Raw genomic sequence first — 287,546 nt, 5'->3', positions numbered from 1 at the left:
AGCTATCACGCTCAGTTCTTGTTAGTTTCGAAATATTCGTTATTTTTTGCGCGCCGGTATTTCTATGCTAAAAAGTGAAACACTGGCCAAATTCGTGGACGTTCTTTTTTTCCGACTCGCTTATCAACCCATCTCAAGTTGCCTCTGCGACTTTGACTCGACACCGTCAACATCTGACCGCCTTCTCGGTGTCTGCGATGTCTCGAGTCGTCTTCGAATAATTTTTTTTTTTTAAAAGAGGAGGGTGAGGGGTGGAAGGGGGGGGGGGGAATTCCGAGACAAGGCAAGACGCATAACGAGCTGTCACATTGTCCGCAGAAAGCAACAAGAAGAAGAAAAAAAGAAATAAAGTGTATCTTCTCCCAGGGAACAGGGGGAGGGCAATCTTTAACGCTCGACGCCGGAAGAGCACAGGGAGCTTAAGGAACTCCGGGCCGCACTTGCTCATTGAGTCTTAACTTGTCAGAAGCCCCGTAACAACGTTTACTTTCTTCTTTGCAGGCAAGCCTGCTTTGCATTATCTAGATAGCTCTCCCGGCCTGGGGGACAGCGTCCTGGTATTAATTCTTGCTCCTCTGAAAACGCGGGGAATATCGTATTTGCATGTTTACTGTGTGTAGAAGGGAACCCTGATTTTTTGTTTAATTCATTTTCTAATACTCGCTTTTTTGTTTCCTTCCTAGAAATCTCTCCTCTTGAGCCCTCGTCGCAGCAGTAGCGGGTGTTTTTTTAACACGCACACGTTTTTCAGTGTCGCCGACAGCCGAGACAAGACTTAGCTCGAGGTTCTGGCGCTTTTGTCGAAGCGAGGCGATAATTATTTTTCGGGGAGGCCGACGCTGCTTCCAACTAGCGCGAGAGGCCGTCTTTTATTTGTCCTTCAAGGACAGACTGGTTATCGCGTCATGCTCTAAGAAGTCGCTTTTCTTTTCGTCATAGAAACAGCGTCGGGGCAAGTGTCTCTTAACAACAATGCAAGGAAGTGAGTTAAGTGGGTGAGAGAGTGAGGTGATCAAGGGATGAGTGCGGGAGTTAGTGAGCGCTGTGTGTTAGTGATAAGCGAGTGAGGTGAATGAGTGGGATGCACAAGTGATGAGTGAGTGTAGTGAGCGAGGGATGAGTGAGTCAGTTAGTGAATGGGTGAGTGAGCAAGGTGAGCGAGGAATGAGTGAGTGAGTTATGTGTGTGAGGTGTGTTAGTGATAAGTGAGTGAGTGAGTGAGTGAGTGAGTGAGTGAGTGAGTGAGTGAGTGAGTGGGTGAGTGGGTGAGTGAGTGAGTGGGTGAGTGAGTGAGTGAGTGAGTGAGTGAGTGAGTGAGTGAGTGAGTGAGAGAGAGAGAGAGAGAGAGAGCGGGAGAGAGAGAGAGAGAGAGAGAGATCCTCTTCCTGCAAACTTCGGTTTTGTAGGAGTGTAATACGAACTGCTTTCTTTAGTGCGAATCTAACGTTCCGCTTCATTCCAAATGACCGCGAACACTTCGGTTAAGCACATGGAGCAAACTGTCGGGGTCGCGAAATCTCGCGTGAGATGTCAGTGCTCGCCGGAAAGCGTGCGAGCTGTTTTCCGCAGCTTGCCTGTGGATCATGCGGGCTGTAAAACACAGCTGACTTTTACGAGGCTTGCTTGCGATGATGTCGTCCTTAAAGTGGGTTTTATGCTCTCGCCAGTTGTTCAGCATGCTAGTACTTGTTCCAGTGAATACCGCGGGGCCCGTATGCTGTTTGTGTAGGTTATGCCCCAGAGGCAAGATGGTTTTCAGGAAGGCTAACTAGTTACTCAAGTCGTTCTCCACGTGCACTCTGTACCGGCATGCTGAGGTAACTACTTCTTTTCCTAAAGCTTTGGCGTGCATTCTCTTGCGAACAGAGCAGAAACAACGCGCTTCTCTCACTTGCCCCTAGCAGTGTGTGAATTCAAGCTGACTGTTACAATGCTTGGCGTGTTTATTCCCGTCCTGAAACACTGAATTGTTCACGAAAAAGTTACCGAGCCGTCCGAGTAGCGTTTCTGATATTTACTGCTCTTCCCTGTGATTATATTTTTCCTCATATGGCCAGCGTCAAGCATATTTTTCAAAACAGCGGATAGCACCTAACTTAGAGAACAGCTTGAAAGTGTACGCTTCGCAGTAGCTAGCACATTATCTGAAAAAGAAAATAACGACCAATAACTAGACTGAGAACCGGTTTTAAATAGAAATTAGGGTACATTTTTTTTCACGTCTGTGTCCGCTGCATGCGACCTATTCTCAGCGAAAAGCGAGTACCGTTTGTTGCCCTCTTCTTGAGGGGCGTTTCAATAGGTTCTTCGCGATCAGGTTCACGTATGTTTTCAACGGAGACTGGCAATCCTTCGATGTCCGCCACCGTTTAAAATAGGTCGTTGTTGCACATAGGCTTTCTGCGGTGAACGAAACAAAAAAAGAACAATGTTCAATGTTTCTTGACTTCATATTAGCTGCGAAGCACAAAATCGATGTGCCGTGAATCATCCGGTCGCCTTTGTCACGAACATTGATCACCTGACCAAGGAAATCTTGTTTTCCCTTTTCGGTCCACGCACCTACACACCCGTTCCTACAGTATTGCGGAAATGTTTCGTTTCGTGCGTACAAGCCTTCCTGTATATTTTCTCCGGTACGGAAAACCCATCTCGGTATCAGGAAGAACAGTCCGGAGGAGATTGCTATTCGTCAGAGCAATGTCGTCGCCTCGACTCATGGTTTTTTTTTATCTCTTTTCTCGGCGACCAACTGCCTCCCGCCCACGTGGGCGGCACGCCCGGGTGTCCCCGTCCGCCTATGGCCTATGTATGAGGCCCGTAGTGGTTCGGGAGCGTAGGCTGAAGAAGAGTCATTAGGAGGCCGTAAGCAATGAGACACTGTGTACATTATCGCGCACCTTATATATCGCCGCGTCCCTGGCCGCCTCGACAATGAGAGGGGTACTCGAACGCCTCGATGGGGCCAGGTCACTATACATACGCTCGCTACATCCGAAGCTGGGCTGCCAGAAGTAGCTCGTTACTAAGCGCGAATCTCCTACTACGCTCGCTGCTCGGAGCCCTCGCTAACGGCTCCTTCGAGCACACCTGGTCTGACCCGAGTGTCTTTTTTCCTACCCGCGTGGATGAGAGATACGTAGGAGACAGCCGGTGGCGCTTGAGTAAATCAAGGGTCGAAAGATTGGCGCGGCGTAGAGACACTACGGCTCTCGGAGAAAGGCCTATTGATTGGCGCTTGCCGAAAGGACCGGCCGGCAGGCATCGGCCGGCCGGCTTACGGAATCCACACACACGCACGACCGTACAGTAAGGTCCTGCAGGCCGGACGGGAAAAAACAGCGTCGCGCAGATCTACTCAAGACACGGGCAAAGAAACGAGCCGAGGACGCATGGAGGCATAAACGCCGACAGTGCATCGCTGAGGAGAGTAAAGCCGGCCATCGCGAGAGTCCTCGGTGTCCGCCCGAAGAACGAAGGGGGGACACCGTTGGGAAGAATGTGCCGGTCTCGGGGTGGAAACGAGGGGGGGGGGAGGAGGGGGGGGAGTTGAGCTGGCGCATTGAGATCCGGCCACGGCGGCCCAATTCTCGATGCCGCACGGACCGGCTCTCTGGCAAACAGCAAGAAAAAATATCCGAGGCGGCTCAGCTTGCACGAAGCTCGGGCATCGAGGAAGGAAAAGCCTACGCGGCGATGCAGCGGCAGTGGCTACTCGCTTTGTTTTCCCGTCTTTCCCCTCCGTCCCTCGATGTCCGAAGGGAGGAGAGCTTCGGACAGGGAAAGGGAGTTCTTCTCCCGTCTTCCGCTCACGGCGCGTCGCCCACACTCGCACGTACACACCGCTGTCTCTACTCTCCCAGCAGCAGCAGCAGCAGCAGCAGATAGCACGCGCGCGCTTGCCTCTACTGCAGGCCTGTCCAGACTGCGAGGCCCTGCCTGGCGCCGTGTTTACACTGCCTCCGAAGCCCCGCTTGTTTACGCACCCGTCTATCGGGCTCTGCTTCCTTTCCCTACGGCCCTGCCCGTTGGTTCGTTGATGTGAGCAGGAGGACGCCCGGGCCAAGGCAGGAGGTCTTAAGCGCCGCATCCCCCCACCCCGCTCCTAGCTCTCGCGCGCCCAACTCTGGCAAAGCCCGTCGTCTCGGTGTTCCTCAACGTTGCCATGGCGACTGTTGTTGTTTCTTCGGGCCCGGGAATTGTTTGTTTTCGGGACCCCTGCCGCTGCCGTGGTTGTTTAGCTTTGCGCTTGCGAGGGTCCCCACGGGTGGGTGGATTCGCTTGCCGAGTCCGAAGGTTTCGGATGACCCGCGCGTGCTTCCCTTCCTTGGCTGCTCGGCGTCCCCTTCTTTGCTCGGGGCCTTCTCCTATTGCTTACCGACCCACCGTCCGCGGCAGCCTTCCCCTTCAGCGACGCCCCCGTCTACGCTTTCCCCCTTCCCAGCAGCGCGGTGGGATAGCGTCCAGCACGCCGGACACGACGCTGCCTGCGAAGCAAGAGAAAACACACGCTCCTTCCACGAAGGACTGCTAGCGCTTGTCCTTCCTTCCAAGGTGCCCTTTGTTGTCTCGCGTGCGCCCATTGTTTTTGCATCCCGAGCTTCTCCCCTGCGTCTCCGCCTTCGCTGCTGCCGTCCACTATATACCTATACGCCGAGCCTGGCTGTTTCCTCAGAAGGAAGGGTAAGAGGAGGCGGTGTGGCTAGCGTACTCCGGCAGGCCGTCGTGTACGTGATTACCCTTTCGGGCGTTTTGCTCGGGGTTGTTTGTCTTCGCGGGACAGGCCGTGGGTAAGATGGAAGGGAAGCGCGTCTCCTTCTCCGGCTACGAGACGCGCCGACGGGTGTGTGCGGGAGAGGCCTGACGGGCAGTGCGTTACGGCAGCGGCATCGCATCCGTATAGTATACACACGGCCTGTCTCCTCCTTTTCCTTCTTATGGTTGTCTCCGTTCCGGGAGCGCGGCGCTGCTCTGCTATCCGGTTGCAGGCCGCTTCTGCAAGGGAGAAAGGAGTGCGCAAAGAAAGCAGAAACAGCTCAGCAAGGCTGCGGCAACCTTGTTTACATGGGCCGTAGTCGTACCGCTCGCGCGCCGCTGCAAACATCCGTTCCAGCTTGCACCGCTCCTGCCCCCCTTTCCTTCCCCGAACGTCCTTTGCGTTTGTCTCGGCGCGGCTTGCTCTGTGTGTGAGGTTCTCGCGTATTTTATGTAGGTTAGGCCTACGTGTGATGTTTTGTTTCTGCGTCATCCCTCCACACTTTTCCCTGGTGTCCCACTGTTGGGCGGTATGGTCTTATCGCTGGATGACGCAGCGAGATGCTGTGTGGAGGGCACGCCGTTAGTACTGAGTTCATCTGCCCGGGTATCGGCTGTGGGGACGCGGAGTTGCATTTTGAAACCGTTGTGCGTAGTAAGCGGATCCCCCCCCCCCCCCCTTCTACCCTCCTTTTATTCTATCCCAGGTTTTTTTTCCTGTTTTTGTTTGTTCGTACACCGTCGTTCGAAGCGAGTAGAACAACCCGTGCGTCTTGTTTGCCGCTGTGGTCGCTCAGTTGCCGTGACTTCGAGTTGCCACGGATTCCCTGGCTTGTTTTCCGCAGAGGCCGGAACAAAGTTAAAAGCATCCGGCAGTCTTAGGGGCACGTTGCGATGACGGTGGCGCTGGCTGGACACTTTTCGAGTTTCGAACGTCGCTACGCCGTCATACGTGCATCCTTACGGGCGATTCTCTCTTAACTCAAATTTACTGGGTCGGCGATTTTGCTTACGCGACGCTCCTCTCGGAGGCTAGCTGTTTCCCTCGAGAGTTCTCTCCCTCGTCCGGACCAACGCGCAGCGCAACTTTTGGAGCGTTAGCTCTAGTACTCTCATTACTCAAGGTCGCGTTAGCATGAAACACAAGGTCAATCGAGTGGGACCAGTTGGTGGTACCATTGGTACACAGATTGTGGACCACCTGATTGGCGTAGAATGCTCGGAGTGGTATCAAACGATTCAGCGCGTTACGGAGCATAAGATTACTAGTCGAATCAAAGCATAGCGCGTCAGAGGAATTCGCACCGACGACCTTTGTTTCCACAAACCATCACTTCTTGAAGCTTCAAACGTCCATTACGGCCAAACTGATTGACGTAGCACACTCGAAGTGGTGTCAAACGATTTGTCTTCTTGCGCTGTATACGTTGACATCAAAAATAAGTAGATATCCGGATATAACGAAAAATTTGTATCGGATATAGCGAAGATGGTTAATGACGCAGTATCCGTTCGATATTGCTAACGCTCGATACTCATGAGCTGCCTCAGCGTTTTGCTCTTTTTTCGTTGCGCTTTGTTGGTAGACGCCGTACGCTGCTGCCGGCGCCCCCAGCAGAATCGCTTTTCTGCGTGCAGCTCGTATACCTCTGCTGAGATCACTGCAAGACTGCTTAGCTTTTTAAGGTTTATATGTTTTAGCGAAGGAGTCACGATGAGGCGGATCATGGTCGTTCTAAATCTTAACGTGACGCAGCGGTTGGGACGTACCGTTTTAGTAAAACCACGTTCGCTTCCTGACCAGGAGGTGAAGAATAAGTTTCCACGTTTTACTGGCAGTAAAACGGTCCGGACGGCTCCGCTAAAGAGATTCCGCCAGGGCGATAAAAGAGAAGTCGACGTTCTTGTCTGCCTGTGTTCCGGAGGGGCTCCTGCTATGAATGATTGTTTTCACGACCACGCTGAAGCCGAATTCTCAAGTCTGATTTTTACTAAACCTCGAATCGTGGATCGCTTCAGTATTCACTTACGCCTTGTCGGCTTTCTTGAATGACCAGCGTATGCTTTGGAAAACTGTTTCGTGAATCCGCCGCAGACACTCTGTGCAACCTCGTGAGCACACCGTAACTGGAGTACGCGAACAAGTGCAGTACGTTTGTAGTCTTAGTGACTTCTTGAAAGACGTTAAGGACGGCGAAATTTTTGTGCAAAGCCTTAACTCATTGCTGTGTTTTGTGGGTTAAAATCGAATCGTTTGTTTACTGTAGTTGGGAGTGCATGCTTCAGGAAGTAGGAACAACCTTGAGATTAGCTAATCTACGAGCTAATCTAGTAATCCGATCTCTATGTCCACCCTGTGATGGAGGCTGCCCGCGTGACGCTATCCGTCGCGTTGGGACCGAAAATCTATCCCGGATCGCTGGAGGCTCGAGGTGGGTTGGATTTCGACGCAGCTCCCTAATGTGCAGTGCTGTCACAGTGCACGACATGCGCTTATCTCCACATATACACTTCGACTGCGCGCGCATCAGAAGTCAGTAGCATCAACAGTAGCAGCTAAAGCGAACACTGACTGCTCTCATCCGATTGGACAGTGAGTGTCATGCTGCTGCCTTTGCTTTGTGAAGAAGCAGATTGGTCGGTGAGAGCCGCAGGGACGGACAAAAAGCTCGTTGGGTGAAAGGGGTGTGGCATTGGCTGGAAAGGGAAGAAGGCGTGGCTAAGAGCGCATGCCGTGGAAGACGCGGAGCAGAGGCAAGAGCCATCTACGCGCGTACGCGTCGCGGAAATTAAACGAAACGCGTGGGCGGCAGCTCGTGATTAATCGAGCAGCGATAGGGATCCCCTGATTCTTCTTTACCGCTCTCCCCCCCCCCCCCCCCCCCCCCCCCATTTCTCCCCATACCCCTTCTCTTTCGTACTACTCCTACCATTTGCTTATTTCCTTAGTAACTCTACGTTTCATCTCTAACGCCAGGTTCTCTCTTTTACTTGTTATTTCGTTTTCATGCCGCTTTTCTTTATTTTGTTTTTCTTTGTGCGTTCCCTAGTTCGATGCATCTTAGCGCCGACCGGCGCACTTCTAACCTCCTGCTGCACTTTGCTCTAATGTTCTTCGAAGACGCGCGGTACGAAAGGGACAATTAACGGGAAGCTTTGAAAGCGAAAAAAAAAAAGGGGTGTAGAGACGACACGAGGCGGAGTAGCGAGGCCGAGTGTTTCGAAAACGGATGGTTCGAGGCACCGTCCTGAGGCTCCTCCTTACCTTACCTTACCCCCCCCCCCCCCCCCCCCCCCCCCTCCCTTCTACTACCTCCCTTCTCTCGAAACTGCGAACGCTCGGGAGTGCTTCTCTGAGATAAGAGAAGCGAAACGGACAGCGCAGGACCCTCCGATTGTCGCCGTCCGCACGTTCGGGGTCACTTCAGCCCCCCCCCCCCCCCCCCCCCCCCCTCTTCCTCGAAAGAATAATTAAACCTCGCGGTGCAGGAGCCCTTTCGCGAAGACGGGTGGGCCTGCACTATTCTTCTATCGAGTAAGCAAGGTGACAACTGGAGGCGGTTATTCGTGCAGCCCTTTGATAGCTCGTAGCTTCAGCCGTTTTACGGTTTGTTCGCAATATTTCTTTCCGTCTAACCGAACTGAGAAGATCCATTGCTTCGTGTTTCCGAGCTTAGTTGAGCGCACAAGCCTTTAAAGGTCCCCTCCTGGGAGCGTCGACGGCACAGGAAGTGCCCATTAAGAAGCCATAAGTGTAGACTTGGCTAGCTTCTTCCCGTTCTCGGGGGTTGCCTTGGACAAAGAGAGATAGTAAGAGATGCTATTTTCTTTTCCGACTCCGTGACTCCTTGTTTTCGATCGCTAGAGCAATTACGTACACTTCCCGTGAAGCCCTTCTCTCCCTCTAAAAGAAGTGAAGAAGGCACGAAGCTTCCGTAATAACTTTAGTAATTACTCCGAGTTCTTGAAAAGTCGCCCTTCCTTACTTTCGGTCTATCGTGTTCCAGTTATCCTTTTTTTTTTTTTAATGAGGAGGGGCGGGGGGGGGGGGGGGGGTAGCCAGAATGAACTAAGTGATTCCGTCCTACGAGACGTGAGAGAAATCTGCGGTTCTGTACTTTTGAGCAGGGGTCCCAATGATCCCCGAAGCATTCGCTCCTTTTGTGAAAGACCATTTTCGCCGTCTACGGCACCGGTTATCTCCGGTCTGTTGCACGAAGGAGCCGAAGAAATCCGTGATTGTCGTCGTCGAAAAAATCATCGCTCTACCTGTCACGCACCGGGCCGCCTAATGACCTCCGGGACGGTGACTGATGGCGTGGTAGCAGCGACTGTGTGCCTTCGTGTGGATAGGTGCCCGCACCGATCCGACCTGTTCCGGCGCTTCGACGTTCTCCTTTCGAAACGTGGCCGTCTTGTACGATAACGGCCGCTGCCTTGTGAGGGAATTTTCGAACGACAGGCCGGCCGAGTCAAGGGTGTATCTATTCCCGCCGACATTCGGAGAAATGAACGCGCGGTTTTCTTTTTTTTTCTCTCATATTTTCACTTTTTTTTCTGAAAGACGATGGCCCCCTCCTCGTGTTTCCGTCCGTCCTGTTTTAGGCTAATTACGCACACCGGCTGCTTCCTCCAGCCAGTTTTCCTTGTTTTTATCTCGAAATCTGGACTCTATATTTTCCTCCGACTTGTTACTTTTAACTTATTTCTGCAATCCAGGAAGGTTGTCATGGAAATGCAGCTCATCCGTTTCGTCCGAAGGCTCATTTGTTTAGCAAGCGTCCTGAGTCAAGCACTTCCTGAGTACGGGCCCCATTGTTTTACACTCTTACTCATCTCTCCTTCTCCTCCTCTTCCTTATCGTCGTCGGTTTTGTTCGTGTTATTGTTATAAATATTTCTTCACCGCTCTGGTCGCTTAGCTGTCATGCACGAAGGAGCAGTTCTCACCCGGAGTACAATGGCCACATCTTGTGCCCCTGCAAAAAGAGCGTCGGCTTTTTCGCAATATAACATTGCATGTCAGTGAAGACAGCTTTGCAGTAACGAACGCACGCGACATGAAGTCAAGTCCCGACGTTCAGGACGACATATAAGCGCTTCAGCGTTTTTAATTAGCTTCGCGCGATGCTCCAACCACAGATTGTCTCTAACAAGTGTCCTGCAGCATGTGCAGTGGCTTAATGCGTGGCAGTGGCAATTAAATTCAATTTTTAAAGCAAGGTAGAAACGTGGAGAGCCACGTCGTTGTCGTCTGTATTAACACAAAGCTAGCACGTTCCTTGCATCTAAAGCCGACAAAAACTAGCTGCAAGCTATACACGGTAGTATTCCAGCAAGCACATTCTTTCCAACGTTGACGCGCTTAACGACAGCTGTGACTTCTAGCTTTCTGTCTTTTGACGCGTCTTTCCACTGCAACGCCCCAGAAACGGCGACAGCACTAGAAACACGTGCGACTACACGGCAAAAAAAAAAAAAAAAAAAATGCGCAGTCAAAGACCGGGAAAAGGACGAGAAAGAGTGCGGTTTTACGTTCCACTAGTTGTGCACGTGTCAGGGAAAAGAAGACACAGTAAAATAAGCTAGCAAAAAAAAAAGGGGGGGGGGGTGGAGGCAATCGCCGCGCGACCGATTCAAGGGTGTGTGATACATTCAAGAAGGGGAAGCAACCTTTCAACTACAGGGTGTTGCGCCAAGCACGCCGGCATGCACCATTATTCTGGATGCTGAAGAGAAGGAAGAAGGATGTGGGGCACATGCTCATCCGTCTCAATCGGGGAAGAGCAGTGTCTTGTAAGCGGTCGGCGCGTTTTCTCCACTGCTTCTTTCTTTTATCCTTCTATCTCTTTCTCTAGCCTATAGCGTTATCTTCCTCTTCTTTATTTCTCACCACCCTTCGGCACATTTGTTTGCCGTCCGGTGAAATGATGGGCTATTTGAGGGTCTTGACGCCAACAAGATGGAGTTTGTTGTCGATGATGTCGTTCGCGGGCTTTCCAGAGCTGTTTGATTGCTAGCTAGTGCATGACACACCAAGAACGCTGATCGCAGAAGTGATGTACAGGGAACGTCTGCGACACCTTGGGTTGAGCGAGAGAGACGTGTGGCGGGTATTCAACGCGAGGACTGATGACGACCGGGAAAACGCTCAATTTCGCGACGACGTGATCCGACTCTGGCTTTTGCGAAGGGGCAGTCGCAGTGCTGTCGATAGGAGCAGGTTTGTGGCTGAAACATGTGTCGTATTTCCATATGGTGACATTCGCGTCTGCGCTCATCACACATGTCTCTTGAAAGATACGTGGATGGATAGGCATGGGTAGCAACGAGGGTAAGGCTCTGCGCTCATAACACACGCCACTTGAAATATATATGGATGGATAGATATGGGTAGCTACAAGGGTAAGGCGTTGGAATTGAATGGCAGATATTAAAAACAGCTCGATATCATGCACCGTATACTGTTACCGGCAAGTGAATTTCTTTCGGCACTACCGTCTTCCTTCATAAACTGTTACCCCGAACGCAAACCACTAAATCGCCTTATTCGAAAAGGTGTCATAAACGCGGCTGTTTCCAGGTTGTAGTGACGCCGAGCGCGCTGTTTCGTTCTTCCTTTTCGAATGAAATCAGAAAGGGGTTTCTTACGGCGAATACTCCTTATGGTCTTGCACTTCCCTCGACGGGAAATGTGCATTATATCCTGTCTTCCCCGTCGCGAAACCAATCGCATTCATTAGCGCACCGCCACCAACACGACCAGCCGCCAGCAGTGCATACGCTGATGGCCTAGTGGAGCCACACTCTAAACATTAATACGCCTGTATGGGAGTAAAAAGGGAGTAAACTCTCCTTTAGCGCACATCCTTTTCCAAAGAGGTGTGCGCTAGAGGACAGTTTACTCCCTTTTTAATCCTTTCTATTTAGAGTGCAGGTGCGGCCGCACCTTGCTCTTCGGCACCAGGCTGCATGTAGTGGTCATCTGCGCATGCGCCGCATCTGCACTCTAAGCGCCGCACCTTGCTCTTCAGCACCAGGCTGCTTGTAGTGGTCATATGCGCATGCGCCGCATCTGCACTCTAAGCCGCACCTTGCTCTTCGGCACCAGGCTGCTTGTAGTGGTCATATGCGCATGCGCCGCACCTTGCTCTTCAGCACCAGGCTGCTTGTAGTGGTCATATATGCGCATGCGCCGCATCTGCACTCTAAGCCGCACCTTGCTCTTCGGCACCAGGCTGCTTGTAGTGGTCATCTGCGCATGCGCATTTGGCAGCTGGATAAGCGGTTTGCGCAGTGCTAAAAATCCCTTTTCTATTGGTTCTACCGACACGTGTAACACACCACGCGCGGGGAGTAAACTAGGCCTAACGTCGTCCTCCTTCACCCTTGTGCGCAGACCCCGCTGGGCACGTCCAAGACGCAGCAGCTGCACCTTCAGCTGCAGCAGCGCGCCGCGGCGGCGGCCGTGGCCGGCTGGCCGGGCGGCGGCGGAGACGCCAAGGGCGCCCTGCCGCAGGGCGCCGCGGGCGGCGGCAGCACTGGGCCCGTGGGTGGGGGTACCAGCCCGGACCTGTCCCCGCTGCTGGTGATGAACAGCCTGGCCCAGCAGCAAGTGCAGCAGCTGCTTCAGCAGCAGCTGCTCTCGCCCGCACAGCTGCAGCAGATCCTGGCCACCCAGCAGCAGACCTTCCTCTTCCAGCAGCAGGCGAGTGCATATCTCCTTACTTACAGCCGCCTTCGGTACTGCAGTCGAACCTCGTTATAACGAAATACTGGATATAACGAAGGGATGACGATTCCCCTTAGAAGCTCGGTCAGCACGGGCTATAACGAAGTAATCATCGGGCCCCCTTCAGCTTCGTTATAACGAGGTTCAACTATAATGCGATAGCATTCAAAGAGTCATCGGGGGAAAAAATTGTGCCGTCGGTCATAAAATTGATGATGATGGATTTTCATGGCGCAAGGGCACCTGTGGCCAAAGAGCGCCATGGCACAAGGTATTTTTCTTCTACTCAAACTGACAAAGGACAGGGTTAATTGGAGACACATGGGAGAGGCCTTTGCCCTGCAGTGGGCGTAATCAGGCTGATGATAATGACTCAAGGAGGGGTCGAAGACCCATTTCCCAAGCGTTTCACCCTAAATAAGCCCAGCACCAGATCGGAGGAAAGCTTGTACCCGTTGTGTCACCGGTGGGTACCCGGCGGCACTGGGAATCGAACCCCGCACCTCCCGCATGTGAGGCGGATGCTCAAACGACTAGACCACCGCCGCGGCAACAAAAATAATGGTCATAAAATTCTCCCATTGTCTGGGTGGTTGTGACGTCACCGGACCGGAAGTGACGTCACTTCCGGTAAAGACATCAACAGCTTATAATGCTATCGCGTTGCCATAGTGCAATTAGGTGTCCCTATTGATTTTTTTTAACCTTTCCGTTAGCCATCAGTTTCACTGGCTTGTTCGCGCGCGTGTGTGGGCTCATTTCAGTACGCGTGCGGTGCTGATGTTGAAGATGATGCTGGAGTTGAGGCGAATGAACGAACAGGTATGAAGAATCGTCCAAGCAGAGTGGCAGAGCGTCTTGTGCGAAAAAGAAAAACAAATAAAATAAATAAATCTCAGATCGGAGAGAACGCGGCCATTTTCTCACACTTCTCCCTGAGCCTAATTTCCGTTCGAGGAGCTCAGACGAGCGAATAAGTTCTTAAAAAAAAAAAAAAAGGTAAGAATGCAGCGAGCGCAAGGTGAAAAAAGCGGGGGAGAGGGGGGGGGGGGGAGAGAGAGAGAAGCAGGGAGACAGAGGCGGTGCTGAGAACTGAAAGTTAAATAAAATGCCCTAGTCAGGACCTGGGACCCGATATCACTTCCGCTTCGTGGAGGGTCTTCCTCGTTAATGACGGAAAGCGCACTTCGAACTTCTTTCCGCGACCGCTGCTGTGACGTCATCGAGGGCTGTCCTTTGTTCGCTGCCGGTCGGCACGGGTCAAATCTGGGCAGAAAGAAAAATATGACAGCATAAGCGCAGCTACATGTCAGCATTGCCAAGTATGAAAACTGCTTCGGCCAGCGAGTCACCTATTTTGTATTTTGTATGAACTTCTGATATCGTACTTGATAGCAACGCGCAGAAAGCAGCTAGTCCTGCTTTTTTTATGTGACTTGTTTGATATGTGACACAGAACGCTGACTGCGCGCAGTAATTGTACTTGTAATCGAACGAGAACCACTTGGTTCTCGTCTGATGACTTACCTTTTACTCCTATTGTTTTTATTTTTTTACTTATTAGCGCTATTCGTTCTGAACTAGATGTTGTTCCTTTTCACTGACGTTACTGGATGGAGAAATAAAAATATAAAAAGAAAATCGCGACCACACACTTTCTGTCTGTTAACATCAGACGGTTGCGCGATGCATTGCGTTTTGGCTATGTTTTAATGCGACATTACTGTGGAATAAAATTATCTTGAAAGCTTGACGATTCAACAAAATGAATATTAACGATTAGCCGTCTTCGATGCCTGGCAGCTTCTTTTTTGTATTTTTATTTGAGATTCAGTTATGTCCGTTTGTTGATGTTAATCTTAAACAAATCATTGTGACCCGAGTAAACGGGCTTAATTTTTATTTTTTATTCATAACTTGGTGCGACTGTCTCCCCACTTCATGCTGCGATTTATTTATGAGCTTAATTAACGCTTTCATTAATGGCGTTCATGCTTATTTTCACAATCTGGCTTCTTGGTAGAAAACAAGTCTTTTTACTGTACAGTTAGCTTTCATAATCATAACTTAACGTAACAGCTGGAGCATCAACATGCGCAGTAATGTGGGCGGTGCTTGAACATAGGGTATACGTCACGAACTCACGACAGTGAACAACGGGGAAACGCAAGTAAAAATTTTTTTAATTGGGATTTCACGCGCCAAAAAGTGGATCTCGCTCTCGTCATCTCGCTCAATATTCTGCCCGCCGCCTAGCGTACGGACCGGAAATTAACAGTCCACCCAACATCCGATGCACATTGGCCGTTCTTGAAATTAAATTCTTAATCTCTCACTCGCCCTCCTTTCTTGTTCATCTTTTTAGAAATTATTTTTAGCAGCATCGCTCTTCTTGCCATCCTCGCAGATGAAAAGTCTGAGAGTTATTTTGTGTGCATTTCTGTTTTTTTATTTGTCGTTTCAAAGGTTTTTGGTTGCGTACACCCCGTCGATTATTATTTAATATTTATGCTCCCTCGGCAATCAGCTGTCGCGTCCTGGTTCATTAAAAAAAAGAGAGTTGGGGGGGGGGGGGGGGAGCACCTCCCGCTCTCGTCACCGCCCTTGTATTCGTATTTCGGATTCTAATCGTTTCGGCATTCGGCCGTCCCGCAATTACCGATAATCAGGTCTTGCTGTTGGGGGTTCTGCTGTCCCGTTCTTCCTTCATCGCATAGCGCGTGACAATTAGTGGCTGGCGCAGCTAATTGTGCGTTACGCTGTTGTCTTGGAACTTTTTTGTTTTCATCTTTCCAATCTGGCTGTGTACGTAGTCACTTCGTCCTCATTCTTCATCCGATCGATGAACGATGGGAGCTACGCATACAGACTATAGAACGACGAGAAAGTTGCTGTCCTTCGTACAGCGTTAAACATTAGTGGTTTTCGAATGTTACTATAGCCTCAGTGCAGTGCCCAGTTTTCGTTTTTCTTGAAATCGGCTGAAGTAATCATTCGCTGTTTCGCCGACCTAGTAACTCCGTTGGCTCACAGCGCTGGTGGTTTTAAGGTGGTATATAGTGTGCATGAATTGGTTATTAGGAGCGACATTGTGCTCAACGCTGAGAAGCAACCGTGCGACCTAACTATAAATGCTAGGGCCAAAGCATTGGCCTGCAGTATGGTTAAATAAATAAATAAATAAATAAATAAATAAATAAATAAATAAATAAATAAATAAATAATAATAATAAACGCGTAGGCATCGGCTCATCAAACCGACTGTTATGGTGTCTCACTGATGACCTGGTGGGGGCTGAGGCTTTCTGTATTAGGTTCTGATCTTCATGAATAAAGATGAATGAATGAATGAATGAATGAATGAATGAATGAATGAATGAATGAATGAATGAATGAATGAATGAATGAATGAATGAATGAATGAATGAATGAATGAATGAATGAAGACAGTGACGTCTTTAGGTAAAATAAGATGTGATCTCAATCCTAGGGAGATTCTATTGGGCCTTGCGAAGAGAAGAAATAATAAAACGACCCTATTTCATAACTGAGAACGTTGGCAAGACACTACGGTGAAATCAGCTTTAATAATGGTTTGTTGTGTCCCTAAACGTGTATAGCGGCAAAAAAAAGTGGGGAGTGTTATAATCGCATTATCTTTGTCGTGAGTTCCGAGTTTTAGGTGAAAAAGCGAGCTTGATAAAAAAGGCGTATGAGAAGCGCATTCTGCTGTAGTTAGATCGAAACGTAACAAACGAAAAACATGGTTAACAAAGTGTTATCCACACATACTTAAATTCAGCACCAAGCTGAAAGTAGCTCATGAACGCCTTTCTTGTTTCTTTCTTTTTTTTGGTTCTGTTTTCGTGAAGTAAAACAAAAAACAAAAAAGGAGTCCTGCAGTGAAGTTTTTTTTTAGGAAAGTTTTGTTAGTGAAGTTCTTTCTTTTATTGCTAATATTTTTCCTTCATATTTTGTCACTCCCTTCCTAATGACGTTTCTCGGTACGTTGCCGACAGCAAGCACGCGCACGCGAGAACGCCGAGATGAAACTACCCGAATGAAGAAACGACGGGCTCACTAAAGAAAAAGCAAACAAACAATGAAAACAACGGCGCGCCCACCACCGCGGCGCGCGGCATTAAAACACACGCGCGGGACGGAAGGGGCAGTTCGCGTGCTGGCGTAATACTCGCGTGCGAGACCTGGGACAGCCCCCCCCCCCCCCCCCCCCCCCCCCCCCATTTTTTTCTATGGTTAAAAAATACCAGCGAAAAAGAAAAAAAAAGACACTCCGCTTCGTACACAGGCGCTCAAACTCTTAGCAAAACGGAACATTCGCTGGGCATTCGATGTACTTCGGGGGCGGGGGGGGGGGGGGGGGGGGGGGGGGGGGGACGGAGACGTCATCCTCTCGAGCGGGTGTTCATCTTGCATCCGCTAGCGACGCTGAATGAAAAGAAAATAAAAACAAAACAAAGAGGCAAATTAGGAAAGGAACGGGGGGGAGGGGGGTAGAGAGACAGGGGGGGCAGCATACTAACGACGCGCGCACTTCCCCTCTCTCTTTTTCTCCTTGAAAATTCTGAACAAATGCGTGCGCAAGCACGCTCACGCTGCATTGGGGCGACGTCGTACCTAAGAGAGAGAGGGAGAAAGAACGAGGTGGTGCGCTTGCGGCCGCACCAAAATGCTGGGTGTGGTTACTGCTCTTCGACTCGGACGGAATAAGAAATTGCGAAAAAACTGCTCGCACCCACGCCCAACGGGTGGCGAGAACTTTCTTTAAAAAAAAGAAAAAAGCGATCTCTCTTTTTATTTTGCGTTTCCAGTAGAGCGGGCGAGATGTTTTGTTTTTGTTTTCATAGGGTCCACGCCTTTGTTGGCCTGGCGTGCAAAAGATGCTCTTCAACGGTGCCGGTGTGTGTGCGTGTGCGGGAGGGAGGGGGGGGGCGGGGGGGGGGCAAAAAGGAAAGGGGGTGTGTATGCGATGGTATAGTATGAGAGGCGGCGGCTAACGGGGACCGGGTGGAGAATTTAAAGCAGCGTGCGCGAGCTTTCCTTTCGCGGGCTCAAATGGCGTTCTTGCGTTCAGAGCGGTTGCTTTGCCAGTATAGAACGAGGAAAAAAAAACATTTTGAGCGCGAAAATTCGAGAATACCGGCCTAAGGGCCCTGGATAGAATAAATGGCCAGCTGCTTTTATCCCCTGCCTACATTCGGTATTCCTAAGCGCTCGAAAAGTCAGAGAAGTCAGATAGAAGTCAGATAGTCTCCTTTGGGTGAGCTGGTCTAATCCCTCTTTGTCTTGGATATTTGGTACCTCAGTGGTGGCCCACTAGTCACTGTATCCGCCACGTATGTGGAAGGTACGGGGTTCGATTCCTAGTGCCGCCTGGTACTCACAGGCTTTCCATTGGGTAGAATGTTCCTTCTGGCCTGCAGGTGCTTGGTTTCTCGCTGATGAATTGTGCGGGGAAAATGGGTCTTCGACCCCACCTCGTACAAACAGAAACAGGTTAGCCATAGCGCTCTTTGTCCAAAGCCTGTCCTTGCACAGTTAAAATGATATGATGATGATTGTCATCATCATCATTGTGTACGTGTAGAGGTCGCGGTTTTGTTCAGGCTCACAAACTCACTTGGCATAAAAGACGCCCACAGCAAGCAAGGCAAGTGCTACGCGGACAGAGTTCAATGTATCATGTACTCCTTAGGGAAGCAGCTAGCTGCCTTTTTTGTGAGTCTTTCAGAATTTTAGCTTTTAGTCATCAGCATTCAATGCCGGCGAAAGCCGTGACAGTGCTGCATCTCTGGGTTTCTTCCGTACTGTGATCACCACAAGAGGTCAAGTCCCATCGTAAGCGACTTACTGTGCATGTCCCTGGGATGTGGAATCATTTTTAAAGCAGACTGGGCCTTCTATGCTCGCGTATATGTTCACTACCTTCTGCAGTTCCGGTCTGTGTTCCATTATGCAGTATTCAATGCAATACTTCGCTGTGCATATAGCGTCCTGTTAGCTTGTATCCTCTCTCTAATGTTTAGCCGAAGGCCCTCGTACAGCCCCTGAGCTTCTCGTCTGTCGGCGATTTCACACCGCCGCGGTGGCTCAGTGGTTATGGTGCTCGGCTGCTGACCCGAAAGACGCGGGTTCGATCCCGGCCGCGGCGGCTGGATTTCGATGGAGGCGATATTCTAGAGGCCCGTGTACTGTGCGATGTCAGTGCAGGTTAAAGAACCCCAGGCGGTCGAAATTTCCGGAGCCCTTCACTACGGCGTCCCTCACAGCCTTAGTCGCTTTGGGACGTTAAACCCTAATGAACCAATAAACCAAATCTGTAGGCGATTTCACATGTATCCGTCTTTTGCGGGCTTTTATTTCATTTTAATGTATCTGACTGACCCTCTTGATTCCCGTGTGCAGCAGCACCAACAGCAGCAGCAGCAGCAACAGAAGCAGCTGGAGACGGTGATCCCGCACCTGCAAGAGCAGCTCCAGTTCATCATGGTCCAGCAGAGCCAGGTGCTGCAGCAGCTAAACGGCCTCAACAGCGGCTCCTCGTCCGGGGCCCACGGAGGAGCTGCTATCGCCTCTCAGGTGGGACGGCACTGCATAGCTCGTGTACCACGTGGTGCCTCGGTCAGCATGCTCGGCCTCGGTTGTCCGCGACGGTCCCGTTGTAATGAAGAGTTCTTCAGTCCACTCTGGCTGGTCTAATGATACTGTGAAAGGAAAAAACGCACTCGCCGTGCTATAGTAGGATACAACTTAAAAAAAAACAGCAGTTGCTAACACTGGGCCGCGGTCCGCGGCGTCTTGTATTACTCCGCTGGCCAACCGCAACTGTAAACGAAATCAGTTTTTTAATGCTTGACTATATCAAATAATCCACGTATCTAAATTCTAGCGCTTATAATTTTTTTCTTGTAATAAGCTGCTTGTTTAGGTAACAAGAAACGTTCAAGAAGCGGACTACTTTTTTGTCGTGGAGGAATTCTGCGCGCGGAGGCTGAATGTGGGCGGAGCTTCACTGCAGACTTAAGTTGTATCCGACTATAGACTATGATACAGGCCATTCGTATGAACTCCTTCTGATAGCTTTAGTCACGACCACTGCGCTTTTCCGCTCACCGCAGAATCACCGAGACAAAGATTCACATCGTGCGCTACCCGAAGTGTAATTGTTGGCTGATGCCGTCTTTTTTTTTCTGCGCTATTTGATAATATCAGAAGCGAAACTCTGTAAGAATTCGCGTGTATTGAAAAACCGTAGCACTTATTTCGGCGCAAAATTCAGAGACTAGCTCAATGTCATGGCGCTTGCGGCCTTTGGATGAACTGCCCAGGTCTACTCAAAGAATTGATATGCTTCAAGCTTCGGGGCGCTTCCACGTGCTAACTTCGTAAACTCGGCCGCAGGTTTGGATGGACATAGTTTCGAAGTTTTGTAACTATGGGTTAAGATCAAAGAACTCCGGTGCTACATGTCCTCGTAGTCCTCACGGTGGGTGTGTCTCTGGACCGCAGGACGCGTCACCCGGCGGCGGCAAGGGGTCAGCGAGCGGCAAACCGGGGCGACAGCAGCTCCAGCTGCAGCTCCAACAACTGGCGCTCCAACAGCACCAGATCATGCAGCAGCTGCAGATCTCACACCGCCAGTACCTGCTCGGCCTGCCGCCGTTCCTCCTGCCGCAGGGTAAGATGGATGATCTCCTTGTTGCTCAGTGTATACCGCGTTTCCTCCCTCCCCATCGACGGATTTGAAAGGAATATATGCTTCCGACGTCTAGCGCTTCCAGCGCCATGAGCACCTTTGCAGCACTGTATACCATTTTGCCTTAGCAGGGCCGCGCTTGCTTAAAAAACTGTGTGTGTGTGTGGGGGGGGGGGCTTAAGATTACCTATGTGCTTTGAATGCAAAGGCATTGTTTCTTTTTAGTTTCCTTTTATTTCCTTCTTACTTCCTTTCTATTTCCTTGGTACTTCCTATTTCCTTCTTACTTCCTTTCTATTTCCATCTTGCTTCTTTTCAATTTTCTTCTTACTTCCTTTCTTTTTACTTTTTACTACCTTTCTATTTCCATCTTATTTCCTTTCTATATCCTTCTTACTTCCTTTCTATTTCCTTCCTACTTCTTTTCTATTTCCTTCTTATTACCTTTCTATTTCCTTACTTTTTTTCTATTTCCTTCTTACTTCCTTTCTATTTCCTTCTTATCTCCTTTTTATTTCCTTGCTATATACTTTTTATTTTTAATTCCCTTTGAATTTTCTTCCTTTGTAATGACGCGCCTACTCATTAGCATACAATCGTAAGGCAAAGCATATACCAGGTTCACCTTCGTTCGAGAAGAAGCAACACTATTTTGTGGTGCGTGGGTTGCGTGCTCGCCTCACAATGAGGAAGTTCTGGGTTCTATTTCGCGCACCTTCAGAAGACATTTTATTTTTCTTTGATACCACGGTGACGTCATCTGGGATTTTTGGGACCTCTGCTGCTGGTCACCGCCGACACCGGGTTTCGTTACCGAGGTGCCAGCTGCTGGAAAATTCGCTGCTGGAAAATTTGCTGCAAATGTTCACACTCACTGTGCTGGCAACATTTATATAGCGGTAGTAATATTCCATTTGCGGCCGACAGCGAGCGGGAAATGAACGCAGTACTCTGGGACCTTTTCCAGCAACTCAAACGTACGCTGCCGAAAAAGTAAACGCCTCTCCAGGAGTTGATTTTTTTTCCCACCATGTTTCTCACGGTTTGTTCGTTTTCCCGTTCATCATTTGTCGCTGCCGATTATGACATCGCGGCTGATAGCTGACTAACAGCGAAAAAGCGAAAGCGTGGATTTTGCAACAAAATATGGCCCTTGAGGGCTGCTCTGTGTGAATGATCATGTGCAAATGAAGTTCAACAATTCTTGAACATAGTCCCAGGCGTCTTCGTGCGAGAAATGTTTTTTATTTTTACGTGCAATGGAGAAGCACTTCGTGAACGCAGGTGACGTCAACCAATTAATATAACCGCGACTGTCACAGTCTGTGACCGTTTCTACATGTGCTGTTTTGTATTTGAGTAACTTGGTGGCCGAAGTCGGACTGTCCAGAGAACAAATGCAAACTGGTCTCAAATTGAGATACATCGGGCCTCCGAGCTAGGGAGCAGAAGCTTGTTTCACACTCATACAAATGCACGCACGCACGCACGCGCTTTTAATTCCACGGTAAAAGCATTAACTAAGTCAGAAGAACATATGTGCTCCCTATCTTTTTGTTCTTCTCATTGCGAGACCGCACGTGTTCGATGTTGCGCACGGTCGGCCGGCGTCCAGTTGCAGGCGCGTATACTCCTAGCCGCGTATAAAAATGACCTTTGGTGCACCACACGGGCCATACCCAATTCTTTCTTTCTTTGTGTTTTTCATGAATGCTTCAGTGGTGCGGCTGTCATTGCAACATTCTACAATTGCTCTGGGTATCATCTATCTTCGACTCCACCCCCTCCTCCCCCCTTTTCTTTATTCCCGATAGCTGCTCGCACGGCCCATTTCCGCGAGGACACGCACTAGCAATCGCCGCGTTTTGAAATTTTCATTCTCGACCCCATCTCCCTTTTCTTTCTTACACCTGTACTTACATCACCACGCCTCTGGGTGGCTCACATATTCGCGGCCGTCTTGCGATAGAAATACGCTGACGCGCGACGCTCACTCAGCCGCATTCTCCCCGTCTCTTCCCTGTTTCTCGACGTCGCCGATAAAAGAAAAAAGAATGGGGAAAACCGCCGGGGGAAAAAAAGGTTGGAGTCGCGCCCAAGGAAAAGCTCCAAATTGTTTCTCTCCTCCCCGTCTCTCCCGACCGCAGCATTCGCGTTCGGACGCACCTTACCCGGCGTGTGTCCCCGACTGGCGTGCACGCAAAAAAATAAGAGGGAGAGAGAGAGAGAACGGGGAACTCGCCGTCTCGTCCGCGAAAAGATGCAGTAGGGAAGAAAAGGGGAAAAGGGCACGACCAACAGAACAGACCTATAGGGCGGTGGTAAACGGATCGCATCAGCGTCTGGGGCCAGACCACACCCCGGTGGATATGGACAGACAGACGGGAGAGAGGAAGGTAGGGGAAAGAGTACTTGCTTGTAGCTTTATAGACTCCCAAAATGCAGTAAAAAAAAAGGTGCAGGATAACACGGAGTGATGTCCAGTCGCTCGCCGCCTTGCACGCATCAGAATGAACTGCATGTGCGACTGTTGTGCGGTCGGCCGGGCGGCATCTTTTCTTCTTCTTTCCTTTTAGCTTGACGGGGAAAGCGGGAAAGAAAGGGAGAAGGAACAAAATGAAGCGGGGCGAGTCACGTCGTTGCGTGGGCGCGCCGTTTTTTTCCCCGCGATCACGCCGCAATCGCCGCCAATCACGTACACACAATACGCACGCCCTTCTTGGTCGCCGTCGCCCGCAGCCACTACACGCCGTGCATTTTTCCTTCTTCAACGTCGTCGCCGTGGCTCGGGTCGCCTGGCTTCTGAATAGGAAATGGAGAAAGCAGCTCCCCATGAATGGACGTGCAGAGAAAAAAATGGGGAAGAAGGAGGTGTTAATTGGGTGTGGAAGATAAACGCGAGCATGGGGATAGAGGTAGTGCGCTTATCGCATACCTCGTACCAGAAGGTAACAAGGTTGTGCAAGGTGCTACGATCGATGATTTAAGGATTGGCGTGGTGGAAAGGAGGGCTTTAGGTTTATTTCGATTGCTTTCACATGGAATTTTTTAACGTGCACAGAAATCTCGGCATGCGGGCGTCCTTGCATTTGCGTCGTTACATCCGCTGAAATACGGCTGCCACTGCCGGTGCAGAAACTACAAATTTGTGCCCAACTGCCGAACTCCACAGCCCACCAGGACTGGTTTTGCCGAAAAGCGTTCTGAACTGAAAACCGAATGAAGATAAGGGTGGCTAGATAAGATAACCGACAGGGTTAATTGGAAAGACATGGGAGAGGCCTTTGCCCTGCAGTAGGCGTAGTCAGGCTGATGATGGTGATGATAACTGAAAGAAGGAGGTACTGCAAGAGACTCATTATCGCTAGCTATCGCCCAGCCAATGACGTATACGTCGATCGGTGGTTGGCCAAAGCTTGTTTTTGTCAAGAGCACAATAGGCTCTAGCTAGGCGTCTCCTCTAATCCTCCGGTGCTCTGCGTTGCTTTTTTCGCGCAACCTGCGAAGTGAATCGCTTCGTTGGCCACTTCCCAGGTTACCAGAAGTGAAAAACAAAAAGAAAGTGTCTCTCACGGACCGTTGAAAAACGGCAAACAGCTTCCACGAACGAAACGGGGTTTTTTTTTCGCGCCCGTTGGCACACGTGCCACGGGCGCTGCCAAGACGTTAGGCCTCGCTCCGGCGGCCACCACACGCGTGACGGATGCGATAAACAAGCCTGCAAAACCCAACCACGTATAACGCCCGCCGACAGGAAACAGGATTCTGTGTCAGATAAGAACGCTTGCTAGACAGACGGCGCGGGCCTTCAAGCAGCGGGCTTCGCGTGGCACAGGGCGATTCTGCGAGGCGGTCGAAGCGTACGCCGAGGCAAACAATGGCGCTGCGGTGTTTTTGTTTGTGCACTGCGGGGGCCGCGTTGTCGTGGCGGCTGCCTTGACCGGCGTCGCAATCACGGTGTTGACACGTGTCGACTCGGCGCCGACAGCAACCGCAGCGGTGGGTCGCGGATCTTGCGGATCGCGTTTGGTGTGTCTTGCTGCCGACATGCGCTCGGGCAAACGAAGATGCCTGGCTCGCTCGCGTCGTGTTTCCCCTGCATCTTCCTTCCTTTGTTGGCGGCGGTGTCGTCAAAGCCCCTAGCTCCATCGCATTCGGCGGTTTTGTTTGGCCTTGTGTCAGGGAGGAGCAATTTGTAGTATCAGAGAAGCTGGAAAGGATACAGTTCCTTTGTAGTTGTTGATGCCCGCGCTATGTTTTTTCTTTGGTGATATGAGGAGTTTTTCAGGAATAAATGCCGTCAGTTGCTATCGGCGTAGTGTAAAGCAATTAATTGAACGCTCTGCGTTTAGCTTCTCACCAATGCACCTGGGCCTTCATTTGTGGTGTCTAGTTTATTAGTTTAGTTTATTGAGGTTTAACGTCCCAAAGCGACTCAGGCTATGAGGGACGCCGTAGTGAAGGGCTCCGGATAATTTCAACCACCTGGGGTTCTTTAACGTGAACTGACATCGCGCAGTACACGGGCCTCTAGAATTTCTCCTCCAAAGAAATTCAGCCGTCGCGGCCGGGATCGAACCCTTGTCTGTCGGGTTTTGTCATGTCCGTTATGGAGTGTATGGATAGATGATAAGAGCGTTTCCTTTGAACCGGGATCATGACAGGTACCACCGGGCGCTCTAAAATGCGGCACCACCTGTGGCCGCAAGATAAAGTTGACGTAGAAATGGGCGCACTCTAGATGGGTATGGCACGGCTGCTAGTGTCTTTATAACGTCGTACGATGTGTTGGGAATTTTTCCTAGTATCCACCGCACATACCACATAGCTTCACGCGGAAATAAAACCAGTATTCTGGCCTCTTACGCGCATCAACGCTATTCCAGCGTAAATGAAAATAGCATCTTGTCAACCCTCACTGTTTGTTATACTGGGCGGACACATGTCTTCACGTGGAGAACGGCGTTTTTTCCCCCAAGGAAAATGAGCTATGCAAGGGGGAGTTTGCTATCACATGCAACCATGTCGTCCTTACAAGCGTACATAACAGCGTACATAACATAAGGGTTTCTGTGGCTGTTGGCTTCTGTCACAAGTACGAACATGGTTAGCTTTGGCGGAGGCGAAGTGCTGGTTATTTTCATTGTTGAAGCTAGACAGGAGCAAATTGCTGTCCACTCCGGGTATTTATCAAATACCGGCATTTATTAAAACTTTTCATGAAGCAAGCTCTAATTAATTAGTTTCAACATTTGGTTGTGGTTTGCCATCAGACGCAAGTGAAGCCATGTGCAGCCTGGCGTCCACGCTTGTTCGCACACAAGACGAAGTTCGAGATTTCCTAAGAGCAAGCAGCCGATTGGCTGGTAACTCCTCTGGAAGAATTCTCGGCAAAAACTTCCACTGGTGCCTCCGACCAAGAACAAAGGAAACGCGCAAGCGAAACGTTGGCTGCACAAATCTTCCTGGCGTCATATGAACCTTATGGGCTAGTCTCTGTCGCCGGATGAAAAAAGAACATGTAGTAAGCAAGCATGGATCACATCATAGGAACAAGCAAAGGTATTCACTGAGCCGCTTCAAAAAGCTGTACTCGCTTACCGCGAGACTCCAGCGCAACACTGACCCCCTGTGCCGCCACCCCTCCGCAGCCCTGAACACGGACCTGCAAGGGCTCTGGAAGGACGGCGTCACGTCGGGCTTAGATGTCGACGGCGGGCCGCTCAAGGGCCTCAACGGCCTCCTGGGCTCGGCCGCCGCCGCCGTCGCCGTGCAGCAGCAGCAGCAGCAGCAGCAGCAGCAACAACAGGCGCAGCAGCACGCGCCTCCAGGTCCTCCGCCTCTGGGCGTGCCCACGGCCCAGCATCCGCCCACCACGTCGTCCTCGGGCTCCCGGCTCGTCAACGGCAACAACACTGTGCTGCAGAGCGCCCTCCAGGGACTCCAGTCCCACCAGCAGCAGTCGCAGCAGCACGCCTCGGCGGGCGGTCCCCTGTGCCACGGGGGTAACGAGGCGGGCGGCTCCGCCTCTTCGTCGCCGTCCACGTTCCAGCAGCAGCTGGGGAAGGAGGAGAGGTCTTCCGGTGCCAGTGGTGCCAGCAGCGGGCACGCGCTCTACGGCCACGGCGTTTGCAAGTGGCCCGGGTGCGACGCCGAGTGTGAAGACTACCAGGCCTTTGTAAAGTGAGTGACCGCGCTCATGGTTTGGTTTATGAGGTTTAGCGTCCCAAAGCGATTCAGGCTATAAGGGACGCCGTAGTAAAGGGCTCCGGAAGTTTTGACCACCTGGGGTTCTTTAGCCTGCACTGACATCGCATAGTACACGGGCCTCTAGAATTTCACCTCTATCGAAATTCATACCGCCGCGGCCGGTATCAAACCCCTGTCTTTCGGGTCAGCAGACGAGTGCCATAACCACTGAGCCGCCGCGGCGGCGATCGCGCTCATGACTGTCTCACATTCCCGTCGTGTAACTTGGAAATGCCACTCGATGAATATGCGAGTGTCTTCAGCTGTGCTTGGGCACTGATATTGCTTACCTTCAGCGAGCTTCTGGGAAGAATTAGGGTCCTCATAGTGCAACGCATAACATACTGAAAGACAAGTGGTGGGAGCGGAGGATAGGCTCCGAGGATGCTGACCACATACTATCAGGGAGAAAACTGTCCCTGTCCAAGAAAATCCCCTGTCCAAGTCGCAAATCGTGCCGGGAGCGTACTCGCCGGTCGCGGCACCAGGACTGCATCATCAGCTCCCAATAGGCATTGAAACTCCCTTGGCCGTCCCATAGACGTCCTAAATGTCCACAGAACATCCACGGGAGTTTCAGTCTCCATTGGGAGCTGGCACCCGCATGCAGTCCGGCACGATTCAAAACTTGAAGGGGAGATCAGTTACTTTGGACACTGGTAGTACTCAAGTGCAAAGTGGAAAGCTAGAGAGGCCTCATTATTATTTCCTTAGCCGAGCGACTGGGGAAAAGCAGAGCCTGCAGAGAGCTAGGTAAACAAGTAAAATAGGAAAAGTCGTGGACAAACAGTTTGTTAAGCCAGACATTGGGCAAGTAGTGGTTTGGTAACAGCCTTTTCTCTTAACTGGATGCCACATGTACTGATGATGATGATATTTATCTAAATAAGTCCATTAAGCAGGCAGTGTCAGTTCAAACCAAATTATTTATGGTAATGATGTGGTGCTACAGATGCAGCACTGTGATGCTTACTTTTGTGGTGCGTTCTCTGCTTGCAGACACTTGAACACAGAACACCAGCTGGATGATCGAAGCACAGCACAAGCCAGAGTCCAGATGCAGGTTGTGTCTCAGCTGGAACTGCAGCTGGACAAAGAGCGAGATCGGCTCCAGTCCATGATGGCACACCTCCACATGAAGCCGCCGAATGGCAGCTCATCTGGCTCTGGCAACAAAGATTCGGTGAGTACATGCACGGAACATTTTTTTGTAGTAGACTGTGCCGATTTTGCATCTAAAGCATGATCAGTAGCACCAAAAAAAATTTAAAAATTGAGAGACAAGTTTAAGTTAATATGGAACACAATTTATCATTCTTTTATGCTGCTTGTACTATTCACTAGACACCAACCTTGCGTTTCCCGTTGTGCACGGCCACTGTAGTGTTTGTTCTGTGCTATCTTACTTTGCATGTTCAGTAAAAGGTACAGCCGGCCAAATCTTTAGCTGGCGTGCGTGACGGCCGCATTTTCCGTGCCCCTGTAGCTTTTGACGGAGCAAAGTTGCGAAAATATCAAATCTAAGCCCGTGCTTAATATTGAACTTTCCGCAAGTTTGCTTCATCCCAAAGCGCAGAAGCACAGGAAAAGCTGCCATCGGGCACGCCAGCTAAAGATTTGGCCGGCTATACATGTGTTCTTTCAGTGCGTTAGTAAGTCGAGCATGTCCTCAAAAGAGTAGATGCATTCTAAGATTATATTTGGGTGCCAGAAGCATGTCATTAGCTTGCTTTTTATCCTGGGCTACTTAGTTCCCTTATATATGCATGCACATTTCTCACTTATTTGTCATTTGGTTTTTCGCTAGCTAGCTAATGATCGTGCTGTCACCGTTCAGACCAGTTTTGCGGAATAACGGATTTGCAGTCCTGTTGGTCCAGATTCTTGGCGAAGCTCGTAAAGTGACAAAAAATGGGGTTTTCCTGCGTGTTTAGAGAGTTTTGTCATAGCGTGTACCGCCCACCACAGCTGCCACTGCGTATGCGTAGATGGCGCCAGCGGGCCAGGTGTGGGAATTTGGCGCCACCTAAGCATGCACATTAGTGGCTGCGACTGTGCTGGTGGTGGCGGTTGACGGTATTCGCTACGCTAAAACTCTCTCTTGTCACTCTCCGTGTCCCATCTCTGTTTTGTTGTGAGTTCTTTGATCAGTTATTGTGTATGCTAAAAGTCATTGTGTGCAGCAGGCCGTTCCTTGCGACGGCAGAAGCTTTTTGTTTGGCAGATGTACTGAGCGTGCAGTTTTTTCGGCAGCCTTTTGCGAGCTGCTCCCCTCCCCCCTCGTCTGTGTGCCTGCAGCTGCTGTCGTCGACCCCCAAGCCAGCGACGTCCTCACCTCAGTCGCTGCTGCCCATCAGCCCGAGCCCACCGCCGCTCACCATGAGCAGTCCGCTCATGACCAGCCGGCTTCTGGGGCTGCCTTCGTCCACTCAGGCACCGGGCTCGGGCCCCATCCGGCGCAGGCTGAGCGACAAGGGCGTGTCTCCGCTGTCGGGTCAGTCGCTGATCTAGCCAGCCTACATTCGCTACATGTAAACTGTGCAGCCCAGTCCATTCGCATTGTACGTCAACTAAAACTTGTGCCAACAGAATGAAACAAAATGCAATATATAGGGCACAGATCAGCGTCATATTCAAATTCACTCTGTGTACCTGCATAGCCTTTCATGGAATTTTAGTGATGTTAAACTAACTGCACAAAGCTTCCTTCTTAGCCAGGAATTATCTGCGACAGTCTTTCATTCCATTTTCAAATGTTGACCTTTGAAGCTTGGTACCCAATGGGCACTGAAACTCCATTAGACGTCCTGTGGACGTCCAGGATGTCCATGGGACATCCAGGGAAGTTTCAGTGTCCATTGGGGTATATGCTTGAACTTGCTAAAACCTTGACTTATATTGCATATTGACTACTGCATGTTATTGTGTGCTTGTAGAAAGTCAAGTCCAACTTTCGGTTGCTGTTTCCTTGCCATGCAGGTATGGAAATTGCATCATTACCCGACTCGCCCATACGGCGCAGGGTTGCGGAGAGAGCTAACTTGGATATCACCGAAGGTGAGTGGTGTTCGCTGAAGTATTACTTGATCATTTCCATTTCTTTTTTCATCATTTCATTACTTTCTTTGATAGCAACTTCGTCTGTCATTTCAACAGCTTCGTATTAACACGTTGTGTGGTGATTAACACACAGGGTTTTGGAAATCGGGCGAGTATGGCCTTGTGCTCTCCAGATACAGCAGGCAAATAAGACAAGGGAGTGTGTCAGCCAGAAATTAGGATTCGATACTCGGAATTGTACTCATTAAAACCTACACACAGTGATCATTGTCTCACTCTCTTTTTCCCCCTTCCAGAGATCCAGCGAAATCGAGAGTTTTACAAGTCTGCGGACGTACGGCCTCCCTTCACATACGCCTCTCTCATTCGGCAGGTGAGTGCTCTCTTTGCAGACTGAACAGAGAACAGTAGCATAACGCTACAGACAGGCCATAGTTCTCTCCTGCTTGATGTTATGTCCTATGTGAATATGTGACAGTTCATAGCCTGAGCCCCTGGTAGTGCTACAGAAAGATGTATACTACGATGCATGCACTGCAGTATTCCTAGCGTAAAATGTTTGTTTCTTGGGTAGTTGCTAAAATCCATGTCTTGTAGCTATCAATAGCTTACATTAGATACCTGTAGGCTGTAGTAACTGTGCAGTGCGTTGCCACCCTGAAATGTCATATATAAGCCGTGCATATAAATTTTGAAAATATGGAGTCTGTATGGTATGCAAAACATACAGAAATTCCTGTATTTTCCGTATGTATTCTGTATTGTTCTGTATCCTTTTCATATAGTTTACTCATGGTTTCTAAGTAGCAGGCTGACAGTTGTGTCATCATCATCATCATCATCAGCCTGACTACACCCACTGCAGGGCAAAGGCCTCTCCCATGTCTCTTGAATTAACCCTGTCCTTTGTCAGTTGCGGCCACTGTATCCCTGCAACTGACAAAGGACAGGGTTAATACGGTCATTAGTTGTATACTGTCATTAAAAGGCTGACACGTGGCTCAAACTGTTTGAGACTTCGTATGTTCCATATGGTTTCCGTATGAGCCATATGGAAAGCGTACAGAATTACGGGAATTGTGATATGGAACCTTCACTAGGGTTTTTCACTATTACTGTTGCTGCTGTTGGCTGACACTCAATATACTGCTTTTTTGCAGTGATGTAGAAATGTGGGCATGATTCTGTAAACTCTGCTCTCTGCAACTAACTGTGCTGTGGTCATGAAATCTTTTCATTGCTTTTTTATTCCAGGCCATAATTGAATCTCCTGATAAACAGTTAACGCTGAATGAGATCTACAACTGGTTCCAGAATACCTTCTGCTACTTCCGTAGGAATGCTGCAACTTGGAAGGTAATATAGAGTTGCTTTGTGCACTTATAACTCCGCTTCATTCTTGTTCTAGAATTTACTCTAAATAATCACGCAGTTATAGCGACATGGGGATTCCATACGTGCGAAGTGCCACCTACTATGAAAAAGAGCCTTTGCTCTAAAGCAATAGCTGATCTGTGCTTCATCGATTGACTCACTAGAACGATAGGAAACCAAGCAGTTCATGGCAGAGGAAATTGGTACTGACCAAAAAGCACTATCGTCCTCAAAACCTTAGGTTCATGATATTTGGGGGCTGAAAATTGGTTGATAGGGCACATGGCTTGAAATGCTACTTCTGCGTGCCTTTTAGTAGGGTGCGAAGGTGTTCCCGTTAACTCATTTCAAATCTTCACTTACTGATGAGTTCCAGAGCATGTAGATAGCGTAGTTGCAATAATACGATAGCTGGTATAAACCACTTCAAGTTCATCAAAGCAGAAGCCTCATCATCAAGACTGGTGTACTGTATTGGACTTACTGCTTTGAGATATTATGTGTGGCATGAACGGAGATGCTCTGTGTTGAGAATTTCATCTCCTTTCAGAAACTTAAATCACTGTATATAACTTGCAGGATGTCTTGCTGATTATAAAGTGTAATTTAGTTATTTTTGCCTACATGCGTGAAGGGTTCGCAAAAAGATTGAAGGCAATTTCACTTGAGAATTTTACTGTTAGTTATTAGTGCTTTCATTGATGCTTGTTTAAATAATTATTTTGTTTTTCCCTTAGCAATCAGCTGCTTATTTACACTGCCAGTATTGAAGCTAAAGTCCAAACATGTGCTTTTCTTTTTTTTCGCGTAGAATGCGGTGAGACACAACCTGAGCCTACACAAATGTTTTATGCGTGTTGAGAACGTTAAAGGGGCTGTGTGGACTGTGGACGAAATAGAATTCTACAAGCGTAGGCCCCAGCGACTCCAAGATCGGATAGCAGGGTAAATCATCAACCTTAAACCGCCCAAAACATGCGTGCAGTTTGCTCCGTTGCTAACTGATGCAGTGTGCTCTCTCTGAACTCTGCTTGCTCCTTCACAATGTGGATGATCAACTAACGAAACTATATAGTTAAAGCTTACTAAGAGTCTGCTGCATACTTCGAAGAGCAGCAAGTCCGCAGGCAAAAAAAAAAGTTGACTAAACAATATTATCTGGATTTGGATTCGAAAATTCTGTACTGGCCACTATTGTGCGTGAGCAAACAGACCTGCGAAAATGCGCTGCTTGTTGTGCTTGCTTAACACACTTTCTTTCTCTCTCTCTCTCTTTCCCTCCCCTTTTTATTTTTCTGATTTTTTATTCCTGTGTTACAACATGTTAACATTGCGTTCTGTCCTCTGCATTCTTCCTGTATTCACATTCTTTATTTCACATGCGCGGGTGCATGTTCTTTTGCTGATTTACTATCATTTTGTCTGTGTCTTGTTTGATGCTATGAATTATGCGGCTGCTTCTTTTTTTTCCTTCCTCGTGTTTTTTTCTGCATGCTTGCTTATCGTTTCATTTTCTCCTTCTTGGTAAATGGCACCAAATTTCTGACAAAAAAAAACTTGGGCTACTCCATAACCTTGCTTTTGCATGCATGCGTCATCTCTAATGGCCCCACATCATTTTTTCGTAAATCATTAATGGGGACGTCTATCATCGGTGACTACCTCAAAACTTGAACGTCATACTTTGTTTTGTAATTCCTGCTTATTGTACGCTTCTTATATTTTAAACGTTATTTTTGTAAACATTTTTCAAAACTTATTTGCGTTATGTTTTCTAAATATGAGCTTTCTTTCAATTTTCATTTTTTACTTTTTCACTGCTAATTTTTTTATGCCGAACTACTGGCATTTGCAATGGCTGTTTTTTTTCTCATTTTCCGTGCTTGTCTCCCAAACTAATTTTTTTCCCAATACTTTATCTTTTGACTGACTCAAACACCCCACCCACACCTGTTCCCAACCACTCCTTATAAACCTTCGCGGCTTCCGGACCTAACAACGCCAACAAGCGCAGAATGCTATCCGAACCAACTTGTCGCTGCATAAGTGCTTTGTTCGTTACGAGGATGACTACGGCTCGTTTTGGATGGTGGACGATCGCGAATTTGTTAAGCGGCGTCACCTCAGCCGTGGCCGTCCCCGAAAATTCACCGACTTCCGGAACGCACCGCCGCAATTGGCTGAGTAAGCCGTAGGCCGAACCAGTCGGAAGACAGTCCTTGCTCGAACTCTACCAGGACTGCCGACCCAAGCGGTCGAAGCCTTAGACGGCGTCGTATATGATGCACTATGCACTGTCAAAGGTTCTTAAGTATCCAGCTCATCTTGCACGACATGGGCATATATAACATGTGCTGCTGAATGCAAGCTTGTAACGTTGAGCATAAGAGCTGTTGCGAGCAACGACCTCCAAAGGTAATGCAAGGAGTACATATGCATCATAGGTGAAAATCTTTCCCAGCTCAACTGGTTTATGGAACAATTTCCAGTTGGTTCCAGTTGGAACCAACTGGAACCCAGCTGGTTCCAACTGGAACCAACTGGAAATTGTTCCATAAACCATTTGGGCTGGGAAAGATTTTCTCCAGGTTTTTGTATCTGCGCACAGTGATACACAGCTCGAACTTCTTTCTAGCTAATAAACTTCTTTCAAGACTTCTGTGCATATCAAAAACAGTTTGTATAATTAGTAACTATTCCATGCTGCTAAACTATATATACTGAGAAAATAAAACGTCAGCTCTGTAACTATTCATAGCTGGTGGTGTTCCGTTATAACTTCCCTCTTGCCATTTACACTTCAGCTTTGACAGTGCATTTATGAATGCATATCTCTTGTTCCAAGAACATATGTGCATCATTTAGGAATCAGTACGTTTGAAACAATTACATAGAAAAAGCTGATGAGGGAGCCGAAGGGAGCCTATGGTAGAGCACATAATTTCCTTCATGCCTGTCTGCAGGCTCTCCGGTGTCCTTGCATGCAATTTTTTCAGCATGAAGCCTTGCGTACAGACACCCCTTCCTGACCCTGTCCTGCCCTTCCTATTCTGTGTTTCCCTCTAAAATTCTTTTTAAGCAAGTTTTGAGTAGTCACTGATGCAACCCTGTTTGTGCCTTTTTGTGTACCAATACTTGTGTGTATGTTTGTAGTAGTATAGGGTGAACTGTTGGCTGTGTTTTGTTGGCGAGCGTCGTTTTATACTTGTAAATGGATACAAAGACCATCTATTGCTAGCCATTTAGGCAACATAGTCAATATACTTGCTATATGCATTACAAGAAAAGAAATTGAAAAACTCAGTCGCCAACAGAATAACAGACTCATAGTCACATCCTTGCTTGTCTTTAGGTGCTTAGGCACATTTACAGACCATTCATCTAATGTAACTACCTTGTGTGTTGACTAGTGCAGCATAGCTGAATTTTCTATGCTATAGAGTCATGTTTAGTCCCACATTATAGATGTTGTAGACTAGTCCAGTAGTGCATGATTGACCCAAGTGTTATACAACATTGCTTTTGTGACCATACGTTGGGAGCTTTTGCAGCACCAGTAAATTTATCCTTGATGCCTCAGGATCTGTTTAAATCATAATGTTACGCCAACACTTCTTCATGAGAGCTATTCGTTCACTGCCAAGTCTTTAGAGTTGCGTAACATTTTGTGACAGCTCTTTTATTAGTTTATTATGCTTTATGAAACAGCATAATGATCCTAACAATGTTATACCATTCCTTTTTAATATTTGCATGATTTAAATGGCTGCCATTTCATGCTCAAGAGTTTTGAGCTGACATACAATGGTCTCTGTCGTCATCAAGTTTATTAACACTATCTGCATGTATACAATGTGCACAAAAATATTACAAGTAAATATCCCCTACATTACATTTTTGGTCAGCTTTAAAGCATTGCTGTTATGTCTGTATAAAGCAAGCATATGGTCATCAAGTGTTGTTCAGATGTGAACTGCCAGTGACAAAACAAAAGTTCTCCAAATTGAATTTGACTAAAGCACTGTGCAATAACATGTTAAAGCAGTCATTAAAGGGTCACAGAGGGCTGCAGCCACACTTGTCATTTAGAGTGTATGTTAAAAGAGTGCATGTTGAAGTGATTCTCTTTTTTACTTCTCTTAGGGGCCTACCAGTGCCTTCCCAGCAAGTAGGACAGAGATCGGTCCGTAGTCCGACCCTCCAGCAAAGTCCGGGTCTGTACGGAGAGTCCCTTAACGCTTCACTGCAAGTGAGTGTTCTTCAAAAATGCGCTTCTAATTTTAATGCGTTAGCATTAGAACTTCCATTAGCGGAAAGTGTCCGGTGTTGTCCTGTGTGTGAAGCTTCAGAGGAGAGGAGGCAAAGTGGGGAGAGGGCTAGTCGGTGGGAGAAGAGGGACGGCGAGAGAGAAAACGCTGTTGCCGAGCAGAGTCGAAGGGGGTTGGGAGAGTGGCGAGGGGTGCAGCGTCACATGGTGAATGATGGACTGGATCGCACCACCTGCCACTGTCAGGGGGAACTCTCATGCTAACGCATTCTCTACCACAGGAATCGGATTGATCACATGTGACATTTTTTCCCACGTTTATCTCTTATTTATCAATACCACATGCTATAAAACGGTGTCTTGTAGAACACTGCTGGACACCTGACCATTTCTTTTAACAGTATCATACGACCATCGACCCGCCGGCTTGTCAATGCCTTATCACGCTGTGGAGCAGTAAAGCAAATTAGAACAAGTGCATGTGTTTCAGATGTGCTTATTCTTTCTTGTTTCGACGCTCTACTCTGTGATTAGGCGGTGACAAGCCAGCGGGTCGATGGTCGTGCGATGCTGCCAAAAAATTCGCCGGGTGTACGAGGCACTGCTATACATCAGTTGTATCTACCACCACTCCAAGAATAGGACATGCATGAAAGTATTCAGGTGACTTGACGAGTGCCATTTGGGCGCACAGCCTGCAGTTGCACGCTGCGGCAGTAAGCAGTGTGGCAGTAAGCCAATAAGACATGCTACACTACCTTTATGTACTCCAACATGACGATTACGGTGGTACTGAGTGTGTACTCCACTAGGCATATTCACGGAAACAAAAGTGATATATACCACCCGCAATTGTGTCTCGCTAATATTTCAATGCCGTTTAGTGTTGCCGCTGAGCAGGAGCGCCACAAATTGAGGCAAGCAAGCTAATATGTCTCCAGGTAAAAGATGTTACTTCGTAAGCGGTATCAAGAGCAGGCGCTCTCAGAAAATTGCGTGGCAATGCATGCACTCTAACGGAAGCTCACGTGGTATACATCACTTTTTTCTTCTGTTATTACTTGTATCCTGCTGCCTGGCTGTCACAACTGGCACCTGAAGATATTCTCATTTTGACAACATCCCAAGACCTGACCAGATAAAAACAGTTGCCTCAGCATAACTCATACTTGGCGTCCATCTTCGCCATCGCATTAGTGTCACCTCTGACACGTGCGCGTCCTCTTCCTCTGTCTTTGCAGGCAGCGCTGGCCGAGAGCAACCTGTCATTCCTCAGTGCAGCGATTTCCGGCACGGCAGTGAGCACGGCGGCGTCCATTGCGGGTGGCGTAGTCATGCCCGGGGCCCGGCCGCCGAGCGCAGGCAACGGACCCCTCAGCAGCCCAATTGTCTCCTCGGGCGGCCTGCTGCCTGCTCCACAGCTCCACGGGGCGGCGGGAGACGCTGCGGAGCGATTCGTCGCCGGCATGCTCGGCCAGGGACTCCCGGGGGAGAGACTCACCAGGTTAGGGTCGGCTCGCCATCCCCGGTCTTGCATGGTTAGGAATAACAGTAACGTTCCGATTACATTCGCTACTGTATAGATTTCTGTAGAACTCTTCGGCTACTTTAACTATCTTATCCATGTTGCTAATGACACTGCCCTCTTTGTCTCTTAGCGCATACATCTGGTTTTTGCCTATGCTTAGTTTTCTCTTCACTGCTTCTAGGCTATCTCCGCTCTTTATAGCATGCTCGATTTTCTCCATGTTAAACTTCCTTATGTAGGCTACCTTGTGCTTATCTATTAACTTCGACAGCTCTACTAGTTCTGTTCTGTCTGTGGAGTTAGACGTCCTCATGCTTTGGCGTTTTTTAATCAGATCTTTAGTGCCCTGAGATAGCTTGCCGGTATCCTGTCAAACCATTCTACCGCCTACTTCTACGGCGCACTCTGTGACGATAGCTATGAGATTATCATTCATCGTTTCAGCATTATGGTTGTTTTCTTCAGTTAAAGCGGAAAATCTGTTCTGCAGTGAAATCCTGAATTCCTCTACTTTCCCTCTTAATGCTAACTCGTTAATAGCCTTCCACTTCACTAGTTTCCTCTGTTCCCTCTTCAAACCTAAGCTAATACGAGGTGCTGTGTAAATGTAGTTTTAACAATTAAATGATGGTGATTTGTACTCACGATTGCTACACTTTTCCTGTTAGGAAACTGGTTTATGGAACAATTTCCAGCTGGTTCAAGTTGGAACCAACTGGAACCCATTTGGTTCCCACTGGAACCAGCTGGAAATTGTTCCATAAACCATTTGGGCTGGGAAAGATTTTCGCCAGGGAAAGAAATGAGAGATGCACATGCAGCATGCTCTGCATGCAGAATCATAATGTTTTGTGCGTGCGTGTCAACGTGCAGCTGCTCACACCGGCCTCTCTTTCTGCCCCCACAGCAATGGCGTCCACATCAAGCAGGAACCAGTGGTAGAAGAGCCCAGCAGTGACCTGGAGGAACCTATGGAGGCCACTCCCGACCAGCTGGTCACGGGCTCCGTGCTCGAAGACGACTTGGGAAGTGATGAGGCACCCCGGCCCTCAGACGGCATCGACGCCGCCATCGGCCGCGACTCAGCTACCGAGAGGGAGGACAACGAGGAAGCCGAAGATTTGTCCCTGTCTTCGTCCACGACGACCCCCTGCGAGACGCCGGTCTCGAACTCGACGTAGGACATTGCCCCCCCACCGCGCAGCCCTCCCCTAACTCACCCATCCTCTCCAACACACGCACCCACTACCCTGTCCTCCCGTGTCCCGAAAGATCGCGCGGCTTCGTCGCACGCCACGGCGAAGCAAGAACACCCCTTTCCAAGGCACGAATTTCATTTCGTCTCCACGCAGCCGCAGCAACAGCAACGCCAGCATATTGTCACTGTAGCAGTCAACGACGAATACATCTCTATCGCACCGTACCTCAGTACCACAATTACCTCAGTGGGAAGGGCGACGAGTTGTTTCCGGCAGAGACAAGTGTTTTCCCCTTCTTTCCAGGCTGTGGTTGTTTTACGGCGGACTATTTGACGCGGAGCATTAGTCGAGGCTGCAAGGCTGGATGCGGCAAAAAAGAAACTGGTTTCGGCTCTCTGCTTAAGGAGTGGCATAAGATGTCACCTTCATGGACAGCCATGTTGCTTGTTTGGTGGAAGATGTGCTTGTGCACCTGTCAGTGAACAGTGTACATGTGGTAGCGTTGGGCGCACTTGAGTCTGAAGCTGGCTGATCATTTATTTGAGGCATTTAAGTGGGAAAGCCACAAAAGGCTCTCATCATTCAATTTTGCAAATGGCACTCACTTTGTGATTTCTTGCAGGCATGCTTCTTTGCACATTATGTTCATTGTTCCTATTGTTTTCCAACTCCACAAATGAAGCTTTGGCCGAAAAACATCAGTTCTACTGTCTAACCATAGATAGGCTTCCATGTTTTATAAAATTTTGTTCATGAATGCTCTTGGAATTTTGTGTGAATTGTGAGCTTGCAGAATAAGACTTAATAGGGAACAAAATGCTGATGCAATAGTGTCACTTTGATGGGCCTGCCAGCAACTGTCAGAGCTTGAGAAAGTAAAAGAAAATCTTCATTGCTTCGGCAGCAAGTGCAAAAAGCCCATCTGCTTTCCTACCACCTGTATACGAGAAACAGCAGTGGCGGGTGCTGTGTGGACTTTGGAATCAAGTGTCAAAGTGCTGTTGATGATCCCTCCAAGCTATCTCTCTCCAAGTTTGCCCTCCAAGTTGGCACGACATTCTTAAAGCAAGCAGGTCAAGAAGAGTTACCGGCCCAATCGGAAGGTGGCGAGGTGTTTCAGCCTCAAGTGTTTCACACGCAGAAGGTGACAGAGAGAATGGAAGCGCTGTGATGACAGCGTAGTGTCCTAGCAGACTCCAGCTCGAAGAGCCTCGGAAGAGAAAAAAAATTGTTCCTCTGTGCATATCGTTCTACGCTGCTGCCATGCAGTGTCAATTTTCCTAGACACAAAACGAAGCGCGAAAGTAAACGCGATCGATGAACCGGAAAAATGACATTGTAAAAGTTACCAGCTATACTATAGTCTGTGTTTTCCCTCCTCCCACGTTCGTGTGTAACAAGACATATAGTGCTACGTAAAATGCGTCACTTTTGCAGTCTTCGTACTAAATACCTAGAGAGAGAGCAGGTGGCAGTACATCGTGTAGGCGGTAGCAGTACACTTTGATAGCAGTCTGTGTGGTACACTTACCTTCCGTGGACTCACGTTCATGGCAGAGCTTTGGGTCGTCGTCTTAGAGAGTTGAGCTTCTTACACTGTGGACTCTCTGTCGAAATTGCACGTCTTTAAACCCCCAGACATATGCGTTCTGTGCAAACTGTCAACGTTGCCACAAGTTTCCGGTGCGTTTTATTTGCCTCTTCCAGCATCTGCTGTTCATGTGTTAGTGAACTTCAACCTCATTTGCTGTGCTACCTTTTGCCTTGTTGTCAGCGTAAAGTAGCCTCCAAGGCTGCGCCATGTTTCTCGCTGAGAAGGGGTAGTTGAAATGCAAATGCATCTTCATTCGATGTGCGATTCGGGACTGGGATGTGACCTCATGCCGCCCACTTTTTGTTCAGTGTTGTGTGAAGAATGCTTGTAGTATTTTCTTTTTTTTTTATGTGTGCCTCTGGATTTCACTGCTTCCCGCTTGGAAATGGTCATCATGATCATCACCTGGCATACCGTGCGAGCCGCTAAACAAATCTACATGAAAGCATTTCATCTCATAATTTTGTTTCTGTGCTTTGCTTTTCATGTGTACAAAACAAGAGAGGGATAACGCAAAACATTGGTGTGAATTCTTTCATGTGTTTCATTCTGTTCACTTATTGCGTTTCTTGTTTCTTATTCATTTGTGCTGTCATTATTTGCACTCAGATCACCATTGTACCACATGAACAATGACTTTTGCATTCCTTACGACCAAGCAGGCTGCCATGTTGTCATGTGTGCCATGTGCTGTTGGTACCCTTCTATTCTTGCATTTGCTTCTTGCTCAATTTTTTTCCTCAGCAGTTTGCACTAGTTTCTTTTTGTTCTTTTGTCCTCAGTGTCATAGCAGCTATCGAGTTTTGTTATCTTTCATATTTACAGCCTTGTCACTAGCACGTGAAAGTTAGGCTGTTTGTTGCTAATTTTATTTTCTACTTCCTTGTGCCTGCATTTCTTAGCACCACCTGTCTGAAATACCGAGTGACTTTAGTTTGTGTTTTCTGTTTACGATAGAGCTATATCTTCTGCACCAGAAATACAAAGTTTAGTAATGCTGCTAACCTTGGGAGTGCTTTTGTACCTTGTTTAGCTTCTATTGCTTTATTTTAGTTTCAAAGTTTAATTTTCTATACTTTGCAGTAGTGCAGTTTATTTCTTAATGTGTTTAATAAAGTGAGAGCCAGGAAGAAAAAAGGTAACGAATGAGAGTTCTAAGTGAAGGTTTTGTCTTTAAGGTATTTATTGATGACTGTAAATATTAATAATTATTCTGGCGTGCAAGACGCCAAAAGAGGATGGCAGTTTTCTTCCACACTAGTGTAAGCTCTGTACGGCATCATGGTCACCTCATTATATTTTATGCATGTTGTGTTTGCATTTGCATAGTCATGGCCTGGCAACTCACTACTATGTGAAGAATCGAGCCAACATTTTCACTTTTTGGTGGCTTGCTAGAGCCACTAAACGGCGGTAGCAGTGTGCATTTCAAGTAGGTAGCATATACTTGATGTGTGGTGAAGGCATGTGTTACTTTCACATCGTGGGCACTCAAGAAAATGAAAGATACTGGTGACGCTTTTGTTTGTTTCTTGTGTGCTCCATTGTCCATTCTGTTTCATTTTTTTTTTCTTCTTTGGAGTGGTGTAACATTTTTTTCATCCATGCATTAGGACCTGTATGGTAGCGTTTCATGCCAGTCACTTTCATGCAGACCATACATATCACCCCATGCTTCCACGTACTTAAAAAAAAAACCTGCATTGCAGCAAATTACATATCCACAATGTTGTCAATACAGTATTTTTTTGCCCTGATTTCTGGACTTTTGTTTTATTTCCTCCTTGGTTCTCCACCACACTCAAAAAAAGGGAAGTCTCCACAGCTAGAGCACTGGCCGACTTTTCATTTCTCCAGTTTGACCTTTTTTTTTTATTCGATTTTCTCATTTTCTTATCTTGAGCCACATAAATAAATTATAAGCTTAAATACGAGTAATTCAGCAAACTGTAACAGGTTGCCACTTATAGAGGCTGATATTTTTTACATGCCTGGTGTGCAGTTTAAAACAATTATAGGCAGCACGAAACAAACTCGCTACATTTACAGAAAGCTCGAAACAAACTCGTTACTTCAACAATAAGTTGCTGTTCAAAAGAAAGGCTTGTTAAAACTCATATTAAAAGGACTGATGACTGATACCTTTCGCATGACATAGGAGAAATCTCATTTCTGAAAGTATCTAGTGCCACAACGACTGCAACAAACTTTCCACGAAACTTGCAACTTTCATTCGCATGTAGTCCGATTCAGGAACACTGATGTAATACGGACAGTTGGGCTAGCTGGTGTTGTGTTTTTAAGAACAATAGTGCGAACAGAGCAGGAATGAAGAAACAGATAAGCGCTGATGTAGTTTCAAATGGGGATGACTATACAGCGTACAAAACATAAGGGCTTGCCTCCATGCTTTACACTCGATAAATGGATAGATGTTAGGAGCATCTCTTCTGAAATAAGATGGTGACAGGTGCAACCATGGTGCATTTTTTTTTTCATTTTAATTTTTATATTTCTCTAACTAATCTGCACAACTTAAAATCTAAAAGTACAACCCGGAAATTCTCCATTTTTTTTAAATACGAATTCAGTTGACTTTTACACTATACCAAATGTGAATCCTGAATTTCTATCTTTAAATCCTTGGAGTGCCGCCTTGCGGTTACTGGACGGTGCACACTCGTCAACGCGACGATTTACACGTCGTCTTAGGCATGACCATAGGGCATGTATTAATTAAATTGCAAACCATCGAGCAACCAAAAGAGCAGTGCACTGTAAAAGTGACGTAGGTGCGTGGCACACAGTGACAAAGCCGTAGTGTAAAGCATTGCTTGTATTTACTTTTTTTCCGCTGTTCATTTAAAGCGCGGCTCTGGCAGTTTTTCGAGGTTATCATGTTCTAATGCAACTTATACTGAAGATCGTTTCAAATTAGTTGTAGCAAGTTTGGCAGCCATGCCACATTTCACTACGGTGGAAATCGATTTAAAAGGTTGCAGTTTCTATGGCCTCAGCATGGTTTTTTTTTTTCAAATTGGGCCTGGGATCAGATTATTTCTGCGGGAAACTGTGCATTTTGGACGTCACAAGCATTCCTCCACTTTTCAGTAACAAAGTTTTAAAGCTTCTGTCAAATAGCCGCAGATATTTCATGAAATTAGTCATCGTTTCCGGTCGCTGATTTAGCCATTCAGGGTACATGCGAGTGTTTTGACATCTTCACTGCATCACGCGAAGCATCCTCCCTGGTCGCTGACTGAGTCACGGTTACGGTTAGTTGTGTTCGCTGTTTTAAAATGCTTTCACTAGGTACTACGAAAAACGTTTGTTGTCGCTGAGAGACGAGAATCTGAGGAATGTGATGCGACTATCAACTGAAAATGTTCAAAGAACCCCAGGAGTTGCCCTTCAAGACAATAATTTAGACTTATCCGCAATCTTCACTTCTGATGCCAACGCAAGAAAACTCAACGTAACTTCTTCAGTTCTCACGTTTAGCCATCGGTCCCTTTAATAGAGTAACATTTGAAAAGTGAAATCAGCGCTTGTCTAGCTCCTGTGCGCCGCTACAAGCCTTCTAGCCCAATTCAACACCCTATTTTTTCTCCAAAGTTAATTTGCTCTACATTCGCCCTTCCTTTCACCAATGAGATGTTGCAAACAGAATAACCAGAGATATCACAGATTACCATCGATTACTGCATGCTACCGACACCAAAGCAAGAAATATGTCTTCTAAAGACTGGTTTGTGCGTTGGCTGTCTAAAAGTATTTGTAGTAGAAATATGTTCTCCGATGTGCTGCTGACAGGCTGTTTGCCCTACACGACAGGCTGTTCATACTAGTCTTCAGCATGTGCAGTTGTGAAACACGCGCATGATTATGAATGTACATAGTATATGCACTAGAAAGCGCATAACTATTACCAGCACTCAGACATGTCTTGTGGAGGCTGTTTTTCATTGTAGTTATACAACTTAAACGTGCTTGTGAACGCGTAACTGACATGAAACTAAAGCAACCAGTTCCTTGTACTGTGTCTGTCGGCTGAGACAATTTGGCCTAACGGCAATCCTTTATATTTCCTGCTCGGCACTTTGCAGGTGTTCTGGACTAGTATTATTTATTCCTTCCCGTTTACACTTGCAGGCTTGTTTTACATATGATGGTTTGAGGCACAATAATTCAAGTTCTGGGTAACCATTTATTGTCTCCTACACTTCTAACGCTGGTGTGCATTTTTGGAGAGTGAAGTTCAGCGTTTGTTTCATTTTTAAACATGTCAGTTCAGACCTCTCTGAAGTTTCTCCTTCTGTTGTCCAGCCGACTTCAGACATTGTTAAACTACATCATGTTCCTTAAAAAATCCTAGCCAACCCTCAAAAGAACGACACTAGATCCTCTGTACATAGCGTGTGTCCTGCTAGTGTCTCATGTTCCTGATGTATGGTCAACGTATCCTTTCCTAACAAAGCGGTGACGTCAGTTTCCAAGTACATCCCTGAAAAAAAAAACGAAGTTCTACAACTGAAAATTTGTCCCCTGGGCATCTCGTGGCACAAATACGCGGGCTCGTTTCTGTCCTTGGCAGCTGTTGGGTTTACAACGTATGTGTGATAATGCCCATTCTTAGTAGCTCCGTTGTTGCATCACCTTCATGTAGATTGCCTTTAATTGTGGCGTCCTTTCTTCTTCAGTAAGTTACCTGAAGTGTGATCATGTATGCTATGTTCATGGACAAAAATGTAACAGACTAAAGGATTAGCTGCTTCGTTTGAAGAAATGCTTTTGCAGCCTATTTTAAAAGTAAGGCAAACACCCCTCGGCTATGTGCAAGTAAAGCATAGGCTCGCCATCCGCGAGTAATGTTAAACCTCACATGACATATCACTGACGGTAACTTTCCGGTAATCCGACGGGTTTCCCCATTTTAATTATAGAAGTATTATTGCAAGGTCGAGGCGTATAGTTCATGGTTCCTTTGTTTATGATAGAAAATAAAGATTAAAGCCGCCGTGCTCTTTCGGAAGTGACGTCGAAACTGCCTACTCATTGTGCGGTGTGTTAAGTAAGTTTGGCTTCTAGAGCGTCCTTCTGTGAGTACAGCCTTTGTGTAATAGTATTTCACCCACAAACACTGTTCCCTAGGCAGATCTACCGATATACGTACGAGCTCTTGGTTTTATTTGTTTGCTCTTCCTCTCAGCAATTCATGGTGACTGTTCCTAATGTGGGCAAAATTTATGCAGCATTTCATCTTTCATGAAAAGCTGCTACCTGAGTGATGTCACAGTAGACTATACTACAGTAAACAGAACCAGTATTTGAGAGAATAGTGTATGTGCCAGACAGTCAGAAACGGTGCATCAGCAGCCGCTTCAGATAGGCATACGTACGTCTCCTGGAATGGAATATAAATGTTGAGGGGCAAAGTGTTTGTAAGACAGTGCATCCCAGAGCAATAAAAGAAAAGAACCTTCGATTACTTAAAGATGGAGCAACCCTGTGGAAGATGTAGAGAACTGTGTTTTGTCGGTTTATGTGTACATCCACACTAAAGAGGCGTGGACCAAGATTATAATAAAAAAAAAGAAGTGCACCTGTGAGTCTTCCGCAGCCATTCTTTCTTTTGGACTCGATATATGCATGCTCATCATACTAGGGTGTGGTAGGGCCCTGCTGCCTGAAGGTAACAACCATTGCCACAGTGTCCACTGCGTGGCGAAATCTTTATGGTAAAACGAATTTGACGACCGAAGGGTACCATAATTTTCCTTTTCAAGGATCAAAACGTTTCCCTTATTTAAGTTGAACGTTGAAGCTGAGTGTTGCTGCCACCCCTACGTGTGCATGGAGGGTCTGACTGTGGAATCCAAGCTGCGCTATGCCCTGTCGCCGAATTCGTAACCTACCGTTTAGGTTACAACTGAGCTACGAATGTGCAAGGATGTTTGACAGCAGCATGTATAGAAAATTGAACGCAGCGGTGCCCGGTCGAGCATCCGCCTCGCATGCGGGAGGTGCGGAGTTCGATCCCCAGTGACGCCGGGTACCCAACGATGATACAATGGGTACAAGCCTTCCCCTGCCTGGTGCTCGGCTTCTTTAGGGCGAAAGGCTTAGGAAATGGGTCGTTGACCCCACCTTGAGTAGAAGAAAAACCTTGAACCATGGCACTCTTTGGCCAAAGATGCCTTTACACCATAAAAATTCATCATCAGCAGAATGTAAAGAAAACTGAGGAACTTTAACGCAACAATAACGGAAATGCATGCGGGCTATTTATGCGGCTGGGGCGATAGAAATGTGCAAGTTTTAGTGCTATCGTGCTGCCGAAACCCCAAAAAGCGCATAAAAGATATTGTTTTTTGGATGAGTAGGGTGTCCGGCACAATCGCAAGTATATTGCGTTCACTTCACCAAATAGCAACCCATGTCAAAAATCCGGAAAGAGAAAAAAAGCGAGGTGCAGAGCACACCACACGGTGAAAAGCTCGTGACTGATCGAAGCAGCCTTGTGCAAGCCATATGCATGGTTAATATGCAAGCCATAAAATGGTTAATTAACTGGGTATTCAAATTGTTGGCCGAATTAATAAAAGACAAGGCACAGCATAACACGGGGCTGTCTGCGCTCTGCTTTCTCTGAGTGGCCTGCCTTCTCATCGCTGAATTTGTCGCAATTAAAGCCTTCAAATTGTCTGATGTCCTCGCCTGCTTACTGCAAGCATCTGCGAAGGGTTTATGAATAATAACCACCTGTCCACTTATGCGCAGTGCTCACACGCAGCCATTCGTGTTCTACTGAACCAGCCCAACAAATACAGAGCGATAAAGCCATTTTCCGCCAGTGTGTCACCTCATTTTTGGAGAGTATACGTTATCGATTTCCTCTCATCTCGTGGGGATCGCAGATCCACTCGCGTGCTTTACGACAACTTAGACGCACAGGTGATGTTCGTAAAATTATTCACGTGACTGTTCTCAAATTTACACTCATAGTTTTTCAGCGCAACGGCACACGGCCAAATGGACCCAATCAACCAGTGTACATTCAATGGACGTCCGAGGTATGTCCTTTACTGGATATACGGATATCCGTGGGAGATCCGCCGACGTCCAGCGGCTCTCGCACGGACCTCCGACGGAGGTACAAATATAATTATTTAGACTGCCGACAGATATCCATCTCGGATATCCGCCGGCGGATCTTTTGAGGATATTTGCAGGTAATGCATTCTTCACCATTATGAGGCAAGCCAGAACTACAGCCACCAATCAGTGCACCTCCCAGGGCCACTGGGCTTATTAAAAGCCCGCAGAGTGTCTGAAATCGGACATACACCTTGCTGTGTGTAATCTGCATGAATCTGTAAAGCAATCGACCAAAATGGCAAAGCATATCAGTCGGGATGATTTTATTATGACATAAATGCCGTCTTCAGTCTTCATGAGGAATTCATCAAGCCGGCCATACACAGCAGCAGGAAGGATACTGTACAGACCATGATGAATTTGTAGACAAGCCGGGGACGTCTTCTGCAGAAAACAGTAAACATTAAGTTCAGAATATGTCATTAAAGCAAGCGAATTTGACAGACACCATTCACTTGTATGCAGTAAGTCCACCGTGCCAAGTAAATTAGTCATCTGCCGCTCCGAAAGCATGTTTACATCTTGAACAACTAGTAAGTTGTAAGCAACAGAGGTGAGAATATTTCTTGCAATACAAAATATTTTGCTTTTCCAAAAAAAACTGCAAAAACAAATGCCCGACTGCAAAGCTTTGTACCAGTTCATGAAAAATGCGTGTAAATTGCAAGCTTGAAGGAATTGGTGAGCGCTATTAAAACACGGAAAAGGGATGAACACACAGGACAACTGTTTAATCTCAGAAGAAACATGACTAAATACACACATTTGACTTCATATCATACACAGAAGAGGGAGGAACACACGCACTGACAAGAATGAAGGAAAAACAGGTAAAAACTATGCGAGCTTACAACAGCCGAAGATTACTATTCTTGAGGTAGGTTAATTCTGTTCCCCCTAACATCACTGAAGGGGAGCTGACGCATTGCTTATCTGGAGCAACGTGCATTGCAAAATTTTCTATAATTTCTCGTTCCCGTCAGTTTCTAGCCCTACCTATTACTTTGGTGTTTTTTAGCAAGGGTATGCATTTACAGTGTGCGAAATGAGGTGCCAGATTCCCAGACTTTGCAAGTTGTTCACTTGATCTTTCGTGTTCCCGGAGCCTCTTGTTAAGGCATCTTCCCGTTCGCCCTGCGTAAGTTTGTTGGCAGCTGAGGGGAATGCTGTAAATGACGTTTTCGTCACACTTTACATAGGTGTTTTCGTGTTTGGTGTTGCACCCAGGTTTCTTTTTGTGGTCTTCATTCTCGTTGACCTTTTTACACATTCCAATGAGCTTATTGGGAGCTGAAGAAACCACCTGGACTCCGTACTTGTTAGCTGTCCTCCTTATTCTGTGGGAGATATTGTGAACATACGGCATCACGGCAGGGCGTCCCTCGTAGCTCGTTTTCTTAGTTTTGTGGGACCCAGTAACTTCTCTTAGTAAGCTTTCAGCAGTACAGCAAAGTAACTGCTACGGGTAACCGCTCTTCTTCAATCGGGAGACCTGTTGGTCTACGCTGTGAATTATCAGTCATTCCAGAATTGTAAAGCGAGCTGTAGCTACGTCTTGCCTGAAACCAGCTATAAGAAAATCTTGCCCCCACTCGATAATTCAGAGCGTAGACCAACAGGTCTCCCAATTGAAGGAGAGCGGTTATCCGGAGCAGTTACTTTGCGGCATTGCTGAAAGCTTACTAAGAGAAGTTACTGGGTCCCACAAAACTAAGAAAATGAGCTACGAGGGACGCCCTGCCGTGATGCCGTAGGTTCACAATATCTCCCACAGAATAAGGAGGACAGCTAACAAGTACGGAGTCCAGGTGGTTTCTTCAGCTCCCAATAAGCTCATTGGAATGTGTAAAAAGGTCAACGAGAATGAAGACCACAAAAAGAAACCTGGGTGCAACACCAAACACGAAAACACCTATGTAAAGTGTGACGAAAACGTCATTTACAGCATTCCCCTCAGCTGCCAACAAACTTACGCAGGGCAAACGGGAAGATGCCTTAACAAGAGGCTCCGAGAACACGAAAGATCAAGTGAACAACTTGCAAAGTCCGGGAATCTGGCACCTCATTTCGCACACTGTAAATGCATACCCTTGCTAAAAAACACCAAAGTAATAGGTAGGGCTAGAAACAGACGGGAACAAGAAATTATCGAAGCTTTTGCAATGCACATTGCTCCAGATAAGCAATGCGTCAGCTCCCCTTCAGTGATGTTAGGGGGAACAGAATTAACCTCCCTCAAGAACAGTAATCTTCGGCTGTTGTAAGTGCGCGTAGTTTTTACCTGTTTTTCCTTCATTCTTGTCGTCAAATGTGTGTATATAGTCATGTTTCTTCTGAGATTAAACAGTAGTTAGAAAGTGCTTCGTCCTGTGCGTTTGTCCCTTTTCAGTGTTTCTATAGCGCTCACCAATTCCTTCAAGTAGGTATTTCTAACTCGCCCCAGTAGTAGCTCTTTTGTCTTTTACATTGCAAGACACCACAGCTACTCCCACAGGCAGTCACTTCCACACTGATGGTCAAAAAAATTCAAGTGCAAGAGTAGGGATCCTTACCACATCGTTGCAAGCTAGCTAATGACTTAGGTTGGGCACAAGGTACACTCATAGAGAAAAGTTTGCTGGATGTCGATTTTCCGAAAATATTTATTTTTGCATTGCCTCGCCAGGCAGTCAGCTGAAATTTGTTCAATAAGATCGAGTATCCATGTCCCCTCCTGATTCTAGGCTTTTGATTAAATTGCTCTGGCTAACAGCACAGAGAAAATGTTTCACACAGAACTCTCATCCCACAAATTTTTATCCATTATTGTACAAGTACACTGCAGTATAGCTAGATACCCTCCGCTGCACAGAGCAAACAGAAGGAAAGTATCCATTATGTGACAGGGTCAAACTTGCACTGTAGTTCAAACTTACCTGAAGGTTGCTGCTGTAAGCTGCAGGTACTATATAGCTGCTAGCTTAGGTCAGTCACATCCACACTGTATGGACAAGAAAATAAAGTATGAGAGAGCACCTTATACTGCACGTTGTCAACGATGCAGCAAAACACAATCTCTGTCGAAACTACAATGCCCACAGGGTTCACTGATGAATCACGCATCAGGGCACTGACAGCATATTTGATGATCCACAGCTGCACAGGAGTAAGGAAGAGAGGTCTGGTCACAATCCAGGAACATGTGGCTCTAGGGGTGTCATATATGGTCCTGCTATCTGGCTCAGCATTGAGCCCTGTGGGCATAACATGTTTGGCAAAGTTATACCAAAGCACTGCAAGAGCTCATTGCACTCAGTGATTGGGAAGTGAAAAATGTGACTGAAGCTCGCAAAGTTAACACAACAGTTAAGCTTTCCTAAACAATGCTACTGCACAGTGCAAAGTACTGTGTAGTGAGTGGATGGTTGGAGACTTACATTTGGCAAGCCTAATAAATAAATTAATAAGCTGTGGAAGTATGCACAACTTTTATACGACATTTTCAACCTACCTGTGCTTTCCACGGCTTGGCATAATTAATGTAGGCACCAATACACTCGGTAGCCGGGCCGCATCCACACTGCAAAGGCAACAGAAAAGTAAGAAAAACTAAGTCGCGAAGCACTGAAAAACTAACACCGTCCTGGCACTATGCTTTTCGTGCATTCTGTTTTATCGTAATTATGAACCTACGCGCAATTGCCTTAAGATTCACACCATGCAACTACACACCGTCTCAACTTTTTTTCACAAACACGAGAAACACGTTTGCGGCAGCTAATGCATAGTGCTTGCAACTTCCACTCCGTGGCAAACAAGTAGCGCAACAGAGTACAACTGCGTTAATGCGGTTTAGTCATCCCACAGCAACACCCTGAAAGTAATTTTCAAGCACAGTTACTTACCTCGCAAGTGTTAACACCATGGCCGCTTCTTTCATCCAAAGCAACAAAGCATGTCTCGGCAAGGGGTCAGGCGACACCGGAGCTTTTTCACGAGAGCCTCAGAATCAAACGAACGTCTTTTCGAGCGCGTAGATGACACAACACATTTGTAGCACAGCCAAGCAACCACAGAGCGAACAAACCGCACATTGCAGCAAAAGTAAAGGTCGAAAGGAGCACCACGCGACGAAAACCAACGAGACCATCGCGCCACAAATATTGGCTTGGCTGATAGATTGGATTGGGTTGACTTTTAGGCTTACCGCTCTGCCGCGGCCCCTGGTAGGAGTTTATTAGGGTTTGTTTTCATGGAAGGCAGCATGCATGGCTACATGTATAGCAGCTATACATAGCTACATGCCTCGGTTACCTCGAAGGAGTGCTGCAGGATAAAAGGGCGTTAATTATGAGCACTGGCGCCAGAAAGCCAAGCGATTCGTTTAATTCTGGTTCTTTAACATCAACACCATAGTTGAGTGATCTTAATCAATCTGAATATTAAACTAGTTGGTGGTAGAAATGTGATTGTGTGAATTTTGGCATTGGCAAAATAGAATTTGTTTTAAAATGTTCGTCTGAGGGAAAACAAATTATATATGTCATGTAAGCTGACATCCCAAGAGGGATGTTTACGGATACTCCTCGGACATCCGCCGGCGGATGTCCGCCAGCCATCCAAAAACGAACGTCCCTCGTACATACACAGAATCTCCGATGCGTATATCCGAATATGGACATACGTAGGCATGCCCTATGGACATCCCAGCCTGGCACTGGAGATTCGGACCTTACTCGGATATACCACGGATATCCGTGGTTGACTGGGGAATGCTGACACGCGTCAGGCCTCAAGACATATATGCTGGGGCACGGAACAAAGAGCCGCAATTTTTACGCGAAGCATATTACTAGATCTACACTACAGCCCGTCGAGCGCGGCGGTGGACCTACCATTGACCTTTAGCGTGACCACGTGACACCACGTGACAACATGACGTCACAGCAGAGGAGAGGTGGGCTGCCGGCTCGCGCGGTCGGCCGCGGCGGTGGAGGCTCCACATCAGAGGCGCTGCAGCTGACCACGTGCCGCTACAGCAGCGGTATAAAGCTGAGCTTGCCTCAGCTTTCCAATGTACTTTCCATGGGTGCCAAGAATGCTGTTGTAGCCGGTGCTGGGGCAGCGGTTGTACACTCTGCATTGAATTCACCGATGATCCCGTATACAGCTGCCACGGCAATCATTGCTACACTTCTAGTGGTTGTATTAAAATGACCAAGTATTCAACCAAGGAAAGCCATGTATTACCAAGCCTAGCCATCAATATGCTTCACATCTGACTAGGCTTAACCTTAGCTAAGCCTCAGCCATTTTTTTTTAAACGGGCCCTTCCTTTAACTTTCTGTAACTTACATTCCACTCCCCTTTTTTCTCAACTTATGCCTCATGGCAGACTTCTCGAATAAAAAAAAACGGGCCCTCGACTCTCTTCATCCCCCCCTAGCCCGCGCGGCCGGTGGCGCGGGGTCACGCGACAGTTTTACCACCTTTTTCTTCTCTCGGCGGCGGCCATCATATTCATTGATCTCCACTAGGGGCTGGATGGCGCATCGAGCACCCGAAAGTGAAGCCACCGGAAGTGAGCGGCCTTGTCCCGGAAGTCAGCCTTTGGCAGTGCATGAAATAGGACCTCAGCATGGTTTTTCAGTTCTAGTTTTGTTGTCCCACACAGCATTTCGTCTTTTCGCCGTTCTCGTCTTTTTCCATGACAATACCTACCTGTTGCGCCGTCAGCGAGGAGACCAGCGAAGTCTTCGAGAAGAACGTTTCAAAAATAAGGGCCCATTGCATCGCAATGGGGCGACACTAGCAGACGACAGGACGTCGCCACACAGCAAGTATAGAACCTCGTCTGCTCAGCTCTCTGTTGTCCCGTCGCCAACACTGCTGTTTACTGTGATGCACGTTCCCGCGCTCAAGCCCAAGTTATGCTGTCAATGGGGGATAAATTTAAGAAAGAATAGACGGAAACCTTCACCAGGCAGCTGACTTTGCAGCAGTGACCATTTTACCGAACTATGTTTAGACCGAACCGGAGCGAGGGCTAGGCTACTATCTGGTGAGTAGTTGACGGTGTTCGGTTGGTTCGCATTAGCGACTCCAAAAGGTATGGTACTGCTTTGTCGACGCAGCGTGTCGTGTACTGTTTCGTATTCCCAAGCAACCACCGATATCCTTCGGACGGCCGACAGAGGTCAATTTCGGATGTTCTGTACGTCCGCTGAACATCCGCAAAGAGCCGGTAGACGTCCGTAGGCCGTCCGAAAGGTGGCCAAAGGTATACGGTTCGCCCGCCGACGGACGTCCAGTTGAGTACGTCCATTGGCGGATCTTTCTCGAATATTCGCATATATGGTGCATGCGTGCTTTTTTCACTCCGCGCAATGCAATAAAACCAAAAACAATTTGATGCATAGCACGCATATTTTATTGTGGTTGATGATACATCAGCAGAGCAATGGGTTACATTCGGAAAATTTCTTAAATGTGAGTCTTCAAATGTGGCAAGCTTGGGACACATCCGTAATCTTCCCACCCACAGGATTTCTGAAATAAAAAAGAACGCGGCAAACATCAGTCATGTGAAACAAATGGCACAATGCAGCAGCCAAAGTAAAAACATTGGAACCAATTAATAGAAGTGTTTAATGCTGCAAGTATAACAGACAATGCACTTTAACAAACACCTCAATAAGTATAAGGCAATAACAGCTCTCACTTTTCCACACCATATTTGACAATGTATCTGTTCTTTATTTATTTTCATGCGCCTTAGGGCACTAACCTGCGCAGCACTGTACGCGACTGTGCACAGAAAGCCGCAAAGCTTCCGTTGCGAACCACTGCGACCTCACGTGCTTCCTATGGTCTGCCTTTCGCGCGTTGTCACTCTTTATATAGGCACAGTGACATAACGATGCCTTAAAAATTAACAAGATGCGAAAACACTCCGTCCCACAACTTTGAAGAGGAGTGGGAATTAGTCGCGCGAGTTGAGGGCTGCCGCAGCTGTGTGATGTAGGCTCCCGAAAGTGTGAGAACAGCACACACTTGGGGAAGCCATCTCCTCGCGCTTACTGCTCCCACTGTCCTGTGAACGAATGTTATATGAGCATGCTGCATTGTCCTAGAAGCAAAGTTCCAAGAAGTGTACTGGATACATACCTTCGTAGGCAATCACATGTGCACTAAGCCTTCTTTACACCAAGGTCGACGCAGTACGGGATTCCGGTGTTCCAGAAGAGCTTCAGGCGCTTCCCGTATCTTTCGAATTGCTTAAGTTACATACAACTTTCGTTCACAGACCGAACAAAGCCACATTTTATAATAACAGAGCTATAATGATCTGCGCGACAACATTACGCGACATATCAACAACAGCGCTACGGAGCCGTACTGATGGATTGGATTGGTCTGACCGCGAACTGACATCTATGATGATGGTGATAGCAGAATGCACGGGAGTTTTGATCATTGGTTTTGATGCTTACGAATGGTTTCAATGGCAAGTTTAGCTAGCAAAACAGTGGACATGTCGCGCAACTCCTCTAATTTGGAGAAGTTTTATAAACATAAAACTAGTCATTGAGTTCTTGCAAAATTCTGCAACACCTGCTTCTCTTAGATAAATTTAGCTCGTTGGCGGCTCTTGCACTGCAGGTAGGATTGGAATCGTACCAATTTACAAACGTCTTCGCGCCAAACCCTCCAACTGATGCAAATAAAACAGTATACATACACGAAAGACTCGAATTTTCTGTGAAATAAAAAACGTCCATACTCATGGCCTGGGAAAATACTCGACCATACATCCTTCGGACGTCCACCTCGTCTCTCATGCGGATATACAAAAGTGGACACTGTCCGTACGTCCAGCGGATGCACGAATACGGATATCCGAAATCGGATTGTGTTCGTACGTCCGATGGACGTCCGATCTCGGCAAAGGACGTTCGGATCTAGCTCGTACGTCCGACGGATATCTGTGGTTGCTTGGGTTGTAGCAAGTTAAGCCTGAATGGGTATTTATTCGTGGTGCTTGGTGCAGTTGACTTCTAACAGCGCTTCTCACGCGCACTGCAGCATTCGTCTTTCTTGTCAGTCGTTCATCTAGCGCTGTGCTTTTTCTTTCTACACGAAATATCGGCTTTAAGATGACCTAGCCTCATCGTCATTCCACTAGTTCTCCTTCACGCTCGGAAGGCAAGAACCAGGCAAGAACATAGTGTTTAAAGGGCAACTCCGACGATTTTTCAGCCATTTTAAGTTAATGGCTGTTTTGTGTTCCTAAGAACCTCCTGTAATGTGTATGATACAAGGTTTTCAAACGCAACCGTAAAATAATTTTTAAACAGCAAAAAACGCAGAACTCGAAACCGAAACCGCAAAACCGAAACCGGGGAGGTGTCTTCGTGCGGTATTGACTGTGACGTCACGAGCGGATTCGCCGCGCTGTGAGGTCCCCGAAGATATCACAACTACCCTGAGCCGCGCTGTCGACATGACTGAAAGCGCGGAGGACAGCTTTCCCGAGACCAGCGAGTCTTTAGAAGACGACTCATTGGACTAGACGAGTAGTCTTTCAGGTATGATCCACCGCCGCATGAGCCAGCCAAGTCACACCACAGGCCGCGTCACCTGCAGCACGGAGACAGTCTGAACTCGGAGAAGTGATTACTTGAGTCATTTCTCATGCATGCATTTGTGACATAGTCGTCAGAACAAAAGTTAATGAGATGCTCCCGCCGACAGCTGTTCGTGTGGCCAGTGCCGGCCGACCCAGCCTGATGAAATAATCTGCTGCAGGGAACGTTGCCGCGGTGCACAACGTCCTTGCAGAGGCATGCATCACCAACAGTCTCTGCGAAGCTTTATCTCGATGGCGAACTTTTGGAAGTGAGTTCACGCCAGATATAGTTCTACAATCCAACATACCGCTTCTTCTTGACGGCCGCGCTTCGTTCAGCTCACCGCTGCGATAGACGGTTGTACTAGAACGTTGCAGAATCTGCCTTCAAGCGCCAGTTGAACGAAGCCTTAGCGAGTCCAAAGCTCTCTTTGAAGTACACTCTGTCTTCATAGCAATCTGGCGCGAAATGTTCCGAGCACAAGCAGGAATGCTTCCTCGGAGACCAGTTTACACGGCGGACAGCTCTCACTAAGTTGCCGCGAAGGTTCTTATCGCTAGGAAACCTACGCTAGATCACGCCCGTAATCACAGATCAAGAATTTGTGCACCCCACAGCACAACAGAAGTTGCCGTGACCCATGACTCTGGCGTACACATCACATCAGGCACGTTGAGATAGCGCGAAATTGCACAGGTGGTCGAAATAATTCCGGAGAGCTCCACTACGGACCTCTTTTTTCGTTTCTTCTTCCTTACGTCGCGGTTCGGGTGTCCATTATACTGCGTCATTTACTTTCCTCAAAACCAATTTTGAGTTTTCCCCTGCACTGCCAGCGCCAGCGCGCGCCCAACCAGCTTGACACGCCGCCCGCCAGTGACGTCACAGAACAGGGTGGCCTGTAGAAGTTGCTCGATCAGTGGGTGCCGCTCGCGTAGAGGAGCGCTTGTCTTCAAAATTCGCTTGCGGAAAAACTACGCCGGTTTCAGGTGCGAAATTTTACATGAGGCATCAGACTACCATAAAGAATACAGACTTAAAATTTCATTTCAATCGATGCACATCGAAAAATCGCCGGAGTTGCCCTTTAACGCACGTACTCCTTTGCCGCGGCAGGGTGAGACCTGCATGCCTGTTTTCTTCGGCTTCTCTGAAATTACAGGGTTCTGCACATAATGCTCACATTTCTCGCGTTCAGCTTGCTTGTTCCTTTCATATCACAGAAAACATTACGCGAGAACAACGCAAAAAACTGAGAACGAAAGGTCGAAAGACGCGACTTTTTGCATTGAAATACACAGCAGACACCCGACTTCCGGGACAAGCCGTCCAACTTCCGGTGGCTTCACTAGCGATCGTCTCGGAAAGCGGGAATGCGGCATCCAGCCACCTAGTGGAGATCAGTGATCATGCCCTCCCGCGGCGCGGGGTCCCGCGACAGTTTTCCCGCCTTTTTCTTCTTTCGGCGGCGGCCATCATGCCCTCCCACGGCGCGGGGTCACGTGAGAGAGGTTTTCCCGCCTTTGGCGCGCTCTCGGTGGCTATTTCGATTTCGCGGCCTTCTATCGCCGCACGCAAAAGGTTTACACGCGCAAAAGGTTAAAACGGTCGCGTGCCCTGGTCTCAAAAGTTTCCTTCAACATTAACTACACGGCGTTGCGGTTTTCACGCTCAAATTGAACGATTGCGCACGCTTAACTCGCCGGCGAGCGGACGGATTCTTACCACGTGACGCTTTCTCGGTCGCTTGTCGCGTTAGTACACGCACAAAAGGACTAAACGGGCGCGCGCTCTGGTCTCAAAATTTTCTTTCAACATTGTCCACGCGGCGGGCAATATGGCACAAGTAAGTACGTCAACACGCGCAAAAGCCTAGAATGATCAAAATCGCGGCTGAAAGCTATAATGCGAACACGCGGAAACAACGCGGGCCTCTTACGGGGCTGTCGTTTGTGCTTTCGGTTATTATTTTTTTTTCGAACTACCTGGAAATGAGGCGTTGAAATCTCTAGACGCGATAACGTCGAGCTCTGTCAGCGTTTCTTGTTGCAGTCGTTTCTTCTGTGCTGCAGTTTAGTTAGCGCCGACAAGCGCGAAACCTAACGTAAAAAGCGCGCAAGCCTAGCATGAGCAAATCGCGGTTGAAAGCTAACGGGAACACGCGGAGCCAACGAGCGCAGTTTCGTTATAAGAACAGGCTAACTTTAAAGAGACGGTGCTAGTGGTGGTAAACATTTACGAGACCTTTTGCGCGTCTTATAGCGCGATAGAAGGCTGCGAAATCGAAAAAAATTCAGGAGGGCACTTTGTTCACCTAAGGTGCGGTGAGGCGAAAGCCTTCAGCGCGGTGTTGCTGCTTGTGTCACTGATGTGTGGTTAAGATGTTAAGCTTCGCCTCTAAGAGTGGAACGCGACAGCGTCTTGCAACGCTGCCAGGGAGTCCACAGAACGCAGTTTTCCAAACCCCCTCTTATACAGCAGGATCTTTCCGCAACAGATAGACCCCATGTGCAAACACTGCTCAACTCCAGCCACTCTCATACACATGGTGTGGACTTGTACACATTACAACACAAACAACTCACACACCCCAGAGACGTGGGAGTCTCTCCTGCTTACTTCCGAGCCGGCAGACCAACGCCGGCTTATCCAGCGCGCGGTGGAGGCCGCGACATCCCAAGGGATCCCCGCATACTCTATAACTTGAACACTACTAACTGCGGGGCGAAGGCCTTCGCCTATGTCAGAGACTTCCTCTCTGCGCGTCAGGCACTCCTACGGATCGAGGACGAGGAATACGGCCCGTACTCTATGGGTACACGAAGTAAAGCGGGCGCGAGACGGGGCCTCGTCGTGCGGTGTCCCGGACTAAGGATACCGAGCATGTAGCAGGGTTTCTTGACCCTCAAACTCTCTTTGTAAATTAAAGTTTTTCACCACCACCACCACCACCGCCGACCTCCTCTAAGCCAGCGCAACCGGTCCTTGGACTGGTCCCCTGTTTTTGGGAGTAATAAAAGAGATCACCACCACCACCATCGCCCATTCGGTTCTACGCCTTGCTCATCGGTAAATTCGTTTTTGAGGAAAGGAAATGTATCTGTCTCGCATACCTCGGTGGACACCCGAACCTCGCCGTAACGGGAAGGGAGGAAGATGGGAGTGACCGAAGACATCGTATTCACTAGACGCGCCTTTGTTCCCCCCAAACCATCGAGCTGACATGGCGGAGTGGTTAGCACGCTCGTCTCGCACTCCGGAGACCAGGGTTCGATTCCCGAACTCGACCAATTTCCTACTTGGTTTAATTTATTTATCTGGTCTGATCAGAAAGGTTTATGGCTGATTGGGTGATTAAGGAATTAACTAAACTCATTCCCACTTACTTGGAGCATCACTATACGATCCCTTTAATGGGTTGCATGGTTACTAGCCAAAGTACAACTGGCCCCGTTTGAAATTCGCGCACTGTGACGCCACGATCGTTTCGACCAATTGAAAAGCGTGACATTTCTGTCGACAACTGCTGCTTACAACGATGAGGCATTAAAGGCTTCCGCCTTAATAGTTTGTCGCTGTGCTGCATCAGGCCGTCACCGAGAGCGCGCCAAAGGCGGGAAAACCTGTGTCACGTGACCCCGCGTCGCGGGAGGGCACGATGGCCGCCGCCGAAAGAAGAAAAAGGCGGGAAAACTGTCACGGGACCCCGCTCCACTGGAATGCTGGCATACATTCGCCACTGCAGCAGCCAATCGTCGTTGGGCGCGCAGACCTCACCTACACTCTTTCCCTTCTCCATGCCTATATTAGCGCCGTATTTTATACGGTGGATCATCTTCAGACTTTTTGGAAGTGGTGGCATACCTTGTCGAGCCACTGTTGCCATTTCCGTCCAACTCTTTCAAGGGCGTGCGTGCTCCTGCAGTTTTAAGAATGTCGTCGGTCCGGTTTCACGCAGTTTCGTTATAAGAACAGGCTACTTACAACAGCCGGCGCGGACTCGCGCGAGTCGGTGCGTTTTCCACGTTGGCGCACCGTAACCTTCCTCACTGCTCTGGCCCCTCTCCCGCATCCACCCGGAAATACAACAAAAACGGCGGGAAACGTGTGTCACGTGACGCAGCGCCAACAAAATACAACAAACACGGCGGGAAATGTGTGTCACGTGATGCCGCGCCAACAAAATACAACAAAAACGGCGGGAAACGTGTGTGCCGAACCGAGCCAAACTGCATGCGGGCACCTCCTGACGAAGCTCCCCTGTTGTCCAGTGACTCTTCTTCGTCATAGGTTGGCAGGCGCTGGCAGGTGTTTCTTTTGCTCACGATGGTACAGCAAACTCAGAAATAGGTGGCAGACACCCGTAACTGCCCTGTTAACTTTTTTTTTTGTCTTGCGAAGGAGGAGGCCCATGAATTAGCTCGAGGACCTACTTTCCGAGCTGGTGGGCTCACCGAGAGCTTCATGGAGCGCGACCGCCAAGTGTTTTAGAGACGACACAACACTATGTACTACGGCGGGTTAAATATCCTCCAGCCGGTACATTCTTAAATAAGAGCCAGGCAGCCACTTGGGGTCGCTTGCGAACCAACTCCAGAGCTCATCTCAGTCACATCCTCTGGGAATGCGCTTCCCCTGAGGGAGAACGCATAAATTCTTCAAACCAATGGGAGACCTTACTACTCAGCTCCGATCCAGAGGTTCAACTGAAGACCGTCCGACTGGCCGAAGCCGCCGTCCCATTTCCTAGCTGGCTGTCGTCTAAAAGCGACGCCTCTTACCTTAGAGCCCGGCTCAGTGAGGTCTCCCAGCGACTCCCTCGTTGCCTCCACGCTCCACAGTCTTTCGCTCGCGTCGCGCCGACCAGTCAGTCCAAGAGAAAGTTCTCACGCACACGGCACGTTCGTAAAAAGTCACGCTGTGCTGACACTACTGCGGCACATCCTATTCCGTCACATCATCGTTGTCCCGAGCGGAAGACAGCAGTGCTGACCCCTGAGCCAGGAGAGTGCGACCCTTCTGACGCTGCCGTGTCTCGGTAAGGGGTGGGGTAAGGCCCTTTCTCCGATGCCTCAGGGACCACTGCTGATCAAAGTCTGGGGAGGGATCAAGAAGTCTGTGGCTGTAGAAGTCTTAGCACGCACCAAGCACACCGCACTCGCCAAAGTTCGGCCGTGAAGTAGTGGTCCAGGGTTATGGAGGGACGCGCACGTGTTTCATTCCTGAAAATATCGGAACAGTGCAGCACGCACACTACGCAGCTTCGTTGATGAGGAACGTATACAGTGTGCGAGGAAAGTCCGCCGACGCAGATATGGGGCGAGTCCGAAGCACTGCAGATAATTTCTCGGGCGATGGAGAGGTGTAGGCCGATGAAGTTGAGCGGAAAAGCAGCTCTCCGTCGTAGAACTGGCCACCAGGTGCTGAGAAGGTAGAAATGCAGCTGCTATATATGGATGGCTGCAGGCAAAGAGACTTCCTGGCTGATGAGATGGGAGCATGGGCGTCCGGAGGGGGGGGGGGGGGGGGCAAGGGGGGCGGCTGCACCCCCCTGGAAAATCACTCACTAGAACCGTGAGTGATGGCCGCACGCCAGGGGCGGTGGTGCGCTCAGCCAAAAGGGTAAAAGCAGCCCCGCTTCGACGCTTGGTCACATCTGCGAAATGCCGCGTCCGGGCGCGCGTCGTTCCGCCGTTTTCAAACCACGCCACCGCCAGCTCTGCTGAAGGACGACCTGTTGCAGACATGCAGCGGCACCGGCGAGCATGTGTTTCGAGATGGGTGTCTGTTTCTTTGATCTCTAGAGAGATAGCGACACGGAGGCAGAGAGTGCACAGGGCACAGGTGGTGGTGGTGGTAGTGGTTTATTTAAAAAAAAAATAAAAATAAAAAGTGAAGCAAAAGAGTGTTGCCGGCCGCGGCAATTGCTATCTAATATCTTAAGCACCCGAGCTGCAGCCGGCGGAAACGAAAGGGAAAGGGAGAGGATAGTGAGGAGAAGTGTAGAGGGGAGCGACAGCGAGAAAGGACAGGGGAGAGCTTTGTACACTATTTACAAAATACAAAAGTAATCAAGTTCGCGCCGCTCGCGCGCTAAGAGGGCACAGGTCGCTCGCTAGAATCAGGATACGTTCGTACGCCGGCCACCGATGAATTCTTGAGGGGGGAAGGACAAATCAGCCGTGTCCACCCCCGCTTTGACGGGCTGCTCAGGGGCAAGCGGGCGACGAGTTGGCGCCGCCGCCGCTCGCTGTGTCCTCCGATCCACGGGAGAGCTCGGTGCGGTAGAAGCGCCGCTTTCAGAACCTTCGGCAAAGGGGATTAGCTGCTTTTGTTCACGGCGACGCAGTCTCCAGAGGCGCCCCCACACCAGCGTTCCTTGCGTCTTCTCCGAAAACCAGCGCCTTTGGTCAACGCAGCCCGATGGCGCCTGCCTGGCTCGCCTGTCACCTCTGGCTGGGCCTCAAATCACAACAGCGCCCATGTACTGTGCGTGTCAGTGCATGGTAAAGAGACCCAGGTGGTCGACATTATCCGAAACTCTGTACTACTCCGTCCCTTATAGCCTGAGTCGTTTTGGGGCTCTGAACCCCATAAAAGCACAAAAACAAATTTTCCGACCGAATTAGTTGCGGGTGTCCCTTCCCCTCGGAAGTCGCGCGGCGTTCCTTACACCCCAAAAGTGCGCATTCGTGGATATTGTGGCAAGTAAGCCCTTGCACATGTGCGCGCCTCTGTGTTTGTGATTCGGTGTTTTTAGTGGCGGGTTGTCAACGAAGGTGAGAACAACCAAGACAGCGGACGAGAAAACGACGAGCGGCGAGCAGTGTGTGTGCGGTTGCTCGACTGTGCGGATGCGCGGGCAAGATGGAGCGAGGTGTATGAAGCTGCGAGCGTGCATTTATCTTGTAAATAAGTTTTCGTTGTATATATAGTCATCTTTTGTTTTCAACGTACTCGTTCAACCATTTTTCCAATCAATATATATGATGACTGTGCACTGAGAGCGTGTAATGAAGCACAGAAATGAATTTATCACCCGTGTAACTACGCAATTCGCCCAGAAAAATCCGAGGCGCCTACAGTTGCTGTTCAAGGAAGACTGACTGAGTGACTGTATAGTTGCGTGTTTGTGAACATATTGCGCTGTGTGCTGGTCATCAATTCGGGTGAGTCGAGAACCCGTATGCAGTAAGACTGAGCACTTCGAGTATTGATAGTATCTTTTTGCATTTTTATTAATTTTAATTGTTTCTTTGTTGATAAACTCCAATGTATCTCTACAATCCGCGCTTTAATCTGCTGCTTGTAATTTTCTTTCATGTGTGTATTTTACTTATTTTTTATTTATATATAAATAAATAAATTTACTCCGCAAATAGTGCCTTTTCGCTACGAATATACCCCCCCCCCCTCCGGCGCCAAGAACCAATGGGCCCCCCCCTGAAAAAAATTCTGCGGACGCCCTTGGATGGTAGGGAGGGATCGTACTCCTTTACTGTAAAAGTAGAAAAAAAGAAATGAGAGGAAGCCCGCACCAAGCTAGAGGTTATCGCAGGCAACACCAATTGAAAATAAAAGGGGCGAATGGCCAAGATAAACTTTAAGAAGAACATATTAGAAAAAAAAAATTATAGAGGACACTTATGAGCTCCGCCTTAAGGGTATGACGCGATAACGTAGTGTGTTAGGCTTTGCATTCAGACCAGTTGAACACCTCTGAACGCATTTTGCGTTCTGTTTCAATTTCTAAATTAATTAATCAATTACAAGCTCTAAATTTTCTTAATTAGCGTCACCAAGCATTGGCTTTTCATTATGAGCATTTTGACACCTTTGAACCCTTTTTTTCAATTTTTCTTTTTTCGTTTCTTTAACTAATCGAAAGCAGAAGACGTATAAAAATAAAAGGGGAAAGAGGAAAGTGAACAAAGATAAATGAGAGAAAGTGTAATAATTTAATAATAAATACGTGATATTAATTAACGATAATAGATAAATACGAATAATATTAATTAATAATTAATGAATTAATAATGAAAGATAGGGAGAGAAGAAAAGTGAAAGAACAAGTTGAATTCAAAACTAACTAAACAGGCAAGAAATGGAAAAATATAACCAGTAGGAGGTATAAAAAAGCAAAAAGTTATGCGAATGAAAACAAAAAATAAAAAACATTTGCTGGGGTTTAGCTTTGGTTAAACCTGGTAGGTTGCGTAAGCATTCATAGCGTTCCATTCGGGATCATCACCAGTTGTAGACGATTCGGTTTCGATAGAGGCGCGGTGCGCCCGTCTAGCAGCGTCTTGGGCGCGCCGCTTAACAAGGCGCTGTTCGCGTTCTTCATCTGTCTCCGAAGCCCGTTGTCGTTTCCTAGCTTCGTCACGTAACGACGGAGCCGTTGTTGTTGTTGTTGTGACTGAGAGGAGGATGAAGAGTAAATTGCACGGGCCTGCTACTGGCTCGAGCCAAGCCACCACCGCTGCCACGTGCAGATAGAGGAGAGTTAAAAGATCACAGGAAAGAGAAAAAGACAAGAAAAGACGCGCGTCGCAGCAATAACTGCGTCCGCCGGAGCGGACGCTGCTCAAAAAGAAGCGGCCGAAGCCGCGCTCACCGAAGCGAGAACAGATACTGTTGTTGTTGTGACTGAGAGAAGGATGAAAAGGAAATTGCACGGGCCTGCTACTGGCTCTAGCCAAGCCACCACCGCTGCCACGTGCAGATAGAGGAGAGGTAAGAGATCAGAGGAAAGAGAAAAAGACAAGAAAAGACGCGCGTCGCAGCAACAAGTGCGTCCGCCGGAGCGGACGCTGCTGAAAAAATCAGATAAGCGGCCGAAGCCGCGCTCGCCGAAGCTGTTGTTGTTGTGACTGAGAGAAGGATGAAGAGGAAATTGCACGGGCCTGCTACTGGCTCGTGCCAAGCCACCACCGCTGCCACGTGCAGATAGAGGAGAGTTAAAAGATCAGAGGAAAGAGAAAAAAAAAAAGAAAAGACGCGCGTCGCAGCAACAACTGCGTCCGCCGGAGCGGACGCTGCTCAAAAAGAAGCGGCCGAAGCCGCGCTCGCCGAAGCGAGAACAGATACTCCAACTCCTTCCTCGCCGAAGCTGTTGTTGTTGTTGTGACTGAGAGAAGGATGAAGAGGAAATTGCACGGGCCTGCTACTGGCTCGAGCCAAGCCACCACCGCTGCCACGTGCAGATAGAGGAGAGTTAAAAGATCAGAGGAAAGAGAAAAAGGAAAGAAAAGACGCGCGTCGCAGCAACAACTGCGTCCGCCGGAGCGGACGCTGCTCAAAAAGAAGCGGCCGAAGCCGCGCTCGCCGAAGCGAGAACAGATACTCCTCGCGGCCGAAGCCGCCTCCCTACTACTCGCCGAAGCGAGGACAGATACGCATTTTATACCCCTTCTCTGCAGCCTCCTCTCCACACTCCGCAGCTGGCGAGAGCGCGGCGAGGGCAGCGCCTCCACTCGGCAGCGGCGCGGCTACAGCTGTAGTGCGCCGCGCCTCGCGCCGCCCTTCAAGGTCAAACGTGCCTCGCGGCCGCCCCGACGCGAAGGGCTGAAACCTGTCGTAATATTGCTTACGCAATAAAAAGGAGCATACAAGAAGAAAAGCACACAAAAAAACTGCGAGGCACAAACCCTGGGAACCGGCATATAGGGCTGAAGCCGGTCGTCGGCAGGTGCTGGAGTTCCACAGGACGAGCAGCGCCGAAGATCCGCATCCGTCAGGTAACACCGGCCAGGCACGGCCGAGGTCGTCTGCACGCCGCAGCGACACGTCCACTCTCCACGAGAACTAGCTAGCGAATGACCGCTCGAGAATGAAGGCGGGGACACATGTCAGGCGGGCGCTCCGAATCCGGTCCGGCTCGCCGCGTCCGGCGGCGCCGCTCCGGCCAGCCGGCGACCGCCGGACGCGTCAAACCGCGTAGATATGTCCGGTGCACCGCGTCCGGCGAATGTCCGGCACGCCGCTCCGGCGGGCAGCGGCAGCCAATGCGAGCGCGCAGAGCGCCAACGTCACGATGACGTCGAGTTCGCGACGTCACAGGTGAGCACGACAGAGGTACCGTGGTGAGCGGTGTGTCGGCTGCTCAATTGTACGGTTAGTTTGACAGCGCTGTTTTCACCGAACACCATGTCTTCGTTCAAACAGTCCCGGATTTGGGAGAACGAACAAGGGGTGCCGAGTGTAGCACCTTTTTTGAGCGCTGGCCAGTCCCGAAGAGCCCGCGGCTGCGGCGTCGATACTAAACCACTAGGCCTAGCGACGACTAGGGCAGTCGGGGACTAGCGCGCAGTTCGTCGCCCGGCGTTGCCGCAGGCGATGTCGTTGCCGAAAGCTCCACTCTAGCACAGGCATGCTGTCGTTGCTCGAATCTAGGAAGCATCCTTTCTGGTAGCATGGCTGTTCTGTATTTTCTTGTGCGAACGTGAAGTAAGCCGAGCCTGCCGGTCGACCAGCCTGGATCGCGTCTGCTGGCGTCATAAAAACGAGCTAATGAGGGTTCTTGACGTAAATAATAAACCCTGGGATAGGGAAATGAGAAAATTATATCATTTTTCTGGTTCATTGGCCAATACCGAGTTGCTGGTAAAAGTAACAACTGTGGTACGAGCGAATTAGTTGCGAGAACCGCCTCGCAGCTGCCGCTAGCTGGCCCGACGCTGGGGTCCGGCTCGACTGGCGCCCGCTAGCCGCTGCTGAAGGCGCCACGGAAACTGACCATACTATTATTTTATTGTGTGATGATGCTGTTGACAGCAAAGCGGAGTGAAGAATAGGCCTTGAATTATAGCGCAGGCGACTTCCGAAGCGCCGGCCCCTGCCGCTTCGATGCGGAGCAGGCTATAGGCCTAGCGACGACCACGGCAGACAGGCAGCAGCAGAGCTCGTCGCCCGGAGCGCCCGCGAGCGGTGCCGTTGCCGAAAGCTCGCAACATAAGCAGGCATGCTTTGTCGCCGCTCGAGTATAGCATGCAGTCTTTCTGATAACAAGGCGATGCCGTCTTTTCTTGCAATATTTGTACACCAAGCCAAGCAGCGCTCAGGCACCGCTGCGCGGCGGCGAAGTGCGACGCCGGTTGTGGGCGGAGCTTGGGTTGAGCGGCGCAGCGATGTTCACCGCTCCTTGTGTGTCCCTGCTTGCTGTGGTGCGGCAGTTCGGAAGCGGCGACCGGAGCGGCGCGCCGGACGCGTTGCCGGACATGTGTTCCCTGCTTGAGACGGCGATTCCAGGACGGCGAGCAACGCATGTCCGACAGCTTCGGAAGCCAGGGAGCGACTGCGGATGCAACGGGGACGTCGCCGATCTTATTGGGGCCTAGCAACCAGCTATAGGGGCATTTCGTATCGGATGACCCTAATTTAGGGGCAACGAGGAATGGCGGCCGACAGTGCGCATGACTGCTTGGCGCCCTGGGAGGCCACCGGCCTTTGCTCTGACGTCACACATCGCAGCATCATGGCGGGCCTAGGAACAAATTATTAGGGACTTTTCGTATTGTCTATCCGAGGCATAGGGGAATAGTGTGCCTCTAGTGCGCAAATGCGCAGTACGATGACCGAGCGGTCGCTGCCCCCGACAAACGCAGACGAGAATTTCCTTGCGCTTCTGACAAAGAAAGGGAAGATATTCGCCAAGGTACACTTAAGCCTCGAATAAATGGAACCGTAATCTTGGGAGAGCTGGGCCGTTCCTTCTGTTCTTCTCCTCCCGAAATTGGTCACTGCATGAGAAAATATGCGCTCAGGTTGGAAAATAAACAGCTTTCTCTCGCGCGGCGTATGTACGAACGCAGGCATTCGCGACCAGAAAGTTTCCTTACACCACATCTCGAAACCGAATAGAAAACAACTGTCCACATTTCGTAACGCGCTCCAAATGTGGAACGTCAGATACTATAATGAAGCCAATAAAGTGATCCGCAGACTGTGTTATACTGATCAGTTTCTAGATTTATTAAGCGCATTTACGCTCGGAGCTGTGGCTTAACAAATTTTGCCTACATCGCGCTAAAATGCGTGCTCTTGCGAGAAGCTTGCTGGGTGTTTTTTTTTAATCTGTAGGGATTTTTATTTTATATACCGCGAGAGATCGGTGCGGTCTGTTGAGCTGGGCTGTGCAGCAAGGCGGATATGATATGTTGTATCGGGGACAAAAACTCTCCAGGACGCACAACCGGGAACCAAAGCCGATAGCTCCCTTAATAGGCAGCTGATCAAAGCCAAACTTGCGGAAGTGATGGCGGCACTAATGCGCTTCAATGTGGTGTAGTGAAAGCAGATGTTTGTTTGCATGGCGTAACATCTATGCGCCCTATAGACCGCTTTTTCCACAGCCTGGAGACTTTTGTCGCCGATAGTACTTGATATGGGTCAACACTGTCAAGTGTCTGCAGTCCGGAAAGCAGGAAGATGGCTTCTTAACAAAACTCGTTATTGGGGCTGACTTGCGCCCGCGAAGAAATGAACGATTCGGCTGCGGCGAAGCAACAAGCGTGCTCGGCGGTCGTCAAACCGAATGCCCCGCCGCTCTCGGCCGTGCTAGATTTGAAGCTGACAGCGAACTTTTAATACACGGAGATATTTGTGGTGCATCTCGCCGGATGTAAATAGCAGCGCTTCCATTAGGAAACGCCCAAGCAACCACAGATATCCGTCGGACGTACGAGCTAGATCCGAACGTCCTTTGCCGAAATCGGACGTCCATCGGACGTACGAACACAATCCGATTTCGGATATCCGTATTCGTACATCCGCCGGACATACGGGCAGTGTCCACTTTTGTATATCCGCATGAGAGACGAGGTGTACGTCCGAAGGATGTAAGACCGAGTATTTTCCCAGGCCATGAGTATGGACGTTTTTTATTTCACAGAAAATTCGCGTCTTTCGTGTATGTATACTGTTTTATTTGCATCAGTTGGAGGGTTTGACGCGAAGATGTTTGTAAATTGGTGCGATTCCACTCCTACCTGCAGTGCAAGAGCCGCCAACGAGCTAAATTTATCTAAGAGGAGAAGCAGGTGTTGCAGAATTTTGCAAGAACTCAATGACTAGTTTTATATTTATAAAACTTCTCCAAATTAGTGGAGTTGTGCGACATGTCCACCGTTTTGGTAGCTAAACTTGCCATTGAAACCCATTGAAACCATTCGTAAGAATCAAAACTCCCGTGCATTCTGCTATCACCATCATCATAGATGTCAGTTCGCGGTCAGTCCAATCCAATCCATCAGTACGGCTCCGCAGCGCTGTTGTTGTACAGAGGCTAGGTTTTCCTACGAAGGTATGTATCCAGTACACTTCTTGGAACTTGCTTCTAGGATAATGCAGCATGCTCATATAACATTCGTTCACAGGACAATGGGAGCAGTAAGCGCGAGGAGATGGCTTCCCCAAGTGTGTGTGCTGTTCTCACACTTTCGGGAGCCTACATCACACAGCTGCGGGAGCCCTCAACTCGCGCGACTAATTCCCACTCCTCTTCAAAGTTGCGGGACGGAGTGTTTTCGCATCTTGTTATTTTTAAGGCATCGCTAGGTTCGCTGTGCCTATATAAAGAGTGACAACGCGCGAAAGGCAGACCATAGGAAGCACGTGTAGTTCGCAGTGGTTCGCAACGGAAGCTTTGCGGCTTTCTGTGCACAGTCGCGTACAGTGCTGCGCAGGTTAGTGCCCTAAGGCCGATGAAAATAAATAAAGAACAGATACATTGTCAAATATGGTGTGGAAAAGTGAGAGCTGTTATTGCCTTATACTTATTGAGGTGTTTGTTAAAGTGCATTTTCTGTTATACTTGCAGCATTAAACATTTCTATTAATTGGTTCCAATGTTTTTACTTGGGCTACTGCATTGTGCCATTTATTTCACATGACTGATGTTTGCCGCGTTCTTTTTTATTTCAGAAATCCTGTGGGTGGGAAGATTACGGATGTGTGTCCCAAGCTTGCCACATTTGAAGAGTCACATTTAAGAAATTTTCCGAATGTAACCCATTGCTCTGCTGATGTATCATCAACCACAATAAAATATGCGTGCTACGCATCAAATTGTTTTTGGTTTTATTGCATCGCGCGGAGTGAATAAAGCACGCATGCATCATATATGCGAATATTCGAGAAAGATCCGCCAATGGACGTACTCAACTGGACGTCCGTCGGCGGGCGAACCGTATACCTTTGGCCACCTTTCGGACGGCCGACGGACGTCTACCGGCTGTTTGCGGATGTTCAGCGGACGTACAGAACATCCGAAACAGACCTCTGTCGGCCGTCCGAGGGATATCGGTGGTTGCTTGGGCGTTGGCAATGTATGGTTCTTGTGGATTGCTTTATTGCTTTATTGGGGTTTAACGTCCCGAAGCAACTCAGGCTACGAGGGACGCCGTAGTGAAGGGCTCCGGAAATTTACATATCCCGGGATAGTGCGACTCATCGTGAGAACAGTTTCATTTAACGCCAAAATAGGTCGGGGAGGCTGTTTCTAATAAAATGATGGTTCAACTAGAAGCTAGACGTGGACCAAGGCTGGCACAGTTCCACTGCATGACCACTCAGGTCCTGCAGGATTTTCTCAATGTTGCACATTTTCCGTGATTCATCTTAGGCGAGGAGTTCCTGCGCTGATGAACCTAGTATAACGGTCTTCAAAGCAAGCACAGTTGAAAGACTTCCGAGGTATCTGATGGAATTGTTTCCAAATGTGCACACAGAGCTGCAAATAGAACGTGGATAACCCCACTTGTGTCTTCATCTTTGAATATTTTGTGAGCGCGAGCTCTGCAGAGCGGTCATATAGAAGCTGCGCCTGCATGCTCATCGGAGCTGGTGTTGGCCCGGGGGAACCGTACACGGTGAAAGGGGCCCGGTAGCATCAGTTGCAGTCGATGCCTTGTTTTATTGCGTAAGCAATATTACGACAGGTTTCAGCCCTTCGCGTCGGGGCGGCCGCGAGGCACGTTTGACCTTGAAGGGCGGCGCGAGGCGCGGCGCACTGCAGCTGTAGCCGCGCCGCTGCCGAGTGGAGGCGCTGCAGTCGCTGAGCTGTCGCCAGCTGCGGAGTGTGGAGAGGAGGCTGGAGAACGGGGGGGGGGTATAAAATGCGTTCGCTCGCTTTCCATCTGCACGTAGTCCTAGGGAGCGCGGCTTCGGCCACGAGGAGTATCTGTTCTCGCTTCGGCGAGCGCGGCTTCGGCCGCTTCTTTTTGAGCAGCGTCCGCTCCTGCGGACGCAGTTCTTGCTGCGACGCGCGTCTCTTCTTTCCTTTATCTCTTTCCTCTGACCTTTTAACTCTCCTCTATCTGCACGTTGGCAGCGGTGGTGGCTTGGCTAGAGCCAGTAGCAGGCCCGTGCAATTTCCTCTTCATCCTTCTCTCAGTCACAACAACAACAACAACCATCTGCACGTGGCAGCGGTGGTGGCTTGGCTCGAGCCAGTAGCGGGCCCGTGCAATTTCCTTTTCATACTTCTCTCAGTCACAACAACAACAACATTCCGTCGTTATGCCGCCTGATAAACAGAACGGGAGGCTACGTCGGTTTGACGAAGCCAGGAAGCGACAACGGGCTTCGGAGACAGATGAAGAACGCGAACCGCGCCTTGCTAAGCGGCGCGCTCAAGACGCTGCTAGACGGGCGCACCGCGCCTCTATCAAAACCGAATCGTCTACAACCGGTAATAATCCCGAATGGAACGCTATGGATGCTTACGCAACCTGCCAGGTTTAACCAAAGCTAAACTCCAGCAATTTTTTCTTCCGCTTGGAGGCATCAGTTTCTTTCAGTGACGCTAAAAGAGGGCCGCATATTTGTATTGAGGTTGCGTGAAGTGGATTTGGGCCCATGAACAAAAATTCCCTTCCTCTTAATTGCGGCCGCGTATGAGAAGGGCAACCACTGAAACTCTAAGGACTCCGCGGTAGATGGCGCAAGGGGCTTCTCTGCCTTGTCATTACGATACTCTTTATCTCTCTCTCTCTCATAACAAGTGAAAAGCCATTATATACCACTGCTCGAAATAAACCTATTACAGTAAGCCGCCCTATTAATTTTTTAATTCCACAATATAGACGACGTTAATGATCATAAAATCCTTCGTGTACATTTTCCTCAAACTTAAGTTGAAATGCACGCACTAACTTTCGTCCGTAGCAGGCATGGCATCACGCCGTCGTAGGCTGCTCGCAGCAAAAGCTAAACTTCAGGTGTATCCCGCCTTGTTCAACTCATATTTAAGCTATTTTTAGTTTGGTGCACCACAACGCAGACTGATATTAACAAACTTCTTGTTTTACAGAAAAAGATAATCCGCTACATTGCAAATATCGAACCAATAGCCACTACAAAGTATACATTCTATTTCTTAAATATCATAAGAGTAGATAACTTATTCACATATCGATTACTGCAAGCAGCCTGCTCTTCTTCTATCGAGATCAAAGAATTTTTATCATCTCTAGCCACTCTAACACATCGTACTTCTGAACCATGGATCATGGTGTTTTGTTTGTTTGTTTTGTAAGAGAGTTTTTTTTTTTATTCGAGCTGTTTGCCATTAGGCATAATGAAAAAGGAAAGGAAGTTATAAAAAGGAGTGCAAACAAGCCTCGCTTAAAAAGTGGCAAAAGTTCGCGATAAACCGATTATCTTGAGTCCACTTGCTATAGTCGTCTGCAACGTCCCATCGCAGGCCAACCTTTCTTAGGAAACGTCGTCTCACGGAAGCTGTAGCCGGGCAAGTCCACAGCAAGTGTTTTTCATCACACTGGTCGGGCGCAGCACCACAATGGGGACACTTGTCTGTCACTTCGTAACGTTTAATTGTCACGCCACCGATGACGCACAGAAGGAGTCAGAGCCGCTCCTGCCCGAATCCGGCGCACAGATACCTCCTCCTCCCGAGTGAGACTCCGGGGGAGAGGGTACGAACACGGAGGAATTAGAGCGCGTGTTCGCTGACGCAAAGACTGTTTCTCGGAAACATGGGACAGGAACGGATCTGAGGGAAGAGGGGAAGGTGGCGGGATATCGGATGTGTCAAGGTGTGTCATTGCATCCGCATGAATATTATGCGGATCCTGGGAATGCCCGCGAATCCAATGTATACGCACAGGACAGGGGTATTTTGTGCAAAGTTGGTGAATGGATTGTGTAACTTGGAATGTGCGCCGGACAGCCTTAAGCTGCTTAAGGGCGGCAAGGGAGTCGGTGTAAATGTGTACAATATTGAAAGTAGGTACGAGTGGAAGGGAAGCAATGGCATTGTGTATCGCCTGAAGCTCCAAGGCAAGGGGGGAGCAAGTATCCGCGCTATATGAAGCGCGGGAGTTGAGATGAGGATGGGAGGGACTGTAAAATGCAGTAACTCCCTGCACTGCTGTGTGTGATGCATCGGTGTATATTATGCACCCTGACGGAAGATGGGCGGCTGATATCGGCGTCGAAGCAGAGGGGCGATTGTCTGTGAGCTGACAGTATGACCATGGAGGAAGAGTCTGTAAACGATGAAGCTGAAGCGACATCTTGCGTGCTCTGTTTGCCTCACGCTGGTCGATAAGTTCACTTAATGTATTAAGTTGAGCGTACTCTTGCAGAATGGGTATGGGTGTGATACGAGGAAGATGAGTTATGGCGCGCATAGCCTCCCGATTGATTGATTCAAGGGAGTCCCACTGTCGGCGGGTGAGGCGATGAAATTGCGCCTGGTACACTATCCGCGGCTGAAGGATGGAGCGCACGAGCTGAAGGGCAGTATCAAAACGCGCTCCGCCAGAGCGCATAGCTATGCGTCGAATAAGACCGAGAGTAGCGTGAGCCGATTTACGGGTCGCGTTTAGCCACGGAGTCCCAGTCCCAGATATATGAAGTAGAAGACCTAGAACACGCATACTTTCTACATGAGGAATTGGAGAATTATCTACCGTGAAGCTAAAAGGTGCTGCTTTCCGTAAGCCACTTCTGTTTCCAATGCGAATGAAACAAGATTTATTACACGAGAGGGTCAGACCCAAAGGGGGTAGTCGTGATGTTAAGGCATCCAGCGCTTGCTGGAGCGCCGACTGTTGCACAGACGCATCTGGATGACAGGACCACAAGGTTATGTCGTCGGCGTACGCAAGGACGCGTACAGAAGGAATTTTCTCTAGGGCTCGGACAAGAGGTATAAAAGTTACGTTAAATAATGTGGGGGCGAGGACGGAGCCCTGGGGTACACCGCGGTTGGAGGTAAAGTGACCAAAAGGCTTCCCATCGACACGTACACTGAAGGTTCTCTTTGTTAAAAATGAGTGAATTGAAAGGAGAAAGCTATGCGGGAGACCGAGATCTTGAAGGGTGCCAAGAATAGAAGAGTGTAGGACGTTGTCATATGCCTTTGTGATGTCAGTAGCGATCACCGTACGAACAAGATGACTATGGGGAGAATGGTTTAGTACGTCCGCATCCAAAACAGCCAGACCGTCTTCTGTTCCAATGTGAGGGCGGAACCCAATTTGAGATTCTGGATAACAACCATTCGATTCTAGCCACCACGACAAGCGAGCTGCTAGAATGTGTTCATAAAGCTTGCAGATAGTAGGCGTAAGTGAAATAGGGCGGAGGGCCGAAAGAGAAACCGGCGGCTGACCTGATTTGGGGATTGGGACAACGATGGAATGTTTCCACTCTGCAGGAATAACTCCAGAATGCCACGCCTCATTGAATGTATCAAGGAGGGAATGTAGAGCAGGTCCTTCCAAGTTGCGAAACAACGAGTTAGGTACACCGTTATGCCCGGGAGCAGTGCTTGTTTTGAGGCGATCTATGGAGGCCAGCAATTCTGCCATGGTAAAATCTGAAGTAACCTCATCAGGGGGCTCAGAAATCGATAATATGGGAGAAGGGGTAGGGGAGGCAGTCATGATGTGGGAAAAACTGACAGGCTGCTTGTTGTGCAAATGAAGTTTCATCCACATTCAGAGCCAAGCGAATGCTTTCGGTATAATCAGCTACTTGAGAAGTGCGTTCCATGGCGTGAAATACCCGCCAAAGATGTCTATTACCCTGTGTAGAGGAGAGGCGGGCACACCATGCAGCCCAGCGTTGTCTGCTAAGTCGCTTTGAGTAGCGCCGCACACGTGCAGTAGCCCGATGAAGAGCTGGAAGAGCTGAAGGGTCGTCGGGATTACGAGAAGCATAATGATCCGCCCTGCGACGAAGAGCCCAGAGATTACGGAGATGCATGTCCGGGTTCGGATCATCCTCATTTACAGTAGTGGCGAATGTATGAGTCGACAAAACAGCTGAGAGGGTAGACAGAACAGTAGATGGGTTCAGCGTAGACAACCTATTATCTGCGCGTACGGAATCCCATGATGTAAAGCGCACGCTGCGGCGTATTTTCCGGAGACGCGAAGTTGTGATGGAGATTAATTAAAATAGGGCTGTGATCACTGCCCCAAGTGTCTGGTTCAACATTCCAACGAGGGTAGCCGGGCCCTAACCACCAAGACAAATCAGGCGAATACGGACCACCCCGAGGGCGCGTTGAAGTTTGCGGTTGATTTAGTAGTTGCAATGAATGATCTAGAAAGGTGCCATGAATGTGAGCACCCCGGGAGGAATCCAAAGGGTAGCCCCACGAAGTGTGAGCGCCATTGAAATCTCCGCCAACTAAAACAGGGGTGCCCGAGTAGTTATTACGGAGGAAACGAATCCAACCTAGGCTGGGAGACACTGTTCCCGGACGACCATAGAAAGATACAAGTATCAGTGGTGTATGTGCAGGTTTTACGAGAAGGCCAACGACCTCCTGGCGAGTGTTGCACCACCGTGAAAGATCGATCGGTGTATGGGGAACCGAACGATGAACATAAATTGCAGATTTACCGGGATGGAGGGAGGAAGCGATGCAGCGGCGATCAGGGATGGAAGGAGAATGGTACGCTCAGAAACCAGAGAGGCGAGGAAGGGAATTGTGCTCTTGAAGAAGGAAGGCCCAGGCCTTGAGTTTGCCGTCACGCAGGCGGATGTTCACTTCAGATGACTTATTGGCAAAGCCACGGCAGTTCCATTGCACCACCAGAGATGATGCACTAGCCATGGCGAGGCCGAAGAGCTTCAACGATCAGGGTGGTCAACTGCTGCATGAGTGCCATTATTTCCTCCACTGCCGGGGAGTGCACATTTGATGGGACCTCGGCGCCGTTATGTGGCTCAGTGCTGTTTGGAAATGATTCGTGAAGAGGTAGCTCGTTCGCTATGCTTCTTCGAGATGGCTGTGAGCGCCGCTGTTCTCGACGCTTAGTGAGATCCTCTAAGTGGCGACGAGCCTCTGCGATGGCATTGTCGAGAGCGGTGTCTTCATCTGTGGTATCCGTGGCTGTACGTGTTGATGTTGGCTTCCTTCCTCGACGGTGAACAGCTTGTGCGTAGGAAAGTTGCTGAGCAGGCACGTTGAGAGTCGGGGAGTCATGTGTAGGAAGTGCGGGGAAGTCGTCTTCAGCACACGCTAGAGCAGCGAAGCGACTGCTTGTGCTGATGCCAGTGCTCTCGGACGGCTTGTTCGACTTCTTTGCCTTCTTCTTTGGACAATTAGGAGAACGAATGTCGTGACCTGGTAATTTGCACAGGGCACAAAGGCCTGGTGTCTGGTCCATATCGGCCACTGCTGCAGGATTGGGGCAGGTAGTCTGCATATGCCCTTCTTTATGACAGTGGTAGCAAAAGATACGGCGTGGACGGAAGGGTTGTGGCTTGACAATGGCGCCGTAATAGGTCATGTAGTCTGGTAGATTGGATGGGCCTTGAAAGGTGAGGAGGTACGTGCCGCGGCGCCCCATAGGCCGGGCATGGAGTACTGTGTGTGTAGAACAACGGATATTTGTTCTCACTTCCTGAGGAGGGCTAGTGCTGTCTATGTGATAGACGATGCATCGGAGGGTGTCAGGCCCGGATGCATAATATACTTGTACGGGGACATGTTTGCTTGAGTCCAGGGGGATCTGTGTCACACTGCACATTTTCTCAGCGGCCGCTAAGGTTGGTAGGTTCACTGTGATAGTGTTGGAAGGACGATGCACGACGAATCCACAATAGTTAGACGAGCCGAGAACGTGATCAATAGTGGCCTGAACATAACGGGGAGGGATGGCAGTAATGTCAAACCGCAATGTAGGCTTGATGGTGACGCGGAACAGTTTCGGGGTCGGTAGAAGCGCACCTGAGGCGCTACTCACCGGTGGTGTCAGTTGAGGTGGCAGGGGCTCAGTCGGTTCAATCTGTACGGATGGCCTTGGTAAGGAAGGCGCAACTGGTTCTACAGGCGCAGTTCCTTGCGGTAGCTGACGAGGTGTCACGGGCTCAACCGGTACAGTTGACCTTGGAAGGGGAGACGAAACTGCAGCCACGGGAAGAGTTCCTTGTGGCAATGCGAGAGACATGGGGGCGGTGGTGCAGTCCATGTCACAAGTCGCAGAATCGGAAGACGCTCCAGCGGGCAAGTATGTAGCCGCCGAGTCATGCACTGACATGGAGGCAGCAGGCGGCCGCGTGGCCGCCACCAATGACGCCGAATCCATGCCACAGGCGCGCAGCGCGGCCTCGCTCAGCAGAGCCGAGCTAAGCCTAGCTTGCGCCTGGGGTTGTCGGTTATGTTTTCGTACTTGAGACGTCGCCCAACTTGCCGGAAATCTGTCCAGAGGGGTGTCCTTGACCTCCGGTGGCACAGAAGGCAATTCGTAGCCTCCAGAAGATGTCCGTGAACAAGAGAAACGATAATGAAACACGGAGCTCAGAACAAACACGTCTCAGCTCGGGCTTCTTCTTCCTCCCTCCAAGAGAGTTGGGGTTTGATGCCTCAGCAGCTAGCGCCGACGAAGGCGAGAAAGAAGAAGGAAGGCGAAGCTGACGAGGTTCGGGTTCACATACCCACGGCGGGGGATTGGCTATGCACCCTGGCCAATCCCCCGCCATCCCAGACAACACACCTACGTCCTAAGGACGTCCTTAGGAAGTCCGTGGCAGGACTTTACGCACATCCCGCGGATGTCCCGAAAAAATCCTGAAAACATCCGAAGTGAAACGCCGAAAGAAGTCCTTCGGATGTCTGACGAGTACATTTTTAGGACCTTCGCAGGACTGCAATAGGACGTTACTATTTTCATTTTTTCCTTCGCCAGGACCCAATATAACCTCGTGTCCTTTTCAAAAGTGTCGCTACTGGTCACGCATGACTGACCAAAATACCAGAAGCAGAAGCAGTGCCTCATAGCCGCAACAGAACCAGCTTCCGCTTCTGGTATTTCAGCCAATTGCTTATGGCCGAGAGCGATGCTATAGTAAAAACGACACAAAGTTAGAACACAGGCCTGGATTATGCTGCACAGTGATTTAAAACACAAAGCTTTGGCTACAATAGTTTTATTCAAGTATATGGGGCATGCTGATGATCAGGCCGAATGCTGATTCACAGCTGAATTTTATTTTTTAATAACAGCACATGAAACAGAACAACTCACATAAAGGAAGCACTAACACAGCTTTAACAGCTCCTCTCAGGCATTTCTCGTAATGAGAGCAAGGTCATGGATGGTGTGCACATAGACCTCCCTTCGAAATGTCTGTAATAGGCTTCATTAATTTTGTTTAGCTTGTCTGGTTAGTATGAGCCAAAATTATCACGTTTTCAAACTTGAAGCAGTAGGATTCCAATACAATAAGTAACCAAGCCAACCCCAGATGCAGAGTTGCAAAATAGAGAGATACAAAATAACTATACGGCTAAAACAGCAGGTATATCCATATAACTTGCAAGGGTGGAAGAGCGGGCTAGTTGGTAGTTCATCTTGAGGAAAAACACAGCGCACTCCTAAGACACGGACAAAGAGAGGCAAGACGATACAGCGCTGTGTCGTCTTGCCTTTCTTTGTCCATGTCTTAGGAGTGCGCTGTGTTTTTCCTCAAGATATACATATAAGTCATGTAAGGTCTAAACAGTCTTCGGGATGATTATCTCGGTCAGAACAAAAAATATTAACTGCACTGCAAAGGACATGGCATTAAAACAAACAGTAGCGGCATACTGTAAGGCATAAATATTATATGACCGATTTATAAATAATGAACGCAACAAAACACAAATATGCCACTCAGTGCCTCATTGGTCATATGGTGCTCGGCTGCTCATCCAAAAGACACGGGTTCGATCCCCAGCCATGGCAGTCCCATTTCGAAGGAGGCGAAAAGTTAAGAGGCCAGTGTACTGTGCGATGTCAGTGCACGCTAGAGAGCCCCAGGTAGTCGAAATTATCTGGAGCCCTCCACTATGGCATCCCATATAGCCTGGGTCGTTTTGGGATGTAAAACGCCAAAAAACCAAACTAAAAACACGAACGCAACTTTTTTTTTACTGAAACAACAATACAAGCATACGCAGCAGAGGTGAAAAAATCTCGAACACACTGCACATAGCATAGCTAAAATGAGGCAAATTATGTGACTGCAATAAGTCATAGGAACTATTGTTTTATTTAGAATAATCAATGTTCTTAAAACACAAATGACCCTTTCTTGCTATAACAGCGATACAACCCAACTACACAGATTAGAGATAAAAATAGTAACATAAGCACTATCTGTCAGGATCAAATTTCAGCGAGCATGCAACTAGAGATAAAAGCAGGTATATAGCTGTGCATAAGTAGCAGGTGGCCTTCAAGGCAATTAGCATGGTCAGAAGATAAGCACTTCAGTTAAGCTGCATGTGGAATGACTAAAATAAGACAGGTTGTCTGATTGCTACAAGGTACAGGAACTATGCTTGTCTCACTCAAAACAACAAAGATTATTAAATCACAAATGAGCCTTTTTTGCTGTAACAGCAATACATGCACACAGATCAGAGGTTAAAATATTGACACAAGCACTACCATTCAGAATCACATTTCAGCAAGCATAGGACTAGAAATAAAAAGCACGTATAAGTGTGCATAAGGAGTAGATGGGCTTTAAGGCAACTAGCACGGCCAGAAGAAAAAAATCTAAAACACGCTGCATATAGTATGATATTAACATTAACAAGTTATAAGACTGCTACAAGCCACAGGAACTACGGTCGTCTATTACATAGACCATAAAAGTCATTAAAATCCACATATCCTCTTTTTTTTGTTGGAACAGCAATACAAACGCACTATGGCGGTGAAAAATAACTTTAGTAGTAGCAGTCAGAAACAAATTTACACAAGCATAGTGGGACTAGAGACCAAAACAGCAAGTATAGCTCAATACAAGCAAATTTCAGATGGGCAACAAAATGCTCAGCTTGGTCAGAGAAAAAAAAATTGTTCATGCACAAAGCATCGTATTTCTAGACACTTAAGTATACTACAACTGCTAGGTATCAATAAAGTGATACATTTTCAAGATATTGCTTGGCTTGTCATTCTAGGCAGTCTTCTATTCGGTTCTGCTATAGTGTCATCGAAAAAAAGAGTCATGTATACATGTAAAGCAGAAATCCTGCCACCTGGGCCAATGCTGAAATAGGCTGCCCTGCTGGAAGGAAGACAAAAAAGACCCAATACATATAGACACTTCTTTCAGTTCACCTTTTTTTTTTCAATCACTGAGTACATTTGAGAAAAAAAAAACTTGCAGCACAATATACAAATGGCAGCACCTTCACAGGGTGTTGGCACCAAATGGTACTTGCGGCAAGGAATTAATCCTTGCACAAGTAAACGTACATACTTCCATGAGTAAAACCACCAAAAACAGACGGCCAAGTAAAGAGAGGTGCGTGAGGACTTAGCAGGCTAAGAATACCCAAGTTAACCTAAAGACACATTTCATGATTCTACCTAACTACACAGGCTGATATGCAGAAGTTTTCACTGTATCTATTGAAATAATCTACTGAATTAGTCGAGGGTTTGACGGCATACCGTCTGGTCAGGAATCATGGTGATGAGGATTGCTGGTCACTGGCCAAAGTCAATAAAGATGGAAAGACGTTTCGGGAGCGCTACGGCTCCCGAAACGTCCTCCAGCAATCCTCATCACAATCTACTGAATTCTGTGCTCTTTCAAAATCAATCACCTCTCAGCACAGTGTCACAGGAAAAATGTCAACATTTTCGAATGAAAAATCCTCGACCCAAGATGTTAATATCCACAAAAAAAGTAGCACACTAGCAACACGCTCACCATTCAGTTTTGCTCAGGAGCAAAGCTTTGTTCGGCAGTTCTCTTGCGCGTTACGCGTTAAGCTGCATGCCGAAACCATGACATGGCTGCCTTTTCGATTTCTTTCAGCAAAGTTTGGTGTGCCTGAGTTGAGGTCTGCTGGTCGGTTAGGCAGCCTGTATACAAATGAGAGGGTATATGTTATGTATCATCAACACTGCTTGACTTATTCTTAACTAATTACACAGCCAATAAAACTAAATCAGGTGTCCTTGTATGCGATCTCAGTGATCATCTTCCTATTTTTATATGTGTGAAGCCTCTAGAAAAGGGAAAAAAAGTAAATCGCGTAGTTACCTACCAGCAAATTTTACCAGCGCAATTAGACCAATTTCGGGATGAATTAAATAAGGAGGACTGGTCACACGTTCTAGAATCAGATGATCCTAATGTTTCCTTCTGCTTATTCACAGATAGGTTCAATGAGCTTTACAGAAAACATTTTCCTTTCCGAACTATTAGTGTGTTTAGGAAGATCAGGAAACCTTGGATAAACGATCACCTATGGTGTAAAATTAGAGTTAAGAATGACTTGTTCTATAGGTTTATACAGACCCGAGATATGGCTAAGCTGAAAGAAATTAAACAATATAGAAATTGTCTTAATAAAGAAATCAAGAAAGCTAAAAGTGCCTATTTTGAAAACTATTTTAATGCAGTCAAGCATGACTGCAAGTCTACTTGGCGAAAACTCAATGATGTTCTTGGCCGTTCATCAATTTCGGGCTCGGTTAGCGAGCTAAAGATAAATGGCGCGACGGTATCTGGCCATGCCTTAGCGGATGCATTCAACGACCACTTTGCCAATTTACCTGTACCAGCATTACCTAATCATGATCATGCAAAGTCCCTCAATAAAGAATATCCTAGTAGTATTTTCCTGAATCCTGTTACCCCCAATGAAGTGTACTCAACAATGATGCAACTAAAAAATTCATCCAGTTGTGATGTCCATGACGTGGAAATCAAGCCCGTAAAGTATGTCCTCGATGTTATATCACCTATCCTGTCATACATTTTTAATTTGTGCATAAGCTCTGGAGTCTTTCCTAATGACATGCAAATAGCAAAAGTAAGAGCTATACACAAGAAAGGTGATCATAACAATCTTAATAACTATCGGCCAGTTTCTATTCTTCCCGTGTTTTCTAAAGGGTTAGAAAAACTTATTCTAATACGCTTTGAAACCTTTTTTGAAAAAATGAATAGCATAACTGATCCCCAGTACGGTTTTCGGAAATTTCGATCTACCCAACTTGCCTTGCTTGACCAGAAAGAATACATTTTAACCAATATAGATAGTAAAAGGTATGTAGTAGGCATATTTCTGGATTTTACCAAGGCATTTGACTACCTCAACCGAAATCTCCCCCTCGAAAAATTAAAAAATTAACGGGCTACCATTTGAGCTAATTAAATCATACCTCTCAAATCGCGTACAATATGTTGAGCTAAATGGTTATTCTTCAGGCGTGACTTGTACTAAATCAGGAGTCCCGCAAGGAAGTATCTTGGGGCCATTTTTATTTAATATATACTTAAATGACATTGTGAACATGGATATGCAGACTAAGTTCGTCATCTATGCCGATGACACTAGCATTTTTTGTGCTTCCGATAAATGTACAGAATTGTTTAGCACTGCAAATTCCGTGTTAGCTAAAGTAAGTGATTGGGCAAAACACAATGGACTAATAATTAATAGCTCGAAATCAAAAGCGATCGTTTTCCGCGCGAAATCAAGACTAGCTCCGTCTGAGTTAAGACTTAAGTTAAATGGTTCGGAGATAGATGTTGTCGACGAATTTAAAACGCTAGGGGTTATTTTTACAGAAACGATGTCCTGGAACAGGCACACAGAATATATAGCCTCAAAAATCGCGAGTGTAGTTGGGATTCTCCACAGATACAAATATTTCCTACCGAAAAACGTCATGATGCTTCTATACAACTCTCTTTTTCTGTCTTACTTAAATTACTGCATACTCGTGTGGGGAACGACCACAATGACCGGTATCCAGAAACTTAGCAGACTACAGAGTAAGGCAGTTAGAATCATTACACACTCTGAACATGATTCTAATGTACAGCCATTATTCCACAAGCTGGGCCTATTACACATTAAAGAGATGTACAAGTACAACCTATGTCTCGCATTAATTCGAGAAAGGAGGCAAAATAGCAAAATCCTAACAAAATTAGCACAACTAGCCGTTAAAAGTTCGTCAGGTCACTTCACAAGAAAACCAGAATACTGGAAAGTTGGCTCCTGCACAAACCCTAAAACACCGCATTCCTTCGGTCTTAAACTCCTATTTGTCTGAAGATGTAGACATTTTAGCGCTGAATTCTACGCAGCTTAAGAATATTTTTCTTCAATAAAACGCAAACTGTATGTAACCGCTATTAATATTGTATAATTCATAGAGATGTTCTGTTGTTAGTCCTGAAATCTGATGTATTCCTTTTTCGGTAACCATGTTCAATGTACCTTCCTGAGATTTTTTTTTTCAGTATCATGTTTTGTTGCCATGTATTGCTACAATAGGCATTTCTTCATTTAGTCGTGTCAAAACGACTGTTTTTCTGACATGCTTTTTGTTGTTAAATGTTTCTGTCAAGTGCCACCTGTCGTTTCCATATAGGGGGGCGGGGACCAGTCAAGCTGCGGTTGCAGCTTTTAGCACCGTCTCCCTCCATCTTTTTTTGATGGAAAATAAAGTTTATCTTATCTTATTTTTATAGAAAAATATATGTCACCCCTAAAAATTTTTGTAGCCAAACTTTACTGCATTTCCTTAATTTTGAACCAGCAGGCAAAGGGCATGGGCTTGAGTAACAAAGGATAGCATATTTCTACACATCTTATTACCAATTCCATTGCTGGACCATGCCTTCTGTGCAGGCAGTATGAAAACAATCCAAAATGCACACTATGAAAGCTGTAATTCTAGCTTGTTCTAACCTGTGTTAACATTCATGGCACTGCAGCAAAGAGCCAATGAACCAGATGACAACAAAAATCCATGTGGCTAGTTGTGAAGTGCGCGTGAATGCGCAGACTGAAAATAAACAATGAAAATTTGGCATTTTTTATTTCGAAGCAAATATCAGTGGTCTTGACGCAATCCTACCAAGACCTACAGATTCAATTATAAACACTTAATGTAGATATTGATTCTGTGATCTGATTTATATTCGAAGTCTTAAAGGGATACAGATACAGTGTTTTGGGGTGTTCATTTTTCTGCTTTTAATGAGACGTAAAAGCCTATTAATCACGGAAATGAGCTTAAATATCTAGTCCACAGTGTGAACAGTTAAACTGTTTTATATGAGTACTTTCGGTCTCTGTCAGGTCAATGCCAGTGCAGGAGTCCATTATGGCATCATGTGATGGCATGGTTAGGACTTACCCCATGTTTTGCTAGTGACTCTGCCAACCAGTCCATATATAGATGATCGATGTCAGCATTGGCTAACAGCTCCTCTGTCAATGATTTTTGGCATGTGGAATCAGTGAAATCAGATAATTTGGAATGGTAAAATCCTTTGTGCCCAGGACACAGATCGGATCACTTATTTGAGTTTAAAATTTTCTATCTGTGTTCCTTTAAGATTTGAAATAGCTTCCTCCAAATAATACTTACTGCCCATGATTTTTCATATATTCAGCTCACAGAGCCTGTTCTTCCCTTGGCGCCACACCAGCTGTAGCTAGAAGCCAGTTCAGATGTTCGAATACTTTGCAGAATGCGAGATGTCTTTTCTCTTGCAGTGTCTCCATCTTGCACAGTCATGTGATTTCTCTAGATCAAAACAGAATTAGGTTCGAAATCAGACCAAGAAAATAAAATCAGGATTTGTCAAGTTAACAGCGGGGAACTCTATTTCTATAGTCAGTTTTTATCATATTGAAGGCAGCTGGCATGCTGTTGTGAGGTATCCCTAGGTGGTACAATTAAACATGCATATGCCCTCCATTATGAGCCCTCCATATGACACAGGGGCAGATTTGGCCCTCGCCAGCAAAAAATTCATATGTAAAAACATGCATGACCTCATTTTTTAAATGCAAAGGGCCCAAACAACACGTATAGTTCAAAGGAATTTGGAATAGTTCTCTTCAATACTATCTATAGGTTACAAACTAATAAAAGAAAATCTGTGCGCATGCAACAGTTATAAACAGAATACAAAATTAAAACAGCCCCGCCCCGGCTCAGTGGTTACTGCGCTCGGCTGCTGTCCCGAAAGATGCGGGTTCGATCCACGCCGCGACGGCCGAATTTCGTTGGAGGTGAAATTCTAGAGGCCCGTGTACTGTGCGATGTCAGTGCCCGTTAAAGAAGCCCAGGTGGTCGAAATTTCCGGAGCCCTTCACTACAGCGTCCCTGAGAGCCTGAGTTGCTTTGGGAAGTATAACCCGAACAAACCAATAAACCAAATCAAAATTAAAATAGGAACTTTAGGCGCACATTCAGTCGAATGTTGAAGGCACGGAACATTCGACGAGCTAGGATCTAGTTGCTCTTGCGGCTTTGCAGCAGCACACGGATCAGATTAAGAAGGGTCGTACGCAACACCACCGCCAGCAGCCGACGCTATTACGTCAATATCACGACGTGCCTCTCGGCGTTTACGCCCGTAAGCAGTACTCGTCGGCACCGTAGTCATTATGCTGTCACCAGATTTATATACTGGCCCCCAGTAAGCTTCTGCTCATGTTGAGCCAGCATCAGTGACACTGAACTTTAATAATACCGCCGCTAAAATTACTTCAAAAGCTAGGAATCACGCTACATGGCTCACACACCAGGCAAGAACTACCGACTGCCACTTACTTTCACTTGCCGCATGTTCCATCCGTGTTTCCCGCCGCTGGAACCTTGCTGAATACGTAAAAGAAAATACACTCGTTACGCAACCAACATGCAGTAGGAACGTCAATCATTATTTGAAATTTTGGTCCAAAAAACAGAAGACTGGCTAATACACGCCACAAACCACCAAGTAAATATAACTTGCATTGTGGATGGATGGATGGATGGATGGATGGATGGATGGATGATAATGGCTTTACCCTTTGTACCGGGCGGTAGCTTTCGCCACCTAGCCTATACTTCCCCCATTGTTAATTTAATTTTCTTTTCCCTTTCGCTCTTACAATATCTAATCTGTCTATCCTTTTACCCTCGAAATTCACGCCTCCCTTGATTTCCGCCACCAATCCTCCAACCTCCCCTTCGTCAATGTCACGCTTTTCCCATCCACTCGCCCGTCCTCCCCAGTAAATCCCAGCGCTATCTCTATGGTCGTTGCTGTCCCCTCTGGGAGGGCTGGGCGGAGTTCTGCGCACCTCAGAACCAAGTGTTCTATAATCTCCGTTTCCGTTTTACATGCAGAGCACAAAATATCCACTTCTTCAAATTTGGACCTATACGTTTTTGTTCTCAGAGTCCCTGTCCTAGCCTCAAAAAGCAGTGAACTGCCCCGCGAATTATCGAATAATCGCTCTTTTTTGATGTCCTGTTTTCGTGCCCTATATATGTCTAGCGCCGATTTTTCCTGCATTCTTTCTTTCCACATCTTTCTTTCCGACTCCTTTACCTCCACTTTCACGTTAGTCTTTTGTTGCGTCCCATCCCTCACCCGTAAATACTTCGTTCTTAGCTTTCGGGTTCTATTAGTCCATTTTGTGTTAATACTTTTCATGTACAGATACTTGTACACCTTTTTTGCCCACCTTGTTTCCTCCATTTGAGTTAGTCTCTGATCATATTTCAGTTTGCTGATGGCATAGAGCTAATATACCAAGGCTGATGGCCTCCCGAACCTCGAAGGACGCCCAACCCATATCTCCCTGGACCCCCTCATTCGGAGTGTTCCCATGGGCTCCCAAGGCTAGCCTTCCTACACTTCTTTGTCTGACCTCTAGCCCTGACTGTACTTCTGATTTCATGCACAGGACTGCATTTCCAAATGTGAGGCCCGGTACCATGATTCCCTTCCATACCCCTCTAACCACCTCATACCTATTATAGTTCCATAGTGCTCTATGCTTCATAATGTCTGAATTCCTTTTTCCTTTGTCCTTCAGAATCCTCTCATGCTCTTCCAGATATTTTTTTCCTTCACTTAGCCATACACCTAGATACTTATACGTACTCACATGGTCTATCATAGTGTCTTGTATTTCTAGTGGGTCCCCCTTCTCATCATTATAGACCATTATCCCTGACTTCTCTCTACTGAACTGGAGTCCTAGCTTGTTGCCCTCCTCACCACAGATTTTAACTAGTTCCTGCAGCTTATCTCGCTTGTCTGCTAGTAGAACAATGTCATCCGCATGTTTCAGTAGTGCGATGACGATGGCGGTGCCATTGAGCTAATGAGCAAAGAGCCTTTCTTATGCAACATGAACCAAAAAAATAAACTGTGATTCTAAATAAAACAAAAAATACCGCAAAAAGAATGTGTGTTATTATTTTTTATGATCACTGCTCTAAGAGCACGAACAGGTGGCCAGTTGTTTTTGCTGTGGTGTCACTGTCGTCGTCAGTGGCTGTTATGGTCGGAAGGCGGGAATACAGTTGGCGTCAAGGTGGGTATGTGGGGAGCTTGGAGGAGAAGATTGTGTAAGCACACCCTCAATAGCTATAAGAAAACGGGAATTAGACTATTTGAGCCAGACTTCCCTAATTTCGAAGTTTTAAAGTTAAGGGTTTCTGTATTAAGCTAATGGCCCTTTTGGAATTGCTTATTTTCGTCCTGCTTTTAACGGTTTTTTTGGCTCTTTCAAGAAATAAGTACTGGGTTTTGTATTACTTTGTGACATCTTGTGCTTATACATCGCATGGATTATTGTTTACTTGTTCCAAACATCTGTATCAAACCCACTAGCCTAAGACGTCGGAAAAGGACAGTGGAGCGTGCCACTCGAGCGCTCATGAGAATTGTATGGCCACCTGCATGATTCAGACCCTCTGATTATAAATACTCCTTTTAACATCCGATCTGCGACTGTTTTCGGGATGATCCCACCGCGGATTTTATACAGACGTCTTGTCCGTATAACGTTCGAGCCGCGACTGTTCAATCAATTATTCAATCAATCAATAAATCAATTAATTAATTAATCATTTCATTTGCTTAGAAAAGGAGGAGTACGGGACTAAAAGCTCGAACAGCTTGACAAGGTCCCGACCCCTTGTTAGTTGGCATGACAGCAGGATGACGGCCAGTCTTACACAAAAATGAAAAAAATATCACAAAGCAACGGGTAATACAGAATGAAACAAGACGGCAATCAATCGGAGAAGCAACAAAAGGTAATACAGATACATCAACACACATAAGCAACAGTGGTGAACAAAATTAGGCGACTACAGGAAGGCATGGTTTAGTCTTGCAAATGGATAAGTTGACAAAAACGTTTAATGTGACAGTTTCGGTTTCTGGAGGGATCAAAATTTTGTCGGTCTAGTAAGTTTAACAGCGAAGGTAATGTATAAGATAGACATTGTTCATCATAGGAGCTTCTCGGGGTGTGTACAAACCACATTTCTTTATTTCGGGTCTGACGAATATTTGTGTTTTCTTGGAGTTTTGCCAGATGAATTATGTAATCAATGCCAAACTTTACAAAACCTTCGTAGCACAACATCAACCTGTAATTATAAAAACAAAACGCAGGAAGAATTTCATATTTTGGAAAAAGTGGTTCTGTGGAGTATGTATAATGGACATCAGCTATGTAACGTACAGCTCTTTTTTGTAGCAAATGTAGTTTCTGCAAGTTTGTCACGCCAGTTGTGCCCCACACCACGATGCAATACTGCATGACAGATACCACCAGTGCATTGCACAACATTAATTTTACCTTGGTCGGGAGAATGCGACGCAGACGACTAATGACACCAATGGCAGATGACAATTTTGATTGTAGGTGATCAACATGCTCATTCCAGGTAAGGTGCTTTGAAAAATGCACCCCAAGGATGTTAACGGAGTCCACTATCTCTAACTGCTCACTGCCGAGACACAAATTCATATTAGTTGTCAACATCTTACCTCTAGGCGTGTACAAGATTACTTTTGTTTTCTTCGGGTTGATTTTTAAGCAGTTTATCGCGGACCAGCGTTCTAAGTCAGACAGCGTCTTATTAGCCTTTATTTCTAAATCTGTTTCCACGTTGCCTGTAATAAAAATGGTTGTTTCATCGGCATACCACTGTTTCCGGGATAATCCCAGTGCGAACTTCATACGGATGTCCCAGGGACGTCCCGTTAGGGATGTGGGATGTGCGTACATTTTTGGGACGTCCTGCGGACGTTTGGTGTTGTCTGGGATGGGTATGTGCCATTAAGCATGAGGGCATCATCATCATCGGGTTTCGCGCTTCCACCACCTGGGTCTGCCTGTGTCCACTAAGAAAAACACACAAGCAGAAGAACCACTCAGTTGATCAAGGCCAAGATTCGTACTGAACGCAGCATGTTCGTCACGGTCGCGTTCGAGCGCAGCTACCGTCTACAGCCGAGCAACAGCCATCGCCCTCGCTATAAGGCATTGCGATCTGGCGGACAGATCATCTTATATGATAAATGATTCGAACTACTAACATTTTACGAAAGGAAGAGATCCAAAAACGACGGTGGTCTTGCTCATACCCTCGAGTCTCTCATACGCTCTGCACCGCTTCCATAGCATTTCATGGACCCCGGGCAATGGAGGGCTTGAAGTCAATGAGGTGGCAAACAATCTAGGCCGAGTACTAAAACCGATCGGCTTACCCTTGCCTCTCCCCTCTACCACCAAACTATGATGAACGCCTAGGAAGGAAGGAAGGAAAAACTTTATTTTACTCTAGTCCTTTTTCCTGCGGTTTGGGAGCATCTTCAGAGACGTTTTCTCCTTGATTTTACCCCCAGGAGTCTTCTCTGTCGAAGTCGTCCGCCTCTAATCAGTGGTCGGTTGCCCTCAGTCCAGGGCTCCGCTGGCCACTGCCGCCCGTTGAGCTCGCTGTACCAGACCTTCTTGGTCTTCACAGCGGTCGCTGGACAGCAGAGTCTCCCACTGCTCCGCACTCGGGTTTTGTATTTTGGGGACCACGTCTATCTTTTGGCAGGCCCATGTGATGTGATAGAGAGTAGGTTTTCCGTCGCACCAGGGACATTTGTCCGCGTATATGGTAGGGTGCATTTTGTTTAGTATATGTAGGTTTGGGAAAGAGCCTGTTTGTAATTGTCTCCAAGTGACAGCTTCCTCTCTGCTGAGAGATTTGTGCGGTGGGGGATACCGCAATCTTCTGCCTCTGTAGTTTTGTAGTATGGCCGAGTAATCCCTGGGCGCTGGCGCGAGTTCCGCGGGCTCATCGGATGCTCGGAAAGTAATGTATCCTCGAGCTATCCTGTCGGCCTCTTGGTTCCCTGCCACGCCCGTGTGCCCCGGTACCCACACAATTTTGTGTGGGATCTTGTCGCTTTGTTCTTCCTGGTTTTTAATTCTGTCGCTCGCTGCGAGGAGTATACGGAGCGCGTGACGACCTATCCTGCCAATCATGTAATTTCGGCAGGCTGTTTGAGAGTCGGTGAGTATTGTTAGCGACCGCCCGGTTCTATAGCCCTCCGCCACCGCTAGAGCAACGGCTACTTCCTCGGACTCTGCAGCTGTGCAGCCTCGGAGAGACGCGCTGGTCATTTCGCGTAAAGACGAATCGACCACCGCCGCCACAGCGATTTTGGTGTCTCCTCCTCTCCAAGACGCGTCTGCATACACGGTCGTGGCTTGAGGAGCGTATGTTCTTTCGATGAAGTCGGCCCTCGCTTCTCTTCTGCCTCGATGGAGGTTGGGATCCATGTTTTTTGGTATTGGCGCTACCTTGAGGGTCTTGCGAAGCTCGTCTAGAAATCTTTTGACTAAACCGTAGGAAATGTCCTTTTACCCTCCGCAGAGGAAGTCACATTCTGGAGGTGAATAGAGACCAACACCGTCTCTAACCTGTACTTGTACATCCTCATCCACCCTTGCAGATAACCCAACACCTATCGCTGGTGCGGCGGTAAGCTCACGCTATTCCATATTTCGCGGAGTTGCCTGAGGAAACCATCCCACCTAAAAAGGTCACAGACATCATACGAGCAGTGGGAGACGGCCCTGACCAGCCACGGTCTGGGGGACCAACAACAGGCCAACCGCCGGGTCCAGGCATCACAGAAAGCCACAGGAGTCCTGAACTGAGGAGCTTGCGCCACCTGACTCCTCCTACATTAAAAAAAAAAAAAAACAATAAAGTTTTACCTCTCTCTTACCAATATCCCACAGAGGAAAGTGTATAATAGCGTTGTCTTACCAGGACTCGTCTATAGGGCAGAAACACGGAGGACAATGAGAAGGCTTGATACTAAATTGCGAACGACGCAACAAGCAATGTAAAGGAAAATAGTATAGGGCAGATTTTTAGGGGACAAACAAAATAGATGAAGCGTTTTATACCGTCGCCATGAAGAAGGATATACCAAGGCTACAGCACGTAGAAATGCAGGTTTACCGCAGAAAACGAGCGCATTTACACGTGCACAAAGTGTGCCCGTCTTGTACCTAAATCAAATTATGAAGAGATCTTTGTGACCAAAGGTTGGGGAAGCACACCATGTTCGTCCACGTTGAATGCGGAAAGCAGTGCAAGAAAGCCACGTATGAATTTCTCTTGCTGTGAAGACCTGACTGGTCCCCTTTATAAACAGACCCACATAAACGTTAGGGAATTAGTCTGATTTGCATTCGCACGTACACTGACAGCACGTGCAGTGTTGTCTTTCTCGACCACTGCGGCAGATGCTTCGAGCGATTGTTAGAGCTTGTAAAAAAAAATGAAAGTTGGTTTTGAGGAAAGGAAATGACACAGTATCTGTCACACATATCGTGGTGGACACACGCACCGTGCCGTAAGGGAAGGGTGGAAGGTGGCAGTGAAAGAAGCAAGGAAGGAAAGAAGAAAGAGGCGCCGAAGTGGAGGTATGCGGAAAATTTCGACCACCAGGGGATCTTTGCCGTACACTGACATCGCACAGCATAAAGGCGCCTTTTTGCGTATCGCTCCATCGAAACGCGCCCGCCGCGGTTGGTTTCGACCCCGGGTACTCCGGCTCAGTAGACAAGCGCCATGACCACTGACTGAGCCACCGCGGCGGGTTGATCCTGGATGCCTCGATCAAACGCCGGCGTTTGCGTAGGGGGCGGCACATTTTTTTTAAACTGAATTAATAGAGGTTTACGTTAAATACCGTCACGTATACGTTAAATACCGTCAAGCTCGCGCCATGATTTCGTCTTAGCAGGAAAATTAACTTGGCTCAAATGGTACGGCGATACTAAAGCGTAAGTTACGGTTGTTTTCCTTGACGTGTTCCCACGGCCGTCAGAAACCGCACACGCAAAGATTACAATACACGCCGCGACGAAAATTGCACAGGGGAGGTCCGGCACAAAGTCCTGCATGAAAAGAAAAAATAAAGGCCGTGCATGCTCGAGAACCATGCCACGCGAACGTGCCCCCACGAGGATCACGCGGAACAAGAAAAAGACGGAGACGAACAAGTTGAGTTTGCAGATGCGGATTCGCTACGACAAACCTTTGCAACTCATGCGGAGCAGTTGAAACAATTGACCATTTTCTCCTCTCCTGCCGGCGGTTCGCATTTCAGAGAAAACAGTATTTGGAGGTCCCCCTTTCGAGGTTACGACTCCCTTTGTCTCTACCAGTTCTGCTCTCGTTTGGTGAGAGCGCCACGGGATTCTCGCTAAGCACTTTTTGTGGCTACCTTGTGGGAATCTGGCTTTCCGCCGTCGCCTTTGCGCGGCTGTGCCGGCCTACCGCGTCGTTTCTCCTCTTTCCCTTGCTCCCGCCTCAGGCGGTGGAGAGGCGGCTAGGTGACTAATCACTGTCATTTGGCCTCAGCTCCGCCCCGGCTCCCCAATGGCCTTTGCCATTGGCGCCTTTTGGCGGGAATTCCGGGACCCGTTTTGGCGGCCGCGCATCCCGCGACCGTCCGAGCGGGGCCGAGAGAGAGAGATCCCTCCGAGACAGCGTAAGGTGCGTACGCAACTGTTTTGTCCGTGCCGGCCTTTGCCGTTCGGACCAGTGTTTACTCGAGCTCGCCCGCACGTGTCCTCTGACCTGCAGCGGCTCGAGCCTGTCACTCGGGGTCCAGCGACCTCCGACAGGCGTACCTTGCGTTTATTGCCCACTCTCTCTCGCAACCGGCCCAACGGTCGACACGAGAGGGAGATCACAGCACTGCCGCGGGGACATTCTCCTGCAGCGGCGTGTTAGCGGCGCGCATTACTCGAGTCGCTTCGTGCGCGCAGCGGAGCCTTGCTCCTCGCGCGCCCCCGGGACGTGGTGACTATTGAGTGTGTGTGTATCAGCTAGAGGACGATGTGAATAAACGTCTCCTCTGTGAACTTGGAGGCCTATTTCTTTGCGGCGAATCGCTCTCCTCCCAGCGGAGGTTGAGTGCGCCGCAGCGGTGTCCCAGTGTGTGTGTGTGGTGACGGCTGATCGGGGCCCTTGGCTCGCGCGAAGCTCGAACCCGCGGTGGGTGGTGGCCTGTGTCCACGTAGAAACCCACAACTGGCGCCCAACGTGATAAGTCATTGGCGCTTACGCCTGTGATGACACATTAGCCGAGCAGGTCGCCTTGCCGATCACGCTTGCGCACCATGTCTACCCCCAGCGGGGCACTCGGTAGCTACATGTCGGCCCCCTACGGAGTTGTAGCGTCGTTTGATCCGCTGGCTGCTGTTCCTTCGAATAGCCAGACACCGTGGTTGGCCGCGGCCCCCGTTGGGGTTTACGGCGCCACAACCCAAAATGTCGACCACGCGGCTCCCATTGGAGCTGTATCGGAAGCACCCTGCGGTGCATCCGCTGGTCACATGCCTCAGCTGTGCACGCTTTCCGCCCAGTGCGAAAGCAGTTCGTGTCACGCTGCCGCAACCGGCAGTTTCGAACAGCAGCAGCCGTGCCCCGCGAGCAGTCAATTCTGCTCTGGGAACGGCGAGGCGCTGGCCCGGTTCCCTGCGGAAACCGCGCCGCTCATCGAACTAGGAGCCTTGCCTCCCTCGTTCGTGCAGCCCGCCCAAGCCTCCACTGAGGCCGGGGCGCAGGCGCTGCTAGCCAGTGCTGCCCAGATGATCCAGTCGCTGTCAGGGGCTGTTGGGACACTTTTGGCCACGCCGAAGTTGTCTCACCCCGCGGTCAAGTTGCCCATGCCAACATACCGCGGGTATGATGACCTACTCAGTGCCCGGGATTTCCTTGAGTCCCTCACCCATTATCAGAGAACTATGGGTCTCACTGAGCAGGTGGTGCTTGCACACATCATCCCCGCAGCGCTGACTGACACGGCAGCTCGGTGGCATCGGCTTTCCGGCCACCGGGCAGCGACTCTCGAGGAGTTCCGTGCAGCATTCCTGCGCGAATTCCTGCCCGCTGACTACGAGCGTAGGATGCGGCGAGAGCTGGAGCTCCGTACTCAGGCTCCGGATGAGTCGCTGCAAGAGTATGTTCGTGCGATGGAAGACCTTTTCTCAATCGCCGAGCCCAGAGCCTCGAACGAGGAGCGTGTCGAAAGGACGATCAGGCAGGCACATCCGACCTTTTCGGCTTACCTGCGCGGCGGCCGATTCCGAGATTTGGAGGAGCTGGCCGCCGAGGCAAAGCGCATTCAAGGCGACATTCTCGCCGCGCGCGCCTATCGTCCGCCACCGCCGGCAAGCGAGGCCCTTGAGCCACGCTGTGCATGGAGAGGGGCCTTGCCCTTACCCAACCGGCGACCACCCGCACAACCTGCCTTTGCAGCTGTTAGCGGGCAAAACGAGCCATGGGAGTTGAGCGACAGAGCTCTCGATCCCTACTCGTACGGGAGACGGGCAGCCTGCGCTGCACCGTTTTCTGAAGCGCGTGCTGAGGGGCGCCAAGCGCTCCAACGCACAGCGGAGGGGGAAACCCGACTCGGCCGACCCTTTGGTCGTGCAGCGGGCGGACCCAGGCAGGGAGAGGCGCCATTGTCCCGCGACCAAGCTCGCGGCGGTGTGCGCTGTTTCCGCTGCCAAGAGAGGGGCCACTTAGCAAGAGAATGCACCGTAGCCAGGCCTCCTGCGAGGCAGGGAAACGGCGGCGGGGGTCGGTCGTAAAGGGACCACCGGCCCAATCTCTGCTAATTCCCTCTGCGTACAGAGCAAGCTGCCTTGCTAATGCGCACGCGCCGTTTATTCCGGTCACCATTGCTGGCCGCGAATTTTCGGCGTTATTGGATACGGGAGCCAGCGCTTCCTTGTTCGGTGAAGAGGTGTTGTCCCACTTGCAAAAGCACTCTGTGCGCTTGCGGGACTGCCGTACGGCATTCAACCTTGCGAAAGGCGTAGCCCATTCGGCTGGCGCCGCGAGGCTGACTGTCAGGTGGGGAGAGCGGACGAGACGCACGCGTTTCATCCATCTCCCGGGGCTCAGTGTGCCCATGATTCTCGGACGGGACTTTCTCCTGAAAACCGGGATCGTGGTGGACATTGCGAATGGCGGCTATCGCGACGGACCATTTTCCCAGCTTAAGCCGTTCATTAGCCCACCGGCGTCAGTATCTGCCTGCGCAGTGAAGGCGTTCGGAGAGTGCCACGCTCAGCAGACAGGGCCACGCCCTTGTGTAGAGCGTTCCGTCGTTCAGCCTCCCCATTGGGACCGAGCGGCGCGGCACGACCAGGCACCACATCCGCTGGCCGCCTGTGCGGTAACATTGGATGACACACAGAAGGCTCGTTTGACAGCGCTATTGCGTCAGTACGATGAGCTCTTCACGGATCAACCTGGCTGTACCACTTTAGTGAGCCACAAGATCCACACTGGAGACGCGCTTCCTTTGAAGTGCAACCCTAGACCCGTCAGCCTTGCGAAAAGGCAGGTGATTGATGGGTTGCTGGATGAGATGCTGTCGGCGGACATTATCCGCCGCTCGTCCAGCGCCTGGGCGTCTCCGGTGGTGTTGGTGCCTAAGAAAGATGGCAGCCACCGTTTGTGTGTGGATTATCGCCGTCTGAATGCGCTGACTCGCAAGGATGCCTATCCGCTCCCGACGATCAGCTCAATCGTAGGAAACCTGGGCAGCGCGCGGTACTTTTCCACGCTAGATGCCTCCAAAGGTTACCTACAGGTCCAGATGGCTGACACTGACCGGTCCAAGACCGCGTTCACGTGCCACAGAGGGCTGCTTGAGTTCACTCGTATGCCCTTTGGTCTCTGCAATGGTCCTGCGACTTTTCAGAGGCTCATGGACCGCGTCCTGGGGGAAGCGAAATGGTCCCACGCCATGTGCTACCTGGACGATATCGTGATTTATTCACGAACCTTCGATGAGCACTTAGGCCACATTGCCGACGTGCTCGAGAGGGTACGGGCTGCTGGGATGACTTTGAATCCTGCGAAAGCCCAAATAGCGCGGACCCGGGTTCAGTTACTAGGGTTCACGCTGGGCGAGGGCTCCATTGAGCCTGATGCGGAGAAACTTCGAGCCATACTCGAATTTCCCGCGCCCAAGGACGTACGCGGCCTGCGCCGTTTTCTGGGAATGGCCAATTTTTATCGGTCGTTCATCCCGTCCTGTGCCCGCGTGCAGGCACCCTTGACCAAGCTCTTGGGAAAGACTGCAGCGTGGCGATGGGGGCCCGAGCAAGAGCGATCCTTTCGCCTCCTGTCTAGTGCCATTGCCGAGACAGCGCAGCTCAGGCTACCCGACCTGACCAGACAGTTCGTAGTCCAGACTGACGCGAGCGATCTGGGTTTAGGAGCAGTTCTCCTACAGGAATTCGATGGCGTGTTGCAACCGCTGGCCTTTGCCAGCCGCTCCTTGCTGCCCTCGGAGAGGAATTATTCCGTGACCGAGAAGGAGTGCCTCGCCATCGTGTTTGCACTGCGCAAATTTGACGTCTACCTTGATGGAACGCAATTCGTGGTGCAGACAGACCACAGTGCGCTCAGTTGGCTGATGCGGCTCCGCGAGCCTGCGGGTCGGCTGGCGCGCTGGGCTCTCCTGATACAGCATTACGACTTTGCGGTGCAGTATCGAAAGGGGAGCACAAACGTGGTAGCTGACGCGCTATACCGTGCCCCACTCGCCAGCGGCGCTTTGACGCCTGTAGGCGGAGGGGGCGAAACAGCGGACGAGCCGCCGGGCGGCAAGGAGGGGGAGCCCGGAAACGGGTTAACCCATTCCGCTAACCAGGCAAGCAGCGCTTCGCAAAGAGGACGAGAGGCGAAGCTCTTCGTGAGCGCCTCGGAGTTGCCGACGCGAACGGAAATTTTGGCTGCAAACCTGAGTGGGGACGAGACCACGCTCCCCTCTGGGATGACTGGAATCGTTTTCAGCCGTAAAGAGCTACTGAAAGCCCAGCAAAATGACCCCTTTTGTCGCGTAATGAGCGACGGTCTCAGGGAGACGGAGCGCCGTGACGCTACTGGTATTGTAGCGGGCGCAGTGGGGCAGAAGCCAGCGTGTGTCGCGGCGAACCCCGGGGATTCATATTTGCTGGACAATGACGGGCTCGTGCTGAAGTACATAGCCACCGATGACGAGTCCATCGACCCGTTCAAGGTGGTTATCCCCAAAAGTCTGAGAGGCGCACTTTTGCGATTCTCTCATGACGAACCACTGGCCGGTCATCTGAGTGGCTCCAAAGTTTTTGCAAAACTGAGTCAATCGGTGACGTGGCCCGGCATGAAGCGTGACATTTTCCGCTATTGCCGTTCCTGCCATGTCTGTCAAGCGGTGAAGTCACGGGGCGGCAAGCCGCCTGGAATGATGAAACCAATTGACAGTGTGCGTCCGTGGCAGATGGCCACCTGCGATTTGATGGGGCCTTTCCCCAGGAGCAAGCAGGGGTTCATTTACCTGATGGTAGTCGCTGACCACTTTTCCAAATGGGTTGAGTTGTACCCCCTTCGGAAAGTGTCAGCACGAGCGGTGCTGGATAAACTCCAGGAAGTGTTCTGTCGGTTCGGCTTTCCGGAAAGACTGATCACGGACAATGCGTCCTATTTCACCGCTCGGGTGTTCGGTAACACGTGCCGTTCCTTCGGAATCGAGCACTACACCACTTCACCCTACCACCCCCAGTCCAACTTGTGGGAATCTGGCTTTCCGCCGTCGCCTTTGCGCGGCTGTGCCGGCCTACCGCGTCGTTTCTCCTCTTTCCCTTGCTCCCGCCTCAGGCGGTGGAGAGGCGGCTGGGTGACTAATCACTGTCATTTAGCCACAGCTCCGCCCCGACTCCCCAAGGGCCTTTGCCATTGGCGCCTTTTGGCGGGAATCCAGGACCCGTTTTGGCGGCCGCGCATCCCGCGACCGTCCGAGCGGGGCCGAGACCGCACGTGTCCTCTGACCTGCAGCGGCTCGAGCCTGTCCAGCGGGGTCCAGCGACCTCCGACAGGCGTACCTTGCGTTGATTGCCCACTCTCTCTCGCAACCGGCCCAACGGTCGACACGAGAGAGAGATCACAGCACTGCCGCGGGGACATTCTCCTGCAGCGGCGTGCTAGCGGCGCACATTGCTCGAGTCGCTTCGTGCGCGCAGCGGAGCCTTGCTCCTCGCGCGCCCCCGGGACGGGGTGACGATTGAGTGCGTGTGTACTGCTGAAGGACGACGTGAATAAACGTCTCCTTGGTGAACTTGGAGGCCTATTTCTTTGCGGTGAATCGCTCTCTTCCCAGCGGAGGTTGAGTGCACTGCATCGGTGTCCCAGTGGTGTGTGGTGACGGCTGATCGGGGCCCTTGGCTCGCGCGAAGCTCGAACCCGCGGTGGGTGGTGGCATGTGTCCACGTAGAAACCCACAACCTTCATTATTGCAACTGGTCGCTTACCCTGTTAACTCCATATAAAATTCGACCGCATGTCCAAAAAGCGTTTTTTATTTTATTTCTGGTATATCTAATTTGTTTAATTTATTTAAAAATTTCAACATTTAATATATTTTCTAATTTCAGTCGTTCTACTATTCTACTTAGCCTTGGCCAATCCCCCCGCGTGGGTATGTGCCATGTTTACTGTGGAGAAGAAGAAGTTGAGTTAAGCCTGGGAAGAATGTTCTAGTGAGGAAACTGTTCCTAACCGACCTTCAACCGAGTTCTGCCACCAAGTACTGCATGAAAAGAAAAATGAAAGGTCGTGCAGGCTCGAGACACAAACCATGCCACGCGAACATGACACCACGGGGAGCACGCGGAAGAAGAAAAGGACGGAGACGAATACGTTGGGTTAACCCTACGAAGAACGCTCTAATCAGCAAGCGGTTGCTAACCGACCTTCAGCCGGACGTGAGTGCCGGTCGTGCACGACACCAGCATGGAAAGCATCCCGAGGTCCCCTTTCCCAGTCGCCATTAAGCCGGAGACAAGCAAGGCTCTCGCCTTCGCCGAGGCCTTCGGGTACAGCAACTTCCAGAGTGGCGAGATCATCGTGTGGGTACCGCACACACACACACTCGCCTTCCCGCTCATCTCCAGGGACCTGGACCACTGGTGCAAGCAGTCGGCAGTCGACAGCGTCTCCGTCGAAACCTGGAACATCCTGGCCATCGCCGCAGGAGACAACGACCGGCGGGGACAGTGCAATGTCTACGCGAGCCCATACGACCCTAACGACATGACGGTCGCCCTCGGCGAGCGGTGGAACTACGACACCAAGGTGGCGCACTCTACCATCGTGAGCAGCTGGGACCTGGTGTGGCACCGGCGGTGGCTCCTTGCCGTGGTCTTCGCCGTCTACATGGCCCAGTCCTTTCCCTTCCTGGTCGTGGGCCGCGTCGTCGCGAATATCATCGGCCGTGAGCTCGTTGTCCTGGGATCGATGACTGAGCTTATTCCGGTGGGGCTTCGCCAACACATTTCCATATACCTGAGCACTCGACTTCACCCATCTTGTTCGTCGTGTACGCTGTACGTCGTAGCTTGCGTCCAGGTGTCGACAAGTCTGTGCCGGGGCTTAGACATCAGCTTCTCCGGCATGCTTGGTTTCTGCCTGGGAGTTGCTCGCTTCGCAGTCCTCCACAAAGTGCGGCTCAACTGGATCGCGCTGCAGCTCCTGATGGTTGTCCCGATGCTGCTCTTTCCCCTCAGCTGCACCCTAGCTATTTCTAGAATCGCTTCGCTGGCTGGTCGCTCGCCACATCCTAAAGGTTACCGAATTGGTAGAGTTCCCGGGCAGTCTGTTCCGTCTTTATGACGTCATCGCGGACGACACTGAGAAATTCCAAGAGGCGAAGGAAAATGCGAACAATCACGTGCAACAATGTCGCCATGGTTCGCGAAACTGTGAAGAAGCCCGAAGTAGATGTGCGTTTCATGTATGATGTTTACTACAGTGCTGCTAACTTCAACCTCCTGCCTGATGATGGACATAGCCTGTTTAACGTTGTTATTTCCGGGCAATGAAAACACCGAACAAAAGTTATCAACTTCCACGATTTCATTATCAATTATCCCTTCATGGCACATATGCAAAAATATGCAAGATTTATTGTGATAAACGGTTTACAGAACAATTAAATTTACCTCGTTTGGTTTTCTGAATGTCTATAAGAACAACAAAACTGCGCGGAAATTCGCAGGCGTATATAGTAAACGAAGAGCATAATTAAAAACTGATCTGCGCCGCCTCGGTGGCTCAGTCGTTATGGCGCTCGGCTGCTGACCCGAAAGACACGGGTTCGATCCCGGCCGCGGCGATCGCATATCGATGAAGGAGAAATGTTACAGCCCCGTGTCATGTGCGATGGCAGTGCACGTTAAAGAACCAGCTGGCCGTAATTACCCGGAGACTTCCACTACGGCGCCCTTCATAGCCTGAGTCACTTTCGGAAGTTAAACCCCATAAACTGCTCTTTCATCTCCAAATGGAACATCGAAACTTTAAGCTGTTTGATTGTTAGGTTCAAACATGAATTACATGGATCATCTTTGGCATCAGTTGGCAGCAGCGGTTGCGGCCGGGAGCACGCATTCTGAACTGTTTCTTTCCGCCTGTACAGATCACAGCTGCAAGGAACTACCGGCAAGAAAACTTCATCTACCCTGGCTGCAGCGCTTATCGCCCCAAGAAAAAGCATCGTGGCGGTGGCCGTGTCTACTGCCTACTGTCTACCACAGCGCGCCTGCGCGGGACACCAAGCCCCTTGGTTAAAAAGCCCTGCAAGAAGCACCTTCGCATCAGTTGGCAGCAGCGGTTGCGGCCGGGAGCACGCATTCTGAACTGTTTCTTTCCGCCTGTACAGGTTGGTGATTTCTATGCCCTCTTAAATAGTCGGATAAACACTCGGCCGTAGCTTCTGCTGCCATATTCCTGTTCATGCACATACATTGTTTTTGTGTGTTCCCGTGCGGACTGTTTCACTCGCGATCTTGTTTTCGCTTATCTCCGTGTTGCACCACGCTCTGGTGGCAGCAATGACAGGAAAGCAAGAGCTCGCTAAACTTTTCGAAGACCTTAAACGTGAGTTCAAGAATGAATTTAGAGAACTGCGCGAATGCCTGGAAAGAGACTTAAGGAAAGAAATCAGAGAAATGAAGGGATTTTTGGAATTTGCGAACAAGAGCTATGAGGAAATGAAAACATCTGTTAGTGAGCTGAAAAACGAAAATTCTGATCTAAAAGACGCATTGCAGGGTCTGGAAAAGGACCGAGATGCCCTGCTCGCAAAACTTAAGGATCAAGAAGTAAGGTTGATGCAAAATGAACAGCATGCCAGGTGTTTCAACATAGAAATCAAAGGTGTACCAACGGAGCCAGCAGAAAACACCCTGGATATAACCAGAAAACTTGCAGATGCACTTGATGTACCTTTAGAGGATTCTGATGTTGAAATTTGCCACCGGGTTAGGACAAGTGGAAACGCTGATAGTCCTAATATTGTGGTGCAGTTCAAACACAGAGCCAAGCGTGACTGTTTCCTAGAGAAAGCAAGAAAAAAACGGCTGACAACAGAAGATATACAGTTAGAGTTGCAGCCCAGTACTCCGATTTACATCAATGAACACTTATCTCCTCCCATGAAACGCTTGTTTGGAGCGGTCAACAGCAAAAAGAAAGAACTCGGCTGGAAGTATGCCTGGTATCGAAACGGCAAGATTTTCGCCCGGAAATCAGAAGGCAGTCTCATTGTCCCCATTTGCCATCTTGATGATTTGCAGAAAATGACTTAGGAACAACAAATGTGTTCATCTTTTCTGGTGGCTCCTTATTTAAAATATGGGTTATCTGCCGTCCGAGGTAAAAGATTTTATATCAGATAAAAAACCAGCAATGACATTTTTTCATCAAAATGTTCGATCGCTTGCACATAAGACAGATGAACTGACCATGTTAATACATAGCTTTAGGATACCGATTACAGTCATAATGTTAACCGAAACTTGGTTAACGCCTACATCACAATTGTTCCGGCTTTCTGGTTATCAGTCGTTCTTCTGTAGTCGAGATGATAAGCGAGGGGGCGGTGTAGCGCTTTTGCTCAAAGATGATATTGTTGCTGAACCAGTCGACGATTTCACCGCTATAACTTCTGATTATGAGGTATTAACACTACAAAACCGTACAAACTTGTTCTCTGTTGTGTACAGACCACCATCAGGCGATGCCACCCGCTTTCTTGCTTTCGTTGAAAAGCTTTTTAGTTATGCAACAGAAGAAAAAATGAATCTAGTTTTAGGAGGTGACGTCAATATAAACATGCTGTCATCTTCTCCGCTGCAAAAGGATTTCCAGACTCTAATTACAACTTGCGGTTTTTCGAATACAATTTCTACAGCAACACGCGTGACTGTTGACAGTGCCTCCTTATTGGATGTATTCATATCAAATATTAATATTCATTCGTTAAAGGCCGACGTTCTGTACACTGATATCAGTGACCATCTAGGCATCATTTTACTAGTAAGTAAGATCAATCATTTGATTCAGAAAACTAAGGAACCAGTTTATGTTCAGTCAATCACGCCATCAAATCTGGAGGCTTTTCGCCACGCCATTGCTCAGCAAACTTGGGATAGCCTTTATTGCGCACAAGACAGTGACTCTGCATATTCCGCTTTTATTAATATTTTTAAACCATTATATGATACACACTTTCCATGCAAAAAAATTACAAGGCCATCAAAAGCGCGGAAACCTTGGCTGACCCCTGAGCTTCTTGACATGATTAAACAAAAACATTTTTTATATGCCAAATTTGTAAAATCTAGGGATGAAGCCTTACTTAAGAAGTTTAAGAAATACAGAAACAGTTTAACAAAAAAACTTAGAGCAGCCAAAGATGCTTATTTTTTAGCAATATTTAGTGACCCTGCTAACCAGCGAAGTGATGTACTTTGGCGCAAATTGAATGCTTTGTTACAGCCTAGCTCCTACTCAGCTATTCCTGATATACTGAAACATGATGGGCAGCAAATTTCTGGAGATGCAGTACCAGACGCATTTAATGACGTTTTTACTCAAGCACCGCAACAGGACTTAGAACACAGCCTCACTAACTACGCTCAGTTTCTTCCAGTAAACAGGAATGGAGCATCGCTTTTCCTTGCTCCCACTACCTCTCTTGAAGTTTTTTCATGTATCAGAGCTACAAGCAATAGCAAGTCACTAGATGCCGATGGTATCCAGATTCGCCCTGTAAAGTTTGTGCTCGATATTATAAGCCCTATTCTTGCCCATGTGTATAACATCATATTATCAACAGGTACCTTTCCTAAGAGGATGCAAATCACCCGCGTTGTTCCCGTCTTCAAGCGCGGTGATAAAACTGCACTGAATAATTATCGGCCTATATCAATAGTTCCAGTATTTTCTAAGGGCATTGAGAAGATAATGCATGAGCGATTACTCTCATTCTTCAACCGCCACCATTTGATTGCAGACTTTCAACATGGTTTTAGAAAGCATCGCTCTACGGAAACAGCCCTCCTGAGCCAAAAAGAAATAATTTTAGACACGTTCAGGTGTAAGCATATGGCGTTAGGCATATATATAGACTTCTCTAAGGCTTTTGATTTAATTAATCATTCCATTCTTCTTAACAAATTAGAAATGTATGGTGTGCGTGGAATCGCCCACTCGCTTTTGTCATCTTATCTGTCCCACAGGTCACAGTTTGTAGATGCCAATAACGCAATATCTTCACGGAAGGCAGTTACCACTGGTGTGCCGCAAGGAAGCATTTTGGGCCCACTTTTATTCTTAATTTACATAAATGACATTGCAAGCTGCACAGATAATGCTACATTCGTTTCGTATGCCGATGACACAACCATTTTTATTACAGGCAACGTGGAAACAGATCTAGAAATAAAGGCTAATAAGACGCTGTCTGACTTAGAACGCTGGTCCGCGATAAACTGTTTAAAAATCAACCCGAAGAAAACAAAAGTAATCTTGTACACGCCTAGAGGTAAGATGTTGACAACTAATATGAATTTGTGTCTGGGCAGTGAGCAGTTAGAGATAGTGGACTCCGTTAACATCCTTGGGGTGCATTTTTCAAAGCACCTTACCTGGAATGAGCATGTTGATCACCTACAATCAAAATTGTCATCTGCCATTGGTGTCATTGCTCGTCTGCGTCGCATTCTCCCGACCAAGGTAAAATTAATGTTGTACAATGCACTGGTGGTATCTGTCATGCAGTATTGCATTGTGGTGTGGGGCACAACTGGCGTGACAAACTTGCAGAAACTACATTTGCTACAAAAAAGAGCTGTACATTACATAGCTGATGTCCATTATACATACTCCACAAAACCACTTTTTCCAAAATATGAAATTCTTCCTGTGTTTTGTTTTTATAATTACAGGTTGATGTTGTGTTACAAAGGTTTTGTAAAGTTTGGCATTGATTACATAACTCATCTGGCAAAACTCCAAGAAAACACAAATATTCGTCAGACCCGACATAAAGAAATGTGGTTTGTACACACCCCGAGAACCTCCTATGATGAACAATCTGTATCTTATACATTACCTTCGCTGTTAAACTTACTAGACCGACAAAATTTTGATCCCTCCAGAAACCGAAACTGTCGCATTAAACGTTTTTGTCAACTTCTTCATTCGCAAGACTAAAACATGCCTTCCTATTCGCCTAATTTTGTTCACTAATGTTGCTTATGTGTGTTGATTTATCTGTATTACCTTTTGTTGCTTCTCCGATTGATTGCCGTCTTGTTTCATTCTGTATTACCTGTTGCTTTGTGATATTTTTTTCATTTTTGTGTAAGACTGGCCGTCATCCTGCTGTCATGCCAACTAACAAGGGGTCGGGACCTCGTCAAGCTGCTCGAGCTTTTAGTCCCGTACTCCTCCTTTTCTAAGGAAATAAAATTGATTGATTGATTGATTGATTGATTGATTGATTGATTGATTGATTGATTGATTGATTGATCTTTGAGTAGGCCTACTGTAACTCGATCCGCTAACACTTTGACCCTGTGGGGTTTTAAAATGGGGAGATAAATACGTTCTCCCCTTTTAAGCGCGGCTGACACAGTTCAAAGCCGCGCGGACCCCACCCCGTGGTCGCGAGCGCTACCGAGCGCTCGCCGACCACGGCGGGCCTCGCTCTACGGGAACAAAGGAACGACACACTGGCTGACACAAACAAGGCATTTATTGCTATAACAACAATAACGCCAGCTAGCAACAAAATACACTGAGGAATCGAGGATGTCCGACTCACCAGCACGGTTACGACCGAACGTTCGCCCACGCTAGGGCAAAGGGATAAACTCCGAGGCCGAGCGGGACGGGTTCGGCGGGAGCAAGTTCCAACCAAGAGGCGCCCGTCGACGAAGAGCGGAGCGGCGCGCGGAAACGTCCGCTTGCGATCCCGATCCCAAGGAGAAGATTGATTGATTGATTGATTGATTGATTGATTGATTGATTGATTGATTGATTGATTGATTGATTGATTGATTGATTGATTGATTGATTGATTGATTGATTGATTGATTGATTGATTGATTGATTGATTGATTGATTGATTGATTGATTGATTGATTGATTGATTGATTGATTGATTGATTACTTTGGGGTATTCTTGGGAGGGGATACTGGTCCCGACGTATGTTGGCCAGTTGGTGGCATCACTCTTGGGGACCAGGGGAAGGGGTAGGGGGATGTAGGGAGGGGAGAGGGGAGGGGGTATGGTCGTCGCCGCGACGGGAGCGGTCCGTGTCCGTGCAGGGGGAGGGATCTTGGAGTAGCGCCGCCGCCGCAACAACAGCTCGCGGGGGGAAGCCTCGGTGCACTGGGATAGTGTGCAAGCACCGGGCTGGGGAGGCAGATTCCTAGACTTTCATGTGGCTGGGAGGAGCCGAAGGTCTAGAAGGGTCCAGGTCCAAGGCTGCAGGTCCAGGAGGCCGCAGGCCTTGGGCTGCATGTCCAGGCTCCTCGGGCTACAGAAGGATGTCCAGGCCGGTCTCCTTGAGGTAGGCCAGCAGGAGCCAGCAGGCGGGCAGGGGGTTCCGGGCCGGGAACAGCAGCTGGTCCTCCGTGTCTGCTGGCAGGCCGAGGGCACGGTAGCCTGCAAAGAGACGGCTACGAGGCAGAGCAAAAGTAGGACATGCACCCAACAGGTGACCCAGGGTGCCTGTATCCCCGCACGATGGACAGGCAGGGGAGGAGGCCATACCAACTACGAACTTGCGTGTCGGCGTCCATGAGCATCCGATCCGAAGTCGGAGCAGGAGGGCACGTTCTCTGCGGGGGATCTTGTCTGGGAGCCGGTGGAAGGGCCTGCACGCAGAGATACGCCTGTCAGGGTGCTTTGCCCTTACCGCTCGCCTTAGTAGCAGCCGGGCAAAGTCATGCGGGGCCACTTCGGTTGTCACTGGCGACCCATCGTTGTGGGCAGCCTTGGCGAGGGAGTCGGCGTCCTCGTTGCCCTGGACGCCGGTGTGGCCAGGGACCCAGTGAAGGGACACCTGGTAGCCTGCATCCTCAAGTGCGTGCAGGTGGGCACGCAGAACACTCGCCGATGTCTGCGAGATGTGGGGCGTGCTCAGGAGCTGGAGGGCAGGCCGGGAGTCACACAGGACAGCGACAGGGCCAGGTGGTGTGGTGGACCCGATGAATTCTGCTGCCAGGTGGAGACCTGCCAGCTCAGCTGCCGTGGAGCTGCCCGGGAAGGAAAGTCTGCAGGACCGGGTCTGCTGCAGTTGAGGCACTGCCAGAGCCGCTGCTGCTTGCCCTGTGGCTGGCAGGACCGAGCCATCGGTGAAGAGGAGGGTGGTCCCTTTGCACTCTTCCAGGAAGGCAGCGGTGGTCTGGCGGAGTGCTGCAGCAGGGGAGTGGCGCTTGGTCACGTCGTCAAGGTCCAGGGTGACCTGCAGAGGAGGTCGGGTTGGAAGGGGGGGGGGGGGGGACTGGGAGGCCCTGGGGAGGGCCAAGTGTCTCCACGTAGAGTGCGTGGAGCTTCCCCATCCTAGAGTTGGCAAGGAGAAGAGAGCGAGCCTTCCCCCGCACGCGAGCGGCAAAACACGCCATCCGTGGCGCTGCTGTCGCTGCGACGCGAGCGCCCTCCCCTGTAAGTTAAAGTAACCAAACTGAGAAGAGCGCGTTTCGGTGCACAGCTGGGGTACATTGCGGGAAAGTGAACGGGAAAGTGAACATCTTGACCACACATCAGTGGCAACTCCGCGCTTAAGGCTTCCGCCTCATTGCACTTTAGGTCAACAAAGTGCCCCCCGGAATTTTATAAATCCGTGCTTGGCACATTCATTCATTTTCTACCTCTTCTATTCGGCAGAGGCACGAAAGTATATGCCATTGTTATCAGGTTGTTATACATGTGCTTGGGCACCAGATTACAAACTGCATCTAGCCTCCGCTAATACGTCTCCGCTATGCTAAAAACGTCGTTAATATCTGCTTCAGTCATGTGAGGCATGACAAAGCGGCAATACAACTGCTGATACGTCGTTTGTTGTCAATTCAGCTCTTGAAGCAGTCTGTTTTAAGTGTTGTAGTTAATGAACACTGCTTTTCAGCGTTAATATTGGCGTTTTTTCTCTGCCTCGGATAACCTAAAGTTATACCACGGCCGCTCGATGGAGGCGCACTTTGAGCCCTTTGATCCTTCAAAACCAGCCCCGCCGCGGTGGCTCAGTGGTTACGGCGCTCGGCTGCTGTCCCGAAAGACGCGGTTTCGATCCCGGCCGCGGCGGCTGAATTTCGATGAAGGCGAAATTCTAGAGGCCCGTGTACTGTGCGATGTCAGTGCACGTTAAAGAACCCCAATAAACCAACTGATAAAACCGGAACCGAAACAGTGCCAAATTTAAATAGAAATCACTCAGCTGTCGCATGCGAGTATCACAAGGTGATCCGTAAGTATGCCATGAGTATTAGTGTATAGACCAGATTTTTTTACCCTCGCACGCAGGCTGCGGACGCGCGCCTACTCTCGACGCCAGTCGCCATCTGTCGGCGCGCGCGGCCCGAGGGACTGCGGGTCGCGCCGGCGCCGCGCATAGAACGCATGTTAACGTGTTCGCTTCTGCCGTTTTGTGCTCCATCAGCTAACGTATGAGGGTGTGTGCTGTGCGTCACTACTCACATTTGCCCTCTTCCAGACAGTGCTGCGGTTATCTTGTGCGCAGTTACTCGTTAACGTGACATCCGAGGGTAGTCGACCAGGTAGTGTACGGACTGGAAACCGGCACTTCTAAGCAGATTTCTGCGCTGTCGTGTCGTTTGTTGTCGCCTTTTACGTGCGATATCATCTATGATAATTTTATGCATCAGAATGTAGATCTATTGATTCGACTCAGTGGAGCAGTAACTGGATAGGCGAGCTGCAGGTTGTCCCGACGGAGCGCGTGTTCTCGATCACCAGTACGTGTTCAGCATCCTTGCGCTGAGCTTGCTCTTGTTCCCATTAAGAACATTTCATGCACAGGATTGTAAGCACGACCGCTACCGATTTCAGCTGCTTTTTCCGCACGCATGTCAGAGGTATCTGGGGGGTAAAGGTTTATCTATAGTATCTTTCTGCTGTTGGTATCTACCTTAGCTTGGTTTGGTTTATTAAGGTTTTACGTCCCAAAGCGACTCAGGCTATGAGGGACGCCGTAGTGAAGGGCTCCGGAAATTTCGATCACCTGGGGTTCTTTAACGTGCACTGACATCGCACAGTACACGGGCCTCTAGAATTTCGCCTCCTTCGAAATTCGGCCGCCGCGGCCGGGATCGAACCCGCGTGTTTTGGGCCAGAGCAGAGAGCCGTAACCACTGAGCCACCGCAGCGGTGCGGTATCTACATTATTCATAGGAAAATATGCGCGATTTCATTACATTTTCCACACTTAGCCAAACGCCTACGCAACGCTCTCACACGCGGCGAGAGCTCCTGAATAAAATAACGCGACTTCGGACCTCAGAATTAGTGAAAGCTGGATTAGCTGCTCATATCTATTCAAGCTTTGATAAATTAAGCGAAAGTACGTTTTTGTGCACCAGGTTGCATAAACCATGACAAAATTTCTTTTCTGTAGGCGCTGCGACTCAGTGGGCTCACAGCGGTAATTTGTTGATAAACTGGCGCGGCGACAAGAAAGCCCTGTTTGTGGAAGGGGTGGGGGGGGGGGGGGTCTTTATGTCCGGCCGGCAGGAAGGAATAAGAGTGCATGGGAATTGGAACTGCATGCTAGGCGCACACCTAATGCTTGATATTGAACAAAAGTTTCTTCGCGGTGGAGCACCAAGACGGAATTCGATATCAGCACGAGCGCGTGCTAAGCGCCGGCACAATTAACCTGAATGTCAAACTAAATGTCATTAAAACGCGTCAATGTTATCGCTTTGATAACGTAAATACTTCCTGCAACACAGCCACGCAGCGGAAGTATGCTCGACAATGTTTTTTTAGCGCCCGAAGCGCGGCTATATGCAGGCGCGGCCGCGGAACTGCCGCAGCCCCGCAGTCCCCAAAGAAACGCCCGCACCGCGGCGCGCCAGTCGGTGCAAAATGGCCGCGCCCAGGAGAGGCTCAAAAACCAGATTTTTTTACCCTCGCACGCAGGCTGCGGACGCGCGCCTACTCTCGACGCCAGTCGCCATCTGTCGGCGCGCGCGGCCCGAGGGACTGCGGGTCGCGCCGGCGCCGCGCATAGAACGCATGTTTACGTGTTCGCTTCTGCCGTTTTGTGCTCCATCAGCTAACGTATGAGGGTGTGTGCTGTGCGTCACTACTCACATTTGCCCTCTTCCAGACAGTGCTGCTGTTATCTTGTGCGCAGTTACTCGTTAACGTGACATCTGAGTGTAGTCGACCAAGTAGTGTACGGACTGGAAACCGGCACTTCTAAGCAGATTTCTGCTCTGTCGTGTCGTTTGTCGTCGCCTTTTACGTGCGATATCATCTATGATAATTTTATGCATCAGAATGTAGATCTATTGATTTGACTCAGTGGAGTAGTAACTGGATAGGCGAGCTGCAGACTGAAGGTTGTCCCAACGGAGCGCGTGTTTTCGATCACCATGTACAGAGGGCAAAACGCATGCCTAGAACAACCAAACTGTGTGTTCCGGAGCTCCCAAAGCTGCTGCGACCAAGAAAGCCAAAAATGACGATGAAATTCTATGAGTTTAATAGCACATGTTTACATCCAGACCATTTTTAACCAAATCTTATGGCTAGTTATCGCGTGTTACGCCCGAAACGCGCTCAGAGCGTGTTCTAGACATGCGTTTTGCCCTCTGTAGGTGTTCGGCACCCTTGCGCTGAGCTTGCTCTTGTTCCCATTAAACACATTTCATGCAGAGGATTGTAAGCACGACCGCTACCGATTTCAGCTGCTTTTTCCGCACGCATGTTAGAGGTATCTGGGGAAAGGTTTATCTATAGTATCTTTCTGCTGTTGGTATCTACCTTAGCTTGGTTTGGTTTATTAAGGTTTTACGTCCCAAAGCGACTCAGGCTATGAGGGACGCCGTAGTGAAGGGCTCCGGAAATTTCGACCACCTGGGGTTCTTTAACGTGCACTGACATCGCACAATACACGGGCCTCTAGAATTTCGCCTCCTTCGAAATTCGGCCGCCGCGGCCGGGATCGAACCCGCGTCTTTTGGGCCAGAGCAGAGAGCCGTAACCACTGAGCCACCGCAGCGGTGCGGTATCTACATTATTCATAGGAAAATATGCGCGATTTCATTACATTTTCCACACTTAGCCAAACGCCTACGCAACGCTCTCACACGCGGCGAGAGCTCCTGAATAAAATAACCCGACTTCGGACCTCAGAATTAGTGAAAGCTGGATTAGCTGCTCATATCTATTCAAGCTTTTATAAATTAAGCGGAAGTACGTTTTTATGCACCAGGTTGCATAAACCATGACAAAATTTGTTTTCTGTTGGCGCTGCGACTCAGTTGAGCTCACAGCGGTAATTTGTTGATGAACTGGCGCGGCGACAAGAAAGCCGTTTGTGGAAGGGGGGGGGGGGGGGGGGGGGCTTTATGGCCGGCAGGAAGGAATAAGAGGGCATGGGAATTGGAACTGCATACTAGCCGCACACCTAATTCTTGATATTGAATAAAAAGTTTCTTTGCGGTGGAGCACCAAGACGGAATTCGATTAAGCACGAGCGCGTTCTAAGCGCCGGCACAATTAACTTGAATGTCAAACTAAATGTCATTAAAACGCGTCAATGTTATCGCTTTGATAACGTAAATACTTCCTGCAACACAGCCACACAGCGGAAGTATGCTCGACAATGTTTTTTTAGCGCCCGAAGCGCGGCTATATGCAGGCGCGGCCGCGGAACTACCGCAGCCCCGCAGTCCCCAACGAAACGCCCGCACCGCGACGCGCCAGTCGGTGCAAAATGGCCGCGCCCAGGAGAGGCTCAAAAATCTGGTCTTATTAAAAATAAGAGAACACAAAAGTAAAAATCTGATGTCTATGGTTTTACTGCAGCGCCATCTGCGATCACTCGCTGCCTTGCGTCAACTGTTTAGGCACACGGCTAGCAAACGTTTTCAACTATTAGTAAACATAACGCACCTATAACTCTGTTCAGTTATTATACTGAACATTTTAGGACAAGAAAAATATTTGGAGTTCGAAACTGAGGCGTTTCAACAGAAACGTGCATACAAAAATGGCGGCGGCCATGGCAGCAGCAGACCCGCAAGCGGAGCAAATCAAGCAGTTCAAAGACTTTCTCGTTTCCTACAACAAGCTTTCAGAGCTTTGCTTCACCGACTGCGTGCACGACTTCACTGTGCGTCACGTGCGGGACAAAGAGGACAAGTGCGCCATGAACTGCATGGAGAAGTACATGAAGATGAACCAGCGCATATCGCAACGCTTCCAGGAGTTCCAGATGCAGACCAACGAGGCGGCCATGGCAGCGGCACAAAAAGGATTGCACTAGCCTCGCCGACTCGAGGAGGTGCGAGTGACATTCCTAACAGTGCACCGCGGCTTCCTGGAGTTCTGCTGTTCGGCCGGTATCCAGCGACACCCTTTGCTTGAGTATCGAGGCACGCGAGCCGTGCTTGTGGAGTGGTGTGTGTAGGCGCGTGGCAGCCGCACGACTGAATGACCCGGCTACACAGCTTGACAACTGGGTTTACCTGGCTAGCTAGTTTATAATAAAACCTGAAGGCCCGCATTGTTCTCTCTCAAGGTTTTCTTGGTGTTGGTCTGCTAGGAGGTCTTATATCCCGAATTCTGCACCGTCGGTTTGGTTTAGTTTGGTTTATGGGGTTTAACGTCCCAAAGCGACAAAGGCTATGAGAGAGGCCGTAGTGAAGGGCTCCGGAAATTTCGACCACCTGGGGTTCTTTAACGTGCACTGACATCGCACAGTACACGGGCCTGTGTTATTCAGGCTAGTCTTTCAGGAGCCATATTTGGACACAGCTTTCTGCAGTTGTGAAGCTATGACCATTAAGTGGATTAATGAAGCCACAGACAGTCATTCTTGAGAGTGAAATTCGCAGGCCCACTTGTGTGCTGCTATAGTTGGGCTCAGGTCGGTGCAGTGCATATTGGAGTAGAACGAAGGGGCACATCAGTCGGAACAGGTATTTATGCAACGATACAAGGTGCAACTCTAACGCGGAAGTTTCTGGACGTTTGTCCTTTCGTAGGAAGATGACTGCATTTTACAAGTCTAACATGCGAGACAAAAAAGTACGGTAACGGGAATGAGAAGCTCAACTTAAGGGAAAGGCAACTGCTAAAGCTGACTAATACCGCCACTCCACCGAAAAGCGAAGGAAGACATTCGGGCAGGTCCATGTTGCATCCTGGAAGATAAGCACTGCACAGAGGGGCAATGGATGAAGGGAGGGGCATGGGAAAATGCTAACCTACGACTGAAGTCATTTAAATGGAGGCCACCCCAATCCAAAAATACTTGAGAACAAAATTTCAGATATGTCACTCGGTCTGCCTGCCTTGGACACCAGAAATTCAAATTCTTTGCATAATATCATAGAACATGTGTTTACACAACCTTGCATCTTTCTTCTATGTTGCACTATTCTGTCTTTAGTCCCTACTAAAACGACTGAACTGTTGAGATATACAATCAGCACAGCCATGTTCAGCCCTCCCATACTTGACCTTAGCAGAGTATGGGTGGTTACCTTTCTGCGAAGTTTCTTCGCTGAAGACTTATTGCAGGTACATATGAAGCAGAATGCACTCATATCCAGCAGTGTGCTTGAGATCGAAATTCAGCACGCAACTTTGCTGTTCTCCCGATACAAAGAACACTCAACATGTCCGGATGGCGTAAGCAGCGACATTCGAGCAGGCCTACTACATCTGCTTTTGCACACAACAGCAAGCAGTACACACGTGCAGAATTGAAACAGCCATACATATTGGCCTAATTCAAATGTCATTTCTAATATTGGTCAATTTGAATTCCAGTGGGAAAAGCAAGCGTGTATTTTATTGGTTATAAGCAATGAATGACTTAATTTCCAGAGTTTAATTGCAAACACTGCCAACATTTGTGGTGTTCACTTGCAATGCTTGCGAGCATTTTGTTCCAATAAGCAAGTGAACTGAGGCAGTGTAACGTCACCCTTCTTTGCCTACCGTGCTGAGTGGAACATCCAGCTCAGAAAAACCCACCTACCATAAAAGAACAGCAACCACAGCACTTGAGCGAGGCATCTCAATGTACCCTCGAGACTATGAGAGACTTTAAAACACTTTGCCCCGTCCACTCAACAATGGGTCCACAGAAACAAGCGATGAAACTTTAGCAGTATTTTTAAGTGTTGCAAGGGTCAATTCTCAACATCTACAATGGCGATAACCTAAGAGGGAAGCAGAAAGTATCCTTGAAACAAGCCATTATTAGGCCAAGAGGCAGGATTAGGTCTCGAAATACATAAAAACCTCTGCTAAATGTGAACAGATTTCTCATGATTCAAGTTTGAATCGTGAGAGAACAGAGTGCACTTCGGTTTGGCCTAGTTTGTACACATTATGAAAGCAAGTGTTTATCGGTTGGTTTAGGTTTGGTTTATGGGGTTTAACGTCCCAAAGCAACTAAGGCTATGAGAGACGCCGTAGAGGAGGGCTCCGGAAATTTCGACCACCTGGGGTTCTTTAACGCGCACTGACATCGCACAGTACACGGGCCTCTAGAATTTCTCCTCCAAAGAAATTCAACTGGCGCGGCCGGGATCGAACCCACGTCTTTCTGGCCAGCAGCCGAGCACCATAACCACTGAGCCACCGCGGCGGCAAGTATTTATCGCACAAAAGGATGGACAGAGACACACAAGCTGGCCGCCAACTACCAAAGGAAGTTTATTGTCAAGAAGCCCTTTTTTTTTTATACATCCAAACAGTGCCAAGTACAAATCATACCTTGAGAGAACAGGCAGAACACAGATCCTTGCATGACACCATAATGAAAGGCATGCACACATTTTACAGTAACTTGCATGAGAAGTACTAAGATTATCGGTGCCTGTGTAGGTTTGGAGATTATGCTTATTTTGGGACATATTCCAATCAGATCAGCCATTGAGTTGAAATCTCCATCTTTCAATGTGCGGCCATCGTTACCACCCAGTGAACAAAGCCATTATGACAGCATGGCAAAAAAAATTGATTAGTCAGCAAGGCCACTGAGAAGTTGCCAGTGTTAACAGATTACCACCAGTGAAATGAAGTTTATAAGCTGAAAGTTAAAAAAGGACAAAAAATATACAGGGTCTGCTACCGCCAGCAATCCACCTTTCTCGCACAGCCACTCCAGGATGCGCTCGTCTCCTTCTCGAGCCCCACTGGCTGGAAACAAACCGCTAACTCCTACTGCACAAGCACAGTTCATTAGCGACAGGCACAAGAAAAAGGTGGCGGTAGCTCTCAAGAACTCAATTGACACTTTACAGTTCGCACCTTATGGAACTGAATCACGACTGCATCGCCCACATGCATGTTTAAACCAATTTTATAAGTAGCAAACGAATTTTCCCACATTTCCCACAGGGTGCCACATCTTTGGATGTTCAAAGCAAACTGCAGTGACAGCAACGCTTTCTTTGTTGTTGCAGGTCCCAGAGGTTAGGTCACTTCCACCAGCGATCACTGTGTCCTCTTCACCCAATGCCAAGAGTTTGACCCAAGGGGCAGGAAAATATATTCCCTTTCAATTTTTCATTACCTTGATTTTCCCTGCAATAACTGCGTTTTTTTGTAGTCGAATAAACATAAACATGGCCACATGGGGCCACGCAATGGATTTTTAGAGCCCAGCTCTTTGGGGCCTGTTTGTGCGAGCGTTGCCGTCACTGTTGTAACCAGCAGCCAACACTTTAGTAGCGCTTTAAGCTGGGAAACCATTGGAAAACAAAAGAAAGGAGCATAACTGCCCTTTTGGAACAGTGGACACCTCAATCCTGCTTAAGCTATGTGGTGGTAGTGACAGATGTGTGTTGCATGCCTTGGCATATTAAGGAAAGGAAGTCCGCATAACTGGCTCCCTGGGTCAGTGGACGCTTGAATCCTGCTTATACAGTCAAGTCCACTTATAACAATACTGGTTATAACAATATATCGGATATAACAATGGTCGGCCACGGCACCATCAGCTTTGCCATGTATTCTATGGTAAAATAAACTGCTTATAGCAATGCTGTCAAGGCACATTATTGGTTATAACAATTAAATCTGACAATTGAGTGTCAACCATTACAGAAAAAGAAAGGAAATGCTACAACCACACCAGCAAAACCATGCTTACAACACAAAAGCGTGCATGTGTGGGGCCGACCAATGGACTAAGCTGGCGCAGCAACGCCACGAAAGCAAAAGAGGCAGGTGTCATCGCGTCAGGAGAGCTGCTGCATTGCTGCATTGGCTACACGTGCCATGCGTACCCCCAATCAGTCAGTGAAGCGCGCGTGCATGCAGCCAGCGCCGTTTTGTCTCTTGTCAGCTGTCACCGCACCCTTGGTTCTGCATGCTTCTTGAATTTCCCATAAGAATAGCTTCCAAAAAGCCGGCTTGATTCCTGTGATGTTTAGGTGTGCAAAGCTCCCGCTGGCGCAGTGATGGCGGTGCTTTGGTCATCGGTGAACGGTGAACATTGTTCCGGTTCCCTGAAGTTCGATTTAACGAGCTTTTACAGGCATTAGAACAATCAAACCCCTCTGGGTATTTACTGTCAATAAATGCTCTGAAGTTTATCATCCTTTCTTTTTTTTCGGCACAACCCTGTTATAACAATTATTGGTTATAACAATGGTATTTCCATGGCACTTGAATATTGTTATAAGTGGGCTTGACTGTAGCTACATGGGGTGATGAGAGAAAGATATGGGCTGCAGGCACTGAAAGCATTGTGCCAGAAACAGGTGCTGAAGCCATAGGCGGTCAGTGTTCATTGGCCTGGGCGTTCATCATGTACATTGGCATTGTTTTACACTCGGACCATTTTGAGGAAAGGAAGTGCACATAACTGGCCCCCTGGGTCAGTTGACACCTGAATCCTGCTTATAGGTACATGGGCTGATGAGACAGATGTGGGCTGCATGCTTAGCACTTCCTTCATGGCAATCAAGAACTGTTAATGGAGCCTTTCTTGAAGAAAAATGTGTGAAAGATAACAAGTTGTCTGCAATTGTACACACGTCTTGCTCGAATTCTTTGCCTCAATCTATTGAAAAGCTGAAACAGCTGATGAGTTGAGCTCAAATTTCGCATTAGGAAGTAACTTAATCATCGGCAATTTTTTTTATTACTAAGAATGGTAGTATTTTGATAAAGCTGTGTCAGTGCCCCTTCAGGAATTTTAACTTTGTGAAGACAACATACCATGTTAATAATAGATATTTTACGCTGTGCAGCCTACCACAGCATTTGTTTTCAAAATGGTCCACTATAACGCGACACGCCCAATGCGATTCAAGCACCAAGGTTTTTTTTTTTGGTCCCATTTGTGATGCGCATGCCTAATTTGATCACCAGCACTAGCCGCTATCCAAATTTCGAAGAATAATGCTTGCTCGTCTTGTACCTGCTAAGAACATAAGACACTGGACCCATCATCGGCACTCTACTTCCAACACATTTGCCTGGCCCTGCTGATATCGCAAGCAGCCATCTCAACAAGCGGCACAAAAAGATAAAATGAAGTCAGAGCAGTATAAACAGCCTAAAGTTAATAGAGAATACCTAAGTAATTTGCGATTCGCTGATGACATTGCCTTGCTATGTCACCTAGGACATGAACTGCAAAGCACGACCAATGAGTTAAGACAGGCAGAGCAGAACGGTCGCGATAAAAATTATCATGCAGAAAACCAAAGTAATGTTCAATAGTCTAGCAAAGTAACAGCAGTTCGCAATTGGTAGCGAGGTGCTGGAAGTAGTAAGAGAATATGTCTACTTAGGGCAGGTAGTGACAACTGATCCAGATCATGAGAGGGAAATAACCAGAAGAATAAGAATGGGGTGGAGTGCATATGGCAGGTTCTCCCAGATCATGAATGCCAATTTACCAATATCCATCAATAGAAAAATATACAATTGCTGTATCTTACCGGTATTCACCTTTGGGGCAGAAATGTGGAGGCTAACAAAGAGGGTTCAGCTTAAGTTAAGGACAAAGCAGCAAGCTATGGAAAGAAAAATTATGGGTGTAACACTACGAGATCGGAAGTGGGTGGAGTGGGTGAGGGAACTAACGCGGGTTAATGACATCATACTGAAATCAAGAGGAAGAAATGGGTTTGGGCAGGGCATGTAATGCGAAGGCAAAATAACCACTGGTCCTTAAGGGTAATGGATTCCAAGAGACGGCAAGCATAGCAAGGGGTGGCAGAAAGTTAGGCGGGAGGATGAGATTAAGAATTTTGCGGGGATACGGTGGCTGCAACTGGCAAAGGACAGGGTTAATTGGAGAGACGTGGGAGAGGCTTTTGCCCTGCAATGAGCGTAGCCAGGCTGATGATGATGAGATGCCTCCAAAACAAAGCACACGTAATATTTATTTGAAACTCAGTATAGCTGACTGCATGAAAAAGCACGAGTCAGACCATGCACTGGCAAGGAGTTCAACACAGACAGTACAAGTTTAAGGATGCGAGCTTTGTGAATAGTGAATAATTTCTGCAAGCGAAGGATGGAAGGCAGTAACCCAATTCACTACGTGTGAATTCAATAAGAGTGTTGCAGAAGTAGAAGAAAGTTAAATGGCGCAGTATTATCAGTTAAAACTCAAGCCGTGCCGCCGCGGTGGCTCAGTGGTTATGGCGCTCGGCTGCTGACCCGAAAGACGCAGGTTCAATCACGGCCGCAGCGGTAGAATTTCGATGGAGGTGAAATTCTTGAGGCCCGTGTACTGTGCGATGTCAGTGCACACTAAAACAACCCCAGGAGGTCAAAATTTCCGGAGCCCTTCACTACGGCATCCCTCATAGCCTGAGTCGCTTTGGGACGTTAAACCCCAAATAAAACAATAAAACTCAAGCTGTGCTGCAAGCGTTTTTTTAGCTTGTTTTACGCACGAGCAGCATTACATTCGCTGGCTCATGCTAACCTGTAGTGCTTAATGCAAAAAAACTGCGCTTCTAGTTATGCCATTTGCCCGTTGTACAAGAGTCTTCATCATTGTGTCATATTTTAAATTCCCTCCAAAGTGCATGTCGACCGCTTACTGCTCTGCTTTCAAGCCTGCAGCTCTCAAACGCAAAATAGCAATTCCTTCCCTTTCTCTTTTATTCCTTTCCACTGTCGAGGAATGAGACTGCTTTGCTCACATGAGGTTGCCATCATCCACACAAACAAGCACGAGTTCATCGTGAAACTTTAAAATATCTGCGATTCAAACCAGGCCAGCCCCAGAAAGAGTCCTCTGCAACGCCGCCGTGTTGGATGCAATGAGGTGCCCCCTCTAGGTTGTGAATATCACCAATACTCTAGAAATTACAGCAATCGTTAGAACGATGAAAATCACCGACACCAATAAAATCATTGAAGATTAAAAAAAAAAAAATGTGACCTGACAAACTTCAGCTGGTACAATAGGCACCCAACCTGCACATGTGTGCTCTGCCAGTCTTTTGCACTAAAACATTTTTTCTCTAGTAGCTATATATGCCACTGAAAATTACCCTCCACTCAGGCAGCTACCACCCTCTCAACTCTTCATCCAGGCACCTTGTCTCATGCGCCACTTCCCTGCATTTTTTTGCAGCACCCACTTTATTTCCACCACCTCTGTTCAACTAAATGCTCACTCCACTCATACACAAACCAGCACGCAGGTGGGAAATGAAGCAACTCAACCACATTTTCTACGATACCATTACACTGCTACTGCTCATGGGCTGAATTCTTGTCACATAGGAAATTGGTAGAGTTCGAAATATAGCAACACTTTTTAAGAGACCGCTGACATTTGTTTCGTCTAATGTGTCCAGTCTACAGTTGTCGCGCACTGCCTTCGAGCAATGCCGTGTAGCCTTTGTGTCTGCTTGACCACCCATGCCCGGCTTTCCACTCCTGCTTAATTCATACGCTACGCCCCGTGCTGGCAGCAATCTTCAAGCCTGCTGCGAGCTTCTCTGGTTCATAACCTTGACAGTTTGCCAACAGCCATTCCAACAGAAAAAACAGACAATTCCCCCCAGGGGTTTAACATGCGCCAACTCCACACAGGTACACCAGAACAGTGGTCATAAAAAATTTCAGAAGCCCTGCAACTTCACTACTACGAGGTTTAGCTGATGCAAGAAGGCAGGCTTATGGGTAGGTATTGGCAGCTTTAAGTTAGAGGGCTAATTAGTGTGTTGATTCGACTGGATGGTACACATTCCTGTAGCCGAACTGAGCGGCTCATTCACGAACGTGTTCATCACAGTCACAATGCATTTCCTTCATGAATCACCGGTTGTCAGCAATCCCTTAGCCGCCAATACTACAAAGCGGACTCGATACACTGGGGAAAAAAAAAATATATAAAACTAGGCACACAGCAGCACACACTGCCTCCAAGAACTATGCAGTAATGCAAGCCCAAAACATTAGCTTTCAGCCAGAAGAGAGGCAGGGCTTAAATAATTTTGCAGAGCTGTCCTTGTAATAATCTTTTCAAATTACACATTAATTACAGTGAGACTGACCCGAATGCCCTCCTCTAAGGCCATCTCTGTGAATCAAGTGGATTCGAACGCATTTGTAAAATTCTTTTAAGCTTCCTCGAGGAGTCACACTGACAATGCTCCACTTCATTCCTGGTTGCCTCAGAGAGGCCCAAATGGGATTTTGCAGGGACGGGACCAGGTGACAACGCAACAACCATTTTATACACCAGCGAAGCTAAATTTGACACCCCTCTTCTCATGCCAGCAAGGCACCAATTGTCCTAAGTGTAAAACCGTTAAAGGAAAGAGAAACTATGCGAGCTGCCTGCGTCACGAAGCAAGGATGACCGTGTGCTGGCCTCCGCCAGACACCACGAGCGCTTTCCTGCCCGCCAGCTTTCCCGCAACGACTTGCGGTTCAAACGAGTCTTCGTCGCCCCCAAGGCCCAACTGGCCATTCGTGCCGAAACCCCAGGAGTGCAGGCGACCTGCAAGACAGAGAAAATAGAAAACAAAAATTAAGTTGAAAAAAAAAACCAGGAAAAAATTAAGCACGAAAAGCATAGAAAAACAAAGCTACAAAGGGAAAGCAGGAGATGAGACTTCAACTTTCATTCAAGGCATGCTAAGCGTATTGGCGATTTTCACGAAATAGATGCCACAAACTAGTCTTGATTGGCACTGATGGAATAGCTTCATTTGCTCCATTGCATGAGTCATTTGCCAGCATCTTCAGCCCTCCGAGTTTAGCTGCAAGAAATCTATACAAGAAAAGTTCATAAACTCGAACTTCTAGGGACCGGAAAAAAATGGTCAAACGATCCAAAGTTCGAACTATCGAATGACCCAAAAAAACTGGAAAGAACCGCTTTCATTGCAGTAAATTTTCTTGGTGAAAGACTGCACAATGGTTATCTGCTTCTTAGATGGGCACAGCATGACCGCAACTATTCTTTACATTTCCATCGATGCCTCGATGTCATGAAACTGACTTCGGCAGCAGTTTCTGGTGAAACCATACGAGATACTCCTAGTGCATTTGGGTGCGGAAAGAAACAAACAAAAAAACAGAATGCTTATTAGCAAAAACTTTGTTGTAATGGAACCGCACTTTGAAAACGGTGCATTGTAGAGGGGAATAATTGCATTGCTTTATATAGATGAGGAATCGGAAATACTTCGCTGTGATGGAAATTTTGTTTCAGCAACTTTGTCGTAGCTGGCTTTGACTGTGCTTTCAGTGTCTAAATCTGGTGCAATTTGTTTTTTAGGGCAGCACTAAAATGAGGATTATAACTCCTCCACAATGCACAGTTTCCAGAGCACATTTCTAACATCAATTTTAGCTTTATATTTCTAGCTATAAATTAGAATAACTACAGTGCTTCCTTGGAGCACCTGGACAGACAGCTTGATCTTGAAAAACTGACCACAAAAATTGGGCAGGAGGAGAGGGGAGATCAAAAACACTAATTCTGAGATGCAATGGTGCCAAATCTACCCCTCTGCCTTCCAGGTCCACAAACACGATTGAACCATTGTGCAGTAAAACCTCGTTAAGGGGGGACGAGGGTCTTGAACTAACTTTTTTATTTATGGCTAGAATCAAATGAAATTTTACACACAGATGCACTTTTCTCTTCATTAATTGTCTGCATTTTCTCTTCATTTCTTCTCCATGCATTTTCTCTTCTGATTCCAAATATGTAATCATAATTGAGCTGGTGGTCTTAAATCTTACAAAGTCTAGAATGTAATTAGGTAATTTCTTGCGCAGCTTTAATGAACTTTCTCATTGCACTGTGTTGCTTTTATTTACACGAATTTATAGCCAGAGAGTTCCCATACCTGATGACATTCTTCGTTTTTCTCTAAAGGCATGTCATCCTGATATACTATGTTGAGAGTAAAAGGTCACAGTATTTGACACTGCTACGTTACGCCAATTGTAAATTGCTATTTATACGTGCCGTAAACAAAAAAAAAAGTAAGAATGTCAGCAGGTATGGAAATTTGCTGGCTATCAATTCATGTAATTAAAAGCAACAAAATTCAGTGAGAAAGTTCATTAGCGAGCTGTGTAAGCAATTACGTAATTACACTCTAGACTTTGAGATAACTTTTGATCTAAGACCACCAGCTCAATTATGATTACATTTTTGAAATCAGAGAAGAAAAACGCATCTGTGTGCAAAATTTCATGACATTCTAGCCACAAATAAAAAGGAGAGTTTTAAGACCCTCGTCCCCCCTTAATTCGGACTTCAAGGGACCGCGAAGGCTATCCGAATTATTCGAGGCTCCTCATCAACAAATAGCCCTTCAAAATTGCCATAAATTGTTGACATCATAGTAAATTTATTTGGCGTAACCCAGGACAGTGGTCATCTGCTTCTGAGATGAAAACTGCGCGTAAACAAAGATTTTCTGAAAAACATTAGATAACGCTGCATGCACCCATTCGGGAGGATTGTTAACGCACAACTGCACCAGAATGATAAAAGCCACCGCGGCCTCGTTCATGGTGTGACAAGGTAGCAGTGTAGCCTCCCCACAAACGGAGTTGTCACGCGTGAACAGCCGCACAAACTGAACAGCACGTGAAGAGCGCGCATATTCACCCCGATAAAATAACTGAAGAATCATGCGAATGCTACTAAGGGAAACGCGTCACCGTCGGGATGGCACGACTCCTTCTGGTGAGAAATGAAAATACAGTAAAACCTCGCTCACCCGGATCTCGATAACTCGGAAATTCGGTTAACTCGGACACGCACCGCGGTCCCAGCAAAAATGTGTGTAGAATGGTGTTAAACGCTTGTTAACTCGGCAGCATTTAGCCACGTATCGGTTAACTCGGACAACCCCGCCGAGAGCTATCGAAACGTCCATACTCGGCGGCCCGAATGTTCAAACACCCCTAACCGACGACGAAGCCGGCGCAGCCGAGGAGAGCCGCACAAACCGAAACAAGACGAGAAACGGCCACAGGAGGCGAGAGATGTGATGATGATAGTGAGAGAGCGATCAGTGGCCAGGTGGCGCTAGCCACCACCCAGCGCACTGGTCGAGCATTCCGCCATCCAGCAAGCACTAAAAGTTGCAAAGGACGACGGGACGGCTTGCTAGGCTTACTTTGTCACCGGATCTACGCGCGCGCTGCTCAGCCCATTCGACCCACGCTACGCCTGCGCTGCAGCTGTGTAGTTTTGAGAGTGTGCGAAAAGCCGTGTTGTGTGCGGACTCGTGCCCGTTGCGTTCGACTTCTGGTGCGTGCTGTAACTGCCGCCACGTCTACGCTGACGCTGCAGCTGCTTTTTTTTTTTTTTACTTGCGAGTGTGACAAGCCGCATTGCGCGCGGACTGGTGCGTGCTGTCTCTGCCGTCACGCTTTGCTGTCTCTGCCTTCACGCTTTGCTTTTATGGCGGCTGCCCCCCCAGCGAAGCGGCAACAGCAGCCGGCCAATAATGACATCATATCGGAAGTGCTCGGCGGGGAGGAGAATGAGTGTTCCGATGATGAAAATCCAGATCAGCCGCCACGACGTCGCACTGTACAGGAGGCCGCCGAGGCTCTCGCCGTTCTAGAGGAATTCTGCGTAGAATCCCGTGACAGTGAGCGTGCGAACCATCACCTGATGGTGTTGAGAAAGATCGTTGTAGCGCAGATTCCGGCGACGAAACAAACGAAAATAACGCAGTTTTTAAAGCAATAAAGGTATGTTCATGCTGCGTACATTTGTTTCTCGTTTTCTTGGTACATTCGATAATCCGGAATTCAGTTAACTCAGACATTTTTCCCAGTCCCGTGAGATCCGGGTTAACGAGGTTTTACTGTACCAGTGACGCATCAATCAGCGTGCGAAACTACGCGAAACTGTACTCAGCCAGCCAGCCGATGCACTGCCACCATATCCATGGTCTGGAACGAAGCTCGGCAAAAGAAAACCGAAAAAACAGCGTCGCACAATTTTTCGCCACCAGGGCCCTCTAAATTTCGTCACACCTGCCGTTGCCTGCTACAAAAGGTGCGCGGGCGCCCCCTCAGACACATTTGACAAGACTTGAAATATTAACATGATCGCTCGCAGTGTCGTTCATGCAGCGACATTGCCTCCGCTTGGAAGCATGTCCGACGCCACAGAGTTACATGGCCGTTGGCAGGGACCATGTCAGCAGTCCTAATTATACGAATTTTCCAATTAACAGGAGTCGAACTAACGAGGCTTCACTGCACAGCGTGCCCTGGGAGTGTCAACAATGAGTAGCACCTGAGGCTGACATCAAGCTCACAAAACAAAAATTTCACTGCAGACAAACTACCCAGTCTCTGAGAGCAAACAAAGCCATGTTAATTCTTTCTGAAGGTCATTCGCCAATCACACTATGACCTTGTGCATGCCCAAATTAGTGGGTTCCTTCAAGGAACACACAATAACACACAAATTCTTCCGTAGAATACCATTTCAAGAAGATAATTTAAAACATTGTCTTGGCACAACTGTGACAGTCGTGTGGACGGATTGATGTTGGGCTTTGCAATAACAGTTCACTGAATTCAAGAACGGAGACTCACCTTCTCCGTCGATTGCAAAGGAGACCGCCTCGCCACACGAGACCTCTGTGCAGTCTGACAGGCCGGGCACCTGGCCAGGAGTTTCCTGGTCGTTGTTGTCAGGGGGGTTGGCCGCACCGAGACCAAGCCGACCGTACTCCTTGCGTCCCATTGAGAAGACCGAGCCTTCCTCGCTCAGCAGCAGCGTGTGATGCTGGCCCCCACTGACAACTTTCCACCTGAGAGGAGAAAAAAAATCCAAAACTATCAGCGGTGCAAAAGCCTGATGTCCTGTCCTGTGTAAGAAACAGTCTCACGAGAGATAAGAAAAGTTATCAGAAGCAGAGGTCCCAAGGTCAATGACTGTATGGGGACCTATTGTACAGATTTTGTTGATGGGGTTTAACGTCCCAAAGCAACTCAGTCCATGAGGGACACCATAGTGAAGGGCTCCAGAAATTTCGACCACCTGGGGGTCCTTTAAAGGTGCACTGAAGAGGAATCTGAACACGTCTTTTTGCCGCAGAAACTCGATCTACACGTTCTGAGCATTCTTAGAATCTTCGACTTATTGCCCTGTGTGGCCGATTTCCCTAATTAACTCGAATTAACGTCCGGCTTCCGCCTTTATTTTTTTAATTCTCCCCGTACGGTGGGCGGAGTCGACCAACGCGTGGAGTGCCTTTCAGCCAGCTCCATGGAGGCTTTGCTTTCGCTTTATTTTGTTTTTTAGGTTTCCGTGAATAAATAGTTTCATTCGCAGATTATATACCCGCAAAATAAGCCGGCAGAAATAAAAATACACGCGGACTATTTGCTTCTACGGATTACTACGTATTACAATGGCAGAGCGGCAAGTCGCCACGGGACTGGAAGAAAGGCACTTCACGCATTGTCGACTCCGGCCACCGTAGGGGGGAATTTTAAGGGGGGACACTACACTAAAAAGTGAACTTTGAACCGCTTGCTCAATTTCATTGAAATTTGTGAATATCACTGCTGGGACCACCTCTGCCGAATTTTATTAATCAGCTTGGGGCTTGTGTTGAACACTGTAGTACTTAAAATAAAATGGGATGATTTTCAATCATGTGAGTCTATTTTTCTCATCTCCTGTTTCTCCAGTGAACTGTCAGCTTAAAAAAACTATCATTCCAATATTACTTGATAATATTGGTATTTTAGCAGGTTTTCTGGAGTGAAATTTTATGAGGAACACAATTGTGCACTCAGTTTGTCTATTTTTTCCCTTTTTTCGCACTAGAGAATGACTTCAAAAAAATTTATGCAAAATTAAAATCCAATGTCATTCTTTACATGGTGTCATTCTTTCAAAATATAGGAGAACTAAGCAAAATAATTCCACAGTTGTGTGCTCTGGACATTCCCAATGTAACAAAACACAAAAAATTGGGAAAATTACCCTTATTTTTCGAACAACAGCTTTCCTAAGCAAGCATAGTCATCCTTGGCACAAAGGTTGCATAATCTGCTTCATACTTATTCTAGAAGAACTAAATTTGGCAGAGGTGGTCCCACTAGTAATATAAACTAGCCCCACAAATTTCAATGAAATCGAGCAAGTGGCTCAAAAGTTCACTGTTTAGGGTAGTGTCCCCCCTTAAAAAAAGGCGGGAGCCAGACGTTAATTCCATTTCATTACGGAAATCGGCCACACAGGAACATAAATCGAAGTTTCTAAGAATTCTCGGAACGTGTAGATCGAGTTCCCGCGGCAAAAAGACGAGTTCAGATTTCTCTTCACTGCACCTTTACCATACACTGACATCGCACAGTACACGGGCCTCTAGAATTTCGCCACAGCCAGGATCAAACCAGCATCTATCGGGTCACCAGCCGAGCGCCGTAACCACTGAGCCACATGGTGGCCACTCTAGTGCAGAATAATTATGATGAGTGAAACACTGCAAATTATTTAACAAGCAGGTGTCAAGCAAAAGTAAACAAAAACATAGAATAACTAAACTTTTTCAGCACATGTAACAATTACACAAGAATGTAACATGGGAATGCAACAGTTTTTCTAATGTAAAAAAAGTGCTGGCAGTAACCATGTTCAGAACCGCAGCGAATTTAACAGCAGGCAACTAGTGGACCGAATGCAAAGCACGCTGTCAGAAGCCTCGGAGCAGAACTTCTCCAAAATGGCATGGGCCTCCCTGGCATCCCTGCTTCAATGCTCGCGACAATATACACAATAAAGCATTGCTGGAAACGTGAAAAAAAGCTCACTACCACACTGTTCTCAATTCAAAATCAGGCAACCATTGCCCAAACTTCCAACAAATAAGCTTACCGTGATGCAGGCAGTTCTTTGTGTTGTTTAGGGGTCATTCGATAATTCAAACACTTTTTCCAGTCCCTTGAAGTTTGAATTAACTAGCTTTACTAAAAACATTAGCATATTATTGTAGATCTTTCTATATGATGTCAATTGCAGGGGCATAACTCGGTTGAGGCAGGAATTCACACATCAAACTGGCACAGAAAGTCACACCAGAGCAGACGGCTGCGGCACGCGATGTTAAAAACGGCTCTCCAAGTACTGAAGCCAGTGGCTGCCAACGGCACGGTCACCAGCCAGCAACCAGCGCTGATCTCGGAACCGTACAACACAATGCACTATCATGGGCAGTGCCTTTTGCCAAATAAAACGCGAGCTATAATAAGAATGACTCGTCGGAAGCACCTGAGCCGGGCCATTTTCACAGGCATATTCAGTGGTAGGCGGCTGCCAAATAGGAGCGCCACAGAGCGAGGCTGGCCGAAGGCGGCTCTCGGTGACCGATCGCGAGCGTTGAAGAGTTCAATATATCCAATGTGTAGTTCGTTATAAAAAATACATTTTACACGCATAACGCTTCCAGAGAGTTTGATGTAAAACATTATCATCATCAGCCTGACTAGCCCACTGCAGGGCAAAGGCCTCTCCTATGTCTCTCCCATTAACCCTGTCCTTTGCCAATTGCAGCCACCGTATCCCCACAAACTTCTTAATCTCATCCACCCACCTAACTTTCTGCCGCCCCCTGCTACATTTGCCTTCTCTTGGAATCCACTCCGTTACCCTTAAGGACCAGCGGTTATCTTGCCTTCGCATTACATGTCCTGCCCAAGCCCATTTCTTCTTCTTGATTTCGACTATGATGTCATTAACCCGCGTTTGTTCCCTCACCCACTTCCGATCTCTTAATGTTACACCTATCATTTTTCTTTCCATAGCTCACTGCGATGTAAAGCATATTTCGCTATATCCAGTTTCGTTATATTCGAGTGTGACTGTACGGGTCGACTAACCTGCGCCCATCGCAAGAGCTGAGTGGTTCAGGCATGTGGAGGATGGTGTCGTCGCCTTTGCTCGAACCCAGTTGGTGGTAATTGTTCAAGCCAAAGCCGTAAATAGTACCAGTCTCCCGCAGCCTGGCATAGGTGGTGTATGCCCCCGTCCATATCCGATCGAACGCTGACGACTTGCAACCTGGAGCAACACAGCACAATGGAGCAAAGATGAGTAAACCCTTGCCAACACCTAAGCCAAGGACAACCAATAGCAAGCAAGGACCGAAATGCAACGAAAGAAGCAGAGTTGGTAGCTTTCAAAAAATGTAGCTGTCCTCAGCTCTGACAATTCTATTCACTGTTTAGTAGGTACTTTTTCTTCAATGAAGTAAAGTGAGCAAGCACAAATAAAAGGCAAAGTGCACTTTCTCTGAACTCGCTGCAGATTCAGAAACATCAGACAATAATGTCTACTCCAATGAGCAAGCAATGCATCAAGTCACGGGATGAATTCAAACTGCCTCCTTCTAAATCAACTACAGTCACCGACCTGTTGACTCCCTAGGGACCCCAAAAACATCCGAAAAATCAGTCCAGAAAAATCGAATTTCACACAAAAAAAAATCGGTTACTTGAACTTAAACAGTTAAAGCTGGATGTACCGAACCTCCACATAGCAACTTTGTCGATAATACTGTTTCTCAATTCCCCAACGCTGCCTGTATTTGAGACCTCCTTGCAACAAAGGTGTTGCACACGGCTGACCCTGAAATAACGAAATCACTATGCTGACTGTCTGCTAGCTTGTGCTGAGTTAGGAAATTTGGCAGAAAAGTTTCAAGACAATAAAGCAAGAACTGACATGATTGCGAACCGTTTCTCTGCATTTATGACTTCGAGTAACCGTGTTTTCTGTACATACTTTCAGGGTGATTTCACCAACATTTATTTCTTATTTTGGTTTCCACTCTGCGCTGTCCTTCCGAGCCTTCTAGAAAGAACTGCATGCAACAAAAACCTGGAGGTAACAAAAAAAAAAAAGTCTAGTGGAAGAAAGGGTCAGTATACTACTCCATCTCAGTAGTCGGTTGCAGCATTAACAAAGCTGCGATGAGTGCGCAGGCGACATTCTAACAGGCATATGAGAAAGCGTACACCAAAAAAAAAAAAAAAAGAAAACAGCGCGCTTCATAGTGTACATGTACCAAACGCTATTTTAAATCAAGCCTCACTGTACAGTTGCGTTGTGTGTGCTAAAATACTGTTTCCAAAATCGCTTTGCCCTTTGAGGCAGAACCTCTTGCTTCGGACTGGATTCGTCATTGCTACTGCCATTTACAGCACGTCACTGGCCATAAATTGGGCACCGGCTTTCGCTATGAGTCATCTCGCCTATAACGAAATGTATCAGCGATAAATTTGCTTTACTTTTTTTATTTAAAGGGGGATCCTGGTCTTTGAAAAAAAATTTTTATTAACGAAGTCACAGTTATGAAATTTCCAGGTCACATGTAGTTTTGTGCGCTGATTCTGGATATGTCATTTAATTTCATGTACAACAATTCCTTGAGCACTTGTGCAATTTTTATGCAAGTATTTTGGGAAAAGTTTTGCAAAAAAATTTGCTGCAGGAAACTCGCTGAAATGCATGCCATTGGGTTCTCTTGACACCAAGGAATGCAATAAGGGTAAAATTATCATCCTGGCTATCATAGAACTTGAGTTATAGAGTTTTGAAGTTGTCGCTTCAGAAATGAGAAGAAAAGTGTGTATTCCTGTTTGTGAAGTGGCAGCTTCAGTACCCTGTAACTCAAGCTCTATGATAGCCAGGATGATAATTTTACCCTTATTGCATTCTTTGGTGTCAAGAGAGCCCAATGGCATGCATTTCAGCAAGTTTCCTGCAGCAAATTTTCTTATATGCTCTCTCCAAAAGACTTGCATAAAAATTGCACAAGTGCTCAAAGAATTGTTTTACACAAAATTAAATGATATCTAAAATCAGCACACAAAAATACATGTGGCCTGAAAATTTCATTACTATATCTAAATTAATAAAAAAATTTTTTCAAGACCAGGGTCCCCCCTTAAAGTGACGATTCTGCCACTTCTAAGCCCTAAGAGGAGAGCCTGTTTATTGCTATAAATGGTTCCCGCTCTAACAGCCAGACGACACCACTAGGCAGAGGTTATCGCTGAGTCTCCATTCACATACGCTAAACTAACTGCGCAGATGTGACAAATAGTGTAACGTCGCACAAAATGCTTGCGTTTAGATGTAAGCGTGCGTACTCTTATGGTATGTAGACAGCGTTGGCTTATGCTCTTTTCTAACCATGTCTTTGTACGCCGCAAGCAGACGACATGTAGACGACGTGGCGCCGATGAACACATTTAACACGCTCTCCAATTCACTGAGCAGGTCTCTACCTTCCATAGCGCTGCAAGGAAATCAAAATGGAGTTACAGCTTTGTGCACATTGTGAAGCTTCACGTGACTAAATCTCGCCGAAAGGCACCGACTGCTTTCACGAGCTCTGCATTCTAAGGCTGTGTTGTCAACATTATGCTGTGGACGAACACGTGGGTTGAAACAAAGCCCAGGAGCGAAAGCAAACAGGTCTTTGAGGAAACTTGCGGTGATAAAGAAAACCATCGACAAAGAGCCGCAGCAAGCGCTCCGCTGGCACTGGGCTTCGCAATTAGGCCTAGCAACTAAGCAGAAAACAAATTTTGGAACGGGCAGCGCATTATTGTATGCACTCTGCAGACCTGCGTATAATGAGAGGTGTTTTGTCATTGTCAAAACCTGGTTTTGACAATGCTGAGATACAACAGTTGGGGCTCGGTGTGTTTTGTTACTGTTACAAGCTCCTTACTTCGAGGAGCATCACCATTTTGTTCCGCTTGCCGTCTCCATGAAGGCATGTGCTTACCATGCACTTCGCTCTCTGCACTCTGCACAGACGAGTTCCACAAACTGCAACTACTATTTAGGTACAGCATTTTGTCACGTATAGGCTACGCTAAAAATTGAAGAAAAAAAAGAGTACGATCAAGAAGACGAGTGCAGGATCTATGCTTCAGGTGTGGTATTACACGTGGAAGTCTGGTATAAATGCGGTTTCTGCAAGTTGGCTAAGTATCGCAACGTCGCTCCTGTCCAGAGAAACAACGCTCATTTTTCTGCTGGGCATGAGATGATGCTGCGATATGTTGCATTTTTTGGTTCGCCATAGTTACAGACGGCGGGAATTTTTAGTTATAATTCTGACCAAATCAGGCAAATACTCACTCAAAGTATACAAACACAAGATATTGGCAGAGAATCTTGAAGCATGGACGTAAGGAAGCCAATGAAATGGACTGTACAATGAAGCAAAAGCCCATCACATGTCCACTTTTGTGCAATACATGCTAGATTAGCATGCAATGTGTAGAGCTGACGTCGCATCCTGATTGGTGGAGCTCTCAAACGTGGCCGCTAGGTGCAGAAGCTTGAGATAGATTATCTAATTAAAATTATTACTTCTTGCTCATTTCTGTTTCAAAATAGTTCTTTGTCACTCTGAATGCCACAGCTATTATTTCAGCCAGAAATATCTGCAGTAAATTTTTGCTTACTATCCCACCAACGAGATTCCCCGTACGTTATATGGCACTTCAGCTATAGACAGCAGTGCTGCATCAAGTGCGAATGAGGACCAAAAAACTGAGCAATCAGTTGCAATCAGCACGAAATTTCAGGCGCCCTTGTACAATGTCTCTACAGAGCATTTCACAGTGCAACGATAAAGTTCGGTTCAAATAGTCAAGCAAGTCCAAAAAACCAGGGGCCCCGAATTTCGGCAACTGTTATCCGGTTGTTTACAGAGCACGGCCAACTTTGTTTTAAGGGGGGACCCTGGTCTTGAAAAAAAAAATTTTTATTAATGAAGTCACAGTTTAGTTATGAAATCTTCGGGCCACATGTATTTTTGTGCGCCGATTCTAGATATGTCATTTAATTTCATGTAAAGCAATTCCTTGAGCACTTGTGCAATTTTTATGCAAGTATTTTGCGGAAAGTTTTGCAGAAAATCTGCTGCAGGAAACTTGCTGAAATGCATGCCATTGGGTTCTCTTGACACCAAGGAATGCAATAAAGGTAAAATTATCATCCTGGCTATCATAGAACCTGAGTTATAGGGTTGTGAAGTTGTCGCTTCAGAAATGAGAAGAAAAGTGTGTACTCCTGTTTCTCAAGTGGCAGCTTCACAACCCTATAACTCAGGTTCTATGATAGCCAGGATGATAATTTTACGTTTATTGCATTCCTTGGTATCAAGAGAACCCAATGGCATGCATTTCAGCAAGTTTCCTGCAGCAAATTTTCTGCAAAACTTTCTGCAATATACTTGCATAAAAATTGCACAAGTGCTCAAGGAATTGTTTGACATGAAATTAAATGGCATATCTAAAATCAGCGCACAAAAATACATGTGGCCTGAAAATTTCATAACTATAACTAGATTAATAAAATTTTCTTTTCGAGACCAGGGTCCCCCCCTTAAGCTCTGCAAATTTCAGCCCCCTAACTTCATAATTAGGTTTGGTTTGGTTTACGGGGTTTAACGTCCCAAAGCGACTAAGGCTATGAGAGACGCCGTAGTGGAGGGCTCCGGAAATTTCGACCACCTGGGGTTCTTTAACGTGCACTGACATCGCACAGTATAACTTCATAATTAAAAAAAAAGTTTTTTTGAGGAGCGTCTCCCCTTAAGCCCACTAGCCAGAATTCAGGAATCCAACTTATAGCCATTGCCACACTTGCATGGCTTCAGGACAGCAGCACCCAAGTCGAGCACACACTGTGACCCTCCACTCACCCCTGGGGCGATGCACCCTCACTGTGCCGGGCTCAAGCAGGTAGGTGGACGACCTGCGTCCGCCACGCGACGTAAACATGGGGGCCACCCGTCCCAGTTGTCCCTGCTCGGCACAGCCCCTGGTCACCAGGTTGCCGTCCGCCGTCAGCATCACCACGTGGTCGCTGCCAGAGGCTATCTGTGGACACACAATGGTCACACTAAGCTTCAGAAGCGATGCAGCTGCAAGCACACCCGTACCGGACACGTGCAAACAACACCGACAGGTTGTTACTCTGGCCAACACTGGATCCCTCAGTGGGCGCCCCTGCGAGTACCTCAGAGAGCCAAGTACACATACCGTATATTGCCGCGCATAAGTCGATGTTTTTTTAAAAAATTTCCTCCCAAAGTTGGGGGGGAAGTCGACGCATATGCGGAGTCGGCCTATAGGCGGGATCAAAAGTAATTTCGACCGAGTCGCGGATAATATCACGCCTCGTGCGCTCGTAATTTTATAATAGTTGTCATACACGGTGCCAATGTGGATCTGTTTAAAAAAACTTGAATTTAATTGAGATATACACCAAAGGTTTGTTTTAATACGATAGCAACTTGTCCTCACAAGCGACGACGAGTCAGAGATGTCTCGTGAGCGAATAAATGTTTCTTTATGACTCGACCTTCTGAAAAACTTTTTGGGCGAGCTAGGACCGCAGGGTGCGGCAGCGTCAACCCAAATTCGGAGTCTAACTTTTTTTTGCCCAAAGGGGGTTGAGAGTTTGGGGGTCGACTTATAATCGGCAATATACGGTACCTAGCTGCTGAGGTACGTTCCCCAAAGTACCTCAGTTCTGCCACTAGAGCACCACAGGCATGCTTTCGCCAAGCAGACCATGCATGCTGACCAACTCCGACCACTGTACTCAGAAACGCCGAGCACACCCAGCGCACAAACCACCACACAACGAACACCTACTGCATACCCGAAGCATGCAAACTGAATGGCCTTCGATGGCCCAGAGTGAACACATTATCCGACACCAATGAAGTGCCAACCAATCAAAACTACATCTACCATTCCTCAAAAACAATGCATGCCTGTGACCAGAAACATCAGCCCCATTTCTGCCATGAGCAACACAATGACTGCACACAACACTGAAGGGCCAATTCAAACTGCCTCGAGCACATCACACCTTCATGGCACTATGTGTTCAGCTGGCAAGCCCATTTTTTCACCATTATGACCGTATTACTGACTAGATGGAGCACAAGAACTAGCAGATGTACAAGTACCTATAGCTATGAGTAGCTGAATGCAAAGCAGTCGACAAGGCTTCAGACATAGCAGCAATAAAATGAACTGTTCTTACAATGCAAGCCTAGAACATAACAGATAATCATGAAGCGCACCAAAAACCACGCTTTGTTAGAGCAAGCGGTTGTACCTGAAGTGTACACTGAAAAAAAAAAAAAGGGGGGGGGGGGGGGGTCACAGCAATTCCAGCAGAGCACACCCACACAAGTCTACGCAGACATGTCTATAAACCAGCAACAAAGGCGATATATTCCCTCTCAACACACTAGCACAGTGAAAAGAAAACTACTTTTAAAGGTGCACTAAAGAGGAATCTGAACTCATCTTTTTACCTCGAGAACTCGATCTACACGTTCCAAGCATTCTTAGAAACTTCGAATTATTGTCCTGTGTGGCCGATTTCCACAATTTAAATCGGATTAAACGTCTCAGCTCTCAACTTTTTTTGAACTTGCCGCTGACGTTAGGAGCCAGTCCCGTGGCTGCTTGCCGCTCTGCCATCGATGGGATGATACAAAGCGATCGGTGCAAGCGAAGTCCACGTGTATTTTTATTTCCTTCGGCCTAATTTGCAGCTATGTAGTCTCTGATTGGATCTATTTATTCACAGAAACCTAAAAAACAAAATAAAAGCGAAAGCAAGGCAACCACGCGACTGCCAGAAAGGCACTCCACACGTTAGTTGGCTCCTCCCATCTTCAGCGGTGATTTTAAATTGGGGAAATCGGCCGCACAGGACAATAATTCGAAGTTTCTAAGAATGCTCGGAAAGTGTAGGCTGAGTTCCCGCGGTAAAAAGACGAGTTCAGATTCTTCTTTAGCGCACCTTTAAGGCCTGTTCATGCATGGACAGAGAAAAAGAAAAGCACATCTTGCCTCCACTATGCCTGTGTCGACCAGCTTGGGCTCCCGCTCTGCCTGGCCTTCGACGATGAGGCCCATCTGGCCGCTGGAGTCCCGGAAGTTGCCCCACATGAACACTCTACCGGACACTGTGAGTGCCACCGAGTGGGAGTCACCCGCCGACAGCTTGGCAACTGGCTCCGGCAGCTCTACAAGCCCCGGAGTGGTCTCGCTTCCATCGAGGCTCGAAGTCTGGCGCCCCAGGGCACCCTCATCGTTGCAACCAAACGACCACACCTGCACAGAGGCCGTTGAAAATGTAAACGACAGTTATAACGACAATCAAGGTAGTTTCGGGATAGTTTCCAGCCAGTATTCACAAAGAAAAAAAAAACAGCTGGCAGTTTAGCATTGCAAATCGTAAGATATTGCGCGACAGCAGGTTTTTGCAGGTGGACACCAACGCCACATAACTGAAAGCACGACTTAAAAGTGTGTTTCCTTTCCTTTGGAGACTTGTGCACAGATGTAGGTTGATGAAGACGACGTGCAATGCACAGCACGAGAATGTGTTGCAGTTTTACACGTGGCGTACTAATCGGTTGCGGCATTAGCATTGTGCTCTCGTGCAGTGGCCAACAAAGCTGATCTGTCCGCGCCGCCGCGGGTTCGAATCCCGGTTGCGGCAATATTTATTTTATTTCTCCAGGTTGGCCAAGGTCACCCGCATTCACAGTCTAGTTTATTTCTCACCACATGACCAACTATTTCATGACTAACTATTTTCGTTACTATTTTCGTGACTAACTATGTCTCGCCACATGACTAACTTCCGAGGCTTCATCGCACACCGGCATTTTCCAGGTCAGGAGGCCGATGGTGCTTTCACACTAACAAGCTGAGATGTGGCTCTGCAGAAAGGGAAGCCTCACTTTCCTGTGGACAGCTTAATTGCACAGCGAGGAACGGGATCTTCGAAGGAGGGTGTGAAAGAAAGGCACCGCAGTGAAAGGCTTTGTAAGTATCTCAAGCACCTGGGGTTCTCTGCCCTGCACTGACACTGCACAGCACAAGGATGTTTTTTACACTCAGTCTCCACACCAAAACATGGCTGCCAAGGCAAAGACGCTGCAACCTCGTTCTCAGGAGCCGAAAGGCCTAACTACTGAGCCGCCGCGGCAGGTATGTTCTGAGAGATGGAGAGAGTAGAATGGGCAATAAAAAACTAAAAAGTAAATTGCCTGGCCTACAATGGCAGAGACAAAAGAAAGAGGGGCAGGAAGGTTGACTAAAGTTCGTGCATTTCTTTTTAACATAGCCATAGTGCAGTCCGCCTTCTTTTGTGTTCACAAATGAATGAATTACAGCCCCTCCCACAGAAATCACTTTTGAGTGGCAAACTATAGCACGGGACCTCAAAGACTTGCAATGAAAGAGGTGTCCCATTGTTTTGAAGCATATTATATGCATTTAAATGAAGCAAATTATAACTTACTTAACTTATAGCACAAGGAAATCTGCAATCCCCAAGCATATCCTTTATGGATCAACGACGGGAGAGATTTCAGCCGTCCCTTCTGCGTAAATATCAATCTTCAGCGACAGATGCGAGAATGAGCCTCACAGTCTTTCAGAGCTGTGTCCCATTCATGGCATCTTCCCAGAGGGCCCTAACAGTAAAGCACCACCACCTTGCAAAAAGCAAGAAATAAAAGAAAGGAGGAACAGCCTCACCTTCCCATCAGCTGTGAGGCAGAGAGTGTGCATCCCTCCGGCGACGACGTCGACCACATTGTCCAGGTTTGCAACAAGAGCGGGGCGCGACTTCTCCATGACATCTGGACCCAAGCCGAGCTGGCCGACGTCCCCTTGACCAACTGTGTAAACCTGGCCGGGGATCTTGCGCCTCTCCACAACCACCTCTTCTGCAACTAGAGTTCACAAAGGAATGCTGCAAACCTGGCACAAGCTGGAATTCACCCCACGCACACACAAACAAAAAGAAAACCTATGCATGTCATTCACCTATATACACTCGCCACTGGCCAACCTCCATGTGACGCCAGTTTTCCAGATACTCACACCAAAATTGTGATGCAACTGTTTGTCGTGCGGAGTTCCGGGTGGCGTCAAACAATTCCTCGTTGCATATAGATCACATGTGCTAATCTTCTAATTAGAGGCTAGCTGGCAATAGAAATTCGAATCAATGACATATATATACCTTCTACCGTATGCCTTCTGAGACTTTTGCATCAAAACTGTGATGCAACCGTTCATCGCATAGTGTTCAGAGTGGCTCACACACGCGTGCGTGCGAACCATGAAACTTTAATGCATGTACAAGCATTACGTGTAAACAATGCACCCAGGAACAGTAATGCTTTCAATTCCCACATGTAAGCAAAGTTTTTCTTGCCATCACTGGGATTTTCTGTGCCATCTGCAAGTACACACACAACGCCGGCTTTTCTTGCAACGAGATTAGCAATGCCTTCACAAGAATATGATCATGCAGCGCTGTCACTGGCGTGCTGCCAACGTCTGTGCTGCAGAAGGCACAGATGCTGAAAGCAAAAAACTCAGAACGAGCTAAGAAAAGCTAGCTCTCTGAAACGAGTTTCCACAAACCAGGTATTATTTGCTTCGCACACGCACACCGGAAGTGTATCGGTTTGTGGAACCCTGTTTGAAAACCCGTGTTCTAAGCAATAAATGTGTCTTTTGCTGCCGAACAAACATCAACATAGTCACAGAGGGCCATCCAGTCAATTGGCCCTATGTGGCTATGTTGATGTTTGTTCGGGCTGAAGTTCAATGCAATTTTTCCAATACTGTCTCAGCATGCCGAAATACTCTAAATTTTACTTTTCCGCCGGAACACATAGTAAAACAAATGAACCTTACGCTGATTTTTTTATCTTAAAAAGCTTTTTGCTTTGGTTTTCCACAAGTTTAAGCCATGTGACAGCAATCGGGTGGTATAAAACTATGCCAGCGCACTTCTTTACAATAATGACTGCCTTTGAGTTTCCACAAAGTGGGCCAGATAAACACAGCTCTGCACAAACCAGAATAAAGTATGGAGAAAGCAAGTTTCCCCAGTCGTTACCTTTTTCTGCAACTTTGATTCTTTTTGCGTCAGAAGGAGCATCTTCCGCACGTTTGCCTCTTTTTCTGGAAGAACCTGCTTCCTGGGACTGCAGGCAACGTTGGAAGAGAATTAGGTGGCATGCAAAAGCCAGCAGTAGTGCAAGCAAAGCAATGACCTTAAATGTGCACGGCCGTGTAGCAGACAGTACACTAAAAGTGCAGTAAACCAGTCTGCACGGACAGCTCATAGGCCCTTACAAATAGTAAATTTATAACTGCTCATCATGATTTATGCAATAATGATGAAGATAATAATATGAATTAACTGCTTAATATGTGCAGGTGCAAGCACTGGAGCTAAGCGAAACTTTTGGTCGCTGAAAGCACAGAGTTTACCCTGAAAGAAAGCTTGCGACGCTGCACTTAATCCGCACGAATGCAGGGAAGTTGAGGTTCTGTATTTGGCTTGGTTATTGTTGGGAGTGAAATGTAGATTCAGCCATTAAACGTGATTCTTCTAGAGGCAAACATAGAAGTAATGCTGTGAGAGTTTCCATACCAGCCTAACGCTGAACTTCACGTGCGTTAAATTTATTGAAGTGAAAAACGCACTACTGAAATAATTTGATCTGCGCACAGAGAAGCACACAGCGGAGCATCTACCGATACCTAGGTAGAATCCACGTTTCCAGACAAACAATAGCCAAGCCAAATAAGAAGCCATGTCTTCCCAGTGCTCCCGCTGTAGATGAAGTGCTCTTTACATGGAGGAAGGAAAACTAAATTTTCCTTCTTCTATGGTTCTTTAAGGAACTCGCATAGACGGTGGCGCCAGTTTAAACAGTGCAACTCTATGGCTGAAAGAGAAAATTAGAAAAAGAAAGGGCTATATGCAGACCAATGTAAAACACAAATTAAAGTAGATTTTTTTTTTTTTTTCGAAATGGAGAATGATCGAACTAAAGGGCAGCTGCTTAGAAAATCAAAATCACTTTAGTACTACGTTCAGTGCTCCTCAGTATGCGCTCACTAGCAGTTTATGCACTCTCCCCCCCCCCCCCCTTTCCAGAACCCGCCCCCCTCATGAGGGCAATGGCCCCGAAAATGCGCGGGAAACAGTTACGTGCGATATGTGGCACAAGCTTGCCGTGCGCTTTAGATCAAGGCGTCGCACCGCTGTCAATTGGGCGACAAACTGAATGAAATACCCGCGCTCTGTGTACGGCGAACGAGCCATAGATGCACAAAATTGTTCGCCTTTGTAGCACCACTCGCGCAGAGTTCAGGACGGCGCAAAACGATGGCGAAGTCGGTGCTAGTGCATGCAGCGCGAGCGGCGTAATAAAACTCAGTTAGTTGTCAGTTCGAAACCTACCACCGTCGGAGTTAGTTCAATTCCTCGCTGTTGATACCTTCTGATACCTTCAAAGCTGAGACTCAGTATACCTTTCCATTAGGAGAAAATTCAGAACGGTGCATCAGAAATCAGCACAATCCAACGCTGCGACAGACCTCTTTCTTTTTTGTACGAGGCGTTAAATTATTGACCACGGATTCCTAAACAGACAAATGCCCCTCCCAGAACGAACGTTGTACTACACTACTGCTGTGTTCCCATACGTAGCCGTTTGCCTGAAAGCTAGAGCTAAGGGCGTGTCTGCATAGAGGCCACTTTCTAATCGGAATAGCTGAACCATCGATGGCAGTCTATCGATGCATTAACCATCGACAGATGACTGCAGCGCGACTAATGTACCCGCAGTGCCGGCGTAACTACAACATAACACCACGTGTCTCTCCAGCACAGACATATTCATCATTCTGTGGTGCCACGAAAGAAAAACCAGAGCGTAGAAAGCTTACCTTGGCTTTTTGACGACGCGGCATTTCAAATGTGAACCCGACGTAAACGATATGAAATAACGCACTTATACGTCACAACGCCACCCTTCCAACCACGTTGAACAGGCGCGAAAGTAGCTAAATAGCGAAATCCCACGATGGACACCACCGTTTGTAAAGCGGAACACCACGTGACAAGCAACGCTTTCGATGGCCGTGCGGCTTATGAAGGAAGCAAGAAGTTGTCTGTTTCATGGAGGAAGAAAAATTTAGTTTTCCTTCCTCCATGGCTTGTTATGTAAGTTGCAAATAACTTGCAGCCTTGACACCATATCAAAGAAAAAGCAAAAAATTGAGAACGCTTAAGTTTCGCCCTTGAGAGTGGAACGCGACAGTTTTGCGGAACAGCCAGGGAGTCCAAGATCGCCCGTTCGGCGCGGCGCCTTGCCCGTTGGACAGATCGAAAATTGTTTTTTTAAGGAAAGGAAAGGACGCAATAACATTCTCACTTGTCTTGGTGGACACGCGAACCACCCATTTTTTTTTTTTTTACGTATACCCCGATTGTAGTCCTCCGGTTCGAATCCCTGCTGCGAGCTAGTCTCTAAAGTAAGTTTATGCTGCACGAAACGCTGAATCGTATGACCCTATCCGGAACATTCTGCGGCAGTTTTTACGCAGCCCCCGATTATTTCAGACACGCGGTGCCGTCTACTACTACTACTACGCCGACGGCTTTTCGACCGAACGAGCTGTATGCATCATCATCATCACCATCAGCTTGAACTACGCCCACTAGTTATTTCCCTCTCATGATTCGGATCAGCGGTCACTACCTGCCATAAGTAGACATATTCCCTTACTACTGCCCTCGCTACTAATTGTGAACTGCTGTTCCCTTGCTAGACTGTTCAACATTACTTTGGTTTTCTGCATGTTAATTCTTAGACCCACCGTTCTGCTCTGCCTGTCTAACTCATTGATCATGCTTAATTTGCAGTTCATCTCCTGAGTGACAAGACAACGACATCAGCGAACCGCACATTACTTAGGTATTCTCCATTAACTCTTATCCCCAGCTGTTCCCAATCCAGGCCTCAGAGCACCTCCTGTAACAGGCAGTGAATAGGACTGGCGAGATCGTGTCTCCCTGTCTGACACCCTTCCTTACTGAAATTTTATTGCTGACTTTGCGAAGGATTGTAGTTGTATATTCGTTATAGATGTCTTCCAGTATTTTCACATAAGACTCTTCTACACCCTGGTTCCGCAATGCCTGCATGACTGCTGAGGTTTCCACTGATTCAAATGGTTTGGCTTATGGGGTTTATAACGTCCCAGAGAGACTCAGGCACTGTGAGACGTGATGAAGGACTCCGGAAATTTCGACCACCTGGTTTCTTTAGCGTGCACTGGTATCGCACAGTACTCGGGCCTCTGGAATTTCGCCTCCATCGAAATTCGACCGCCGCGGCCGGGATCGAACCAGCGTCTTTCGGGTCAGCAGCCGAGTGCCATAACCAGCCACCGCAGCGAATGCTTCCTCGTAAACAATGAACGCTATAGGGGTGGGTTATATTCTGCGCATTTCTCTATGACTTGATTGATAGTGTGAATATATGGTCTGTTGTCGAGTATCATTTACGAAAGTCTGCCTGGTCATTTGGTTGATTGAAGTCTAAGCTGTCCTGATTCTATTTGTGATTACCTTAGTAAATACCTTGTAGGCAACGGACAGTAGATCGGCCTGTGATTTTTCAAGTGCTTGACGTCTCCCTTCTTATGAATTAAGATAACGTTAGCGTTTTTCGCTTCTGGTACGCTCGAGGATAAGGCATTGCGTATAGAAGGTGGCTAGTTTTTCTATCACAATCTCCCCTCGGTCCTTCAAGAGACCTGCTGTTACGTGATCCTCACCAGCTACCTTTGCATTAAGGCTTTCTTCCTCTTTCGTTACTGGCGGGGTGTCCCACTGCTGTGCGCTAATGCCTCTCTCATTAACATTCTGATTGCAATCGCTACTGTATAGATTTGTGTAGAACTCTTAGCAACTTTAACTATCTATCCATACTGCTAGTGGCATATTGCCCTCTTTGTCTTAGCGTGAACACATGTCGTTTTTACTCAGCAAACCAAAAACCTCTCAGAGACGTCTAGCTATAGACGTCTCTGAGAGGTTTTTGGTTTGCTGAGTACCTGTGCCTAATTTTTCCGGCTTTTTTCTCCTCACAAAGCTGCATACGCTGTAGCGTAAAGACTTGAGTGTGCTTCCAAGACAGTGATAACGTCGGGACCCGGCAAGGAAAAAAAGTTAGCTGCTGTTTAACTGCTGTTCAACCTAGTTAGTGAGCGAAAGCTGTGGAGTATCGGGCTAGTTCCGGACACTAGATAGGCAACGCGCCTGCCCTGCCACCTTGGCAGGTGGGTTGATCGCAAGAGTTGCTCTCCCAATGAATGCTGCGGCTTAGCTCCAGTGCCACGAGTCTGCCACAACACTGCCAGCGCTATCGCATTCAGCCCAAATCTCCGCTGCCATATATACCTCAAAGCGCGATTCAGGCGTCCACTGACCCAGGGAGCCAGTTATGCGACCATTCTTTCCTCAAAATCATCAGAGTCTAGAACGCCTACAACGCCAACGCCAATAACACAATGAACGCCGAAGGCCTATAGCCAGTGCCGCGTTTCTGTCACAACGTTGTCAATGCCAACGCATGCAGCGCGCATCTACCGACATACGCAGCTTAATTTCCACTGTCCCAGGGGGGCAGTTTCGCGCTGTTGAGAACGGTGAACACAGACCTGGGTGGAATTCCTGGCAGACATGATGCGGCGAGGACTGGCGGCGGCGGCAGCGACGACGGCCACGGCGGCGTCAGGTGGCCGAGTCTGCCCTCGGGTCGCCGTACGGTGTGGCGCTGTGAAAGGTCAAGCTGTTGCTGTTAATTGAAAGACGGCTACGACCTCGACAGAGGTCCCGCGTTTCGGACGTATAAGGCGAGGGAATACAAGGTCGTTTTTTCACCTGCTGGGAAACGACGTGCAATTCTTTTCCCACGGAGGAATTCCTCTCCAACGGAGTGTTGAAATTGACACGACATTCGATGACTGTCTTTTCTTCTTTCCATCGACCGAGCTGCAAGAGAGCATCAGCGCCGCCACCTGGTGTGGGTGGTACCACGTGCACCAGTGTCCACAACTGCCCACGTGCTTGGACATCGTTATTCCCCTGTTAGGAATCTGAGAATACGAAGGGTATATAACGGGATGTTACTTTGCTACCGCGGCACTCCTATCTCGAATGTAAAAATTCAGGGGGGCGCTTTGTTGACCTAAAATGCGCGTGAGGCGAAAGCCAAGCGCGGTGTTGCTGCTTGTGTCACTGATGTGTGGTTAAGATGTTAAGCTTCGCCTCTAAGAGTGAAACGCGAGTCTTGCAACACTGTCAGGCAGTCCACAGAACGCCATCGCCCATTCGGTTCTACGCCTTGCTCGTCGGTAAATTGGTTTTTGAGGAAAGGAATGTATCTGTCTCGCATATCTGGGTGGACACCTGAACCTCGCCGTAAGGGAAGGGAGGATGCAACGCTGCCAGGGAGTCCACAGAACGCCATCGCCCGCTCGGCTCTACGCCTTGCTCGTCGGTAAATTGGTTTTTGAGGAAAGGAAATTATCTGTCTCGCATATCTCGGTGGACACCTGAACTTCGCCGTAAGGGAAGGGAGGAAGATGTGAATGAACGAAGACAACGTATTCACTAGACGTGCCTTTGTTCATCCCGAACCATCGAGCTGGCATGGCGGTGTGGTTCACGTGCTTGTATCGCACTCTGGAGAGCCTGGTTCGACTCCGCAACTCGACCAATTTTCTACTCGGTTTTATTTATTTTTCTGGTCTGACTGGAAAAGTTAATTAGGCTTATTGGTTAATTAACTTATTAACTAAACTCAGTCCCACTTACTTGGAGCATCACTATACCATCCCTTTGCATGGTTACTAGCCAAAGTACCAATGGCGCCGTTTGAAATTCGCGCACTGTGACGTAACGACGATTTCGGCCAATTGAAAAGCGTGACATTTCTGTCGACAACTCCTGCTTACAACGATGAGGCATTGAATGAAGGCTTCCGCCTTAAAATTTATCATTGCAACCAAACACCACACGATTAACCTTCTCCGGCGAAAGCAAGACTAGCACACTCGATCCACGGCTCAACCCCACCCAACTGTACCCTTCAGAAGTTACACCCACAGCCAAACCACCTGTCTCCACTCTCCACGTACAAGGCTTCCTCTCTCTTGAAGCCAGTAGCGGAATGGAAAAAATAAGACAATCAGAGCCGTAAAAATACGCTGGCATTGGTGTATTTTCTTTGTGCAGCGAATAACAAAAGTTTGCTAACACAAGCATGACGACGGAGGAAAGCGCGGGAGGCGAAGTAATTCGCTTCGCGAATTTCGAGTTTGGCTACAGTTGTTGTGATCGTCTCAAATCCCAATTGCGCAGCAGCTATAGTACAAGCGTAACCGTGGCGTCATTTCACAGCGAGAGCAGTTTATAGGACACCTACCGCAAATGAGGGCAACCCAGTTTTGTGCGGATGAGAGAAACCGCAGTGGAAGCTGTGTAGACTTAACTGCAGCAGATATTGCTCTCGCAGTCCCGTGCAGTACGCGACATACCATGGCGTTTTAGGGAAGCCCGCTGCTAATTTTTGGAAATTCCCTTTTTGAGGCAAGCGTTGCCGCACACCAGAAAATTCAGGGGGCACTTTGACTGTCTAAAGTGGGTAGAGGCGGAAGCGTTTTCCGCATCACCTTCGCTGTTTCTGTGGCACTGGTGGCGTCACATGTAATTGAGTACTAATTACTAAGTGATGACAAATCACTAATTAATGATTACTGATTAATGCCTGAATACTAATTAACTGCTAATTAATGACACTTAAGCTTCGCCTTTAGGAGTGGAACGCGACATCGCGTTGTCGCTGTAATTCTCTGTCATCTCGGTGGACACCTGAACCGCACCGTAGAGGAAGGGAGGAAGTGGGAGTGAAAGAAGATAGATAAAGAGGAGCCGTAATGAAGAAAATGAAAATTGTATTTGAGGAAAGAAAATTACGCAGTAACTGTGTCACAAAATTCAGGGGGGCACTTTTTTGACCTAAAGTGTGGTCACTGATGTGTGGTTAAGATGTTAAGCTTCGCCCCTAAGAGTGGAACGCGACAGCGTCTTGCAACGCTGCCAAGGAGTCCATAGAACGCCATCGCCCATTCGGTTCTACGCCTCGCTCGTCGGTAAATTGGTTTTTGAGGAAAGGAAATGTATCTGTCTCTCATTTGTCGGTGGACACCTGAACCTCGCCAGCAGGAAAGGGAGGAGGATGGGAGTGAGCGAAGACACCGTATTCACTAGACGCGCCTTTGTTCATTCCAAACCATCGCGCTGGCATGGCGGAGTGGATAGCATGGTCGTCTCTCGCCGAAGACCGGCGTTCGATTCCTGAGCTCGACCAATTTCTTAATCGGTTTTATTTATTTATATGGCCTGACTAGTAAAGCTAATTGAGTAATTAAGCAATTAACTAAGCTCAGTCCCACTTACTTGGAGCATCACTATACGATCCCTTCAATTGGTTGCATGGAGCCAAAGTACAATTGGCCGCGTTTGAAATTCGCGCACTGTGGCGTCACGACCGTTTCCACCAATTGAAAAGCGCGACATTTTCTGTCGACAACTGCTGCTTACAACGACGAGACATTAAAGGCTTCCGCCTTAAAACCGGCGTATCACTAACTAGCTAACTAGCGAATTGAATTCTAACGGACGTTTTAGCTATCAGAGTTGGGGTACAGCCATATCAGTTTTAGAACTCAATGGCCATTTCTCGCGCAATTCGAAAATCCCGCCGCGAACGCTCTGCGATATCCATCAAATGAACGTCCACCGCAGGCGCGGGGTTTTCGAATGGCGCGAAAAAGTGCCAAAGTTTCTAGAGCCACAGGGCAGTCGGAAATTGCACTATTGAAATTCTAAGAACCGATATGGTTATTACAAACAGCCAGCTAACTGGAATGAACCAGCTTCCTAGTCCAAGCGATTGACCGGTTTCCAGGTGTCCGCGAACATTTCCTGCTTCCTTGGAACACCTGGTAAAGTGTGAACGTTATTAGCAACGACCACGGTCATGTTTCGCGAACCCAATTTTCCTTCCTTCTTCCTCCTTTCATTGCCTTTATCGACCCATGCAGGGTAGCCAACTGGTAACTATGCAACTTCCATGCCTTCCTTCAGGTGCCAAGATCTCATGTGGCACATTGTTTTAGCACAGAATGGATCAGAGCATCAATGTTTCGTCAAAAAACACTGCAAGAATTCAGAGAAAGATTTCATGTGCACACCAGACCCTTCACTATATTTTTTACCAATGCGAAAAGCAAACTGCAACGCAATCTTTATTATGCAAATCAGAATTCGAAAGGAAAAAATGAAATTCGTTCAGGGCTTCTTCTGCAGCCTGCTGCCGAAGCTTGCCATGTCGCCATTGAGGGGCCAGTTGATGCACTTGTCAGACTTCAGGTAAGCAGCGACATGAGGAAGAGCCTGTTTTGAAATAAAATTTATGCAGATGTCTCCACTTGCTGTTTGCCATTACAAAGAGAAAGAAAGCTGGCAAAAGAAAGACTTGCAACTACGTGAACACATACTCACAGCTTGGTAAAAACGTGCTCAAGACCAAATTAACTGCATGAGACATGAGTGCTTTGCATCGCAGCTATACCACACATTCTGCAGCACCTTGAGGTAAAACAGTCCACAGATGGACACAGCCAAGCAAAATGCAGCACCATTATTTCATTCATGCAGCACAAACTCCCATTTTGTCAGACAGTAAACTAAGCATACACAACCAATTTTACAAATGCCAAAGCCATACCCACACCCTGTCTAAGAGGCATATTTGAACGGATCAATTCAGGTCATTTCTGGCAATTTTGTGTTCTTTGCATGCACTAGAACTTCGTTACACCTCGATCGAAATGCACCTGCAGCAGCTGAGAATACAGCGTACATATGCTGAGCTACAGAGCGCCACACACAACCAAGTCATCACAGCGAGTAACACGCATACCTCAATGCGATCGACAAAGGCCTTGAGGTTAGCGTAGTCCTTCAGGCAGTCGGGGGCAAAGATGAGATGTTGGGCGAGCATTTCGTAGGCAATGAAGTCGACATAAGTGAGCTGGAAAGATGTGAAACGTCAGTAACGGGCACCTTTAAAGCACGAGCAACTTTGAACTAAACACCGGTACATACATAGTCGCAGAAGCACTAAATTGATAACAGAATGTGAACTTCAACCAAGAAAAAATAAATGCTAAAAGCAAATGTAACTACGATACTCATTATATGCATGCCACACAAAATTGAAAAGTGGAGACACTTTGTTGTTCACATTTATCTGAAGTATGTGTCTAGACTGGTTAAAACAGATAGTGAAAGCACTATCCTGATCCCTACTAATACTGAGAGTTCTTTCTCAGGTACATGGATCTCTTGGAATCGTGCATAATACACTCCAGTGTGCTTACAATGTCACCGGCAAAGTACTTGTGGCTTCCCAGGTAGTCGGAGAAGGCCTTCAGAGATGCTGGAAGGTTCTTGAGGTAGTCGTCCTTCAGCTTTTCCTAAACAAAGAGAAACAAGAAACCACTGAACTCAAGATTACAACCTTTGCATTGTAAGGCATTACCAAAATGGTTCATGTGGCTACACTTATAAGGACTGAGCCAACTAGCAACAATCAGCAGCAATGAAACAAACAGCAAGAAAAGGAAGCCTCTTCATTTTATGCTATACATGCTGAATGCAGAAAAAAAATGCACTTCAGCAAGTTCACAAAATTTAACTAAGATTGAGTAGTGTGCCAGAACGTTTTCAAAATTTATTAAATAAATACTTTAATAATATACTACTTTATTACATATACTAATCACACTATTAGTTTTTTTCTTTAGTTTTGAGCACACTGGTCAGTTATTTCTGTAACCACCTTTTTGAGAATTACTAAAGAAATCAGAAACATCTAGAGGAAGCTCCACAACAAGTCTATACTCACGAAGTCTGGGTTGTAGCACAGGCGGACCCAGTTCATGCGGAAGTCAGCAAACTGCTGCTCAGTGACGTCGACACGCTGCTTCTGAGCCTCAGTCTTGCCCTCTGCAGAACACAAGATAAAGTTCATGAGTGTGCATGTTGTTCATACAGTCTTTTCGCAGTGCTTCTTCTAAGATCACGACCCAGCTAGCCCAAAACGAGAATTCCGAACAAGGCAAACAAAAGTATGAGGGTCCTTCTTAGAGTACGATCGCGCCTTAAGTTAAAGGACAACACAGCAAGCTATGGAAAGAAATATGATAGGAGTAATGCTAAGAGATCGGAAGCGGGCGGAATGGGTGAGGGAACAAACACGGGTTAATGACATCCTAGTCGAAATCAAGAGGAACTGGGCTTGGGCAGGGCATGTAATCTGAAAGCAAAATAACTGCTGGTCCTTATGGGTAACGGAGTTGATTCCAAGAGAAGGCAAGCGTAGCAGGGGGCGGCAGAAAGTTAGATGGGCAGATGAGATTAACAAGTTTGGATACAGTGGCCGCAACTGGCAAAGGACAGGGTTCGTTGGAGAGACATGGGAGAGGCCTTTGCCCTGCAGTGGGTGTAGTCAGGCTGGTGATAATGATGAATTCCACTGACTGTCAGCTTGAGCAACAGGAATGCCTCGAGTCATCATGACCCTGTACCGGCAAAGCCTCACTTGAGATCATCTTTTGTCATGAGCACTGTATTTAGCTGAGCCATATATCTCCAATGGTTTGCTAATCCATTACCCAACTCTGTGAGGTTGAAAAACCTGTTTGTTTTTTTTATTTTACTGTATTATGACATTTGCAGCCAAGCATACAAAGCCAATTTCTCTTACCCAAGCCATGCTTCCTAGCAAGGTAACGGAGGATAGCCATGCTCTGAGTCAGCTTGAGGTCACCGTCAATGTAGTAGGGCAACTGCAATAAATATGCACGGCAATGTGAAAACAAATCTGGCTCTAGCAGAGGAAGAAAAGGTGTTCTGCTGGTGCCACATGTTTGGATCTTTTGCACTTTTGCAAGAACGACAGGTTTAAAGTAATCCTTTAACCTCCATAGGGTAGTTGGTTGGAATGAATCTCATGAAACAGTTATGCAAGAAAATTACTCTGCAAAGTTTGAATATAAGTTCACTGCATGAACTGGTTTTCAGTTTGTTTTGAGCTCTGTTCCAAATAACACTGCTTCATATTTTTCTACGTCTTTATCCCAGTTTTGTTCTATTTCTTGATCATTATAGTTACTGTAGCCTGTTATATGTTGCACTGCAAAGTGTGCAGTTTCGTACTAGAACTTTGAAATTTTACACATCTGTTTCGATAATTTTTTTCCCCCCTTGATTTGCCTTTGTATTACTTGTCAATGTATGCAAACGGCAACTCTGCTACAACTCTTAATTTTCATTTTAGCAGTTTCTCAAACAAATAGATACGACTTGAAACCAACTGAAGGCTTGAACTGAGCCAGAAGTTCATGGAGAGCATTAGTACTTCAACTAAAAGGGAGAACCTTGGCTGGTTGCAGCACCTAAATACGTAGCCATGCATTGTCTTTTTTTCTTCGACAAATGCCGTGTTTGCCAGGCAATTTTTTCACTTTCATTAGGCTGAACAAGGAGCGCCGCAGAATCAGCATTTAAACACAACACAAAAGCACATTTTTTTGTGGAAACAACACATCATCAGCTACAGAGTGCAACAATACATCAGCTGCTGCATCTCAGAGAAAGTTAAGCTCCTTTAGAAGCCCAAGCCCACGATGGCTGAGACAACAGATTTCACCTTGCTCTGGTGTGAAACCCAGTTGGTTCCAACTGGAACCATCAGGAAATTGTTCCATAAACCATTTGGGCTGGGAAAGATTTTCGCCAGGGTTTGGATCACCAAAATCTAACTTGATCGCTAAAGGATTCCGGTGGCAAGTTGTGCCAACTCCAGGGTTTGGGTTATCCCTCAACATCACCCAGCGCAATTCACCGCAAGAACTGAAGAGGTGGCAGAGCTAGAGAGAGAGAGAGAGAGAGAGAGAGAGAGAGAGAGAGAGAGGTAAAAGTGGATGTACGTTAGGGAACTCCAGGCCAAGCGTGTTCTTCTCCTTGAGCCAGGAGCTGCGGTCAAAGTCCGGGGGAGGGCCACACGAGTAGCGCTTGTCCTCCACCTTGGCATCGACGTGTGCCAGCAGCAGGCGAATAGGCTGTGCCAGCTGGCGGAAGGAAGGAAAAAACAAGACAGCAGAAATTAAAAGAGAACTTAGAGAAACATTCATGGAAAATCAATAAGTCATCAACAGGCTTTAAATTCCAACATGAGGTTTTTGTAATGGAAAATTAGCAAAAGCAGTGAAACATATCTGACAAGTGCCTAAATTAAAGGGCAACTGCAGCACTTTTATGAGAATTTTGCGATATTCAAGGATTCAAATCTATATAGGCTGTGGGTAAAGCATGCCTAGTGTTTTTGCACTAGCATTTAAAATACTCACGTAATCGACGATTGAATTTTGCGCTACTCCTCAATACACCGGAGGAGTACAGGAAAACTCAGCGTGATGTCACGGAAGGTATGATTTCAAATTACCGCTGTCGTCAGCCTCACCCTGACCTGACTCGTTAGACGCTGCCAAACAACTCTCGGCAGGGTTCGCCTTCGGTGGCGTTGGTTTTTTTCCTTCAAAACAGGTGTTTGTGCCTCGGAAATGCACCGATACCTTCGATGACGTCATCATGCGCCCCCCACTTGGCGTTGTGCGCTGCGGAGAAGCTGGAAGGGTGTCCGGATTTTAATCGGCGATTACTTCACTATTTCAAGTGCTAGCCCAAAAAGACTTCGCAAGCTTTACCTGCAAGTTTCACACATTCTACCCTCTTAAGCTCGTTGATTTCTAAACCTTATGCAGTTTCCCTTTAAAGAGTGAGAAACTAGGAACATATATTGCCATGTTAGAAGTAATGTTGCTTCAGATCTGTGTTTTCAACAATCTCAAGCCATGTTAGAAATGCTGTCCTAGCTTCTTCCGTACGTACTGCAACATTGACAGAAATACAACTTATGGCCTAAATTTGTCTTAAAGTCTTCACAATCTATGGAACACCTTCCTGGTTTCATTCCAGGCCAAGGTGCCACCAAGAAATTCAGAAGTAAGAGCACCATGCGAGATTCCTAAAACTTTACTTCAGTAACAGCGAACGGAGCATTTAGCTACTTTCTCTTAACCTGACAATGAATTATGTAATTCTTCAAACTATTTGTGCAGTTAACGTGGGGGACAGGGGGAGGCGGTACTGAGAGCAAATGCAAGGAGCTGTGTGGAAATATAGCGGCTTTTATAGAATGTATGTGTAAAAATGCATTTCGCCCACAGCACAAGCATGGCTCTTAGACCTTTAGGAAAAATCGCTTCAAATGTGCATTGGAGAAGGTTAGATAAGCGACAGTCCTTATGGGAACATGTATTCTGGCAGCTTTGCAGTAAGCGGGTAGACACCCCCTCTCCCTCGAGCTTTCCTCCTCTCCCATCAATAAAGCGCTCTATCCGTTAGTTACAGCGAACCGCCGCTGTGTCGTGCTCAACCGGTTAAACCGCGCGGCCAACCGTTATCAGCGCAGCACGCGCCTTTTTTTCAACCACTGAAAAAATAAAAACTTTCAGGAAGCTAGCTCAACAATGAATAATGTAACAGCCGAGTGTAATTCTACCCCGACAACAAAAATTGCTGTCATTCGCGTCCATATAAGCGCCTAAGGCTATTTTTTTTTTTTTTTACTTTCAGAAGCAGCCATGCAGAACTTTCCGACTGAGAATTAAACATTACATGGCGTGTGCAGTGGAGCAGAAAACTGCCTCCGAGACAGCTAGTAAACGTACAAGTTTCGTGACATTTAGAGCGTGGCACGAAGATAAGCGACAGCAGGAGAGATAGCACAAAGAAAAAAGCCATCCCATCAACCAAATGGCGCAGTCAACATTCCCGCGCGATTTGTTTGAAAGAAATAAAAAAAAAAAACGCGAGGCGTTCCGTGTCGTGCAGGTGTTTTTTCAACAACCTGTCGCAGCCCCCGTTGAAGCGCGGATATGAACAGTGCCATAAGCAATGAAAGTGAGTTCAAAACGGCGAATGAAGCCGTTAAATCACTGCTCGAAAAACAGGATAATGCGGCGGAGAGCAGGAAAAAAAAAAACGTACACGTCCCTTTTTTTTTACTTTCCCGCGCAAACAGCGGACATCGGGGCACAACCTCTGCGCTTATCTCGAGATTTCGTTTCTCCCCTCACCGAGCGCTCCGTCCTCGGACTTGTTCTTAGCGGACAGGTTATTGCAGAGATAAAAAGGAATTCAAGCACTTCCGTGCGCCGTCCATAGTGAGCAACAGGTAGACCTGTTGCTAACAGCCGCCGTCTAGACAGCGAAGAGCTAGCTGCAGGAGCGATAAATTCAAGAAAACTGGCCGAAGCACGCCCAGCGTAGCACCGCCCGACGCGGTTAACAAGGGTGCGCCAAACCTACGCGCTACCCGCCGGCCTCGATCGACCATCACATTGACGGCCGGAATGCAATGAGGCAACGCCTTAAAAACTTTGCCACCAGCAAGAAAGGACGAAAGTTCTTGCACGAGCAGTCTCCTGCTCGTCCCTTAACGTGCATTATTGTGAGCAGCTTGTAAACACTCACGCAACGACTAGAAATGCGCGGACACAACTTTTCAAACAGCATTAGACATTTACACAAGCGCTACCAATTTTAACGGCATGTCTTTCGGTTTTGGCGGCCCAAGGAAACATGGCGCTGCTCCGGCCGGCGTGGAGAACCGGCCGGCTAACGGTCTCTCTCGACGCTCAAGAAAAGCTACTGAAGAATACCTAAAAGGATAAAAAGAAAGCAAGATTCTGAACATGCACAAAAGGCGCTGCTATTTCGCATCGTTGTCTTGTCGCTTACCCCACGAATGTCCCAGTAGCCGAGTACGGGAGCCATGGTCAGGTCTTGGCGGTTGAAAAGAACCGTAAGCACGGAAAAATACCACGACCGTTTGCAAGGCGCGCCAAGTAACGAATGATGCGAGCTGACTTTTTCCCCGTTTGTCTGTGGCCAACAAAAAACCTGTTGCGGAAGCACGACGTAACACACTTTCGTAGGACCTAGCGCTGCAGTTATATAAAGAGTGCTGTAGTTTGAAAAGCTGCCGCTGTAGCTAGCCGAATTCGTTATAAGGGCGCGGTAGCGCTGTATATGCGCTTAAAAAGCTTTTAAATATTGGTTGACCTGCAGCGCCACATTTTCCGCATTTCGTCGTTGGTGCGCGAAGTGGCAAAGTTAGTAACTAACGAAGACCTTAAAAAACATAGTGAGGCACTGTGCCGAGAGACTCCTTTACACGTGCGCAAAAGGAACAGGAAGAGGAGGAGGGAACAAGGCAGACGGCCAAAGAGGAAGGGAAAAGCGGCCTCGGAGCGGAAATGGGTCTGTGGACAAGGGGCGCCGTCAAGTACCGAACAAGCAACACAAAAGCAGTTTGCCGACATAATAGCCGGCCTCGGACGGTGGGCAGTGCCGGAAAAGGCAGCTGAATCCCGTCAATGGCACGGCGCCGGCCGTTTCTTAATTAGGCGCCGTTGCCTTGAGTGAGGTCCGTGAAGGCTGTCGCGGCACGTCTTTGCGCAGCCCCTCCTCGCCACGACAGTGGCACGCACCAGCGTGGCACGCCGGGCACGTCTATAAAAAGAAACAAAGGAAATAAAAAAAGAGGGGAAGAAAAAAAAAACGTACGTGCGCACGGCGTGGGTGACTCATTCACGCCCTTGTACACGGTTTGTGTAGTGCGCTTGTCTGTCCGGCGCACGCGTACGAGAACTTCCAATGGTTGTGTGCTTGTATAAGAAGAGTTACTGCAGTCCCATATGTGGGGTGTCACTCAAGCGTGTTGCGGTGCGACAGGTACCAATTCAGAGAGACGTGACCCAGTGGTACCACCTGTGCCTAATACACCTACATTGTCCCTGTCAGCATCTGCAAGCGTGCTGCTCTACATGTATTTCGCTGGCACCTCATTCCATTCAGTGCACGTACATCAAGCGGTACCGCATGCAAAAATATATATTTAGGTTTGCCATTCCTGCGTTAACATGCGATTTGTTGGTAAATTGTGGAAGCTCATTTCTCAAGAAACTTCTCATATTTAAAAAAAAAAAAAGTAATGCAATGTGACTGACCTGTGCTCTTTTGTGCAGATAGAGAGGGGCAGATTCAATAAGCACTCATGATAAAATGCTACATTATGTACTTGCAGAAATAAAGGAAACAACAAAATGTATGTAATAGTCTTGTAACAGCATACTATTTATTTTCTCCAACATTCCCCACAGATAATTTCCCGACTTCGATGACATTTATAATATGAAAGGACATATTCATAGAAAAAGTCAACATCAATATGCGAAAACTATAGGAATGCCATCAGGCTGATAAGGACGGTTTGGAAGTTAGGTTCTTCATTCGCTGTTTTAATAAAAAATATTAACACCCATTTAATATGAAAGGACATTCATAAAAAAGTCAACATAAAATATGCCATGACTATAAGCGTGCCATTAAGCTGATAAGGATGGTTTGGAAGCTAGGTTCCTCATTCACTGTTTCAATAAATTTATTAATTACACCATATGTCCACACTCTACATTTGTGAAAAACACCCACGAGGAACTTCTTGACACAATTTATGTTTCAAACTTCCTGCCATCACTACACAAGTACTCTGTTATATCACAGGTTTGTTAAAATATAATTGAAAGATTAGATTTGTGCATACATCGCTCTTTTTCATACTAGCTTGATACTTTGTTGGAGCTTCTTGCAAATGTTAAACATTGATGTCAATAAAAGCAGCACAAAGTATTTTTTACTACCGTTGTACAATACGCAACAGCAAAAGTACACTGAGTAGTCTAATAAAATTTTCTAAAACAATGAAGAAAAACGTAAATCACAAAAAGTGCAGAAGCAGCCTAAGCTGCCATTTCAAAGTGCAGCTGCAGATACATACGCATAACTGCATGCTCGAAGTGAGGGATGAGACTGGCTCTCTTTAGAAAGGCACACTTGTAGTTGCAAACGCTAACAGGTGTGACAAAAACTGGCAATCATGGCAGTTTCCTACTCATACCCATACACAAATCATACATACGTACACTTTTCAGAACAGAAAAACATAAATATTGCAATAAAACAACACAAATATAAAGCATTCTTTCAATACAAATAAAAGTTCAGGGAAGTATTAATTTCATCATCTTACAATGAAAAATATTTGTAGAGATAGGCTTGCTGGCTTAGCATATAGCTGTATAGCCACATATAGCGATACATACCGGGTGTCCCAAAAATGACTGATGGAGTTTGAAAATCAATAAAAAAAAGACGGAATGAGATAGAATTGTATTGTTTGCGCCCTTACGATTAGGAAATCATGGAATTTTATCCCTTCAAAATTCAAATTTAGTTTACATTTCCGCCAACAGGTGGCGCTGCAGGCGATCTGGAACAGGTGTAGCTAAAACGGAGCTTATTTGAGCTCGTCATTCCGTCAAGTGGAAATGTAAACTAAATTTGAATTTTTAAGGGATAAAATTCCCTGATTTCCTAAGCGTAAGGCCACAAACAATACAATTCTATCTCATTCCATCTTTTTTTATTGATTTCCAAGATCCATCAGTCATTTTTGGGACACCCGTTATATGGCAGCTACATATATACATATATAGCATATATGGCCGAATAAAGGTCTTGTACTACTACTACTAGCAGCATATATATATAGCTATATATAGCAGCTGTACAGCTCCACATTCTGCTATGGAACCATCCTCACGTTACGCATTCCTTCGCCCTTGATATAGCCTCCTCCTCCCACAGTGGCCACCGTCTGGGTTCTTCTCACGGCACCCAGCTTCCGGTTCTTCTCTCTTCCTCAGTAGCCACCTGCCACAGTTTGCATGTGGCAAACCGTGACAGGTTTGCCACCAAAGCTATAACAGCTCTCGTAAAAGGAAAAAAAGCAGCATAGGAAATAGGAGCGCATTATGATAAGCTAAAATCTGCATTGATAAAACACATTCTGTGTAAAACTGACTATACTATTTCTTGTCTACAGACTAGGCAGTCACAGGGACAACTGGTTCATTTTCCCAATAAAAACTGTATACCAAAGTGGTTAGCGGTAAACCCGCTATCACTAGATTAACATATATGCAAAATATGCTGCATTTCCATCTTAAAACAATATGCAGAATGGCTGCCTCAATAAACTGAACTAAACTTATTAGAAAGCTGCCATATTTAAAAATAAATTGGTAAATTGTTTTTTGAGGAAAGGAAATGGCGCAGTATCTGTCTCACATATCTCGGTGGAAACCTGAACTGGGAGTGAAAGAAGAAAGAGAGAAAGAGGTGCCATAGTGGAGGTGGGAAATAATTTCAACCACCTGGGGATCTTTAGCATGCACTGACATCCCATAGCACACAGGCACCTTTTGTGTTCGACCTCCATCGAAACATGGCCGCCGCAGTCGAGTTAAAACCCGGGTACTCCGGCTCGGTAGACAAGCGCCTTAACCACTGAGCCACCGCGGCGGGTCTACCATATTTGTAATTTGCCAAATTTACTAGGACATCTCTATGACGACTCTTAATTCATATTTTTATGTCATGATGGTCCACATTAGTCTCCCCTCAATAAAAACGTAGGTTAGAATCTCAACAACAGTCAACTGACTCATAAAGTGAACAAGTACGAGATTCGTGAAATATATTACAGAAATTACACATCTCTAGCGTGACAAAGGACCAGCTCCTGCTATGCTGAAACTATACTAGTATAGTCGGCAGCTATAACTGCAACCATATCAATTATAGCTACAGTGCAAATAAAAAGCTTCTATTTCATTGAATAGTTACTGGCATTATCCATGTATTCACCTAGAAATAAGCCTGCCAAAAGCCCTGCCAGTTTAAAGAGGACAGTAGAGGACATGACACTGAGACTAAAAAAAAGCAAAAAAAAAAGTTAAAGGCAGGCATCACCATTATTACTTGAGTAAGGTTTATCAAAACAAGATGCAACTACTGCGATGCATTACTGCAGTGCCTATCCAAAATGCATGATGATGTATGTGAGGACTGAACCAAAACTGCTGATTATCATAACTCACTTTGTTCACCCTAGTTTTGGATTTCACAGTCATAAACAAGCTTTCTAAAGCAGTCATGGCCCGAAAAGATAAAAAAGAGGTCGTACCATGCTAAAAAAAATTTCACTGGAAACAATAACCACAGGTCAGCAAAGGCAGCTACGGTGAAGACTCCTCATGCAGTTCGAGCTGGTGTTCCAGGTCATTACTTCTGAAACTGCTTTATAACATTATTTTAAAACTGGTGCTATGTCTCCATGTGCTGTCCTTGGAAATGAGCCACAAGTTCTGAAGCATATTTTTTCAAAGCTCAAACAAGGTTGAAATCAGTATACAAACTACAAAACTTGTCTGTTGATTCCCATATGCCAATTTCTACTTGCATGCCTGTAGCTGCAAAACCCCCAAAACGTCATTACTTAATATAACAATCGAAAGAAAACACTGAATGTTACGAAAACACTGCTAAAGAATCAACGTCCAAAAACTGATATCAAAGAAGCAATACTTGAGAATAGAAATTCGAGAGGAAACACTGCACAAGAAACATTACAAGAAATTATTGCACAAGGATCAATATCCTAGACAAATTAACTACCACAAATTAGAACTTCATAATCAACTTCAGAAACAATACTCTGAAAAAGTATACCATGAAGTCCCATCCGAGAAACAATTCTCAATAAGTGCATTCGCAGCGCTCCAAATGCAAGAATCCAAAACTTCTGAAAACTAAGCTTACGTCACTCAGTCCATGGCGGCGCTGTGGATCACTACGGACAAAAACAAATTTGGGAAGTTTTTCAGTTGCGAATCTTCCCAAAACATCCTTACTTAATATAAAAGTCGAAAGAAAACACTGGATGTTACGGAAACACTACTAAAGAATCAACATCTAAAAGATGATATCAAAGAAGGAATACTTGAGAATAGAAATTCGAGAGGAAACATTACACAAGTACACATTACAAGAAATTATCTCATAAGGAGCAATATCCTAGACAAATTAACCGAGAATTAGAACTTCAAAACCGACTTCAGAAACAATACTCTGAAAAAATACCCCACGAAGTCCCATCCGAGAAACAGTTCTCAATAAGTGCCAATGGCAGCGCTCCAAAAATTAACCACTGCAAATTAGAACTTCATAATCAACTTCAGAAACAATACTCTGAAAAAATACCCCACGAAGTCCCATCCGAGAAACAGTTCTCAATAAGTGCCAATGGTAGCGCTCCAAAAATTAACCACCGCAAATTAGAACTTCAAAACCGACTTCAGAAACAATACTCTGAAAAAATACCCCACGAAGTCCCATCCGAGAAACAGTTCTCAATAAGTACATTCGCAGCACTCCAAATGCAAGAATCCAACACATGCGCAAACTATACAGCTTCTGTCACTCAGTCCATGGCGGTGCTGTGGATCACTACTGACGAAAACAAGTTCAACGCACAGCAAGCATCAGTGCTTGATGTTTTCTTTCAGGGCACTGTTGTGTGCGTCTCGGCCCCACACTTTGGCAAACAGTTCATTCTCCCTCTGCAGCGCATCCTGCAGGGGCAGGTTCCGAGCCGCCACCATGCCGAGCTTCAGCGCTTGCACAATCTCGGCCGGCCACTTGACGCGCTCCCCGAGCCACTCGAGCGCCTCTTCCTTGGCATCCCTCTGACCGCTGAGGACACGGCTCACGTATCCGACCCTCAGCGCCTCGTCGGAAAGCATAGGCCTTCCGGAGGTGAACAGGTCTAACGCTAACGTAGGACCTGCGAGGTGAATGTTCAAAGGGACAGTCAGATCACATTGAAATTGGCCTGTATCAATAGATTACTGTGTCCTAATGACAAAAAGGCCACACTCCCTGAGGAATGAAACCCTCTAGATAGGCAAAAGCAAAAAAATAATATACAGATGTTGCTGTGAGGGGAATGCTTAAGGGGACAGTGAGATCACAATGAAGTTGGCCTGTATCAATAGATTAGCTGTGTCCTAATGACAAAAAGGCCAAACTCCCCGAAAAGCCAAAGCATTATTAGATAAGAAAAACAAAAAAAAAAAGATACAGGTGTTGCTGCAAGGAGAATGTTTAAAGGGACAGTGAGATCACACTGAAGTTGGCCGGTATCAATAGATTACTGTGTCCTAATGATAAAAAGGCCACACTCCCTGAGGAATCAAACCCTCTAGATAGGCAAAAGCAAAAAAAATAATATACAGATGTTTCTGTGAGGGGAATGCTTAAGGGGACAGTGAGAACACAGTGAAGTTGGCCGGTATCAATAGATTACTGTGTCCTAATGATAAAAAGACCACACTCCCTGAGGAATCAAACCCTCTAGATAGGCAAAAGCAAAAAAAATAATATACAGATGTTGCTGTGAGGGGAACGCTTAAGGAGACAGTGAGATCACACTGAAGTTGGCCGGTATCAATAGATTACTGTGTCCTAATGATAAAAAGGCCACACTCCCTGAGGAATCAAACCCTCTAGATAGGCAAAAGCAAAAAAAATAATATACAGATGTTGCTGTGAGGGGAATGCTTAAGGGGACAGTGAGATCACACTGAAGTTGGCCGGTATCAATAGATTACTGTGTCCTAATGATAAAAAGGCCACACTCCCTGAGGAATCAAACCCCCTAGATAGGCAAAAGCAAAAAAAATAATATACAGATGTTGCTGTGAGGGGAATGCTTAAGGGGACAGTGAGATCACACTGAAGTTGGCCGGTATCAATAGATTACTGTGTCCTAATGATAAAAAGGCCACACTCCCTGAGGAATCAAACCCTCTAGATAGGCAAAAGCAAAAAAAATAATATACAGATGTTGCTGTGAGGGGAATGCTTAAGGGGACAGTGAGATCACACTGAAGTTGGCCGGTATCAATAGATTACTGTGTCCTAATGATAAAAAGGCCACACTCCCTGAGGAATCAAACCCTCTAGATAGGCAAAAGCAAAAAAAATAATATACAGATGTTGCTGTGAGGGGAATGCTTAAGGGGACAGTGAGATCACACTGAAGTTGGCCGGTATCAATAGATTACTGTGTCCTAATGATAAAAAGGCCACACTCCCTGAGGAATCAAACCCTCTAGATAGGCAAAAGCAAAAAAAAATAATATACAGATATTGCTGTGAGGGGAATGCTTAAGGGGACAGTGAGATCACACTGAAGTTGGCCGGTATCAATAGATTACTGTGTCCTAATGATAAAAAGGCCACACTCCCTGAGGAATCAAACCCTCTAGATAGGCAAAAGCAAAAAAAATAATATACAGATGTTGCTGTGAGAGGAATGCTTAAGGGGACAGTGAGATCACACTGAAGTTGGCCGGTATCAATAGATTACTGTGTCCTAATGATAAAAAGGCCACACTCCCTGAGGAATCAAACCCTCTAGATAGGCAAAAGCAAAAAAAATAATATACAGATATTGCTGTGAGGGGAATGCTTAAGGGGACAGTGACATCACACTGAAGTTGGCCGGTATCAATAGATTACTGTGTCCTAATGATAAAAAGGCCACACTCCCTGAGGAATCAAACCCCCAGATAGGCAAAAGCAAAAAAAATAATATACAGATGTTGCTGTGAGGGGAATGTTTAAAGGGACAGTGAGATCACACTGAAGTTGGCCGGTATCAATAGATTACTGTGTCCTAATGATAAAAAGGCCACACTCCCTGAGGAATCAAACCCTCTAGATAGGCAAAAGCAAAAAAAATAATATACAGATGTTGCTGTGAGGGGAATGCTTAAGGGGACAGTGAGGTCACACTGAAGTTGGCCGGTATCAATAGATTACTGTGTCCTAATGATAAAAAGGCCACACTCCCTGAGGAATCAAACCCTCTAGATAGGCAAAAGCAAAAAAAATAATATACAGATGTTGCTGTAAGGGGAATGTTTAAAGGGACAGTGAGATCACACTGAAGTTGGCCGGTATCAATAGATTACTGTGTCCTAATGATAAAAAGGCCACACTCCCTGAGGAATCAAACCCCCAGATAGGCAAAAGCAAAAAAAATAATATACAGATGTTGCTGTGAGGGGAATGTTTAAAGGGACAGTGAGATCACACTGAAGTTGGCCGGTATCAATAGATTACTGTGTCCTAATGATAAAAAGGCCACACTCCCTGAGGAATCAAACCCTCTAGATAGGCAAAAGCAAAAAAAATAATATACAGATGTTGCTGTGAGGGGAATGCTTAAGGGGACAGTGAGATCACACTGAAGTTGGCCGGTATCAATAGATTACTGTGTCCTAATGATAAAAAGGCCACACTCCCTGAGGAATCAAACCCTCTAGATAGGCAAAAGCAAAAAAAATAATATACAGATGTTGCTGTGAGGGGAATGTTTAAAGGGACAGTGAGATCACACTGAAGTTGGCCGGTATCAATAGATTACTGTGTCCTAATGATAAAAAGGCCACACTCCCTGAGGAATCAAACCCTCTAGATAGGCAAAAGCAAAAAAAAAAATATACAGATGTTGCTGTGAGGGGAATGCTTAAGGGGACAGTGAGATCACACTGAAGTTGGCCGGTATCAATAGATTACTGTGTCCTAATGATAAAAAGGCCACACTCCCTGAGGAATCAAACCCTCTAGATAGGCAAAAGCAAAAAAAATAATATACAGATATTGCTGTGAGGGGAATGCTTAAGGGGACAGTGACATCACACTGAAGTTGGCCGGTATCAATAGATTACTGTGTCCTAATGATAAAAAGGCCACACTCCCTGAGGAATCAAACCCCCAGATAGGCAAAAGCAAAAAAAATAATATACAGATGTTGCTGTGAGGGGAATGTTTAAAGGGACAGTGAGATCACACTGAAGTTGGCCGGTATCAATAGATTACTGTGTCCTAATGATAAAAAGGCCACACTCCCTGAGGAATCAAACCCTCTAGATAGGCAAAAGCAAAAAAAAATAATATACAGATGTTGCTGTGAGGGGAATGCTTAAGGGGACAGTGAGATCACACTGAAGTTGGCCGGTATCAATAGATTACTGTGTCCTAATGATAAAAAGGCCACACTCCCTGAGGAATCAAACCCTCTAGATAGGCAAAAGCAAAAAAAATAATATACAGATGTTGCTGTGAGAGGAATGCTTAAGGGGACAGTGAGATCACACTGAAGTTGGCCGGTATCAATAGATTACTGTGTCCTAATGATAAAAAGGCCACACTCCCTGAGGAATCAAACCCTCTAGATAGGCAAAAGCAAAAAAAATAATATACAGATGTTGCTGTGAGGGGAATGCTTAAGGGGACAGTGAGATCACACTGAAGTTGGCTGGTATCAATAGATTACTGTGTCCTAATGATAAAAAGGCCACACTCCCTGAGGAATCAAACCCTCTAGATAGGCAAAAGCAAAAAAAATAATATACAGATGTTGCTGTGAGGGGAATGCTTAAGGGGACAGTGAGATCACACTGAATTTGGCCGGTATCAATAGATTACTGTGTCCTAATGATAAAAAGGCCACACTCCCTGAGGAATCAAACCCTCTAGATAGGCAAAAGCAAAAAAAATAATATACAGATGTTGCTGTGAGGGGAATGCTTAAGGGGACAGTGAGATCACACTGAAGTTGGCCGGTATCCAAGGGCGTCCGCAGAATTTTTTTCAGGGGGGGGCCCATTGGTTGTTGGCGCCGGAGGGGGGGGGGGTATATTCGTAGCGAAAAGGCACTATTTGCGGAGTAAATTTATTTATTTATATATAAATAAAAAATAAGTAAAATACACACATGAAAGAAAATTACAAGCAGCAAATTAAAGCGCGGATTGTAGAGATACATTGGAGTTTATCAACAAAGAAACAATTAAAATTAATAAAAATGCAAAAAGATACTATCAATACTCGAAGTGCTCAGTCTTACTGCATACGGGTTCTCGACTCACCCGAATTGATGACCAGCACACAGCGCAATATGTTCACAAACACGCAACTACAGTCACTCAGTCAGTCTTCCTTGAACAGCAACTGTAGGCGCCTCGGATTTTTCTGGGCGAATTGCGTAGTTACACGGGTGATAAATTCATTTCTGTGCTTCATTACACGCTCTCAGTGCACAGTCATCATATTGTTACGCCGCGCTGCGGCGCTGGCGCACTGCAGTGCAGCGGAAAGAAGAAGAAGAACTCGGTGTGCGCGAGACCGTGGTGGAGCCCGCCTGACGCTGACCGTCCAGTGACGTCCCCGATCCCGACTTGTAAATAAACCCGTTCCCGTCCTCGCAACTTCGTGACACTTGGTGGAGGTGCTGTCTTGTCGACAAGGATGGTATCCGGCCAGACCCACAGAAGATCGCTGCCGTGCGGGAGTTCCCACAGCCACGCTCTTTGAAACACCTTAGAAGCTTTATGGGCCTCTGCTCATATTTCCGCCGCTTCATCCAAGGTTTCGCCGAGCTCACTCGCCCTTTGACTTCCCTCCTTCATAAAGACGCCCCGTTTGTATGGTCGCCTGCCTGTGAGTCTGCCTTCCAGCAGCTGAAGTTTTTGCTCACTTCTGCGCCTGTTTTGCGCCACTTCGACCCGGCGGCGCCGATAGAGCTCCATACCGACGCCAGTGGTGTGGGCGTCGGCGCAGTGCTTATCCAACTTCACAACGGCGCCCAGCACGTGGTCGCATACGCAAGTCGCACTTTGACCAAATCGGAAGGCAACTACACCGTGACGGAAGTCGAGTGTCTCGCTGTCGTCTTTGCTGTGCAAAAGTTTCGACCATATCTACATGGACGTCACTTCAAGATTGTTACAGACCATCACTCGTTGTGTTGGCTTGTTGGCCTCCGCGATCCTTCCGGTCGACTCGCTCGCTGGGCCTTACGCCTCCAAGAATATGACTTTACGGTGGCGTATAAGAGCGGTCGCCACCATGCTGATGCCGACTGTTTGTCTCGTTTCCCTCTGCCAGACACGGCAAGTTGTGAAGAGGACTTCGATGACTGTTTATCTTCTGTCTCTACCGAGTTTCCTAGCCTTGCCACTTTTAAGCAAGAACAACTCAAGGATCGTAGTCTCCAGCCGTTGTTTGATCAAGCCCGTACGTCTGCTCCTGTAACGCCGTTCGTCATATCAGAGGGCGTGCTCTATAAGAAGAACTATTCCGTGGAGGGTGCACGTCTGCTTTTGGTTGTCCCTGCCAGTCTTCGTGGCATTGTCCTGCATGCCATGCATGATGATATTTCTGCTGGACATCAAGGGTTTTCTCGCACGTTACACAGGACGCGGCAACGCTTTTACTGGCCTGGCCTTTACAAGTCAACTCAGCAGTACGTTGCAGGCTGTCTGCAGTGTCAACGCTTTAAGCATCGCACTGCCTCGCCCGCCGGCTTGTTGAAACCGATCAGACCACCTTACTCCCCTTTTGAGAAGATCGGGGTCGACTTGCTTGGACCGCTTCCCAAGTCTACCACGGGCCAACGCTGGATTATAGTTTGCGTCGACTACTTGACTCGCTACGTGGAGACAGCTGCTCTTGTGTCCGCCAAAGCAACAGACGTCTCGTCCTTTTTGCTACACTCGGTGATCCTTCGCCACGGAGCTCCTCGTGTCGTAATCAGCGATCGTGGGCGCCAGTTCATTGCCGATGTCGTGGAAGAACTCCTACGGCTCTGCAATTGTGACTATCGTCATTCGACACCCTATCATCCGCAGACGAAGAATGGCCTGACGGAGCGCATCAACCGCACCCTCACGAACATGTTGTCCATGTATGTAGCGGCCGACCATAAGAACTGGGACACTGTGCTACCGTTTGTAACATACGCTTACAACACCGGAACACACGACGTCACTGGATACTCCCCGTTCTTTCTGCTCTACGCGCGCCTACCACGCACCTTTCTGGACACGATTCTTCCTTTTTCTGACCATCGTGATCCGTCCATTGCGCAGACTCTCTGCCGTGCGGAGGAAGCGCGACGACTAGCTCGCCTCCGAACACTCAGTGCACAAGTTCGCACCAAGAGCCGTTACGACAGTGGACACATTGCGGTGACGTATGAGCCCGGTGACTACGTTTGGCTGTGGACGCCACTGCGTCGACGGGGCCTCTATCAGAAATTCCTCGCAAAGTACTGCGGCCCTTTTGTTGTTCTGGATCGCCTCAGTGACGTTAACTACACAATCACTAAAGTCACCCCAGGCAATCGCCGCTCTCGCAAGGTCCAGGTCGTTCACGTCGCCCGTCTTAAACGCTGCAGTCACAACGCTGACTAACTCGCTCGAGGTCGAGCTTCGACTGCCCCGGGCGAAGTGTTACGCCGCGCTGCGGCGCTGGCGCACTGCAGTGCAGCGGAAAGAAGAAGAAGAACTCGGTGTGCGCGAGACCGTGGTGGAGCCCGCCTGACGCTGACCGTCCAGTGACGTCCCCGATCCCGACTTGTAAATAAACCCGTTCCCGTCCTCGCAACTTCGTGACAATATATATTGATTGGAAAAATGGTTGAACGAGTACGTTGAAAACAAAAGATGACTATGTACAACGAAAACTTATTTACAAGATAAATGCACGCTCGCAGCTTCATACACCTCGCTCCATCTTGCTCGCGCATCCGCACAGTCGAGCAACCGCACACACACTGCTCGCCGCTCGTCGTTTTCTCGTCCGCTGTCTTGGTTGTTCTCACCTTCGTTGACAACCCGCCACTAAAAACACCGAAGCACAAACACAGAGGCGCGCACACGTGCAAGGGCTTACTTGCCACAATATCCACGAATGCGCACTTTTGGGGTGTAAGGAACGCCGCGCGACTTCCGAGGGGAAGGGACACCCGCAACTAATTCGGTCGGAAAATTTGTTTTTGTGCTTTTATGGGGTTCAGAGCCCCAAAACGACTCAGGCTATAAGGGACGGAGTAGTACAGAGTTTCGGATAATGTCGACCACCTGGGTCTCTTTACCATGCACTGACACGCACAGTACATGGGCGCTGTTGTGATTTGAGGCCCAGCCAGAGGTGACAGGCGAGCCAGGCAGGCGCCATCGGGCTGCGTTGACCAAAGGCGCTGGTTTTCGGAGAAGACGCAAGGAACGCTGGTGTGGGGGCGCCTCTGGAGACTGCGTCGCCGTGAACAAAAGCAGCTAATCCCCTTTGCCGAAGGTTCTGAAAGCGGCGCTTCTACCGCACTGAGCTCTCCCGTGGATCGGAGGAGACAGCGAGCGGCGGCGGCGCCAACTCGTCGCCCGCTTGCCCCTGAGCAGCCCGACAAAGCGGGGGTGGACACGGCTGATTTGTCCTTCCCCCCTCAAGAATTCATCGGCGGCCGGCGTACGAACGTATCCTGATTCTAGCGAGCGACCTGTGCCCTCTTAGCGCGCGAGCGGCGCGAACTTGATTACTTTTGTATTTTGTAAATAGTGTACAAAGCTCTCCCCTGTCCTTTCTCGCTGTCGCTCCCCTCTATACTTCTCCTCACTATCCTCTCCCTTTCCCTTTCGTTTCTGCCGGCTGCAGCTCGGGTGCTTAAGATATTAGATAGCAATTGCCGCGGCCGGCAACACTCTTTTGCTTCACTTTTTATTTTTTTTAATAAACCACTACCACCACCACCACCTGTGCCCTGTGCACTGTCTGCCTCCGTGTCGCTATCTCTCTAGAGATCAAAGAAACAGACACCCATCTCGAAACACATGCTCGCCGGTGCCGCTGCATGTCTGCAACAGGTCGTCCTTCAGCAGAGCTGGCGGTGGCGTGGTTTGAAAACGGCGGAACGACGCGCGCCCGGACGCGGCATTTCGCAGATGTGACCAAGCGTCGAAGCGGGGTTGCTTTTACCCTTTTGGCTGAGCGCACCACCGCCCCTGGCGTGCGGCCATCACTCACGGTTCGAGTGAGTGATTTTCCAGGGGGGTGCAGCCGCCCCCCCTTGCCCCCCCCTCCGGACGCCCATGCCGGTATCAATAGATTACTGTGTCCTAATGATAAAAAGGCCACACTCCCTGAGGAATCAAACCCCCTAGATAGGCAAAAGCAAAAAAAATAATATACAGATGTTGCTGTGAGGGGGAATGTTTAAAGGGACAGTGAGATCACACTGAAGTTGGCCGGTATCAATAGATTACTGTGTCCTAATGATAAAAAGGCCACACTCCCTGAGGAACCAAACCCTCTAGATAGGCAAAAGCAAAAAAAATAATATACAGATGTTGCTGTGAGGGGAATGTTTAAAGGGACAGTGAGATCACACTGAAGTTGGCCGGTATCAATAGATTACTGTGTCCTAATGATAAAAAGGCCACACTCCCTGAGGAATCAAACCCTCTAGATAGGCAAAAGCAAAAAAAATAATATACAGATGTTGCTGTGAGGGGAATGTTTAAAGGGACAGTGAGATCACACTGAAGTTGGCCGGTATCAATAGATTACTGTGTCCTAATGATAAAAAGGCCACACTCCCTGAGGAATCAAACCCCCTAGATAGGCAAAAGCAAAAAAAATAATATACAGATGTTGCTGTGAGGGGAATGCTTAAGGGGACAGTGAGATCACACTGAAGTTGGCCGGTATCAATAGATTACTGTGTCCTAATGATAAAAAGGCCACACTCCCTGAGGAATCAAACCCCCTAGATAGGCAAAAGCAAAAAAAATAATATACAGATGTTGCTGTGAGGGGAATGCTTAAGGGGACAGTGAGATCACACTGAAGTTGGCCGGTATCAATAGATTACTGTGTCCTAATGATAAAAAGGCCACACTCCCTGAGGAATCAAACCCTCTAGATAGGCAAAAGCAAAAAAAATAATATACAGATGTTGCTGTGAGGGGAATGCTTAAGGGGACAGTGAGATCACACTGAAGTTGGCCGGTATCAATAGATTACTGTGTCCTAATGATAAAAAGGCCACACTCCCTCAGGAATCAAACCCCCTAGATAGGCAAAAGCAAAAAAAATAATATACAGATGTTGCTGTGAGGGGAATGCTTAAGGGGACAGTGAGATCACACTGAAGTTGGCCGGTATCAATAGATTACTGTGTCCTAATGATAAAAAGGCCACACTCCCTGAGGAATCAAACCCTCTAGATAGGCAAAAGCAAAAAAAATAATATACAGATGTTGCTGTGAGGGGAATGCTTAAGGGGACAGTGAGATCACACTGAAGTTGGCCGGTATCAATAGATTACTGTGTCCTAATGATAAAAAGGCCACACTCCCTGAGGAATCAAACCCTCTAGATAGGCAAAAGCAAAAAAAATAATATACAGATATTGCTGTGAGGGGAATGCTTAAGGGGACAGTGAGATCACACTGAAGTTGGCCGGTATCAATAGATTACTGTGTCCTAATGATAAAAAGGCCACACTCCCTGAGGAATCAAACCCTCTAGATAGGCAAAAGCAAAAAAAATAATAGAGAGTTTTAGTATAGCGTTAGCGTGATAGCGGACCTAAGGGAAATTACGTTAGTGTGCCGCAAGCAACTTATCCCCTCAGAGAGTTTTAGTATAGCGCTTTGGAAACGCTAAACGCCATCTGCTTGACATGGATGCCAACGGTCCTTCTAAAATGGTTGACATTGCCGCTAACTTGCCAAAGTATAATATTTCCAAGTTTTTTAAACGAATTATTAGTGCAGTGTTCATTTTCGTCTGCAAAATGACCCCGAAATTGAAATAAAATGAAATGAAAACGTAAATTAGTGGCGCCATCTAGTAAAGGCAATGTTAACTACAAGCCGTTGGAGCAATAAAATTTGCCATCACATGACGTCTAATGTTCAAAAGCTTGAGAAAAATTTAATATAAACTCTCTATACATAATTCAAGTCCATAAAACACCGCGAAAAACCTCCAAATCTATTTTTGTCTCGTTCCAGACATTTTTGCTAGGTTTCTGCTGCGTTTCGGGCCATTGCAGACGGTAGCAGTGCAGCTGGAGGTTCCATTAGGCTTGCGCGCTCCAGAATCGAGAGCGTATCTTAAAAACAGGGCTGAATTGCAGCTTAAACTTTATCGTCGAAGCAAGGTAAGTCATAGAGAAAAGCAAAAACACCAGTAGATGCCGGTAAACATGCCGACCGGAATCGCAAGAGCTGCTGAATCGGCTGAAGCGGGCGGCTGTCGCTTGAAAGGACGCCGCCATGTTTCTACGCTAAAAGCGCAACTGCCGCAACGCTAAATTCTGAAAATTGCGTGCGTACGCTAACGCTATTTCCCCGTTAGTGTTCTGCGCATGCGCAGTCTGATCCCGCTATTCCGCTATGCACGCAATTACGCAAAGCCCGCAATACTAAACTCTCTAATATACAGATATTGCTGTGAGGGGAATGCTTAAGGGGACAGTGAGATCACACTGAAGTTGGCCGGTATCAATAGATTACTGTGTCCTAATGATAAAAAGGCCACACTCCCTGAGGAATCAAACCCTCTAGATAGGCAAAAGCAAAAAAAATAATATACAGATGTTGCTGTGAGGGGAATGCTTAAGGGGACAGTGAGATCACACTGAAGTTGGCCGGTATCAATAGATTACTGTGTCCTAATAATAAAAAGGCCACACTCCCTGAGGAATCAAACCCTCTAGATAGGCAAAAGCAAAAAAAATAATATACAGATGTTGCTGTGAGGGGAATGCTTAAGGGGACAGTGAGATCACACTGAAGTTGGCCGGTATCAATAGATTACTGTGTCCTAATGATAAAAAGGCCACACTCCCTGAGGAATCAAACCCTCTAGATAGGCAAAAGCAAAAAAAATAATATACAGATGTTGCTGTGAGGGGAATGCTTAAGGGGACAGTGAGATCACACTGAAGTTGGCCGGTATCAATAGATTACTGTGTCCTAATGATAAAAAGGCCACACTCCCTGAGGAATCAAACCCTCTAGATAGGCAAAAGCAAAAAAAATAATATACAGATGTTGCTGTGAGGGGAATGCTTAAGGGGACAGTGAGATCACACTGAAGTTGGCCGGTATCAATAGATTACTGTGTCCTAATGATAAAAAGGCCACACTCCCTGAGGAATCAAACCCTCTAGATAGGCAAAAGCAAAAAAAATAATATACAGATGTTGCTGTGAGGGGAATGCTTAAGGGGACAGTGAGATCACACTGAAGTTGGCCGGTATCAATAGATTACTGTGTCCTAATGATAAAAAGGCCACACTCCCTGAGGAATCAAACCCTCTAGATAGGCAAAAGCAAAAAAAATAATATACAGATGTTGCTGTGAGGGGAATGCTTAAGGGGACAGTGAGATCACACTGAAGTTGGCCGGTATCAATAGATTACTGTGTCCTAATGATAAAAAGGCCACACTCCCTGAGGAATCAAACCCTCTAGATAGGCAAAAGCAAAAAAAATAATATACAGATGTTGCTGTGAGGGGAATGCTTAAGGGGACAGTGAGATCACACTGAAGTTGGCCGGTATCAATAGATTACTGTGTCCTAATGATAAAAAGGCCACACTCCCTGAGGAATCAAACCCTCTAGATAGGCAAAAGCAAAAAAAATAATATACAGATGTTGCTGTGAGGGGAATGCTTAAGGGGACAGTGAGATCACAGTGAAGTTGGCCTGTATCAATAGATTAGCTGTGTCCTAATGACAAAAAGGCCAAACTCCCTGAGGAATCAAACCCTCTAGATAGGCAAAAGCAAAAAAAATAATAGAGAGTTTTAGTATAGCGTTAGCGTGATAGCGGACCTAAGGGAAATTACGTTAGTGTGCCGCAAGCAACTTATCCCCTCAGAGAGTTTTAGTATAGCGCTTTGGAAACGCTAAACGCCATCTGCTTGACATGGATGCCAACGGTCCTTCTAAAATGGTTGACATTGCCGCTAACTTGCCAAAGTATAATATTTCCAAGTTTTTTAAACGAATTATTAGTGCAGTGTTCATTTTCGTCTGCAAAATGACCCCGAAATTGAAATAAAATGAAATGAAAACGTAAATTAGTGGCGCCATCTAGTAAAGGCAATGTTAACTACAAGCCGTTGGAGCAATAAAATTTGCCATCACATGACGTCTAATGTTCAAAAGCTTGAGAAAAATTTAATATAAACTCTCTATACATAATTCAAGTCCATAAAACACCGCGAAAAACCTCCAAATCTATTTTTGTCTCGTTCCAGACATTTTTGCTAGGTTTCTGCTGCGTTTCGGGCCATTGCAGACGGTAGCAGTGCAGCTGGAGGTTCCATTAGGCTTGCGCGCTCCAGAATCGAGAGCGTATCTTAAAAACAGGGCTGAATTGCAGCTTAAACTTTATCGTCGAAGCAAGGTAAGTCATAGAGAAAAGCAAAAACACCAGTAGATGCCGGTAAACATGCCGACCGGAATCGCAAGAGCTGCTGAATCGGCTGAAGCGGGCGGCTGTCGCTTGAAAGGACGCCGCCATGTTTCTACGCTAAAAGCGCAACTGCCGCATCGCGCAATTCTGAAAATTGCGTGCGTACGCTAACGCTATTTCCCCGTTAGTGTTCTGCGCATGCGCAGTCTGATCCCGCTATTCCGCTATGCACGCAATTACGCAAAGCCCGCAATACTAAACTCTCTAATATACAGATATTGCTGTGAGGGGAATGCTTAAGGGGACAGTGAGATCACACTGAAGTTGGCCGGTATCAATAGATTACTGTGTCCTAATGATAAAAAGGCCACACTCCCTGAGGAATCAAACCCCCTAGATAGGCAAAAGCAAAAAAAATAATATACAGATATTGCTGTGAGGGGAATGCTTAAGGGGACAGTGAGATCACACTGAAGTTGGCCGGTATCAATAGATTACTGTGTCCTAATAATAAAAAGGCCACACTCCCTGAGGAATCAAACCCTCTAGATAGGCAAAAGCAAAAAAAATAATATACAGATGTTGCTGTGAGGGGAATGCTTCAGGGGACAGTGAGATCACACTGAAGTTGGCCGGTATCAATAGATTACTGTGTCCTAATGATAAAAAGGCCACACTCCCTGAGGAATCAAACCCTCTAGATAGGCAAAAGCAAAAAAAATAATATACAGATGTTGCTGTGAGGGGAATGCTTAAGGGGACAGTGAGATCACACTGAAGTTGGCCGGTATCAATAGATTACTGTGTCCTAATGATAAAAAGGCCACACTCCCTGAGGAATCAAACCCTCTAGATAGGCAAAAGCAAAAAAAATAATATACAGATGTTGCTGTGAGGGGAATGCTTAAGGGGACAGTGAGATCACACTGAAGTTGGCCGGTATCAATAGATTACTGTGTCCTAATGATAAAAAGGCCACACTCCCTGAGGAATCAAACCCTCTAGATAGGCAAAAGCAAAAAAAATAATATACAGATGTTGCTGTGAGGGGAATGCTTAAGGGGACAGTGAGATCACAGTGAAGTTGGCCTGTATCAATAGATTAGCTGTGTCCTAATGACAAAAAGGCCAAACTCCCCGAAAAGCCAAAGCATTATTAGATAAGAAAAACAAGAAAACGATACAGGTGTTGCTGCAAGGAGAATGCTTAAAGGGACCGTGAGATCAGAATGAAGTTGGCCGGTATCAATAGATTACTGTGTCCTAATGACAAAAAGGCTACACTCCCTGGAAAATGATACCCTCATTAGATAGGAAAAAAAAAAAAAGTAAGATACAGGTGTTGCTGCGAGGTGGATGTTTAAAGGGACAGTGAGATCACACTGAAGTTGGCCGGTATCAATAGATTACTGTGTCCTATGAGACAAAATGGCCACAATCCCCGAAAAATGAAATCCTTATTAGATAAGGAAAACCCCCAAAAAATAAGATACAGGTGTTGCTGCGAGGTGAATGCTTAAAGGGACAATGAGATCACACTGAAGCTGGCCTGTATCAATAAATTATTCTGTCCTACGGAGAAAAGGCCACACTCCTCGAAAAATGAAACCGTTAATAGATAGGAAAAACAACATAAAATAAAATACAGGCATTGCTGCCTGTCCATTTTGGCAAGTAAACTGCCGTGACGTCAAGATGGTTACTTCTTTTTTTTTCTTGTTGACACCTGAGGTTGGGCTACACTGCCATTCACTTATACACGGTGATCAAAGAGTTTTTTCGGCCTCGAAGTCACAAATTTGCACCGTGTGCCAGGAAAAAAGAAATAAAATGTTCCACTTTTAAAGCGGATTTCCAAAGCAATAAATGCATTGTTTGCTGCCGAGCAAACGTCACTGACATATGGATACAACGGAGCCAAACAATTAATTTTTACTAACACCAACAACTGGACGGAATTTTTCTCAGTGCCCCTTTAAGCAGCAACAATTATCGGTCACAGTACTTTACTCAAAGGCAGGAAAACCTAGAAGAAAGCAGCTGACGTTAAAATGCTTACGTGACAAAAAAGAAACCATTCATGCAGATATTAAGCAAAATCGTGGAAGCAATAAAGTAACAAATGCTTGCAATAACAAGGGAATTGGTATTGAGGTGTTGCTGCCCGATCTGAGAGTCATTTCTTTCAATTCCCCAGACTACCACAGATGCTGCAAATAAGATGAGAAAAACAAGACTGCCACATTAAGCCTCACATAAAAACAGCTTGCTATATAGCCTTGAACACTAGAAGAAGCTTCATCCACATTTATCCAATATTTTTCAGAGTAAAATTTAATTGCTTGGCATTTAAAAGCTCTGTTGACGTCTGCTAAATAGCAAAACAAGAATTTAGCTGAGAAATTTGGAATCAAAAACAGAACAATTTTTTTGCCACTCAATTCAAACTCCAGCTTTTTATGATGTTGACAGCATCATGGCCTCCATGATCACTGGCAGTAAGTGGATGCTGGCATGGTATAAACTGCACACACATATATACACACACACAAAAAAGTACCGATGTCACTACAGTTTGCTTATTGTGAAAATGGTCGATAGTGGTGACACTCGTACATCAATTTTCGGCCTTTTCTGGCTTGTGAAAGCTTATGTTCTCGAGCTTCTAAAATTTCAAATGTAGTCCCCAACTTTCTCCCCTTTTTACCCCATGAAAAACAAGAGGCATCATGTCCTGATGGCGTTAACATGATGTGTTTTCCTCCGGCAAATCGGAGAAGACGGCTATAATATTTATCAACAGGTGGTACCGCCATGCTGCCTGCCATGAAAACCAGTTTATCACCCTTCCTGTACACGGTGCCCTCACTGTTCGAAAAGAGAACTGTTTCTGAAGTTACTGTGCATGGCGGCTTCATGCAGGCCGAAGTGTAGCGACGCTTTGCATTCTCATCTATCTCAACAGCAGTCGCTGCGTTGCGTTCCTATTGGAATGGTACTTCCCATTGAAAAGAACTGTGAAATCCTTGAGCGCAGTATAACAAGGAAAACAGAGGTTAGGCACATTAGTTGCAAAAAAAGCTCCGAAAAGTGTAGGGCTAAAAATTAATTCCTTTGCAGCATGCTAGAAAAAGGCTGCTAAACGAAAGTCCCTATTGCAAGCTTAAAGCACTGTCCCCATTAGATGATTTATTCTAAACAGCTGCATGATGGGCATCTTCAGCTTGTTCAGACACTGAAGTTAACATAAGCAGCCCATGAAGCGACACGGCTAGCCTTCCCTACCATGCTGACATTACCCTGCCTAAAGAAAATAAAAGTTCAACATGAAATCGTTTTGTCAGGCAGCGGTGTATAATATGCTGCACCGGACAGCTAGAGTGCAGTCATAGCCGACAAAAATCCATCCACAGAAATTAATAGTAAAAAAAAAAAAGAACATTCCATCGATACAGCCATTAAAGGCCTAGCTACTTTAGTACCGTAGCAGTTATTGCCTATCTACTAATCAATCATTAACTAGAATGTTAACATATTATTAGTATAGTTTGAAGACTAAAAAATCTCAGGCTAACAAGTTGCGATGCGGGTAAAGGCAAAGAGCGCTACTTTAAAAATTCTGACACTACTGTGAAAGTTCCTTGTTTTCCGCGTTCCACGCCAGAACGAAAAAACACCACAGTAGCACAAGGTTGCTCTAGGCACATGCGGCCAGAACAGCAACAGCTGTGGCCTTGAAATAGGCTGCTTGAATTTTATTCATTATTTTTATCGTTAAGCAAAACTTCCTTGATGACAAAATAATTTCGCAAACTGCGCTTCTTTCAATGACCCTGAATTAGGCTTTTTAAGAGTGAGATTTCTTAGACAATCTCAGCGAGTTTTTCAGTGATATGGTTTCATAACAAGCAAGCCTGATAAACTGAAAGTATCCCTCCTTGCAATAAGAAGCAGCTAAGAATACTCTTCCTACTACATTCTCATGTAATCAGTATGTAATTCTTTGTGTGTTCCGGGGAAGAGACAGGCATCACAAGCCTTCTAATCATTCCCCATGTCTCTACTTTCCTGTCTCAGTCCTCGAGCTGCACCTAATACTAGTAGGTCAACATCTCGTACGCATTCTATTCTCCACTACCAAATATTACTTTTTCATATTTCATACCTTACCGGAAGAATAAAGAGGCTTCTATTCATTATCTAAAAACTAGGTTCTACGGTCTGACCTTGTTATAAGTTGTGGAAGAGGTAATAGAATAGCTGGCAATCAGCTGGACTTACCACGAATCACAAAAAAGTCACAGGATTGAAGAGCGGAAGCGAGGTAAACACAGACAGCCAAACGGAGCCAAACGAACACAGAAAAGAACCTTGTCAGCCTAGAGCCTTTGTGTGCCAAAACTACTCACCCAGATGCATGGGGGTGACCAAACACCATTAGACATGTTCGAGAATAGCATGTGCAAAGTATGCAAGGCAGTTACCTAATATAGAGCTTGAAATGCTCTATTTCAGTTGCTTTGACAGAATAAGACAGAATGAACTGCGAGTTCTGTGTTGTTTAGGAAAAAATTTACTGAAAGCTTTTTTTTTATTTCTGTCTTTTCAAATATTTCTCAAACAACTAATTTAATTATGAATTACAAATCTTACTCCACCTTGGGGGATTCTCTTAAACATTTGACCAACACTGTTCCCATTTCGAGTTATTGATCAATTCGCTCTCGCTCTGCCATAAGCTTGCCGCCCTGGTTAGCTCAGTTGGTAGAGCGACTGCTCCTGTGAAGCGGTGGTCCCGGGTTTGAACCCCGGACTAGGACAAACTTTTCTTTAACTGCGAAGTGTCTGAGAAAGCTGTACAGCTTTCCTTTGTAGCCGTATGGCTGCGCTTAGGTGGATGTCAATGAGTGTTTACTCCCTTATTAAATAATTTAATTTTACTGCCTGCCTATGTCTGAAGTTTTGCTGGTGCGAACAGCCTGCTAGAAATGCTATTCTGTACACATTAAAATAAGGTTGCATGATGACTATAACTTGGAAAGGTTTCTGAGATTCAGGCTGTATAATCAACTAGTATAATCAAAGAACCCTGATACCAGAGACCGGCCAGTGCTGGCAGGCATTCTGTACACTCACCAACAAGGTGTGTCAGCCGGCTCATTCCACCCCACGCAGAAGAGATTCCCAATCGTGCATGTACAAACTTGACCTCAGCGTTGGGAGCCATGATTCGAAAGTCGGCCGCGGTTGTCAATTCGGCGCCGCCACCAATTGCCCGGCCCTCTATAAGGACAGCGGTTATCATCGGCAGGTTGTTGAACCTGAACAGCACACAAGGAAACATGGCGGTATTGTGTTGAACCTGAACAACACGCAAGGGATCATGGTATAATGTGTCATCAAGGTGAAAGGTGTAACGAGAGAAAAGGACCGTGAGCACTATTACGGGCAAGTTAAATACAAACTGCCCAATGCAAACATGGACAGTCGAACAACAGCATAGTAGTAGTCATAGAAGCCATGACATTTTTCAAAGTACCTGCACAATACAATGAAGATGACACACCTGCATACACATGAACTCCATAGATTTGTGATCTGCATAATGTATAGAACATTTCACCGATTTTAAATATTATTTGGATGGTCAAAATGTAGCCCCTTAAATTAACATTTGATGAGGTTTAACTCTTCTAAACCTAGTTAAAGCCGCCGCGGTGGCTCAGTGGCTATGGTGCTCGGCTGCTGACCCGAAAGACGCGGGTTCGATCCCGGCCGTGGCGGCTGGAATTTCTTTGGAGGAGAAATTCTAGAGGCCCGTGTACTGTGCGATGTCAGTGCACGTTAAAGAACCCCAGGTGGTCGAAATTTCCGGAGCCCTTCACTACGGCGTCTCTCATAGCCTCAGTCGCTTTGGGACGTTAAACCCCATAAACCAAACCAAACCTAAACCTAGTTATACAGAGTGAAAGCTCTGTTCCGTTGCTTCACAAGTCTAGCTTCAAACTGCTTCTCGGTTCCAGCAGTTCATTTATCTCTCGTCCTCTGCAGTACAACTTCTCGGTGAGCTATATCGAATGGATGATCGGATGCGGCTTGGCGGCGATGCCAAAGAGTTGACACACTCGGTCCGGCGTGCGCCTCCTCTAAGGCAAAACGGAGAAGAAACTGCCGACGTAGCAACTGTTACACCCTCTCCTAGTCACGTGATATCAAAACGGCGAAGCCGACTAGCGTGCGCAACTGCACCTCTCCCAGCCTGCCCTCTCCTAATCATGTGATTTAGTGGCGGAGCCGGCGAGCGTGTGCAAGTGTGCCTCTGCCTGACGAGTCACATGGTTTGCTTGCGCTCCAGGGCCTCAAGGTGAAACGCACATCAAGACTGACCTTGGGAGACATGTAGTAATAGAGCTTTCGCTCTAGTAGGCTTCAACACAATAATACCACTCCCACTCAAACTGCTCAATACTTGAATGATGACTGCCAACTCCCCTAACATTAAACAATGCATTAACATGGCGTCTGCCTATTGCTGGAACATAAAGCAGAGTCACCCATGGGTGCTTGTGATGAAAGGAGACGTGCTAGTGGCTTGTATCGGTGTACCACCCCATTCTAATGACAAAGGTTCCATTTTCAAACAAAAATGGAGCTTTTACCAGCTATAAAAAGCAAAAATTAAAATACAGGTATTGCCACCACTGGCCCTTTTCGTGATCAGATCCGTGACACTAGGCGACAGCCATTCATTTCCAAATGATGATCTCGATGTCCTTTACGGTCTCAACGTCATGCGTTTGAATCAAGTGGCGGTAACCAAGTTTCTCAGCACCGAACCACTACATCCTTCACACGTACACGCTGAAATTTCTGTTACATTATTGCACTCTGTAGTTCTTCTACTGTCAAGTTTTCGTGCAGGTTTTCTTTGTCAAGTTTAGTGTGGCTACTTTCTTGCGTCCCCTCTGTGAAATTTAAGCTGAAGTTCAGCGTCAACTATGCCTGCTCGTTCTTAGTACTTGCTAATGCGTATCTCCACGTTATAAGCAGAGGCAGTCGCAGCTATTGCAGCTGCCTCATTTGTAACACTGACGTGCAATGTCAGAGGCTCACAAGCTGACAAACAGCTGCATTCGCCTGGACACCTGTCGACGTCACAATGCAGCCGGTTCTCTCTGATGTACTGACTATTGCGTCAATCAGCGAAAATCGAAAAAAAAATTATCTTGGCCTAACCGCACTTTTGTTCGGGCTCAAATTTCGCACAGAGGTTACACCTGATGGTTAGTTTTGTTTTATACTACATTTAGGTGGCGTACTTACCTGATTCTGTCAGAATTATTCGTAATGTTTATTGTCTGCGGCGACGGCGAATTAAAACCGAAAAGCTTCGCAGCAATGATACCAGTGGCGCCATCTTGTACCCACTGGAGAAACAAGCCACTTTTTTAACTCAACTGCATCCCCCCCTCTAGGTAGAGGCATGGTAGAGGGCTCGTTTCTCCAGTGAGTGCGAGATGGTGCCACTGGTACCATTGCTGCGAAGCTTTCCGGTTTTGATTCGCCGTCGCCGCAGACGACGGGTATTACGAATAATTCTGACCGAATCAGGCAAGTACGCCACCTAACTGTAGTATAAAACAAAACTGACCATCAAATGCAACCTCTGTGTGAAATTTCAGCCCGAACAAACGTGCAGTCTGGCTCAGAAAATTTTTTTCGATTTTCTCTGATTGACGCAACAGTCAGTATATAACTAAAAATAAACTAATACACCAATTTCATTATTAAGATAAATTACATTAATTAGTAACAAATAATATTCAGCATTTATTATATGAAGGAGTAATTCCGCTTCTTTACAATGATCGTTATATTATTGGCTACGAGTGATCTACTGGGTAAATATCAGCTCATTAGGCTAGAGAAATTACGAGAATCTTTTTATTACTACTACTTTAACCTCGATAGATCAAAATCTCATTGATCTTGCAGTTGCACAGTGAAATGGCCTGATGGAACCAGCACATGGAACTATTAAACAGAGCCTGGATTTAAAAAATGAACAGTTTCTCTGGAATACTGAAAATAGCATGACTATAAAGGGATGAAGTGACAACAAAATCACACATTGATAACATGCCAAAATTACCAAAACATTATCATACTAACAATAATTTTTGCCAATGTTTATCAACTAACCTAATTTCAGACATTAGATGAATTGCATGCAGTCAATAACAGGGCTTTTCTACTGAACATATAAAACAGAAAAAAAATTATTTAAATTACATTTGAGGACTTTGTGAAAGAGTATTTGCACATACACACCCCTGTTTACTATGAGCACTTCAAAAATTGCAGCAACAAACTTCATGCAGCTCAAACGTCCTACTCATTCTCATTTCAACTGTGAGGATACAAGCTTGAAATAAAATGCATGAATACTGGCTTCTAGCAATATAAAAGTTTTTCATGAAATTACGACAGTATGCATAAGCGAACAATCAAGAAATGTTGTGTACAACCAAAACTGCAAAAGGCTATTGTTACACCATATTTTTTATGATTAAATGATGTGTACAGGTATGTGCATGCATGCACATACAAGTAATGTCAGCATCAAATGAAATGCAAATACAGCAACTTGTAACACGACCATGACGGCACAATATTACCTATTGAAAAAGAGAAGGCTCTGCAATGCCCCTCGCGAAGTAAAATTTCATGCAAATAAAGCACTTGTAACGCCTAAATCAGAATACACCCACCTTATTTGGAGCCTGTACCAAAAGAACTTAATAAAAGAAAATTAACGAACACTGAATTTCGCTCCTTGCTTCATATATTCAATCTACACCTGTTGCTCTAGTGTGTCCCATTTATAAGAATCAACGCAAACTTGTAGACGCTCTCACCACGCAGATTGGCCTTCAAATAACAATTTATTTACCTCCTATACCATTTGGTCCCTTTAAACTAGGCCCAATGCATTATTTTAAGGAATCTTGCAGGTACTCATCAAGAATAAATCGCAGCAAAATGATACAGCAGCCGATGAGCTGCATTATAATGCACTCAATATTATCATTTGCAATTTCTCGTTTGAACAAATTATAGGGTGGAGTACTTCCATAGAAATAAGTGTTAATAAAATTAAGGGCTTTTGACTTTTTGTAGCTGTTATGTACTGCCTATTGGAAAAGCTTACTCCACCATGCCGGCTGGCGGAGCGGAACAGAGAACTGCAAAGTTTTGCAGCAGACTCTATATGTGCGAAACTTTGTTAGTTTTGTCTTGCACACGTGGCATGGTAACTTGTTGTTCCGGCTGCAAATCTATCTTCCTGTCATGTTTTTTCCATGAGATTAATGTGCCTGTTTTTGTATTTTTTCTGTACTGTCCACACTCCTGCATGAGTCTGAGGTTCACCTGCAGTATATGTGAATGAATGAATGAATGAAATTGCTAGTGCCAATTAACACTTCCATGCAGAGGTCTTCGTGCCATCGTAGAGAAAATCAAGCATGCCAGTATTCAGTCTCTCTTAAAACCTCATTTTGATGTTCTTGTTTAAGTAGTGAATGTTTGCGTAATGTTTGCGCTATATTTTCTTCGTATGTGTGTCCACTAGTGGACACACATACGAAGAAAATATAGTGCACACAGCTTTCCGCTATTACTGAAATATTTTTGCGGGCTAGTTATTTCCTGTCAAGGGAAGCTGAAACTGCACAAGCAGGATGAGGACAGGAGAGCAAAAAAAAAGCGAAAATGACAGAAGTGCTTGCGAATTAGTTTTAACTTCCGTTCCGCTTTCAAACATTTACGATGTCAATGAGGTTTAGGTTAGGAGTACACATGTGGCGGCTGGGATCGAAACGGCCGGGTGAAAGTACCTTGTTAATGTGTCCTGCATGAGAGCTGACATCTGCCGTCCTTCATCAGGGCTTGAAATTCCTTTCATGGATACCAGGTTGGCGCCTGAACAGAAGAAAGAGCCTTCGCCGCAGAGGAGTACTGCCTTGATGTGGGACGAGTGTTCTAACGTCTTGACAGCATTGGCCAGTTCCAGCATCATCTCACCTACGATTATTCAACAAGGAAAAGCAAAAAAAAATTGTCGAAACATATGATCAACTCTGACTGATACGACCTATCACCGAAGTGCTCTCCGCACGCACGAAATTCGCGCATAAACTGTTCGTGAGGAAAGACGTCAAGAAAAACTGCCTTTCTGCTGTTTACTGGGTGCAGTACAAAATAAGAAACGGCCGAAACGTTTTCCACAGCTTTTCACAGGTTCGCGCCGTGAACGAACATCATTGAAAACAAAATTCCTTACCCACCACATTATGCACAGAATTAACAACCGGCCGACTCATCGGAATGCTACGGGGACATCAAATTCACGCGCTACAGGAAACAGCCTTCAAAAGTAGAAAGAATCGAAGCGCTGGTGGAAGTTAAATGCGAAAGTGCGTTCACAGCCCAGCCGAAATGAGGCACGCGAAACTCTTGAAAAAGCACTTCTGGCGAGAAAGTGGGCTAAACAATTAAACAACGTAAATGCTCAGCAAGTGCCGCTGAAGCCAGCAGCGATGAGAATTCACTCATTCACTGGCGTCCATTCAAACGAACAGCTACGTCTCTCATGCCGGTTGAGTCGTTTACGTTGACTTGATTTCGGCGCCTGCGCTTACCGGAGATGCAGTTCCGCTTCGCCGGGTCATTAATTTTAAGACACGCGATGCCAGGGACGACGTCCTCAGTGAGTTCGATCGTACCGCTCGACTTCAGAGCTTTCAATTTGAGGCAAAACTCCTCGCTGATGACGGGCATGATGTCTAGCCTCCTGCGTTTGGAACTTGCGCCACACTGCCACAACCGCTGCTACTTCGGTATGGCTCTCTCTACAGCTCTCTCTGTCATGTGACAAGCGAGTGCAGTGATAATACAGTTGTTCGCACAGCTGTTTTGCAGTAGCAAGACTTTTAACTGCTCGTCGCCGGCGTGCGGTGACGCGCCAAAGACGCGTCGGCGTGCAGTTGTCTCTCGAACGTTGCGACATCGACAGCACCAAAAGCGGGATTTTCTAACGTCTCAAAAGCGAGGAAAGGATTAAGGGGGTTTAACGTTCCAAAGCGACTCGGGCTATGAGGGACGCAGTAGTGAAGGGCTCCGGAAATTTCGGCCACCTGGAGTTCTTTAACGTGCACTGACATCGCACAGTACACGGGCCTCTTGAATTTCGCCTCCATCGAAATTCCACCGCCGCGGCCGGGATCGAACCAGCGTCTTTCGGGTCAGCAGCCGAGCGCCATAACCACTAAGCCACCGCGGCGGTCTCGAGAAAACGGAAGAAATGAAGTGCTTTACACGCTTTTAATGCGTGGTTTCTAGAAGCAAGCGAGTCTGCCGTATTCTGACCCTCGACATCGCTAATTGGCAGCCTTTTTTTAGTTGTCGTGCCCCGAGGTTTAATTGCCAGTGAGTGAGAGAAAAAATTCATTACATACCACATTATACTTGCGCTTTTTTTTTTTTACTTGATGGTTCTCCTCCATCAGAGACTATATCGCGACCACCTGCTTGTAGCAGCTGCGCCCGCGTATCGAATAAGTTTCCCTTCAGCTAGTGCACACAGCTGCATGCACATACTCGCCAGCATATGTCAGCTAGGAAATCATGCGACCACAAAGGTTTTGCATATTATATTCTTTTTATTTCACATTGATCAATCCATCCCTCATTAAAAAAAAAAGCATCACAAATGGAATACACCCACAGTCCAGAGCGCAATAAAATCTGCCCTCGTGCCGCACTGGGTTCAACTCTATCACATATATAATGGCAGGGGGCATATTGGGCCCGATAATACAAACACAATACAGATTAACTTTCATAATATGGCACATATTTTGATAGAGCCAGAAATGGACATGGTCAACACAGCCTGTTTCAGGCATGCCCGGCATAAATATGCGAGTTGATTTTCAGCCTTACGTCTGTCAAAACGTACACATGGTGTACATGACTTGAGTAGCATTACAAATTGATGCTAGCCCTCTATTTATGCAGAATCTGTTCCAGGCTATAAGTCGAACTATAAGGCAACACCGATCTCAATGCTTTATATTTCGCTTCAGAGCTTCTCTGTTGGCTGGACCGCTCCATACAGTGGAGAAGAGCCGCAGCTCTTCACGCAGGCTGTCGATCGTGGACAGTTCCCTGGCCTTGACAATCGTTTCCTTCAGGGTCTGCAAAAGTGAACAGAAGATCGACAAAGGTGAAGTTTTTGTCACACCAAACGTCCAAGGAACTTCAAGAATGCTGCTCTAGCTTATGAGTCTTCAAACATTTCATACACAATGCTCCTGTTCATTGCTTACATACCAACTTTAATTTGCGGATTAATTCTGCATCACAGGGATAGCTTTTACGGCACAAATGATTGCAATTACATACCGTCATGCTCAGAGAAGAACAGAATGCTGAGTTCATAAGTGCATCAAAAACTAAACAGAATAGTGCACAATCGGATGAACATCGGGACTGCTGCCAGTATTACATCAAGGATGCTCCCACGCACTTTAGCATGAAATAAACACCCTGTAAGATAACAGCCGTTTCACGGCCCCGCTGACACACATCTTTTGCATTTAGTGTTCCTCACATTTCAAAAACATTTTTCACATTTAAAATATGTGGATATGAAATTGTCGCACAGCACAACTGTAGCTCTAAAAGTTTACAACTTCAAAAAGTTGGCTAACAAAATATAGCTGGCTGTGATCAATGCCCCACATAAAGTCACAGCGACCCAAGCCTACAGGAGTAAACTTAATGGGAGTAATTTTCAACTTTTAATAGCTGTCTCACTAAAAAATATTTGTGCAAGATGACAAACAAACCTATGCACTTTTATCACATCAAGAGTACAGTACTAGAAGAAATGTGCAACATAAGATGATGAAATTTTATGAAGCAAGGGCAGTTTTGGCCAAAAAGTCCCATGGCTCAAGGTATTCTGGTAATTGCATGCTGGGATCCAAGACCCATTTTTCAAGCATTTCACCCCTGAGAAGCATTTTTCCTTTCTTAATTTGAGGTGTTGGACAAGGGGAAATTAGTTGTGTAACCATTTTATAGCTAAACGCAATTGAGTAGAAAGTAGAAGAAAAATCAATCACATGCTGCCAGTGGGATCTGGAATTTAAGTCTCCACACGCAAAGTTGTTGAAGGCCAACTCTGGCGTTTCGTTCTACCTCCCCAGATTTTACTGAAATGTTCATGGCATGTTCTCCGCAGTTTTTTGGTTTTTTGTGCCAAATTTCACAACAGGGCGTGTTTTGTTGCTGTGCAAACACATTTAAAAATTTCCACTTTCGTCGCCTCAGTCGAGATTTCTACGGGCAACCTCGCTTGTGTGATGTCACTGGATGCACGGCTGTCGATATGCGCTCTGCGTTTGCTCAAGAACAAAATTTTCCAGGTGGCTTTTGGTTATTTCATAGAAATGATGACCCAAGTTCCCACTTACAGTCACCAGTTTGGCTAATCAATGAGCACACGATAGGTTTCGTGACGGTACACGGTTTCGTGACGGACTTGTGACGTCACAGGACGGTCTGTCGCGACACTATCGTTTGGTCGAAACCCAGTTTCAGTTTCCTGGTTTTTCTTTTTTAAGTACTTCTACTTGGTGTTTTGAAGTTTTTTGTATCAGAGCGAGGGGACTCTAAGGAATGCGATGTGATTGGCGCTTCAACCAAGAAATTTTAATTATTTATTTATTTCAAATACTGCAGGCCATGCAATACACCGTGGAAAAACACTGTGGCGCCATCTAATAACAAAAGCTCCAAGCATTCATTGGGTGATGTCACGGTGGTGATGTGGAGAGAGTGCTGCTTTTCATTGTAACATGCACTTGAGAGAATGTAAACTACTATACAATCTCATGAGCACTTCTAAAAGAAAAAAAATAAGAGTGCACTTAAAAGCCCATGTCAGCCGCAGTTTACCGAGATATGGTGGCATGTTGGGATACATCAATAATGGCAAGGTATGACCGCAAGATGCCACTTCAGCTTGTTTTATGCAATTTTAAATGCCAAATAAAAGTTATAAATCCTCATTTCTTCCATGTTACAGTGCTAGATTTTTAAAATATGAGACAAAATCTTTAATTTTCAACATAATCTCATGACGCATTCTAGTTAGTTGCCGGTCCCTTCAACTGGGTTATGTGGATTTTAACGTCCCAAAGCGACTCACGCTATGAGGGACGCCGTAGTGGAGGGCTCCGGAAATTTCGGCCACCTGGGGTTCTTTAACGTGCACTGGCATCGCATAGTACAGGGGCCTCTAGAATTTCGCCTCCATCGAAATTCGACTGCCGCAGCCGAGATTGAACCCGCGTCTTTCGGGTCAGCAGCCGAGTGCCATAACCACTGAGCCACTGCGGCGGCTCTCCCTTTAACTGCCGTCAGCTTACATGCATTAGCAACTAACGAACCTACCCGGACGACGTGTGCATCACCAGCAATGTACTGTCCTAGCCACTTTTTGGCTTCCAGCAGGGGGTCCTCGTAGCAGTGCAGGATGTCATCTATTAGGCCCATTTCTAGAGCTTCTTCTGCACCAACTTTGCGACCCGATGACAGAAGCTTGAGTGTCTCCGAGGCTCCCAGGTGCCTCACTAGGCGCGTTGTTCCTCCCCAGCCTGGGACAAGACCCATCCGTACCTGAAAGAGAAGACGTGTACTAGATCTTGCAGCAAAATGTTAACAAAGATGAAAGCAAATATTATTACTGTCTCGAAAGTGTAAAGGGAAGGCACAAGGATAGAATACTGTGGAGTGGTTGGTTTATTGGTTTATTGGGGTTTAACGTCCCAAAGCAACTCAGGCTATGAGGGACGCCGTGGTGAAGGGCTCCGGAAATTTCGACCACCTGGGGTTCTTTAACGTGCACTGACAATGCACAGCACGCGGGCCTCTAGAATTTTGCCTTCATCGAAATTCGGCCGCCGCGGCCGGGATCGAACCTGCGTCTTTCGAGTCACCAGCCGAGCGCCGTAACCACTGAGCCACCGCGGCGGGGCTACTGTGGAGTTGCACGAGCAGTGTCACTTCATGCTAAACAAAGGAACTTGGGCCACGTTTACCATTCAACATGGTGTGATAGCTACCTTTCTTATGAGCCTTAACTACAGTGCTAAATTCTTGTCACTTGAATTCCAACTTTAGCCTTTTTTTTTTTGAGTCACTGGCTGTTCTGGCTTCCGCTGTGACTTTTTGGTACTGCTAACAATAAAATTTCCCACTTATTAGCTTTTGGCTGGCCTAGTATCTGCACAATACTAATAGTTTCAAGAGTGAAACAGTCAAACTTGCCAGGATAATATTTTACTTCCTGTTTAGATTGGACCCATTAGGAACAGGTTGAGTTAAAAATGCTCAATATCGCAAACAAAGAACTCGTCACAGTGGCCCATTGTTTATATGGCATTAGGAAGCTGAACACGGGGTCACAAGAACAAATCCCAGCCACTGTGGCCACATTTCAAAGGATGAATAATGATAAAACGCCTATACAGTACAATGTCAGTGTACATTAAAGAACCCGGGGTGGCTGTAATTAAACCGGAGCCCTCCACTATGGCCCTCCTTCAACCGTTTTTTAATATTGTGATTCAGGTACCCCCGTGAATGAGAATTACTGAACTTCTTTTCTCACACAAAAAATTAGATTTATATCGTGGAAGAAGGAACCCTGCCACCACACATGTTAAGCCATTGTTTCAAAGGTCATGCACTCATCTCAGGATGCCAAGTACAGTCGATCCCGGATATATCGAACTCGAAGGGGATCGCGAAAAAGTTCGATATATCAATAATTCGAAATATAAAATATGCCTATTAGACGCTTATTTTAAAACTGCGCAAATCTCGGACAATTTCCCGGGATCGTAGCAAGTGGGAACTTACCGATTTACTCCTCTCAAGTCCACAAAAACGAAAGCACAACTCCACGATCAGCGCGCTTTATTTCGCAAGAAAAAAGTCAGTGAGCTTTGCTTGCCTCTTCCTCTGCACCATGCAGTTCATTAAGCTGTCCTCAAGCTTGTTGATAGTATCCAAATGAGAAAGTCCAGTGCCCTCCATTGCGCCACAACAGCGACGAATGACGCTGAATGCGGATGCAAGTTCAGCCGCAGTGCATGGCGGCTGGGCCTCTTCGCACAATCTTCGTCACTGCTCGGGTCCGCTTCCTCGGTATCGATGATGTCAGCCACGATGTGATCATCAGAAATTAGGTGTCTGCGAGCCTGCGGCCAGCAGGGTTTCCCTCTTCCCAGCTCCTTATGGCCATTCCCATTTCCTTTCACACCCCCCACAAAGTTCCCATCAGTGACTAAGAGCGCAGCTGTCCAAGGCCAGCGCCGCGTGAACTCTTATTAGGAGAAGCCCATTTGCAGGAGCGCGCGCTAGTGGAAGAAGCCCACTTCCAAGGTGGCGCATACTGGGAGAAGCGCACTTGCGGGGGCTCGGCATGGCACGGAGTTCGATATATCAAATATAGGGTGCACAGGAGTTTGATAAACGTAAACAAATTTCCTATACTTTTGCATGAGATTCCCAAGGGGATTCTACATCTGTTCGATATAGGCAATAATTCGATATATCCGGGTTCTATATATCCGGGATTGACTGTAGTTATTAAAGGCGTCTTAAACCAGCTAGTCTCAAATTTGAACTGCAGTTGATTCGGTATCTGTGACATTCTGCAACTCAGCACAAGGTAATGGGCTAGGCTTCCAGTTAGGGTGGACGGAGGTGAAATAGGAAAATGACTATGTAACGAGAATAAAAGTTCTGAGTGGTTAAAATGAATCTGGAGTTCCCCACTGATATACACCTCACTGTTGTTTTTGCAGACAAAAGTCTGTTGTTTTTGCAAACAAAAGTATACAAATAAAATTAAATCAGTTCCTGAGTTTACTCACAGCCAACCATTTAATGCAACCTTGGAAGAACATCCAAAAGAATCCAAAAGAAAGCAGTAAGGTTTATTTATAACACTTACGGGCGGGCATCAGTCAGTGATCTCCTCAAAAAAAGCGGCTTACCCTCTATTCCTAACATAAATCGCATATGTCGCTTAAAATTTTTCTTTCAATTAATTAATAATAATTTCAAAGTTGACACCTCTAATATCCTTGCTTATTCCTCGGGGTACCAAACTAGAAATCGCCATTCTCTTTCCATAACGCCATTAAATTCTCGAGTTAATTGTTTTAAATATTCTTTTTTTCCAAGGACCATCATTGATTGGAATAACCTTACGGATGATGTTGTCAAGCAGAGATCATTGCATTTGTTTGAAGAGCACTTGAAATAATTGTTTGTTTATGGCCTTGCCGCGATATTTTCTTCCTGATTTTTCTATGTGCAATTCTGTTTCGTTCTATGTGCAATTCTATGTGCAATTCTGTTTTGTTCGTATGTGTCTGTATTTTTGTATCTTAATACATTGTTTCCCACCTGCTATGATCTTGTGTACAAGATCGCAGTATTCATAAATAAATAAATAAAAAAAACATTGTTGACAGCAGAACAGTCAAAAGTGCTCAGTTCTAACTCACCTGCCATAAACTGTATTGATGGGCTTTTATAAATCTCATGCTAATAAACACATTGATAGGTGCATATGTGTGTACTGAGCCTATTTGGTCTAATTTGCTTAAATGTAACTTGTTTGAATTTAACTTGATCAACTTAAATCTGCCCTGAATCAAAACAGCCCCCCAAAATATTTCTTCATACCTGCATACAAAACATATTTTTATTTACTGTCCTTGCTCTGCCCTTTCAGAGTTAACAGTGAAAACATAAAGAAAATGGTAGTAAAAACATGCTTCCATTGCCAAAATATGACAGACACACAAACCTGGACAAATTGGATTTCAGCTCCAGGCACCATAACTCGAAAGTCACAGGCTGTTGTCAGTTCAGCTCCTCCGCCTAAAGTACAAGTTCATTCATGAATTAATTTCCAAGGCTATTTACATTTGTGGACAAATATGGCACAGAATGAAAGGCTTAATAAAACACCAAAAATCATGAGTACCGCGGCAACTCTTCCATGCTTCTATGGTTCCTTGGGCCAATTCAACTAAACCCTACACTACACCAGATGGGACAAGTTATGAGGTGGCTTTTAAGAAGAAAGAAAAGTCTGCTCAACCTACAGCAAACTTGCAGCTTTTTCTAAATATAAAGCAAACACATTGCAACAGGTGCTTTTTCATGCTAGCTAGTGAAAGCAGTGAATATCACTTCTCCACACAATGAGCTTGGCAACACATCCTTCAACATAGCCGTGCAGACAGATTTTTTTCACCTGTAATATGTATTATTACTTTATTCCAAGCTGTGCATCTTTGAAAACAAAAATATTTCATCCCATGATCCCGCAAGTACTTATCTGACAAGTTCTGGTGCTTCGATGTAACAATTCTCAACTATTGTGATACCTTGAACAAAGTTTTGCACATGTCAGTCAAAAATTAACATGCGAAGCTATCCAAATGGCTTCCTTTAGGCCAACATATATCGCACAAATGAAAAAATAAAATTAAAATGGCCTTTGAACCCAGTTACACAAGCAAAAGCTCTGTTAAGCATGGTCTCCACTATCCCGAATCAATTTCAAGGTCAAAGGTCAAGGTCAGGTACCCAATGGTCACAGCCATATGATCACGTGGTCATACTACCATAGCTTGGGCCATAACATTATGCACTTAAGTTTGGTTTGACCTTGTGAGGCATTGAAGGTCATTGATGATGTGGTGCCCATTGACTCAAATCAAACATCCAAGTCAAGGTCAAAGTCAAGGTCAGGTACCCAATGGTCACAGTTATATGATCATGTGGTCATACTACCATAGCTTGGGCCATACCACCATGCAGTTAAGTTCGGTTTGATCTTGTGAGGCACTGAAGGTCATTGTCCCATCCACATCGAAATCGGAGGTTGCACCCCGAGGAGCAGAGCTCTCGATCTAAAAGGGCAAGCGGCATCTGAAAAAAAGCTAACAAGAAGGACCCCTGCCCCCAGTAAGAAATGCCTCCAACCTTCTCACCTTACCCTCAGGGCACAAAGGTGAGAGCGATACTGCTCCACAACCCCCTCTTAAAAATGTGGCAACTCGTCTAGCTCAGCAGGATCCCATGACCACAAATAGTACTGGCGGCTGGCACCGGTGTTATATTGGTCATCATGTTGGACCAGAAGTACAGTGGAAGTGTGCTCATTTGTTTACTCTGGTTATCGCAGCTTGCCACTTGGAAGCATGGTGGATGCCACATGGGGTACACTATCTTCATGCCCTTAATGCCAGGTGCAAGCCACCTATACATATTCCGGAATGGACAATTTCCGTTTGCATGTCCCTAGCAGCTTGAGCCCACTCAGATGAAAATTTCTTTACTCAAGACGTGAGTGCAAGCATTACAGCTATGATATACGACAACAACAATGCAGCTTACGGCAAAGAAATTTCTTCATACAAGTAGTGCTTTAATAAAAAGCTGAGCATGCATAACACTTAATTGTTTCTTAAAAACAAACAGCTGCTTTATGCATACTACTAAATCTCAAATTCACATAAGCAAGAGGCTACGGCTTCAATTAGTAATTTATCAATATTGCAGGACTAAGTGCAAAGAAAAAACGTAACCGAGTGCTGCTTTCCTTCGCTCATGATGCGCCAACTAACTCAACAGCAAGCTTTCAATACAGCTTTTATGCAAAACTCAGAATTACCAGTCTCATATCTTATATGAGTAAGAACCAGAGTTCACTAATACTTCTCTCACTTGTAAAGGTAAAAACACAAACTGCCTTCGAACCAGAAATCATTAACAATGACAAAAAGGTAAGAGAACAGTACTCTATATTTAGCATAGTATGCAAAATGTAACTCCAATCTAGCGTAATTGGATCACATGGACAACGCCAAAATAAGCTGCAGAGAGCAGGAGAGACACTATCTTGTTTCTTTGAACACTTGCAAGTAAAATGCTTTCATTCTAGTTGCCAAGAAGCAAGCGGGGTGACTAAACACTTGGATCTCACCCGTCACAGACAACAGAAGTGGGCAAGCAAACTGCATGCCACAACATAGAGGAGTTCATATTCATCTGAAGCAGACACATGTATGCAAAACATCACTGTACCAAAAGAAGTAAGTTAGGTTCTATTTCTTGGCAAGTGCAGCATGCGACAAATTCGTAGCAACAAGTCCTAGAACTGTAGAAGTTCCTGGGGTTCGCTGAAATCTACTGAAATCTCAGGATACGGCTGATTAAACTTATACTTAACCAACCTCTTCACCAAAGCCTTTCCCACAGCCTTTGCCAATGCCAGATTTGTGGCTCTGAATTTTAAGTTCACCATAGCTGCACCAAAGCGTAATGGCCACATGGCTATAAGTATAACGGACAAGCACGCATAGAGATATTTATAGCTATGGCTTGCACGTGGTATCACCATAATGGTAAACCAGGCACTTCCCTGGTGCAAGCCGGAACGGATATTATAGAAATGTGCAGATTCTGGCTATAGCTCCTGGTTCACCAATATGGTTGCTGCTCTGGTACTGCTGCAAGCCACGTATAGACAAAACGTTAGACCAAAATGTCTTCATATTCATTGCAATCACTCCTGAATGGCACATATAGTTTTGCCCTTGTTGGTCCTTGCAATGGCGTTGAATCCTGCAACTGCACAAATGGCAGGCCTGCATGCTCATGCAGGGTTGCTTCACTATCTAAAAAAAATGCTGCATTTATGCTGTTTAAGTGTTCAATTAATGCTAGGGATTAAAGTTTGACCAAAATAACAACAAACAAACAACATTGTTGTAATGTTTCGGTGCTACCCGGGTACCTTGGCATTCTTGAGAAGACGAGAATGCAGATGACATCAGTGACCATTTATGCACTGTGAACAACACGTACACTATATCTGAACATACCCAAGGCCCTGCCCTGTATCAAGGCCACACTGATGAGGGGCAGGTCTCGAAGACCCATGAGGGCCGAATGCATGATGCCGCCCATCTGCGCTCCCAACTCTGGCGTGTTCAGTGCCTTCATCATATCCAGATCACCGCCGGAGCAAAATACGCCTTCACCGCTGTAAAACACCAGGCCCTTGCCTTCCTTCCAAGAGTGAAGCTCGGCGACGATATCGTGAAGCTGGATCATCATGTCACCTAAAGGCATAAGGGGCAAACGAAACCATGGAATTACTGCATGCACCGATACAACAAAGCAACAAAAAACAGTGAATTAAACTCCAGGTACACAAAAAAGTTAAACACAGAGCAGCAAGTAACAGCACGGCTTCATGTTTGCAACACGCTGAACAATGTTCCCCCTAGACATATCAACAAACTGCGCTGCGTACCGCTGAAGGAGTTTCGCTTCGAAGGGTTGCTGAAGTGCAGCTCAGCGATGCCTGTGTGGTCATCCTTTTTCAGCTGAACAGTACCGCCCTTGAATGCTGAAAACTTCGCTCGCAACTCGTCCGATATAGTTGTCACGTGCCTAACGCCGGACGCATTTCTAATGCGCAGCCGAGAAAACAGTAGACTCGCGTACTTCATGGTGATCAGGTTTCCATCAAGTAACCCCGCGAAAGCTTTGCCGATGATATAATCGGTGGTCGTTACAAGATAAGAAACGCGCACGCACCGCACGGTCCAGCTAGCAGTCGACACTCGACTGATGTTTCCTGCCGCTGTGACTGCTGAAAAATGCCTGAGTTTTAACCCGTAGGACTTGTTTTGAGAAAAAAAATTGCGCGTTATGCCGCTAGATTTAGAGAGGTATGAAGTTACTCGTCTCTTACATTGGCGTTCTGCTCGACGGTGAAAACGCAGTTACAGGCATGTGGCTGTGGAAGCCACGCTAACGCATAAGTTTTTTGACCGGCTTTTCCGCTCGCCGGCTGTTTGTCAGCATGTTTTTGATAAACAGCAACGGATAACCCGTCTTCGGCACCATGCCAGTGGATCTCAATCGCCTCGCTGATGGCTGGCTTGAACTCGAAAGCGATCCAGGTATCAACTAACTGCCGAGCGCGGCAGCTGTAACCGACACATAAACATTGCGGGCATCAACATCTTTTCTTTGGCACACTTGCAGGTTTGTTCACGCTCTTGCTGGAGGATTTCGGCGTGAAAGGCGTGCAGGTGGATGAAATATACGATCTTCAAAAGTCTATAGAAGGGTGAGTTCTGTACTTGTAATGTCATCTTTCCAAGGAATTAACTCAGGCGCGTCAACACAACAGGTAAACTGCGAACTGTTTCATATGGTCGCTTCGCAGGCCCGTCTACGGCTTTATATTCCTCTTCAAATGGATCGAAGAGAGAAGATCCCGGAGGAAAGTTGTCGTCCAGGAGGAAAAGTTTGTCGAAAAAGAGGAAATTGTCAACTCGATCTTTTTTGCGCACCAGGTATGTCAAGAGTAGACGTGCGGGCCGAAGTGACAGCTCGATGGTACGCCGACTTACCATTCCCTGTCGCAGATCGTTCCCAATTCCTGCGCCACACATTCGCTGCTGAGTATCCTGCTCAACTGCTCCAAGATATACCTGGGCTCGACGCTCACGAGGTTAAAAGAGTACACGAAAAACATGGATCCAGAGGTAAGGGCACTAAGCACGAAGGGACAGGGGGGTTTGGTCGTTTTTAATCTCGTTTACAAATGTCAACATGGCAGTTGTATTATTGTTATGCCATGTTATGTACAAAAACATGTAGTTCTTGTAGTGTCTAGATTGTTTTCGCTTTGCAGATTCGCCTGCAGCCGTTACTGTGAACAAGACATTCAATTTTTTTTCCTTAACAGTACTGCAATTCCTCGGTAAATTGCCTCGAATTTGCTTCGCTGTGTAACCTCAAAGGGAAGAGCATAGGACAGGCTGCACAACCATGAAATATTGTCGCTTTATTAAATAATATTGTGACTTAAACCTCGCTATGAGGCCCTGCTGAAGCAAGATGGGATTGCAGATGGTTCTGAGGGAGCAAAAATAACATACCTGTATTATTATGGTATGAGGGTCGAAGGGGAGCCTCAGTCTGTTAACCAACGTTTCGACGAGCAGACTTGCCTCTGACGACAAGTTGAAGACAAGTCCTTTTGTCGATAGGTTAGCTAGTGGATCGAGTCTTCCCCTCTTCCCTTGTTCATTTTGTTTTGTGTTGTCAAGGACCCCACGCTTCTGCCTTTTCTCTATCATTTGTTATAGTAAAATCCTTGTGTGTCCTTCCCACTCCTGCTCCCTCTAAGGTGTGCTTATAATTTGACGTGATGTTATTTCACTATAGTACATTGTCAGTAAAGAATTACTGTATTTGCGTTCTAAATGGAATCACGCCCTCTATAGATGTTCGTGTGAGACATAACGGCTTCCATGATGGTGAACCACGCTTAACTTAAAATGTGCGCAGAGCAGAGCTGGTGACAATAAGCAGAGTAAATCAGCTTGTAGATTTTCACTGCTGTCTTGGTTCACCAACATGGCAGCCACTGCGACGTTAATACAAACCATTCATGCAGAGGAGAACTCGATCTTACCTTTAGGTCTTGCTTCAGTGCTCGTTGTCTAAGCATTACATAAGTTTCTAATGCATTGCTGTCTCATATGAAATAAGGGTGCAATTACTCATTAGCATCCACTCAAGTAGACCAGTATGGCTACTGTCTCACATTATTTTTTTTTTCTCTTGCCACAGAGCAAAGGTTACGCCATTGGCAATACACCCGAATTGGCGAGGGCGCATAACACGCATGCCAAGCCGGAACCCCGGCAGCCCCAAGAGAAGCCTCACGGTGTGCCTATGGGTCGGACCATGGAAGCATTCCATTTCGTCAGCTATGTGCCCATCGACGGCCGCCTCTACGAACTGGACGGCCTGAAGCCGTTTCCCATTGACCACGGACCGTGGCAGTCTGGCCAAGACTGGACGGACAAGTTTCGCATGGCAAGAAAGCTTTGTTTCTTGACGGACAGACTAGTGACTTAGATTGCCTACTGTAAATTACACTGCTCATACGCCAGAATTTAGTTGTGGCTTGTAGCGTTCAGGTCCAAAATTTTTACCTCGTTTTCTTCTTTACCACACCTGCTGTGCACATTATGACAGTGGGCGATAACTTATTTGTGGCGGTATGGTCACAGTGGCTTTGATTTTTGAAACTGTTGAACGTGGTGCAATCAGCAGCAGCATGATGTGGTAGGACTGGTTCAGAAATCTTCTCAGATGCATTGCTTGTAGTTAATTATCGTTATTTGTGAAACTTGGTGTGGAACTTAACTGAGCAGTACTTGTCTTATGACTTAGAAAGCAATCAAAAGTGTGCAATGAGGTATCAGCTTTTTTTTTGCTGTTAACATTAGACATGTCACCGCCAGCTTATGAAGTTATGCTGGACTCCTGTTTATGGGAAATTGAAGCCTTCGTAAAAAATGTTTGAAAGCAACAAAAACCTCTAACATGCTCAGAAATTCAACATTCTGTTATTATCAATGACTCTTCCAATAAGTTTAAACTGAAAAAATAGAGAATAGAAGCAACTGTGTTAATTTGGTGCCAGTATCCCGTCATGACACTCAGCTGTTGGTGAAATGTTTAGAAAAATGGATGTGCACAGAATAGTAGCTTCAGCGACATTTCAAAGTAGAAATTATAAATGTACAGTATATGATGCGTAATACATGTTTGTTTTATGCTAAACCTCAGCTTTCAAGTTTTGCCTACCTTACTATTGAATGCACTGCTACAGGTCATCACGGAGCGGCTTGGTGGAGGGGATATCCGTTTCAACCTTATGGCCGTTGTCCCCGACAGAAGACAAGCGTACGAACAGAAGCTGCGGACACTGAAAACAAACCGTGGCATTGTTCTGGAAGCGCTTCAGCAGATGGTAAATGCACTTCACACAGCCATATTTGGGCGAGTTCTTTGTCAGTGAAAATTGCTTCTGCTTGGTTGATAGTTACTGAAGAATAATGCTGGCTTATTAAACTGAGAATGCTGTAGCCGGAGATTGAACAGAGTTTACTGACGTTTAAAGGGGACCCGAAATACTTTGGTTGGCCATTTGGTGCGTTCGACCATATCCCTAACCTTATCTTATCAGTACCCAATCCATATTCTTTCTTTCCATCTCAGACACACATTCACCGAATTTCTGTCACAAATGTCATGAAAAGTTTTCTTTTGTCACTGAAAATGAAATTCCACTGTTGGCTGGTCTCCTTGAACAACACATTCATGATCATGGTGTTGGAAAAGAAGATAAGAAAAATTGAGTGCAACTTACTGGCATAGGATACACTAGCTTTTTTAGTGTTGTAGAACTGTCCTTTTACTCTCTTGCTCACTAGGGGTGCCAAAAGGAAAGGGAAGCCCTTAGAAGGGTTGGGTAGGACTCCTTTCAAAAAGCACACGATGCCAAACCACTTATTGCTTATTAAAAGATTGAGTCGGAAGACTCGATGCAAAAATTTGGCTCCTAGAATGTCTGTCCCAACGACTTTCATGGTACTGTACCGAGCTGTAACCCAGCATTTGCTCTGCAGGTTCGGGACCAACCGGCACTTGACGGGCACAACTATGCCAAGAGCCCGCTCATGGAGGCACACTCTCCTGCCCCCAGTTCGGGTTCTTCGAGCACGGACACGGCTTCGGAGGCTGGAAGCGCATTTAACTCTCCTGTGCGAGCGTCTCCACCGGGTGCTTCACCACCTCCACAGCCGGCTGCCTTGTCTCCACAGCAACAGCAACCTCAACCTCAATCGCAGCCACAGCAGCAATCACAGCAGCAGCAGCAGTCAACGACACCACAGCAGTCCTCAGGCAAGAAAGCCAATGCAACTTACCGTATTTTCCGGTGTATAAGACGCACCCTTGTATAAGACGCACCTGCCATATATGCAGGCTGTTATTGAAAAAGTTTGCATATAAGACGCACCCGTGTATAAGACACACCCAAATTTACCCAGTTAGGCTAGTGAGGCTTAATTAAATATGCTTGTGTGACCATCGTGAAATGCACCGTACCTGTGAGTTCGTAAGCAACGCTAAGTGATCGATAAGGCGACACTCATGCCATACCCGCCCACGTTTTAACAGAAAAAAAAAAATGAAAGAACTCTCCTTATGTCCTTAACAACATTTTATTTTCACTTAAAACCTTCGAAGTCTTCATCTTCGGATGCGCTATCAAAAAGCTTGCCCCTTTCTGGAGGCAATGCAGCTGAAACATTCTCTTGGCACAATGCACGTACTACGTCCACAGAGCAAACAAAGTTGCAAAGGGAGACTAAAAAAAATGCCGGCTTGTCTTGACAATGGCGAGAAGCGCGATTGTCGCCATCTTTTTGGCATTTCACATTACTTTTGCTTGGGGCCTCCGAAACGGCTGCGTGTTTGTGATCCCGGAAGTCATCATCCCCGCCGTTTCATGATAAAGTTCACCTAAAAAAGTTGCGCATGGCGGTCCCCGCATTATAGCCGTGTTACAACCGCGTTATTGGTAGCGATATTTTTCCGGTGAAAAAAGCTTTAACATGAACCTGAGTAATTTCTGAACTCACAAAAAAAAAAAAAAAGCCGAAAAATTCGCATATAAGACGCACCCTTGTATAGGACGCACCAGCAAGATTTTTGAAAAAAAGCCGCGTCTTATACACCAGATAATACGGTAGCTATGCTCGCCAATATTATGTAGTGTATGAATACTGAAACTGAACAAGCAAATGAATGTAACGGAAACAGTGCAGTTTCCAGACTCCGTGCATTTCATTTTTGGTGGCCTGTTTTTTATCTTAATGCGTAGTTCTTTACCTGGCAGTTTAGCTTTATGGCTCTGCCTATGTGCACTCGAATGTCTAAAAATGCTTGCAGTATGTGCTCTGAATGCTGGTGAATTTAAAGCTCGAAGCATACCTCTCGCCCCCACTAGAAACAAAAAGAAATTAACAGCAGCAAGAAGAAGCTCTTAACATTTCTGCATTGATTTCACAATAGTCATCAGGTGCATGTGGGTTAGAGGCCACAATCAAACTTTTATATGAGAAAAAGTTTTGTATGTTAGACGCTTGTAAGGAACAGCACATTTATTTATTCAAATGCCCTAAATGTCAGAGCTGGCAATACACAGGGGCAGTCGTGTTTCTGCAGCAGTGTTGTCAATGTCAACGTGTATTGCTCTAATGCCATGTTTCCGCCACAACATTGTCCATGCTAACGCAGGCAGCGCACATCTCTCTGTCACTACCGCCACATAGCTCAAAGCACGAATATTAATTGCATAGCAGTATTAGGGGATGAAGAACAGGATGTGCAATGCACAGCACAAGAGTGTGTTGCAGTTTAAGGGGGGACACTGGTCTTGAAAACAAAATTTTATTAATTTAGTCATAGTTATGAAATTTTCAGGGCACATGTATTTTTGTGCGCTGATTCTAGATATGTCATTTAATTTCATGTAAAACAATTCCTTGAGCACTTATTTACTTTTTATGCAAGTATTTTCCGGAGAGTTTTGAAGAAAATTTGCTGCGGGAAACTCGTTGAAATGTATTTCATTGGGTTCTCTTGACACCAAGGAATACAATAAGGGTAAAATTACCATCCTGGCTCTCATAGAACTTGAGTAATAGGGTACTGAAGCTGCCACTTCAGTAACAGGAATGCACATTTTCCTTCTCATTTCTGAAGCGACAACTTCAAAACTCTATAACTTAAGTTCTATGATAGGCAGTAAGACAATTTTACCCTTATTGTATTCCTTGGTGTCAAGAGAACTCAATGACATAGATTTCAGCGAGTTTTCCACAGCAAATTTTCTTCAAAACTCTTCGAAAAATACTAGCATAAAAAGTGCATAAGTGCTGAAGGAATTGTTTTACATGAAATTAAATGACATATTTAGAATCAGCACACAAAAATACATATTCCCTCAAGGTTTCGTAACTGTGACTTCATTAATAAAAATTTTTTTTTCAAGACCAGTGTCCCCCCTTAAAGGGGTGGAGACACCAAATTTTGAAACTATAAAAAGCCTGCTATGCGATTCCTATGTATGCAAGGGCACTCACAGCCAGGTGTTGGACGCAACAAACGTTTAAAAAATATTTTAATTCGGTTCCAAAGATTACCTAAATGCTCACTCTTACGATCTAGACCCATCGCTAGCGCCATCAACCATGACGTCACAAGGGGTGTAGAAAAATGAAAGTTTTAGTGACGTCATACCAAAATACAGTGACGTACGATGAGCGGGGCACACCGCGTGAGCGCAGTCGACGCACCAGCGAGCCGCGTTTGCTGCTAACCGCCACTCGCTCGGTTTGCGGCGCGCCGTTGCGAACAGCGTCGCAACGTCCGATTGCAGCTCGTTGCCTGCGTCCGGCCTGCTAGATGTCAACGGCGGGCCGCTCGCGGCAACAACGACGGGAAACGGCAGCCAATGCGAGCGCGGAGAGCGGCAGCGTCATGATGACATAGGGCGCACTCCTTGGAGCCGGGCGGTCTGCGCCAGTCTTCGTGCCGAACGCCGGCATCTGAAGAACGCTGTAGTATTGTTTGTTCACGTTCATAGCAAACCCTGGGATATACGAATATCAAAAATGCATCGTTTCTGACGATCGTTGGCAAATACCGAGTTCCTGGTAGAAGTGATGACTGCGATGCAAGCAAATTTCATCAGCCGGTTTTGTGCTGCTGCTACCTGGTGCGGTTCGCCTGCCGTCTGCTAGCTCTGTTGCTGAAGACGTCGTGGAAATCGAACATATCTTTTATTATGGGACGAGTTCACAGTAAAGGGGTGCCGAGCGGAGCACGTTTCTGAGCGCTGGCCAGTCCCGAAGCGCCCTCAGCTGCGGAGTCGATATCCGAAAGCAGCTAGGCCTAGCCACGACTAGGGCAGTCTGGGACCAGCGCGCAGGTCGTCGGCCGGCGTTCCCGCAGGCAGTGTCGCTGCCGAAAGATCCACTTTTAGCACAGTCATGCTGTCGTATCTCGAATCTAGAAAGCATCCTTTCTGGTAGCATGGCTGTTTTGTATTTTCTTGTGCGGACATGAAGTACGCCGAGTCTGCCGGCCGGTAGGTCAGCCTGGATACCGTCTGCCGACGTCATAAAAGCGAGCTAAAGAGTGTTCTTGACGTAAATAATAAACCATGGGGCAAGAAATGTGAAAAAAGTGTCATTTTTGAGGATCGCTGACCAATACTGAGCTGCTAGTAGAGGTAACAACTGTGATATGAGCAAATTTCTCACAACCGCGCCTAGCAGCTGCCGCTGGCGCGACGTTGGGTTCCGGCTCGCCTGGCGCTCGCTAGCTCCGCTGCCGAAGGCGTCGAGGAGATTGACCATACTATTATTTTATTGTGAGATTATTCTGTTAACACTACAGGTATTTGTGAAAAGCAGGCCTTTTATTATAGCGCAGGCGACTTCCGAAGCGCCGGCCGCTTGCTAAACAGGCTATAGGCCTAGCGACGACCACGGCAGCTAGGCAGCAGCAGAGCTCGTCGCCCGGAGCGCCCGCGAGCGGTGCCGTTCCCGAAAGCTCCCAAAGCAGACATGCTTTGTCGCTGCTCGAGTATAGCTGGCAGTTCTGATAACAAGGCGATCTTGTCTTTTCTTGTGATATTTGTACACCATCCCAAGCAGCGCTCAGGTACTGCTGCACGGCAGCGAAGTGTGACACCGGTTGTGGGCGCAGCTTGGGTAGAGCGGCGCAGCGATGCTTACTGGCATTTTGCAAAGTGTTTCGCATCCTCACGCGAACCCGCGAAGGCGATATTAGCGTGCGAACAAAAAAAAAGTCGATGTCCTCACTCATTGGAATCAGATCTGTCAGAATCCGAGCTGCTGGGACTAGACGTGCAGTTGTTTGTTTTCATGCGCTGGTCAGCACGTGTGTGGGAAAGCAGACGATGCAGCAGTAGGTGCGTCACAACTTTTGTGGGCCCACGTGACCAAACGAAGCAGTTGATCTTCCCCCTCTGTGACGTCACTGTACAACTCGGCGTTCCGAAACCGAAACCGAAAATCGTACACCTAAAAATGCTATAATAAATTATTCACTGTGAATATATGAATCTTTGAGTGTGTATCATGCTTCCTGGAGCCATAAGAAACGTTTGAAACTAAGAACGCGCAGCTAGAGCCTAGTGCTCTCATGGACTGGCCTGCGAAGCTGATCTGTTCGTAAGGCCGCGCATTCAACTCCCAGTCGTGGATATTTGTTTTATTTCTTTTTATTTATTACTTTCACTTGGCACAAACCCATAAACATGCAAGCATACAAAGATGCCAAGATCTTGCTCGTGGTTGGACCTTCGGAAGAGTGGTTTCGCACTAAAAGGAGGTTGTCACCATTTGAGAGTTGTGTTTTTCTCAGATTAAATATTTTTGTACTGTGTTTTATACTCTCCCACTGGATGGACGTCTCGCTGAGTTTCACGTAATATTGGCATGTACTAAATTGCTTGGGGCTAGCTTTTGGTCTATCATTTATGACCCAATGTCTGTTGTAGAGGCTAAGGTAAACTAACCAGGAATTGCTGTGTCATAGTTTAGTTTATTTTTTGAGGGTTTAATGTCCCAAAGCAGCTCAGGCTATGAGAGACGCTGTAGTGAAGGGCTCCAGAAATTTCGACCACCTGGGGTTCTTTAACGCGCACTTACACGGGCCTCTGGAATCTCGCCTCCATCGAAATTCGACCGCCGCAGCCAGGATCGAACCGGCCTTTTTCGGGTCAGCAGCTGAGTGCCGTAACCACTGAGCCACTGCGGCGGCTATTGCTGTATCATGTTGCAGTTGTTAGCAACGCATGTGGCGACCAAAATGCATGCTGGTCCAGATATTAATATATCACTCCCTAAAAAAGAAATAAAAGCCAAGTTTGTACAGTAATTCTTGCCACTGTTTCAATACAGTTGACTTGCGTGCAGGTCTGGTTTGGCAAAAAGGCGGGGTTGCTTTGGCAAGACACCAGTGTATTTCAAGATCACTGAGGTCAAATTTGCAAGCTTAGGTAAAGCAAGGTGTAGTGGTGAAAAGCTTGTTGAGACAAAGCTCTAGAAGAACTAGTCCAGTTGAAGTGGTTTATTCTTGACATTGCATTTGAAGCACAGTTTCAGACCGTGAAATATTCAGAGGCAGTGTCATACTGTCAAGGTTTTTTTTTGCCCACCCCTTGTTGATGAAGAGAGTGGTATAGTTGACTCCCATCACTAGGGGCTGCATGCTTCAGCATTCTCATTGGACATACCACACACTCGAATTACACTGATCGGTCAGGGGCAATGCCAGGTGAGTTTACTATATGTCAATGGTGGACAGCTACGTCATAAACCCTGGAATATGTTGCCAATATTGGCAGTATGGACAGATGTTACAGTGAGAGTGAGTACTATAGTCCAGACTTCGAAGAAATTTCATCTGGTCAAGTATCATAGTGGAAACAAAGAAATGCACTCATTAACATTGTAAAAGAAGATGGAAGTGATGTTTTGGAGCTCATGCAGGTTCTTTGTTCATAAGGACTCTCTAGGAAACCGTGAACATCATCATTATCAATCATCAGCAGCAGCAGCAACCTGACTACGCCCACTGCAGGGCAAAGGCCTCACCCAGTCTCTCCAATTAGCCGTGTCCTTTGCCAGTTGCGGCCACCGTATCCCAGCGAACTTCTTAATCTCATCCGCCCACCTAACTTTCTGCCACCCCTGCTACGCCTGCCTTCTCTTGGAATCCACTCCGTTACCCTTAAGGACCAGCGGTTGTCTTTCCTTTGCATTACATGCCCTGCCCAAGCCCATTTCTTCTTCTTGATTTCGACTAGGATGTCATCAATCCGCGCTTGTTCTCTCACCCACTCTGCCCGCTTCCGATCTCTTAACGTTACACCTGTCATTTTTCTTTCCATAGCTCGCTGCATTGTTCTTAACTTATGCTGAGCCCTCTTTGTTAGCCTCCATGTTTCTGCTCCATAGGTGAGTACGGTAAGATACCCGTGAACAAGGAATGTGTATGGGCTTCGAAATGTCAATCCCATCTTCTCTGGTTTGGTGAGTGACTGCATTTCTTTGTTTCCAAGAATGATTACAGTGATGACGGTGAGCGCAAAACACTGACGTACATTGTAGTTTCACATTGTTGCATGTCTGGTTCCCGGCATTGTCACAGGACGGCTTGTTTTTACCTCTTCTCTCTCCTCAGGAGCGACGAGTAGCGGAGAGATAGACCGGCTAGTCGTGGTGAGGCTTGGCGAGGAGCATCCGTTTGCTCCGCACGACCTGCTGGCACTGCTCAAGACCGTCGAGGCTGAAATCAACGCCTGCGAGAGTGCACTCAAGGACGAAGTCGACAAGCGTCGAAAATATGTTGTGAGTGCATTTGCAAGTGCCACTTCTTTGCACTTACGAGGTTGTTTAACATGTCTTAAAGTAGCAGAGAACATGACCGTTTTGCATTTTTCCTCTATTGGTCGTGGGATTGAACTTGATCCCCCTGTCTTTCGGCTTAAGGGGGGACCCTGGTCTTTAAAAGAAAATTTTATTAAACTAGATATAGTAATGAAATTTTCAGGCCACATGTATTTTTGTGTGCTGATTTTAGATATGTCATTTAATTTCTTCTAAAACAGTTCCTTGAGCACTTGTGCAATTTTTATGCAAGTATTTTGGGAAAAGTTTTGAAGAAAATTTACTGCATTAAACTCGCTGAAATGCATGTCATTGGGTTCTCTTGACACCAAGGAATGCAATAAGGGCAAAATTATCATCCTGGCTATCATAGAACTTGAGTTATGGGGTACTGAAGCTGCCACTTCAGAAACAGGAATACACATTTTTCTTCTCATTTCTGAAGCGACAACTTCAAAACTCTATAACTCAAGTTCTATGATAGCCACGATGATAATTTCACCCTTATTGCATTCCTTGGTGTCAAGAGAACCCAATGGCGTACATTTCAGAGAGTTTCCTGCAGCAAATTTTCTGCAAAACTTTTCCCAAAATACTTGCATAAAAATTGCACAAGTGCTCATGGAATTGTTTTACACGAAATTAAATGACATATCTAGAATCAGCGCACAAAAATACATGTGGCCTGAAAAATTCATAACTGTGACTTCATTAATAAAAATCTTTTTTTTTTTCAAGACCAGGGTCCCCCCTTAACAGCGGATGTAATTTCCACTAAGCCGCAGCTATGGCTGTCGGAAGTACATCATTTGTTGAGCGCACTCAATCCACTGTTACCACTGTGCATTCAGAAAGGCATGAATAAAGCCCCTAACTTTCTGTGATGAAAAATTATAAATTTCGCGGATGCATAATGAAGAATCCCCAAAATTCCGCGGGAAGCATAAAAAAGTGTAAGCTTATATTTTTTACACACGTCTTGCATGCTGCGGAGGTCCTTCTAAAATTGAAGCTGGCTGTTGTAACTCAGCATCAAGTAATGTTTTCCAGTTATCTTCACTCAAAGAATGGCACTTGTTTGATACTAGTTCTCCTAACAATTAAATGATGACTCTGCACCAACCATAGAGTTTCTTACTATTACCTAGAGGGAAAGCTGGCATCCCGTCTATGGGAGTTTGCATGGAGGCCCCTCGAGACCACTTCAGCCACCATGGGCGCTCAAAGCATCATGAGGCGGTGAGCTACTTGGTGCGGAACTGCAACTTTTGGCCAAAAAATAATCAAGAAATAAAGCTGTTTGATAACTACAAACGTCCTAACATTCAATATCTTGTCTAATGATTGCAACAAACGAGCAGAAAAGCATTTAAGTGCAAAGTTTGCCCAAAATAAGAGACGACTCGCTCTCCTATTGGCCTAGTAATGAACACTATAAAAACTAATATTCCGTAATTAACAGGCGCACTTTTAAAAGTAAATATGTTTAAAAAAAAATGTTATTGCTTAAACACTATAAGAGGTTTTTAATGGCATTTCGGAAAAGTGAAACCTTTTATTGGCGTCGAGTGTTGTCGCATTTTCACTACTATGGGTTTTGCACACTGCGTTCGCGCGAAAGTCGTCTGCGCACACACGAACAGCGTTTTCGGAATGTAACGTCTTAGTAGTGCCACTCCATGTTTCCGAAAAATTACGCCTGTGCCGCAACAAGTAGCTCACCGCCCCATGATGCTTTGGGCGTCCATGGTGGCTGAAGTGCAGCGCCGCCAGCTTTCCCTCTAGGTAATAGTAAGAAACTCTATGGCACCAACAGAGTTGATTTTCATGGACAAACATTCGAGTGCAATGGAGTGTTGGGATCAGTGCTTTCATTCCTGCCCAGAAAGACAGATGTCATCATCACCTTGGTAGTCTTGCTTAGAAAGAAACGGTGCGAGGTCTCTGTCACTGGATTTCAGTTCTCGAGCAGTTTTCAGGTACACTTGCTACTCAGCAGCTAGGACTGACAATTCTTGACTGAGTCCAGGCTTGCCTGCAAACTTCAACCTTTTATCTGATAGCAACTTGACCTGCAGTGGATCCTCCTTTGGCTGTGTTTGGCCTGAACGACTTCAAATTTCTTTACAGTCATATTATTTCTTAAGGTTTTCCCGAGTTCTCAAACTCCTTGTGTTATATTTGTGCTAATAACGTAAATTAGTCATTTTCCCATTCTTTCGTCATTCCTGCTGATATCTGTAACAACATTTATATCGAAAAATGAAAATTTGGCTGCGAACACAAAACTTTGTGAAAAATGTTTAAATCGCAATTTTTCTCGGAATAGATATGTTGTCCTGAACATCCGGAAATTTCAATGAAGGCTTGTACATGACAGTAATGATCTTTTTCCTTTAATTTTGCATCATATTAGGACTTATTTCCTCAAGTTATTGCTAGTAGATGTCCTTCGGACAGGGATGCAGGCTCGAACATAAAGCACATGGGATGATTTCTGGCACCCTATAATAAGTACTGGTTCTGTCCCTTTGTCCAGCTTAAACCATCTAACAGATTACTGTCTGGTCAAAGCTAATGCAGTTGATTTATGAAAAGCTATGATTGAGCAGCTGTGGCACTCAGTCTATTCTCAATCTAGGAAGCTATAAGAGACATCTCCAGAGCAAGAGGCAAATAAATGGCCGTCATAATCTTCTAGCAATGCTGCGTTGAGTCGTGGAAACCTTAACACCGTAGCACTCAAAAACATATCTGCAAATGTCCGCGTAAATCTCCAGAAGTGGCAACTCTGGCCCTGCAACCATGGTGTTCCCCACCCTCCTTAGTCACATTCCCATTGACAAAAATTCAGGGGGCACTTTGGCTCGCTAAAGTTCTGCAAGGCAAAAGCTTTTCCTGGCGCACTGTTTGGCATTGGCTGCGAGACAGTGCTGTACTAGTGCTTTATTTAACTACACACTTTGACTGCCGACTTTGACTGCCGACTTTGACTGCTTCTTTAGCACGACTCTCTCTACGCTTCCGTGAGTGCGGTTGTATCCATGGCTCTGTTCGCAGTAATGAGGTATGTAATGTGGTCACCCACGGGCGCCTTACGCCCCCTGTCGGAGCGGACGACAACTATTTTATTAGTTGTCGTCTGCTCCAAAAGGGGGCGTAGGCATCCGTGGGTGACCTCATTACTTCGAATCCGCGCACTCTGACGTCATAACCATTTCGATCAACCGAAAAGCGTGACAACCTTCTGTCGACAACGATGAGGCATTAAAGGCTTCCGCCTTAAAACTAATTAATAAGTGCCTTACTCAAGGCGAGGACGGCACGACTTTTCCGCAGGTGGACGACTGTCGGCGAACGCACAACTACGACCAGTTCATCTGCACCTTCCTCTCGATGCTGGCCGAGCAAGGCAAGCTTGCTGACCTGGTCGAGCAGCAGCTCCAGCCGAAGCGGCGGCTGCTGCCGAAGCAGCCGGACCGCAAGCGCCGGCCAAAGCCCAAGCGGCGACGCTGATGACGACGGCGCCGCTTTTGCCCGAATTTGTTCTCGTGCGCATGTTTCCTGTTTCGACCTCTGTACAGTCACCCGAACGAAACGCACGCCACACCGCTGTTTCCGTTTGCATGTCCCAAGAATCGTGGAATTCTAATTGCGCGTAATGACCTCAGCGCAGCGTTTATGTATCACGCCGCGGAGTATAGGGCCAAATCAAGCGAAACACTAATACCCCTGTCACATGGGCACTTTTGATCCTAACTGAACTCGACCTGCATAGAGGTTTTTGAGCAGGATCGAAGTATCTGCTGCTTCGCAGGCGTTTTGAATGCTCATTGAGAAGTTCCCTCATTTGCGTAGTGTGGTGCCAAATTCTGCCGTGATTCATAGCATGCTAATGTCCGCCAATACCGTGCAAACAGGGTTAGTGGTGTCAGTGCGAAGGTTGTTGTTATTGTTGTTATCCTCATACAACGGATACAACGGCGCATGCCCACGCAGGGGGATCGGCCAAGAATTGGGGTGCACAGACAGTTTTTCAGATGAATTTTTTCATGGACAAAAGTAAAGTGAATGCTTTCTTTTCTTCATGGACCAGTGGTAGTGGTCACGTCAGCCAGTGAACATGGGGACGCTATCTTTGCACCAACAGTAGAGCCTGGAGATTAGATTGTGTAAACATGCGCCCTTGTATAGCACGCATGGTGCACTAAAAATGGTCTATCATGTGGTTTAATCAATTTATGCGTTTATTAACTTGCTTTTATTTCTATAGATCAGTGAGGGCAAGTGTCAACGCCCGCTCTCAATTGTGCTTCAAACCTCGAGAACGCTTGGGGAATCATGATCGAGCCAAGCAGGATTTGAATCAATCGGGCTTGAAAGTGGCCGTGTGACAGACAACCTCTGATCTGCAGTGAATTCGATGAGCATCGACTCAGTGAAGTTTGAAACTGACCATGTGACAGGGGTATTAGAAAGAAAAGCGCATTCTGTTTTTAGTAGAAAGGTATTGTAGTACAGTGGTACTAATTAGTAGCATTGTTGTTTGTTGTCCAGTCTTATTTTGTGCTTTGTCTTGTTCCTCCATGTATTTCTTTTTACGGTTGAAAATCAACTCATCCAACTGTCCATCCTCCGAGGACTTTGGTAGCAGCTGCTAGGGCCTTGGTTGTGCTCCAATTTTTTCTTTAGTTACTGTGGTTTGTAATGTATAATGTAAAAAAAAAAAAAAGTCGTGGCTTCAGCTTGCAGCAAATATTGCAAATGAGTTCATAGGGCGTTTACAGCATTAGTAGGGGTAAAAAAAAAAATATGCAGTCATGTGCCCTCCCCCTTTTCTTTTATTTTGCATGCTGGTGTTCTGTTATTGTTACAACCCATTCAGCTTTTATTAAAAAGGGCAGTGTTGCAGTGTTCAAACAGTATGAGCATATGAGGCTAACTTTTTTCATCTGTTCTCGTGACTTGTGAGTGGCAATGGTGTCGAGCTGCCCTCTTTGTAAATGTGCCCCGTGCTGTTTGTACCACGTCATGAGCAAAGGTTTACAGGATGCGGGTTTGCGGTAAAAGATTTATTTCTGCATTACTTCATTACTGGGTTAGCTGGTATTTGTTTTACGGAATGGAGGACATAAGCCCGTCATTCTTCCTGGGTTTTCACCAATCGGTTTGCCTGACTGAACGGAAACTTTTTTTCCCGTGAACTCGAATCCTGTAAACTTTTGTCGACGATTGTATCCAGCCTTCCATCTGTTGGCAAGAAATGTTCGTATCATCTAAACACGGTAAAAAATTAAGAGCTAGCGGTAGTAATTTTCTTTTGTGGCGGGACACAGTCTGTATAAAGTGGACAATTCCTACTCTGGCACCTAGCTCCGATGGTCACTTAAGAGAGAGATAGCCATGCCGTGTTAAAAGCAGAATAGAGAAAAACCAGGGTTTTGTGTACTCTTTGAGGTACTGGATGCATGTCCGTGGAATCGTATAGTGAGGAAAACCTTCAGTCTTTTTTTTTTTTGATCCTTCAGAACACTTTAGAAATGGCGGGTTATGCACGTGACCTGAGAGAGGTTGGGTTATCACGTTTTTTTTTTTACCAGTTCATCAGTTAGGTTCAAGTCAGCACAGTTAGGCGCTATCTTCGAGTTACTTGCTCAGATTCGAAGTTCATGATTTGGTAGACCATGTGTGTCTGTGGAATGACCAATTGCCTGATGGGCTTCTTCCCTAGAAGTGTGTGTCGCTAGAGGATAAAAGCATAAAGCGTAGCACCTAATTGCTTGAGGAGAAAAGTGTGCGATTTATATACAGTGGAAAGCAATAATGATATTGGTCACTTTGAAACATTGTTGGCTGGTTATTGCACCATACTGCAAAAGTGTATAATGCATTTCCAGACACTATAATAGTGTGTTGTTCCATAAAAAATGTTAAAAGATTCAAGTGGTCTTAAACCTGTGGATCATGTCATTGCTTTTTTGTCTTTGTGACTATGTAATTTTGATCTTTTTCTGTTTTAGCTGAATTTGGCTTTGCAGTGGTGGTTTCCGACATTCTCTCATGTTTAGTTGAATCTTCGAAATCCAACATCTGTATGAGGCAGGAAATTGCTGTAACCACGAGACACCAGCTGTCTCTCTTCACTTTCTCTCTCTTTACTGAACCAGCAGCATGTATCATTTGGCCTGATGTTTGAAGCCGACCACGGCGGCCGCATTTCGATGTAGGGTAAACAGGCACCCGCGTGCTGTGCGATGTCAGTGCACGTTAAAGATCCCCAGGTGGTCGAAATTATGCGGGAGACTAGGGCACCTATTTCTCTCTTTCTTCTTTCACTCCCACCTTCCTCCCTTCCCTTACAGCGCAGTTCAGGTGTCCACTGAGATATGTGAGACAGATACTGCGCCATTTTCTTTCCTCAAAAACCACTAATCATGTTTCAACCACCGGGAACCACCCATATTCAAGAACGAAAGTTCTTGCCGGGCTTTCCCAAGCTATGGTCAGACTCAAAGTTCAGGAGTAATCATCTGTTAAATACTGATGAAACATTCCCAGTCAAAATGGGTCTCACCAAGTGCTAGTTGAAGCAAAAAAAAAAAATTGGGTGATCACTTAAGCTGGTGAGGAAGCAAAAAGTGAAACAAAGAAGTAACTTATAAACTCCTCTCCAAAACCAGAGAAATGTAACCGGCCTCGAGACAACGAATTATCGGCAAAGCCGTGAGCACCTGTTAATGCATTTGACACGAAGTTTTCCCGCTGCTGCTGCCAACCCGCTGTACACAATTTCCCAGTGCCCTTGTGCATTAAAGGTGCACTGAAGAGGAATCTGAACTCGTCTTTTTGCCGCGGGAACTCAATCTGCACGTTCCGAGCATTCTTAGAAACTTCGACTTGTTGCCCTGTGCGGCTTATTTCCCTAAATAAATCGAATTAACGTTCGGCTCCCGCCTTTATTTTTTGAATTCTTCCCGTACGGTGGGCGGAGTCGACCAACGCGTGGAGTGCCTTTCAGCCAGCTCCGTGGAGGCTTTGCTTTCGCTTTATTTTGTTTTTTAGGTTTCCATGAATAAATAGTTTCATTCGCAGATAATATAGCCGCAAAATAAGCCCACAGAAATAAAAATACGCGTGGACTATTTGCTTGTATGGATTACTACGTATTACTCTGCCGATGGCAGAACGGCAAGCCGCCACGGGACTGGGTGAAAGGCGCTCTACTCGTTGGTCGACTCCGCCCACCGTACGGGGAGAATTAAAAAAGAAAGGCGGGAGCCGGACTTTTAATTCAATTTAATTAGGGAAATCGGCCACACAGGGCAATAAATCGAAGTTTCTAAGAATGCTTGGAACGTGTGGATCGAGTTCCCGCAGCAAAAAGACGAGTTCAGATTCCTCTTCACTGCACCTTTAATGTTGCAATTGAGATTAAGTGCTATTCAACTCGTCGCCCCTTCCTGTTTACATAGGAGAGGCTGCATTTATGCGGACTTGAGTTTGAACAAGATGCATTTTTAGCATTTATGCTTTTGTCTTGCTCGGAGGCGGAGTAAGCAGACCGAGCAGTATACACACAGCAATGATTTGGCCTTTATTGGCTTCTCTGGGCAGTGATACAGGGCCCTTGGATTTATGTGCGTGCATGTGTGTGTGTGTTTATCGCATGAAAAAGAGGCAATTGGTCCCTAAAAGTGGATGGAATGTGAATGTTTGTTGTCCGCTTCCTTGCCGCAAAGCGGTGATTCAATCCGCCTCGCTCGTTCTATCGCTACGTTGCCATGCATTTCTCTTTTTGTTCCTGTTGATGGCATTGTAATAGTATGTACAGAGTTGGCTGACGCCGATTGTAGAAGGGAAGCGAATGCGACAGATGCTGCCCTGAGATCTTCTCTCTCTAGACGGACGTCTCGTTGCTGTCCCTGAAAAAAGAAAAAAAGAAAGGTAAGAGAAAGACGAGAACGGCAGTGAAAGATTGAGCTGAAAACATGCGTCGTTCAGAATGACCAATAAAATGATGCATTGTTCGGAAGAACCCATTCTCCTGCTGTGCGCTCAATACAATTTCATCTTGTGACATTTCTAATACCCGTGGCACACGGACAGATTTAATGCCATTAAGTGCTTACTGCCTTAAGTTTTAATGGCATTCGTGTGGTGCCACACGCATAAATTTAATGGCATTAGCCTTACTGCCATTCGCGACCTACTGAGTTCGCCACAACTCATTCGCCCGTGCAATGCGTACTCTCGCTCCCATTCTACACGCAGAAAAGCATGCAGCTTTGTTAGTAACAACTTCCTAACCAGTAGGAAATGGTTAATTCTTAACTTTCAGTCAGATGAGGCCTCTATACCGCATTTTCGATGTGAAGAGCACCATTTTAACCAGCCTTATTTACAGGTATTCTCGACTTGGGTGCTGACATCGGAGTTTATGGCTGCTTTTTCGACTTGTAAAGCAGGAACAGCCGCATTTTCTGGAAAAGCGTTTTTACATTACATTTGAACAACATTCCCGATATATTGTGCTCATTAGGAATGTTTATATTCAGATGAAACTTTTGACTGCCTTGCAAGCGTTATCGTCATCGTAACTTTCGATAATGGCATTAAATGTGGACGTGTAGCACCAACTCCGAAAATAATGGCATTAACAAACTTAAGGCCTTAAGCATTTACTGCCATTTCTTGTGAGCACGTGGCACGGGTATAAAACATGTCTGAATTCAGTATATCTGTATAAAAATCTACATTTGAGCCCCACAATTTATGAATGCTGTTTTAGAGTGCAGCTCTTAGGAGCCCGTTCCTGGCTTCTGCATCATAGTCGTCAGCGTTGTCGGCGTAATCGGCTGTCCAAGTAGCAGAGCGAAGCGTCATCTGGAAGGTGGCTAGCAGCTTAACATGCCAGCTGTGGAGAGTTGCGCTGAAATTTTGCATTACTGGCTATCGTGATTGTCCGTTTATTTATGGACACAGACAGTGGAATCGTCATAAGTTGTATTCAGTGTATTCAGACAGTGACATGGTGCCACGCATAAGTTGTAACCAGGCTCACTGTTACACTATCACAAACGCATGGGACACCATTGCTTGCATGTACTATCGGCAGCAAAAGTCTGCGGGACACGAGTTCTCGGAAGAACATTTATTACAGCTCTACCTCGCTACCGAATCGCCTGGTATTATTACCAGATGAAGGAACATGCATGTTTCTTGACATCCTCATACTTTTCAGGCGATTTGCTCTGGTCAACTGCGGCAGAATAAATTTTTTCCTCATGCCCACGCCTCGTAAACTTTTGCTGCCGATAGTACATAGTGGCAAACTTCCTTTTGCGCCGCACCTGAAATCTAAGCACTGAGAAAGCAAGCTTTGAGTTTATAAAGAGCCAAGAGTAGCAAAGCGAAAGCAACAGATTAACTCCTAGTTGCTGGGGATGAAAGGCATTCGACTTTGGAGGTGCTGGCCACACTGCCACTTTAGCAGCTGGCCAAATGTGCTAACCATGGGCTTAATGTACAACCAAATATCAGAAAATCGCCCACTCCTTCACTCATGGCAGCGGTATTCAAACTCCCATGGAGGATATTATCTGTGAATTCCTTCACAACAAGCAGGACATTGTCTCCGCATGCTTCCCTATTCCAACAGCCTGTAACTTGGAAAGAATGGAGTTCTCAAATTTATGACCAAGGGCACTGAAAATATGTCTAAAATATGCAGGGGTGGAATTTGGTGCATCATTTCTAATACGCTTGATGACGGGACTAAAGCAATGTAATGACTTATTTATTTATGAATACTGTAACCCTTACTTGGGGGCCATTATAGCAAAGGAATAGTAAAAAAAAAACTCGCCACAGCACAAATACAACAACAGCAACAAATAACAAAAAGCATGAACGACACTCAAATTTTCTTGTTGCCTGCAATGTGTCTCCATTAAAGATTCAAACTCTACTTGTGCTGCGACAGTAGCAGCATCAGATGGAATAAACCAGAAGTTCGAATTAAACGAGTTCACGTAATTGAGAGTCCGCAGTAACAGTTAGATTCCACACTGGCTTCTTTGCCCTTCCCAAACCAAAATTACAATGGCTTTGCACCTTCTCTGCTAGGCTATGGCATCCATGACGAAATTTGTAGCGCGTGAAAGATACGGACAGATATGAAGCAGACAACACATGCGCTTATTTTCAACTGATCTTTATTCACTGTAAGTCATCATCATCAGCAGCAGCAGCCTGACTACGCCTATTGTAGGGCAAGGGCCTCTACCATGTCTCGCCGTTGAACCCTGTCCTTTGCCAGTTGCAGCCACCGTATCCCCGCAAACTTCTTAATCTCATCCTCCCATCTGACTTTCTGCTGGCCCCTGCTATGCTTGCCTGCTTTTAGAATCCACTCAGTTACCCTTAAGGGCCAACGGTTATCTTGCCTTTGCATTACATGCTTTGCCCAAGCCCACTTCTTCCTCTTGATTTCGACTAGGATGTTATTAACCCGCGTTTCTTCCCTCACCCACTCCGCCCGCTTCCGATCTCTTAATGTTACACCTATCATTTTTCTTTCCATAGCTCGCTGCATTGTCTTTAAGGGGGGAGGCTACCCTTGAGCATCAACTTTTTTATTTCTTGAGATATCTGGATGAAATTTTCAGGGTAAGCTTGTAGCACACACATTTGAAGAACTACCAAGTTTCATGGAGCTGTGCCCTCTGGTTCTCAAGTTATAGGAGTATATCAGGGTAGTTTACATGGGTTCCTTGGGACATGCCTGGAGAATTTGCAAAATGTGCTGGCACTTTGAAATTCAGCACAGTCATTCCTGGATAGGTACCCCAGGGCAAGACAAGGCCCTTTTTGTAAATTTCTTTGCTGAGAAATTTTAGCACAGCCCTGAATTTAGTGTTACTTATTAGACCTTCATTAACCAAATTTTAATTGTTTATTACAAATTCCAGAGACAATATCTTAAAAAAACGGGCTTGTCTTGCCCTCAGAAATTTCTTCAGGTATGGTGCAAAAGAAACCCTATGAAATTCTGATAAGTGGTTCCCAAGATATGGCTTTCCCTAGCAGCCATGCCAGGCAAAATATTGATTCTGAGAAGATGGCTTTAGAAGATTGAGAGAACACCAACTTTTTTGTTTCTTGAGATATCTTCATGAAATTTTCAGGGTAGGCTCACAGCATAAACACCTGAAGAATTACTTAGTTTCACAGAGTTGTGCCCTCTGGTTCTGAAGTTACAGGAGTATATCGAGGTGGTTTACAAGGGTTCTTTGGGACAGGCCAGGAGAATATGCAGTATGTGTTGGCACTATGAAGTTAATTTATGATAATTCCTGAATAGGCACCTCAGGCAACAACAAGGCCCTTCAAAAATTCTTTGGTAAAAAATTTTAGCACATCACTGAATTTAATTACTACTTAGACATGCACTAATTAACCAAATTTTATTTATCAAGAATTCCAAACACAATATTTCAATAAATTGGCTTTTCTTGCCCCCCAAAATTTATTTATGTATAGGGTAAAAAGACCACACAGAAATCCGATGAGTGGTTTCTGAGATATGCTGGGGTGAGCAGCCATACAAGGAAAAAAATAAAAAATTCAGAGAAAATGACCCTCAAAAGTTGTGACATTTCCAGGTCTAAAACGATCCCGCTGAATAGCTGGAGCTGTCTCCGTGCTTTCTTTTTTTTTTTTGCTGCCTCTGAGTTATCACTTCATTCTGTTCCTCAGCCTTGCCCATGCGCAGGGCATCTTTCTCCGCCGCTGACCGACCCGTACATATCTAGAACGCTGGACGCGTGGATGCAGTCGTCGGCAGCGCGCTTCGCCATGCGGATGGACCTCATAGAATGCGTCCGTGCACCGAACGCGTGTCGTGTCTTGAATTTTGTTGTAGGCATCGTGACCGACCGCGCAACGATCAACAAGCTACACGACACTGTTCAAAGGGCACTGAGACAGACTGTAAAGACGGCGATCGCAAAAATGGCGAAAGGCGAACACACCGCACAAAGGAGAGCGAGCAGCCGGAGCAGACGACGCGCAGGGAGCAGCCGGCGGCGACCATCGCGTCAGCGCGCGCAGCAGCCAATAGCAGCTGCCCGTTCCCCCGCGTTCTCGAGGAGCGCGTGCTTGGTGCAGTCGTAGCCTCGGATTTCGTACGCGGGAAACTCGAAAGCAGCCGCGAGGCCCCCAATCAAAAGCTAGCCACGCCTCGAGCACGCTGCCGCCGTCGCCGCCGCCAGCAGCAAAGAAAAGCGCAAGAATTCACGAACAAAACAAGACCAAAATGGCGGCGCTCGGTTCAGCGTGTGAGGAATGGCGTGTGCGCGAAGTTGGGGCATTTTTGGCGCTTGCTCGCGGCTCAGGGGCCGCCGTGGCTTGTTATATTTCTAATTTTCAATATTTTTACGATGAATTAGGCATTGCTAATTACAGAAAAGGTAGTTTATAACATATACAAACGGAATATATACTTTTCCAAAAATGACTTTTTCGCGATTTTTCGGTTTTCAAAGGTAGCGTCCCCCCTTAACTTAAGCTGAACCCTCTTTGTTAGCCTCCACATTTCTGCCCCGTAGGTGAGTACTGGTAAGATTCAGCAGTCGTATACTTTTCTCTTGAGGGATATTGGTAAACTGCCATTCATGGTCTGAGAGAGCCTGCCATATGCGCTCCACCCCATTCTGTTTTTATATAATGTGGGAGCATGAACCATCAGGTTACCACACTGCAAGTTACTACATATCATACAGCTTCACTTGCAATCAATAAAAGGAGCATCAATCCCTGTCTTTCAAGCGCTACAAGTTTCATAATGATGAACCACCTCACCTGAATGGCTACCCTGATGGCACACAGTTCATTGTAAATATGGGTGTGAATATTGAAACTTTCCCTGAGAACCACATCAAACAGGCAGGCTCCTAGTGACTCGTGATCCAAAGAATGTGCACTTTTGGCTACTCACTCGGAATCGGATGTTGCGGCCAGCGGTGGCATGTTCGGCTTGTGGCAGATGCCTTCCTTGCCCTTGGTCGGCTGGTCGAGGTTGTTCCTAAACTCCCCGTCCTCATCGACCCACTGGACATTGGACGCAGAGAGCAACCCCTGCGGTGACGAGAGTGCCGCCAATGATGACTGGTTGTAGGGAGAAGCCATTCCGGCCATGGTGGCATTGGTGCCGTAGTTCTGGGGCGAAGTCAACACCCCCAGTGGTGGTGAAGTAAGGGACTGCTGCTGCTGTCCTAGCTGAGGAGGCAGTCCACAGTCCCAGAGAGGACCACTGCTGTAGATCATCGGCGACATGATGTCAGTCGCGGTGGTGATCGTTGGAGCGACTGACAAAGGTGGAACCGTTGTGATGGGAAGCGGAGCATCTGGAAAGTAAGAGTTGAAAGAGTCTGAGCAGTTGTTCCCTCACTTAATGCTTTTATTTCACTTGAAATGTTCGCACCAATGATCAATAACATCAAGGAAAATGTCTATGTTCAAGTCGACTGCTGAAATTGTACTCGCTTTTGGATACACTATAAATCTACAATCAAGCCTGGATATATTGAACTCGAAGGGAATAGCAAAATAGTTTGATACATATATAAAATATGATAATAGGCAAGAATATCTGTAACATAGAAATAAGAATATGTTGCACCCACGCTAGCGACGCGCTGAAGTGCTGGCATCGCCCAGGCCGCCCAGGCATTGAGGAGTTTAGTTCAAATTAAAGGTAGTAGAACTGGTTAGCATTCAAATTGGTGAGCCACGTTTTATACAGACTTCAATAGAGCATGGCTGGACCAAGCACAGTCCAAATTGCTCAGAAATTGATTTAATGAAGTTCGAAACAACAAAATTTCACTGTAATAGAGCGGTTTGTGCTTTGTGACAAACATCAAGTCCCACCTTCCTCGCGAACTGTGGGGAGGCCAGCAGTGTCTCTCCAGGATGGCTTAGATTCTTCCTCATCCGAGGAATGGCTCGAAGCGAGGTCCAGGGAGGCATGGTCCAAGGACATTTCCGAGTCCGAGTCCGATGTGGTTCGGCGTTTTCGCACCACTTCGCCTGCATCAGGATCTAATGAGAGATCATTTTACTTATTAGGTGGCACATCTACCTATGCTTTACCGTGACACAGAAAAGTCACTCCATATTTTTTGGTTTTTGTAACTGTGTGTTGAAGAAATTGATCACACTTGAAAGGCCTCCTGTACAGCCTTTTATAAAGTATGAAATAATATCTGTGAGTTTACTTACAGCACCTTATCATGCATCCAACAGTAATACTATACAAAGTGGCATTCTGTGTTTACAGCTCTGAATGTCATATTAATACTGAACTAACTCCTAATATTGGCGATTCAATTAGCTGCTTCCTTAATAAGTATCTATATTACAAAAGGCTAAGGAGACATTCTCCACAGAATACCTTTCTGCTAGTCATTAACAAAGCACTGAAAACAGTCTTAGAGAGCTCGTCAGGTTTAGATTCAAACACCCCACTAGTTACACACACAGCTGCTAAAAACTTATTCCAAGCTCCTATTCTGTCTTTACCTATGCACTTTCTGAACTATATTGACTTGGTCAGAGACAATTACTGATTACAACCTACAGATGCCTCACCATTGTGCACGTGGCTTCTTCGATGGTGAACTCTTCCATTGCTGTTCCAAGGACTACTTGAGGTCTTCGCTGTCGAACGGCTTGTTGTCGACGACGTGGAGATGCCAACGTTGCGGTGAAGTATGTCAAACGAAGAGTTGTGGTAAGCCAGCGCTGATCGCTAAAAAAGATGTCAGGACACACAAAATTATGACATCACTTCAAATACCAACAAAAAGATCCTGGTTTCCTAGTCACTAGCAGTTATTCATGTAAGCTGTGGATAACAAATGCCTTGAATCTTTTTAACAAAAATGTCGCATGCTTACGCTCTACTAATTTGTCGTGTCTAGGAGAACAGTTCATAGGAAATAAGGTTTTGGTGGATTTCACCCTCCCGCAAAAAGCTTTACACATTGCACCAGCAAAGGGATGTCCACCTTACGGTGCCGTCAGATGCGTGCACGCATATTCTCAGCACAGAAAAACGGGGCTGCATAGGGAAGCATCACTGACCGATATCATGGATGCTCTCGTTCCACTGAGGCTCTCATCATAAGGAACCTTCTTGCCCGTCAACCTTGCCCAAACGTAGCAGAGATGCTGACGAACCTATCAAAAAAAAAGAGAAATGGATCACGTACAACCAAAGCCCCAACACATAATTTCACTAAGACTTCAACTATTACCACGAATACTGTTGATATGCAATGCGCAGCTAGTCCCGTCAAAAAGAAAAATTAGAGCTACCATGCCACAAACACAATCGGAACCAACTGAAAACCAATTAGAGCCAATTGGGTAAAATTTGTTCCAGTAGTCCAGTTAAGTTTTTGGAAATCCTGACTGCTACTTTCTAATTTTTTCGGAGCTGAAATTTAACATGCGTAGAATGCACTGTGTGCTAGCCAGGCACCAAAAATGTGTTGCGGAAAGAGGTGTGAACATACCCTTCGGTTCAGAATGCAGTAGCCGAGGAAGATGTAGACGCCGGTCACGAGAGAGACGGTCGGAAAAGCGAGCCGCAGTGCTGGCGGCTCGTCGCTGACCGAAAGCAAGGCGAGTGTCCAGCAGCTTCCAACGAGAGGCAGGAGAAGCACGCTCACCCAAAGCAGGACCCTGCCAGAACGAAAAGGTCACTTTGAGGGGAGGGGGGCACTTGCTATTTCACCAACATTATACTAGCTCTCGGAGCAGCGATGGCATACACAAAGACTGATACCTCAGTCCCTGGTAACCTCAGTCCTCATTTGTTCATATGCCCCCAGCTTATTTGCAAGCGTGGACAGACTGCATTTTGCAGTAGATTTCGTTTAATGGTGCACCCCAAACAGTGCATGCCTGGTTCGTTTGGTAGATATTAAAGAAGCGTAGCTTGTTGGGCCAGTTGGTGCATGGTATGTAGAAAACCAGCGAAAAGGACGCATTCACAAGGAGGAGAAGTACACAGGACAACGCTGGAAACGTCGTAATCTGGATACCAGGCTATGGATGCTTATAATGTAACTGTGACAAGAATTACTGCGACAGTTTTATGACCACATCAGACAAATGAAAAGGGCATGCTTGAATTTACATAACTCACTGTTTTCTACGCAAATTGTTGTGAAAGGTACAGTGAAAGCTCGTTAATTCGACCCCCGTTAATTCGGAAAATCGGATAATTCGACGCGCACGCGAGGTCCCTACAATTATACATAGGAGTCTATGGGGCGAAACTCTCGTTAATTCGACCAAATTTTGCCGTGCGTCGGTTAATTCGACTTCACTCCGCAGCCCGCCAAGCCGGTGTGCCGAGAGAAAAAAGAAAAAACACTGCCACGAGCGGGGCTACTGTACGCCTGATAGGCCATCTGTATGGTGATCGCTGTCAGCAGCGTGAGCGAGGGCGAGGGAAGCGAGGTTAGCGGCGGCCGAAGCGGCTGGCATCTTTTTTTTTTTTTGTGCTTCGCAGCAGTCGTGTTGGTGTCGTGTGTCGTCGTTTCCACGTGTTCTTGCTGCTACGATCGCGGTTGTTTAACCATAAGGCGGCGCCTTTTTTGGTAATTGCGCGCCTTGTCAGCGTGTTTATTGGGCTGCTTGCTGTTGCTGTTTTGTTGCGACTGAGAGAAGGGTGAAAGGAAATTGCACGGGCCTGCCTACTGGCTCAGCCGAGCAACCACCGCTGCCTAGTGCAGATAGAGGAGAGTTAGAAGATCAGAGGAAAGATAAAGAGAAAAGATAAGACGCGCGTGGCAGCAGCAACCGCGAAGCGGACGCTGGCTGAAAGAACAGATAAGCGGCAGAAGCCGCGCTCGCTTCACCTACTCCCCGCGCTGCTTTCGTGTGGGTAGCGCACAGGCACGCGCCTCGCCTTTGTGTCCTGTCAGCTGACTGAGGATGCAATAATATAAGTGACAGGCGCTGACAACGACGATTAGTCAGAAGGTGACGATTGTGAGCAGTTGCCCCAAATGCCGAAGTGCACGGTGAAAGAAGCCGCAGAAGCCTTGTCCGTGCGGGAGGACTAATGTGAAAAAATCCCTGACGGTGCGTGTGCCGCGCAGCACCTGGCAGCTGTTAGAGCTATCGTAGTCGCTCAAATTCGCTCGAAAAAGCAGGCAACGATAACAGATTTCTTTGCCAAATAAAGGTTGCGGCAAACATTGTTTTTTTGCTGTTCATTCGATAATTCGACATTCGGATAATTCGACAATTTTTCGCGGTCCCGTCAGTGTCGAATTAACGAGCTTTTACTGTATTCATGTTTTGCTCTTCTTTTATTATCTTCATGTTTAATGTTATTTTAACTCCGTTTTGTATCACCTTTGTGTTCCTTTCGTGTATTTGCCTTGTACCGCATCCGCTGTACCGTTATTGCGTTTATTATTTCTCCATACTCTTTTTTTTTGATATGCCCCCCTCAAACAATGCTCTTCGGGGCCTGTGAGGTGCAAACAAACAAACAAACAAACAAACAAACAAATGAAAGGGCAAAACATACTGCTGCAGACAACTACTCTGCACAAATGAAGGAAGAAATCAGAAGCGTTAACAGATGCTCCAGTAAATGCAATGCAGTGATGAGTATCCCGTGCTCCTGAGAGCATGAGCATCTCCTAAAACGCATTTAAATAAAAAAGAAAGAACAGCTGAAAAGCATTTTGTTTTTACTTTTCTTCGCTTCACTTTCAGAGACTTGCTTGCTACTACAAAGTCTACACTGATGATTCAGAGACCACTGACCTCAAGTTTCCGAAGTCCATGACAGTGTCCTTGATCTGGACACTAGCCCGGATCGACATGGAGAAGATCACAAGAGTTGCCTGCACGAACACACGAATGAATTAGAGACCACTGCTAACCACCGCTTCGATGTCAACTCGGAAAGCCTGAAACGTGATGCCTGGTGGGGAAAGCTTTTTAGGAAATTTCCATTTGGCTTACCAAGACCATGACGCAGATGGGTCCCACCATGCTCCACACAATGTTCTCGTACATCGAAAGCCAGCAGCTGCAAAAGAGGACACAAAACTGAATTTCATGTTTCATTGATCACTTCACACAAACTATAGCTTCACCTACAAACTGATAAAGGAAAATAATTCAAAGCACTGACTGAAGTATGTTCCATTAAACAGAATAAAACTCTGTGCCCTGCCCTATTGCTTGCATTTCAAGTTTCCGTTTCTGTTTTATATGCCCACTAGACTAATACTGTACGTAACGACTTAAAAGTGCAAACAAACCATGTCTTGTTTCATGGAACACTCAATTCTATTAGCGAAGTACTGTGAGCCAACATAACCAGAACACCTGTTGTGATAAAAACTGGTGAAATGCTGAAAGCTCAGCTTAAATAATCCTGATGCAATATGCAAATCCACATAAACAGCTGCATGGCATAAAAGCTGTTCAGGTAAAACATAGACTTGGATTATTAAGGGTAGATCATTCCTGAAGCCCAACGACATGTAATGGCAAAGAGAAATCAGCCTCAAAATAAAGCATGATTACTAAGAGGGACAGTTTCAAGCCATATTCTGAAGTTCAAAGCAGCTGCTAATTACAACTAAAAACTAAAAAGGGAATTTCATTTTCACTATTTACTAGATGGATGCCGGCACAAAAGTGATCATTTTCATGTCAAATAGTAGCACCCGAAGATGTAATTTTTGTAAAGCAAACGTTGGTTATATAAGCAAAGCAGTGTTCTTTCATTTCAATGATGATTGCACAGTATGTCATAAAAAATTACTCTCTCTTTTTTTTTCTCCTTATCTTATACCCCTGCTACACGGGCGTTTCGAATGTCTTCCAACCGAATGTCATTCGACTCGACTGCCGAACTAACGCTGCTACACGAAGTTTTTCAACGGCATTCGGTTCAGATGACATTCGAGTCGAAGGAGCTCCGCGGAGACATTCCAGATTTTGGAATGCCTTCGAAACGCGAACACAGCCCGAACCAACCAATAGCCGTCGCCGCCGCCGTCGCTTCGCCCCGCCCACCGCTGCGCGACTGCTTTCGGCTCTGTGGCTGTTCATTTCGATACCAGCTACTCGCTTTTTTCTGCTGTTTGTTTAGCAAATAGTTCGTGTTCCGTCTAGGTGAGTGCTTGCAGATAATAGTACACCAATGAACATTTACCGCGTGTGCATGAAATTTCCCCAGGAGTGCGCCGATGAGGACGACTGCAGTCATACTGCTGTTTACATTGGTTTACATCGCTTCGTATGAACAGCTTGTGCTCGTTTGCAAGACAAAAAACGAAATATGCGCTTTAGTTCTATTAAATAATCTCTTCTCTTCTGTACCGGTTGTACGCGTGCTTGTTTACGCAGTGCGACAATCTGTGGGAAGCGCCGACACGATCGCTCGCCTGAGAAACACTTGACAGCCGGGTTGTTGACATCGGATGATCGGCGCTTCTCGCTAATTTTCCCGGCTTCCTCCAACATGCCCACTACTTTATTTGAAACTACTTTATCCAGAAGTATGTTTGGTGACCGTTCGCGTTAACTGAAATGGCCTAACTTGTTAGTTACAAGCTAGCGACGGCGACGACTGCTGCTGGCCGTAAAGCACTGCTCGGCAGCTCGTGTCACACCGCCGCTTCCCGGTCATCGTATGCGCGTCCTGCGATGTAAGCAATGGTTGATTTCATGTCACTGTTATCAAAACTACACTCGTTGACCATTTGCATTCGCTAAAACTTGTGAATTCATTCTTCACAACCACCGCAATCACCGATCCAACCCTGCGGACTCGCTAGGCCTAGTCGTCGCTGAAGGGAACGGAGTCGTCGTCGACTGAAATTACTTTGGCAAGTGGTTATCGCTATCGAGTGTCCAAGTGTGCACATGTGAAATATAGCCGTTCGTTTCGCTTATTTCCAATACGGATAATGTATAAGCGCGCATGTATTCGCACTGTCCCCTCATCAGCGTGTTTTCGCTCAGCCGCCTAACTCCCGAGGGCATATGAAGGCTGACCGTCCGCCGATCGGATTCGTCGGTGTCGTTTAGCCAAAAAACTTGCCCCACTACAATATTAAAGTGAACTGGATAGTTCACTATAATCACATGATGCTGTTCACCGTGATAGTGCCGTTGTCGGACTAGTGTGACCGTCGTTGTCGTTGTACACTGAAAACGAGCCGAGAATTTCGAATGCGTTTGGAAAGTGCCGTGTAGCACCGCGGGAGTCCGTCGAGTTCGAATGCCATTCCAAGTCTCGAATGCCATTCGACTCAGATGTCATTCGAAAGTACCCGTGTAGCACAGGTATTAGTTTGTTTTGAACGAGTGCCATGCAAAGACATTTCAAGATGAAATTTTATAATTAAGGAGTCAAAAGGTATGGCAATACTGCAGGACTAAGAGGCAGGGGACAGGATATAAGTAATGGGGAAATGTTATCCCCTCGCACCGAGCAACAACCATTTTGAGTGAGAACTTCCTGAAGCCAGTGCAGCCGTTTGACAGGTGAAAATACTATACCACAAAGGGCTGTGTGCTTCTTGTGAAGACTAAGGCTTGCGTTCAAATAGCACGCCTAGAGTGCTGACGGATACATGGGAGAAAATCTGGTGCAAGATCCAGATGGTACCTCTATTAGTTCTGGCTGCCAACTTCAGGAACCTAGGATGCGGTGGATTAAGTTGTGCTTGAACATCCAGGGAGCTCACTTTCAGAACATGCCACAACCATCCTGCATTCCTTAGGCACTTAGCAGGCCACGCCTACGTTTCATTCCATTTTGGCTGGTCGGGTACTGTCAGTTTTAAGCCGACAGCACAGAACTTTTCAGTTCTGAAAAACGTCAGGGTCGAATTGATGTTTTTGTAGCTGCATCCAAGCGAGACAGCATCTATTCTGTCAGATAAAACAGGCTATAGAGCAAGAATGTATCAAACAAAAAAATTGCTGATGGTTTATCTTTAGTTAAACCTGGTGTGTAAGCGAAAGCTTTATTCCTCTAAGCCAAACTATGAGTCTTGTCATTGCTTCAACCACAAGCAGCACTCTTAGCGTAACCAGGGGGAGGAAGCTTTCGCTTACAGATAAACCATCAGCAATTTTTTTGCTTGACCTTGACTTGACCCTGACCTGACCTTATGGGCCACCTTGGTGTAGCACCATAGCAACACACCATGACTGCACTTGACCTTGACGCATGACCTTGACCTATGACCTTATGGGCCACCTTGGTGTAGCACCATAGCAACACACCATGGCTCCACTGTGGTTTGACCTCTAAATTGCTTGAAGGTGAAAACCGCAAGCGCTGCGAAGAAAGCCCGAGGTCCCTTAGTGAAGTTTTCGCTTCAAAATTCTTCGTTGCTACAGGTGAATAGCCAAGCAATTTTACCTAAGGAAGATGGATGTGCAAGCACTGGAAGCAGCTGATGCACAAGTATGCCACCAGGTGGCACCCCCAGGCCGCTTGCTCCAAGCTGTTCAAAACATTCACTACGAAGTTGTGCCCAGCTACATGGTGCTGTTTCCACTTCGTACATCCTTATTCAGTACAAGACAACTCACAAGTTGTGGGTAGCGTAGTGGTCGGCCCGCACTCCCACGGCCAGTCCAACAACCACGGCGGGTGCCCCATAGCCGAGGGAGTAGTAGAAGCGCATGTGTCCGTGGTTGACATCCTTCATCTCGGTCAGCATGCGATACAGGTGCACCGCATCCAACGAAAGCCAAGCGAAGACACACAGGAAGCCGTAGTGTAGCGAGATGGCCAGAAGCTTGCAGGGGAACTGGGCAACGCAAGACAGCGAAGCAAAAGTAACTCCTATCATTTAAGGGGCCTCAACGTACACTCCATCAAAAATTTTATCATGATGTCGCAGCTACACGATCCACAAAATCCAGGGAAAAAAAATTGTTGAAAATGTAAAGAAACTTCAGAGTTACGGCCATCTTACGCAACGAAACACAACTCCCTGGTTTTTCACAGAACACTCACCTCACTGCATCATGTACCCAGCCTCTGCAGGTCTTTACAGAGATGCATGCATGCGTTGGGGAACAGAAACATTTTTTTTTTCTTCCTTTAAATTTTTGTCCTTGTGATGCAGTGAACCTCCACTTTTAGCAGTATTGGTTCTACAATGTTTTCATCTCACTGTTTGACTTGTCAGAGTTCCTAGCTAATCATTGACCACATTTCCGGTCTGATGTGGCACTGCGCCTGCAATATACCCGGCAGAGTGCATGTGATCTTGCATTGAAATCTGCGCGCTTACTATCATAAAAAAAGCAATGTTTGGCCGAAATGATGAAGATGATGTAGTTCACACATCATTCCATTCAGGATATCTGAACCCATTTTTATTAGCTTCGTCGTCAGCCCAGTTAAGTCGACTGCAGGGCAAAGGTCTCTCCTATTTGTTTCCAATTAGTTCTGCCCTCTGTCAGGTGCAGCCACAATACCTTGGTCGAAAAGCTCCTTACTCCAACTTCTCCACTTGATTCTCTACTATACCCTGTTGTGTCTTCCTTTCATTAACATCTACTCTGCTATGTTAACAGACCAGTGGGCTTAACGAACCAAACACATTTTCAGTGCCCTTAATTCCTTTTCACTTCTTCGCCATTCACTGTTTTCTTGGGACATTTCGACGGAAAGAGAGAATGAGAGAGGATGAAAGAGAGAGAAAGAGAGGACGGGAAGAGAGACGGAAAGACAGAATGAGGAAAAAAAAACTTGTACACATTTAATGGAAACAATAGCAGATGAGAGCAAATAGTGAGAGAGGACCGTTCTAACAATGAACAACACTTATAAAGTAAAATGCATATGAAGCCATGCTTCCCACCCACATAGCTTTAAGCATTATTTTTGGACCCAAAATATGTTCGAATTAGGAGAAGTTCAAATTAAGGGGAGCCTTTTCAATGCAACCAATAATGACAGGAATAAAGCTTTGCTTCAAATAAACTGGTGGTTCGAGACAAGTGAGTTTGAAATAATGAGATTCCACTGTACATTGATTATGAAAATTTTCTGACTTTCAATCAGCTTTAATCTTTTTTTCCATTTGAAGGAACTTACAGTTCAATAAAATGATTTTGCACTCACCACTGGACTCGCGAAATCAACTTTCGCAACAAACATGAGAACCTGACGCTCATTCACAGCTCCTTTATCAATCACTGTCTTGAACTGCAGCAAAGTGCGTCATAAAACAAATGTCATAAAGTGTCCATTGGAACAGTATACATTCTGGCCCCCACCTGATATCAGCATGTCAGACAGTAAAGCTTCTTTCAAGGGGGGACGAGGGTCTTAAAACGACCTTTTTTTATTTATGGCTAGAATCTCATGAAATTTTGCACACATAGATATGTTTTTCTCTTCTGATTCCAAATATGTAATCATAATTGAGCTGGTGGCCTTAAATCTTACAAAGTCTAAAAAGTAATTTGGCAATTTCTTACGCAGCTTTAATAAACTTTCTCAACGCATTTTGTTGCTTTTAATTACTTGAATTGATAGCCAGAGAGTTCCCATACCCGGTGACATTCTTCGTTTTTCTCTAAAGGCATGTCATCCTGATATACTATGGTGAGAGTAAAAGATCACAGTATTTCACACTGCAACTCGTTAAGCTAATTGTAAATTGCTATCTATATATGTGGCCTAAACAAAAAAAGTAAGAATGTCATCAGGTATGGAAATCCTCTGGCTATCAATTCATGTAATCAAAGCAATAAAATGCAATAAGAAAGTTCATTAAAGTTGCATAAGAAATTACCTAATTACGCAGTAGACTTTAAGATAACTTTTGATCTAAGATGACCAGCTAAATTATGATAACATATTTGGAATCAGAAGAGAAAAACGCTTCTGTGCGCAAAATTTCATGAGATTCTAGACATAAATAAAAAGGTTAGCTTTAAGACCCCCGTCCACCCTTAATACCCGTGCCACATGGACAGATTTAATGCCATTAAGCGCTTACTGCCTCAAGTTTTAATGGCATTGATGTGGTGCCACATGCATAAATTTAATGGCATTAGCCTTACTGCCATTTGAGACCTGCTGAGTTCGCCACAACTCATTCGCCCGTGCAATGTGTACTCTCGTTCCCATTCCACACACAGAAAAGCATGAGTAACTACTTTCTAACCAGTAGCAAACGGTTAATTCGTAACTTTATGAGATGAAGCATCTATATATGCCGCGTTTTCGATGCGAAGATCGCCATTTTAACCAGCCTTTTTGACAGGTACTCTCGACTTGTGTGCCGACATGCGAGTTTATAGCTACTTTTTCGACTTGTAAAGCAAGAACAGCCGTATTTTCTGGAAAATCATTTTTACACTACATTTGAACAACATTCCCGATATATCTATTGTGCTCATTAGCACTGTTTACATTCAGATGAAACTTCTGACTGCCTTGCAAGTGCTATCGTCATCCTCACTTTCGATAATGGCATTAAATGTGGACGTGTAGCACCAACTCCGAAAATAATGGCATTAACAAATTTAACGACTTAAGCTTGGCTTATTGGCTTATTGGGGTTTAACGTCCCGAAGCAACTCAGGCTATGAGGGACACCGTAGTGAAGGGCTCCAGAAATTTCGACCACCTGGGGTTCTTTAACGCGCACCAACATCGCACAGTACACGGGCCTCTAGAATTTCGCCTCCATCGAAATTCGACCGCCGCGGCCGGGATCGAACCCGCGTCTTTCGGGACAGCAGCCAAGCACCATAACCACTGAGCCACCGCGGCGGGGCTTAAGGCGTTAAGCATTTACTGCCCTTTCTTGTGCGCGTGTGGCACGGGTATTACTCCTTGCCCACTGCAACTGACCAGCGTGACCTTTCCAGCAGTGCGAGTGTGCCACTGGTGCACTGCAATATGACAATGCCCACCTCCTGGTACAGCAGTGTTCGGCGCAGCTTGAGGGCCACCAGGAAGAGCAGCAGGGAGACGAAAAGGCAGCCGACGAGGTTCCGGTGGATCGCGTTGGAGTTGGTGCACGTCCCCCGGAGCAGGCTCAGCACCAGCCACGTCAGGAACAGCATGAAGAGGGCACCAACCAGGCCGGACCAGGCCACCGCTCCTTCCGCTGTCGACACCTCGGCCAGATGCTGGCAAGTGAAAGGCAATTAAGGTGTTGGAACGTTAAGCACTAGAAACAGGGCAAAAATTCAGGGGACACTTTGGCTCTCTAAAGTGCTGCAACGCGAAAGCCTTTCCTGCCGCACTGTTTGGCATTGATTTCTTTATTTTTTACCTTTTTAGCTTTTTTATTTCTTAAGGTTGTAACGGCCTTTACTCACAGTTGTGAAGGCCGGTTAGAGCGGGCAAGGATAAGTCCGGTCCCAGAACTGTTCACGCTCTCGTCTCGCGCCGCACATCGGCTCTGCTGCTTCAGCTGCCGATCGTCGTCTTCTCGTCTCGCGCCTCGCGTCGGGTCTGCTGCTCCAACTGCTGATCATCTTCCTCTTTATAGGGTTTTTAATCTTTTGTTTATTTCGTTTTTATTTGTTTTTTTTTTAAATTTTTATAACCTGTTATGTTTTTTAATTTTATTTTATTTTAATTTTTTTCTTAACTATTTTTTATTTCCGTGGGTGACCTCATTACTCCAGATCTGCGCACTCTGACGTCATAACCATTTCGACCAACCGAAAAGCATGACGCTTCTGCTGACAAGCTTCTGTCGACAACCTTCTGTCTACAGAATTCATTCTGCGTTTGTGCTGTCTGAAGCACGGAAGAAACTTCTTAACAAATCCCGTCCATCGACGGCAATGATGAAAGTAACCAAAATATCTTTCTCGTCATTTTCAGATGCTTCGCCCTTTTGCACCTAAGTATCACGGAGAAGTCACTGCAGCGGCTGATTGTCGCAGCGTTTTTACGCGAATCGCTGTAGTTCATAGATGTTTCGCCCCCTTGACCTTTCGCACCCACAAGGAAACCTCAGCGATTGTCCTCGTTATGTCGCTCCCTTCAAGAAGGGCTGCCTCAAATTCTAGCGTGCCGTTTCTATTTTTGTTGTTGTTGATGACAATAATGCTTCGCCTTCTTTCAGCTAAGCACTGCAGAGAAGCCTCCATGGCGGGTGACTGATGCTTTTCATGTCGCATGTCCTCACATCCGGCCAACTTCTATGTTTTTAACATCTGTGGTTGATCAATGGACGTGTTAAACGGCCAAAATTTGTCGAAATTTTAAACGTAGTAGCAGGGAAGTTGTGTTATCCAGGAACGCATTAACTGGGTGAAATACTGCGTAACTGTATGGGACATTTTAAATGTTCACGAATTGCAGCGTACGAACCGGGAAACCGTTTCAACCGGGAACATATCAACGAGGTTTTACGTCCTGTATTTTTTACGCAGAGATCGAGGCTAACCTCTTGATGTGGCCCAACAATGTAATGCTCGGACCACACTTAACATACGGAATAGTGATTGCACACCATCTTCGCACAAAAGAAAGAGTGAACACTAGAGCGCTCTCACCTCTCGACTGACAATGTCCGTCAGTACAGCAAAGCTGCTGAGATGGTCACAGGAACAGTTGACGTACGTAGCATCGAGCCCTTCAACCTTGCAGCCACGGCTTGACCATTTCCCACGACCACTTCAGATGAGAGAAAACATGTACATTTCAATGTCAGAACAGAAGACTGCAAAAAAAAAAAGAAAAAGAAAGGCAAAGAAATCTGTTCTCACCTAACACAGCAAGTGCCAATATGATTCATGTTTAAAGCCCTTAGTTTTCTGTAATTCCATGGGAACTCGTAGATATTAGTATTATTTGCAGTATTATGTCTTAGCAGTTACATTAATTTTATTTTACAATTGTATTGTATTTGCAGACATCAATGGGAATGACAAATGATGAGAAGTTGCTTGAATTAATCGCATGAATTCCCTTGAAAGGTAGGCCCTGGTAATGAACAAATTGCTGCCGATGCCTTCACATGCTTGATCCCCCATGCGCTCAACCATGCTAGCGCGTCAAGCGCTGCTGTTCTGGAAGCAAAGAGCTCACATGCTTCTATGGGAAGAGTCACAACACTGGTGCCTGCCAAAAGCAATATTACTGCATTTGCTCGAATATAAACTACCAGTTTTTTTCCTTAACTTGTTTTTTTCAGAAAGCACCTAGCATTACATCTGAAACCAAGCTCTAAATATTAAGCAATTTTTTTTTTGCTCTGTTCTCCGAGACGCCCACAGTGAGCTCTGCCACCAGGATGGTAAGCTGAAGAAAAAAGCCAACTTCTCTACTACCTAGAGTCATCGAGGCGAAGCGTGCGGCATGCACTGGCGAGAGAGAGAGTTGCTACAAACGTGAAAAGAAGGCAATGCAGGCCACGAGCAAGAACAGAAAGCAGTGAAAGAGCCATTGGGTTGAGGGAAAGGGTAAAAGAACGAACACGCATAGAACTGTGCAGCACGAGTTCTAAATTCACTGAATTTAAAATATTCCGCTGCAGAAAATTAGGGGCCTTATTAATGCTACAAGATTTCAAAATATATTCGATTGTAATGTGCTATACTAGGGCCATAAATGGATGACAAGAGTCAGCTTCTTGATGCAGCTAGGGTGCTTGACATTACCATTCTGATCTCATAACAAAGTGAAAACAGCATCCATAATTACAACACACTGCCCTCAAGCTTGGTATAAATAAAGTTTAAACTATAATATTTTACTTCTGCACAGATAAGCTATAAGGTTATGCTCACAGGCTAGAGCAAGACAATTGCTAATGCAGAAATTAGACATTCAGCTTACTACATTCTTTCTTGAACTGCTATGGATTATGCTTACTATTGTTGTTCCTCTGATCAAATGTGATAACAGCCAGCACATCTTTTGTTAAGATAGACATCATGACCAAATATTCAAAAGAATGCAACTCTTGCTATTATTACCTTTGTGACTGCCTGTTTTTCACAAGCTGAGGTGGTTGCAGAGCCATTGTTACAAAGGTTCCGATTTTTAGCACCGGGAGTATGTGTGACACATCATAATTTTATGCGCGACATGAAAACTAGCTTTACCTGAGACTGCCCATCACATTTGTGATTCTGCTATGAGAAAGCCAGCAAGCACTGTGAACACGATAAAACCAATTTTTAGTTTTGCAGTCAACCATTGAAAAGGAACAATAATAACTCACACACTGTCGTGGAAGCTCATTGCGGTAGTTATTTAGATGAAAAGAAGACTGCCTCACAACAGTCCCCTCCAAAAGCGCCCTACAGCCCACAGAGACTGCCTCACATGTTCACATCATCATCATCATCAGCCTGACTATGCCCACTGCAGGGCAAAGGCCTCTCTCATGTCTCTCCAATTAACCCTGTCCTGCGCCAGTTGCGGCCAATGTATCCCCGAAAACTTCTTAATCTCATCCGCCCACCTAACTTTCTGCCGTCCCCTGCTACGTTTGCCTTCTCTTGGAATCCACTCCGTTACCCTTAAGGACCAGCGGTTATCTTGCCCTCGCATTACATGCCCTGCCCAAGCCCACTTCTTCCTCTTGATTTCAACTAGGATATCATTAACGCGCGTTTGTTCTTTCACCCACTCCGCCCACTTCCGATCTCTTAACGTTACACCTGTCATTTTTCTTTCCATAGCTCGCTGCGTTGTCCTTAACTTAAGCTGAACCCTCTTAAGGGTTCAGCGGGTTCACATGTTCACACTGAACTTTAAAAGGTTGTCAGGGTAGTGAAGCAGTTCAATTACAGTGGCTCATTAACATTCCAGTTGTATTGTCCTTCGTAAGGCTGAAATCTTACACACCAACTCGAAGAGCAACAACTGTTGCTTGAATACTACTCACTAGCTCTTTCGCATGTCCAGTACTGTTATGCAAGGGTGATTCCCATTACTGCCACCACGGTTAGGCTCACCTTGAAGAAAACATCCAGAAGACACACTGTGGGTGTTCACCACGTGATCGAGTCCTTGGGAAGTGGAAGCGAACTTTGATCTGGCCAACGGGTGTGCCGGCATTCGCAGGCTGGACCACCAGTGTAGTCACCGGACTTCCGAGCGCCAACTCGACGCCAAACTTCTGCCTGCAAGTTGAAGAAAAATAGCATGGCGCCGTATTACGATGCAGTAAAGCAGAAAAACATGCATAGACATATACTGAAAATGCCTTCAACATGCAGGCATTATAACATAGGCCACATGCACGTTCAGTCCTTGGTGCTATACGTGGCTATGGAAGCAACTGCAGACAGATCCACTAGGCGCGTTTCAAGGTGATTGACAAGTAACTGAGGGGACACTCCAATTTAGGAAAGAGTTAATCAGTAAAAATTAATAAACATGCAAAAATAATTAGAACAAACATAAACAAAAATTAAACATTTGATATTATTAAAAACAATACTTGAGTAATCTCTCAATAAAAATAAAAAAAAAAGTTCGTAATAAAACAATGCGATTGGCTCTTTGTAGCGGGGGCAATGCTTGTTTCGCAGTAATGGGCACGTTGATTGCTGAGAAAGCTGGAATTAAAGATGGAAGATTTTTTTTTTTTCCTACCGCTCAATTAAAATTTGCGATGACTGCAGATGCTGTCAGTAACAAAAGGAACTCGATTGTCACCGTTCAGAAGTAAATGACATTGTGGTCTATCCACAGGGATCTGCAACCAAAGATCTACTGACGTCGTTGCGCTTCACTTGTAATTCACAGCCGGTGATAAGTGTATTTAATGCGTTAGCCTTTCGTACCTTATAAAAGCTTTGTTTTCAATCAGTTAGCCTGTTAGTTATCAGGATGCAGTAATCTGTCAATAAAGGCCGGCTTCAACTGATCCCTTTAAAGGGGCCCAGAAACACAATCTTAGTTGACTGTGCCAGTTGATCGCATACAGTGAGTTATAATGGTGCTATTAGCGTCGGTAACACCGCATATATTCCGTTTTTTAATATTTTACTGTCCTCCGAAAAACAAATTCATGGCTCTGATGGTGTCCCCACACAGTGGTGGGTTTTAGCAGTGGATATGACATCACCTGGCGCGAGCTTGATGATTGGACAAACAGTAAATATTCTGCAACTTGTGTAAATATAGAGACACATTTTGTCACCTGTCGGTGTTTTATATTAGAGCAACTAAAACGAACTTGTCTGTCTTAGATGAAAGCCCTGCAAAGCAAGTAAAATAAAAAATACACCACCAGGGGCTCTGGCATGAAAACGACGCTGCCAGTCTCAGCAAGAACGAGTTACAGAGAGCAGGCAACCATGGAGTGCAAACTTCCGTGACGGCTGGCTGTTTTGATTGGTTGGGCCAGGTGCCGTCATTGGGAGAGCGAAATGGGAGTGGGAAGCCCCGCCAAAATCGAGTTGAGGGCAGTGTTTTGTTTTCTTGTATTTTGAAATTTCATCACTGAATAACTCCCGTTGCTGTGCATCGATTCCTGTAATTCTTTTTAAGTCAGCGTCTGTGTGACATAAAGAATCCACCTGAAGTATAGCCGGTATCCCCCCAAGCAGTGTTTCGCGGCCCCTTTAATGGCACAAATGAAACAGTTAATGGCAAAGCTGCAGGCACAACAGACATGACAAGTGCATGTGGCTGGTTCTGCTTCCAACTACCAGATGCCGCCAGAATCACGATGCCCAAAGCGACAGTGATTCTGCTGCTCTGTGCCAAGGATTGGGTTTTCCCTCCTTCACTGTCTCACTCGAGGGCTCATGCCCTATGCTTGCGACAGTGGATACTCGACAAATAAGCTACCTATTTGAGCCACCGAAAGTTACGCAGTATGCACACTTGCAAAGAAGCAAAATCCTGCCACCCACCTGATAGTTTGGTCATAAGCAGCCGGAAAGAGTCCATCCAGGTTTGGGTAGACACTGTAGACAACAACTGCTTTCTTTCCAAAGCCACGTGGAGGTGGTTCTGGAATAGTTTAAAAAATGTAAGGCACCAATTTTTCCAAACAATTCACTCAAGCCACAATGGGCGTGTTTCACAGATAATCAAGAAGCACTAAGACAGAAATTTCTAACATTTATATGGTAGGGGTTGTTCTTAATCTTTACAGCTTTGGGGAACCTCAGTAGCTTTCAGAAGACGCTGATGAAACCCACATACCTTGGCTTTCACCTCTATCTGCCTAGCATGCACGCACGCAGATGCACGGCCTCTCAAAAAATGCCCAAATTCAATTAGTGATAACGACTGGCTGTATAGTAAACAGTCTGCTATCACCAATTACAGTGCGGTTAGTCCCACAATAAAGTGGGTAAAAAAAAAAGATTGTGGCTGATGCATGCATGAATTAGGCACTGGGGAAACCACAATGCACTCCAAGGAACCCAAACCGTTCCAAGGAACCCAGCCTAAGATGCCCTGGTTTACAGTATTTCTCTGCCTGGCACTTTCAGTCAAAAATGAGAACCCAGCATCCTAAATGATCTCGCCAACAAATGGCACTACTTTATGTAGAAAAAGCTTGCATCAATACAGAATGCCAACAGCCCCTTTTCGAGCTTAATCTTCCGCAATCCACACAAGACTTGGAATGTGACTTTGTATGTTTGCATTGTGGTTTACCTGGCTGTCTGCCGGGGCAACTAGGGCATGTAAAAGTGGGTTTGCGTCTTGGCACTTACCAGACTTTGCCGAGATACCAAGGGAGGCCAGCGAAAGAGACACGGAGGTGATTTCAGGATTGGGCTTTCGAAGCACGTAGTTGTTATACTTTGGCAACCAAATGGATGGCCCCTCTGAGGCTCCGTGCTCGATGAAGGAACCTTTGGTTTCTGCTGGAGATATTGTGTCCATTCCAAGAACTGCATGAAAAAAGAGTTCTTTTTTAGCTCTGCTGGTCAGCGAGCTTCCCTTTGGAAAGGTTAGCTGCAAGCATGCTTTCCAGCAAATACGCAGTGAGACTTCATCATTAACTTTTTTTCGGGTGGAACAGGGCAGTACATCTTTTTGCAGCAGACATAGCAAGTACTTCATGCTTTATTAATTAAAATAATTTTCACCATGCTCAATGCAGTGGCTCTTAGATGGCTGCATTTCTATGTCAATGCAGGCACAAATGAAAGTGTAGCAGTTAAACCACTTCATCTTAAGAGATGCCATAGATATCTCCGAGAAATATTGGAAAAAATATTACACTAGAACCCCTCTATAGTAAAGCAGCTCGGAGCAGCAAAATGCTTTACTGTATCAGTGCCTTTACTATACCAGCTGTTGGTGATGGCATGGCTTTGGCTATACTCTCTGGCTGCTTACTAAGCATGAAGTGTTGGTTTATAAAAGAAACACTCAGAAAAACCTTACATCCTGCTCTTATTGTCCCATTATGTGATAATTATTTATTTTCAGCTATCACATGTTATCACGTTATCGACTTCGTTTACATATTGTGGAAGTACCACACTTACACGAATACAACACGGCTACGAAAATAAACAGAGTTTGATTCCATGCGAAATCTAATGCTTTACATGGTCACAGCATCGTATTCCGTGGCCTCAGCATCATTTAAGAGGCAATAGTTAAGAAATGCGTGCGACACAGACTAGTGCGGCAAAAGCGCTTATGCATTGCCGCTGTGTGGTAAGAATGCATGTCCTTTTCATCCCTTTTCTACTCCTCAATGCACTTTTACTGGCTTTCCTTTCTCAGCGACTCACGCCGCCTTCTTTCTACGTTCGTAGCTAGGTCTATTTTTTCCGTGCGCGCCGCGCGCTTTATCTCATGCCATCAAGGCGTCAAAAAAGTTGGCTTCTCCTCGCGGCTCTTTAGCTAGGTGGTGAAGCCACCTCATAGAGCGCCATTTTATCGTGTTCGGAATCTATTTGCGTCGCGATCGTAGGCTTTATGTGAGTCACGTCATCATTCAGCGGGAAGTACATTGCCGCGGCCAGACGCTCGTTACTATAGCTGTTTCTCTGAATAAAAATCTTTACTATCACCAAAAAAATATGTACAGTCCTCTATAGAAGGCGAAATAGGATCGCAGCATCACTTTACTATATCCAAGTTGTTACTATAACCGAGTTTAAAATAGCGACGCTCTACTGTAAATGGTTTGAACTCTACAATGACATTCCCACTTGAATTCTTATGGCTCCAATAAGGAACTATATTATCTGCTTTGTTCTGTGTTTTCGAACCTGTGCACATTGAAAAAATTTGATTAAAATTTATTCTCTAGCTCTGTTTTGTTTTTTTCACCAAATTTCACTGCAACTGTAACGTTTTTTTTTTCTCTTGCTCTCTTCCCCTAGTGCTTTGCTGACATAAGTACCTCTCGTCCTTATGTAAAGTAAGAAATGATTAAATAAAACTAAATGAGATGACTGACAGCTGTCAGTCCCACGCAAAACATTTTCACCATGCTACCTGACACACCACGCATAGAAACAGCAAACTTACCAACATTTGGAGCCGAGATTTCAAACGGTTCCGTGAAGGTGTCCTGCCGGCTCAAGGCGAGCGTGTGGCCGTACTTCTCGAACATCTTGAGCAGGTGCGCCGGCCCCTGGCCTGTGAGCGACACAACGCGCTCCCAGTGAGCTGCGTAACGCGTATCCAGGATGACGCTCGCTGTGTTCACCAGGTTCCTGATGAAACCGCGGTCTTGTCGGTGGGTCAGGTTGAGCCCCGCCTGGTGGTTCTCGTACGAGAGCACGTGGTGCAAGAGCCGGGAAGCCAGCAGAACGTCAGTTCCGTAAAGGCCAGCAGGGTCAGAGTGCGTTGTGTTGGTGGCAGTACGAAGCTGCTTGGCCACGCGGACGGCGCTGTACGTGTTGAGCGGAAGCTTGTCACGCTCCAGGACGCGGAGCTGCTCCGACAGCGGCACAAAGGCGTCGGAAACACAGTTGAACATGTCCGGCTCCAGCCAGCCGCTCTCCTGGTCGCACAGGCGAGTTGCTTTGCCTGTTAAAAAAGTTGAGAGAAAGAAGAGATGGAGATTCTAAGAGGCAGCAATAAAAATATTTATCAAATTTTGAGAATTTTTCAAACACATTTCGGGTCATCATTTTCATAATGCACAGAGCGCCACAAATCACAATGCCGTACACAGTAAAGGACAACAGCATGGCTTAGAGTATACGACAAAAGAGCTTCAATTTCAGTTCTCTGAAGTGAGAAGCTTTGTCATCTAGATGTGTGATGTGGCACATGTTACACAACACAGGAAACTTGTGGCAATGGAAAGTTGCTCCACTGTCTACTCAACTCAACACATCAGTGCAGAAACACAATTTGCATCACACTATTTTGCACATGGAGCTGATGCCACAATTACATTGATTTCGACGACCTGCCAGATTAAGGCTGCCTGGTTTTGTACACTCAGCCCACAAAGCATTTTTTTCATTGTTTCCATTGCTTGTTTGTCCTTTGCCATCCAGTGGACTCTACTCAGCAGATAATGAAACAGCCATTCATTCTTCGTGTGAGCCATGGTTGTAAACATAGAGAGTAGTGGATGCTAAAAGACTCGCAGTGTGATTATCTGCGCTGTACTGCTTTAAGCCATGGCAGAAAACCACTCAGCGACTGAGACAAACAAACCAAACAGTGACAAAGCTGTGAGCATGACTCAACAAAGCATGCTCAGTCACACAAAGTTCACTTAAAATACCCGCGAGAAATTTGTGAAGATAAGGAGCAAATGTCTGTGTGAGGAGAGAAGCTCACCTTGGGATCCCTTGGGACAACTTCGCGACACTTCCTGGTTGAAGAGGGCTCGTTCCCACCATACTCGTTCACTGAACGACCTCGGGCATCCATCGTAGATAACTGCCAAGAGCGGGAGAAAGATTAACAGCGTACATCACCTGACTGCGGATAAAGTTCAACCTGAGCAACTTGAGTAGCTCAGCGTTCAAACATTTGAAGAACCAACCCTCGCAACCGCGAAGCGTGACCTCAGCGAAGCGGTTGGAGCAGGCATCGCACTGCCTTCCTATGACCCCTGGTCGACAGCGACACTGCCCCGTCACCGGGTGGCAGCGGTTGCTGTAGGATCCATTGGCATAACAGTCGCACGGGTAGCACACATCACTGTCCTCTGGCTGGTAGTGGTTCTCCTGCGAGAGAGGGAGAGAGAGAGAAGGGAATGAAGAAGGACAGTTACTGAGCTGAACTAAATTACTGAGCTTGTCGAAGAAACAATACCAAAATTATCCCACTTTTTCAGGCGCTGCAACAGCCAGAAAGAGACGACGTAGAAACACTAATGTGCTATCATCATGCTGGGAGGTGTAGGTGCATAAAACATTTTTCACTGCTAGATGGCACCGCTGCACTTTTAAGGCGGAAGCCTTTAATGCCTCATCGTTGTAAGCAGGAGTTGTTGACAAAAATGTCACGCTTTTCAATTGGTTGAAATGCTTGTGACGTCACAGTGCGCGAATTTCAAACGGGGCCGATTGTACATTGGCTAGTAACCATGCAACCAATTAAAGGGATTGTACAGTGATGCTCCAAGTAAGCGGGACTGAGTTTAGTTAATTGCCTAATAAACCAGTTAGCGTAATTAACCTTTCTAGTCAGACCAGACAAATAAATAAAACCGAGCAGGAAATTGGTCGAGTTGGGGAATCGAACCAGGGTCGCCGGAGTGCGAGACGAGCACGCTAACCACTCCGCCATGCCAGCTCGATGGTTTGGAATGAACAAAGGCACGTCTAGTGAATACGGTGTCTTCGTTCACTCCCCTTCCTTCCTTCCATGACGGAAAAGTTAAAGAAACAAAAACAAAAATTATGAAAAGAAAAATGCAAGAATGGAAAAACTATGAAAAATAAAAAAGAAAAAGTTACAAATGAATAAGAAATTAAAAACTAAAAAAAAAAATGAAAATAAATCAATGCAAACCAGTGTGCAAGGAAAGGTTTTCGCCTCGCAGCACTTTAGAGAGCCAAAGTGCCCCCTGAATTTTTTTTTTTTCTTTGAGGCTTAAATAGCGGAAAGTGAGTTCGCTGTGGTACCAGAAGTGGAAAAATGTTGCCTGGAAGTATACTTCCCACACAAAACTCCTGAAAGGGTTAATGAAATCATTCTCATCTCCTGATGGCATACCTAAAGCAGCGTTTAATCGTTCGAAATGGCTATCCCTGACAGAGTAAGAAAAAGAGAGGGAGCAGAGTTTGGCTCACCTCGCAGTAGCATTCGCCCGTGGTCTTATTGCAGTCGGCGTGGTAGCCGCGCTCGACGGGGCAGTGGCAGGGACCGCACACGGGGTAGCCCCACCAGTTGAAGGGGCAGGGCTGTGTGCTTGCCTCCTCGCAGTAGCGACCCCAGCGGTCCTCCCCACACTGGCACCGGAAGCCACCGGGGTCCTTCTCGGACACCAGGCATTGGGCGTCAGCCTCGCAGGGGTCCAGGCTGCAAGAGGCTGTGCACTGCTCGCCGACGTAACCTGTGGTTCCAAGCAAGCAATTTTAATACATTGCAACGAAGCTTTGTTACTTGTTTTTGCATGTTCTATCTGTTTCACCTTAGCGCAGCCTTAGCACTTTTTATTTACTAAGTGAGATGCGACTAGTGTACTCTGGAACAGTCATGACCGCACATGGAAACTTCTATAATGTTCGAGATGGTTTTACGAGCCTTATCTTGAAAGCTCGGTGTCACCTTAAGTCGAGCAAAACTAAGAATGACTGGCAGTCGAAAGGCATACTAACTTACTAAGCTGAGCTTTACATTTATATAGCAACTTACGCTAAAATTTGGAACCCTTCAAGCACTTTTTAAAACGGTGTTAAGCAATCACATCAAGAGGCTGTCTTCCTATTACATTTCTTCAAGTAAACCCACAGTGAATCCATGGCAGTCATTCTGGGTAGATTTTTTTTTATTTGCTGGGGCATTTCAGGCAAGCACACCTCCCAGAAATTCTATTGTTTGCTATATTTCAGCTACCTCTTCCAACAAAATCGTTAATACCGAGCTGCCACTGATTACCCCATCACTAGGAAGTCAATAAATTGGTCACTTATGGCAATCACTTCTGGACATCATTTGCTATCGGTCACTTTTCAGCCAATCCTAGAGGATGGAAGGCAACCATACAATGAGCAGCCAAGAAAGCCATCAGTGGACAATGCCTCTACGATTGAGCTTGAGAATCTCCGCAGAAGTTCTTTGCACGAGTCAACAAAAGAGGAAGAAGACGTCTACGAGATAAAAGAAGAGAGGCGACCTCACCTGTGTCGCAGCGGCACTCGAACTCCTCCCAGGTGTCCACACACATGCTGTGCTGGGGGCAGGGACTCGAGAGGCAGGGGTCTGGCACGTGACAACCATCCCGGACATTCTGCTCCATCACGGGACGCAGCCAGGCTTCCTTGCTGGTGCCAATGCGCACGTCCTGCGTCATTTGACAGCGAGAGTCAAGGACAGGCCCAACACCCAACCTGACGCAGAGCATACTGTTTCTGTTAGGAAGGTTTCAATGGGGCAAATAAGCCTACGGTTGTCTTCTCAATCGCGGTCAAGAAAAGGAGAGAAAAAAAAAACTACAGAGAATGTTTACTCAATTCGAATCAGAGCGAAAGTACGGATTTGTGCTGTAGAAGACGACGGCGAGCAGGAGTGCCGTGGGACGGAGCAGATGGAAGTTAATGAGGACGACGCTTTCCAGTGCACAGCGTGAGTGTGTGGTGCAGTTTAACACGGAGCGTGTTGGCTCGCTGAGCGGCCTTTAAAGGATATCTGTTCACGCAGGCACGGTTTCGACTCCGAGTCATGGATATTGATTCAATTTCTTCTTCTCTTTTTCATGGTTTGGCCTCTTACTCAGCTGAAAGTTCAAGTTTACACGGTCCACGATTGAAGCCCGAGGTGCAGCAGTGAAGCTTTCGCTTCAAAAAGGAGGCAGAAACTGGGTGAAGGTTTTCAATTCAAATACAGTAGAACCCCGCTGTTACGTTCCTCACTGCTGCGTTTTCCCGGCTGTTACGTCGTTTTCTTCGGGTCCCGGCATAGCTTCCATAGGATCCAATGTATTGGGAACCCCGCTGTTACGTCGCAGCCGAGGAAACGATCCCGCATGATACGTCGCAACCGGGCTCCCCGAACCCGCCCGGGCAATGCGCGCCAACCGCCATTTTGATTTTTGACAAGTCTTGGCTACGGAACTGGCTGCAAGAAGCCGCTTGCGAGTTGGAGAGGCCGCCACTAGATGGCTATCTGCCTCGGACGCCGAATGCCGCGATCTTTATCGTGGGAGGTGGTGACGAGGAGGCGCGCGGCTGCGGTTGCTTATCTGTTTTTCTCAGACAGCGTCCGCTTCGGTGGACGCAGTTGTTGCGACGCGCGTCTTTTCTTTTCTTTCACTCTTTCTTTTTATCTTTTAACTCTCCTCTATCTGCAAGTGGCGGCGGTGGTGGCTCGGCTGGAGCCAGTTGGCAGGCCCGTGCAATCTCCTTTTCATCCTTCTCTCAGTCGCAACAACATCTTTATCGTGCTTTGATGGCGTGATAGCGTCGCGTAAGCGGAAGGCGCTTCCCCTTGAGGAAAAGCTGGACGTATGTACTAAACGCAGTCGACAGGCAGCCAGGGCGGCCTACGCGGAGCAGCACGGCGAGCAGCCTACGAACATTTCAGTGCTTGACGCTGTGCGCAACGTCGCTTCAGCGTGGACTGCAGTGAGCGCGTGAACTGCACAGCACTGCTGCGTGCGGTGTGGCCTTCGCATAGAAGTGGAAACTGCCATGGAAGATGAAGAGTAGTAGGCAGCCTCTCGTGATCAAGAGCTAACTGAGGCTATGCATTGCGCTGGGTGCCACGGGAATCGCATGAGGTGACTACGTCGCCGTGGATGCTGCCGTCGTGACGTCGGAATGTCAAAGTATTGCCGAGATCGTTGCGAACTCGGTTGTAAGCGAAGCCGCTGACTGTGATGACGATGACGACGAGCCGCATGATTCCTGCGAGTTGGCAGATCCGATTTTTGGAGAAGCCGTCGCGGCTTTGGACCTCCTCCGCAGGTATGTGCGTCGCACCGCAAAGCGACGCTGACAGCAATGCGGCCTTCCAGGCTATTGAGAAACGCGTTGTTCTTTCCAGCGAGCGAAAGAAACTGCAATCCACCATTCTCGATTTTTTAAAGTCCTAGGGTCAATTTGCGGAAATAAATTGTTTCAAGTCAAAGCTGCACTGTTTTCATTAATTTTCGGTGCTTTCCTCACTGTTGCGTTTTCCCGGCTGTTACGTTTTTTTTCCCCGGTCCGGTGAAAAACGTATGAACGGGGTTCTACTGTATGAAGTAGTAAAAATGAAACGATGCTGACACACACACAAACAGCATGTCGCACTGTTATCACAGACAGATATGAATGCCCCCTGTGCCTAAACTACTTGTTTGCCAACGATGTTAATAGCAAGTGGAAAGCGAAGGCTAAGCAGGCCATTTCTCTTTCTTTTTGTTTTTTTTTTAGAGCAGAAAATTCAGTCCAGTTACCTGAATGCAGCCGTAGAAATTGGCACCGCCTTCTTCGAGCCCTCCGAGGGAAACCTTGCCCACGTACAGTCCCTGAATAGCAGCTGCAAACTCCTTGGATACCTGTGTTGTCCAAGCGGCAATGTCCACCACACGGCATAGGCTGCTTCGAAATGGCTCAGAACTTTCAAAACAAACACTTCTTACATCAATGTGTCAAAATACTCAAACAGTTTTCTCTGTCTCCGCACTGCTTCGATACCAGAAGTCTTACTCTGAAGCATACTCTAAGGCACAAGAACGACCTCAGAATTGGTAGCACGAGGTGTCATCCAAGAACTGCACGAGCATTCCCTCATGTGTCCCCACATGCTTAACGCTACAGTTATTACCCCACCACTAATGCACTTTGAAAAAAACTGAAAGATGCTGTACCCACGGATTCATTAAAAAAACTTTTGTGTCAACACATTTCAAAAACTTAATAAGCACACAAACCATACAGCTACTAAAATATCAAAGATTTGCAGCTTGTGCTGACAATACACAATGAGAAACTTGCAATCCAATTCACTCCTGTTGAACCTGTCTGCAGCAGAGTGCATTCCATCCAGGCAAGTTGGCAGAAAGAAATGATCCATGATGGTGACAATGACAATTATGATGGCTGAGATGACCATATAATGTCTAAAGGGGCTATAAACACGCACACTTACGATCAACACCCTGTCTTAATTATCTAGTCAAAATTATGCAAGTACAATTAGTGACTTACAAATTCACTTTGAGTTATTGATCAATTCGCTTTCGCGCTACCATAAGCTTGCCGTCCCAGTTAGCTCAATTGGTAGAGCGACTGCTCCGGTGAAGCGGTGGTCCCGGGTTCGAACCCCAGACCAGGACGAATTTTTCTTTAACTGCGAAGTTTCAGAGAAAGCTGTGTAGCTTTCCTCTGTAGCCGTGTGGCTGCGCTCGTGTGGACGTCAATGAGTAATTACCCCCTTATTACAAATCTACTCCACCTTGGGGGATTCCCCTAAACATTTGGTGAACAAATTACACTGTTAGATAGTGATAGGACTGAACTTAATGAAGATATCAGTTGTGACCTCCCACTAAGTGGGCTCAAAGTGCTGGCACTTTTGTAAATTTCTGCTCAAAAACTACAACGAATACCTCTCAAGATGCAGCCCTTAAATGAATCCTATGTTAAGAGCAAGCAACATTGCGCCTCTTGTATACACACACCTCGTACTGGCCATAGTCCAGGCTGAGCCACACATCGCCCACCATCCACTTGACGGCCACGTTGTGCCACTTGCCGTCGTTGACCCGAATGTCCTCCAGGGAGACACTCTCGCCATCTATGGTGTACTTGAGGTGACCGCCTTCTACCTGCATATCACACAAATGTAAAGCAGAGAAGATTCACACTGAAGGAAAGAACCGGCTTGCCTTGTCACTAAGTTTAGCTCCAAGTGTCACAAGCATTGCAGTGGACACCTAGCTCCATCTGGTACCATGTGAAGAAACCTGGTTGTGTTACGCCACACATTACTAGTGTACTCCTATATTACAGATCCTAGAGTTGTGTGCTCCTTCTGCCTCAACCATCTAATGAATCAAGCTCCTACTCCGAAAACCACCAGTTCAATGCCGCCACTCGAGAACTTATTTTTCACTCCGACACCCCCGTGGATATTTATGTTTTAGAGTCTCACGACAAAGTTTGCCTCAGTTTTTGCTCTACAGTATTCACTCCTCGAAACCAACCAGCCCCTAACTTTGTGCAGCGGAAAAATTTAAATTCCGCAAATTGAGAACAAAGAATCCGTTATATTCCGTGGCAGGCATCAAATAATGGTTCAGAATGCATCTCGCACTATGTTAAGAAGGACGTATGAGTACAGAACGCGAATTCTTTTTCTTGTGGGCGGACTAGGCTATATGGTTGGTCTGACAGTTTCAGACTGAATTATAATTGTAATATTATTTATTTTAAGTAACAATTCCATGCAAAATGCTTAACTACACGATTTTTCGAGAAGTAGTGGGAAAGGGCCTTAACAATAAAGCACCACTTCAAAAAAATTTGCACTTAGTGTTGAAAATTCTGTTTGCTTCTATCTGCAGTACTAAAAACTCAAGCACCTAGAGATTTTCCCATGTTTGTAAAGAGCATGTGCGAGCCTTGGAAGAAATGGGTGCCTGAAAAATTTACCAGTTAAAGCTGAATAATGCATGGGCTGTAAAGGGCATCATCATATTGCACTCCAGGCTAATGGAGGCACTGTTCCATTTTACAACCACAAGAATTTATTCTATTTCATGACCACAGCATTTTATCACCACTACCCGGGTGCAGTTGTGGCCAGATAGTTTCCATAAAATCAAGCACATCACATACACAAAGGTCCTAAAAACTCTCCTCAAGTGCATTTTATTTACATCATCGCAAACGAAATATAGCGTAAATGATATGCTTTGTCATGTCCACATGTACTAATGACACCACAAGTCATTTTAGAGATCCCTGTTTGCACTAATCAGCTTACTTGGGCCAGTTCCCTGTTAGACAGCGAAAAAAAGAAAACAGTGCTGAATGCAAACACAAGACAAAAACTTTCTGTCTAAAGCAAGCTCATAATTTGTGCACTGATGCTAGTCAGGCTGAGAGGCATGGAATCAAAAGTCAAGGAATGGAAAAGCCATTCTTTTCGATCTTCTGTCCAAATAACAGCAGCACTGAAAGTACCCACTTTCAGGATTAAAGGGTCAGTCTACTCACCGAGATGAGTGTATAAATAATGGCATATTCTGGTAGTTGGCACCCTATAACATCAATAACGAGGGAACTGCTCCCGGTTTAGGCAGGAATTTATATTTTATTTCGGCGTTAAAAGTCGCGTAAAAATGCATGGTGGTGACCCCAAACGTTCATTTTGTTCAAGAAGGTGGTAGTCTTTTTTTGTAGAAGCATAAGTGAATATACTACGTACCATTTGTATGCCCCAATGTCAGAGAAACGCACGTTTTGTTCTAGTAAACTGAAGAAGGCGTACCGCTCGCTTTTTCTGTAAATCACATGAATATTTATAGTTACATGTACGCAAAACGCAGGCACATTCCCACTTGTAGTTCAGCGTATGCTAGCAGAGACGCAAAAATACACTCCACCTATAGTGGCGCCATCTGGTTGTCAGAACGGGAACCATTGCTGTAAACAAACCGACTCTCCTCTTAAGCTTTGGAGCGGCAGAATCGTCACTCTAATTGTTAAAATAAAGCAAATTTATCTCTTATATGTTTTCTTATAGGCGAGATGAGACGAAGCGAAAGACCGGCGCCCCATTTATGGCCAGTGAACGCACTGAAAAAGGCAGCAACAACGAGAATTCAGTCCGAAGCGAGAGGTCCGGCTTCGACGGGCGCTGCCATGTTTGTCGCCGCGCGGCGGAAATCCAGATGGTTGCCAGATGAGACTACCATCTCATACAGATGTGTTCCCACATTAATAAATTCTATTCTAAAATGTTCTACCGCACTCCTTGGCACCACAGCTGGCTAAACGGTAATTTGAGTAAAGAGCTATCGGTTGCCGCAAAGAAAATATGGTCGATAAAATTCAGTAGACTGATCCTTTAAAGTTAAGACTGTAGCAAGACGCAGCAGTCGGTGTGATGTAAAACAAGCTGAATTTTAACTTGACGGCACAATGTAGTGTTGACTATTGAGAAGAGAAAAAGCAAGACAGAAGGTAGAAAGGTGGATAGACAGATGCAGAGCAAGAAAGAAGATAGGAGTAAAAGGAATAAAGAAGAAAGGGGAATAATATGAGGAAAATGAGTTGAAAGAATGAAAATGAAAGAGAAAGAGAGGGAAACAGCGATTAAAATTTGAGTTCACAGATGTGACTCGGGCTCTGGTCTTTATGCGGGTAGCTATGAAGGAAAAAAAAAACGTCTACATACGTGAAGCGACATTTCCGAGCTCTGGCCAACGTGGACATGGATGAGGAGCCCCACAGTGGCCCTCGTGCGGAATGTGAGCCCCAGAGACCAGGGGAACTGAATGGGACGCAACAAGGGGTTGAAGACTAGGAAGCCATCACCATCAAACCGGCGGACTGGCTCCACACCTGTAAGAAAGCGCCAATTTATTCTAATCAAGCCACAGCAGCTGCAAAGGCCGAGGAGTAACAAAGTTTAACTACATTGAATATTGTTATAAACAGACACTGAGAACTAAATGGATACAAAGCTTTTGTAAGCTGAGAGGCCAAAAAATGAAAGATGACAGCTTTGCCGCCACCAGATGTTTTTATCTGTAAACTGCAATGATGTCAATGCTGTGTTTCTTGGTTGCAGTTAATTCACTGCAAGCGCCATGATCGGCATGGCGGAGTGCATCAGTAGAGACTTAGCATAGCACGATCCGCTACCGCGCACCGCCAGTGTGCACGCACTGGCTGGTTCTTATGGGGCAGGAGTGCGAACAGCTGGCCATTGCCTTGTGGCGTCCTCAGGGTGATCTGTCCATGCACGGTGGTTCTCCGTGGAAACAGACAGCGCTATGCTAAATCTCTCTAATCGGAGGACACGCAGGTATTTTGACTTTCTATGAACGAGTCTGAGCTGCTCTTCTCCATGTGAAGTTCGCTAAACGCGTGCGAAGGTGCAAGCACAAAGGGCGGCTGAGCTAGCACGAGACTCATGGAGGTGGGTGCCCCTTTCCGACGCCAATGCAGGGTGACGCTGGATGTGAGGTGCGTACAGGTCTCATGAAGTCACCATTTAAAATCAAAAGCTGCGCAACAATGCAATTCGCAATTAAGAGCAGCAGTTGGAGGCCTCACATATTGGTCTCACACACCGCACCCAATGGGCAGTGATACTTCCTTGGATGTCCTGTGGACGATTAGGACATCCATGGGACGTCCAAGAGAATTCCAGTGCCCATTGGGCAGATATGTCAGCACCACATGCAGGCTGGCTCCCCCAATTTCCGGAGGCCATTTTTGCAGAAAGTCGACACAGCTTCAGTGAGAGTGACAAAGCTTCAATGCATTCTTTATTTTTCACGTAATCACCTTGAGTGTTCAAAAAATAATTATTTTGAAAATGCCTATTGTGCTGTTCCTTTTTTGTGTGCCAGAAGTATTAAAATACTCGCTTCGAAATTATTCAATGAAAATTTCTATTTGCTTTGAACCAAAAAACCACTATTCATACATGCCTAGTGATTACTCATCAACATCCACCCAAACACAGCCATATGGTTACAAGCAGTGCTAAGGTGGATGTCAATAAGTACTTACTGCGTCGATCGAAATCTACCCATCAGGTGATTAGCCTGAAAAATACATGGGACTGTAGTACTTGCATGATGAGATAGATGGCGAGAGAGATGATAAGATAGATGAACATTTGTAGAGCAGGTTGTGGTACTTGAAGAAATGATGCACTTGCCTTCACTGCAGTCCCGTCCTCCAAATCCTAGAGGGCAGCTGCAGATGTAAGTGTTCCACCCCTCGGAGCACGTGCCACCATTCTGGCAAGGCCTGGTGTGGCAGAAGCCGCGCTTCTCGTGACAGCCGGCCGTTGTCGAGTTGTTGGCAACAAATCTGCAGCGCAGACAGGACGAAGAAAGAAATGAACCTTGAGATAGTGCAGCAGACTTCCTTTGGTTTGATCTAGCTGGGACATGCGAAATCAGCCTGCATTAGGCATCCGAAATTCCAAATAAAGGATGACCTTCATAAACCACGGACACCATTTCGCGCTTCCGTCTGCTACGGACCGAGAATTGCAGCTATCTTAGCTAAGTACAGGTACCCACAAAATCTTTAGGGACATCAAAATCATGAAAAATCTGAATTTCCTCGTTGCCTAGAGGTGTAGTCAGGCATCGAGGGGTGGGGAGTACTGCACACTTGTGCAGGTCACAAAGCACACCTTCTATTGATCGTGTCACCAAACATCCCCGTATCGCCAAACACAACACCAATTCCTGCTCAAGCACCAAATTCAATTCCAATTCAAAGAAAATCAATACGTTGAAGCGCAGTGACTGACAGTACTTGGCATCTATTAATGCAGTGAGTGCCATAAAGAGAGGTTCTGAGAAGCTAAACATTTAAAGAAAAAATGCAGGGCCAGAGGTGATTTTTATTTTTATATAAAAACGATCAAGCAAGTTTTACTTGTTGAGATCAATAAGCTGGTGGTCGACGTAGAGGTCCCGGATGCAGCCAATGAAGTGCATCTGTGAAACTGGGAAATGTGTGGGCAAGTCCGGCAAGCCACCAATCTGCAATGGCCCAGTCAGGTCCAGAAAGCGGTAGCAGGTCTGCATCACGTCCGCACACCTGCGGAGCGTAGGAAATTTAAAAAAAAACTTTCAATGTCACATCTTTAACACTAAGAATCATGCTCGAAGATGATGCAGACAGCAACAAATGCAGCGTAGCTCAGAAGAACATTCCAGATGAAGTGACAAGAACAAGATCTGGTTTGGTTTATTGGGGTTTAACGTCCCAAAGCAACTCAGGCTATGAGGGACGCCGTAGTGGAGGGCTCCGGAAATTTCGACCACCTGGGGTTCTTTAACGTGCACTGACCTCGCACAGCACACGGGCCTCAAGAATTTCGCCTCCATCGAAATTCGGCCGCCGCGGCCGGGATCGAACCTGCGTCTTTCGGGTCAGCAGCCGAGCGCCGTAACCACTGAGCCACCACGGTGGGGTGACAAGACAAGAACAAGAGGTTTGCAGCTTGGGAGCACAGCAGCTGCAGACTTGGCAGAAGTTACAGAATGCAGTCTGTTACGCCCTCAGTAGAGCCGTTGCACCTCACCGTCTACTATTTGTTTCAAGAAGCCGAACTTTGGAGCCTACGGACTGTGCTGATAACCTTCACGCGTGTGTAAGCGAACACTTTTTCTGTGAAAACCAAATTAAAATCAGGCTGTATGTATTTCCCTATATGTATTTAGGGTGACTAACTATGTCATCTACAGGATTATTATAACAACATCGAAGTCCTGAAACCTCGTGAGCTTGGCACAGCTCGGTCACACTTCGTATGCATCACTACTATGTCACTAGCGGCTAGATTAGCGAGCACAACCATTTCTGCAAGGCCAGAATGACATGCATGTTATCACTACATGACAAGCAGCAGTACCAAAGCTGATGGTGGAACCAGCGTTTTTTTTCTCCTCGGGTTTTGTCATTACGCAGAAATTCGCTGACACCAAATTACGTGCTTATTCGTTGCACGACTAACTAGACTATAGAACTGAGGCATGCGTTGGCTCCGGCTGAGAAACACCACTTACATACAACCAGTGAGATATGGTGTTGCCTGCTACATATTGAGCATGAATGTGCGAGTACTACATGGCACACATATTCATTGGAATGCAGAAAACTAAAGGGCAAGAAAACCAAAAACAAAGAAACAAGGATAGCACGGTTTCAATTTGAAAGCCATTCATGGGCAAGCTTACCATTCCTGGGGCTTTATTCTGCTTCGATATCACAACAATAAAGTGGCCACTAGAACCATAAGCACCAGTCACAAAAGAAACATGGCACACTTGCCATCACCAACCCACCTGTCTTCGAGGTAGTGCGTTGTACTGTTTGCACAGTTGTAGTTGCCCAGGCGGTTCTGAAAACGGGTTGCCAGCACAGAATCGCAGCCGTCTATAGACAGCGTCACTGTCTGCGAAACATGGAAAAGAAAAATGTTGCCATAATTAGAAAGTGCGACTAAAGGTTAGATCTAATATGTCTAGCGAATTTCGATGATTTTTCAAGCATCCAAGGCCAGGGCAGTAGTACAACAAAAAAAGTGTTTTCTTGCCTGATGAAATCTTTAATGTCATTTTTGTTATATATAAGGCCATTTCAAAAGCTGGCCTCAGTACTGGCTATTTAGAGACAATTAAATATACCAGCACTTTACTAGTTATAGACTAGTTATAGAATAGAATCAATATTTAGTTATATACTTTATTAGTTATAGACTAATACAGTAGATTAGTTATAGATTAGCTAAAAAAAAAATAAAACACAAGAGCTCTGAAACTACGAAGCCTGGGCTTTGTTCCACAATGAAGTTATACCGCATTTACTCGAACCTAAGCCAACCTCAGCTGTAAGCCGACACCGGAAAATCGTGAAGTCAACAAAGAAAGACAAGATATCCTCAAATGCTGATCAGCAGGAAATAAAAGGCCAAAGCTGAAACAATGCGTTTCATGAGTCATGCTGAAGCTGGCTGAATATTCATCTAAGATCATCACTAGACATTTCTCGATCGCTTCTTGCATCCCACAAAGGACTATCCTTGGTGCCATCCTGGTCCACTACTTTGTCACAGACAACATGACAATGACCTCTTTGCAGTCTCGAAAGTACCATTCATGTTGTTGCACAGCTGAACAGGTGCTCTTATTGGCTTCAACAATGTACAACTTTAGTCAAAAGTTTTCCAGCCACATCGTCAGCTTTCGAGCCTACGTGTAATGGAGCCCACAAAGCACCTCTACAGACCACAAGGTCTAAAAAGGTGAGGGTGATGGTTCTCCTTCCCCTGCAGAGATTTATAGCTTCAGGGCTGCTGTAAACCCTGCACAACACGGCTCAGAAACATACCATGCGGCATGAAGATTTTGACCAAGGGTGTACATTTGTTTTGTCCACATCGTTTTGGTTTATGGGGGTTTAACATCCCAAAGCGACTCAGGCTATGAGGGATGCCGTAGTGAAGGGCTCCGGAAATTTTGACCACCTGGGGTTCTTTAATGCGCACTGACATTGCACAGTACATGGGACTCTAGAATTTCGCCTTCACCGGAATTCGATCCGCAGCCGGGATCGAACCCGCGTCTTTCGGGTCAGCAGCCGAGTGCCACAACCACTCAGCCACCGCGGAAGCACTTGTACACATCGTATCCTCGCTGCAATTGAAGAGTGGATTAAATGTTCACTGCAAAGAAAACTAAGTCTGAAGACGGGTGGGAGTGTGGTGACACCGCTTAGTTGAAATTACCGCCCTCTATCGGAACCAAAGAACACTAGTGCTGCACTGAAAGACGGTGCAGCGATGGCGTGGGCAAAGTTGCATCCTGAAATTTAAGCTGACCTGTGAGTTAAGAGCCTGTGGTTTTCATAAGAACCATTGGTTTAGATTTGAGCGAACATGGTAAATATCACAAGGCATTAACTATATACATAGCGCACTGTTTGGGATCCTCACACAAAGACTAACATTAATGCCCTAGAGAGAATTCAGCGCAAAGCTGTTCGGTTCATATATTCTAAATATTGCACCACTGACTCACCATCTGCCCTATCCCTTCAACATAATAAACAGTCCCTTGAAGCTCGGCACAGAATACTGAGGTTAAGATTTCTCTTCTATTAAAGAATAACAAATTGTCAATGACTCCCGATTTGTATCTTCAACCGATAACGTCCAGGTCAACAAGAAACAGGCCCACTGAATCGTTAAAACCTTACTTTGCCAGAACTAACATATTCAAATTCTCTTTTTTTCCCCGCACCATTACCGAGTGGAATCAGCTACCACCATCATCAGTAGTTGACACTGATGCCTTAGAACAGGCCGTTCATTGAATCTATTTTGAATCTATTTGTTGGTGTCTTGCCTTGTACTTTTGTTTTGTTCTTATTGTGCCCCTCCTGCCAGGGCCCTTCACTGGGCCTACAGTACGCTCTAAATAAATAAATAAAGACGAGGTATGAAATGCAAAATAATGACATTTAGGCCGAGCTTGTTACTTAACACATTAGGCAGCAAGAGCAGTTGCACGCCACTTTAGAGTATCTTATCAACCTGTCTTAATCAAATAAAGTCGGTCACAGTGTTTTATTACGCTACCTCATCAAACAAACTAGTTCTTGGCACTTTATCATGCTATGTCATCAAATGAAAAGAAAAAAATTAGTGTAAGACATAAATTAAGACATAATGCAACACATAAAATGAAACGCACGGAGTAGGAAATCAGCTTACCCGGTTGTAATAGATGACTTCAACTTGATGCCACTGGCCGTTGCTGACCTCAGTTGGCACAGCAACTGCCACCTGACTCATGTTGACACCCGTTGAGAAGGAGAACACAACGCTGCCCTGCACGATCTCCAGGGCCACAAAGTCGTGCATGTCATTGTAACGTCCATTGTAGAGGAGCAGTCCGTTTCGTTTCTGAGTGGCAAAACTGGGTTGCAAAAATAAAAGGAAAAGAAAAGGTATTCATGTCTACATACAGATGATGCCCCAGCTTGCAAGCTGTTGCCAATGTTGAAAACCACTGATATTCATAGTGGAGGGCTCCGGAAATTTCGACCACCCCAGGTGGTCAAAATTTCCGGAGCCCTCCACTACGGCGTCTCTCATAGCCTTAGTCGCTTTGGAACGTTAAACCCCATAAACCAAACCAAACCATCAGTACTGCATTTTAATTTATGACCAAAACCAAGTGGAAAAGTCAACCAAAAATGACAGACGTTGACGTCAACTTAGAAGACAAAATTAACAGCAATAAGTAGCGGATAGAGTAAGATGAGAAAATACAAAATAAATCTGAGATGTAACAAATATCAAGAGTTGCACTGCAGTACGAAAATAACGCGCTTTTTTTCCCCCTCAGTTTTTCTGTTCCAGAATGTACAGCCCCCGTCAAAGGTATCCAGCCCAAGGGGTTTGCTTCTGAGCTCTTCAGCCCGGCTTCCTAACCCATCAAACAGTCCAAACATTGGGAGGACTGAAGACACAAAGCCATTTTTCTTTCGAGCGATTACAGTCGCTAAGCATGCATAACGAGGCATGCTGCAGACCTCACAAGGAAACCCCCTGGGCTGTATACTTTTGACGGGGGCTGTACCTCGCATTATATTCGGAACCAACGTACAAACATAATGCAAATTTTTAGAGCAAAAGCTCTATTTCATGTTCAAAGCTGCAAACGCCGATTCATCGCTGAAGCCTTCACCTTGACCTTGCATAAACAAACAAATAAATAAATACTGCTGCGACTGGGATCCGAACCAGCGATGGCGCGAACCGATCAGCTTCACTGGCCACTGCACGAGAGCACTACGCTATCGCTGCAGCCGATCACGCCTCATGTTAAACTGCAACACACTCGGGCACTGTGCATTGCACGTCGTCATCTTCATCAACTTCCATCTGCAGCACGAACAGACGAGATCAACTTAACCTCAATCAGAGCTTAACCTGCGTCTAATACCGTCGCCAGACGTGCCGACGACCCAGCAAAGCAAAATCATGAGCCAATCAGGCTAAACACATGCTTTCGCTCGTCTACTCAGTTAAACAGCATTAAAACCCTACCTTTTTCTTTTCTCGTTGTTTCGGAAAACAGCGACCTACACCATCGCACTCCCAAGCTGCTAGGAGAAGCCAACTCATCAATGACCTTCAGGTCGCGCGGCGCGTCAACGGGCGAACACGGGTAAATGGGTAAATGAGAGAATGGAATGTGGAATGAACGTGGCATGGGTCGTTGAGAGAGAGAAGGCATTGAAAGAGCTGAGCGGAGTAGGGAAAGGAAATGAGGGCGAACGGGCACAGGACTGGCAGCATGAAACACCAAGCAACGGTGGCATGGCAACGACTGGGGGCCGCTGCTGCATGCGTTAACGCATCGGAGCTTTGCAGCGGTCAATGGTGTCGCGCGCATTTCTACTAAAGTGTTGACTTTCAAATAAAAATAAAACCGGCGTATGCGTTGCTTCAGTATTTTTGCAAGCTGTCTCCGTTTTTTTCCCGAGGCCCTCCACACTTTTGTCGTAGTCGGCTTGAACAAACTGTGATCGCGTACGTTATAATCGTAATATATGTTTTTATATTATCGTGAGGTCTCAAACTCTCCCTTCGTGTTACATTTGTGGTTGCATTACATGCACATAAATACAGATAATCGAAGACCGAGCAAACAATAATAACCTGCAGATTATGCAGTCAAAGAGTTTATTTATTTATTTTATTTGAATGTGACCAGGAATGCATAGCTACTACTTAACGGTTACAGTTATCCTAGCAGCTATCTTGATCTTAAACATAAAAAATAATCATAGCATATTAGACATTCTGGGTTACCCTGTACTGAACTGTATAAGGAACAATGTCATATTTTAATGTTTCAATTTAACATAGATGATGACTTCAGAGACACACACAAACTTAAGACTGCAAGAAATTCAAACATGCAATTGGGTTCAGTTTCGCTGACAACAAGCCTTGCTCTATGAAGTCAATTGATTTGATAGGCTAGAATCTGGCAAAGCCTGGAACGGCACTGGGCCTTTCAGTTTGCTCTTTGGATACCAAAACGAATAAAAACGTGCTGCAGTTTTGGGTGCTGATTTATGCTACCTTAAAGTCTCAATTATGAGCAAGCATGACTAAATTTTATGCAGGCCACCATAACCATTACACGCTTGATCACACACCTGAGGCGGAGGTGCATGCGATGACGTTGCCGCAGAGATGGAAAGGTGACGTAGGAGCCACGGTTGAAGCTCCGCGCTCTCAACTGGCACTCGCCATTTGTCCACAGGGGGTCCTCCGTGCAGTTGGCACAGTCTTGGCCACACGTCTTGACTTTGATTTCACAGTTTGTCCCTGTTTGTTACGTACAAAGTGAAACAGGCATATTTACAATTGCCTCACACTGAACGCAGTACAATGTTAGTGGACAAGCATGATGCAAGAATTAGAAGCAAGTTTATGCTCGCCCTTTTTAATGCCTTTTCAGGCATAGTACTTAGCTCATAGACCTACAGCAATATTCTTTACATTCCTATTCCTATAACTATAGGTTGTCTTAAACTACTGTACTGACCAGACTATGCAGTGCCTTTAATGGCAATAACACTCATGAGGCTGCCTCACATCACAATACTTTGTGTACACTACAGTGTTGGAAACTGGTTCCTACATGCTAAAAGATAATATGGCAGGCTCATATCTCTATTAAAACAAGTTGCACTCTAGCTGTGGCAAAAACAGCTGCATCAAATTTAAGACAAAAACGATTCAAGGAAGACAATTAACCATGCAACCATTATAACAAAATGTAGCGAAAGTGCTAACACTAAATTTTCACGTTATTAAGAGTTTTAAACAGAAGTAACGGCCAGTCTTAAAAACATCAGATTTGTATTAGCTGCTGAAACTTTAAAAGAATGTAATATATTCTGAGACAATATACACCAGCAGACATATCTGAGATAGGAAACCTTATTACCATTACTTTGCTGACATGTGGCCAAGCATGAAAGGAGGAAAGGTGACAAACTAGCACCTTGTCCTCGGCATGTGACTGGCCATCACTGGCTAGGTGTTCCCAAGTTCACAAGGATGACACAGCATTAACAAAAGATGCGAGTTCAAAAGCTAATAGAGTCTCACTCATAAGGACAAGCTCAGCAAGATGACAAGTGTATTTGCAGAAGGTACAGCAAGCTGCGGCAATGAAATGTTTCTAACCTGTAAAGCCCTCTTGGCAGATGCAAGTGTATCCGGACTCTTGTCGAACACAGGTACCGTTCTGGCCACAAGGATTTGAATAACACAGGTTTATCTCAATGTCGCAGTCATACTTCCTTTTCATACCTGGAATGCAAGAGAGAAGCCATCATCATTCCACACGCACTGTAAAAATCCAATGTCAAAACGTAATGGACAAATGGTTTACTACTTAAGATTACAGCACATACGACCAGTGAAGAGAATCCAAGTAACATTTACTGGAAAACAACGGACCACATAGTAGTAGTAGTAGTGGCTTTATTTGTATTTAATATGGAAGGAAAAAGAATTTTTGCTATCCCGGCATCTGCTATCGTGGCTGGAAGCACCTGAGCTGGGGCAGCGGAAAGAAAGGATAGCAGGCAGTGCGTAGAAGTGAAAGGAAAGGGGTGAGGGGATAGTAGAAAGGACAGGGGAAGGGGTACACTGACAATAAATCTATTTACATACATACACGATAAATATAAATATATACAGGTCGCACACGTGTGAAGGTCTGGACCACATGTGGTGAACAGTGCATTCAGAAGCATGAATAAAACTGAGACATGGAGCTTAAAGTCAAAACATGTTTCAGATGTATTGTTACTGTAAAAGTTAGGACTTTATATCAAAGAAAATTGATAAAAATTATTACAGTAAAAAATAAAGTTAGAAAACTAATCAAGGTGACAAACAATATAAAGTCTGCAACAAATTAGGCAGAGAAACAAATAACCAAATAGTAGACTACCATTTTCTCGATACCACCAGCCAACTCCAGTTGCTCTGACATTGTCTTTACCCACTCAAATTTTTTCGAGGTACCGAAGAATGCATTCCATGACATTCCAGCTGGATTCCGTTTCAATCAAAAAACTTCCTGTTATTAGTACACTCATTAAGTTTCTTTACTGTATCATAACCTCCATAGCAGCCTGCATTTTTTTCACTATTGACAATGATATTACTTCTTTTCAGGGTTAAATGAAGACAAAGTTGTTTTTACATTTTAAATCTGCCCTGAATGTAAATAAACCAAAAATATGCAGCTTTCAAAGAGTCATGTACCCGTAAAGCCAACTGGGCAGCGGCAGGCAAATGTGTTGACAGGGTAGATGGGTCGGAAAAGAACCGTGTCTGATGCGACGAACGAGGACGCGTTTCCAAACTTGAGCACCGACAGGCATTCCTCAAAGTTGATGCAGGGCTCACGGACACACAGGTTATCATCGAAGGGCAATACCTGTGACAACAAACGGCAAAGCACATTCTACCACAAACAGGAAGGCAACAACATACTAACAATTCCCATGCTATGAAAACTCTCTCCAAACTAAAATTTATGTTTTAGCAACCTTTTGCTTTAATGCACAGACCCTTATTTGGTTTTAATGCAGGCTTTAGAGTTGACCTAGGCTTTTTAACAAGCTCACTGCTACGTAACTAATAAGTACCTGCACCATGTCGCAACTTATTTATTGGCCCTTTCAGTCCCATACCACAAATTGATGGCATGCGAACGAGCGCCACGTCCCCATTTATGAGATTTCAGTTTTGGTGCGAGATTTTTGCGAGCATGTACAATTGCAAGGCAGTGTGTGGATATGTACAGATGTCTGTGAGCACTTAACATCTTTACACAGTAGTTAAAAGTACAATCCTTCCATAAAGATCTCTTACACATTTTAGGATGCCTCATAGAATTAACCTTTATCCGAATTTTGTGTAGGTTAGAACGTGTCAGCAAACACTGTTTCCATGCACACCCATTATGCACCTCTCTGTCCATAAAAATACTCATATTTACAGATATTCTTACATGCATTGCTTGGCTATGCACCCATCACTCATATATGAATTGCTCTATAAAGCAATATTTTTTACTTTCCTGCCTTTATATAGGCATGTACAAATGGAGCATTGTTTTAAGCCACTCATAATGTCTCTTCTTTCTTTCCTCTTAGTGATGTGAAGCCAGTTGAGAGAGCCTTCAGCTCTCTAACTTTAGAATTAAGTTTAACTGTGCACTACGTACTGATATTATATGACACCTCGTACTGATATTGTATAACACCTTATAAGTTGCCCCAGACTTTCTTTTCTTCACCTTTCTCTCGCTCTGTACAAACAACAAGCCAGTATCCGTCAACTTATTTCTTTAAAGGGTAGACATTTTCAGTTTGCTCTTACGCCCTTGCTCTGGACCATCTCATTCTTTATTCAAAAGATAACAACAATTTGAATTTAGCTGAACATCTCATGACATACACAGAGCAGGCTATAAATTTGAACAAGGCCAGTGCAATAATTATATTGTGTATAATATCACACAAAGAACAAAGCATTCCTCCACGTCATACATAACCACGATGCATTTCACCATCCATCAAACATCTGCATCAGACAACATACAAAACCAGCTACAAGTTTCAGCTATTAGCAACTCACTTTACAGTCCTTGATAATCCATATTCAGAAAAAAAAAACAAAAAAAACATCATGGAACCAGTACTGACATCCTTACTGCCTAGGGTAGAGTACATTTAGACTAGATGCAAAAGAATGGCAATTAGAATTGCGGAGAACAATGAACGAAACTGCGTCTTAGCCCGTGAATCCGTGAACGTGAATCACGAAAGAAACAAAGAAGACGGCAAGAAACTTACATGCACATTAGTGAGTTTGGCGAGTATGGCTCTGTTTAGGTAGACCCTTTCCTGGAGGTACTGAGGTCGAAAGAAATCATCCTCACTGCCTTTCAGCGCTGAAAAGCTGATGTTGAGAACTGTGCTGTCGACGTCGGTGTCATCCTGCAATTAAAACGCACATAAGACTCCTGAGAACAATTAAAACTAGAAACGAATGACACAAATGAGCCTTGTCTAGCTTTACAAACATTCAGAGAAAAAAAAATGGCCTGTCATGACACACTAAACATTTACAATGCCTTATGCCACAATTCTACAAGAATTATTGAGGGAAACAATTAGAATTAATGTTTACCCAGGTAAACGTGTTGTTAAAATGGAAATTTCTACAGTTTCTCAGTATTTACATCTAAGAAAAATATATACTACTCTGAGAAGTGAACTCCACAGCTCTTTCTTAGACTGAAGCAGTCGTCTCAGCTAACCAAAGAAGCCAGCAGTTACGGCAAAGGAAGGGAAAAATATAGTGCTTGATAAGGAAGCGACATAGTTCAAAGCACTTAGGTGAATTTTCCACGATAGCGGAGTGAGTCTCAGAGAAAGAAAGAACCACAATTAACAGCCACATGACTGAAAACAGTTGGATGTTAATAACCATTGATTGCAAAGGAATTCTGCATAGTTTTTAACAGGTCAAGAAGCATTCATGCTGAAAAAGTTACTATCTTGATCCAAATTCAAGCACTGAGTTCTTTTCACACTCGTAAATACCAAAGAGAGCTCGGCAATGTGTTTGTATATGACAACGAAAACAGCGCAAACTTCACGAAGGACGCAGAAAGGGGAGATGAGACACAGGCGCTGGCTAACGACTGAAATTTTATTGCTCTGACAAATCGGTAAACATACTCAAGGCATCAAAAAAAACAAGAAGGATAAGACATGAATCATAGACAATCGCAGCAGGAAACGAGCAGGGAATATCATGAATGCTGAGCTGTCGCAAGGAAACGAAATTCCTTATCCAGAAGGGCCACGGATGGGGTGCTGGCACAGCGGTTTTCTAGGCTCGCAATTTTTTTGGCTTCAGTTATCTCTCGCGTGATTTGGTCACAGCACCTGCTCAGCACGCTCGTGTCAGTGATGAGTGCATTTACAATCACGGCAATGAACGCCCAGATGGCCTGAGATTCGTGTGCTTACATTGTAGTTGTGCTCTGACAGTATTTTGTTAAGGCACCTGCCGGTTCGGCCTATGTAAGCATGACCACAAGACAAGGGAATTGAGTAGCCTACACCTTGAGCACAAGAAACAAACCAATCGCGATGATTTGTGATGCAGCCTACGTATCTGTCGACCCATCTGATTTACACGCTTGCACAGGCTTGACAGACAGACAGGCTTAGTCAGCGCCTGTGTCTCGTCTCCCCTTTCTGCGTCCTTCGTGAAGTTTGTGCTGTTTTCGTTGTGATAGAAAACCAACTAGCTCGTGATGTGTTCTTGTATATGAGGCAAATTTAGATAGCTAAAAGACACAATTCCTTTTCTGAAGCTTCCCAGTGAATAGAAAAAAAGATTTTACACTTAATGACATGAAATTTAAAAGAGAAGGAATGAATGTGAAGCATAATTAATTTTACCTGGCTCACATATTCCGGCATATTTTGGCTGCCCACTGCATGTTGCCTACAAGCACCATGCTAAAAGACAGGCCCGGGCTGACTGACAGGGTGAAAGGCAATTACGATGACAATGAATAGAGGCAATAACGTTACCTGGACACTAAATATGAAGACACTTTCCTTCGCACATGGCACGATGGCTGCAAGACCGCTGACAAACTGGTCATAAAGCGGTGAGAGGAACTGTTCCTTGGTGATGCCTCCCAGGCGGACAGTGACACTGTTGAACAACATAGCCTCCGACACAAGCCTCACCGATAGGTGGCACATGGCCGAGACCTCGTTGATTCCGTCTGCGTGTAAAATGAAGAAAAGTGTGGGATGAGACATGAAGCACTCTCTCTTAACTTGCAAAGTGATTCGTCGGGTAGTCAAATGTCCTTCCAAAAAGCTCTCAGATTTGTAAGCTTTTTGAAGGCCTATTTATGCACATGCTGTGAACATATGCTTTATCATATGCACTCCTATTGGTTTCATAAACGCCACCTGTTTGAACAACCTGCAAACCATTCTAATTTTGATTTTTGCAATAAAGGTGTAGAACATGCTACAACATACTTCTACCTTAATTGCACCATTTCATGCATGCAAATAAGCATGTTGAAGTACTCTAACTTAAAGCACAAAAGCCGAAAACATGTAGCGAATTGCGCCATTTTTCAGTAATTTTCACCATTCTCAGTTCTTGCCTACTCTTTCCCATCTTCATATTGTATGTCCAAAGATTCCCTCCTGATGTATTCAGCTTTTTTAAGCTTCACACATAACTGAGGTCCTGCCTTCATGAAACTTACACCACAAAAACCAAAGGCTAGAGATAAGACATTTGTGACATTTCTGGCTTTCTGAAAGGTTGCTCTTGCAAAAACAAGGAACAAAGTTTCATTGTCTATCCATTCCAATCTTCATATTGCATATTTAAAGATTCATTTATGATGTATTCAGCTTTTTTAAGCTCTACAAATAACTGAGGTCCTGCCTTCATGAAACTTGCACTGTAAAACCAAAGGCTAGAGATAAGACATTAGCGAAATTTCTGGCTTTCTGAAAGGCTGCTCTCGCAAAAACAAGGAACAAGTTTTCATTCGAGAGATAAGGCAAGTGACTGTTTCCAAAACAAGACTTGTTAAACTTCTCTGCCTCGACAGCAACCCCATGAATGCTAGAAAAATGCCAAGAAAATCCTAGGTCCTGGACTAGCCAGATATACATAATATGAAGAGGTTAGATGCATGGCCTTTCAATAGATTGGCATACTTGATCAAGAAAGTGGTTCAAGAAGGTTTGTAATACGGAAACAAAAATTAGAGCATTAAAAATATCGTTTCCAAAAACACAAGGTGGTCCTAAGTTAAGTGGAATCCTCCAGGGTGAAGTATATTTGTAATAAGGGAGTAATTACTAATTCCAACTGCTCTCTTGCTATAAAAAACATAATTGCTTTCCTTCCTGAGAAGTCATGAAATATGTAACTTAGTGACTGGGTGGGAAAGGGAGCAAATTTAAAAAGTCAAACATCATAAAAGCCAAAAAAGCAGGTTATGAAACTTGAACCAAGCTCCAGAAACACTGCATCATGTGTCACTGGCAGGCCTCGTAATTCGTTCGTGCTGTGCGGTCACAAATACAGGATCACATGATGAAGCAGTAGGACAGATTTTATAGAGAGATCCTCTTTCTTAGGCTTCACAATAAAATCTGGCCCATAGCTTCATCATGTGACCCAGTATTCGTGGCTGCACAGCACGAATAAATGACGTGACTCACCGGTAACCCACGATGCAGTGAACATGATAAAGGCTTTAGCAACAGCAATGCTGGTCAATTGCAACTTGAATCAATAAAGTTATAGAATTCACTCAGTAGGTCAAAATTAATCAAAGAACATTCTGTTGGCCTGTAATGGCATTGATTTTCTTTTCAGCCTACAGCACACAAAGCATTGAGAGAAAAAACCAATGGTGATGAATTAGAATAGCATTATTTTTGCTAACTACACACAAACAAGCAGCGCCATTTTTGTATGCAGTGACTACGGGGTGCAAACAGAACTGGAATATGTCTCTTAGTACCACGCTAACAGAAATACTGAATGCCATTTAAAACAAAGCATACAACATAAGTGATCAAAATTTAATTTCATCATCATCGTCAGCCATGTTATTTCCACTAAAGAGCAAAGGCCTCTCTCAACAAACGGCTTACGATACCGTTTTAGACAAATGGACAGTCCGCACTGTGACAACTGTGCCGCGATAGAAACTGTGGAACATATCTTGCTTGAGTGCCCTGCGTATGCTAACGAGCGTGTGTACTATGAACATTGCATGCAGAAGCTCTGCCCAGTGCCCCTAACGATGGACAAAGTTTTAGCTCCCTTAGCCTGCCTTAGGCAACAGAGACTTGCAATGACTTTTCTATTCACATATTTAAAAGACATTGGACATCTCGATAAGCTTTAAATTCACTTGCACGTTACCTTCATGCATTCTTCATGCAGTGAACTTCGTCAGCCCATTTGTCGGACTATGCACTCCATCATTCCATAGGTTACATCAATACTCGCCATTGCATCCTTAGTACCCATTTCATGGCCGCATTTTATCTTCGTTTTTTTTTACCTCTTCCCCGCTGCTCTCCTTCTGTCTTTATCTCCCAAATTCCCCTCCCTACGCAGAGTAGCATGCCAGCGATTTTTCAACGCCGGCTAAATTCTCTGCTCTTCATTAAAGAGTCTCTCTCTCTCAACACTCTCTGATCGCCCCTGTCCAGTGCTAGCCAGCAAATTTTCGAATCTCATCTCTTCACCTAACTTTTGGCTGTCCCCATCTACATTTCCTTTCTCTTGGAATCCACTCTATCATCCCAACAGACCATCAGTTATCTGTCTGCCAAATTACATGTTGCACTCAGGTCCACTTCTCCAGGATATCATTAACTTGGGTTTGTTCTTTCATCGATATTACTCTTATTATTTTCCTTTCGATAGCACACAGTACTGTCTCCAATATAATTTCAAGCCTTTTTTCTAGGCCCTATGTTTCAGCACCACAGAAGAAAATTGGCACGACACAACTGTTCTTCACTTTTCATGGATACCTGTAAGCTGCTATTCATAAGCTCAATATGGCTTCCAGATGCACTCTAATAACCTAACTCCTTGTAATTTCTTTCTCACGGTACAGATTCGCAATCACTACTTGACCTGGATATTGAACTATACGTAGCTGCTCCTAATACCTCAAACTGCCGCACACTGTTGTTCCCCCCCCCCCCCCCCCCCTGGATTTGTGAACATTACTTTTGAACATGCAACATTTGCTTTAAGTTATGTTCATCTTTAAGAAGCAATTGCACTACACTGACCCAGACATAAGGAAGGTGACAGGGCAAAGCACTTTAATTAGCATAGAAAAAAGGGATCACCATACAAGAAATCAGTTAAGTTGCAACAAGGCAGGAAGCTGAGCAAATTGGTACACATTTGCGTCCACGTAGTGCAATTCCTTCTCGAGGATGAACGTATATAAACTTCGTGAAAGTGCTGTCTTGTTGAGTTAATAAAAAGCATGAAATTGTTTTTGCTAACTTCAAGCAAAGCATGATAGTGCTTGCACAAAGCACACAAGAAATAGGATTCAGCACTTTGAATGTCACTCACCGAATACGCTGACTTCCATGTCGGCATTGATGTGAACGTTAGAGTTGAGGCTTGGGCTTAGCCGGATGTCACCAGATGTTTCGTTGAGCATGAGAAGGTTTGCGTTATTGCCCGAGACAAATCGATAGCGAAGCTGATCAGCGACATCAGCATCCCAAGCAGGCACACGTCCAATTGAGCCCACGGGGAAATGATGCTGGTAGTTGTTGAACACAATGCTAAAGTCCTGCATGTAACATACGAATAATATGTATATATATTTTTTACCAGCGGACACAAAGCAAATAAGAAATTGCTTGATGCTGAAAAGATGTGGCGCTTTGAATGTTTCCATCCAAAACAGTTTGTAGCCAAATGAGCTCATAATGACTGACTTCTGGCATGAAACACAATGTTAAATTGCTAGTGAGAAAGAATTTCCCCGCAATACTTTCCTGATATTGAAAGCTTGGAGTAATAACAAGGTTGGCTTACTTTAATGCAATTCCTGCATGAAACTATACCAAAGTTATTATCTGCAGTCACTGACAAATCCCAAATCTATAAAATATTAATATGGTAAGGTTATTAACAACCGTAATAGCATGGAAAACTAGGAATAACTTGACGCATGACACATGAAGTGGAGTGACGAATGGTTTACTTTACATTTGGTCTTCTAAATTGAATTTCTTGAGAACCTTACTTTTGTGAAGCAAGTATAATATCATTTGTCAATCAATCTGCATCAGATAACTAACTTTAAAAGGACCCTCAGAACAAACTAAGGTCAGCCTATATTGACTGATTACCATGTTCTAATGACAAAAAGACTCCCTTCACTGAAAACAGAGCTATTATAAGCTAGAAAAGACAAAGAAATAAAGAGCAGTTGACGTCACCACAGGTAACTTTCATAAGCAAGCTGAAAATGATGTTGAGTAATTTTTTTTTCTTGTGGATCTAATCTGTAAAACTAGGCCATTCTGTCAAACGCATTCAATGTCATTATCAACGCCACGAGCTTGAATCGGGTGGTGGGAAAACGTACTCCATTTTAAAAAGCAATTTCCTCACCAATAAATGCATCGTTTCCTTCTGAATGAACAGCAACAGAGCTGTAAAAAGCCAATGAATCAAAGTCCACTAGGAATAAAAATTATAAAGAGTTTTCTTGACTGTGTTTTTTAAACAAGGTATGCACAGCTCACTGTACGAAGGTTATAAAAGCTCTAACATGCCTTAAAATTACACAGTTCTTGTAAAAAAATTTCTAGCGGATCTGCTCAGTTCAAAATTGCATTGAGACCTCAAAATGCCATTTAGAAGGACACTTACCTTGAGAACAGGAGCGTTGTCATTGACGTCTGTGACCCACACCTCAACTTCAACGTCATTTCGGAGTGGAGGTGAAGATGCACGCACAATCAGTGTGTACTTCTTGTGGGGAGATTCGTAATCCAGGTCTGTCCTTGTAACAATCTCAGCAGGTTCTCCTGGCCTTGCTACAAGCGAAAAAGCATCGGCATCGGGGCCGCCAACGATGGCATACTGTATGATAGCATTTGGTCCTTCATCTGGGTCATGTGCTTCTATTTCTCCTGCAATGGAACCAATCGGGCTGTTTTCTGGGACAAACAGTCGAATCCGATCTGCCGAAAAACGTGGCGGGCTGTCGTTGACGTCTTCGATATAAACGGTCACAGGCACGGAAGCGGAAAGTGACGGTGAACCACGGTCAACGGCGAATGCAACAAGGTGATACACAGCCAATGTCTCGCGATCGAGAACCCTGTTTGTCCGAATGATTCCAGATGTTGGATCAACTCCAAAGGCACCGCTTCCATCATTCCCTCCAAGGAAAGTATAACGAATCTGACCGTTTAGGCCAAGATCGCTGTCTGTTGCTGAAATGTGCACAACGCTTGTTCCAATGAGGGCGTCCTCACTGACTGTGCTTGTGTAACCAGCGGTCGGGAATGTGGGAGCATTATCGTTGACATCGGCCACTTCCAATTCTACATTTGTTGTATCTGACAACGGGGGATTTCCGTTGTCCTGAGCCATGACAACTAAAGTATAGCCGCTCGTTTTCTCCCGGTCTAGAGGTCTCGTAGTTACGATGGCCCCAGTTGTTGAGTCGATTCTGAACTCTGGAACGTCTTCTTCCATCGTATACGTAATAAGTGCATTTCGGCCAACATCGCCATCATGTGCTTCCACAACCAAAACAGTCGTTCCCACTGGTACGTCCTCTGGCACGGTTGCAGTGTATGGCGTTCGCTCGAAGATTGGTCGATGTGTATTTGCATCGCTCACGTTGAGGTAGATAGTAGCTGTGTCAGATCGTCCGCCAGAATCTGTTGCACTGACTGTCAGCACGAACCGTTTCTCCATTTTGTAGTCCAAGGGTTGGGCTATGGACACCACTGCCTGTCTGTTGTGGCTCACGATGCTGAAGCGATCCCTTATATTCCCACTCGTGATGTGATAAACAAGGCGAGAATTTTCGTCTCGGTCTGATGCTGTAACACTCATCACAGGAGTTCCAGGAGGATCAGCCTCAGATACTGTGCCTTCGTAGATCTTGGGATCGAATACAGGGTCATTGTCATTCACGTCTTGAACTTTGAGAAGAATCGTAGCTGTGGCGGATCGTGCTGGAGAGCCATGGTCCCTAGCAATCACTTGAAAGTTATAGCTTGCATTTTCTTCTCGATCAAGCTCTCGCGTCGTCACAACCCAACCGGTGATGTCATCAATACGCAGGGGTAAATCCGGATGCTCGGCAGAAGACAGAGTGTAGGATATTTCGGCATTCGGTCCATCATCTGCATCATACGCTTGGACTCTTACAATACTGTGACCAATGGGAACATTTTCAGGAACTGTTTCATGAAAGAGTGAGGTGTAAAACTTTGGATCATTGTCATTTATATCTAGGACATTTACAAGGAGCTGAGTAGTATTAGACCTTGAGGGCGTCCCACCATCCTGGACCCTGACTACTAGGCGATAGCTGCGTGCCGACTCATAATCCAATGGGGACAGCACAGTAACAGAACCTGTAAAACTGTCCATGGCAAAGTGACCCTGCGTGTTTCCACCAATCAGACTGTACCTCAAAGCTGCATTTGCACCCTCATCAGCATCCACAGCACGGATTCTTGCTATTTCTGGATGGTTTAACCAGTTGATATCTTCAGACACTTTCACAGAGTAGGAACGCTCAGAGAACTGTGGGTAATTATCATTATCATCAAGGATGGTAATTTCGACTGTTGTTGATGCTGATTTCCGGTCAGTGACTGGACCTGAGTCGCTTGCCTGGACAATAAGAGAGTAGAAGGAAATGATCTCCCTGTCAAGAGATGTTTGCGTTGTAATGATTCCACTTTTTGAGTCTATTCCAAAAGCACTGTTTGTACCATCGGGATTAAGAAATGAGTAGTCAATGTTGGCATTTGAGCCAGAGTCCTGATCAGTTGCCCTGACTGTGACAACAGTGTAACCAATTGGAACAGACTCTCTGATTGAGGTTTCGTAAGTTGACTGCTCAAACATGGGAGCATGGTCATTTTCATCAAGAACGTTCACCTGCAAAGTGCTGCTAGCAGTTACAGGTGGATGTGCACTACCATCAATAGCTATCACTCGCAAATAGTGAACGTCCATAAACTCCCTGTCCAGGACAGTGGTCGTTGTGACCACACCTGAGAGAGGATCAATGTTAAACATAGCCTGGCTCCTGGCATCAAGTACGGCATGAAGTGAATATGACAGTTCTGATGATGAAGTACCACCGGACGATGCTGTCATGGTTTCTACCACATAGCCACGATCTTTTCCTTCTGGTACTGAGGCAATGTAAAGGTTTTTCTCAAAATGAAGAGTATGGCGCCTGCTCCGATGGCGCCCAAAGGCCACAGTAAGGTCATAGCTAGCATTTCCACAAGATGTAAACCTCGTAGTGACAGTGTCTGTCGCGGGTCCACAAAACTCCCTGTGGGCGACCAGGTCTCCTCCAACTCTTTCTATGGCACAACACTGGCTCGATGATGAATATCCGAACGTAAGGCTGCAATTCCCAACGCGCGGCAACAGATTTGCTAATCTTACGATTGGTTCGCTTTGCACGAAACACATATCTTGGAGCTGATATAATGTCACACGCACAGTATCCAAGGTGTCCAGCGAGGTGTCCACGACCGCGCACTCTGAGAATCGCACCCATGTTGTCCACTCGGTCGAACAACAAGGCCTTCTAGCGCGCACGGTTACCGGTACGGGGTTTTGGGAAAGAGAGCCGCACTGCACGGGGTTCTGCAAAGTGACGTCTCCAGTGTGACGGTCGACGGCGAACAGGTGTTCGCCGGCGGCCGAGTCCGACGCATGAAGATCGTAAGTCCACGGCGGCGGCTCGTCGGGTCGCCGAAGCGCCGCGCGGAAGACCGCGAAGCCACGCCGGTTATCCGCGGGGCTGACGGAGGTCACAAGAGAGTCGGCGACCGTGAAGAGGCACGCCAAGCAGAGCAGCGACCGTCGCAGGGACGGCGCGACCCCCTCACCCATGTCACAACTCCGCGGCGAACGCCGGCGACGATGACAGCACGGCGGCGAGCGCGCACGCCGAAACCACAACAAGCGCGGGGTCCACGGCGGCTCCGGAGCTCGGTAGCATCGTCGTCGCGTCAAAGACCAAACTAGGCAACCGCCTCAGGCTCGACGACTCTGCCGACATGGCGCAGTATCCTCCTGGGCCACGGCGGCGGCTCGCTTCAATTATTGCGCTGGTTTCTGCGACCGCACCGCGCGCACGCACACACCTTGCATCGATCGGCGTTGGGGTGAAGCCACACTCCGGGAACAAAGCGTGCGTAGTGGTGGTGACAGCGCAGAGGCATATCGCACGCGTTGGCTTGTCAACCGCTGCTGCTTTTAGGGCCACTAGCCGCTCTGAAGCGAGTCACTCGGAGCACGGAATGCCAACGACGACATCTCGAAGGATCCTGTGGCCCCATCGGCCCTCATTGTCCGAAAACCGGTCTTTCCCATCGCCGCGCCGACTTCTCGGAGGAGGAGGAGCCCTCTCGGAGAGCAGCAGCAGCGCCGGCTTTGCAACGAAAACAAAGAAAAAAGATGCCGAGAAAAAGCGCCGCCCTGCTCAGTGCGGCACGCACCAACATACGTGCGGACAGCACGACTCGCATTCCCGCAGATGCCGCTAGGAGCCCGTGTGGCGCTGTGGTCGCTCTGCGCGGTCCGGAAACAAGTCATTACGGCTCGCGGGCACTTCGTGCTCATGGAGTATTATGTTTTTGGCTTTCCCTGTGCGCCCCGCTTTTGCGGCGGATCTTCCCTTGTTTCTACCGCCCGCGGCTCAGCCGCGAACAAAAGGGCATTAGGCAAAAAGGCCGCGCTAAGAGGAATCGTTTCTGGAGCAACCGTAGAGCACGAGACCGAAGACACTTCGTGGGTATGGCGGGAGCAGTTTTTGTTGTTCAATGTGGCGCGCTTTATTTTTTGTTTTCCTTTGTTTTAAAGCGTACGTCTTCGCCGTGAGGAGGTCAGCGGAGTTTGCGTGGCGGCCATGCACTGTACAGGTCAACTTGTTTGGTAAACGTTTCGCTTTCTCCGATACGCGCGAGTAGCGCGCGGCTGTCCCGTTACGCTAGCTCGCGGTTAAGATTTTTATCGAAATTATCAAATGCAGTCGCGTGCAGTGCGCCAGTGTTTCGCGCAAGGACGGCGGCGTAAATATATCGGCGTCCAGTGCGCACAAATAACCCGAGCGCACGGCAGCACTGTACACGTATATTGGCGGCACGGTGGCCCAGTCGGGTCTATGAGCGGACGCGTAGGTCGCCTCCCGGGGCAATATAATATGGGGCATGAATTTGGTGATGAGCGGCCGGCAAACCAGCTGGCTGGCGTGACGCGCCACAATCACACAGACGCGTCACGCGAGAGCCAATGAGAAGGCCCACGGGACAGCCCCGGGTCGATCAGTCTAATGGCCACCAATCACACGCGCCATAGCCGGCCCGTTTGCAGCATGTCGTGAGTACTGTTTGCCGGGAGAATTTCCTTCTTTTTTTCTGTCCGCGTCTGGATCCGCTTTGGCAACAGCTCAACGTACGTAAGTGATTCGTGCATATCTCAGATACTCTAAACACGAAATTCGGTCTCGCTTCCTGACACATATAGCGCGCTTTTCCGGGACAGCATTTATAGTACCTCATCTGAGGAAATCGGGGTCGATTTCTATTCACTCTAGTCTGGTATTGTACAGTCGATTGTAAAGCAAAGCATATAAGCACGAGAGGAAATGTCTCAGCTGCTGGAACGAACGCAGCCTGACCGGCTATAGCGAGGCAATACAGAATATTTTTCCCGGATATCCGTAACCCGTAAACTTTTTCCCTTGACTGTACATTCACTAGCTGCAAAGCAATCGCGCAAAAGCTTCAGCTATCAAGGAGATTATTCCGGGTAGCATTCCTGAAGTAATAGATACCTTATGACGTCACTAAACAGGGCTCACGTGGTCACCTTTATTGTCCTTTCATTCTCTCCGTGCGGAGAGCGAGTATTATTGGAGTATTTTTTTTTTTCTCAGCTCCCGTACTCCATCAACTGTCGCAGACGACTGCGCATTTTTACTGCATTGTGTACATGCATGCGACCATGGCTGAGGGTTCTGCAGGATCTCAGGAATGGTATCACTGCTGTATAGCTTAACAACACCGGCAGACCGAAGCAGCAGCCAAAGGGTTAACACGTACTGCAGCATCAAATGAACGCGTACACGAGAATTGAAACGCGAACTGTAAAACTGGAAGATACTACACTTTGGAGGCAGGATACTATAGATCGACTGATTTTCGCATCGAAGCCGTAAAAACTGCTCCTTCGAAGTAATAAGCTACGCATATATTTCATCTCCAGTCACTAATATTTTTGGTTGTTTAATTGTACTCGTTTTTCAGTTGTTTTGTTCGAATTTCCTTTGACGCCGATAGTATACGCTTCATTTTATTGTGTTGCTTATCTATGGACCATATTAACAATTTTGCGAACATGACGGGAAAACAGCGCGTCCTGCAGGCTGGCTGTAAAGCTGATGTTGCAGAATTAAGAAAAATTTCTCACACAATAACTAATTTCAATTCGGGTTAAATTAAATATAACGATCCAAAATATAATAAATAAATATAAATAGGGAACGGCTTCCTATTCTTTTTGCGATTGGCGTGGGAATAAAGTTCGCAAGTGGTTGTCGAAATTCCCGTTGTTCGCACTGCAGAGACAGATTGTAGTCGCTGGTGTAGCACCGGCATACAACTTCGAATATACTTCCATTAACTTCGTTTACATCGCACAAATTCAAGAGTATACCTGTATCAAGAACGTTTATGGTACACTATAAGACGTGGGCTACTTCCAAACATTGCTTTTGGACGAAGCCCATGCTGCAATCATGCTGAATCGCTTGCTTCATTGTATCAAAATTATTTGTATCCGTTGCAGCCGAATCTTTGTACCGTTTACTCGAACGTAACGCGGGCTTTTCTGCCGAAAACAGAAGTGGAAAGTCATCTCTCATGCTTAAAGTGAATATTTGACTTATTTGTGTTTATTCATTTATTTATTACATACCTGCATCGCCTCACGGCATTAAAGCATGGGGGGGGGGGGGGGGGTTAAAAACGTGACGATGAATTCAAAACAATGCACGTAAACAAAAGCATCAATGTTCACAAAGCTTAGATACCGTCAAAGTGTAGAAAACATATCACTAGCTGTTGTTAATAGCAACAATTTCGGGCGGCGATGTGCTCCATTTGCAAGCCGTCCGTACCAAAAAGGAGTAACAAAACGGGTTACTGTGAAAAGAATACTCTGATTTTTTTGTTCGTGGTCCCTTCGAGAAACATAGGAAGGAGGCTGAATGTATTTTTTTGCCGCCTATACCTGTGTGTGAGTATACTATGGAATAGCTTAAGGAGATTTTCCCGGCGGTCTTTCAATTCCCCGCATCAAAGATTACGTTTGCTCTTGGCCATACTTAATTTTTTCATCGTAATTCCCAATAACAAATCGAACTGCTTTAATTTGCATTTTCACAAGTTTGTCTATACGTTTCTCATCGTAGTAAAACCAGCATACAGACCATATTCGAGGACTGAGCGGACGTGTGTAAAATATAACTGCTGCTTGAAATTACTAGGTAGGTGGCTGAAATTGCGGCGCAAATGCACAATAGACAAATGCGCACTATGCGCCGTATTTACTCGCATATTAAGGCGAAAGCTTTTAATGCCTCATCGTTGTCGACAGAAGGTTGTCAGCAGAGGTGTCACACTTTTCGGTTGGTCGGAATGGTTATGGCGTCAGAGTGTGCGGATTCGAAGTAATGTGGTCACCATGGTGGTCACCCTCGGATGCCTGATGCCCCCTTTTGGAGCAGACGACAACTGATAAGAAATAGTTGTCGTCCGCTCCGACAGGGGGCGCAAGGCGTCCGTGGCTGACCGCATTGCATATCTCATTACTGCGAACAGAGCCATGGATACAACCGAACCCATCGAAGCAGAGAGAGAGTCGTGCTAAGGAAGCAGTCTAAGTCGGCAGTCAAAGTGTGTAGTTGTAATGTGTAATCAAAGTGTGTATAGTCAAATAAAGCACAAGTACAGCACAAACAGTCTCGCAGTCAATGCCAAGCCAGGAAAGGCTTTCGCCTTGCAGCACTTTATGGAGCCAAAGTGCCCCCTGAATTTTTTGGTTGATGCGTCGTGCAGGTCAGTCTCCAACTTCGGGAAACTGAGAAACAAAAAAGTTAGAATGCTGCATTGGACGATGAACTGAAGCTCCGAGCCACAAATACGGATCAACACATATCTAAGTATAGCTGCCGAGCGTCAGAAATTACCCGCCAGACGGCGCGCTTGCGTACCGAGTGCGCGTTCGACGCGTCATCACGAGGAAATGCGAATACGCGCGATTTGAGGGCATCGTGAAAGCCTTCGTTTCGTTCCCTGAAAATTCGACAGACTCCCTCAATGCTCACAGCGCCACTGATGCCGCTCGCTAATGGCAGTAATGCGCTTCGTGTGCACGAAAAGCATGGAGTTGCTATTGCGTGCGAAAAGGCGCACATACTTTCCTCGGTATAACTATCTGACGCACTTTTAGGCGACATATCGAACCCAGTGGCGTCGAACTAAACCCTGGTCCTGGCTCAAATAACGACCCAGTATCCGTTGAAACACGCATGCAACAGCTAGAAGAAAGTTTTGAAGCAATCCTCTCTGTAGTTGATCACATCAAGGTCACTCAAGCCTCGCACGAAAAACAATTAGCCACTTCAAGTAACCGTCTAGGGAAACTTGTATCATCAGATCATCAACCGAACCCTGGCAAATCCTCAGGCAGAACAGCGTGCGTTTTTTATGCTTGTTTTATACCAATTGTAGCCCCTCCTTATGTAATGCCCTCGGGCCTTTAAGGATGAAATAAATGATATAAAATGTTGACGTAAATTGGTTCGTAAGCTTCTACTAATCTTTCCGTATACTGCGGCATAGTTCCTCACGTTACATTCCTGCTCTTTCGTTCGTAGCGCGAAAGCGCTACTTCACTAGCAAAGCTGAAAACTCCGAGGTATGTGTGAAGCCTCAACTTTTGGCGGAGCGCCAGCTGTGGAGGCCCTACGCAGCTGCTCAGTCAACGCGCTCTGCTGCTTCTATGTTAGATTGGTTTAAGCCCGCGATAACTACTTCAAGTGGGAGCTCCCTCCACTTTTATATTAGTGCGCTATAGCACCAGGGCTTCCAATCCACCGACAAACCGTTGTCTGTTTGTCTGCCTGGTCCCTCCGCGACCTGGAAGAACTGGGGGCCAACCGGCCACCTGGGTGACAGGTGGGCCACGTAGGTCACTTGACCTTGTGACGTCATCCCAACCTGCCCACCGTGGCAAGCGGCAATTCAATTAATGATTAGTCGCGAGAGGTTGCTGGGGAAGAGCAGCCTGATTCTCACAAGCCACACCGGTGGCAGCACCTGTTATCGCAGGGCAGTGACGCTTCGCTTAACCACAGCACCATTGTACCAGGAGTGGTATGAGGACTTCCGGGGATGTATGAATGTAGAGAATGGCAATTACTACTGCATTACAACCATAAACCTAAGTCGACAATGATACATCATCTGATATATCAACAAAGGTAAGCCAGTTCAAATCAAGCAAAACATAGGAAGTTAAGATAAACCATGCAAAAACAGGGTTAATCGTGCTAGCATGCGGTAATTCATGATTAGCCCCAAGCTGAATCGCCCGTGATTTTTTTCCGCTTTCTTCTCTTCTCGGAGGGTCTCAAAAAGGGAGTCAAGGGGGTATTAGATGTAGGCACGTATCCAAGGCGGGGGGGGGGGGGGGGGGGCATGAGGGGGCCCGTGCCAACACCCTCATCCCACTGCCAGCGCCTGGCTACGTGCCTGATGGGATGACGAGTCTGCCCAGCCCTTTGCGGCCAGCCCTAGTGCATTCCAATCTCGTCCTCTGCGTCTTGTGATGTGCGCCGATTAACTCGTCGACCGCATACCCAGCAGCTAGAGTATATAGCTTCTCCGTCGAGGTCTGCATGGGGAGCCCTTGCGCCCGCCTGTAGGCTTTTCGGATGCTTGCATCGGGTTTAACGGGTTTGGGGTTTAACGCCCCCAATCGACTCCGGCTATGAGGGACGCCGTAGTGAAGGGCTCCGGAAATTTCTACCAACTGGGGTTCTTCAACGTGCACTGACATCGCACAGCACACGGGCCTCTAGAATTTCGCCTCCATGGTGGCTGGTACGGGTCTGGCCGTGCCATTCAGCAGTACTGACGTGGTGTTGTTTTTCCGCGCCTTTCCTTTCGTCATCATCCTTCTCCTGTCAGTGAGGTGGATACGAAAGGACACCCGAGTGCTGCGGGACAACAGTGCAGATTAAAGCCCCCAGTGATAAAAAAATTGGCTGGGGCTTAGCTTTGGTTAAGCTTGGTAGGTTGCGAAAGCAGGTGTTTTATACTAGATAAGAGCGCGGCGCGCCGTGCCAAGCGGCCGCCGTTACCCTACGAGCCGAGTTGGTAGCCCGTCTCTCGCTCCCGGTATGACGTCACGCTGTGACGCCAATTGGCATGGTATGACGTCAGGGGTCATTCTAAAAGTCAAACGTGCCGAGTGGTTGCCGCTGCGCGAAAGGTCGTTCTTGGGAATAGTATTGCTTTCGCAATAAAATTGTTTCTGAACGCTCCCCTATACCGCGCCTCTTTCTCTTTTCCTTTTTTCGTTCTCTCCTTCATTCCTTCCCTAGCTCAGGGCATGGCTGAGGTGTCCACCGAGAAGTAAGACAGTCATTCCTTTCATTGTAACCATTTTCTTTTATGGGCGGGAGACGACGCCTTCCACAGGTGCATAGGCTGCTCTCAGGCGCTCTCGAGCCAATTACCCCGCTGGTCTGGAAGCCGTTGCCTGTCTCGTGCCCTCCTCTTCCACTGCAATGCGAGCCAGCTACGAGACGGAGTATCGTCAGGCGACCTCCACCGTCCACTGTTTTTCCAGCCACGTGTCCAGTGAGCCCCTCTCTTTGCTGTTTGTTTTCTTTTTTGGATGGCGAACGTGTTGTGTTCGAATTGCAGAGGCACGTTTTTTCGCGTGTGGTGGGCACTTTGCGGCGTGCTCTGTGTACGTGGCTCTGGCGTATAGATTGCAATGAAGGCCGCTCTGCACTGTGTGTGCTTTCCGTTAGGCTGGGCACACGTGGCAGGGTATATGAGGCTATATATATCACGACACAAACTCAGTCTCATTTCACGCCGGGGCCGAGTTAATGTAAGCGTCATATCCCAATTCCATTTTAGGGGCAGCAAAAAAAAAAATGCTCTGATAAAGATGAGTTCATGGCGTGTTTCCTGAAAGGCATTCATAGTACAGTAACAGCTAGCCCAACCGTCTGCGTTTATTATTCCAATTCTATTACATAATAAACCTTTTCCTTCCCTAGACATTGCTTCAGACGAAGGGGAATTCATGCATCGTCGCTGTGATAGGTTTCGCGGTGCAAATAAATAGGATAGGAAAATAAAAAGGAATACGATCGACAAAAAAAAAAGCATCGCGGTATAACGGTCCCAGTAACGTTTTATTAACGTTTACCGCTTACGTCGTGCTAGCACCAGATGCACACAATGGTCCAACGAGCAATATGGCGACTCCCACGGTGTGCTTATTGGAAAGGACAGAGTGTGGTTGCGGCTAGAATAGGAGTTCATGTCACCATAGCCGCATTGCATGTGGGCAGCACACTTTTATTCTTAATTACCATCATCATCATCATAATAATCATCACCATCATCATCATCAGCATCATCAGCATCATAATCATCATCATCATCATCATCACAATCAACCGAATGGAGAACACAGCAGGACAGAGGCCACTCGTAATGACCTCTAATACCAGCCTGTCTTGCGACAGCCACGTCGGCACGAATTTTTAATTTAGAAATGCCTTTTGAGGGTTGCACGCAAGATTAATGGGCCAAATTTTGTGCTGCACTGTGGGGCCCCCATGCAAGACAACCCTGGTTCAGGTTCCTTTCGGTGGCAATGAGGAGCAGAAGGCGTACACCGCACGCCATGGCTGTGTGGTAAGAGGCATATAGGCTGGATCAGGGAACCCACCGTAGGACGTTACCAATGGGACATTGAACGTCTGCCGAGCGACCGCAAAACTCCATTTTCAGGTCAGCAACCAACCCGATCGGCCAACGGTCTGCCACGTAACAGGTTGGGCGGAAGTCGGCCAGCACACATGGTCCAAGCACGTGGTTCAACGAAATGCCGACTACATCCCCAAGGCTGCGTCGGAGGGGAATGCGAGGCATTGCGCCCGCCTCGGAAGAAAATCGGGCTGAACTGAAAGGTATAGACCCATTGCGAAACCATGAAAGTTAGATTCCCTGTAGAACAAAACACTCTCTATAGCGGCGCGGTCCAGCCTGATTTTGGGACAGGAATGAGGTTTAGCAACGTCCTAAGTTAGGTGATCTGGTATCGATTCATTGTGCTAAATAGCTGAAGACGAAGAATTTGAAAACTAGACAAACACAGAAGCGCAATATTATTATTATTTTAATCCATCGACTACAAATTTCACAGATTCCATCTCCTGCGTGCGTTATTCCTTTCACGTTTCTTTTTGGCATTTTTGCTTTCTGTTCACTGTTCTCTTCCCCAGCAATCCTTTTTTTTGTCCATGGAAAAATTTCATCACAAAAACTCTCTATGCACCAACTTCTTGGCCGATCCCCCTGTGTGGGCATGCGCCATTGTACGAGGGTAACAACGACAACAACAACGCCGTCTCTGAACGGAGGCTTTACTCACAAAATCTTTCCCGAGCAGCACAGGTAATCGGCCCAGTATTGCAAATGGATGGTTTCATTCTGGTCCTCTGCAGGACCGGCTATTGCTGATACATTACCAATGTTGGGCCAATTACTTGTTCTGCTTGGGTTAATTTAATTTGGGGGAAAAAACAAGCGCATGAGATAAAGGGCATGACAAACGATCATTTATAAATGAAGACGACCTAAATGTTCGAAGCCAAAGAAAACCTATACTTGGCGGCGCCATAGGCGGTCAGTTCATACCGGTGACTCGAAGACATCTATTTTTTTTATAGATCGGTCAACTGCCGGGGCTGCTATCAAGTCACGTTCTTGTCGGTATACTGCTATATATCTCAGCGTTTCTTAAAAAGAAACAAATTCGCTGTGGTTTAGCTTGGTTAAGCCCGGTAATTGCGAAAGCAATACCCGTACCTACGCCATGGTACAGCTGGTAGTGTAGCTGGTGGTGTGCTCGTGGTTAGACTTGTGGTGATGCATCGGTTATACAATCCAATCCAAACCAATCCAATCCAATCCATTCCAATCAAATTCAGTCCAATCTAATGTAATCTAATCCAATCCAATCTAATCCAATCTAATGCAATCAAGGTCAAATGAAGGTCAATGGTGGTCACCGCCGCGGCACGACGGTGGTCACCGCCGCGGCACGGCAAAGGCGTGAAAGTGCAAGTAGTATTACTTTCGCAATAAAAATATTGGAGGGGACACTTAGGGACTCCCCCTTAAAGGTGCACTGAGGAGGATTCTTTTTTTGCCGCGGGAACTCGATCTACACGTTCCTAGCATTCTTAGAAACTGCAACTTATTGCCCTGTATGGCCGATTTCCCTAATTAAATCGAATTAACGTCCGGCTCCCGCCCTTTTTTTTTTAATTCTCCCTCGTATGATGGGCGGAGTCGACCAACGCGTGAAGTTCCTTTCAGCCAGCTCCGTGGAGGCTTTGTTTGCTTTATTTTGTTTTTTAGGTTTCCATGAATAAATAGTTTCATTCGCAGATAATATGGCCGCAAAATAAGCCCGCGGAAATAAAAATACGCGCGGACTATTTGCTACTACGGACTACTACGTATTACTCCGCCGATGGCAGAGCGGCAAGCCGCCACAGGGACTGGGTGAAAGGCACTCCACGCGTTGGTCGACTCCGCCCGCCGTACGAGGGAGAATTAAAAAAAAAGGGGGCGGGAGCCGGACGTTAATTCGATTTAATTTGGGAAATCGGCCATACAGGGCAATAAGTCGCAGTTTCTAAGAATGCTCGGAACGTGTAGATCTAGTTCCCGCGGCAAAAAGACAAGTTCAGATTCCTCTTCAGTGCACCTTTAAGGGTACGACGCGATAGCGTAATCGGTTAATTTCCACATACACAGAGGGTCATTCCCTACTTTACATTCATAGGTCCCTGGGAGTCCTCATAGCACTCCTGGCGCAGTGGTGCAGCGGCTAAGCGATGCGCCACAGCCCTGCGATGACAGGTGCTCCCAGCGGTGGGACTTGTGCTACCCAGGCTGCCCTTCCCGAGCGACCAATCATTAATTTAATTGCCACCTGCCACGGTGCCACCTACTAGCGCACCTAATTCGCATTTGGCCCAACTACGCAAATCGACCGCCATTTTCGTTTTCGTCTTACCTTGGTCGTACCTCTGTCGCACGTGTCGCCAGCACAGCCGTATGTTTTGGACTGTTCTCTAAATACTTTCTGACGAGGTTCTTGGCAAGGGGCGACGCTCAGATGGGTTTCCTGATCAGCATACACTGGAAGCGGTATGACTTATGGGGTCCGATTTTGAGTAGACCCGCAGCATGTACCGTGACTGCAACGTCTCGTAGGAACTTGTTTGCAATCTTTGCCAGATATGAGGAAATAGTATACACGACTACGCCTGGTAGCTCAATATAATCTCTAACGACGCTGCTCATGACCAATGCTTGCTCTCAAAGCCCAAGTCTGTGTTTTTTTTCTCCCAAAGTTTGGTCTCGACTTTAGAGAGCGCCGTGTAATCCGAAATAGAGTCCATCGGCAGCAAGCTCAGAACAAGAGAATGATTGATTGGCAGGAACCTTAACGACAACTCTGGAGGCCTATAGAGATCCATGTATTATTCGATGAAACTTTTATTGCACATTTTACTCTCCGTCCTTACGCTTTCCCGCAGGTTTGGGAGCTGTGCGGCGATTAATTACTGCGCAAATCGATTTGAAGTTTTCACGTTTTCGTGGCCTCAGTTCGGGCGATTTCTGCCAGCAACACTGCGTTCGCGACGTCACAAACAGCAATAGTACGTCACTACCCGTTCTCAGCGTGAGCAGCAAATCGGCCCGCAAAAACGTGCATTAAGAATAATCTAACCGTTTTCAGCACAGCAAACCGTTACTTAATAAGTCAATGATACTTCCATTTGATTTATTGTACCGATTAAAAACCTCCGTATGTGTTCACAGCATAGTAAGACACAACCGTCCCTTTCATGCATCAATACTTCATCCCCCGCTTCGGTCCACTAGAAACCTCTCCTTCGGCAATTTCAACCTCCCTCCCATCCGCAATGTATATGGTGAGCGTTTAGTGCAGTCTGCTGGGGTAAAAATCTGGAACGCGATATCTATTTCTCTGAAAAACTCACACAGTTTTGCTGGTGTGTTTAAAAAAATTTAACTGAAATAATTTCTTTAACCTGAAATTCTTTGTTCCTCATAGTTTTCTTTTATTATGTACTTTGTATGTAACACGATAGTTTGTACTCACATTCTATGTACGAAAGTTCTCTTTGCATGTCATGTTTTCAAAGCTATTTTCGTTTTTTGTCTTGACGAATGTTATCAGTGTTATTTAGACTGCTTGCTTTAATCTTGTTTGTACGTTTACGCTATCCTGTACAAGTGCGCTGAGTTTGAATTTGCTTTCTTGTATTTTGTGTACTTGGACCCGAACTAGCCGTTGGCTATGGGTCCAAAAAGTGTTTTGTAATTTCTGTAAAAGAAATGCGAAATAAATTGAAACTGAAATTTATAAGGCTTCCGTTAGGTTATATTTTGCATTTTATGAAGTGAGCCGCCACTTCCAGTCGTTATTTCTGCCATTCAATGTGCGCACGAGCGTTTTTCGAGTACTGTACGTAACATCATTGCTGCGTCATCCCGAGCATGGTCTCTGGCCATGAACCAGTTTCGATTTCCTATTTTTAATGCGAAAGCATTATATGACTCAACGGCAACGAAAGTCGGCGTCGCCTATGACCAGCAGCAGTGGCACAAAAAATCCCAGATGACGTCACCCGGGTATCAAAGGAAAATTATAGGGGACATCTATGACACGATAGCGAAATGGGTTAATTCTCATATATATGCAAGTCATTCTCTACTTAATATTCACTGATCCTTGGGAGTCCTGGTACCCCTCCTGGCGCAGTGGTGCAGCGGTTAAGCGACGCGTCCCTGCCCTGCGGTGACAGGCGCCCCCAGCGGAGGGCCTTGTGCGGCCCATGTTGCTCGCGCTCCGCATTCTCCGCTCAAGGGGCAAAACCGAAAACAACCAGGCCAAACACACGATAGTTTGGGTGCCGGGACATACCGACATTACGGGAAATCAGGAGGCGGATAGGATAGCTCGAGGGTACGCAACAAACCGAGCGTCCAACAATCCCGACCCCGCTGAGGAACCCGAGCCGGTAGCCTAAAGCTAGACAGAGATGCCAAATTACTACAGAGGGATCAGACGAAAATAGCCGCCCCCACAAAAACAACTAAATAGAAAAGATGTCGTAGCACGGCGACAGCTACAAACAGGAACATTCCCGTGCCTAAACATGCTAAGCAAAATCTACCCCACTCAGTGCGAGAGCGAGTGCCCGTGGTGTGGAGACAAACCAACCCTATACCATACCACATGGGCTTGCCAGAAAATAAACGAGCTAGCTATAATAGAAAACCCGAGTGCGGAACAGTGGGACAGGATGCTATCCAGCGACATCTTGAAAGTCCAACAAGGACTAGTAAGGCGTGCACGCAGGGCAGCTACCCTCAGCGGAGCCCTGGACTAGGAGAACCGACCCTGAAGAGAAGATGGAAGACTCCATCTGAAGCCGCAAAAACCAATGTAAAAAAGAGCAAATAAACGTTTTCCACCACCACCACCACTTCCCGAGTCGACGAATCATTAACTGCCACCTGCCACGGGGGGCAGTTTGCGCACTGTCCGGTGGCAGGTTGGGATGACACCGCAAAGTCACGTGACCAAGGTTGCCCACCTGCCTCCTAGGCTGCTCTCGGCACCGCCTGACGGAGTCACGTTCGTGTCACAACGCCGACCACGCCGACACCGGATTTTCTGATGAACGGGGCCTTAAACGCTGTCGCGTTAAAAAAATATTTTTTTTTCCGAAGGTGCGGTGATTTAAACTCAGGACTTTCTGATAGCGAGGCAAGCATGCAACAGCATAAGCCACAAAACCGCTTAAAAAAAAAAAAACATGAAATTCATTAATCTGACAATGTGTTCTATTTACATGAGCTATTTACAAAAGTTTTAGGAAACGCCACGAAAGACATCTCAAAAAGACAGAGCAACAAGGCACTAGACGGGAGGTAAGGCTGAACACATCCTCAAGAAGGAGTGTCATTCCGGTTTAAAGTCGGTCTGTTCATACACTTCGCTCAGTTGAATAATTATTTGACATTAATGAGATTTCGTCGAAACAACGGATTCACAGTGCTGGTCTATAATTCTAGTTTTCCAGGTTTGGCTTAGGTTTATGGGGGTTTAACGTCCCAATGCGACTCAGGCTGTGAGGGACGCCGTAGTGGAGGGCTCCGGAAATTTCGACCACCCGGGGTTCTTAAACGTGCACTGACATCGCACAGTACACGGGCCTCTAGAATTTCGCCTCCATCGAAATTCGACCACCGCGGCCGAAATCGAACCCGCGTCTTTCGGCTCAGCTGAGCGCCATAACCACTGAGCCACCGCAGCGGCCCCATTCTATAGTTTTTGCACCGCCGCGGTGGCTCAGTAGTTACGGCGCCCGGCTGCTGACCCGAAAGACGCGGGTTCGATCCCAGCCGCAGCGGCTGAATTTCGAAAGAGGCGAAACGCAAGTGGCGCCCGTGTGCTGTACGTTGTCAGTGCACGTTAAAGAACCCCAGGTGGTCGAAATTTCCGGAGCCTTTCACTACGGCGTCCATCCTAGCCTGAGTCGCTTTGGGACGTTAAACCCGAATAAACCAAACCAAACCTATAATTTTCCATAAGCTATGTAATCCAATAAGAAAAAAACATATCAAGAGGTTCATCAATATTGCACTCCGTTGAGGTATAGAATGGTATAAGAAGTCAAATTCGTTTTCTCAAGGTCTGTTGCATGACATCTTACAGTGGGATTGTGTCCTTACAATGATGGAACAATGTTCAAAACCGCTTTCCTTCTTGGAAACAAAGGAGAACCCAGTATATGCGTTTCCTCACGACTGTATGGCAATGTGTAAGTGTGCCATTTGAAAGAAAGAAAAAAAAAAATTAAAAATAAATAAACGAAATAAAAGTAAAAAAAGCAATTATTTCGCATTCAAAGCACGTAAGTATAGTCTTAAGTGCCATCCGTAAGTTTTTGCTTTATTTTAAATAGTTATACTTCGTATCTTCGAAAAGCTGCTTGTTATGCCGTACACACGGAGCTCCAAGGAATGTGATGCGATCAGTACCACAAAATGTTGGAAAAAATCACCGGAGTGGCCTTTTAACTCCACCAAGAAAGCTAAAAAAAAAGCGGTTGAAGCGACGAAATGTACCGATACTGGTGTATACGGTGCCTTTCAGATACGCGTATCACGCTCGCCAGACAGGAACGCATCTATACCCGCCCTGCGAAAGGTTCGATCGCATCACAGGTGCGCACAAAGACGAGGTATATATGATTGCTTTGAGTTCCGAACAATTCCAAGGGACGTGGAAATGTGTAGCTGTGTAGCTCTGCAGCCGGCCCACTGCAAACATGCAGTCGCCCGAATCGATACCGACTTTGTGCTCGCATTTCACTTGGCTGCAGCTAATTCGAGTCCTGTCTGCGCTTCAGAGGCGGGACGCTCGTTGGTCAAGGTTTCCAGTGCTCGGCACGCTGTGTTTACAGTGGACACTTGCAGTCTCTAATGGTCTGCACAAGGGCGGAAACCCGTACACACCAGCGCGTGCCGTTTGAGTAAAAAATACCAACGTCTGGTATCTGTTGTACGCATACGTGACGCTTGCACGCCTGCGCACCCTGCGTGTAAACTCTGTTCTGCCTTTCTGCCTTTTTATGTGTCTCTGACTTTTACTTCCCTCTTACTTCTGTTAGCTTCTCTTTCACTCGCCAGGACGAAGCGATTTTGTTGCTTGCTGCTCCAGTAGTTATCTACGCTTGCGCAACAGGGCTGGGGTCTAAAAGCGGTCAATAATAGCTGGAACCGTGGTTTGCGAAGGACGGTAAACGCTTTTTGTTCGCATACTGAGACATCGCGAGCAAAAAGACGCCACGGCTGGATTGAAACGTGAAGCGACTTAGGACTTGCAGAGAGACAGGAGACGTTTACATTAGGACTCTGAACCCAAGTGCAGAGATCTGAGCTAAACAGCTAAACAACTGTATGAGACTACATACACTCGAGACATTTGCCTTGTGCGTATGCACACGGCAATTGAGAGGACATAGTAGTAGCGCTAAAAAAAACAAGGACGACAGGGTAGAGAAAGACAACACAGGCGCTAGTGTTGTCTTTCTCTACCCTGTCGTCCTTGTTTTTTTTAGCGCTACTACTATGTCCTCTCCATCCAAACACCAACTAGCCCAGCTTTCTGCCTTAAAAGCACACGGCAAAAATTTTAAATTTTTTTTGACCGTTTATGACTGCCCATAGACTTCTGTCTAGAAAGTCTATAGACTCTCTGTAGGCAAATCTTACAGAACAGTTTATAGGCAAACCAAATGCTATAGACCGTCTATAGACAATCTATATTTACTTTATTTATTTATTTAAATCATACTGCAGTCATTGAAGACCAAGCAGGTCTTCCAAGCAAGTATATACCAAGCAGGTATATACTCATAGCCGCACACTCTTAGTAGACTCTTGTATATAGACAGTCTGTAGACTATTACTAACAAAAAAAAAGAGGAATATCTATAGGAAAGCAACAGTGTATAAGAAGTCTATAGAGAATATTTATAAGGGCAGCCATCACATTCGTGTCGCCCTTTCACTTAGGCGAAAAAAGTACTTCTTTTCTGAACTTCTGAGCACTCTTCGGAGCACACTACAGATTAAAAGCGGAAACGGAAATGGTTCGATGCACTTTGGGACATGCAGTACATTGTTGCTAGTAATAGTGGTCTATTCAAAATAATAATAAAAATGAAGGAAAAGATTTTTGCTAGCCCCGGCATCTGCCATCGCTAAGGGAAGCACGAGCTGGGAGAGTGGAAATAGAGGGATAGCACGCAGACTGGAGAAATGAAATGAAAAAGATGAGGGAACAGCCGGAAAGGATAGGGGAAGAGAGGTACAATATATAAGCAATCTATTTACACTATAACATATGTACAGGGCACACTATTGTTCACAACGAGTTCTGGGGCATAGCAGGATGGAGGAGGGATATCCGTGCCTTCATGGAGGAACATGTTCACACCTGCATTAAGGAGGAGACTTGGGCAAGTTGGCACGTCATACTTCAGAAGAAAAAAACAGCGCAGAAACACGGGAAGAGAAAGTACAGAATGCGACTACAGAATCGTGTTCTTTCTCGTCCCGTATTTCTGCGCTGTTTTCCCTTAATTACAGCTGCAGCAAGACTGCAGCGACACGGGTGGTAGGTGTTCTTTTTGGGTGCGTGATAGGCGCTACAAGGAAAGACAGGAAAGACAAGGAAAGAAAAAGTGAAAGATTGGCGGGGGCTTAGCTTTGGTTAAGCCTGGCAGGTTGCGAAAGTAGGTGTTTTATACTGCATATGCAGCGCCTCTAGTGGGAAGAGCGCGGCGCGCCGTGCCAAGCGGCCGCCGTCACCCGACGAGCCCAGTTGGTAGCCCGTCTCTCGCTACTGGTATGACGTCACGCTGTGACGTCACTAGGCATGGTATGACGTCAGGGGTCATTCTAAAGGTCAAACGTGCCAAGTGGCCGCCGCTGCGCGAAAGACCTTTCTTGGGAGTAGTATTGCTTTCGCAATACAACAAAAGGAAACATGTAGTTATTTTCGGTCACTCTTGATGTTTAATCCCTTGCGGCGCTTCTGAGGCAGTCTAGTTGTCTGTAGCTGATGCTCATAGGTCGAATGTCATTGACAGAGTGGACATCCCGATGAGAAAGATCGTTCGTAACATGCAGTCAACTTGATGTAGTCGACGGTTCGACAGCATACCGTCTGGTAAGAAATCACGGTTTATGAAGTTGCCTGGTCACTGACCATGGATGAAAAAAAAATTGAAAATTGGTTTTTCAGGAAAGGAAAATGGAGACCTAACATCTGACAATATCTAATATCAGGGCGGAACGTGGGAGTGAAAGAAGAAAGGCAGAAAGAGGTGCCGTAATGGAGGTCACCGGAATTATTTCGACCACCTGGGTATCTTTAGCATGCACTGACATCGCACAGCACACGGGCGCCTTTCGCGTTCCGCCTCCATCGAAAGAACGACTTTTAGGGAGTGCCACGGCTCTGAACAAAGGAGCCGTAGCACTCCCGAAAAGTTGTTCTTTCGATGGAGGAAAGGGAGCCGTAGCGCTCCTGAAACGTCATTCTTTTTTTAGACTATGATCAGTGATCAGTGAACTTCATCATTGCAATTAACTTGCATGTAGATAAGCAGTGTGCAGAGTATCGCGAGGTGTGTTGAACTTTAACACGAGCTGTTGCAAACGTGCACTCAAACACTGACTTCAAAAAATGAAAAGC

The 287,546-nt window shown here is 46.3% G+C and overlaps 8 protein-coding genes, 3 long non-coding RNA genes and 1 other non-coding gene across 22 annotated transcripts in view; 3 read left to right on the top strand and 9 right to left on the bottom strand.

Annotated features, from left to right (window-relative positions):
- Positions 1–41,231, top strand: part of LOC149327865 (uncharacterized) — a 465,648-nt gene extending 424,417 nt beyond the window's left edge. For 5 of the 6 annotated variants that reach the window (XM_089563926.1, XM_089563921.1, XM_089563927.1 and 2 more), the window contains 13 exons: positions 12,154–12,462; positions 18,913–19,086; positions 20,017–20,185; positions 25,855–26,386; positions 27,452–27,635; positions 28,706–28,946; positions 29,432–29,509; positions 29,809–29,885; positions 30,767–30,868; positions 31,698–31,831; positions 35,030–35,135; positions 36,395–36,657; positions 37,589–41,231. In XM_089563926.1, coding sequence (XP_089420052.1) covers positions 12,154–12,462; positions 18,913–19,086; positions 20,017–20,185; positions 25,855–26,386; positions 27,452–27,635; positions 28,706–28,946; positions 29,432–29,509; positions 29,809–29,885; positions 30,767–30,868; positions 31,698–31,831; positions 35,030–35,135; positions 36,395–36,657; positions 37,589–37,862 — 2,643 coding nt within the window. In that variant the 3' untranslated portion in view covers positions 37,863–41,231. The remainder of the gene's footprint in view (positions 1–12,153; positions 12,463–18,912; positions 19,087–20,016; positions 20,186–25,854; positions 26,387–27,451; positions 27,636–28,705; positions 28,947–29,431; positions 29,510–29,808; positions 29,886–30,766; positions 30,869–31,697; positions 31,832–35,029; positions 35,136–36,394; positions 36,658–37,588) is intronic. The other variant, XM_089563922.1, reaches the window with a different exon arrangement.
- Positions 18,846–20,313, bottom strand: LOC149327866 (uncharacterized). The gene is made up of 2 exons (XR_016286430.1): positions 19,993–20,313; positions 18,846–19,211 (listed from the first exon to the last, which is right to left on the bottom strand). It is a non-coding gene; the product is annotated as an uncharacterized LOC149327866 (long non-coding RNA).
- Positions 41,232–46,880: 5,649 nt separating the features above from the next.
- Positions 46,881–50,886, bottom strand: LOC149327864 (uncharacterized). Its single transcript, XR_016285944.1, has 4 exons — positions 50,517–50,886; positions 50,123–50,191; positions 49,548–49,612; positions 46,881–47,016 (listed from the first exon to the last, which is right to left on the bottom strand). It is a non-coding gene; the product is annotated as an uncharacterized LOC149327864 (long non-coding RNA).
- A 27,292-nt stretch (positions 50,887–78,178) lies between these two features.
- On the bottom strand, positions 78,179–86,273 carry LOC149327863 (uncharacterized). Of its 3 annotated transcripts, none has more exons than XR_016286433.1 (4): positions 85,325–86,273; positions 84,131–84,289; positions 83,446–83,542; positions 78,179–80,596 (listed from the first exon to the last, which is right to left on the bottom strand). It is a non-coding gene; the product is annotated as an uncharacterized LOC149327863 (long non-coding RNA). The 3 variants fall into 3 exon arrangements; XR_016286434.1 differs by lacking the exon at positions 83,446–83,542 and having other exon boundaries at positions 78,179–79,790; positions 80,442–80,596; XR_016286432.1 differs by lacking the exon at positions 83,446–83,542.
- A 25,385-nt stretch (positions 86,274–111,658) lies between these two features.
- Positions 111,659–112,197, top strand: Tim9a (translocase of inner membrane 9). The gene has a single exon (XM_089563878.1). It carries the CDS (start codon positions 111,682–111,684, stop codon positions 111,955–111,957), a length of 276 nt encoding a protein of 91 aa, XP_089420004.1. The 5' UTR covers positions 111,659–111,681; the 3' UTR covers positions 111,958–112,197.
- A 2,141-nt stretch (positions 112,198–114,338) lies between these two features.
- Positions 114,339–143,247, bottom strand: LOC149327861 (regulator of chromosome condensation-like). 2 transcript variants are annotated; one of them, XM_089563210.1, is made up of 9 exons: positions 142,975–143,247; positions 142,752–142,867; positions 138,127–138,214; positions 136,749–136,945; positions 135,048–135,311; positions 132,872–133,049; positions 128,022–128,202; positions 124,725–124,942; positions 114,339–120,636 (listed from the first exon to the last, which is right to left on the bottom strand). In XM_089563210.1, the coding sequence occupies exons 1-9, from the start codon at positions 143,075–143,077 to the stop codon at positions 120,479–120,481; spliced, it is 1,503 nt and encodes a 500-aa protein (XP_089419336.1). In that variant the 5' UTR covers positions 143,078–143,247; the 3' UTR covers positions 114,339–120,478. The 2 variants fall into 2 exon arrangements, with proteins under 2 accessions (XP_089419336.1, XP_089419337.1); XM_089563211.1 differs by lacking the exons at positions 142,752–142,867; positions 142,975–143,247 and adding an exon at positions 139,971–140,199.
- A 3,142-nt stretch (positions 143,248–146,389) lies between these two features.
- On the bottom strand, positions 146,390–153,221 carry LOC149327860 (glutathione S-transferase Mu 1-like). The gene is made up of 7 exons (XM_089563600.1): positions 153,031–153,221; positions 150,156–150,296; positions 148,931–149,012; positions 148,070–148,170; positions 147,543–147,638; positions 147,083–147,193; positions 146,390–146,553 (listed from the first exon to the last, which is right to left on the bottom strand). The coding sequence occupies exons 1-7, from the start codon at positions 153,064–153,066 to the stop codon at positions 146,449–146,451; spliced, it is 672 nt and encodes a 223-aa protein (XP_089419726.1). The 5' UTR covers positions 153,067–153,221; the 3' UTR covers positions 146,390–146,448.
- Positions 153,222–154,417: 1,196 nt separating this feature from the next.
- On the bottom strand, positions 154,418–182,603 carry LOC149327859 (ethylmalonyl-CoA decarboxylase-like). Its single transcript, XM_089565062.1, has 4 exons — positions 182,243–182,603; positions 181,439–181,625; positions 176,676–176,860; positions 154,418–159,040 (listed from the first exon to the last, which is right to left on the bottom strand). Exons 1-4 carry the CDS (start codon positions 182,379–182,381, stop codon positions 158,739–158,741), a joined length of 813 nt encoding a protein of 270 aa, XP_089421188.1. The 5' UTR covers positions 182,382–182,603; the 3' UTR covers positions 154,418–158,738.
- Positions 182,604–182,810: 207 nt separating this feature from the next.
- On the bottom strand, positions 182,811–182,884 carry TRNAS-GCU (transfer RNA serine (anticodon GCU)). The gene has a single exon. It is a non-coding gene; the product is annotated as a tRNA-Ser (tRNA).
- A 358-nt stretch (positions 182,885–183,242) lies between these two features.
- Positions 183,243–193,369, bottom strand: LOC149327857 (ethylmalonyl-CoA decarboxylase-like). 2 transcript variants are annotated; one of them, XM_089563099.1, is made up of 5 exons: positions 193,024–193,369; positions 192,590–192,829; positions 189,499–189,572; positions 186,066–186,290; positions 183,243–183,799 (listed from the first exon to the last, which is right to left on the bottom strand). In XM_089563099.1, the coding sequence occupies exons 1-5, from the start codon at positions 193,220–193,222 to the stop codon at positions 183,665–183,667; spliced, it is 873 nt and encodes a 290-aa protein (XP_089419225.1). In that variant the 5' UTR covers positions 193,223–193,369; the 3' UTR covers positions 183,243–183,664. The 2 variants fall into 2 exon arrangements, with proteins under 2 accessions (XP_089419225.1, XP_089419226.1); XM_089563100.1 differs by having other exon boundaries at positions 189,499–189,577; positions 192,595–192,829.
- Positions 193,370–193,466: 97 nt separating this feature from the next.
- On the top strand, positions 193,467–211,323 carry caly (ubiquitin carboxyl-terminal hydrolase calypso). Its single transcript, XM_089563098.1, has 9 exons — positions 193,467–193,678; positions 193,764–193,848; positions 193,948–194,077; positions 194,150–194,269; positions 195,363–195,611; positions 196,414–196,554; positions 197,213–197,489; positions 203,871–204,037; positions 207,416–211,323. Exons 1-9 carry the CDS (start codon positions 193,621–193,623, stop codon positions 207,590–207,592), a joined length of 1,404 nt encoding a protein of 467 aa, XP_089419224.1. The 5' UTR covers positions 193,467–193,620; the 3' UTR covers positions 207,593–211,323.
- A 322-nt stretch (positions 211,324–211,645) lies between these two features.
- stan (Protocadherin-like wing polarity protein stan) lies at positions 211,646–270,255 on the bottom strand. Of its 2 annotated transcripts, none has more exons than XM_089563143.1 (33): positions 266,508–270,255; positions 265,191–265,416; positions 261,623–261,822; positions 259,865–260,008; positions 258,267–258,441; positions 257,175–257,300; positions 256,136–256,307; positions 253,674–253,878; positions 251,245–251,354; positions 249,830–249,994; positions 249,096–249,250; positions 247,599–247,765; positions 244,876–245,022; positions 243,649–243,750; positions 241,392–241,554; positions 240,341–240,603; positions 239,086–239,269; positions 238,878–238,979; positions 237,606–238,109; positions 235,826–236,005; positions 235,010–235,109; positions 233,099–233,266; positions 230,687–230,807; positions 229,085–229,303; positions 225,734–225,954; positions 222,134–222,200; positions 221,933–222,012; positions 219,658–219,826; positions 219,224–219,319; positions 218,729–218,888; positions 218,009–218,179; positions 217,074–217,482; positions 211,646–211,998 (listed from the first exon to the last, which is right to left on the bottom strand). In XM_089563143.1, the coding sequence occupies exons 1-33, from the start codon at positions 269,739–269,741 to the stop codon at positions 211,974–211,976; spliced, it is 8,730 nt and encodes a 2,909-aa protein (XP_089419269.1). In that variant the 5' UTR covers positions 269,742–270,255; the 3' UTR covers positions 211,646–211,973. The 2 variants fall into 2 exon arrangements, with proteins under 2 accessions (XP_089419269.1, XP_089419270.1); XM_089563144.1 differs by having other exon boundaries at positions 218,009–218,167.
- Between the last annotated feature and the right edge of the window lie 17,291 nt (positions 270,256–287,546).

This window comes from Amblyomma mixtum, chromosome 10 (genome assembly GCF_055824585.1).
Source record: "Amblyomma mixtum isolate Tamu chromosome 10, ASM5582458v1, whole genome shotgun sequence".
Classification (NCBI taxonomy): Eukaryota; Metazoa; Arthropoda; class Arachnida; order Ixodida; family Ixodidae; genus Amblyomma; species Amblyomma mixtum.
Note: the sequence above shows the minus strand (reverse complement) of the source record. Positions and strands in the feature narration are given on the sequence as shown.

Bases quoted from the DNA above. Each gene is read 5' to 3' on its own strand.
- Tim9a (XM_089563878.1), top strand. From the start codon at position 111,682: ATGGCGGCGGCCATGGCAGCAGCAGACCCGCAAGCGGAGCAAATCAAG.
- LOC149327861 (XM_089563210.1), bottom strand. From the start codon at position 143,077: ATGGAAAGAAGAAAAGACAGTCATCGAATGTCGTGTCAATTTCAACAC. The intron at 124,943-128,021 runs GTTAGTCGACCC...TTCTCCTCTCAG, and splicing joins AGCTCTTGCGATGGGCGCAG to GTGGAAAGTTGTCAGTGGGG. The intron at 120,637-124,724 runs GTGAGTCTCCGT...TCTGTCTTGCAG, and splicing joins CTTTGCAATCGACGGAGAAG to GTCGCCTGCACTCCTGGGGT.
- LOC149327860 (XM_089563600.1), bottom strand. From the start codon at position 153,066: ATGGCTCCCGTACTCGGCTACTGGGACATTCGTGGG. The intron at 150,297-153,030 runs GTAAGCGACAAG...TCCTTCCGCCAG, and splicing joins GCTACTGGGACATTCGTGGG to CTGGCACAGCCTATTCGCCT. The intron at 148,171-148,930 runs GTAAGAGAAATT...TGTGTTCTGCAG, and splicing joins TGCTAGGAAGCATGGCTTGG to AGGGCAAGACTGAGGCTCAG.
- LOC149327859 (XM_089565062.1), bottom strand. From the start codon at position 182,381: ATGCCCGTCATCAGCGAGGAGTTTTGCCTCAAATTGAAAGCTCTGAAG. The intron at 181,626-182,242 runs GTAAGCGCAGGC...GAATAATCGTAG, and splicing joins GAAGCGGAACTGCATCTCCG to GTGAGATGATGCTGGAACTG. The intron at 159,041-176,675 runs GTGAGTGTACAG...TTCACCTCGCAG, and splicing joins CCGGCTGACACACCTTGTTG to GTCCTACGTTAGCGTTAGAC.
- LOC149327857 (XM_089563099.1), bottom strand. From the start codon at position 193,222: ATGAAGTACGCGAGTCTACTGTTTTCTCGGCTGCGCATTAGAAATGCG. The intron at 189,573-192,589 runs GTATGTTCAGAT...CTTGTACTTTAG, and splicing joins GATACAGGGCAGGGCCTTGG to GCGGAGGAGCTGAACTGACA. The intron at 186,291-189,498 runs GTTTGTGTGTCT...CTTCTCTTTCAG, and splicing joins CTGAAATCCAATTTGTCCAG to GTACGGATGGGTCTTGTCCC.
- caly (XM_089563098.1), top strand. From the start codon at position 193,621: ATGCCAGTGGATCTCAATCGCCTCGCTGATGGCTGGCTTGAACTCGAA. The intron at 197,490-203,870 runs GCAAGAAAGCCA...CTCTCTCCTCAG, and splicing joins GACACCACAGCAGTCCTCAG to GAGCGACGAGTAGCGGAGAG. The intron at 204,038-207,415 runs GTGAGTGCATTT...ACTTTTCCGCAG, and splicing joins ACAAGCGTCGAAAATATGTT to GTGGACGACTGTCGGCGAAC.
- stan (XM_089563143.1), bottom strand. From the start codon at position 269,741: ATGGGTGAGGGGGTCGCGCCGTCCCTGCGACGGTCGCTGCTCTGCTTG. The intron at 253,879-256,135 runs GTGTGTGATCAA...TTTGCAACCCAG, and splicing joins CGCATGCACCTCCGCCTCAG to TTTTGCCACTCAGAAACGAA. The intron at 219,320-219,657 runs GTATGTTCACAC...TTTTTTTGATAG, and splicing joins ACTGCATTCTGAACCGAAGG to GTTCGTCAGCATCTCTGCTA.